The 288266-nt window shown below is 36.5% G+C and overlaps 6 protein-coding genes across 6 annotated transcripts in view; 1 reads left to right on the top strand and 5 right to left on the bottom strand.

Annotated features, from left to right (window-relative positions):
* Nucleotides 1-11366: 11366 nt before the first annotated feature.
* On the bottom strand, nucleotides 11367-36616 carry LOC307152377 (GTPase IMAP family member 8-like). The gene is made up of 3 exons (XM_079860945.1): nucleotides 36549-36616; nucleotides 14529-15482; nucleotides 11367-13419 (listed from the first exon to the last, which is right to left on the bottom strand). The coding sequence occupies exons 1-3, from the start codon at nucleotides 36565-36567 to the stop codon at nucleotides 12527-12529; spliced, it is 1866 nt and encodes a 621-aa protein (XP_079717071.1). The 5' UTR covers nucleotides 36568-36616; the 3' UTR covers nucleotides 11367-12526.
* A 47108-nt stretch (nucleotides 36617-83724) lies between these two features.
* Nucleotides 83725-90777, bottom strand: LOC307149104 (GTPase IMAP family member 9-like; the record flags this gene model as incomplete). The annotated part of the gene is made up of 4 exons (XM_079855180.1): nucleotides 83725-84419; nucleotides 84966-84996; nucleotides 85157-85261; nucleotides 90685-90777. 4 exons carry the CDS (start codon nucleotides 90775-90777, stop codon nucleotides 83725-83727), a joined length of 924 nt encoding a protein of 307 aa, XP_079711306.1.
* Nucleotides 90778-97950: 7173 nt separating this feature from the next.
* LOC307152402 (adhesion G protein-coupled receptor E3-like) lies at nucleotides 97951-186046 on the bottom strand. Its single transcript, XM_079860998.1, has 14 exons — nucleotides 185885-186046; nucleotides 185744-185800; nucleotides 143735-143770; nucleotides 142315-142377; nucleotides 141955-142171; nucleotides 141167-141286; nucleotides 120931-121112; nucleotides 120658-120819; nucleotides 120380-120586; nucleotides 120070-120302; nucleotides 119790-119856; nucleotides 119613-119704; nucleotides 119374-119536; nucleotides 97951-99759 (listed from the first exon to the last, which is right to left on the bottom strand). The coding sequence occupies exons 5-14, from the start codon at nucleotides 142148-142150 to the stop codon at nucleotides 99703-99705; spliced, it is 1479 nt and encodes a 492-aa protein (XP_079717124.1). The 5' UTR covers nucleotides 142151-142171; nucleotides 142315-142377; nucleotides 143735-143770; nucleotides 185744-185800; nucleotides 185885-186046; the 3' UTR covers nucleotides 97951-99702.
* Nucleotides 176740-236279, bottom strand: LOC307149098 (uncharacterized protein; the record flags this gene model as incomplete). Its single annotated transcript, XM_079855166.1, has 16 exons — nucleotides 236217-236279; nucleotides 234916-234983; nucleotides 234722-234760; nucleotides 233630-233686; nucleotides 214958-215329; nucleotides 214817-214873; nucleotides 201588-201644; nucleotides 196422-196793; nucleotides 196281-196337; nucleotides 185885-186253; nucleotides 185744-185800; nucleotides 177406-177456; nucleotides 177269-177319; nucleotides 177084-177134; nucleotides 176896-176965; nucleotides 176740-176794 (listed from the first exon to the last, which is right to left on the bottom strand). The coding sequence occupies exons 2-16, from the start codon at nucleotides 234932-234934 to the stop codon at nucleotides 176740-176742; spliced, it is 1734 nt and encodes a 577-aa protein (XP_079711292.1). The 5' UTR covers nucleotides 234935-234983; nucleotides 236217-236279.
* A 21733-nt stretch (nucleotides 236280-258012) lies between these two features.
* On the bottom strand, nucleotides 258013-261216 carry LOC307152624 (PWWP domain-containing DNA repair factor 4-like). Its single transcript, XM_079861427.1, has 12 exons — nucleotides 261178-261216; nucleotides 260682-260759; nucleotides 260514-260591; nucleotides 259823-259883; nucleotides 259679-259729; nucleotides 259561-259605; nucleotides 259397-259461; nucleotides 258972-259176; nucleotides 258594-258776; nucleotides 258405-258493; nucleotides 258252-258321; nucleotides 258013-258072 (listed from the first exon to the last, which is right to left on the bottom strand). The coding sequence occupies exons 3-12, from the start codon at nucleotides 260537-260539 to the stop codon at nucleotides 258043-258045; spliced, it is 825 nt and encodes a 274-aa protein (XP_079717553.1). The 5' UTR covers nucleotides 260540-260591; nucleotides 260682-260759; nucleotides 261178-261216; the 3' UTR covers nucleotides 258013-258042.
* Nucleotides 261217-286729: 25513 nt separating this feature from the next.
* The window catches only part of LOC307152299 (GTPase IMAP family member 8-like), a 15061-nt gene continuing 13524 nt past the window's right edge, over nucleotides 286730-288266 (top strand). The window contains exon 1 of the mRNA XM_079860822.1: nucleotides 286730-286801. The gene's annotated coding sequence lies outside the window, so the exon portion shown is untranslated. The remainder of the gene's footprint in view (nucleotides 286802-288266) is intronic.

Here is a 288266-nt window from a genome sequence, read left to right as displayed (position 1 = left end):
TTATATTCCCGCAAGCGGTAAGTAGTGATTTTATTAACGATAATATACACTGTGTTATCTAGATCCAGCGCGATATTGTTTTTTCCTCGAGAGACATCGTGGCTTGCAAACGAGCGAACGAAGCATGGCAGTTGCTCAGTGTTTTGATGTACAAATGAACACAAAAGTATTTTTTTAGTTCCTTCATCCGAGCCTCTGGAGAACCAGTGGGTTATGTGAATTTCTGATGTGTAATTGTTCAAGTTCAGACAGATAATCTTTCTCTCAAAGTCGTTCAACACTGTTTATGCATCAGTAGATCGCGTTGCAGTGATAAGATATTCATTCACGCGATCAACAGGCTGTCATCTGCTCAATGCTGGAATAGATCTAAATACTTAAAAAACTTCTCATGATTCGTTAATCCCGATAGCTGTAATAGTAAAAACGTATAAAAGCTGTAATAGTAAAAGTTTTCCAGATAGCTCTACATGTAATGCCAGATATTTCATATGCAAGCATGTCAGCCAATCACAGCAGTGGGCAACAACACTGAAGTCTCACAGCAGACACGCCCCTTCAAACAGAGTGTTCAATCCAGGGAATGAAATCAGGCTAGGAAATATGCCTTTTATTTCTAAATTATAACAAATTTTGATCTAAAAAACATACTAACATTATAAGGGCATCCCAGGAAACATTATAAAATAATAAAATAATCCATTCTACGGCACCTTTAAATCACCTTTCTTTCCCATTCTGACATTCAGTTTGGAGTTCAGGAGATTGTCTTGACCAGGACCACACCCCTAAATGCATTGAAGCAACTGCCATGTGATTGGTTGATTAGATAATTGCATTAATGAGAAATTGAACAGGTGTTCCTAATAATCCTTTAGGTGAGTGTACACACATGAACACATAAATAAACAAATAATTCTGTGAAGTATTTATGCTCAGTGTTGTTTCATAATGTTTCATAATTTTGTAACTGGGTGCATTTGTTGAACATACATAAATGGAGTTCTTTTGACTGGATAAAAGAAGTTGAAAGTGATTAAGGTGGACTGGACAGAGAGAAGAGAACGTGCTTGTGTAACATGAGAGCGGGAAAAAAACTAATTTTTTCGCCAAAAGTGAATCTTCTCGAAGCACTGCAGTCAAATGAGGCTTTGAACGTCACGGGTGATGTCATTTCACTAAAACAATACAGGCGTAACAACACTACTGGTCTGATTAACTGATCTCACTTGGAATCTATAATCAAATTATAAATCAGTATAATCTATGCGTAATCACTTAATTATCTTATTAACTTTAAAAAAGCTTCATTGTTTCTTTGTTGATTGGACTCATAGTTACAGATGCATGCAAAAAGAAACCTGATTGCAGTTTGCAACTAAATCTAAACCCAGTTAATATATCCACAGCCCTTGTGATGGAGCTCCAAACATATCATGAGAATTACATATTTATTATTTTATTGTTTATGTTACTTAAATGGGCATTGATGTCATATTGCACCTTTGATCCAGTTGTCAAGTAAGTTAAGTTTTAATGTATGTAACATTTTTCGAAACATCATAAACAAATCAAGATAAACAGGAAAACTCTTTTGCTCTTTGCTCTTGCACGTATATCAGTGAAGAAGCGCCAGTTCATCTGAGTTCACGAGATCCTTTGAGACTCGGGTCACTTTCATTTGGAAAAACTCTTTGAACTGCATCTTATGCAAAGTCGTCATGTGACTTTAGATCATGCTGTTGCTTTTAACCAGTTTTCAGGTACCTGTCACTCTCTCACATCCCACTCCCACTGTAAAACATTGTCCCACAAATTAATAGTAAAATACTGGCAACACTGTTGCTAGTAATTTACTATAATCTACAGTATGTTGTAAAAAATGCACTAAATTAAGACTCAAGTTAACTAATCTCACATAAACCAACTTCCATAACCTTGAGTTCATAAAGCACATTTGTTATGGCAAGAAAAAGCCAAGAGAAAGTTGATCAGGTGTGTATGGCTTTTGTGATGATGCTATAATCATCATAGACTTGTCTAATTTGTCATCCTGTGTCTAATATTTAATTTTATTGGCATTTAATATTTATAGACCATAGTGTCTCTGTGATTATACTACATGACCTAGACGCACACAGACATCAACAATCAGCATATTAATCTCAACAATGGTGACAATCAAAAGTTTCATGTCGCAATGTATGCTGGGTTCCAGGATAGTATAAAACTCCCAGCATGCACCGCAGCATGGATAAATTATGCAGCTGAATGTTTTTTTTGTTTGTTTTTTTATGTCAGCATTGTTGAGATTCATGTGCTGATTTTTTTATATCTGTGTGTGTCGTGTAAATTACATTATATGATTGCTGTTGGAGCTCTTGCTGCAATTTCACAGTGGTAGTAGGCTACAACACAACTCAGAATGTGTTCATTTAAACACTTCAAAGATGGTTTATATGATAATCATTGGCATTGTTAATTTAACTAATGGTGTAAGTTACCAGATTTCAGTTTTGCTGTGTGCCACAACCCCAGCCAGCACAGCCATGTGGGGCCCAAATGGGTTTGACCTGGGCTATCTAACTGGGACCCAGACAGTTTTGTCCTCGGTTTCCATGTAGGCCCCACATGGGTTTGCCCAGATGAAATGAACACTGCTTAGTGTGCACAGTACAGGCTGTTAAATGTAACACTTAATCAGTGTTGGAGGTAATGAGATAATTAAGTGATTGAATAATGATTGTGCATTAATGATGAACACCTGCTGTTAACAAGCATAATCACTGAAGGAAAGAGAAACACAAGAACTACTTCCAGCCACAACCTTGGATGAAATCAACTGAAGATAAAATACATTACATCTCTCAAGATATGATTAAACAACTCCACAAACAGCATTACCAGCTTCACTTATTGTTAACCAGACTGACTTTATTTCTGTCAGACATCTACAGAAAAGAATTAACAGAGGTTTAGATGTTGATTACTTATTTGAAAGTAATAGTTTGATTTGATGTTACCACTGTGGCGATCAGTGTGTGCTTTAGTCAGGCTCTTGACTTTTTAACATTAGTTTTTCTCAGGCAGCTGTATCTGTTTGTTATGGTGAGAACAGCAAGAGAAAATGATGCTGTAAGCTGATTGATGATAAGAGTATAATCATCATATAGTGGCTTAGCTCATTGATTATGTGTGAGGTTTATACGGGTAGTATGTTATTCATTTTGTTTTATTGTTGTGATTCTACAGCAAAAAAAAAAAAAAAATAGAATTTAATCAGAACATCAAACGATTTTTAACACGCCATTTACATATTTTGGGCTCCTGTGAGATTTACTCGCACACAGACATCAAGAATCAGCATATGAATCTCAACAATGGTGACATGCTTCATGGTGCAATGCATTCTGGGAGCCATGGATAAGTTTTGTATGATGCACTCAGAATGCATTGCAGCATGAAGCATGTCACCATTGTTGAGATTCATATGCTGATTCTTGATGTCTGTGTGCAAGTAGAACTTTCAGTAGTCCAACACGTGTAAATGGGGTTTTAAAAATCATTTGATGTTCTGACTAAACTCTGCTGGATCTCTTGCTGTAGAATCTCAACAATAAAACAAAATGAATGACATACTACCCGTACAAATCTTACACATAATTTCAGTGAGTTAAGCCACTACATGATGATTATATTTTTATCATCAATCAGCTTACAGCATCTGATTATCTTTTCTCTTGCTGTTCTCACCATAACAAACAGACACAGCTGCCAGAGAAAAACTAATGTTAAAAAGTCAAGAGCCCGACTAAAGCACACACTGATCGCCACAATGGTAACATCAAATCAAACTACTTACTTTCAAATAAATAATCAACATCTAAACCTCTGTTAATTCTCAATAAGAACTTCTCTAGATGTCTGACAGAAATAAAGTCAGTCTGGTTACTAATAAGTGAAGCTGGTAATGCTGTTTGTGGAGTTGTTTAATCAGATCTTGAGAGATGTAATGTATTTTATCTTCAGTTGATTTCATCCAAGGTTGTGGCTGGAAGTAGTTCTTGTGTTTCTCTTTCCTTCAGTGATTCTGCTTGTTAACAGCAGGTGTTCATCATTAATGCACAATCATTATTCAATCACTTAATTATCTCATTACCTCCAACACTGATTCAGTGTTACATTTAACAGCCTGTACTGTGCACACTAAGCAGTGTTCATTTCATCTGGGCAAACCCATGTGGGGCCTACATGGAAACCGAGGACAAAACTGGCTGTGCCCCAGTTAGATAGCCCAGGTCAAACCCATTTGGGCCCCACATGGCTGTGCTGGCTGGGTAATCAGTTTCAGAGAGCAGTTTGTTATCGGGCCATGGTTGCATGGAATGGATTACCAGGATTTTTGTTGTTGGAAAATAACAGAAATTGTTTTCAAAAGAAATTAAAATTGTTTCTGTTCACACAAGAGTCATGATGCTGGAAGAGTATGGTAATATGGAAAGATGTTTTATAGTTTGTATTGGAGAGCTATTTATGGATTATATTTAAATGTATAGCATTTTTTGTTTGTTTGTTTATTTATTTAATTGCATTGGGCTATTGTAGATGATGTCCAGTTTGTGGATGGGTGTGAGTGGGTGTGTGTGTGTGTGTGTGTGTGTGTGTGTGTGTGTGTGTGTGTGTGTGAATAATGTACAAAATGATGAACTATGTAAATTTGTGATGTAATGAAGAGGAGACCCCAGGAAGAATAGCAACTGAGATTTCAGGCGCTAATGGGGATCTTAATAAATGAAATGAAATGAAATGAAAGCTTGAGCAGTTTTTGGAAGTTGAGCACAAAGCGATAACTAAGGTCAAAATGTAACATGACCATGTTAAGCACAACACACAACTTGAACTCGAACCTTTTGGAACTGCTGAACTCGGAACTCTGACACAAATTACAAGTGCAGCCCTACATTTACACAATGAGGTTTTTCGTGCTTCTTCATGGATCTGAAGCAGAAGCAGAAAGCCTTTACAGCGACTTCACTTGTGGCCCTGTCTTTGTTTGACACTAATGCCAATCACATATTAACACAATAAGAAGTTAGGAACATGCATGAAGGCGTACAGACACAACGTAGACATTTTACGCCTAATACTAGAAAACAGTACAACATTATAACACGCATATTCTGTCAGACTGGGATTGTTTATTAGCCTAGCCTAATGTAAACTAGCAAGCTAACGTAAGCCATAAAGTTTGAGATATATAGACTTACCTTCATATCCGTGGATATATGAAGAGGCATACATTTTAAAGCCCTTCTCTAATTTGCTGGTAGGTGATTTGGAGGAGGACTTACAAAGGCGATGTACGTCCGTTATTGTAAGTTTCGGCAACTCTTGTAAACATCTAGTGTAGAATAGCGCCATGTTTAAACCGGAAAAGACGAGGCCGCATTTCCGGTAAGGAAGTAGTTACGTGCAAGGAGCCTATTAGCTCCTCCGTGAGACAGAACAGTTATAGGGGGAGGGGCGCAGGGGTGCTACTGCCTAACAGCATGATGATAGTTGTACATGCATGGACTGTATGTAGACATTTCCATTTTATTTATTCTAATTTTATCTACAGTATATATTTAAAACTTTAAATATTTTTTGTTTTCTATCAAAATGTTCTTGTGTGATAACAATGTTCTTGTGTGATAACAATGTTCTTGTGTGGAAGTGTTTGTAGTAAAAGCTGTTTTGCACAGAAATTCATTGCAGCCGCTTTGTTTTTGATGTTTATTTGTGAGTAGGTATTGTATGAATAACATAAGTCAACGTAGCTTTACACATACACACACTTTGTACTAAAGGTAAATCCAAAATAGTGATGTCACTGTCTAAGCAGAGGGATGTTGTGCAACCCTATGGAATATAGTCCACACATGACAAATGAGGTAATAATCAATATTTCAGAATAATTCAAACTCAGATATTGGTGTGTGATATCTGAGTTTTAATTATTTGACTACAAATCTCACCTCATCATTCCTCCCAGTGATTATTTCCAGGATAAACTGAGATGCCCCCAAGCTGGCTTCTTAAAACTGACTAAATATTTAAAAAGAGCCAAAAGAGCCGTTCTTTTGAACGGCTCTTTGAAAGGAACGGATCGCCAAGATCCGGATCCCCCCAAAGAGCCATAAATCCCATCACTAGAAACCATAAACTGAGATATGATATATTTTTCATCATCATCATAAAAGAGAATGTTTGACAAATGTCATAACTGACCAAAAGATGTAACTTGTTATTAACAGATTTTTACCATCAATATAATTTTTTACAAAGATCAAACATTCTGAATTTTAACTTCTAAATACATTGGGAGAAAATTATCTACACACACACACACACACACACACACACACACACACACACACACACACACACACACTCACACACACACACACACACACACACACACACACACACACACACACACGCACGCTGGGAGCCATTAGTTGTATAATATGGTGGCTCCCAGCATGCATTGCTGCAGGAAGCATGTCACCATTGTTGAGATTCATATGCTATTTATTGATGTCTGTGTGTGTCTTAAATAATTTGCTCCACAATGTTCACAAAAATAAATCATAATTCAGAATGTCTGTTCTGTGGCAAGAAATTATCATTGGTGAAAACAATTTTTTTTAATAACAAATAACCATTTTTGGTAATTTATGAGAGTAGTGAATCATTCTAATCCATGATGGTTAAAACTACATCACTTGATCATCTTTGTTTCTGGCATACTTTGTAACAAATTATGTGTTATGGTAAACACTGTTACAAAGACCACAAACTAGCATAGCAAAGCCAAGAGTCAAACTGCCCAACTAAAGCAAACACTGATCACCATAATGGTGAATTTACTAAAACATATTATTTCCAATAAAACATCAACATCTACACCTCTATTAATTCTCAATAACTAGTTGGTAATAAGTGAAGCTGGTAATGCTGTTTGTGGAGTTGTTTAATCCTCCTCTGCTGAGATCTTCACAGATTGAATGTCTTCTTTTCTCTTCAGTTGATTTCATCTAAGGCTGTGGCTGAAGTCAGTTGTAGTTCTTGTGTTTCTGCTCGTCTCTTTTTCTGTTCTCTTCTTTCCTTCAGTGATTCTGCTTGTTAACAGGCTTATTAAGGCTGAGATGACTCCATATTTAATATACACAGATTTTGTGGCTCAGATAAGGTCCAGTTGTGGTTTATTTCTTTGCTCTTGGCTGACATGTGGCATTTATATGGCCTGCTTGTGGCCCAGATCTGGCAAACAGGAGCGGCCGACCCAAGTGCCATTATTCCACGCTGCATGTGGGCCAGATCATCTTTCCACGTGTGCCAGATGTGGGCCGGATCTGGGCCGACACAATGTTGCTATGTGGGTTTTAGCTCATCAAATCACAAGATTTTTTCACAAGTTAGCGTGACCATTTTCTTATTTCCAGTGTTGCAATGTTGTTGCAGCAAAGCAAATAATTAAATGTAACGACATTATTTACTTCAGAATTTAAGCTTTTAGTTTTCAACCCTCTGTTGAGTACCAGAATAAAATTTGGATGATATTATTCCAATTTAGGTTTCATCACTTATTTATTTAGTTAAAATAAGGGATGTCATTTCTCAATTACGCTGCTGCTATCATGTCCCTGGCATGTGGTTTTATCTAATTCCCAAGCCCCACCGGATTTTGGTGTTTCATTCTCAGCGAAGTGATTTTGATGTTTGTTTACTTATTATTATTATTTTACAAGAACGACGTGAAGAGAGCATGCAGAGATGTTGTTTAACCGTTATATTGCTGTGTGTAGGCTGTAGAAGTAACCTTAGCTTGCTGTTTGAGGAAGAAAGGTTTCATGGGCGTTGAGGGGTCTGGTCTTTTTGTTATTTGACTTAAAACTATTATTTATACTTTAAACTATTATTATTATTACAGTATTTATTTAAAAAACGTAGAGTGCCTTAAAAATTATTATCACAACACTGGTAAGGCTTACCAGTATCTTATGTTTTGTGTGCAGCAGCCTCTGTGAACATCCCCCCTAGCAACCTGGGCAGAAGCTGCAGCTTTACAGCAGGTCAGTGAGCTAGTGAGCCAGTTCCAAACACTGTCAGCAATCTTTACATCTTGTCATGGTCACATAAAAATTGTTTAATCAGCTAATATATCTCCTATATGTTTGTTTTAATGTCTACAGTCTCAGATCAGCTCCAGCAGTATCATCATTAGCAGCAGCAGTAACAACAACAACAGCAAAGGCAGCAAACTCACTTAAGGACTTTAGTAAGAATTTACCAGAACAGGTACTGTTTCACATTAATGTTAAAAATCTTGTAAAGTATTAATTTCTGTATTTTTTTTCTGTTTGCTTTGTTTTTATTTTCATTGTATAAATGTAACTCTTGTATTTTTGTAAATCAGTTTTTGCCATGAAAATAGCCACAGATGCTGACATGGCATTAAATAAAACTATACTGTACGAAACATCCCACATAGCAACATTGTGTCGGCCCAGATCCGGCCCACATCTGGCACACATGGAAAGATGATCTGGCCCACATGCAGCGTGGAATTACGGCACTTGGGTGGGCCTCTCCTGTTTGCCAGATCTGGGCCACAAGCAGGCCATAGCAATGCCACATCTCAGCCAAGAGCAAAGAAATAAACCAGAACTGGAGGATTAAACAACTCCACAAACAGCATTACCAGCTTCACTTATTACCAACCAGACTGACTTTATTTCTGTCAGACGTCTACAAAAGTTTTTATTGAGAATTAACAGAGGTTTAACTATAATGTGTTTCATTTAAAGTCACCATAACAGTGATTAGTGTTTCCATTAGTTGGGCTCTTAACTCTTATTATATCTTTTGTCTTCTTTGGCCGCTGTGACAGTGTGTTTGTCAAACACATTTGCAGCAGCAAAGAAAGCTAAAGTGAAGTGAGATCAGGTGATGATGGTTACCTGTTGATGGTTTTATAATCATCATGAAATTACCTGTTTCACTGAGATAATTTGAATCTAAAAATTGTGTTGTACCATTAATATATTCTCATCACAAACCCTGTGTTACTGCAGCATGAGGTCCAGCAATATTATAACAATCAGTTAGAAGACTTTAACAAACATGAGCATGAATCATTACTGTTCGATGACACACACAGACATCAATAATCAACGTATGAATCTCAACAATGGTGACAATCAAAAGTACCTTGCTGCAATGCATGCTGGGTACCATCATTGTACAAAACTCCCAGCATGCATTGCAACATGAATAAATTATGCAGCTAAATTGTCCTATTAATTTGTTTAATTCTAAATATGTGCTTTTATTTTTTGCTGTTGTTTTTGTTTTGGCATTTAGTAGCTTTTCAGTGATGTTCTGAATTAATCTAAAAAAAAAAAAATATTGTCACCCTTGTTGAGATTCATGTGCTGATTTTTGATATCTAAGTGTGTCACCATGGATTTTTTTTCGTGCTCATGTTTGTTAAAGTCTTCTAACTGATTGTTATAATATTGCTGGATCTCATGCCACAGTAACACAGGGTTTGTGATGAGAATATATTAATGGTACAACACAATTGTGAGATTCAAATTATCTCAGTGAAACAGGTTATTTCATGATGATTATAAAACCATCAACAGGTAACCATCATCACCTGATCTCATTTCACTTTAGCTTTCTTTGCTGCTGCAAATGTGTTTGACAAACACACTGTCCCAGCGGCCAAAGAAGACAAAAGATATAATAAGAGTTAAGAGCCCAACTAATGGAAACACTATTCACTGTAATGGTGACTTTAAATGAAACACATTATAGTTAAACCTTTGTTAATTCTCAATAAAAACTTTTGTAGACGTCTGACAGAAATAAAGTCAGTCTGGTTGGTAATAAGTGAAGCTGGTAATGCTATTTGTGGAGTTGTTTAATCCTCCAGTTCTGGTTTATTTCTTTGCTCTTGGCTGAGATGTGGCATTGCTATGGCCTGCTTGTGGCCCAGATCTGGCAAACAGGAGTGGCCCACCCAAGTGCCGTAATTCCATGCTGCATGTGGGCCAGATCATCTTTTCACGTGTGCCAGATGTGGGCCGGATCTGGGCCGAAACAATGTTGCTATGTGGGATGGGCCACGTTGATTTTGTCCTACACAGTTTACTATTACAGCTGTTCTTTATTATTCTGTATAACAGAGAAGAAAAAGCCATCAGGTTGGGACAATTTAAGATACTTCAGTTTCTAATCCCAGAGTTATTAATAGGTGCACATAAATTAATTTTTTAACTTTTAAACTTAAAATTTGTCTTTTCTGTTCTGTTTCTTTTTTTCAAAACTGCATCAATGCATTTGCTGCCGTATCGATACAGAATCATCCGTATTGATATATTACTGTATTGATATTTTGAGCACAGCCCTTTTTAAAGCCTTGTTCCATGTGCCCCCTTTTATACTTTGAGCACCTGCCCCTCCAGAGGTCTCTGCACGGCCCTGGGTCTAACTGGGTATGCCGACCCATTTCTACAAATGTGTCTATATGAGGTGCGTCTGAATTTTCCCTCAACACTTCTAAAAAGCAAATAAGAATTGACTTACCACAATGGCTGAAGAAAGAGAAGGACATCTTACATCTCTTACTTGTTGCAAGTCCCAATATTTCGCTGAAAAGACACTCGCAATCTGGAGAATCACGGAGGGACTGTCACCACTTTGTAAAGACCACGCATTGGCCCAACGACGGAATCCAATGGTTGGCGAAGGAATAATGCGTGTATGTCTTTTCAGCGCTCCAGTGAAGTTCACTTAATTTATTGGAATTTAGTTTCAATATTACTTTATAGCTCTGCGCTTAATCTGACTCCAATTTCAAATGATAATCAAATTTAGATTGTGTTTCTGATTAGAAAATAGTCATAAATATTGATTATGTATTAATTTCGATCTTTGATTATTCTGAGTATCCCATACTTTCAATTATTCATTCATTAAGGGACCTGATGCCGCACAGAGTCACACGCCCCGGGTTTACGTGGATTTCACAGACACAGTCTCGCCAGTCTGATCTAGGTCAGAGGGTGCAGGGTTTGCTAATACCTCTTAAGTCGGTTGCCTACTGCTCACTCATACAAAAAAGTGTAGTTTATTTAGCCACTTCCGTACAACTTGCCAAGTCAGTGATAGACAGAAATCAAAAGGTCTTCAGATGACGTGCCTACTGCTCCGTTCATATGCGCCTTTAGTTTGACCTATCCTGGACACAGAGCTGCGGTAGCACCAGCCTCCTCATAATCTACTAAAATAATGATTTCAGAATACTCCAGAATAAATCAAGATGTAACATTTAATTGTCAGGTAAAAATGTATCATGCCAATTACACAAGTAAATGATTAAAAGCCAATTCAGAAAAAAATACATGACATCAATTACTCAAAGATGACTCTAAAAGTAAGCAATGCATTCCTGACAGAGACACGCAGTGGTGTGTCAGGGCTCTCCAACAGGAAAACACTGAAACAGCACTGTATGGGGGATGATCCTGGTAAAGGGTCCCAAAGACTGCTCTGTCACCAAGCCTTAAATACCCAGAGGAGAACAAAAGGGGATTATACAAATGTTTAGAGTTGTTTGGGCCAATCCATTTACCCCAGGGGGAAACACCTGGTTTCGGGAGATATCTTAAAGAGACATCACCCAGAGAGGAGAACAGGATTCTCCTAAGTTCTCAATCTTTCTCATTAAACCAATGACTGCAATGAAATTAAAACCATTTTACCCATTGCACTGAGACATTTAAAATGATACCAAACATGAAAAGGAAAAACAATAGATTCACAAGATACACCATATGCGATATATAGACATTCTTAATGAACTTTCAGTGACTTGAGGAGGGAGAGGGGGAAGAGAGAGGGGGATGCAGAGATAAGGTAGGAGAAAAGTTTGGACAGACAAACTTGTGTGCTCTGTCTTTGCTATCTGCTGTCCAGGGTGCATTTTATGGCTTTATTGCAGGGTGAGCTTTATTTTAAAAAAGTTGGATGACCCTCCCCTCAACAAAGAGTAAAAATATATGACCCTCCCCTATTTTCCTCCAGTGGTCCATTCCATAAATACCGAATGGTCCCTAATTTGTTGCAAAGGAAGCCAAAAAAAAAAAAAAAAAAACAACAACAACAACAACAACAACAAAAAAGTTAATGAGGTGATTTTGTTTTCAGCATCATACCATAGTTATGTATTAATGATTATATAATCATATTCCAGACCAAAGGTGATTGTTTGTTATTGATAGGTTATCTTCACCAACAATACTTTCTTGCCACAAATCAGACATTCTGAATATACATTTTAAAAATACATTACGGGAAAGAAATGCCACATGATAGGGGAGGCTTGGTGGGGTTTTAGTTCCAAAAGGTTGAGAACCTCTCTTTTAAGGCAATCAGTTGTCATGCTTTTGTTTTTAAGTATACTAATTAGACTTTACAGTGAGGTCAGTACTGCATTTACGACACCTGCCATTAAAGCTTCAGATAGTGTGGCTCCTTCAGCAGCAGAGGCCAGTCCTCCAGCTACTCCAGCTACTGCTGCTCCTGAGATTAAAGCTGGACTCAGTGCTCCTCCAGCAACTGCTGCTCCTGCACACACTGCCACTCCTGTTCCCACTAATGCCACTCCTTTAACCATCTTCATTCTTTCATCCTCCCTTATCTTTTCTTCTTCTTCTAACTTCTTTCTCTCCTCTTCCTCTCTCTGCTTCTTCTCTTCTTCCTCTATTTTCCTCTGAGCTTCCTTGTACATCTCATTTGAGTAATGCTCTCCTCCGTTCTCCATCACCATTCTCTCTATCTTCTCCAGCAGTTCAGTGACCTGTGATCGATTATCTTTATCTGTGTTATTGAACACATGACAACCTCCTTTACACTTTCTAACTAGCTCATTAATCTGTTTGTCATCAGTCAGAAACCCCTCTATAGCTGTATCTAACTGTTCTCCTCTTGTGAACAGAATGATGGTGTAACAAGCAGCTTCTTCTCCAAAAATCTTCTGAATCCATTCCACTGTGTTTTTCTCCTCATCTGTAAGTCTCACATCCAGTCTGATGACCAGCAGAAACGCATGAGGACCAGGAGCAGACATGTAGACACACTTCACTATTTCCTCCTTCAGTTGATCTTCACTGATTGATGTGTCACAAAGTCCTGGAGTGTCGATCACTGAGATGTTTCGACCATACATTATTTTTTGATGTTTTTGGCATTCCTTAGTCACAGATTTAAAAGACATTTTTTCATTGAACAGCTTTTCTCCTAGGATAGTGTTTCCTGTTGCACTCTTTCCAGCTCCAGTTTTACCAACCATCACGATCCTGAGATCTGACAAGATGAAAAAAATATAAAAGGATAGGTGTAAACATGTACTAAATAAAGATTTACTAATACACAGCAAAATTCCCAGTCTAAAAAATTATATGTTGGCTTTAATTAACTTTTTTATGTCAACAGGTTCCCCGTAACTAGGTTACGTTGGATTTATGTAACATTATTTATTTCAATTAACTAAACTTAATTACATAAGGTTATTCCAATTGTTACAAACCGCTCCGAGACACAAAGGTTGAGATCCAATTGCAGCTTTATTTGAAGCGTAATCCAGAATCGTAATCAGCACAAGCAGGGGTCAAACACAGGAAGGCAGTCCAAACAAACAAATAAACAAACAATCAAAACATGCAGGGGTCAGAGGCAAAAGAGTAATTCAGGGAACAGGCAAGAAATCCAAAAACCAAGAGACATGAAACCAGGGAAAACGCTCGGAAATGGAGTGCAACAACATACAAAACTTTGCAGTGAGTGATGGGGTGAACCAGGCTTATATGGGGTGAACTAAACAAGAAGATGAGATACAGGTGAATGTGATAATGAGTGCTGATGAGTCCAGGCAGAGAATGATGGGAGATGTAGTCTGTGAGTGAACATGAAAGTCTGGTGTGGAGTGCCCTCTGGTGGCTCTCAAGGGCACTCCAGCTGGTGACCGTTACACCAATGCTGTTTAGTTGAATAAGGTTAACAGTCTTAATTTTGTTAATTAAGTTAATTAAGTTCAATTATCCTAAAATTAATGTTTTTACATTCAGGTTGAACAGTCTTAATTTTGTCCAAAACAATTAAGTTAATTAAGTTCAATTATCCTAAAATTAATATTTTTTACTTTCAGGTTGAATGAAAAAAATAATAAAAAAAAATAGGATAATTGAACTTAATTAACTTTAATTAATTAATTGTTTTGGACAAAATTAAGACTGTTAACCTTATTCAACTAAACGGCATTGGATTAACATTATGTAATTAATTTAAGTTAATTGAAATAAATAATGTTGCATAAACCCAATGTAACCTAGTTACGGGGAACCTGTTGACATAAAAAAGTTCATTAAAGTCAACATAGCATTTGTTAGAGTGTGTAATCAAATAGTATTTCTTACCTGTAGGCTTTGATTGTTGTTCTGTCACTTCTTTCTTCTGGTCCCATTTTCCTGTTCCACTCGTTTTCCAGCCTTTTTCTGGATTCTGGACTGTTTTCTCTTTTCCTGTTTTTTCAAAAGCTTTTCTCAGTGATTTTACTGATAGACTGACCTCCTCCTCTTCATCATTCATGTTTTCTTGTGGAACTGTGGATCTGTCTTCATCTACTTGAGTTCTCTCAACTTTTGTCTCATGAGAAATAAAAACTTTCTTTTCAGACACAACATTTGTTGTGATATTTTCCTTTAATATTTGCATTTTATTTATTTGCTTAACCAATTTTGCTTGCTGTATTTTTCTGTAATTTTCTTCCTCTGTTTTTTTCTTTTCTTTTCCGCTCTTTATTTTGTAATTAAAGTAAATCTCGTTAACATTCTGTTTGATTTGATCAATCTTCGCTAGAAGCTTTGTGATGTTAGTTGGATCAATCACAGTTTTACTATTGATCTCATGAAAATTATTCATGCAGTGGTTGACTAGATCCTGAAATTTAAGACTAAACCGAAAGTCCAACCATTCTCTCTTTGACATTTTTTCTCTTCCAGTAAACAGCACCATTGTGAACCTCAAAGCTTGAGCTCCAAAGTTCTCCTGAATTTGCTCCACAATGTTCCTCTTGTCCTCTTTAAAGTTCTCCAGGTTGATGACGAGCAGGAAGACGTGAGGACCAGGATCAGAGAGATCCAGACTCTTCATCATCTGCTTCTTCATCTCTTCATCAGTCAGTTGAGTGTTGAAGAATCCTGGAGTGTCGATGATGGAGATGTTTCTGTCTTCTACTCTTCCTTTCTGTCTCTCACTCTCTCTGGTTCTGCTCTCTTTAAATGCCTCTCGGCCCAGTATTGCATTTCCTATTGAACTCTTTCCAGCTCCACAGACTCCCAGTAACACAATCCTCAGATCACGTGAATCACCTGTCAAACAGTTCATGTTATTAGCTGGAGCTCTTGATGATTTATAAATGCTTCTGTGATTCTAAACACGGATGCTTTGTATTCCCAGATATATTTTGGAATTTCACCAGACCCCTTTATTCACTCATGTGCTGAGAGGTGCTACTTTTGTGATTGTACAAAATGCATTTTGTTGTTGTGCTCAGTATCTCAGTACAACTTGAGCACCAATTGAATTCTTCGTCTGTCCAGTGCTTTATAACATTAACCTGCACAGTGTTCACTGAATGGATGGTTAAACTAAAACCAACTAACATCCAACTAACTAAAAACTAACCTGCAAACTATAGCTAAAATGATCTAACTAGCCAGTTAGAGGCACAATATGTAATTTTGCCCCTAGAGGTTGTAGGATTGAAAATAATCCAAGATATTTTAAATGAACAAAGATATTTGCTTGACTGTTTTTCTACCCCCTCTTTCAGAGACAATGACCATTTGGAGTTCCTAAAGGCACAGAGGTTTCTGATAGTGATCTAGGCATGCAGGCCAAATGTTTGTACTTTGGGGGGTCGATGAATTGTCACACCTTTAGTACAGTGGTGGAAGTGTAATTATCTGATTGGTCAGTTTGAATGTCTCACAGTTGGGTTTTAGTCACATGGTCAAGGAAAGGATAAAAGAAGATTGTAACTGTTGCTCTGTCTCTTTGATGCTCTGGCTATCTTCTTCTCTGGGTCCCTTTCTTGGGGGCTCTTCTTTTCTTTGTCTCTCTCTATCTCTATCTCTCTCTCTATCTCTCTCTCTCTCTCTCTCTCTCAGGTAACATTTTTCATATATGCTGGGTACAATTAATTAAAAAGTTATCATCATCTCATACATATATTTTGTAACTATTTTAAGTGTAACCATAACCATATTTTGTCATTAAACCTTTTCAATTGCAACTAACTAGATTTGATTTGGTATTGACTTTGAAGTGCTACATATTGCAATACAATATCGTCACTATCTATAGCAACGCTCTCCCACAAATATTAAGCTATTGTAACTGCACTTATTTCCGTCGTTGGTATAAGTGGCAGTGGGTGGTTAAAGACAAGAAATGTGCAGTTTTCTACCATCTTGCCAATAACGTTTCTTTAGTCATTCGGCAGTTCTTGCAGCTTGAACCACTGCAGGAATTCCACCCTTACAGATGGTGCCGAAACCCGGGATCCCTTGCAGTGTGTTTTCTGAAATTCACTTTGATCAGAATGAGGACATTTTTCACAGTTGATTTTGTGAATGGATTAAAGCTGACCTTCTGACCATGGGATGGGTAAGTCTGTTTTCATTGTTTAATGGTATGATAGGAAATGTCTCCATTTGCATGAATTGAATGAAACAGAATTTAGAAGGTTTTGAATAGCTTTAATAGTCCCATTACTGTATAATTTGTAAATATTGTGAATATTCAGATCTCCTCGGGGATGGAAGGGAAAAAATCTGATAATAGTGATGTATTGTTTGCTTTATGGAGCAAAAAAGTTGAGCCTACCTTGTGTAAACTCAAAAAAGAGTACATTGGAATTAAATGTCCAGATGAGGAAATGCTCCAATGGTGGGACACAATTGGCAAACATCAAAAGAAATCAAAACATGCTGAAATAATTGAGGCTTTAAACTTCATAAGTTTTACACGGCTACGTGAGTTAACAACATGTCTATCTTCAAGTATAGATGCTAAATGCAAAGAAGTGCAATCTAAAAATGCAGAGGCACAAAAGTCTGAGGCAAAGATTCAAGATCTTCAAACACAGCTAGATAATTTACTAGCTGAGCAGTTTGCCCTGACTGAAAAGTGTAAAAATCACAAAGAGACCATTGCAGAACTCAAGGCTAAGCTAAATGCTAAATTGTCTCCCAAAATGCTTAACAGCGATGGGACTAAAAAGCATGTTCACTTCTTAGAGGAGGTGACTTGCTCTAATGAATCTGAAATGTTTAGTTCAGAAAATGCATGTGCAACTGACCAAGAAAGTGTGCCTATTTCAGTTCTTAAGGTGATGCAACACCGTAATAGCGCAGAGTCATGTACCAGAACGCATGGTGTACAAGCATTAGAGAGTCGTAAAAATCCTCAAACTCCAGGAGAACGTAGCAAACATCCCTATGGTAAAGAAAGCAGGTTTTGCAGTTCCTGTCATAAAATAGGCCATAAAGAGGGAAAATGCTGGTCACTGGGAAGGGGCAGACCTCCTCCTTATTTTCAGAAAAATAGTAAACCACTTTCTAAGAGCAAAAATCAGCGATCTGCACGTACAGGTAAAACTCTTAGTGAGTTAACTGCTTTGTTCATGCAAGGCCTTCGGCTATTAACTTCACTTGCTAGTGGGTTAGCTGCCCAATAGCAACAAGTTTAATAGTTAAACATCCAAATTGCAATGATCCTGTTTGTATTTTCAAATTTGTAATTGTGTGTAACACATTGTGCTCATAGAACACACGTTATTAGTTGTTTGTGCTACGACATGTGCACATAGGCTAATTAAGTTTATTCTTTAAGACACATGAGTGCTTTACTGTAAGTGTTATGTGAAACACTTAGGTTAAAAGGTTGTAGATGCTAAGAATTCTAGACCATGTATCTTGTGTAAACTGGAATAATTGTTGCACTGAATTGCATAGCAATTTCAAGTTGCATGTGTGACTATGTTGAATTTGTTTGTCTCCTTAGTGGAAAACTCTGCTATTTTCCATATAGCTGCAGTAAAACCACGTAAAGGAGCATAGAATTGCCATGTGGCCACAATGTTAATCACAATTTGCATTAACCATGAAAATGCTTCCCTCACAACAGGATTCAGTAACTCTGTACTTTGCACTTTTCTCATGCTCCTTTAACTGAAACATTGGTGTTTAAAGATTTTGAGCCAAATCACACCTCATACCCACATTCTCAGACTGGCTCCCTGTTACAACAACAGGACCAAATTTGCATCACAATTGTAAAACCTCTTCACCTTTGTTTTGGGGCATGATGAATTTACACATAGCCACAGCTAAATGCAGCCATCATTTGATCTCCACACAAAGTCAAATCTGCATCTATCTGATTCTGCCTCACAAAATTAATGCATGCAATGTTATTTAAGTCTTTACATCTAGACTGAATTATAACTGTGAATTGCATCCAGTAATTGTTTGTTTGTTTTTCTTTGGATTTACTTAAGTAATCATTTGTCTCACCAAGTTAAATTTTAAAATGTATGTCAGTATTTCTCATTTTTACCCAAGTACAAATATTTGTATTCTCATTAATGCATTTGAAACATTTCTGAAACTTATTTAGTTTCTGCTTATTTGTATTGCGTCCATTTTACTTGAAACAATGTTTTTGGACATTAATTCAATCTCTGTGTTTGGTTACACTGAATATTTTGCTGATACTCTTCATGAAATGGGGTTTTAAACCAGCTTTTGTTGTTTTGTTGAAATGCAATTTATTTAAATGTTTCCAGAAACAGTGTAACCCAGCGGGCATCTTGATGTCAAAATTACGTCAAGAAATAGGTCAAAAATGAAAGTCAAATTGACGTCAAAGTGTTGATGTCAATTTGATGTCAAGATTTTGACCTCTGCTGATGTCATTTTGCCAAACAAAAAGGTGAAATGCATGGCCGTACACTTATTACCAGCTTCACTTAAAACTAACCAGATTTACTTTATTTAATTTCCGGTTTAAATAAATATAATATTTAAATAGTTTAAAATATATTAAACATATTTTGATGACACCATGATGGTGGTTAGCGATTGCTTTAGTTGTGCTCTTGACCCTTGACTCTTTAATATAAAATTTCTCTGGCTGCTGTAATTGTGTGTTTATAAAGCACATGTGTTGTAGCTAAAAAAGCCATGAAAAAATGAGATCAGGAGATGTTGGTGGTTTATTGAAAATGATGATATTGTCATCATGTAATTGCCTGAATCTCTGATCTTATTCAGTGTCTAATGTTTGATTATATAGGACTTGTGATTTTAATATTGTATTATAATAGAAGCCATTTAATTTTACAGCATGAGAATATTTTTTTTTTAATTAATAAAGGATTTTAAAAACATTTAATGCATTAAACTCAACATTATTACTTAGCTATCAAGAATCAGTGTATGACTCTCAACAATGGTGACAATCAGTGAAATGCTTCATGCTGCAGTGCATGCAGGGAACCACCAATCAAAACTCACCCATATCTCCCAGCATGCATTGCGGCATTAATACATTATGCAGCTGGAGTTGATCTGATTATCTGGATATTTTGTTTGATTGTCACCATTGTTGAGATTCATATGCTGTTTCTTGATGTCTGTGTGCGTCTAAGTACTGCCATAGATGAAAGGTTTTTGTGCACTAAATAGTTATTAAACACCAAGTATATTATTTGATAACATTGCTAGACATGTTGTAGAATCAAATTACTTTTATCATGAATAAAATCACTTTTATACCACAAGTCCTATATAATCAAAGCATTAGACACTGAACATAATCAGGGATTCAGGCAGTTACATGATGATATCATCAATAAACAGCCAACATCTCCTGATCTCAGTTTCTGATGGCTTTTTTAGCTACAACAATTGTGCTTTATAAACACACAGTTAAAGCAGCCAGAGAAATTTTTATGTTAAAGAGTAAAGGGTCAAGAGCACAACTAAAGCAAACGCTAACCACCATCATGGTGACTTTAAAATACAAAATATGATTTCATTAAACTGGAAATTAAAGAAAGTAAATCTGGTTAGTTTAAGTGAAGCTGGTAATAAGTGTACGGCCATGCATTTCACCTTTTTGTTTGGCAAAATGACATCAGCAGAGGTCAAAATCTTGACATCAAATTGACATCAACACTTTGACGTCAATTTGACTTTCATTTTTGACCTATTTCTTGACGTAATTTTGACATCAATTTGATGTCATATTGATGTTAAATTGACATCAAATGCCCACTGGGAAGAGCGTGTAAGATCTTCTTTTATTCTCCCTTGACCATATTTTTAAGTACATCAATTTAAGGGCTTTTTGCCAGAGACTAATTTTAATCTGACCATATCAATCCTCTGACCAATGACAAATGCCATGTGTCTGCTTTTGCTGTTTGTTGTGCTATATGCTCTTTTTAGACCACAGGATCCCTGCAACCAAAGTTCACATTCTGTGTCCTGCCTCAGAGAAAGAGGAACCAGCGTTTGCTCACAGATTCAGTGCCTGTTCTTGTGGAGGTGTGAAGTGTTCGATGGATGATTTGCATTTCTATGAACGGTGCAACACCATTTGATGGAGCCTCCTCATGCAGAGCTGAAGGAGAACAAAGACTGAACACTGACCAACTGAAATTGCAACAAGCTTGGACGAAAAGTCTGAAGATACAACTACACGCAACAGAAAGCATGTCTTTATGGATTGTGTCACCTTTGGACTCCATGTGTGTGGCCAACGGTGCCAAGGGGGGAAATTGTAGGATTGAAAATAATCCAAGATATTTTAAATGAACAAAGATATTTGCTTGACTGTTTTTCTACCCCCTCTTTCAGAGACAATGACCATTTGGAGTTCCTAAAGGCACAGAGGTTTCTGATAGTGATCTAGGCATGCAGGCCAAATGTTTGTACTTTGGGGGGTCGATGAATTGTCACACCTTTAGTACAGTGGTGGAAGTGTAATTATCTGATTGGTCAGTTTGAATGTCTCACAGTTGGGTTTTAGTCACATGGTCAAGGAAAGGATAAAAGAAGATTGTAACTGTTGCTCTGTCTCTTTGATGCTCTGGCTATCTTCTTCTCTGGGTCCCTTTCTTGGGGGCTCTTCTTTTCTTTGTCTCTCTCTATCTCTATCTCTCTCTCTATCTCTCTCTCTCTCTCTCTCTCTCAGGTAACATTTTTCATATATGCTGGGTACAATTAATTAAAAAGTTATCATCATCTCATACATATATTTTGTAACTATTTTAAGTGTAACCATAACCATATTTTGTCATTAAACCTTTTCAATTGCAACTAACTAGATTTGATTTGGTATTGACTTTGAAGTGCTACATATTGCAATACAATATCGTCACTATCTATAGCAACGCTCTCCCACAAATATTAAGCTATTGTAACTGCACTTATTTCCGTCGTTGGTATAAGTGGCAGTGGGTGGTTAAAGACAAGAAATGTGCAGTTTTCTACCATCTTGCCAATAACGTTTCTTTAGTCATTCGGCAGTTCTTGCAGCTTGAACCACTGCAGGAATTCCACCCTTACAAGGTCACTAATTCAAAACAAAGGTGTAGATTGTTAATCCTGTGAATGAGCGTGGAATCATGGGAGATGTATTCTTCACCTCCACATCCAATGGAAAGCATTCCGAAGGGACTCGGACAGAAATCATGTTCATGGATGAGCTAATGTATTAAAGTTTAATAATGTTACTGTGGTATGAAATCGGTTGGGGCTGAGAACCTGGGACATTTTACATTGCTGTTTGTATTGTGCTTATATGCCGAAGTCGGCCACTGTTTCGCTTCTTCAGGCCTTTATTAACCCCCTGGAGCCGTATGGATTACTTTCATGATGGATGTATACACTTTTTATGGGCTTCAAAATCTAGGGTCCATTCCCTCACATTATAAAGCTCGGAAGAGCCAGGATATTTTTTTTAATATATATCTCAGATTGTGTTTGGCTGAAAGAAGAAAGTCATATACCTAGGATGGATTTAAAAGTGTCACATCATTACTCAAACCATTTCAACACAGCATATGTTGTGACCATCTGGATGAACAGCACCTACTACTATGTTCTGTTACACTTGTTACGTCCTGTGACGTAGTCTTGTGTTTATATTGTGCTGGTGATTGTTTTCTAATTTTTTTTCTATCTCTCTCTCTCTCTCTTTCTCTCATGCAGCACTCCAAATCGTCCCCAGCTGATGCTGATGCTAATTAGCAGGAGCATGGCTTTTCTGTTGGCAGCCTGTATAAAGCAGCAAAGAGACTGTAGCCGCGTTTCCATTACCCTTCAAATTGCGCAAATTGAAATTGCGAATTGAAAATACGCTTAATGGAAACACGTCAATTTCGCAAAAACTCCCATTTATCGCAAAAAAGTTTTTACGCTCTCATGAGGTGGTTTTTCAGGCAATTCGAAAAAGGAATATTTCGCAAAACTGCAATGGAAACAGTTTTTGCGCATTTACAGTCACCTGACTTAGAAGACGCAGTGTGTTTGAAGTCCATGTATAGCTACGCAAATAATAATAATTTTATATTATTTTATTATAACATTTAATAGGCTATATTTAGAAGACGCTTTTATGCAAAAAAGGAACAAAGCTGAGCGTGGAGCGCGCACTGCATGGCACGGAGGCGCAGCCGCGAACACTTGCATTTTCCTATCAACAGTGTAAACAACTTAAAATACTCTATCATTTCTGGTCAGACAGAAAATAATAATACATTATTCTCAACCACTTTTATTTGTGTAAACTCACAATAACAAGAAAACGCTGTGCTTTTGTAAAATAAAAGAAACAATCAGACGCACTTTCATCTCCGTAAACTGGAGCGCGAGAACTGAAACAAAATATAGCCTATGTAGGCTAAAGCTTGAAATGTCCACTTTAAAACGAACAAATTCGAATCGAAAGCTAATACCTTCTGATTATGTAGGCTAATCCGTATGAAAGTTGCATTTCTCTCTAAAAGCGCATCTGCTTAACTGCGGAGATGGAGATGTGATTTTAGCCGACACTTAGAAAACAATAGTTTATTAATTATATTAATGGCTCTTCTCATTCAGCACTGCGGGAAAGACATCAATTCCAGTAAAATCGACATGTTTTCCATATTAATTTGTGAATATTTTAAATGTTTAATAAAGGGGCAAAAAGTCATAAACAAAGCACAGCAATTGTGTGTAGCCAGTTCAAATTAAAATGTTGGTGTTCAACTTTGCGTTTTAAAAAGACAACAACCGTTCATTTTTCGTTTTTCAATTAGGGGTTAAAAAAGGAAAAACAAATAGATACAAAAGTAGCCTACATGGATCGTTTGGACAGAATACGAGACAGAATTCTTTATTAAATTCATAAAAGAAACAATAATTAGCCTATAGGAATACTGGATTCTAAATCTCAAAGAAATGCCACAATCGGAGCACAAATGAGGGCGAAACACCCAGAAACTCCTTATATGTGTCGTTCGGGGGTCTTTCCCTGCCATTAATGCTTGGATAACACGCCACGTCTCCTTCCATTAATAATAATAATAATAATGTCTAATGTGGTGGCTGTGATATTATAACCAACGTCCCGTTGCCGTGATTTTTGGAATGACTTATCGCGAGAGAAAAAAAGACGTTTTAGTCGCATAACATCGGTTAATGGAAACGCCGTCATTTCGCAATAGTTTTTTATCGATATTTAGATAATAGCGCAAAACATTTGCGCAAATCTGTAATGGAAACGCGGCTACAGATTGAGGCCCCGTTTACACGTATATGGTTATTTTGAAAAACTGAGACATTTCCCTTCGTTTGCGCCCTTCGTTTACACGCAAACGGAGGATTCGCCAATGAAACCGATTCTTTCTAAAAACTCCGGCCAGAATGGAGATTTTGAAAATCTTTGTTTGCACGTTTGCATGTAAACTGAGAAAAACTGAGTTTTAGGCAGCGACATCACAGAATGTGACTATTTTCGGGATTCTGATTGGCTAAGGTGGGCTTGAGCTTCTCGTTACACTGCCACCTACAGGTTTGGCATGCTCTTGACAGCATATACACAGGTTCGTGTGCACGATGTTATTTTTGAACACGAAGAGGGGTGAAATGTCCGTTTATGAAAATAGCCATCCACGTGTAAACGTAGCCTGAGAGAGATCCCTCTCCAGCTATCCCAGACGGTGTTGTGTGAACTGCTGTTGAAAAGAGAACTTATGTTCTGTTGTGAAACCTGTTGTCTGAGAACAAGCACTATTTAGACTGTGTGAGTTTAAATTATTAAACCGTGTAGGGAGATGGGCGCCAATTTATTTGAATTATCCATCCCTAAATTTTTCTCCTGTTTATTTCTCTTTAGTCAGGGAGAGAGGTAAGATAATTGTCTTTAATTTTTTATTTCTTTTGTTAGGCAATTTATCTGGGTTTAAACTTTAGGAAGCCCTTGTTTTGTTTGTTATTTTGGTCTGGCCCTCTCCTGACGATCTGGTTATTTAAATTTGTTTGCCTGTTTGTTGATCTTTGTTTGCTTTATAAATACTTTGGTTAAACCTTTAATAAAAAAAACTCATTAAGCATACTCTTTCAGTTTCCTTTTTTTGCAAGGGGTAAATCAATTGGTGTTGTGTAGCCTTTTGGATATAAAGGTGAAAAGGAATTAGAGCTGGGATAGACGGAAAGGAGACTTCTCACGTTTATTTATTTATTTTTGTTACATCATTTGTTACTCCCTCTTTAAACCCCCTAGACTAAATTGGGAACGTAACACACTTTCTGATTGACGTGCATCACATTGCCTTCATTGATCATCAGGTGTTTCACTATTAGGAGCACCACATCTATCAGATCATGATTACACCTTGGAAAGTTAAGTAGTATTTTTTTATTCTCCAAGCTGCTGAAAATAGATGAGCAGCCAACTATTGTTGCTTTCGTCAACAAAAATAATGACTAAATATCGTCGTCAATGAACCTTTATCACGTGACAAAAACGAGACAAGACGCAACTTAAATGCTGGTCATGTGACGATAACTATAATTAAATGTATAATGCAATATTGTTGATGAATAACTAGACTAAATAGACTAAATTAGGCTACTGTCTACCTGCTGCTGCTACCCTGCCTGCTGCTGCTGTGTTGCATTAGTTTGCATCTGTAAGCTTCATATCTTTCTGTTTTAACCCTCTGGGGTCTGATGGGTTTTTGGGGTCCTTGAGATGTTCTGACATGCCCTGACATTTGTGCTTTTTTCAGTTGCTTATAAACATATTAATGGCAAAGGTGTAAATTCACTCTATTTAGCACAAACAGGGCTACCATAATATGTGAACAACTTGCATGTACATGTTTGTATTTTTGATAGAATAATGTTTATGCATGTTTTTTTTCAAAAACAAAAAACTAAAGTTTCTGAAATAAGGCCATAAAACATATTCTAAATATATGTAAATAAGACTTCTGACTAATGGATGACGTTGCCTAGATTTTTTTCTTCAAAATTATGTGAAAATCATCCTGCCTAATCATTCACATAACACAATACATTGATTTAAATCTTGTAAAACACTTTTTGTTTGGAAAGGCCATATGCGGGTGGGCGTGATTCACACCTGCGGAGACAATGGGGCCCGCATAATGAGGCTGCATACGTAATGAGCCTTTCATTCAGGTGTGTGACTCAGCCACAAGAATGCAAGGACAATATATAACTGGTTTGTTGTTTTTTTTCCACAAATTTTGCTTGCAAATTGTACAATATCCAAGGTAAACATTTCTAGTAATTGTGCAGTTAATTGTTCTCATACTGTATTTTCAGATTTGGAATATATTCTCTTCCCAAATGTGTCACTAATAAAGCATAATACAATTATTTAAAGAGAAGGCTTATAATGACCTTTTAAGATTTTGTTTACATCTATCCTTATATAAATAAATAAATAAATAAATATATATATATATATATATATATATATATATATATATATATATATATATTTTTTTTTTTTTTTTTTTTTTTTTTTTTTTTTTTTTTTTTAAGGTTATACAATTACAACAACATTTAAAATTGTAACAATATTTCCAGTGTAATCTTTCTTTGTATTCGCGATTCATATTAAAACAGTATTTTTGCCAGCTGTAGTAGCTCCACAACAGCGCGCATCTGTGCGCTGTTTCATTCATTCATAGAAACGCGATTCATATTTAAACAGTATTTTTGCCAGCTGTAGTAGCTCCACAACAGCGCGCATCTGTACGTTCGTTCGTTCATTCATTCATACATACACAGAAACGCGATCAATATTTAAACAGTATTTTTGCCAGCTGTAGTAGCTCCACAACAGCAGGCATCTGTGCGTTCATTCATTCCGATTAGAACAAAGCAAACAGAACTGACCTAATTCCTCAGCGGGATCCGTTTGCTCCTCGAAATGATACTTCCAGAACTTCTGAGGTAAATTTTTGCAGGATTATTATCAAGATAGTATTATTCCTCACAGCATCGTAAGTACATAAGTCTGAAAGTGAACTCGCGGTGTGTTATCCAGCTGATGTGGGCGTTTCACAGGTTTGTTTGGATCGCCTCACATTTGCGTTTGAATAGCGCGCGCTCTCCGTGGGCGGAGCACATTAAAACTTAATGAGCTGAGATGAGAACGACTGACATCTCTCTCTTTGCATGCATATTACATAAACTGTGAATATTTGTTTTTTATAAAAATTACTTCATTTTAAAGAAGAGAATTCAAGCTTCATGCCTGTGTGACTGCATGCCTGTTTGACTGAGTATTCGCTGAGTTACAGTTCATTTTCGGACGCGTTTCAGAATTGACTTCACTGACGGAGAGTAGGCAGAACTCGCATCATGTTTATTTTTCTTTATTTGGCGAAAAGCACAACACTTTGTTTTTATTATGAGCATACACAAAAAAAAATACACACTAAACAGGATCGATTGATGTATAGCACAAGCATATAAGATAAAAATTAATTTTTTTTTTTTTTTTTTTTTTTGCACTCATACGGAAAAAAACGAGCCTATCGCGCCGGCGCGACAGCCGACCTCAGGGGGTTAATCATTATTTACTATCATTCCTTGTTATTTATACTGCTAAATATAACTTAATCAACATCACACATTAACTGGACATCGCTAGCTTCAATCTAAATCGTTATTGCTAGCACAACACGCTAGTAATTCGCTAGCTTGTTAATGTGCCATCTGTGCGCTCTTATTTATTTATTCTCTTGCGCGCTCGCGCCTTCTGAGCGCTCTTTATTTATTTAGTTTTCCTCACGCCTTTTACGAGTTCATCAAGAAACTGTGGTGAGTATCAGTCAACAAACACGGTCATGTCATCTTCTCCTCTTATAGTCACCTGCACCTCATGCAACATGTATAGCATAGCCTTCTCTGCCAGCACAGGTTTTACATGTGATAAATGCAGGGAGATAGTCAGGCTGGCGGAGAAGATTTCAGAACTAGAGACACGCATCCAAACTTTAATCGAGGTTAATTGTAAGAGTGTAAGGGCTTTAGATACTGCTTTGGATGCGGCTAGCTTAGTGAACTCTGTACATGATTCGGTTCCGGCCGCAGAGCCCGTGTAGCAGGGCAATTGGGTGACGGCGAGACGCTATACTCGCGGGACAAAACACCGCTCTACCGTTCCGATTACAACATCAAACAGATTCTCCCCACTCAGTGAAACACCCACTGTGAATCCTGTTTGACTGTGCCCTAGTTATTGGCGATTCTATTGGCGTGTGTGAATGAATGATGATGTTTTAGCAAACTGTATTGCTATACTGAGATGAGTAAAAATCGACTGAAATATGTTGAAATAAAATGTAGGCTATTTGTATAAGCAACGTATTAAACTGCAAATTAACATTTATATGCCCTAATATTTCATAAAAACAACGTTACAGTCAGGTGAAATATGAAAGACAACATTTTGTTGACTAGATTTGAGTACAGTTTTTACTGTAGAATATACTGCCACATCAAATAAGCTTTTGTTTAGCAATTTCTATATATATATAATACTAGTTTTGTCAAAAATAAAGTCATCAACTAAGATGTTAGCTGTTCCAATGTTGGCTATATTCAAACTAATGAATACATAGATAAAATGTAGGCCTATAATCATTTTTTTTTTTTACAAAGAAAGAGTACCCTTGAAATATTGTTGAAATTGTAATTATTGTTGTAATTGTAACCTTTTTAATAAAATAGCAAAACATATTTACAAGATAGATGTAAGCGAAATCTTAAATGGTCAATATAAGTCTTCTTCTAAATATATCTTTTGTCCTTGCATTGTGGCTCAGTCAGTGTCACACCTGAATGAATGGCTAATTATGCAGAGTGGGTGGGACATTGTATTCTCAGGTGTAAACCACTCCTCATTCACGCCCCCTCGCATATTGGCTTTCCAAGCAAAACCTGTTTTACATCAATTTAAATCAATGTATTGTTTTATGTGAACGATAAAGCAAGACTATTTTCACATAATTTTGAAGCCAGAACTCGAAGTAACAACATTCATTAGTCAAAAGTCTTATTGACCCATATTTATTATGAGTTTTGTGGTCTTATTTCAGTAACTTTCATTTTTATTTTTTTCAATAACCACGCATAAACATTATTCTCTTAAAAATTAAAAAATATACATGCATGGTGATCACATATTTTGGTAGCCCTGTTTGTGCTATATAGAGTGAATTTACACCTTTGCCATTAACATGTTTATAAATAACTGAAAAAAGCACAAATGTCAGAGCATGTCAGAACATCTCAAGGGCCCAGAAAACCGCTCAGACTCCAGAGGGTTAAAGAGGTGTGTGAACTTGCAAGTACGATGTCAGGCACTGTAATTTTCTCTATCCCCCTTCCTGTTTGCAGGAGAGATGATATAGTTAGTAGATTGTCCTCACTCAATTGCTGGCTGTTGCGGTTTTGTCCCCAAAATAATATAGAATTCATAGACAATTGGAAAAGTTTTTGGGGCAGACCTGACCTGTTGAAAAGAGATGGTATTCATCCCTCCTGGGATGGTGCTGCTCTTCTCTCTAGTAATATGGCTCATAGTCTTAGAGCTCAAACATGACAATCTGGGCCTCAGGTCAGGAAGCAGACAGACTGGCTTAACCGACCGTCTGCTAGCTGTCTCACGTCGCCAAGGTCAGATAAATCCCATCACATAGAGCCTCTTTCACCTAGATATCATCTTATAGAGACTGTGTCTGTTCCCCGAATTAGGACATACAAAAAACTCCTAAACCCATTCAAGGGTAAAAATTTAATTGATGTTCAACAAATAAAAAACAGATATAATACGGATGAACAAATTATAAAGCTCGGGTTGCTGAATATTTGATCCCTTACTTCAAAAGCACTCATTGTTAATGATATGATTACAGACTATAACCTAGATGTGCTGTGTTTGACAGAAACCTGGCTAAAACCAGACAATTATATTACTTTAAATGAGTCAACCCCACAAGGTTACTGTTATAAACATGAACCTCGTCTGAAAGGCAAAGGGGGTGGTGTTGCTGTAATTTATAGTAATATCTTCAGAATTACTGAGAAGTCTTGTTTTAAATATAATTCTTTTGAAGTGTTGTTGCTAAATGTAACACTATCTAGTGTAAATGATAAATCATGTTTAACATTTGTGCTGGCTACTGTATACAGGCCAACAGGGCACCATACAGACTTTATTAAAGAATTTGCTGATTTTCTATCAGAGTTAGTATTGGCTGCAGATAAATTCCTAATTGTTGGTGATTTTAATATACATGTGGATAACGAAAAAGATGCATTGGGATTGGCATTTAAAGAAATTCTGAACTCAATTGGAGTTAGACAACACGTTTCAGGACCTACTCATTGTCGTAATCATACTGTAGATCTAATATTATCACATGGAATAGATGTTGATGCCGTTGAAATTCTGCAGCAGAGCGATGACATCTCAGATCATTATCTAGTCTCGTGTAAACTTCATTTAGCCAAGGCTGCAAAGTCGTCGTGTTACAAATATGTTAGATCTATCACTTCTGCCACTAAAGATTGCTTTATCAATAATCTTCCTGATCAGTTTAATCATCTCAGCATCCCGAATAGCTTAGAAGAACTAGATATTGCGACAGAAACTTTTAACTCTCTCTTTTCCAACACTTTAGACACAGTTGCTCCGTTGCGCTTAAAGAAAATTAAAGAAAATAGTCCAACGCCATGGTACAACGAGCACACTCAGGCCCTTAAGAGAGCAGCCAGAAAAATGGAGTGCAACTGGAAGAAAACAAAACTAGAGGTATTTTGGATTTCATGGAAAGAGAGTTCGATTGCATACAGAAAGGCCTTAAAAGCTGCTCGATCTGCTTAGTTTTCAAACCTATTAGAAGAAAATAAACATAATCCTAGGTATTTATTTGAAATTGTGGTTAAACTAACGAAAAATAAATCGTCAACACCAGATGTTTCCGAGCAGCACAGCAGTAATGACTTTATGAACTTCTTTACTAACAAGATTGATAATATCAGGGAGAAAATTATAACTATGCAACCGTCTACTACAGTATCGCATCAGGCAGTGCATTGTCCTTGAAGAAAAATTTGATTAATTTGTTGCTATAGGAGAGGAATAATTTACTAAACTCTTAAATCATCTAAATCAACAACATGTATGATGTTAGACGCTATACCGACTAAGCTACTGAAAGAGATGCTTCCAGAGGTCATAGATCCTCTTCTTAATATCATTAACTCATCTTTGTCTCTAGGATGTGTACCGAAAACTTTTAAACTGGGATTAAACCGCTTGTTAAAAAAACGCAACTTGATCCTACAGAATTAGTCAATTACAGGCTGATCTCGAATCTACCTTTTCTGTCAAAGATACTAGAAACAGTGGTATCCTCACAACTATGTTCCTTTTTAGAAAGAAATGATATCTGTGAGGATTTCCAGTAAGGATTTAAACCGTACCATAGTACTGAGACTGCTCTCGTTAGAGTCACAAATGATTTACTCTTATCATCCGATCGTGGTTGTATCTCACTATTAGTGTTACTCGATCTAAGTACTGCATTTGACAACATTGACCACAACATTCTTTTAAATAGACTCGAAAATTATGTTGGCATTAGTGGAATTGCACTAGCATGGTTTAAATCATACTTATCTGACCGTTATCAGTTTGTAGCACTACATGAAGAGATGTCTTATCGATCACAAGTTCAGTATGGCGTACCACAAGGCTCAGTACTAGGACCGCTGCTGTTCACTCTGTACATGCTACCCTTAGGAGATATCATTAGGAAGCATGGTATTAGTTTTCACTGTTATGCTGATGATACTCAGCTCTATATTTCTTCACGCCCAGACGAAACTTACCAATTCACAAAATTAATGGAATGCATAGCTGATATAAAAAATTGGATGACTAGTAATTTCCTACTACTAAATTCTGAAAAAACAGAGATTCTAATTATTGGACAAAAAACGTCCTCACGTAATAATCTAGAATATTGTCTAACACTTGATGGCTGCTCTGTTAAGTCTTCGTCGTCGGCTAGGAACCTGGGTGTGCTCTTTGATACCAATCTTTCATTTGAAAGTCACGTGTCTATTATCTGTAAAACCGCATTTTTCCATCTTAAAAATATATCTAAATTACGCCATATGCTCTCATTGAAAAATGCGGAACAATTAGTTCATGCGTTCATGACCTCAAGGCTAGACTATTGTAATGCTCTACTGGGTGGTTGCCCTGCATGCTTAATCAACAAATTACAGCTGGTTCAAAACGCAGCAGCTCGAGTTCTTTCCAGAACCAGGAAGTATGACCATATTAGCCCAGTTCTGTCAACACTGCACTGGCTGCCTATTAAACATTGCATAAATTTTAAAATATTGCTTATTACCTACAAAGCACTAAATGGTTTAGCTCCACAGTACTTGAGCGAGCTCTTAACGCATTATAGTCCTTCACGTCTATTGCGATCTCAAAATTCCGGCCAGTTAATAATACCTAGAATATCAAAATCGACTGCTGGCGGTAGATCCTTTTCCTATTTAGCACCAAAACTTTGGAACAGTCTTCCTACCATTGTCCGGGAAGCAGACACACTCTGTCAGTTCAGCTAGATTAAGCTAGATTAAAGACACATCTCTTTGACATAGCATTCACATAATACATTATAGACTTCTATAATTCAATGTTAGGCTGCATAGATTAGGTCAGATGGAACCGGGAACACTTCCCATAAATCCTGATGTACTCGTTACATCATGAGAAGAATGGCATCTACGCTAATTTTATGTCTGTTTATCTCGAGATTTTTCCGCAGCCTGCCGGATCCAGGCCGTATCCAGATCTGATGAAGGACCTTCGCCTGGACCCGATGTCAACGCAGTGCTGAAGTGCCAACTAGTCTCTTCCTATGGAGGATCCCTTTACCACTCTACAGATAAAGCGTTGTCGGGACAATTCGTTTCGCGAATTTACAAATTTACCAATACCAAATTTTATTTTACAAAATAAAATAAAATTCTGTATCAAATTTTATAAGGAAAGACCAGTACTTTAGGCTTGGTTTTTAGGGAATTACAAACCTGTGCACAGATTTTCAAACGCACATAACTATAGAACCAATTCTTAATGCGCATGTGAACGCCATCAGCATTTCTCACAGGTTTGCGTTTAAAGTCTGTGTAGAGAGAATGTTGTCGTCTTAGTGGCCCCTAATTTAATAACAAATGATTGTTGCGACGGAAGCGAATCAATCAAAACTTTAGCTGGAAAATAACTTTATTAAAGAACCGCTATAAAGCCAAAACAATCTCTATTACCTTAAATTAAATTAAACTTAAATTATACGTTTATCGCTGTAAAGCTGCTTTGAAACAATCTACATTGTTAAAAGCACTATATAAATGAGGGTGACTTGACTAAATGTGGTTTACAAAATAAAAACTATTGTAAAATGTCTCTTCATTTTCGTTGACCAAAACGAGACGAGACAAAATGTTATTACGTTATTTCGTCTCTTTTAGTCGCGTTATTATTATTATTTTGCAGTATTTCTGTTTCCAGTGGCTCACTTCAGGGGCTGCATGAGTTCGCACTGCGCAGACACAGGCGACACCACTTCCTCAAGCCCTACTCGCGGCATTATTTAGAGCAGCGGTCCCCAACCTTTTTTGCGCCACGGACTGGTTTAATATCAGACAATATTTTCACGGACCGGCCTTTAAGGTGTGGCGGATAAATACAACAAAATAAAATGATACGACCGGCATAAAAACTGGGGTATTTTTTTAATATAATAATAAATGTGAATCCAATGTGTGACCTACTCGCAACTTTATTAGCAGCGTCCTCGTAACATCGCGCCTAAAGACAACTGAGAAATCCTGAACACAAACAAAATGCCCCCCAAAAGAAAAAAATCTCCATGTTTTCGGTGCTGATGCGATGTATGGGTGGCGCTGCCAATAAAGCGCCTAAAAGCTGTCACAACGAACCAGAAAAATCAATGATTATGAATATGTAAAATATAGCAGGACACATTTCAATTGTTTACTAATAAACCAGTTTTTTTATGTCAGTGTCGGCTGGAAAGATGAAGTTGACGATGCTGACTCGTGATCTTCACTCAAATGCCTCTGGGCGCAATTGGATAGACCTAAAACCAATCAGAGCGATCGTGATCGTGTAAAGCCCGCCTCAGCGTTTCTTATTGGTGCAGCGATTTCGAAGGCTTAGAAATGGGCTTGAATGAGCTCTTTGCCAGACTACTTGCAAAGCAAATCTAAAATTGCCTGGAAGTTATCTGGGTTTTCCCAGGCTACATTTTCATGTCAATCTGTGTTCATTTTGACCACGGACCATGCGTTGTCACTTTAATTCACCGCGTGCAGTACAGCAACAATAGACTCGGTGGGGAAACAAACAGTAGCACCTAACAAATCGCTGCACTGTGGTATAGGCGCACCTGGCTGGAACGTATTGCCGGACCGCATCCGCGTGCAGTGTACATACTCCGTTTGCAGTGCGTATGCGGTGCGTATTTGTTTTTCCGTACCCATGTTAACAGGTCAGAGCTTCACACTGCACGCGGTTGCAGTCCGTCGATCCGTTCCAGGTGCGGTGCGTATAAAGCAGTGCCGCGATCGTTTCCACATCAAGTCTATTTTTGCTGTGCTGCATATGCTGAATTAAAGTGACAGCGTATATTTCGTGGTCAAAGTGAACACAGATTGACATGAAAATGTAGTAATTTCACCATAAATGCGTTTAATTCAATACAATGTAATCTCACCATAAATGTATTTAATTAAATACTTTTTTTTCACAGTCATCTTTTTACTTTAAGACCGGGGTAAAGCAAGGAAAACTACAATTTACCTCAACAAGGCGACATGATGAACAACAACATTTGTCTCATTCGTGGAGGTGGAAAAACAAGTTATTTGTGACATGCAAGATTTATTGTATTCAAATTTAAATACAAAAGAAAATGCATGAGAGTCGGCTGTTTTTGTCAATTTTAAGTTTTAATTTAAAATGTTTGTGATTTTAATATAAGTACATGGTTAAATATTTTACCACTTGCTTGAGCAACTTAATATATAAATCTATAAGTAATGCACTGAATAATACGTTGTTTAAATTGTGTTTAAACGTGAATACATCTATTAAAGAGTGTATGTGTACAAAGAGAATCGCAATGCTGACAAAACTTTTTTTTTAAATAAAAGTTGCTGATAACTTCTGGATTTGAAATACAATAGTGAGTATGTTTTTGTGGTACAGCCGCGGATCAGTTATGCACTGCAAACTCAGCATATGTGAAAGCACTATAGCGTGCTGCTCCTCCACCGCAACACGCACCACAACACGGAGTGGGCCTATGTGTGAAACGGGCGTGACCGGGACCGATACATGTATGTGTGTGTACTTCTAACATGTTTGGTTGGTAAAATAAATATGTTGTAAATTCAAATCAGAGTGTCTTCCGTGTCTGGAATGGATGTATTCTTGAGTCTATAAGGTAACAATAAGATAATTGGATAACCTTGTTTGAAATGGGTTTGGCTAAAATAAAATGTTGGTTTCATCTAGGTACTTATACTATGTTGACTGGGTTAAATAGAATTGCATTTCTAAAAAGAGACTAAAATACAATTTTCATTGACTAAAACTAGACTAAATGTCATAAGTTTTCGACGACTAAAACTAGACGAAAATAGTCATGGATAATTCTGACTAAAATAAGACTAAAGTGCTCAGACTTTTAGTCGAATGAAACTTGACTAGACTAAAAAGAGTATGAACGTGACTAAAACTAATAAAAACTAAAATGACAGCTTGACACAAAAACTAGACTAAAATTTAAATTAAAACAGGCCAGCAAAAACAACACCACAGTCAACACCTACATTCCTGTAAACACAAGAAACATCTGTAGTGCCAGTTCTGAATTAATGTAATAATGGATGATACATTTTAGCTATTCGGGTTCGTTAAGTTAGTGAGAACTGACATGTGAATTAGTGAGAATACAAACATTGTGAATGATGCCAACTTTTTTAGCCACTAACAAGCTGTGTCACATTCCTTTAGTTTAAGGATGGTGATTCAAACTTGAAAACAGATGACAATCCCTCGTCATTAATTTGGCAACATCATACAGTATTTTAAACATGATACTTGCACAGATACATTTTCTAAAATTAATTAAAACCCCAGATAGCAAGCAAACATTAACAATAATGTTAAATTAATATTAATGTGTCATTGTTAACCGCATTGATTCAACATCACTTTTGAAACAAATCATGCTTGCACTCTCAGAAAATTAAACACATTTCTGTGTGGCTTTAAGTCAGTTATAGTTGTTGTGTTTCATTTTCTGAGAGTGCAAGCATGATATTGAACCAGCATTACATTATAAGATTAATTTAATGCCATTAACATAGTTTTTGATAACATTTCAACTTTTTTTTTCAACATTAATTGTGGGTGCAAAAGTGATGTTGCTTCAATGTGGTTAACATTGACATAATAATATTGATTTAACATTATTTCAATGGTTGCTTGCTATCTGGGAAACATTCACATTCTGAATATAGTTAGAACCTTAAGGTTGTATATTGGCCACAAAATAGTAGCTATAATGAAGATTATCTTAACTATTTACTTTCGGATTTACTGTTTAATGCAGTCAACTACCAGCAACAGAAAGCACAGTATTTAGTATGATTAATTTCTCAGTATGGTCTTAAACTAGCAGTTTCACATTAGGTTATTTAACTTAGACTGACCTTTATCTGGTGATGCCATTATGCCTTTCACAGTTAGAGCTTGTCGTTCAGAGTCCCTCTGTGTTTGTGTGTGTGAGCCGGACCCAGGAAGCGTCTCTACAATGCCTCATACTGTAAAAAAAAAAAAAAAAAAAATCTGTCAGCATCACACATTGGCTGCATTTTGACACCTGAAAGCAGAAAAACTTGCAGAACTACTGTTTTTGTTTATGTTTTTTTGGCCGTGACCTACCATTGCTTACACAGTAAATTCCCCAGTGTTAAATTAACACCACTGTTTATATGGGAACAACCAGCAGGGTGTTAAAAGTGACGCCCATTTCACACCAACTCCGTTTGCAGTGCGCATGCGGTGCGTATTTTTTTTCTGTACCCATGTTAACAGGGTAGTACGGAGCTTTCACACAGCACGCGGTTGCAGTCCGTTGATCCGTTCCACGATCGTTTCTACATCGAGTCTATTTTTGCTGTGTTGCACGCGCTGAATTAAAGTTCAGTGGTTAAATGTTTCGTGGTAAAAATGAACACAGATTGACCTGAAAATGTAGTAATTCACCATAAATGTATTTAATTTAATACTATTTTTTCACAGTCATCTTTTTACTTTAAGACCGGGGTAAAGCAAGGAAAACTACAATTTACCTCAACAAGGCGACATGATGAACAACAACATTTGTCTCATTCGTGGAGGTGGAAAAACAAGTTCTTTGTGAGATCCAATAATTATTGTATTAAAGTTTAAATGCAAAAGAAAAGGCATGAGAGTCGGCTGTTTTTGTCAATTTTATGTTTTAATTTAAAATGTTTGCGATTTTATTATAAGTACATGGTTAAATATTTTACCACTTGCTTGATCTACTTAATATAAGTAGAAGTAATGCATGGAAATAGGCCTACGTTGTTTAAATTGTTTAAACGTGCATACGTCCATTAAAGAGTGTATACATGTGTACAAAGAGAATCGCAATGCTGACAAAACCTTTTTTAATAAAAGTTGCTGCATAACTTATGGATTTGAAATAAAAAATAGTGAGTATGTTTGGTACAGCTGCGGATCAGTTACGCACTGCAAATGCAGCATATGTGAAAGCACTATAGAGCGTGCTGCTCCTGTGCCGCATACGCACTGCAACACGCAACGCATATGCACTGCAAACGGAGTATGTGTGAAACTATGGTAAGCCAAAGTATTCATAAATGCCTGGTCAGGCGTATGGCAAGCCAAAGTATTCATAAACCCCTGGTCAGGCGTCTGATTGCACACTAGCCGTGTTTCCATTACCCTTCAAATTGCGCAAACTGAAATTGCGAATTGAAAATACGCACAATGGAAACACGTCAATTTCACAAAAACTCCCGTTTATCGCAAAAAAGTTTTAACGCTCGCATGATGTGGTTTTTCAGGCAATTCGAAAAAGGAATATTTCGCAAAACTGCAATGGAAACAGTTTTTGCGCATTTACGGTCACCTGACTTTGAAGACGCGGCGTGTTTGAGGTCCATGTAGCCTATAGCTAAGCAAATAATAATTTTATATTATTTCATTATAACATTTAATAGGCTATATTTAGAAGACGCTTTTATGCAAAAAAGGAACATAGCTGAGTGTGGAGCGCGCACTGCATGACACGGAGGCGCGAGCGCGAACACTTGCATTTTCCTATCAACAGTGTGTTGTATTACATTTTTATTAAATGTTTAATTTAGTTTTTCCACTGCAATAGTATATAAACTGATAAAGTTTATAGACTGATTTATTGAGTCTCCACACTGTAAACCCAGATTTTGTTTCTAATTAAACTTACGAGTAATCATTACTTATTCTTTTATGTTTAGTAAAAACCTGCTATCATTACTAAACAACATTAGTTGTTTGCACTATTTAGCTGAAAGATTCATTGCACTAATCATGTTAAGCTGAGATAACTCGCTATGTTAAGCTTCTGTAAGGGAGGGGCGTGGTCTATTTAAACAGGTGACAGTGCGCAGAGTGCGCCATTTAAAGTTTGAACCGAAGAGTCGAACATTACCAGCTTAACTTATTACTAAACAGACTGACTTTATTTCTGTCAGACGTCTACAAAAGATCTTGTTGAGAATCAACAGAGGTTTAGATGTTGATTATTTATTGTTTCATTTGTAGTCACCATGATGGTGAAAGGTGTTGGCTTTAGTTGGGCTCTTGCCTTTGATATTTAAACATTATATTTTTTCTGGCTGCTTTAACTGTGAGTTTAAAAGGCGCAATAGTTATAGCAAAAAAGCCAAAAGTAAAGTGATCAATTGACTATAACTGCCTAATGATGTTGTTATCATTGAAATATTATAAGTCACTAAAGTCAGTAGCACTTGACTACTTCTGTGATTTTACAGTAGGAAATCCAACAAAATTGTATATGAATCTCATCAATGGTGACACTTGCAATGCATGCTGGGTACCCAATAGTAAACCTAGTATCCTAAACCATGTAAATACAACATAACATGTTTAGTTTCAGCTTGTGTAAAAGGTTAGGGTTATATGTTAATTCAACATAACATGTTTAGTTTCAGCTTGTGTAAAAGGTTAGGGTTCCATGTTAATACAACTCAACAAGTTTAGTTTCAGCTTGTGTAAAAGGTTAGGGTTATATGTTAATACAACTCAACATGTTTAGTTTCTGCTTGTGTAAAAACTAAAGTGGTATAAGGCAACAGGTTTCCTCGCGATTTGCGAGTAAAGTCAACTAATTCGGGTTAAGAGTGGCAAGAGTCTCCTTTTCTGCCAGACCTGTTTTCTCTATTGTGTTTTAAATGAGTCAGATCACTTGATTCTCACCTCTCACCAAAGATTGCCAGACTGAATCTTTCCAGCTTCCTCCAGATTGAAAACTTCAAGCACCAAAAATATCTCAATGCCTGACTGAGTTCCAGACTGAATCTTGAAACTTCAAGCTCAAAGATCTCAACAAAGCTGACTGAGTTCCAGACGAAATTTTTCTGTACAACCAACGATTCGGTGAGTTTCACTCCATTCAAAGAACCAATGCAGACCAGTACAAATGTGTTTTTTTTCCTCTGCGCCGTTCAGAGAAGAAGTTAACAAACAGCTGTAGAGTTTGGTTAAGATAAGCCTCTAAAAAAGTTGTTCTTTTAGAGATGAAATTTATCCTCTGTTGTTGGCAGGGAAGATTAACAGTTACATGTTAATATTGTGTGTATGCTCTTGATCTGCAAGCTAGATAAAGTTAGCATCAAGTGCTAATAGTTGGTATCCTTTGGCAGAGAAGAATTAGCTTTACATGCTAGTTATTTCTGTTGATCCTCTGTTCTTGTCAGCAGGGAAGTTAAGTGTGGTAATTTGGAAAGTTAACAATAGTTAAGCTTAACAAGTGTACCCTCTATTGTAGACAGTAGAGAGAAGTTTTAATGTTTTTTTGTGGTAACAGAAATTCACAAAATTTTTAGGAAAAGTACTAGACTAATTACACCTTTTTGGACAGATAGGGAATTCAATTCTTTGTTATCAGAGCACATGGACTCCATTGTGACTGAGAAAGTCAGATTGAATTTAACAAAGAAATTTGACATTGATGCAGACAAAGTGTGGTCAATTGAAGATTGTAAGAAGGTACTAGGAGAAAGTATTCGCAAGAACAATGTGAAAGCCATTATCTGTTGTCACAGAGAATTTGGTTTAACCCTAGCTACAGAACAGTCTAAGCGCAACTCAGAGCTAGAGAAACAGATCAAAGAGCTCCGTGCTAGATTATCTTCTGTGACTAAGAAAGTAAACCGCAACAAATGCAGAAAAAACTGATGTGGTAGAAGTTAGTCAGCCTGATAACAATTATCCTGACTTAAAAGCTTTCTTTGAAACAGATGTAGCCATCCAATCAGTAACTGATGAGCCTGTAGATTCAGTGCAGGTTTGTGGGGCTAGGAGAAGATCTCAGGGAACTGAAAGTGTTACTTACAACTCTTCTGTTGTCCAAATACAAACTGTTGTCAAAACATCTTTAGGTCCTAAAGATATTGAGAGAATTTCTGAAAGTTTGCCATCAGTGCAAAGAAATTTTTCTGAATTTAGAAGAGCATTGTTCAGTAAAATGCATCTTCACGACATGTCATTGCCGGAAGTCACACTGCTGATGTCACAAATTCTAACTGAATCTGAATTTAACAATTTTGAGTCTGCTGTTACTTCCGAACTGCAACATGTCAGTAAAGGCGATTTGAGAGAAGGTGTTTTGAAAATCCTAAAGAATATCTTAGGACCCAAAATCGATTGGTCGAGAGTTACTAGCTGTGTACAAGAGAAAGATGAAACTGTTTGTGAGTACACAGAACGATTCTGTCAGACCGCTGCCATTTACAGCGGAATTGCCGACACTCCAGAGAAGGTGTTAGGTCATAATGGTCCTCTAGTTCGTGCATGGTCCGATGGTCTTTTGTCAGAACATAGAAATGCATTGCCTTTCTTAGATCTTACATGGTCAAATAGACAATAGACCTGTAAGCTGTAAGTTTTCTTGTGAATTTTTTGTTGCACATTATTTGTTTATTAGTAGCCATAGCTTACTTCACGATAGTCAATACGGTTTTAGAAAAAATAGGTCAACTGCTCATGCATTAATTGATCTAATAGAATATGTAAGTGGCAAAATTGACAGCAAAGTGTACTCGGTGGGTATATTCATTGATCTCCAAAAAGCGTTCGATACTATAGACCATGAAATACTTTTACAGAAACTACAACAAAATGGGATAAGGGGTCTTGCATATAACTGGGTGAAGTCTTACTTAACTGATAGACAGCAATTTGTACAGGTAGGTGAGCAAAGGTCAAGATGGAGGAGCATTACTTGTGGAGTCCCCCAGGGTTCGGTATTGGGACCAATATTGTTCCTGTTGTACATTAATGATCTGTGCTATGTATCGCCTAAACTTAAATTTATATTATTTGCCGACGACACCACAATCTTATACTCAGGCAAAAATCTTCAGCTAATTGTGAATGAGATCACAGTGGAGTTAGAAAAACTTAAAAAATGGTTCAATCAAAACAAATTATCATTAAATATAATGAAAACAAAAGTGATGTTATTTGGTAAACGTAAGGAGGATGTACAGTTTCAAATCAAAATTAACAAAGTTGAAATAGAAAGAGTAAAAGAGTATAAATTCTTAGGAGTGATTTTTAGACACAATATTAGCTGGAGACCACAAATAAACAGCATACGTACTAAATTAGCAAAAAATATTGCTATTATGGGCAAGTGTAGATATCTATTGGACCAACAAGCTCTCCTTATCTTGTACTATTCGCTTATACTACCTTACCTCAGTTACTGCACGGAGATTTGGGGAAATACCTACAGTAGCCATCTAGAGACTGTATTTAAACTACAAAAAAAAGCTATTAGGATAGTGCACAACGCTGATTTCAGGGACCATACTAACACACTGTTTATAAAATCTAACCTTCTAAAACTTGAAGATTTAATAAAACTAAAAGTGCTTTTAATTGTATTTAAAGCTAGAGCTAACCAACTTCCTAGCAACATCCAACAATTATTCACCAACAGAGAAGGCGGATATAATTTGCGGGGAACGCTTAATTTTAAGGTGCAGTGTGTTCGTACTACCCTCAGGAGCCAATGTGTCACTCGAAGAGGTGTGAACTTATGGAATGACTTAAAGGATGAATTAAAAAGTGCTGTAAATTTTCATCAATTCAAAAAACAATTTAAGATAAGTATCTGTAAGAACACCAGCTCAAATATGAGGGGAATGTACAGTTATTGATTTATTAATTTTCATTTATGACATTAATAAATCAATAACTAATCATACTGGCTATCACTTACACAATTTAAAATTACCCAAAAGGTAATACACAGCCCACACTGTTAACCCTTGCTGTAAAAAAAGGCCAAATTCTGACAATATCATACCATTTTCCATTAAAACAGTAATATACCGTAGATAACAAAACTAGCCTACAGGAATATACTGTGAATTAACAGCGCTCAAAGTCGACACTCAGAGGCTGTTTTCCCAGTCACACCCTATACCCTCATTCACTATTCCCTACAGTAGTTCACTAATATAGTCCCCTTGACAGAGTGAATGAAAAGAAGTGAGTGAATTGAGACACTGATGAACACCTGATAAGCAGAATCACTGAAGGACAGAAAAAAGAGAAACACAAAAACTGCAATTGACTTCCAGCAACACTGAGTGTGAAACCAGTTTACGTTTATTTCTTTTATACATGTACAAAAGTTCTTGTTGAGAATTAACAGAGATTTAGTTAATAATGAAGTTTGTTGTCACCATGATGGAGATCAGTATTTGCTTTAGTTGGTCTCTTGTCCCTTGACTACTTACCATTCATCTCTCTCTGACTGCTGTAACAGTGAGTTTATAAAACACATTTGTTATGGCAAGAAAAAGCCAGATGAAGATGATCAGGTGTTTTTGGCTTTTGTGATGATATCACAATCATCCTGGACATGTCTGATTCTCTGATCTTTTCTGTATTTATTCTTTGAATTTATGGATATTTCATATTTAGCATATATCTGTAAATCTACAACTTAAAATCAATACTATAATAATGTCTTATGAAGACTATCATAATCATATTAAACATTAAAACATTTTAAACTCCTGCTTATTCTGCACACACACAGACATCAACAATCAGCACATGAATCTCAACAATGGTGACAATCAAAAGTTTCATGTCGCAATGCATGCTGGGTTCCAGGATAATATATAAAACTCCCAGCATGCACTGCTGCATGAATAAAAAAATATATATTGCCACCATTGTTGAGATTCATGTGCTAAATTGTGATATCTCTGTGTTTCTAAAAGACAGTGTAGCTCTGTTTCTCTGGTTATGCATGATGTGTTAAAAAAAATTAATCATTGTAATTTATTGCTGTGGTTTCACAGTGGTGGTAATGTAACACTTTTGATTGAGGATTAAACTCCGAACGAGTGAGAATGAATATCTTAGTGAATGAACAGGCAATATGATGATTTTGTCATCATAATCATTATAACTACAATCATTCATAAACTGTGTGTGTGTGCACAAGTGTGACTTGCAAAAACACAGCTCAAGCAGCAAAAGAAACACTATTGTTTTAGCATCAGCATCCCAACTAAAGCAAACACTGATCTCTATAACGGTAACTTCAAACCAAACATTTTCAATTAAACATCTTAATAACAACTTCTGTAGATGTATAAAATAAAGTCATACTGGTTAATAATAAGTGTAATAATGTGTAATGGCTGGAAGTCAGTTGTAGGTCTTGTGTTTCTCTATTTTCTGTTCTAACACCAGGTGTTCATCACTAATGCTCAACAATCACTTACATATTCCCTTAATTATCTCCCTGCAACACTGTCTCAATGTTACTTTTTACTCTTTGTAGTGTGGATTTCCCTGTGGGGTTGAATGGGTTAACAGTGTAAGATAAAAAGTCACACCCACAAAATGTATTTTAACAGTAATAAACTGTAAGTTATAAAACAGGTATATACTGGCAACACTGTTGCCAGTAGTTTACTGTAAAATTTATTTTGTGGGTCACCATTGTGCAGAAGAGTAGAGCCTGTGCTTCAGTCCAGGAGAAGATCTACACACATTGCTGATATGCTGCATGTTGCTTTATTTAACAGGCGGTGACTGTGTAGTTGCTGGTCCAGTGGAAATCTCTTTATTTACAAAAGTTTTGTTGTGATTTCAAATGAAAATAAGTTCACAGTGATACTTTGCTCACGTTATTAATGCATTATAAATTTTAGTTAATACATTTAAATGAAAGTTGGTCAATTTAAGGCAGTGGGTTTCTGCAAGTGAAATTAGTTAACTCGAGTTTTAGTGCATTTTTACAGTAAAGAACTGCACAATTAACAGTAAATTACTGGCAACAGTGTTGCCAGTATTTTACTGTAAAAAAACCCGTTAAGGTCTAACAGTGCATATAGTTAGATCTCTGTATATAGACAATCAATTCCAACGAATTCAAATTAATTATGAACACACAGAAGGGCTATAATTTGAATTTGTGAATGCCTACTAAAAGCAAATCAAATCATCAGATAATCCGTTTGTCCGCCAAACGAATTATGCGATGTTCTTATCAACTATCAAGGAGATATATCCTTATGAATTCTCAAGAAAAACTATTCTCTTGGCCACAGAGAATAATTGTCTTGTTCACAAGATTATTAACTTGTAGGTCAATCACAAAATTTATCGAGCTTATAGCTATAAGATCGAACACATTTAAGAGGCTTTGTTCCGTGGGCAGCAGACAGAGACGATCAAGAGTATAATCAGTTTTAATAAAATGCGATTATAAAGGTAACGTTACAACTACATCTAACAAAGAATATATGTGACAGTAAAATGAAAGTAAAATAAACAGAAAGGAAAAACAGCAGATTGCAGAGTGGTAAACAAATCACAATGTATACCTCTGCACTGTAAACCCGGATAAGTTCTACTAACTCAAAAAAATTGAGGCAACTGATTGCCGCTATTTTTGTAAGTTTGCAAACTTAAATATCACCAGTAAGCATATAGCTACTTACTTTGAGTACCTGTAAATTATAAATAAACATTAATTTAAATCAAAATATATATTTAGTGTATTGCTCATCTTTACTTTAATGCAACTCAAAGTTTTGAGTACTGACAACTTTAATTATTTCACACTGTAAACCCAAATAAGTTACCAAAACTCAAAAAAATTGAGACAATCGATTGTCTTAAATGTTTTGAGTTCTGCCAACTTATTCGGGTTTACAGTGTACTTCATAGATTTGAGTTATATTAATTGAATGGACTTAGTACTATTAACTTTATTTACCAAGTTATCTTAACAATAAGTTATTGAGTTACTTGGACACAAATCAAATATTTTTTTTTATGCTTAAATTGTTTGAGTTAATAAACTTAAATGATTTAAGGCAATCGGTTTCCTCAAATGGTTTGAGTTGAGCTAAATGAGTCACCACGTAGGCTCACTATTGGTCGACGCTTGTCATGTGTGTGATGCGTGATGACGTGCAACACAGACGCGCTACACAAAAACACTACGAGGCCCAGAGAGAAGGAAATGAATAGTAGAATAAAGTCGTTATTTTTGTTTGTTTTTGCGCACAAAAAGTATTCTCGTCGCTTGATAAACTTAAGATTGAGCCACTGGAGTCACTTGGACTATATTAACAATCTCTTTAATAACTTTTCTGGGCCAGCAAGTTTCAATCACTTAGAAGCCTATGGAGGAGTGATCAGCTCTCAGATTTAATAAAAAATATCTTCATTTGTGTTCCGAAGATGAACGAAGGTCTTACGGGGTTGGAACAATATGAGGGTGAGTAATTACTGAAAGAATTTTCATTTTTGGGTGAACTAACCCTTTAAATCAATACACCAGTTCAGCTTAAGAGTCTGGAGGCTACTTGCGTTTCCTGGGTTCTTTGGCTGGTGTCCTCGTGCTTGGATAGATGTCTGGGGCGGCCAATCACGTGGTGTGCTGGCGGATGGATGGAATGTCTTTGTTTGAAGCTGGCTTTGCAGTGTTGAATCGTGGACCGAAACTTTCCATGTGTGTGCGGTGTTTCTATGTAATCAGTGGTCATTACTGCTTGTTAAGGAAGAAAAGACACGACAATCTTTGGTGCCGAAACCCGGGATAACTTGCAAGCAACATCCGAAATGGTGGAGCAACTTGAAAGACTACACAGAAAATGGAGAGCTGTACGCGGTTCCACAACAAGACTTTTGCAAGACATAGAAACAGAGGTTGGCAAAGATGATCCGATTGCTGACAGTAGGGCTGGGCGATTTAAATCGCGATATTGTTATGCGCATCTCGTCAGTAAAGCCGGTTCCTTGATTAGTAGTAAATCGCCATCACCTGCTTTCAGATGGAGCGGCATTTACTACAAAGAACCGTAGTTAACTGACAAGCTGAGCCATATCGCATTAATATCGCGGACGTATCGCCAGCGATAATTAATGCGATATGGCTCAGCTTGTCAGTTAACTACGGCTCTTTGTACACAGCAAAAACTCCAGTGTTAAATTAACACTCCTGGGAGTGTATGAGTCCACACTCAAGAGTGTTTAAGTTAATGAGATAATTAAGTGATTAATTTAGTGATTATTGAACATTATTGAAGACACCTGATGATAACAAGCAGAATCACTGAAGGAGAAAATCACAAATTGTAAGTTACCGTTATGACGATCAATGGTCATTAGTTGGACTCTTGACCCATATATTATTAACTTTAGATTTTGTTTGTCTGTTGTTTCTGAATTATAATCACCAGTTGAACAAAGAAAAAAGTGATCTGATGGTGTTGGTTATGTTATGACAATCATCATTTGAACTTGATCACTGAACTCATTAAAATCCTTCTTTCTGACTTCGATTTATGTTGTTGGTTAGTGAATCTGCATAAATGCACAGAATTTTTTATATAATATAAAGGATTTCTTAAAAGTTGTTTAAAAAAAAAAAAATCATTCTTTTAGGCACACACAGATGTCAAGATTCAGTCTATGCATCTCAACAATGGTGAGGAGCAGAATATTCAATTAGGAAAAGTAAATTACATAGACAATTCAGATCATAATTTATTCATACCGCAATGCATGATGGGAGCCATTAATGAGTTGTGATTGGTGGCAGCCACTGCAACATGCTTTATTATTGTCACCATTGTTGAGATTCACAGGCTGATTATTGATGTCTGTGTTTTAAATGAATTTATCTGAATGTCTTTTGATCAGAACAATGTTTATTAAATATTTTGAATTATAAGTAAAGTACTGATAATCATAGGCTGAAGAATCACTAAACTGCAGCTAACAAGTTAAATCAAACTATCTCAATAAGTTTCCTTTTTCAGACCACAGCATGATTATGTGAAAACACAACCAACACTATAAGTTAACATTTTACTTTGTTCATTTAACTGTTATAAATCAATAACAGCAGACAAACAACAGTAAATATTAAAGTAAACATATAATGGTCTAGAGCCCAACTAAAGCAAACACCCATCACCTTAATGGTAACTTACAATTTGTGATTTTCTTCTTCAGTGATTCTGCTTGTTAACATCAGGTGTCTTCAATAATGCTCAATCATCACTAAATGAATCACTTAATTATCTCCTCAGCCCTAAATGCCGCTTCATCTGAAAGCAGGTGACGGCGATTTACTACTAATCAAGGAACCAGCTTTACTGACGAGATGCGCATAACAATATCGCGATTTAAATCGCCCAGCCCTAGCTGACAGATTATGTGAACTGTTAGCCCTGTTATCTGCAAAAGAGGAAACGCTGCTGGAGTTAGATCGCAAAATAGAGGAGTGTACAGAAATTGATGATTTGGAAAATTAAGTTGTTGATGCGGAGGAGTATGGAGAGCGAGTCATCAGCGCGAAGGCTCGCATGCAGCGCGGGATGCAGAGAATCCAGGAAATCATCAACAGCAGGCCGTGTGACACAGTGCCATTGCAGCGCGGACAAACAGTTAAGTTACCCAAGTTAATTATCAGCAAGTTCAGCGGTGAAATAAGCTTGTGGCAAGACTTTTGGAATCAGTTTGAAACCACTATTCACAGAAACGACGCGCTGAGCAAAACAGAGAAGTTTAATTATTTAAAGACTTATGTAACCGGCGCTGCTTCAAAGGCAATAGCGGGACTGATGTTGACAGGTGGCAATTACGATCACGCGATCGATCTGCTTCAGAACCGGTTCGGAAGAAAAGATCTGCTCATTAATGCGCATATGACCAAGTTGTTGAATCTCTGCCCAGTAAAGAAATCACATGATGTCAGTTCTCTGAGACAACTTTATGATGAATGTGAAGTACAGATCCGTAGCTTAGACTCGCTGGGTGTTGCATCAGAGGCATACGGCAGCCTGCTATGCCCTGTTCTGCTACAGATGATTCCAGACAACATTGCTCTTCAGTACAGTCGCCAAAGAGGATCCAGTGATGAATGGAAGGTCTCAGAAGTTATGGAATTTCTACAGAAAGAAATTCTGAGCAGAGAAAGAGCCATGCAACTGATTAAGCCAGGTAATTCCAAAGACAGCCAGAGCTATCATAAACCATTTAAAAGACCAGACACATCAATTGAAATGAAGCAGAAAAAGCATCACATGCCGTCAGCTGCAGTACTGCAAACCACTAGTCAAAGAATACAGAACTGTCTTTTATGTGACAGTGCAGCACACAAAACAGAACTGTGTCCAGGAACTGATATTGCTGCACGGAAAGTAAAATTGATGAAACTGGGACGATGCTTTGTTTGTCTTGGGCCAAAGCACATTGCAAGATTCTGTAAAGCCAAGGTGTGCTGTAATGTGTGTGGAGGCAGACATCATAGTGCTGTGTGTGAGAAAGGAGGAACAAACACTTCAGACACTGACTACAAAGATGATGTAGTTTATTCATTTGCTTTACATTCTGTTAAGATCCAGCCCAATAAACAGAACGCTGTGCTTCTTCAGACTGTAAGAGCATGGGCAGAAGGACCTGGTGGACGTAAAAGCATTCGCTGCTTACTGGATGGGGGCAGTCAGAGGAGCTTCATCAGTGAGAACACAGTAAGAGCTTTAAAATTGCCTGTGACAAAGCAAGAAACGTTCACTCTTCATACTTTTGGCTCTGCAGCACCAGTAACACCAAAGCGCAACACAGTTAAAGTCATTCTGCAAAGCATCTGGAACAAAGAGTACCCACATAGCAACATTGTGTCGGCCCAGATCCGGCCCACATCTGGCACACATGGAAAGATGATCTGGCCCACATGCAGCGTGGAATTACGGCACTTGGGTGGGCCGCTCCTGTTTGCCAAATCTGGGCCACAAGCAGGCCATAGCAATGCCACATGTCAGCCAAGAGCAAAGAAATAAACCAGAACTGGAGGATTAAACAACTCCACAAACAGCATTACCAGCTTCACTTATTACTAACCAGACTGAATTTATTTCTGTCAGACGTCTACAAAAGTTTTTATTGAGAATTAACAGAGGTTTAACTATAATGTGTTTCATTTAAAGTCACCATTACAGTGAATAGTGTTTCCATTAGTTGGGCTCTTAACTCTTATTATATCTATTGTTTTCTTTGGCTGCTGTGACAGTGTGTTTGTCAAACACATTTGCAGCAGCAAAGAAAGCTAAAATGAAATGAGATCAGGTGATGATGGTTACCTGTTGATGGTTTTATAATCATCATGAAATAACCTGTTTCACTGAGATAATTTGAATCTAACAATTGTGTTGTACCATTAATATATTCTCATCACAAACCCTGTGTTACTGCGGCATGAGGTCCAGCAATATTATAATAATCAGTTTGAAGACTTTAACAAACATGAGCATGAAAAATACTGTTCGATGACACACACAGACATCAATAATCAACGTATGAATCTCAACAATGGTGAGAATCAAAAGTACCTTGCTGCAATGCATGCTGGGTACCATCATTGTACAAAACTCCCAGCATGCATTGCAACATGAATAAATTATGCAGCTAAATTGTCCTATTAATTTGTTTAATTCTAAATATGTGCTTTTATTTTTTTGCTGTTGTTTTTGTTGTGGCATTTAGTAGCTTTTCAGTGATGTTCTGAATTAATCTAAAAAAAATAAAATAATGTCACCCTTGTTGAGATTCATGTGCTGATTTTTGATATCTCTGTGTGTCACCATGGATTTTTTTTTGTGCTCATGTTTGTTAAAGTCTTCTAACTGATTGTTATAATATTGCTGGATCTCACGCTGCAGTAACACAGGGTTTGTGATGAGAATATATTAATGGTACAACACAATTGTTAGATTCAAATTATCTCAGTGAAACAGGTTATTTCGTGATGATTATAAAACCATCAACAGGTAACCATCATCACCTGATCTCATTTCACTTTAGCTTTCTTTGCTGCTGCAAATGTGTTAGACAAACACTCTGTCACAGCAGCCAAAGAAGACAATATATATAATAAGAGTTAAGAGCCCAACTAATGGAAACACTAATCACTGTTATGGTGACTTTAAATGAAACACATTAGAGTTAAACCTCTGTTAATTCTCAATAAAAACTTTTGTAGACGTCTGACAGAAATAAATTCAGTCTGGTTAGTAATAAGTGAAGCTGGTAATGCTGTTTGTGGAGTTGTTTAATCCTCCAGTTCTGGTTTATTTCTTTGCTCTTGGCTGACATGTGGCATTGCTATGGCCTGCTTGTGGCCCAGATCTGGCAAACAGGAGCGGCCCACCCAAGTGCCGTAATTCCACGCTGCATGTGGGCCAGATCATCTTTCCATGTGTGCCAGATGTGGGCCCGATCTGGGCCGACACAATGTTGCTATGTGGGTAGAAGGTGGATGTAGAAGCACTCGAGACCCCCCAAGTGTGCAGTGCTGTGATGAAGATTCCAGGTGAGCACATCCAAGCAGAGTTGAAACGAAAAGGCTTGCAGTTGGCAGACTATACAGACCCCAGCACTTGTGATACAGAGTTGTCTATGCTGATTGGTGCAGACTATTATTGGCATATAGTGTCAGGCCAAGTGGAAAGAATCACAGATGCTCTTGTGACAATTGAGAGCATTTTTGGATGGTCCAGTGTCCAGTGTTTCTGACACAGGATGCATGCACATACAAATTAATGAAGACACGCTGGTCTCAGAACATCTGAAAGCCTTCTGGGAAATAGAGTCACTTGGCATTACCATGCAGCAGACAGACCACCCTGAAGAAGAGGAGGCTCTTCACATGTTTGAAAAAACAACTTAGTACAAAAACGGGCGATATGAAGTAGAGCTGCCATGGCGACCTGACAAACCAGAACTCCCAGATAACTACAGAATCGCAAGGAAAAGATTTGGAAGGGCTTAAAAGAAAGTTGCAGTCAGATGTAATGCTGTATCACAGATATAATGAAGTTGTGAATGATTACCTTGAGGAAGGCATCGTCGAAGACGTGATGGAGGATGGATCATCTCCAAACGCTGTAAAGTATTACATGCCTCATCATGCTGTTCTTCGTGAAGACAAGGTAACAACAGAGCTCAGAATAGTGTTTGATGCTTCATCACATGACATTGGCTTTCCATCACTAAATGCCTGTCTACTTACTGGTCCTAACCTGAATCCAGATCTGCTCAGCATACTAATAAAATTCAGACTGAATAAGATTGCATTTACCACAGACATCAAGAAGGCTTTCTTGCAGATTTCTCTTGCTGAGAAGAACAGAGATGCAGTGCGGTTCCTCTGGCTCACTGCACCACCCCATGAAGACGCAGGTGAGAAGCTGCGTGTGCTACGGATGACGAGAGTGGTGTTTGGAGTGTCCCCCAGCCCATTCCTCCTGGCAGCTACAGTGAGAAAGCATCTGGAGGAATACAAAGACCAACTTCCTGAGGTAGTAAAGATAATAAAAGAATCACTTTATGTTGATGACTTAATCTCAAGTGCAAGTGATGTCGAAAATGCCTTTTCCATAACTACTAGTGCAAGGGAGATTGTGTATGCAGCTGGCATGGACCTTTGCAAGTGGACAACCAACTGTGCTGCATTGAAGGAGAAATGGAAGACAACAATGAGTGAACCTGCAGAGGAGACAGAAACGCATGGATCAGTGCAGAAGGTACTAGGCTTGGTATGGAGAACTAAAACAGATGAATTTGTCTTTGACCTGACTGCATTGCTGGATGCTGTAGATGAAAAGAGAATGGAACCTGTGCTGGATTTACTGAAGTACAGTAAGCTGAAGCGAGTTCTGCGAGTCACCGCTTGGATCAAGTGGTTTGTGCACAATGCAAGTTCAAGCTCCAAAATGCGAGGCGAGTTGACTGCTGAAATGTTTGAGGCCGAGAAGTACTGGATAAAGGAGACACAACACTGCAAAAAGAGATGTGTTAAAAATGACACACATCATGTGTAGAATTTTAACACATGTGGTGAGTGTGTTCAGGGACTACACATGTTGTGTCAAATTTAACACAATAAATGTGTAAGTCATTTTAACACACAAATTGTGTCATTTTAAAAAATAAAGCGAAAGGGCCAGATGCAAAACGATTAACCGTTTAATCAATAGTCGAGTACAGAATGCATGTGAACACAAAGTACAACACAATGTTTCAAGCTCAATGACTGGACAGACTCACTGTACTGGACATTATTCAGTTATTCACGCTTCAACCCCTAATTGATAATGCTGCTTTTGACAAAAGTTCATGAAGAGATAACAGTTCACCGAGTTTGCACTTTGAATTTAATTACAATGGAGCAACTTACAAAATATTGTATATAAATAACTTGTGTTTACACTGGCCTGTTTGTTTGAGAACATAGCAAACACTGCATACCATTCACAGTGATGGTGAGTGTCGGCACGCTCTTATAAAATGATGAGTTGAAAACAACACAACCTGTAGAAAGATATGTTAAAAATGACACATGTTGTGTAGATTTTAACACATGTAGTGTGTGTGCTCAAGGACAACACATGTTGTGTAGATTTTAACACATGTAGTGTGTGTGCTCAGGGACAACACATGTTGTGTAGATTTTTACACATGTTGTGTAGATTTTAACACATGTAGTGTGTGTGCTCAGGGACAACACATGTTGTGTAGATTTTAACACATGTTGTGTAGATTTTAACACATGTAGTGTGTGTGCTCAGGGACAACACATGTTGTGTCAAATTTAACACACAACCTGTGTCGATTCTTAACACATCTCTGTGTTTATAAGGACTACACATTTTGTATTACCTTTAACACAACTAATGTGTTATTCCTCTTACACAGAAGTGTGTTGAAACCTTTTACACACTAATGTGTTATAGTTACACAACTTGTGTCAGATATGTGTCACATGTGACTGTAGTCGGTGTGTATTTGCCAGAGTTACTTCCTGTGTTTTTACAACTGAGTGTTTGGATGAACACTGAAACGTATTGTTAACTTGTGTTTATGGAGTCCAGTGACGTTTAATAAAGAGTTTGTTTGAACATTTGGATGTTTTAGACATCATGAATCTACATAGACAAGCTCTTATTGAGAATTAACTGAGGTTTAGATGTTGATGTTTCACTGAATGTTTTATTTGAAGTCACCAGAATCGTGATTAATGGCTCCTTTATTTGAGCTCTTGACCCTTTACTCTTCTTTTAGCTTTTCTCTGGCTGCTTTAACTGTATTTTAATAAAATACTTTTGTTATGGTGAGAGAAAATATGATCAGATGTTTCTTGATGATGTCATAATCAGCAAGTGCTGATCTGGTCAAGTTTATGAGTATATGGGTGGTGTGCATTTAATTTATTAATGTGCTGTTAGTTATAACAATCTTATGACACTACATCACTCTGTCTTAGCAGTGCAGAATAATAAAAAAATGTTTTCTGAACATTTTAATCTGCGGCAGAAACTAGTCAAACACAGACATCAAGAATCAGCGTATGAATCTCAACAATGGTGACAAACGAAAAGCTTCATGCCGCAATGCATGCTGGGAGTCATGGATGAGATTTGTACTATGGTGGCACCCAGCATGCATTGTGGCTTTTTGTTTGTCACCATTGTTGAGATTCATGTGCTGATTCTTGATGTCTGTTTGATACCATAGACTGTAAGATTCTGTACAAACTGTAAACCGCAAATTTTGGGACACTAACTCCTCCTAGACCGTTCAAGCTACATACTCAAAACTCGGGTCAGACCTTCATACTGTTCTGACTTGGTGTGCTATATCTTTTCAGACTGGTTTGAGTTATGGTTTTCTTAAAAATTAATATTAAAAATCATAAAAATCCCATAGACTTTCATTGCAGACTGCTCAAATTGAGCCAAGACTACGGTGGCCCATTAGTGCACAAACCAAAAACTCAAATCTAAATTCTCTGAAGCCCTAGACTCAATTAAACTACCATTCTAAATCTATCTATCTATCTATCTATCTATCTATCTATCTATCTTCAAACCTTATCTATCTATCTATCTATCTATCTATCTATCTATCTATCTATCTATATATCTATCTATCTATCTTCAAACGTTTTCTACGTTTTCTATCTATCTATCTATCTATCTATCTATCTAACTTATCTATCTTTCTTTCTTTCTAACTAATTTATCTTACTAATTACCTTTAACACAACTAATGTGTTATTCCTCTTACACAGAAGTGTGTTGAAACCTTTTACACACTAATGTGTTATAGTTACACAACTTGTGTCAGATATGTGTCACATGTGACTGTTGTCGGTGTGTATTTGCCAGAGTTACTTCCTGTGTTTTTACAACTGAGTGTTTGGATGAAAACTGAAACGTATTGTTAAAGGGGGGGTGAAATGCTATTTCATGAATACTGAGTTTTTTACACTGTTAAAGAGTTGGATTCCCATGCTAAACATGGACAAAATTTCAAAAATTAAATTGTACGTTTGAAGGAGTATTTCTGTGCCAAAAATTGTCCTTCCGGTTTGTCACAAGTTTCGGAAAGTTTTTTTCGAGTATGGGCATGTGTGACGTCAGCTGGGGCGGAATTTCCTTATATGGGTCCTAAGGGCACTTCTCCATGAATAGCGTGGGCGCGCGCGCACTCGTAGACCAGAGCGAGAGAGCGAAGGCAGTACCTCATCAAAGCGCTGTGCTCGGCTTTAGGAAAGTCAATGTCACCAAAGAAGTGGGTTTTTGGTTGCCAGGGCAAGACAACCCTGCACAGATTCCCAAACATTCCCAGCGTTAAGGGACCAGTGGATGGAGTTTGTTTTTTCAGAGCATCAAGGGAGTTGTGTAAGACTGTTTGTTCCCTGCATTTCGACGATGATTGTTTTATAAACAAAGCCCAGATCGACGGATTTGCAGATCGTCTAATGCTTAGCTGCTAAGGATCGAGCAGTCACAATGATAAAGGTTCGCGGCCGTGCGTTGGAACCGGGCGGTGAGTAAAACTGCTTCAAATGTCTCTGTGTGTTGTTAGCTCGGCGGGTAAGCACAGCTTTAGCTCCGCCCACACGGCCCGCCCCCAGCTGCTCGTTTTTTTCCGGAAAGACTCGGTACAGCCTATCTTTCTTTTATAAATATAATAAAACTAAAGACTTTTTGGAGATATGAAGGATGCAATACTACTCTATACACTGTCAGAAAAAAGGGTACGGTTGGGGTACATTTGTGAACACTTAGGGTACAAATGGTGAAGTTGTACCCTCAATGGGTCATAGTTATACCTTAGGGTACTAATGTGTATCATTTAGTTGTAAAAAAGGTACAAATATGTTTCCAACTGTCATAGGGTCCATGTTTGGACCATTTATTCCCCAAACAAAGGTACAATCTTTGACAAAAGGAGGAAACCAAAGTGTATGAAATGGTAAAAGCTTATTAGGCTCTGCATCCACAGTGATCTCAACAATTCAGTGAACACATAATTGGCAATCACCCAACCTAGATTAAACATAGAGCAAGATATTCATGTTCATGAGTTGTTGGCTATTTAGAAGAGATGCACACAATAACCAAATATATTTAATAGCCCATTTCTTTACTGACTGTCACAGGTTCCCCACATAGCAACATTGTTTCGGCCCAGATCCGGCCCACATCTGGCACACGTGAAAAGATGATCTGGCCCACATGCAGCATGGAATTACGGCACTTGGGTGGGCCACTCCTGTTTGCCAGATCTGGGCCACAAGCAGGCCATAGCAATGCCACATCTCAGCCAAGAGCAAAGAAATAAACCAGAACTGGAGGATTAAACAACTCCACAAATAGCATTACCAGCTTCACTTATTACCAACCAGACTGACTTTATTTCTGTCAGACGTCTACAAAAGTTTTTATTGAGAATTAACAGAGGTTTAACTATAATGTGTTTCATTTAAAGTCACCATTACAGTGAATAGTGTTTCCATTAGTTGGGCTCTTAACTCTTATTATATCTTTTGTCTTCTTTGGCCGCTGGGACAGTGTGTTTGTCAAACACATTTGCAGCAGCAAAGAAAGCTAAAGTGAAATGAGATCAGGTGATGATGGTTACCTGTTGATGGTTTTATAATCATCATGAAATAACCTGTTTCACTGAGATAATTTGAATCTCACAATTGTGTTGTACCATTAATATATTCTCATCACAAACCCTGTGTTACTGTGGCATGAGATCCAGCAATATTATAACAATCAGTTAGAAGACTTTAACAAACATGAGCACGAAAAAAAATCCATGGTGACACACTTAGATATCAAAAATCAGCACATGAATCTCAACAAGGGTGACAATATTTTTTTTTTTTTAGATTAATTCAGAACATCACTGAAAAGCTACTAAATGCCAAAACAAAAACAACAGCAAAAAATAAAAGCACATATTTAGAATTAAACAAATTAATAGGACAATTTAGCTGCATAATTTATTCATGTTGCAATGCATGCTGGGAGTTTTGTACAATGATGGTACCCAGCATGCATTGCAGCAAGGTACTTTTGATTGTCACCATTGTTGAGATTCATACGTTGATTATTGATGTCTGTGTGTGTCATCGAACAGTAATGATTCATGCTCATGTTTGTTAAAGTCTTCTAACTGATTGTTATAATATTGCTGGACCTCATGCTGCAGTAACACAGGGTTTGTGATGAGAATATATTAATGGTACAACACAATTTTTAGATTCAAATTATCTCAGTGAAACAGGTAATTTCATGATGATTATAAAACCATCAACAGGTAACCATCATCACCTGATCTCACTTCACTTTAGCTTTCTTTGCTGCTGCAAATGTGTTTGACAAACACACTGTCACAGCGGCCAAAGAAGACAAAAGATATAATAAGAGTTAAGAGCCCAACTAATGGAAACACTAATCACTGTTATGGTGACTTTAAATGAAACACATTATAGTTAAACCTCTGTTAATTCTCAATAAAAACTTTTGTAGACGTCTGACAGAAATAAAGTCAGTCTGGTTGGTAATAAGTGAAGCTGGTAATGCTGTTTGTGGAGTTGTTTAATCCTCCAGTTCTGGTTTATTTCTTTGCTCTTGGCTGAGATGTGGCATTGCTATGGCCTGCTTGTGGCCCAGATCTGGCAAACAGGAGTGGCCCACCCAAGTGCCGTAATTCCACGCTGCATGTGGGCCAGATCATCTTTCCATGTGTGCCAGATGTGGGCCGGATCTGGGCCGACACAATGTTGCTATGTGGGTCTGAACAGTACACAAGTCCATGACCTTTTATTGATTATGCAGAGCATCAAGATGATACGTTTTAAACATAAAGCAAATGTAATAAAGTAGGCCTGTATTTTTAATATAATAGCTGTTTTAACTTCTAAAATAAGTTTGAAGTTTCAATTTAGAGTTAAAATAATTACATGTACTAATCTTTTTTTTAGCAAAAGCCATTTTTAAAAGCATTGTAGACGAAAACTATTCAATGTTTATTTAAAATTATATGGGGTACTTTTACTTTGCCTCAAAGTTAAAGTACACGCATTTGACCAGCCAATGGGATTGTAGCCCGCGCAGTGCACTTTATGAGCGAGAAGAAGTGAGGGACTGTGCACAAGAAATGACGGCGGTTATTCCATGATGTCTGTCTCACTTTTGACGCTGTCGACGGAGGATCTTCTTCAGAAATTGAAAGAAGCCGGAATAAATATCACCGAAGACGAAGCACAGAAATTCAGTGGTATGTTTAGTTTGAAGTATTGTGAAAATCCGTTTGTTCCCTTTCGAGTTATGTGCACTTGTCTGTAACAGGCCTACTGACGCGTGAGGGAAAACCTTTCTTCGAAAATACTGACCTGACAAAACCAACGTACTGGTATTACGTTTTAAACGTATTGTTATTACAATTATTTGAAATTTTTAGCCATAAATTAAGATATATCATTTAGCATAACTCATATGGTTAACTTAACGTTACTCTACCGCGAGACCGCGGCCATAGAAACAGTTCAAGCCCCTCGCGTTTTGTGTAAAAAAAAAAAAAAACTCAATATAAGCCGACAGATTTTTAAATTAAGTTTCCCACAATTTTCTTACAACTCCTTAACCATACCGGACGCGAGCGAACGCTTGGCCTGTTTCTATTTTAACGCTTCTACACAGCAAAAAGTCCAGTGTTAAATTAACTCTCCTGGGAGTTTATATGGCTCCAGAGTCAGTGTTAAAATATGAGTGTTAAATTAACACTCAAGAGTGTTAAAGGTAATGAGATAATTAAGTGATTAATTGAGTGATAATTGACCAATATTGAAGACACCTGATGTTAGCAAGCAGAATCACCAAAGGAGAAAATCTAATTTTTAAGACACCGTTATGGAGATCAGTGTTTGCTTTAGTTGGGCTCTTGACCCATAAAGCGTTAACTTTAAATTTTGTTTGGCTGTTGTATCTGAGTTACAACTGCCAGATGAACAAAGAAAAAAGGTGATCAGGTGGTGTTGGTTATGATTTGATAATCATAATTTGACCTGAATATCAACTCTCATTTAGAGAGTCAGATTTACCTTGTTGATTATAGCAGCCTGTGATTGTACAGCAAATGATTTTTATCATTATCAATATAATCCAAAATATTTCATAAAAAATGTTCTGATAAAAATACTTAGAAAGTTACTTTATTTAGACACACTGACATCAATAATCAGCCTGTGAATCTCAACAATGGTGACAATAATAAAGCATGTTGCAGTGCATTCTGGGTGCCACCAATCAAAACTCATTCATAGCTCCCATCATGCATTGCGGTATGAATAAATTATGATCTGAATTGTCTTACTAATTTCCTTTTCCTAATTGAATATTCTGTTTGTCACCATAGTTGAGATTCATACACTGATTCTTGATGTCTGTATGTGCCTAAAAGAAAGATTTGTTTTATCAGAACAACTTTTAAGAAATCCTTTAGACTAGTCAGAAAAAAAAAGATATTATGCTGTAGAATCACAGTGATGCTGTAATCAACACTACACAGTCAGAGATTAGACTCTAAATGAGATCAGTGTTTCAGGTGAAATTATGATTATGTCAAAACATAACCAACAAAACACATTAATGAGTGTTTATCTTTGTTCATCTGGCAGTTATAACTCAGATACAACAGCCAAAGTTAATCTAATGTTTACAGTTTATGGGTCAAGAGCCCAACTAAAGCAAACACTGATCGCCATAACGGTGTCTTAAAAAAATCAATTTTCTCCTTCCGTGATTCTGCTTGTTAACATCAGGTGTCTTCAATAATGCTCAATCATCACTCAATTAATCACTTAATGAGCTTATTAACTTTAACACTCTTGAGTGTTAATTTAACACTCATATTTTAACACTGACTCTGGAGCCATATAAACTCCCAGGAGAGTTAATTTAACACTGGACTTTTTGCTGTGTAACGTTAGTCAGTTTGGAATTAGCCTAATTTACGAATATCATCCGTTTGAGTTGATTTTATATCAGTTTTATTTGGTAACGTTAAATATTTAAATAACGTTAACGTTGTAAACGTTAGTCCATGACTTCTAATCATTTAGTCCTGTCAGCCATCACGAGCGAACTAAGCAGCAATCAACTGAGGCGAGGGCTCGCACTCGGAGATCGAGGCGTCCGTCAGCATCGAGCCCCTCTTAAAAAAAGAAAGTGAAGTTTGTTCACCATTTATCAAAACTGGTAAACTCGTAAAATACGTTTCTAATCTTTGAGCTGCTAATTTAAATAAGTTTGCTTCTAATCATATGCTCAGAAAAAAGGTAACCGTCACTCTCTGTACATATTAGGCCTAGCACTTAAAGTGTACATATTGGTACCTTTTAGCTTTTGTACCTTAAGGTACTGCCCCAGTGACAGCTTTGTACCTTTTTTTCTGAGAGTGTATATGTACAGTTATTATAGTGTATTTTTCTAAATTAAAGTAATATTTTATACTGATGAATTTCCATTGAAAATGTACAAATTATTTTAAAAAAGACATTGATTTTATTGTTGCTGTTAAAACCTCAAGCTCACATTTGATCATTCTTTCTTTTCTTTTTTTCCGAAAATTAGGTGGACGGGGAAACAATACACTAAAAAAAAAATTGTGTCTAAACATAAGATTTATGTATTTGAATTGCATGTAAAATTCCCATGCATTTGGATTACAGTTGTAACATAAACCAATCAATAATCTGAATGTGATTCATATTTTTAAGTCATATATAAATGAAACAGATAAGATTTATGTAATTGTATTAATAAACTGAATGTGATTTATATTTGTCAGTCATATGTAAATGAAACAGGTAAGATTTATGTAATAGTACACAGAAAAACGCCCATGTTAAATTAACACTGATCAGTGTTCATATGTGTGCACACTACAGAGTTAAAGCGGTGTTGAAGTTAATGAGATAATTAAGTGATGATTGAGCATTAATTATGAACACCTGCTGTTAACAAGCAGAATCACTGAAGAACAGAGAAACACAAGAACTACAACTGACTTCAGACACAGTCTTAGATGAAATCAACTGAAGAGAAAAGAAGACATTAAATCTGTGAAGATCTCAGCAGAGGAGGATTAAACAACTCCACAAACAGCATTACCAGCTTCACTTATTACTAACCAGACTGACTTTATTTCATTTCCGTTTGAATGAAATCAATAGTTGTATTTTAAAGTCACCATGATGGTGGTTAGCGTTTGCTTTAGTTGGGCTCTTGACCATTGACTCTTTAATATAAAATTTTCTCTGGCTGCTATAATTATGTGTTTATAAAACACGTTTGTTGCAGCAAAAAAGCCAAGAGAAAATGAGATCAGGTGATGTTGATGTTTAAACAATGAGTAAAGGAAATTATGTATGGAGGATATAAATGAATATGAAAGCAGGCAATTTATAATATTAAAATGAAGAGTCATTTATTTATTTATTCATTTTTTACAATAGATTCTGACTTTCGTGCAGCACTGATTCTGCTGCCCCACATCTTTAAAGAGAAAGTTGAGAGCTTCATCACATTGGGAGAGGTATGGAACTATTTGTTAAACTGTCATTTTGTAATACTCTGACACAGGTCCGGTTATTCAGTTCTGATAGATGTTGCATTATTTTACTGATAGATGTTTAACATTTTATTTTCTTCTCACAATTTGATGCTGATACTCCATACCCAACTATACAATTGGTAGAAACTGACTGGAAAATGGCTTTCTCCAAGAGGCTTCAAGTCCTCGTCAGTGTGGATGGTGTGGAGGTGTGCAGTGGAATAGGAGTTGAAGAAGAGTCTGATAATTGCAGCCTTCAGTGCTTACTATGTTTTCAACTTGGCTTATCCACCTGTAAGATATTTGTATTTGTAGTGATTCGTCAATTTAGCTCAAAGGAATTATGAATTAATTTATAGGGAATTCGAAAGAGTCACTTATTACAACCGAGCAAATGACTCGTTCGCGGTTCATTTGAACTGGCTGTAACAATCAACTCTGCAACGGATATAAATATCCGAACTATAGTGAAACACTATAGTTAGCAAGGTAACTTAGATCGAAGTTCAAGACAATAAATTCGTAAGCACAAACACAAGTAATACTTCTCAAATACAAACAATACTTTATTGATTATATACTAACACATGAAACTAATATCTAACACAAACACACGCACACACACATTCATACGAGTTGCAGAAAGGAAGAGAGTGAGAAAAGAGTGAGATGATGATGAGATGATGAAATCTCAAGATTCTATATGCACTTAAGACATGACCTGGAACGAACCATCAATCATTAATTTAACCCTTCTATCGTTTCTTAGACAGGTTATTAAATTTATATCAATACACCAGTGCAGCTTTTAGTCTGGAAGCTGCTTGTCTTGCTGCTACTTGCTTGTCTTTGTTCCTTTTTGGGAATTCCCTTCGTTGCGTAAAAGGGGGTTTCCCCGGGTTTGTTCGTTGGCTGTGGTCTCCTTGTGCCTGGGTCTGCGGCGTTCCCGTCACGTGGTGTGCTGGAGCTGCTAGAGGATGGATGAAAGTCTTTGAAGTTGAAAGCGTGCGATTCCGCCGTGAATCGTGGACCGAAACTTTGCAGCAAAACTTAACTTAAAACCGAGGCTTTCAACGGAAAAGAAATGATGACTCAGAAAAGAAAAGAAATTGAGAAGAGAGTAGGCTAGTAAGATGGCTTGAATAAGGCTGTTGAACCCGTTCTTCTGATCTTAATTTGGGTTCCTTCTCTTCGCGTCTACATTGTTATTAGTCTGGTTTAGGTCTTCATCTCCCGCTGCATTTTTGGTTCTGCACCACACTTCTTGAGAGTGATAGCAGAGCGTTTCTTGAGGGTGAACCCAGAGAGCGAGAGCACAGAGAGAGAGAGCTTTGTTTTTGGGTCTAAGGTTTTTAAACTAAAAGTTTGTCCCCCCTCCTGAAGAGATCGGACCAATTAGACACTGGCTTTGTTTGTCTCATCGTAAATCATGCATTATCTGGGATCTCCTTACTAGCAGAGAGAACAGAGGCTACAGTTTAGCCATCATTAGTATTATAAGAATACGAAACATTTTACACAGATTTAATTCCAGCCATCTTGCTAGTTGTGTTCGTAAGATAGCATTGATATGAAACAGTACACACTTTCATTCACACATCTAATAATTATAATAATTACATTAATTATATGGGATTAAAGCATATTAGACACACACACACATATTGCAGATGCAAAATAGACTCATGTAGTTGTATGATGTTGGATTATAAGTCAGTCAAGAATTGTTCTGGGATGAGTTTTATGGATTTTGATGTGTAAAGTCTTTTTGGTGTGTAATGTTTAGACAAACACGTTCCTTTAACATCAAGAAAACCGGATATGTTTCATGTTCCCAGAACCAACACTGAATATTTGGAGAACATTCTTATAACAAAAGTCTGTTAGCTGGGTAACTGCAACAAAAAAAGGCTGATCACAAAATAGACATGGTTGCAAAATCAAATGAAACATCCAGACAAAGTCGAAGACATATGTTGAAACCCTCAAAGCTCAAGAATGTTGCAAGACTTCATTTCCAACAACCTACATAAATTAACCTCGAGGCAATTTTAGTTCACCTATCTCCTTCACACACCCTCGATCTAGGTTTATAATCTAAAGAAATGAATGAATGTGATCTTTTATTTGATTTGTTTTTTCTGTCTTTTTGGCTTTATGACAATAAACAATCATTTCATATTGAGAACAAAGACGCATTGATGTTTGTTGAATTTCATTTGTTATTTAGTTATTTTTGTGTAATTGGCTGCAACTTTATTTGCATAATGTACATAAAACAATCAACAAGAGATAAGTGTTAAGAGGTAACAGAGAGTACAGAACATGTAATCAAAAACAAACAGTTGGTCTGTATCAGTGCTGGTTGGGAGCCACCATAGTATAAAACCAGCATGCATTGGCATGAAGCATGTCACCATTGTTGAGATTTGTATGCTGATTCTTGATGTCTGTGTGTCTAAAAAAAAAATCTAAATTCTGAACATTTGATCTGTTGCAAGAAAGCAATAACCACTTTTCTTGAGGCAGAAAATAAGTAACCTATTCTACTTCTAATTATGCTAAAAAAATGTTTCACCTGATTATCTTTGTTTCTGGCTTTCTTTGCAACAAATTATGTTTTGGTAAACACTTTTACAAAGACCAGAAACACACATAAAAGCCAAGAGTCAAGCTATCCAACTAAAGCAAACACTGATCATAACAATGGTGACCAACCATTTTAAAACATCAACTACTAAACCTGTTAATTCTCAAAAAAAAAAAAAAAAAAAAAAAAACTACTAAGATCTTGAGAGATTTATTGTCTTCTTTTATTTGCAGTTGATTTCAGGCTGTGTGGCTTTAAGTCAGTTGTAATAGTTGTGTTTCATTTTCTGAGAGTGCAAACATGATATTGAACCAACAACATTTTGTAACAATGATTCAATACCATTACCATTGATTTTTTGATGAAATATTAAATTGTGAGAGCAAAAGTGATGAGTCAAAAATTTATACATTAACATTGATCTTACATTGTATTGATGGTTGTTATCTATCTGGGACCCTAATCAAACACACCTGAACCAGCTAATCAATGTCTTCAGGATTACTAGAAAGCTACAGACAGGAGAGTTTATCAGGGTTGGAGCTAAACTCTGCAGGACAGTGGCCCTCCAGGACCGCAGTTGCCCATCCCTGATCTAGTTAATACTGAATACTGCAGCTAGACTATATATATTTTTTGTATTAGTCATGTTCTCTGTGGCAAGTTTTATTTAAAAAAAAATTCACAGTACGTTTTCCTAAATGGTACACAGCAAAATCCCCAGTGATACAGTGCAACTCTGTGAATTCCCTTAACCCATTTGATAATTATAAAAAGGCATATATAAGGTTGGTCAGACACACACATGCTTATTGTCCTCCTTAAGGACCTTTTTCTTCAATGACATTCTGATCACTCATATATTGAGAATATTTTCCATATCTGCTCACTGCTTCCAATTGTGAAGTTAAACTTGCGAATCATGGGTTGTGGGAAAAGCAGAGAAGGATGTGATAACTGCCAGGACAACTGCGCTAACGGATGCAGCTGCAGATGTCTGTTATTAAAATATACATGTTAATCTGCTTTATCAATGCAGAAATGTTCTCCATAAATGCCTGCAATAATGTGAGTGTATAAATGATACAAAAAAATGTTTAAACTGAAAGTTAACAATTACAGTGTTATAGATATATACACTCACAGAAATCAGCATTCAGCATCTGAAACAATGTTGAAACAAATTATCTTTTACACATTTGTTGAGTTTTATAGTTATCAATAATGGCAATTATGTCATCAATTACATAAAAAAAAAACAATCGTTTGTCTGATATTTAAACAGACATGTTGTTCTCCACAAACACCTGCAATTGCTGATAAAACACAAACTCAATGAAAGTCAAGAGTCAAGAGCCCAACTAAAGCAAACACTGATCTCCATAATGGTGACCTCAAACCAAACATTTTCAATAAGACATCAACATCTAAACCTCTGTTAATTCTCAATAAGATCTTCTGTAGACGTCTGACAGAAATAAAGTCAGTCTGGTTAGTAATAAGTGAAGCTGGTAATGCTGTTTGTGGAGTTGTTTAATCAGATCTTCAGAGAGTTAATGTCTTTTATCTTCAGTTCATCTAAGGCTGTGTATGAAGAGTTGTAGTTTGTGTTCTTATTACTCTTTCTTTCAGTGCTTGCTCACAGCAGGAATGACAGAAAGAATGTTTCAGGAACATCACACTAAACTTTTAATAACATTCTATTAACATTTCAGGAAACATTTTTATGCTCTTGGAAAGTTAGAAAGCAACGTTCCTATAATGTTGAATTTTAAATCAAAATGAAGTTGAAAGAACGTTTAAGGAACATTATACCTTTTAAAAATGTTCCTCTAACGTCAAGAAAACTGGGCATTTTTATGTTCCCAGAACCAACACTGAATATTTGAGAACGTTCTTATAACAAAATTATGTTAGCTGGGGTCCTTTGTCATACAATGAGAGAGGTTCAAAGACGGACGTTGTCACGATCTTGCGACCAAAGAAAGCCTACGATAATTTTCGGACAGGGTCAGATATTCAGCATGATCATCTCACAGTGTGTTTGCTGCTACGACCTACATCTACTGACCAGCCAATAAAAATACAACATAAAATCAATGCGACAAATCTAAAACTTAAAACTGCTAACCTCAAGCTCTTTTCCCTTCTTCTTTCGCCGCTTCCCCTTTTCTTTTTTTTCTTTTTTTTTGCGCACATTAAAACTACAACTGCCAAAGTGTGATTCATCTTGCTCTATTTGTTTACCATTAGCGCATACTGATGACGTTTATTCTTCTGTAGAAACTTGTATCCAGAGGTGGAAAGTCCAGTGGTCAGAAAGTAAAAGTCCTGCCATATGTTTATTCCACCCAAAAACTCCAGTGTTAAATGAACTCTCCTGGGAGTTTATTTGGTTCCAGACTCAAGAGTGTTAAAGTTAATGAGATAATTTAGTGATTGTTTGAGTGATGATTGAGCATTATTGAAGACACCTGATGTTAACAAGCAGAATCACCAAAGGAGAAAATAAAAAAATTCAAGTTGCCATTATGGTGATCAGTGTTTGCTTTAGTTGGGCTCTCGACCCTTAAACTAATAAAGTTAGATTTAGTTTGGTTGTTGTATCTAAGTTATAACTCTCAGATGAACAAAAAGAAAAGTTGATCAGGTGGTGGTTATGTTTTGACATAATCATAATTTGACCTGAATCACAAAACTCATTTAAAGAGTTAGGATTACCTTGTTGATTTCAGCAGCCTGTGATTCTACAATATACTATTTTCAGCATTTTATATAGTCAAAAAGATTTCTTAAAAGTTGTTCTGATCAAAAGACTATTATTTGGACACAGACATCAAGAATCAGCCTGTGATTCTCAACAATGGTGACAATAATAAAGCATGTTGCAGTGCATTCTGGGTGCCACCAATCAAAACTCATTCATGGCTCCCATCATGCATTGCGGTATGAATAAATTATGATCTGAATTGGTTTAGTAATTTCCTTTTCCTAATTGAATATTCTTTTTTTCACCATTGTTGAGATTCATACACTGAATCTTGATGTCTGTGTGTGCCTTAACCCTCTGGAGTCTGAGCGGTTTTCTGGGCCCTTGAGATGTTCTGACATGCCCTGACATTTGTGCTTTTTTCAGTTGCTTATAAACATATTAATGTCAAAGGTGTAAATTCACTCTATAAAGCACAAACAGGGCTACCATAATATGTGAGCCACGTGTATGTACATGTTTTAATTTTTGAGAGAATAATGTTTATGCGTGGATATTGAAAAAACTAAAAACTAAAATTTCTGAAATAAGGCCACAAAACACATAGTAAATATGTGTCAATAAGACTTTTGACCAATGGATGTCGTCGCCTATAGTTTTTTCTTCAAAATTATGTGAAAATAGTCTTGCATTATCGTTCAAATAAAACCATACATTGATTTAAATTGATGTAAAACAGGTTTTGCTTGGAAAGCCAATATGCAAGGGGGCGTGAACGAGGAGTGGTTTTCACCTGAATTACCACCCACTCTGCATAATGATGAGCCATTAACACAGGTGTGAAACTGGCTGAGCCACAATACAAGGACAAAAGATATTTAGAAGAAGACTTATATTGACCATTTAAGATTTTGCTTACATCTATCTTGTACATATGTTGTGCTATTTTATTAAAAAGGTTACAATTACAACAATAATTACAATTTCAACAATATTTCAAGTGTACTCTTTCTTTGTAAAAAAAAGAAAGATTATAGGCCTACATTTTATCTATGTATTCATTACTTTGAATATAGCCAACATTGGAACAGCTAACATCTTAGTTGATGACTTTATTTTTGACAAAAATATTAGGCTATTTTATATATAGAAATTGCTAAACAAAAGCTTATTTGATGAGGCAGTATATTCTACAGTAAAAACTGTACCCAAATCTACTAAACAAAATGTTGTCTTTCATATTTCGCCTGACTGTAAAGTTGTTTTCATGAAATATTAGGGCATATAAATGTTAATTTGCAGTTTACGTTGCTTATACAAATAGCCAACATTTTATTTCAACATATTTCAGTCGATTTTTACTCATCTCAGTATAGCAATACAGTTTGCTAAAACATCATCATTCGTTGACGATAGGCTTATTTAGGCTACTTTAAATCCAGGAAAGTTGTTAATGAAAAAATTATTAAAATTAAGATACAATTGATACAAAACGAAATTCGTTTTAAAGAAAGGATTTGTATTTTCTGTTTTGAGGTCTCTGTGAAAGTTTGAAAGTCTTTTAGTGTTTTTTTTTTAGAGCTCGCGTCCATAATGGAGAAAAAACAGAGCGCATGCCGTTCATTCGTCAATAAACAGAAACCCGAGAAGGAAAAACTTACTAGTATTCCTCAGCTCATATTCCTCATTATTCCTCACAGCGCTGCAAGACGGTGTAAGCAAGTAATGTTCTGAATAAACTTGTGTTTTGGTTTTCTCGAGCTGATGGGGGCGTTCACAGGATTGCGCGGATTACCTCAGCCATTTGCGTTTGAATAGCGTGCGCTCTCCGTGGGCGGAGTCACATTACATTTGAATTAGCTCTAATTAGGTCGACTGGAATCGCTCTCTTTTAATACAGATTTCACAAGATGAGAATATTTGTTTTTTATATAAATAACTTCATTTAAAAGAAGAGATTTTAAGCTTCATAAAGACATATATCACATGTATGTGTGAGAAGTATTCACTGAGTTATGGTTCATTTTCGGACGTGTTTCAGAATGGACTACACGGACGGAGAGAAGGCAGAACTCGCTTCGTGTTTATTTTTCTTTATTTGTCGAAAAGCACAACACTATGTTTTTATTGTGAGTATACACAAAAATAATACACATTTAACAGAATCGATTGATGTATGGAACTCCTATGGAAAATCAAAGTCAACAGAGTATTCATGAGTTTCTTTTACACTGATAAAAAAAAAGCGAGCTGGTATCGCTGGCGATACCGTCGACCTCAGGGGGTTAAAGGGGTCATATAATGCCATTTTTGTACAAGCTAATATGATTCTTTAGGGTCTAAATTAAAAGTTTGTAATATACTTTAATTAAATATTCTCATTAGTATTGTAAGAAAACACTAATTTTACCTGGTCAAAAACAGCTCTGTTTTCAGCATGCCGTTTAACCTGTTAACCGTTGCCAGTGCGCGGGCGCACTGAAGCGTTTTTTTTTATATATATAGTTTAAAGTTACTATCAGATTTAATGTTATACCTTGACAAACTATACATCATTAAAAAGATATAAGACTCAAGTTTCAGTATTTGACCACTATTGATACTTTGCACGTGACGTCAGTTGTACTGGCTGGCGGGCAAGAACGTCATTCTCTAGCAACGAAAACCAGTAAACTAATCAAGGATCTTGCCAGGACGTTGCCAGTTTTAATATACAAAAGTTGGTGTTTTGAGGTGTACACGACATGCCAGACAGTTGTTGTGCGATTGGATGCACTAACTGCGTTTGTTGCCCGCCAGATATCACGTGACTGCAAAGTATCAATTGTATTCTGAGAAACTCATAGTGACAGTTATGTCTTAATTTGTGTCAGGAGTTATGAAATGAAAAAATGAGTCGATACCTTTAATATGAATTATGCGCGTCAGCCGCTTTCATTCATAAAAAACTCCCGTGCTGTCATCATGACAGCGATACACAAAACAACGTCCCTCAGGGCTTTAGCTCAAAAATGTGCAGATTTGGAGAGATATTGATAGATTCTCATAGATTTACATAAGATTTCTATAGACAGGAATAATATTTATTGAATTTATACCCAAATGCGTCGATGTAATCATTATGAGCGCTTCTTACTGAGATGTGCTGGGTTTTCAATCCATACCAACAGCCTGAGGGCGCTATTATGCACAATAATAGTCCATATATGGAACATGAAGAAGAGCCATGATCATGTGACATTCCAGGACGTCACTGATACACACAAAGCTAACAAGAGATCGCTGTAACATGCAGATACAGACATTTTGAAGACAATAAACATGATTGCAATGATATTTGAGTTACCTGTGTTTTTCAAGCCATGCCAGGTATTTCCATAATAATAGATTATATTTATTATGTAATGCTAATCTATATAGACTGTCATTGTGCAGAATACCATACAATAGTATATTTTCTTTCTGATTTTTTTATCTGAAGCGAAATTAGATCACAGAAGATTATTTAAAATACTCACTTGCGTTTTATAAAGTAAGTTTGGAGCACAAACATGGTTTTAATCTCATAAACTGTCGTGTATTGATGGTGTGCTAAGCTAACATGCTAGCTAGCCCTATGTGCACCTGCCATCTTGAAGTTATACTTTTATTATTTTTCGAATGCTTACTGAAAGTTTCTTTATTCAAGAAATGCATTTGATACAGTTTAAAATGTGTGGTGAACTTTGAGAAAAGAAATTAGGGACTGAAACCCTATGGATAGCCTGTGAATAGCCAGTCGTTAGTAGCTATAATGCAGACAAAAGAAATGCATATTTAGAGCCATAACCAGGCTGGAGAGGTGTGAATGTGTGTAGGGGGAGACTGAGACTGAATGGGGCTTGTCTGCACCACAAAACAATAGAGACAATATACTGGATAGATGCTTAGAAGATGGCAATAAACATCAGAAGCATCTTAGCGTCAAATCAAAATAAAGTCATTGACATGGTCTTGAAAAACATTTAACTAAATACAGAGTTTTGGACTTATTATCTTCAGATTTTAAACATAAAATGTTTAGACATGTGGCTTTAGCTATAGTGCATTTCTAGATTGCTACAGTGCCAACTTCAATTTTATTTTCATGAGGATGTTTCATAAAAAATAATTTCTAATAACTTTACAAAACTTTGAAGCTATTTATACCAATTTTTTTCATTATGACAATAATTAATTATACATTTACAATAAACTGCCAGGTGTCAGCTTTCAAATGAGATCATACTTGTGCTTTTAGTACAAAGGGTTCATGAACTGTATCTGTTTCAGTTTGGGTATGTCATTTCTGGGGATTTTTCAAAAGTGGGGTTGCAGCTTAACAGGTTAAGTGCATGTGTCTTTAAATGATAATGAGCTTTGCTCACCCCACCCCTCTGTTCTGTGCGTACACCGTTTGAAATAATAACACAATAACCATAACGCGTTGTTCATTATAAACGTGGGATTATGAATTATATTGAGAACGTCATACATAGAAAACATGCTGTTATGTACCCTGAGTGTAAACCTTAGATGCATTCATCGTGAAGCGTGCAGCAAGGTTTGCAAATTTGCAAAGATTAATATAAATATTAATATAAAGGTTAATAAAACATTACACTCACTTCTGGAGGTTCAGCAGGAACACGTTGGTACCGATCCGTTTTTTCTCGTTTGTAAAGCTGTCTGGTGTGAAATGATTCCATGAAAGCATGGAAGATCGTGGGGAATCCCCGTGAGGGAATCCCCGCGTCAATCCTTTGGGCATATCCCTTCAAAAACAAAACTCAGCCACTGCAAAATGACTGCTGTGTTCCTTATTACACCGAAGAACACAATCACAGATGCCATTCTGCTCATAGACAGTGCTCCAGTGAGGGTATCAACAATGACCTGCGGACTATGATGACAGACAGCTCGCTCACGAGCGAGGGCGGGTCTGTGTTGAAACGCTGCTGTCAATCACCAATCGTGGGAGGGGCGTCGATTTTGTGACGTCACAAAATCGAAAGGCTTGATTTCAGAGAGGGTCAAACATATAAGGAGATTTAAAAAAAAAACACTGGATGGATTTTTATCATTTTATGATGGTTGTGTACAGGCACTGCCAACACACATTTCAGTACAATCAACTTGTAAAAGTGGATGTACCATTATATGACCCCTTTAAAGAATTTTTTTTTTTTCTTTATTTTTAATATCAGAACAACGTTTAAGAAATCATTTGGATTATATTGAAAAATCTGGATCTTATTCTGTAGAATCACTGTGATGCTGTAATGACCAATATACATTTAAGTCAGAGATTAGGCTCTAAATGAGTTCAGTGATTCAAGTAAAATGATGATTATGTTAAAATATAACCAACACCTGTTCATCTTTTCTCTTTGTTCATCTGGCAGTTATAACTCAGATACAGCAGCCAAACAAAATCTAAAGTTATACATTGAAAGGTCAACTGCCCAACTAAATCAAACACTGATCACCATAATGGTGACTAAAATTGTGATGTTCTCCTTCAGTGATTCTACTTGTTATCATCAGGTGTCTTCAATAATGGTCAATCATCACTAAATGAATCACTTAATTAGCTCATTAACTTTAACACTCTTGAGTGTTAATTTAACACTCATATTTTAACATTAACACTCTTGAGTCTGGAGCCAAATAAACTCCCAGTTCATGTAACACTGGAGTTTTTGCTGCAGCTGATTTCACTAATTAGTTCTCTCTCCTGCTGAATTAGCAAATCCAGATGATTGGAACAAAATACTGAGGAGGAATTTTACTTTCTGAACCTGGACTTTCCATCTCTGCATATGGGGAAGCTTGAGCTAGGAAGAACAGGTCCACCATATGCAGAAGTTTTTTTTTTTTTTTTTTGTCAAAACACCTGACACAATAGGTTTCATTCACATTTCACATTTTCTGTTTAAATCAGGCCTGCAAACACTCTTAATTAATCATCACGTTTGGCATCTCTTTGGTGAGATGGCAGTTTGGGAGGAGCAGAAAGTGTCATGATGAGTAATGAGTCAAGAATGATTGCACAAACACAAATAGGCCTACATTCCAGCTTGAAATTTGAGTAGGCCTAAATTCAAGTCATAACTGTTTCCATGAGACTTTTTTAAGAATGTGTGAGGTAAAATAAAAAGGTGTCATGAGAACCGGATCTGTTAGAGACCAACAAAACACTCTGTTTTGGGTGGAGTCACTCCACCCAAAACACATTCATTCAAGGTAAAGATTCAATGGACTCAAACAAGACCATGACGAAGCACCACGTTTCACCAGTAACAGACAATATTACCACTCCCAGACCTTGATACTAAAAATAGATATAGGGGAGCGCGGGGCACAACCTAACGCGGGGTTAGTTGTAACACGCTTGTTTTAAATACTTCCGCACATGCTTGGATGACGAGACTTTGTTTATTTACTAGTTGCCATATCTACACTATATAGAAAAAAAAATTCAGCCAAAATTATTATTTTTTTGGAAGATATCCATAGACATTTATTAAACCATAGCAAAAGTAAATTTCTTACTTAAAGGAGAAGTTCACTTTTAAAATGAAAATTCTGTCATCATATACTCACCCCCATGTTGTTTCAAAGCTGTATGAATTTCTTTCTTATGCTGAACAGAAAGGAAGATATTTAGAAGAATATCAGTAACCAGACAGTTTTTGGGTCCCAATGACTTCCATAGTAGGAAAAAAATATACTATGGAAGTGTAAGGGTGGAATTCCTGCAGTGGTTCAGGCTGCAAGAACTGCCGAACGACTAAAGAAACGTTATTGGCAAGATGGTAGAAAACTGCACATTTCTTGTCCATTACCACCCACTGCCACTTATACCAACGACGGAAATAAGTGCAGTTACAATAGCTTAATATTTGTGGGAGAGCATTGCTATAGATAGTGACGATATTGTATTGCAATATGTAGCACTTTAAAGTCAATATCAAATCAAAACTAGTTAGTACATTAGTTGCAATTGAAAAGGTTTAATGACAAATTATGGTTATGGTTACACTTAAAATAGTTACAAAATATATGTATGAGATGATGATAACTTATATTATTAATTGTACCCAGCATATATGAAAAATGTTACCTGAGAGAGAGATAGAGAGAGAGAGAGAGAGATAGAGATAGAAAGGGGAGCCCCCAAGAAAGGGACCCAGAGAAGAAGAGAGCCAGAGCATCAAAGAGACAGAGCAACAGTTACAATCATATTTTATCCTTTCCTTGACCATGTGACTAAAAGCCAACTGTGAGACATTCAAACTGACCAATCAGATAATTACACTTCCACCACTGTACTAAAGGTGTGACAATTCATCAACCCCCAAAGTACAAACATTTGGCCTGCGGGCCTTGATCACTATCAGCCCCTCTGTGCCTTAGGAACTCCAAATGGTCATTGTCTCTGAAAGAGGGGGTAGAAAAACAGTCAAGCAAATGTCTTTGTTCATTTAAAATATCTTGGATTATTTTCAATTCTACAATTCCCCCCTTGGCACCGTTGGCCACACACATGGAGTCCAAAGGTGACACAATCCATAAAGACATGCTTTCTGTTGTGTGTAGTTGTATCTTCAGACTTTTCGTCCAAACTTGTTGCAATCTCAGTTGGTCAGTGTTCAGTCTTTGTTCTCCTTCAGCCCTGCATGAGGAGGCTCCATCAAATGGTGTTGCACCGTTCATAGAAATGCAAATCATCCATCGAACACTTCACACCTCCACAAGAACAAGCACTGAATCTGTGAGCAAATGCTGGTTCCTCTTTCTGAGGCAGGACACAGAATGTGAACTTTGGTTGCAGGGATCCTGTGGTCTTAAAAGAGCATAACAACAAACAGCAAAAGCAGACACATGGCATTTGTCATTGGTCAGAGGTTTGATATGGTCAGATTAAAATTAGTCTCAGGCAAAAAGCCCTTAAATTGATGTACTTAAAAAGATGGTCAAGGGAGAATAAAAGAAGATCTCACAAGCTCTTACACTCATTCTGGAAACATTTAAATAAATTGCATTATAACAAAACAACAAATGCTGGTTTAAAACCCCATTCCATGAAGAGTATCAGCAAAATATTCAGTGTAACCAAACACAGAGATTCAATTGAATTAATGTCCAAAAACATTGTTGCAAGTAAAATGGACAAAATACAAATAAGCAGAAATGGTTTCAAATGCATTAATGAGAATACAAATATTTGTACTTGGGTAAAAATTAGAAATACTGACATACAATTTAAAATTTAACTTGGTGAGACTAATGATTACTTAAGTGATAAAGTAAATCCAAAGAAAAACAAAACAAACAATTACTGGATGCAATTCACAATTATAATTCAGTCTAGATGTAAAGACTTAAATAACATTGTATGCATTAATTTTGTGAGGCAGAATCAGATAGATGCAGATTTGACTTTGTGTGGAGATCAGATGGTGGCTGCATTTAGCTGTGGCTATGTGTGAATTCATCATGCCCCAAAACAAAGGTGAGGAGGTTTTACAATTGTGATGCAAATTTGGTCCTGTTGTAACAGGGAGCCAGCATGAGAATGTGGGTATGAGGTGTGATTTGGCTCAAAATCTTCCCACACCAATGTTTCAGTTAAATGAGCATGATAAAAGTGCAAAATTCAGAGTTACTGAATCCTGTTGTGAGGAAAGCATTTTCATGGTTAATGCAAATTGTGATTACCATTGTGGCCACATGGCAATTCTTTGCTCCTTTACGTGGTTTACTACAGCTATATGGAAAAATAGCAGAGTTTTCCACTAAGGAGACAAACAAATTCAACATAGTCACACGTGCAACTTAAAATTGCTATGCAATTCCAGTAAAACAGTTATTCCAGTTTACACAAGATACATGGCCTAGATTCTTAGCATCTACAACCTTTTAACCTAAGTGTTTCGTACAACACTTACAGTAAAGCTACCATGTGTTTTAAAGAATAAACTTAATTAGCCTATGTGCACATTGTAGCACAAACAACTATAACGTGTGTTCTATGAGCACAATGTGTTACACACAATTACAAATTTGAAAATACAAACAGGATCATTGCAATTTGGATATTAAACTTCTTGCTATTGGGCTACTAACCCACTAGCAAGTGAAGTTAATAGCTGAAGGCCTTGCATGAACAAAGCAGTTAACTCACTAAGAGTTTTACCTGTACGTGCAGATCGCAGATTTTTGCCCTTAGAAAGTGGTTTTGTATTTTTCTGAAAATAAGGTGGAGGTCTGCCCCTTCCCAGAGACCAGCATTTTCCCTCTTTATGGCCTATTTTCTGACAGGAACTGCAAAACCTGCTTTCTTTACCATAGGGATGTTTGCTATGATCTCCTGGAGTTTGAGGATTTTCACGCCTCTCTAATGCTTGTACACCATGCGTTCTGGTACATGACTCTGCGCTATTACGGTGTTGCATCACCTTAAGAACTGAAATAGGCACACTTTCTTGGTCAGTTGCACATGCATTTTCTGAACTAAATGTTTCAGATTCATTAGAGCAAGTCACCTCCTCTAAGAAGTCAACATGCTTTTTAGTCCCATCGCTGTTAAGCATTTTGGGAGACAATTTAGCATTTAGCTTAGCCTTGAGTTCTGCAATGGTCTCTTTGTGATTTTTACACTTTTCAGTCAGGGCAAACTGCTCAGCTAGTAAATTATCTAGCTGTGTTTGAAGATCTTGAATCTTTGCCTCAGACTTTTGTGCCTCTGCATTCTTAGATTGCACTTCTTTACATTTAGCATCTATACTTGAAGATAGATATGTTGTTAACTCACATAGCCGTTTAAAGCGCATGTAGTTTAAAGCTTCAATTATTTCACCATGTTTTGATTTCTTATCATGTCTACCAAGTATTTGCCAATATGTGAGAATTTCATCATCTGAATTGAAATTTTTTGGTACATATTTGCTGTTCAAGATAGGCTCAACTTTTTTGCTCCATAAAGCAAACAATACATCACTATTATCAGATTTGTTCCCTTCCATCCCCGAGGAGATCTGAATATTCACAATATTTACAAATTATACAGTAATGGGACTATTAAAGCTATTCAAAACCTTCTAAATTCTGTTTCATTCAATTCATGCAAATGGAGACTTTTCCTATCATACCATTAAACAATGAAAACAGACTTACCCATTCCATGGTCAGAAGGTCAGCTTTAATCCATTCACAAAATCAACTATGAAAAAATGTCCTCATTCTGATCAAAGTGAATTTCAGAAAACACACTGCAAGGGATCCCGGGTTTCGGCACCATCTGTAAGGGTGGAATTCCTGCAGTGGTTCAGGCTGCAAGAACTGCCGAACGACTAAAGAAACGTTATTGGCAAGATGGTAGAAAACTGCACATTTCTTGTCCATTACCACCCACTGCCACTTATACCAACGACGGAAATAAGTGCAGTTACAATAGCTTAATATTTGTGGGAGAGCATTGCTATAGATAGTGACGATATTGTATTGCAATATGTAGCACTTTAAAGTCAATATCAAATCAAAACTAGTTAGTACATTAGTTGCAATTGAAAAGGTTTAATGACAAATTATGGTTATGGTTACACTTAAAATAGTTACAAAATATATGTATGAGATGATGATAACTTATATTATTAATTGTACCCAGCATATATGAAAAATGTTACCTGAGAGAGAGATAGAGAGAGAGAGAGAGAGAGATAGAGATAGAAAGGGGAGCCCCCAAGAAAGGGACCCAGAGAAGAAGAGAGCCAGAGCATCAAAGAGACAGAGCAACAGTTACAATCATCTTTTATCCTTTCCTTGACCATGTGACTAAAAGCCAACTGTGAGACATTCAAACTGACCAATCAGATAATTACACTTCCACCACTGTACTAAAGGTGTGACAATTCATCAACCCCCAAAGTACAAACATTTGGCCTGCGGGCCTTGATCACTATCAGCCCCTCTGTGCCTTAGGAACTCCAAATGGTCATTGTCTCTGAAAGAGGGGGTAGAAAATCAGTCAAGCAAATGTCTTTGTTCATTTAAAATATCTTGGATTATTTTCAATTCTACAGAAGTCATTGGGACCCAAAAACTGTCTGGTTACTGATATTCTTCTAAATATCTTCCTTTCTGTTCAGCATAAGAAAGAAATTCATACAGCTTTGAAACAACATGAGGGTGAGTATATGATGACAGAATTTTCATTTTAAAAGTGAACTTCTCCTTTAAGTTAATTTTTCATCTCTATTTTTTGTGTTTATTTAAAATAAGACAAATCTGATATTATTTTAATCTCCAAGATGTTATTTAACAGTTGAGATAGTTCTTTAATGCTTTGCTAACTAGCAGAAGACACTAGCCTGGATGCCAGCCAAACTTAGCCCCGCCCACAAAATGTTTAGGTCGGGAAGTTCGGTCTGGACTCGATCCGTTGAGGAGCTATTATGCCCGAACAAAAATTGTTCTGACCAATCAAATTGTCAGGGGCGGGCTTTATACGATGATGGACAGATGAGCAATGGTAACGTAATCATCGACGTCATCAACGAGCGCTTGGGTTGAATTCAAATGACTGCCGCTGGAGAATTGAGATTTCACGAGTTCACGCTTACAAATAAGTCAGATAGAATAAATGCATATTTGGCGTGCTGTCTGAGGAGAGGGCTCGGGCTCGGTATTCGGCCCGAACCCAAAGTATCCCCCCCCCCCCTTGTGGAAGGACAAGCCGAGAGTGATTGGAGGGATGCTGAAAACTGTCAAGGAATGTCAGGTGAGTTGACAGAGTGAATAATGTGCTTCCTCTCATGCTGATAGGGTAGACATTGTGTTTGATGACAAGTTGATTGGATTGATTATGTGAACGTGCTCCTGCCGAACTTTGTTTATAAAACATCATGTGTAGATTCCGCCATCGCGTCTGTTATAGAAGATATCGACAGCGCATTCATTTTAAAAGAGGAACAGAGAACCGCGATCAAGGCGTTTGTCGATCGGAAAAATGAATGAAAACTTACTCCGTTGCTCTGATTGGTTGTAGGTCTATCCAATTGAGTGCAGAGGCATTTTCTTTCCTGGTTCGGTTGAAACACGCCCCATAATCACAGCCCAGTGGAGCAGTATCAGACTCATATTCTGACTAGAATCTGAGTATGACGACGTCAGGCTAAGAAGACACTATAGCAGGGTTTAAATCCCAGTTGTGCAGGCGGGGGCATGTTGTAACCAAGCGGCAACCTCCTCGTCTCTCTCTTGAAACCAACACGGAAGTGAGTTAAACTGCAATTCGTTGACTGGCCGCTTGAGGCTGGCTGCAGAAGTGAGTCAAATCTGTATCTCCCCCATGTTAAAATACCAAATTTTACAGCAGAAAAAAAACGTGTTTACAGCCTGGTGTCTGTATGTGGCTTTGGTCTATACAGCTAATTTTGCCCTTCATGACAACTGTGAGGGGGGTGAATTTTTTTATAACTCATCCGTTTAGTTGATTAATATTTAAAGTTCTGCATAATTAAGGGCGTGGCCACTTGAGTGACAGTGCCGGGTTGTGCTGATGTCAATGCTAGCCGTTTCGTCTGTTTTTACTAGCCGTCTCTTCACCTCAGCAAGTGTTGCTGCTGAACTTGCCATCTCTGCAGTGTTTTGTGCTTTTTTTCGGGATTATTTCATACAATTTAATACACCCATTAAGTTACTTCGCCCACGGCTTTGGATTCCGTCGTTGTCGTCGAGTATCGTTCGAGAGAATAACAGCGCTGTATTCAGTTGTTTTCCTCTGTGAACATGCACTAATGGATGTCTGACAATTTTGTTGCTTTTTGGAGTTTTCAGATTTAAAAACGTCAATAAAGGCTCGTTCGTTCTGCTCTCCCGGAACAGACTGATTATAATATGCTTATGTACCGTCAGATGAAATCCTGCAGGCGTCGGCGCTTTCTCCGTCCATGCAATAAATGCACATTCATGAATGAGCACGGATTTCTAGCGCATTTACTTAAACTTCATAGGCAATAACGTTATATCTATGGTTTAACCCATTTGAGAGGTGGCCAAAATCAGAATTTAAAATGGACTGAATAAGCTCTCTACGAACTTGACGAGCGATGCCGCGCTGACGGACCAAAGACTATAAAAAAGGAGTGACTGACATGTATGCACATAAATCACTGTCACACACTCTCTCTCAGAGTAATATTAAGAGTTCCTGCATTATACATTTTCAACTAGCAGAATAGTACAGAATCACGATACACAGTCTCATTTGTAGCCGTGTATTTTAACTATTATAATATTTTGTAGGGCAAAAATAGGAACTTTTAATTGGCTTTACTGTCATCAACTGTCACTTTAGCGCGAGGCCCTGTGCAGTCGCAGACTTGGTACTGTCAGTTGCATATAACGTTATAGAATTACTTCCCCAGCCTGCATAGAAATAAACATATATCTATGCCCAACCTGAACTAAAAACTCGATCACGTCGAGCTAGGTGATTTCAGATACAGCCAGTAGACGGGCTCTGATACAGCCAGGCTCCAGCTCACGCCCCACCTCTGCCCATCCGAGTGACGCAAGGCCAAGATGGCGACGGACGGCTCCGCCCACTTTAGGCTTCAAAAATGCTCTTCAGAAACCTACGGGTGACGTCACGGACACTACGTTAGGGCTGGGCGATTTAAATCGCGATATTGTTATGCGCATCTCGTCAGTAAAGCCGGTTCCTTGATTAGTAGTAAATCGCCTTCACCTGCTTTCAGATGGAGCGGCATTTACTACAAAGAACCGTAGTTAACTGACAAGCTGAGCCATATCGCATTAATATCGTGGACGTATCGCCAGCGATAATTAATGCGATATGGCTCAGCTTGTCAGTTAACTACGGCTCTTTGTACACAGCAAAAACTCCAGTGTTAAATTAACACTCCTGGGAGTGTATGAGTCCACACTCAAGAGTGTTGAAGTTAATGAGATAATTAAGTGATTAATTTAGTGATGATTGAACATTATTGAAGACACCTGATGTTAAAGAGCAACTTGCAGGTTAGAAGACCCAACAAGTCAATGTATAGAAAAATAATGTAGGAACTAGATTTTCTTAAAAAATATATATATAAATACGCTACAGTGGCTTCTGGAGTCGTTTTTGTGAGAAAATTTTACTTCCGCATCTGAAAATGGGCGTGACGGGCGAGAGTCGTGACGTAGCACGAGGGAGAGCGGTCGATTCAAACAACAGGGAAAAATGGATCGCAATGACATTTCGGACGCTGAGGAAATTGTTGACGGACCACAGCCATACAATTATGAGCCTGCTAGGCTGCCAAGAGAGCAGGGACAGGCCAGGATCAATGTTAGACAGAACATATTGGAACTTACAATAACAGAAACTAAGCTTTGATCAGGCGTTTGTCATGCTCATTAATATCCGCCCAGACTAACGTTACGTGATATAACTTAGCGGTTTCTCATCGAGAGACAGAGAGATATTTATTCCTGCTAACATTTTTTGTTCCATAGGTGCTTGTGTGGGAAATGCGAGGCAATGTTTACAGCTGAAGAAAGTCAGTGTTGCAGGGAGGTGGATGCATACTGGGCCTTAGTGGAAAATGCCAAACTTCCATGGTTGCAGTTAGTGTTACTACAGTAAATCCATGGTGAATGTTGCTGATCTGTGGACACTGGATAGTTCGTTCATTCATTGCACAATGTTTATTCCTGGGTTCCACGTCAGCGCTGTTTGATCCGTTAATAACGGAGAAATGTGAATATTTCTCACTAGATCTCGCAGCGATGTTATTACTTCAGTGGCTTTATGCTTTATTTACTGGATCTCGTAGTTACAGTGTTGCTTGATCAGGCTCGCGCTGCACTGGTCCAAACTGATAAACGGTCCACACAAACACAATAACGAGTAGCTCAGTTTCGTTCCGCTTACATTGCGTTTGCCAGTTGATGTTGTGCTCGCGCCTACATCCGGCGGGAGAACCCGAAGATGCGTGCAAATCTCCAGGTCGATAATTCTCCGGAGTGAAATGTGCGCCACAAACGACCGAGTGTGCGGTGACAGACGCGGCAGTGAAGTCTGCTCTCTTCACCTGAACAAAACGCACCCAAGAACGAAAAGCCTTGTTTTTCCTAGAAGGAAAATGATGGACACGATGTCCTGACAGGCTGGATTTTGTGCAACCAGCACAAACACAATAATTTACCATTATGGCTTCTCTAAAACTCGATCTAAAACTTTCTCTGTCGCTCACTACTGCTCTAACTACTACACCCACAATGAGAGCGCTGGCTGAACGCGAGCTCATATTTACCTCGGCATACGTCATATGACGCGTTGCTATAGGGGGAAAGGCGTATTCCAGAGCCTAGCACATTTTCATCAAAATCTCTACAACCAATTAGATTTCATTAGTAATTTCTACATATGTGTTTTTAAAAAACCTCTTCAGACAATATCAAGTATTAATTCAGTTATAAATTTAACCTGCAAGTTGCTCTTTAACAAACAGAATCACTGAAGGAGAAAATCTCAAATTGTAAGTTACCGTTATGACGATCAATGGTTGCTTTAGTTGGACTCTTGACCCATATATTATTAACTTTAGATTTTGTTTGTCTGTTGTTTCTGAATTATAATCACCAGTTGAACAAAAAAGTGACTGATGGTGCTGGTTATGTTATGACAATCATCATTTGAACTTGATCACTGAACTCATTAAAATCCTTCTTTCTGACTTTGATTTATGTTGTTGGTTAGTGAATCTGCATAAATGCCCAGAATTTTTGATATAATATAAAGGATTTCTTAAAAGTTGTTTAAAAAAAAAAAAAAATCATTCTTTTAGGCACACACAGATGTCAAGATTCAGTCTATGCATCGGTGACGAGCAGAATATTCAATTAGAAAAAGTAAATTACATAGACAATTCAGATCATAATTTATTCATACCGCAATGCATGATGGGAGCCATTAATGAGTTGTGATTGGTGGCAGCCACTGCAACATGCTTTATTATTGTCACCATTGTTGAGATTCACAGGCTGATTATTGATGTCTGTGTTTTAAACGAAAGTATCTGAATGTCTTTTGATCAGAACAATGTTTATTAAATATTTTGAATTATAAGTAAAGTACTGATAATCATAGGTTGAAGAATCACTAAACTGCTGCTAACAAATTAAACCAAACTATCTCAATAAGTTTCCTTTTTCAGATCACAGCATGATTATGTCAAAACATAACCAACACTATAAGATAACATTTTACTTTGTTCATTTAACTGTTATAAATCAATAACAGCAGACAAACAACAGTAAATATTAAAGTAAACATATAATGGTCTAGAGCCCAACTAAAGCAAACACCCATCACCTTAATGGTAACTTACAATTTGTGATTTTCTTCTTCAGTGATTCTGCTTGTTAACATCAGGTGTCTTCAATAATGCTCAATCATCACTAAATTAATCACTTAATTATCTCATCAGCCCTAAATGCCGCTTCATCTGAAAGCAGGTGATGGAGATTTACTACTAATCAAGGAACCGGCTTTACTGACGAGATGCGCATAACAATCTCACGATATATATCGCACAGCCCTACTTTAGGTCCAGCCTAATTAAATATTATGAACAGTACAATTTATATAGTCTCTCACTGTTTTTATTTTTAATTTTTTTAGAATCTGTAATATTGAAGACAATCAAAATGGGATTTTCCAGTTTTGTTCATATTGCTGTGCTGTTGTTCCAGATGTTCATCTTCCCTCAAAGCCAGTCTGAGCGACCGCCGCAGCCGCGAGTGCTATGACGAAAATAAACACTCCTTTCAACCAACTGGATGGGTTTTCTTTGAGTTTCTCCTCTTTCTCTGTGATGTAGTGCTCTCCTCCATTTCTCTCCACCATCCTCTCAATCTTCTCCAGCAGTTCAGTGACCTGAGAGCAGTTCTTCATGTCTTCATTGTTAAATGAGTGAAATCTGCCACCAAAACTCTCAGTAAATGCCTGTAGACCTGGAGTGTCTCTGATATACTCATCTAATGATCGACCCTTCAGATGATCAGCGTGAGTGAACAGAACGATGGTGTGACGAACAGCTTCTTCTCCAATATTTTCCTGAATCCATTTGACTGTGTTTTTCTCTTCATCTGTGAATCTGTCATCCAGTCTGATGACCAGCAGAAACACATGAGGACCAGGAGAAGACATCTCCACACACGTCTCAATCTCAGCCTTCAGCTGGTCCCTCGTCATCGACGGATCCAACAGTCCTGAGGTGTCGATCACTGAGATGTTTCTTCCGCACACGCCGGCTTCTTGTTTCACACAGGTTTGAGGGCTTGATGGGAAACTCTTATTGGTTTTGAAGGCATCTCTGCCCAGGATGGTGTTTGCTGTCGAGCTCTTTCCTGATCCACTTTTACCCAGAAGAACAATCCTCAGATCGGACGCTGTGAAGAAAAACAATATGCATATTAGTTCAGATAACTGTCTATGATAGTTTTGAGGCTCAAAACAATGTGAAAAATGTCTTAAAATATTGAAAACACTGAATAAATGCAAATGTTCTGTCAATGTTTCGGTAATATCAAATTTATGAATTCATCTGTAAATGTATATCCAATACAACGTCATATAATCATCAGTGAATATTAAATAAATAATTTTATGATGCATAGAATAATATGCATATTTTTACTAACTTTAAACATATCTTAATAAAAAGAGGTGTACATTTTCATATTACAACTTTTTTTGTGTTGCAATTGTATTTAAATAAAAGTTTCAGTCTTCTGAAAAAAAAAAAAAAAATGCAAAATGTTGTTAGTGTTTCTTATCTGCAAGTTTACTTCCAAGGAAATGTCAATAAATATTGTTAAATATTAAATAACTTAATTATTTAAAATAAAACAATAATTTAAATCTAATACAATCATATTTTCACATCAGAATATACAATTGAAACATATACAATTTATAAACAGCTAAATATTTACCGATTGAATGATTTTCTGGTGTTTCTTTCTTCTCCTCACCGATCGAACATGTTTCATGTTTTCTGTCGCTTTGATTTCTATCCAAACATCCTTTTTCTCTCTCATTTGTTGCTCTTTGTTCTTTCTGAACACTGTTTTCTATCTCTTCTTCTCTGATCTTCTTTTCCGAAGTGCTCGTAAATCTTTCTCACGATCTTGTCCACATTTTCTGTGAATCTGTCGATTCTGATGACGAGCAGGAAGACGTGAGGACCGGGATCAGAGAGATCCAGACTCTTCATCATCTGCTTCTTCTTCTAAAAGACAAAAAGTATAATAAGAGTTAAGAGCCCAACTAATGGAAACACTAATCACTATTATGGTGACTTCAAATGAAACACATTAGAGTTAAACCTCTGTTAATTCTCAATAAGAACTTCTGTAGATGTCTGCCAGAAATAAAGTCAGTCTGGGGTGGGTTTCCCGAAAGCATCGTTGGCCAACTATGGTCGCAAGTTCCGTCGTTACCAATAGAGTTCAATGGACATTGCGATGAACTTGCGACCATAGTTGGCCAACGATGCTTTCGGGAAACGCACCCCTGGTTAGTAATAAGTGAAGCTGGTAATGCTGTTTGTGGAGTTGTTTAATCCTCCTCTGCTGAGATCTTCACAGATTTAATGTCTTCTTTTCTCTTCAGTTGATTTCATCTGAGGCTGTGGCTGAAATAACGCCAAATTTAATATACACAGATTTTTTGGCTACGATAAGGTCCAGTTCTGGTCAGAGGTGGAGAGTCCAGGGGTCAGAAAGTAAAAGTCCTGCCATATATTTATTCCACCCATGAACTCATACAGCAAAAACTCCAGTGTTAAATGAACTCTCCTGTGAGTTTATTTGGCTCCAGACTCAAGAGTGTTAAAGTTAATGAGATAATTTAGTGATTGATTGAGTGATGATTGAGCATTATTGAAGACACCTGATGTTAACAAGCAGAATCACCAAAGGAGAAGATCTCTTTTTTAAAAGTTAGCATTATTGTGATCAGTGTTTGCTTTAGTTGGGCTTTTGACCCTTAAACTAATAATGTTAGACTTTGTTTGGCTGTTTTATCTGAGTTATAACTCTCTGATGAACAAAGAGAAAAGCTGATCAGGTGGTGTTGGTTGTGTTTTGAAATAATCATCTTTTGACCTGCATTTTCTATACAATCAATAAGATTTCTTAAAAGTTAATCTGATCAAAATATTTTGAGAAGTATTTTATTTGGACACACAGACATCAAGAATTAGCCTGTGATTCTCAACAATGGTGACAATAATAAAGCATGTTGCAGTGGCTGCCACCAATCAAAACTCATCAATGACTCTCGTCATGCATTGCGGTATGAATAAATTATTATCTAAATTGTCTTAGTAATTTCCTTTTCCTAATTGAATATTCTTTTTGTCACCATTGTTGAGAATCATACACTGAATCTTGATGTCTGTGTGTGCCTTAAAGAAAGATTTTTGTTATTTTTTTTTAAATATCAGAACAACTTTTAAGAAATCATTTGGATTATAATGACGAATCTGGATATTATTCTGTAGAATCACTGTGATGCTGTAATGACCAATTAGTGATGTTACGTTCGTGAACGAATCGTTCTTTTTGAACGAATCTTTTAGGTGAACGAATCGTTCTCGTTCACGTAATGCAGGGTTCACCAATCTCGGTCCTGGAGGGCCGCTGTCCTGCAGAGTTTAGCTCCAACCAGCTCCAACACACCTGTTTGAAAGTTTCTAGTATGCCTAGTGATACCTTGATTAGCTGGTTCAGGTGTGTTTAATTGCGGCTGGAGCTAAACTCTGCAGGACAGTGGCCCTCCAGGACCGAGATTGGTGAACCCTGACGTAATCCATTGACTTATATTTCTTGTTTACTGAAATCCCTCCCTCCACAGCCGCGCGGCGCTATTAGCAGCGCATGCGCAGCTCAGTGAACCGGCTCTGTGTTTTCAACCTGTCAAGAATGACTAAACCTCAAGCCAATAGCGTTCGAGTATGAGATGTGACGGAGCATGTGATTTGTTGGATGTAGTGAACGAATATGCCCTTCACTGACTGTGACCGAGTTGCTTTTGAGTCTGAACGAGAGAGAGAGAGAGATCTTCTCGTGAACGAACTGGTACATGTCGTTCGTGAACGAAAAGAACCAGTTGTTTGAACGAACAGATAGAGCTGGGTTTGTGTAGTCAGCATATTTGCATCAAAGAAGGAAATTTACACTTTACCATTGTAATGAAAACAGTTTAATAACACAAGCATGGTTAAATATAGGCTAACAAAGATAAATTAACATTGTCATTTTGTACTTGACTGTTTACTTGATTTAAAGGGGGGGTACAATGGTGTTTCATGTATTCAGAGTTGTTTACAGTGTTAAAGAGATGGATTCTCATGCTAAACATGGGCAAAGTTAAAAAAAAAAAATTTGGACGAATAACAGAGAATTTCTGTGCCGAAAATCTTACTTCCGGGTTGGTACAAGTTTCGGCTGTTTTTTTTTCGACCGTGGATCTAATGACGTAGACCAGAGTGGAACTCCTTATATGAGCATTTCTCTCGGAAAAGCTCGCCCGCGCACACGTCGACTAGAGGAGAGCGAGACCGCGCACATCAACGCGCTTCAACAGGAAATCATCGGCGCCAGCGCTGCATAGGATTTGTTCAAGAATGTCTCCAAAAAAGTGTGTATTTGGATGTGAGGGAAAGCTTACCGTGTCCAGCTTTCCAAAGAACCCAGTGTTACAGGAACAGTGGATGCAGTTTGTTTTTCCGGGGCAGCAACGGAGTGTAGGAAGTGCGGTTATGTGTTCTTTTCATTTCAGTGACGAATGTTTTATTACCAAGGCCCAGGTCGACGCTGGATTTGCAAATCGTTTGCTATTAAAACGTGGAGCGGTCCCAGTGATATAAGACCCCATTCATGTAAGTACAACTGGATCAGATTTCTGTCTTTTGCTGGAAATCAAGCACTACCGCTTGACTCTATAGCTCCGCCTCCAGGACCTTGGCTTTTTCCGGAGAGAATCGGAAAGCTGTATTTTTCTATTATAAATATAATAAAACTAAACACTTTTTGGATATATTAAGGATGCACTACTACTCTATAGGTACTCAAGATTAACATGAGATTAGGTGAAACTGTGCATGTTATGTACCCTTTAAAGGTCCCGTTCTTCGTGATCCCATGTTTCAAACTTTAGTTAGTGTGTAATGTTGTTGTTAGAGTATAAATAATATCTGTAAAATTATAAATCTCAAAGTTCAATGCCAAGCGAGATATTTTATTTAACAGAAGTTGACTACATCGAACGGCCCGTTTGGACTACATCCCTCTACTTCCTTCTTTAGTGACGTCACTAGAACCGTTTTTTGACTAACCTCCGCCCACAGGAATGCTCCCTCAACTCTACCGAAATTCGTTTATGTACTTGCGCACTTCTTATAACTTACTGTGTTTACTCAGCTCTTACAGTGATTTTCTGAAGTAAAACTGACGCTTCATCTTTTGTGTGATGTACAATAAACTTTATTAAACTCATCAGTATATGTTTGATCATCATTCAGACAGCAGACTTGTAGGCTATTAATAAATAATGGATACATATAAGCAGATGACAAATACGTTATAATAACCGTAATTAAACTACTAAACTATACCTGTTTCATCTCTATACAGCACTCTGACTCTGTAGGCATTATTGTCCGACTCGAACTGAACACCGTTACTAAGAGTTTCTGATATTATCATCATTCCGTGAGATGAAATTGTCCTGAGAGACTGAGCGCGAGCTCACGAAGCTCAGCCCCCTGTGCCGTCCAGCAGCAGCTCATTTGCATTTAAAGGGCACACACTAAAACAGAGCGTTTTTCTGTGACCCCAAAAATGACAATTTAAACATGCTGTAAAAAATGATCTGTTGGGTATTTTGAGCTGAAACTTCACATACACACTCTGGGGACATCAGAGACTTCTTTTACATCTTGTGAAAAGGGGCATAATACGGGACCTTTAAATTTACACTTCTCTTTACCTGCTTTTCTTTTCTTTTGTTTGTGTTTTAGACTTAGTTTTGTGGTATTTTGCACTTTGAAAAATTTACTTTACTATTTGTGTTCATTTTGTATTATCAAAAATGAATTAATTACGTTTTATTCATGTCATATGCACTTCTCTAAAAACTAAAACAAACCAAAAAATATGACAGTATTGGTTAGGTCTCATTTGCGTAACGTTAGCAAATAACATTTCAGTTCGGGCTGTGAAGGGGCATGTAATTGGTTGGATCTACTGAACGACTACGCCCATCACTGACCGAGATCGCTCTGTTTCGAGTCTGAACGAGAGAGAGATCTTGTTCGTGAACGAAATGATCAAACTGGTACTTTTCATTTGTGAATGAGAGTACTGGGTAGATCGGTCATTTAGCATGTGATTCAATCTCATTCAAAGCGCAGTTAAAGGTGTGCGTATAATTGTTTATCGTATTTAACATACATAACATAACTCAACGTTTAATATAATCCCAGATTTATGAATGTGTATGTCTGACCAAACAATTAAAATGTTAATTATGCAAGAAAACCTTGGTTTGGTAATCTGAACCTTAGACTTATTTTATTAATTTAGTAAATAAGGCACAAATTTTAACAAAGCCAAATCAGTTTTTTTGTAACAAGTAATTACGTTTGTTAAAACTTATCATAAAATACACTCTTTTTCACCACCTGCTGCAGTATTTATGTAACAGGAAGAAATTGTCACTGAACGAATTAGTGAACAAATCTGAACGAATCATTTTGGTGAACGAACTGAAAATAAACGAGTCTCTGGAAAAAATTTAAATTTCCACCACTTACTCAGACACACACAGACATCAACAATCAGCACATGAATCTCAACAATGGTGACAATCAAAAGTATATGTAGATGTGTCAAACAGTGTTGCCAACATTGTTGCCAGTATTTTACTGTATAAAAACCCTGCTAAGGTCTAACAGTGTAGTCAGGCATAACTAGCATGCTGCCGCAGCTGTTACAGTGGCACTGTAGGATAAATGTAAATTTTCTGTTTGCCTAACATTACCCGTTGCTCGTGCAGTATGAAGACTCGCTGCCAACTGCTGGGCACGCAGTGCTGAAATGGAAACTCTGCCCACTTCTGCACCTGCTTCTGCCAATAAAAAATATTTATTTAAATCTTATTTTGTGTTTTTGTTAGTGGCAATGGTGTACTGTAAAACTATATTGTTAATTATAAAAATATTTACAATAGTAATTGTTATGATTTATCAGAGAGGAGCACAGTATATTTTAAGAAATAAAGGAGCAGGAGCTTGAAGGGTAAGCCACTACATGATAACAAACATCCCTAAAAAATGACCATCATCTGATCTGATGGTAATGAATAATGTTACAATACAGATCTCTATTTCAGATAAATGCTGTTCTTTTGAACTTTCTACTCCTCAAAGAATCCTGAAAAAAATTTACACATCTGTTTTCAACATTCATAATAATCAGAAATATTTCTTAATCATCAAATCATCATATTAGAATGATTTCTGAAGGATCGTGTGGAACTAAAAACTGGAGTAATTATTTATTTCACAGGAATAAATGGCTAGCAAGTCTGGAAATAGTACAACGAATATAAATAAAAAACTTACTAATCCGAAAGTGTATCCATGACTGGATCAAGTCGCTCTTTTTCTGAGGGAATTGGGATCTCTTCGGTACTACACAGGTTGAATTGAATAGCTTCCTCACCTGTGTAGCGTGCCATCTTTCAAACGCGCAGGAAAGTGAATGAATCTGTTGATAAAACGCTATGAAATAATAGGTTGATAACAATGAAATGCAAGCCCATTAACTAAATCTGATTAACCTACATGGAGGTTGGCCCAGGAACGTGGCCAAAAGTGTGCTTTTCTGATGAAAAAGCAGCATTTAGTCCCAATTAAGTGTGTCACCAGAACTGGGGTCAATATGGCCCCTTTCTCATGGAAACTGTTTCTTTGATTAGTGCACAAAATTTCAAGCTTTGTTTGAAAAATATCTGCTGGACATTCAAAAACATTTGCATCCTCTTAAGTTCCTGTAACTATTTAAGTCTTAAGCCCACATACCTGTTGATGCACTGTATATGGTGAAAACGTACTCGGTTACTAACGTAACCTCGGTTCTCTCTAGTAGAGGGAACGAGTACTGCGTAAGATATCTTACGCTAGGGGAAAATCCTTTTTCCGCGAGATATTGAAGCCAAAAATTATCCTTAATTTTTTAATAATGCAAAACGCGTTGCGGCAGCATACAGACATAGGCAAGACAGCTCGCGCGCCTATTGGCTGCTCTGGGGCAACTGCAGGAAGCCTATCGAGCGAGGCCTGGGGTGACGTCAGACCCAATGAGGGCGCTTTGCGCCCGCTGCGTCACATCCCGCCGAAACGGCATTCTGAGCTGATAGCATCAGGGCAGACAATACTGGTTATCTAGACCAGTGGTTCCCAAACCTGTCCTGCCGGCACCCCAACACTGCACGTTTTCTTTGTCTCCCTAATCAAACACACCTGATTCAACTCATCAGCTCATTATCACATGGGTTAATGAGCTGATGAGTTGAATCAGGTGTGTTTGATTAGGGAGACAAAGAAAATGTGCAGTGTTGGGGTGCCGGCAGGACAGGTTTGGGAACCACTGATCTAGACCGACAGCAGCCTGGCCTGCAGGGCGGGAACCTCTAGGTTGTAAAACCTTATAAATGTAGACGGGAGGCCCAGCCTGCCGCCATACATATATCTTGCAAGGCAATCCCACTTGAAGTCATGAAGCCATGCTTCTCGTGGAGTGCGCTCTGACACCCAACGGGCATTGCATGCCCTTGGAAGCGTACGGTTTCGTTTTTACAGAAACCTTGAGACATGCAGAACGTAGTGTTTGTGGGCACTGGGTAGTGGGCACATTTACCACGTTTAATGCGCAATCGATCTGAGTCGATTTTATGTGCGCGAGCCCATGTGTGATGGGCTGTGCTTGTGTGTAGGAATGGGCACTGGGCAGTGGGCATTTTTCTACACATAAAACACCATCAGCCGTGGCCGGGACACCAGAAAAATCACTCTTATGGGATTTATCTTGGTAGCTGTAAAAGCGGCGTTTGTGTGCAGGCAAGCGGGCTGCGTCGCTGACTTGTTTACTGCAGAATACACTGGAACAGTCACATTTACTGGAACTGAACGGGCGAGAAGTTGCCATAGAAACAGAGAGCGTCAACATGCTGGCGTTTATTTGCAGGCCTGCGTGTATTACAACAGGCTCGTTCACTGCAATATTGACATTTCCAGTCGCCTGAACTTCAGAGGGGAATGAGAAATGTGTGAGAAATGGAGGTCGGTCCATCCACAGCGGGACAAGAAACACTCTCTCCTTACGCCAGTGATGCACGGAAACCATAGAAACGGTGTTTGGGTGCAGGCGAGCGGGTTGTATAACGCGCTCGTTGGCTGCAAAATATCTGCAGTCGCCTTTCATGGAACTGACAGCAAACTCCCCAGTGTTAAATTAACACTCCTCGGTGTACATATAGGTCCATCTACAGAGTGTTAAAAATTAACACTGAAGCAGTGTTGAAATTAATGAGCAAATTAAGTGATTAATTACATTGGTTACACCTAATGTTAATAAGAATCATTGAAGGAAAGAGAAACAACAAGAACAGAAAAAAGAGAAACACAATAACTACTGACTTCGAGACATCATTGCAGAGGTGGGAGTAAGTCACTAAATTCAAGTCTCAAGTCAAGTCCAAGTCTTAACATTGCAAGTCAAAGTCAAGCCAAGTCATTCTGTTGTAAGGGTCAAGTCAAATCAAATCAAGTCAAGTCAAGTCAAGTCATACTCTTTGTCAAGTCAAGTCAAGTCGCAACTTAGTCATCAAGTCATACCAAGTCACACACAGGCTTGTTTTACACATTTTTTAACTCTGGGACTTTTATTTCTTATTTAGACACAGAGGGCTGATGGGTAAAAAAAAAATAAAAAATTAACTTGTGTGTAATAAATAAAATATTGTTAAGAAGCACATTAAATGCTCTAAAATAAAAATAAATTAAATGAACACAAGTAAACAAGAATTAATAAAACTTTTCCCATCTTGTGCTAGCCCTATAGTTATTTTGCTGTGATGTCCTCTATGAAAGTGTAAACGAAACAAAAACATTAAAAATGTCAATTTAATCCAATTAGGCCAACGTGAACACACGCAAAAAAAAAAAAAAAAAAAAAAAAAAAAAATTGTCTTATTATCATAATATTGGTGACTTCAAATAAAACATTCAGTGAAACATCAACATCTAAACCTCAGTTAATTCTCAATAAGAGCTTGTCTATGTAGATTCATGATGTCTAAACCATCCAAATGTTCAAACAAACTCTTTATTAAACGTCACTGGACTCCATAAACACAAGTTAACAATACGTTTCAGTGTTCATCTAAACACTCAGTTGTAAAAACACAGGAAGTAACTCTGGCAAATACACATCGACTACAGTCACATGTGACACATATCTGACAAAAGTTGTGAAACGATAACACATTAGTGTGTAAAAGGTTTCAACACACTTCTGTGTAAGAGGAATAACACATTAGTTGTGTTAAAGGTAATACAAAATGTGTAGTCCTTATAAACACAGAGATGTGTTAAGAATCGACACAGGTTGTGTGTTAAATTTAACACAACATGTGTTGTCCCTGAGCACACACACTGCATGTGTTAAAATCTACACAACATGTCTTAAAATCTACACAACATGTGTTGTCCCTGAGCACACACACTACGTGTTAAAATCTACACAACATGTGTCATTTTTAACATCTCTTTTTACAGGTTGTGTTGTTTTCAACTCATCATTTTATAAGAGCGTGCCGACACTCACCATCACTGTGAATGGTATGCAGTGTTTGCTATGTTCTCAAACAAACAGGCCAGTGTAAACACAAGTTATTTATATTCAATATTTTGTCAGTTGTTTCATTTTAATTAAATTCAAAATGAAAACTCAGTTAACTGTAATCTCTTCATGAACTTTTGTCAAAAGCAGCATTATCAATTAGGGGTTGAAGCGTGAATAACTGAATAATCCCAGTCAACACTATGATCTCACAGTGATGTCACCATGTGGTCACACCGTCAGCAATCTGAGTTCACAGTGATCTAAAAGTGTAACCTCACAGCGCCCTCACTGTGTGCTCAAACTATGACCACAATATGAGCTCATCCCAGATAGAAATGTTATTGTTCTATGAATGTTTTGAGAGCATTATGTTATGTTCTTGTAATATTTTCTGTAGCTAATTTTATTTTTGTAACCAGAATGTTCTCCTAAAAGGTCGGATAACACTCTCTATAAACATTTCAAACATGTTTAGTGATGACATTGATAGAACATTATCCCCCTAACATTCTTAGACAGTTATAGCGGGAAGTTTCGATGTTTAGAAATTATGTTTAAGAGGTTTACATGTTGAATTTAGTGATGATTGAACATTATTGAAGACACCTGATGTTAACAAGCAGAATCACTGAAGGAGAAAATCACAAATTGTAAGTTACCGTTATGACGATCAATGGTTGCTTTAGTTGGACTCTTGACCCATATATTATTAACTTTAGATTTTGTTTGTCTGTTGTTTCTGAATTATAATCACCAGTTGAACAAAGACAAAAAGTGATCTGATGGTGTTGGTTATGTTATGACAATCATCATTTGAACTTGATCACTGAACTCATTCAAATCCTTCTTTCTGACTTCGATTTATATTGTTGGTTAGTGAATCTGCATAAATGCCCAGAATTTTAGATATAATATAAAGGATTTCTTAAAAGTTGTAAAAAAAAAAAAAAAAAAAAAAGATCATTCTTTTAGGCACACACAGATGTCAAGATTCAGTCTATGCATCTCAACAATGGTGAGGAGCAGAATATTCAATTAGGAAAAGTAAATTACATAGACAATTCAGATCATAATTTATTCATACCGCAATGCATGATGGGAGCCATTAATGAGTTGTGATTGGTGGCAGCCACTGCAACATGCTTTATTATTGTCACCATTGTTGAGATTCACAGGTTGATTATTGATGTCTGTGTTTTAAATTAATTTATCTGAATGTCTTTTGATCAGAACAATGTGTATTAAATATTTTGAATTATAAGTAAAGTACTGATAATCATAGGCTGAAGAATCACTAAACTGCTGCTAACAAGTTAAACCAAACTATCTCAATAAGTTTCCTTTTTCAGATCACAGCATGATTATGTCAAAACATAACCAACACTATAAGATAACATTTTACTTTGTTCATTTAACTGTTATAAATCAATAACAGCAGACAAACAACAGTAAATATTAAAGTAAACATATAATGGTCTAGAGCCCAACTAAAGCAAACACCCATCACCTTAATGGTAACTTACAATTTGTGTCCATCCATGTCCAATTACATTTCTAGCTGGGGTGACTCACATCGTGTCCATAATATGAGCACACAGTGAGTGCACAGTGCGGTTACACTTTTAGCTCACTGTGAACTCACATTGTGGTCATATGGAGAGATCACTGTGAGATCAACGTGTTGACTGGGATGTCCAGTACAGTGAGTCTGTCCAGTCATTGAGCTTGAAACATTGTGTTGTACTTTGTGTTCACATGCATTCTGTACTCGACTATTGATTAAACGGTTAATCGTTTTACATCTGGCCCTTTCGCTTTATTTTTTAAAATGACACAATTTTTGTGTTAAAATTACTTACAGTTATTGTGTTAAATTTGACACAACATGTGTTGTCCCTGAGCACACTCACTACATGTGTTAAAACTGACACAACATGTGTCATTTTTAACACATCTCTTTTTAGAGTGTAGAAGGTGAGGATTCTCAAACGTGAGATGATCAGGTAAGGAGCCGGTGAAGTTAAGACGTAGTGATCAACAAGACCAGACGATTGTGAAGTGAGGGGTGACTGCTGATATACAGTGCTGAAGAGTGATGACGAGGTGCTGCTGATGTGGTGGCTGTAAATCCACTTGTTGATAAGAAAGGAGGAAAGAGACACATATGGAAATATTTTGGATTAGGCTAATGTCATAATTACTCTCCGCACCGCTTCGCTAAATATAGGCGCCTAGTCTATTTTTGACGGACGCGCTTCCAAGTTGCACCAGAAATACAAAATAAAAGTAAAAGAAATCCTGTCAATTTCAAAATAAACACCCTGTTCAGACTCCCAAACGTATTGCACATATATTGGCCAACTTACCCATGGTACTAGAAACCCCAAAATCAGAAAAACACGTCGGACAGGCAAATCACGTGGTCTCACGCATCCAGTCGCTCCGCTTCTGATATGCTCCCGGTGTGAGTTGGCACCGCGTGGAGGACGGAATAAAACCTTGTCGCAGCCGTAATGCACCGCAGGCGTGTGTAGTGTAAATGAGGGGTTAGAAGCGACGCGGCGCGCTCGTTTTTCCAGGCGCGCCTATGTTCATGGTTGCATAGCAACAACAGACGCCACGGGAGAGCAAGCGCTTGTGGAAAGGAGAAACTTGTCGATCTCCGAATGCAACGTTACATGAGGAGAGTAAAGATTGAAAGCTTTTAAAGCTTAGTTCCATATAAATTCACGGATAATTTGTTGTTTTGTCGTTAGTGAAAATCAATATTGACCTTGTATTTGAAAAAGGATCCTCATATAAAAACAATACTAAAATTCAGAGTAAGTTCATTCGCATTCGGAGATTGACTATTTTTGAAGCGGTGTGAACTGCGCTCTCCATGAGGACGAGGAAGTATCAGCAAAGAATTTATTGATTTCTAGCCCTTTGGTACCGAAATTGGTACAGAGAACCGTGGATTTTCACTGGTATTGGTACCAAATACTGAAATTTTGGTACCATGACAACACTAATGTGTTCATGTTTCGCGTGTAAAAAAACACAGTATTTTTCACACAATTTACTTATCTGTATACCACTGTTTTCACTGTTCAAAAACGGGCTGATGACTTCCTTGTTCTATGAAGTCCCTCCTTCAGAAAAACGTAACGAGTTCTGATTGTGCCAGAGCCATAGAGAGAGACATTATATGGCTCTGGATTGTGCCAGCGGTTCCTGTGTTGTGATTGGACAGCAGCTTAGCGCACATTGCCCGGAAAGGTCACGCCTCTTACCATAACGTGGAGATGCATGCGCTCAGTGATATTGTAAACATGTCTTTAATATTACCTTATCAATTTGAGCCGGAATCAGACCCGGAGAACATAGATGAAGAGGATCGATTAGAACCTGTTCAAGCACGACTATTGCAGGATGTTTCACAATGGTAAGCTGTTTTAGTAGTTGTCATACTTTTATGTTTGGCTGTTACCTTGAATTGGTTAAATTGTAGTTAAATGTTACAAACTGTTATAAAAGCTTGTGGTATATGGTTTTGTCCGTCTGTCGAATTAACGATGGTGTTGTTGAATTTTTAAAATAAGTGCATTGTTTATTCCTACCTTAGTTACACATGAGCACGAGTTTTGATTAGTAATATATGTTTTATCGGTGTACATGTGGTAACTGTGACAAAATGCGAACGGAGGTTGAAAACATCTGCTGCAAAGTAATACAAAAAGTACTGTAACACCTCCTAATTAAATCATTTTTTGCTGTGTATAGTTCTTTTGAAATTGTTTTCATCCAAACAATTGTATATAAATACACTTTATTTTCACCATGAATATAGCCTTAAAAGCTGACATGTTGTGTAAAAGAAATCGTTGCCATTGTTACGTCTTCCCCTTAATCTAGGGGTAAATAGGGAACGACGAACAAAGAAAAAGTGGAGAGACTTTGAGAATCTCCAGCTCTCCAGTCCCAGAGTCACAGAAGAAGGAATGAATGAACCAACAAGTTTATTCTCTCATGGCGTGTCTGCCTTTTATTTAACGTCAGCAGGCGTTATAAAAAGAAAGATATAAAGTAGAGAAACATATTACAAAATAAATTCAAACAAAAGTATTACCTCGGGAGGAGGGCCCAAGTCAAAAGAAAACAAAACAATACCTCTAACTACAAAGGGGATAACATTAACTTACCTATACAAAACAAAAAAGCAAAACAAAACATATAACTTCCCTCACTCCCTAACTAATCCATAAACAGGAGAAAAGTAATGGGTATCCTCTCCCCCCTACGTTACCCATAAAAACTTGTCTAATCATAAATAACAAAAGCTACAAAGGCACATTCTCACACACATTGTGAACATACACCACAGAGCGCAACTCGCTCGTCTGGACTTGGAGAGCGGAACAATCTCAAACGCCGCGCTGTCTCTCTCCTTCCTCAGCGCTCTCTCTGCGGTTTTATATTAGACTCCTCAGGACACGCACCAATCAGTGCGCGGGCAGCGCTCACAGGTAACGAGCACAGGTGGTAGCCATCAATCCTACTAATCAGACACACAATTAGAGAGAGAGAGAGAGAGAGAGAGAGAGAGAGAGAGAGAGAGAGAGAGAGAAACACATATGCACTGGCAAATAACACTCTTGATATACAATACACAAATGAATACGTCCTTGGACGTAACACCATGCATTACAATAATTTATTTATTAAAAGTTGAATGTTACGTGACTGCACATTAATTTTTTACACTCTACAAACGCAACTCTTCCTCTTCTCCGTGGGTGCACCACAAGACCACGCCCCCTTTTTTTTTGTTTATTCCTGTGGGCGGAGGTTAGTCAAAAAACTGTTCTAGTGACGTCATTAAAGCAGGAAGTAGAGGGATGTAGTCCAAACCGGCCGTTCGCTGTAAGCTTTGAAAGGGGACTTCTGTTAAATAAAATATCTCGCTTGGCATTGAACTTTGAGCTTTATAATTTTACAGGAATTGTTTATGCTCTAACAGCAACATTACTAACTAAAGTTTGAAAAATGGGATCACGAAGAACAGGACCTTTAAGATATTTTGTAACAAAAATGCATTTGAATAAAACAGGAAAGTGTGAATGTGACCTGAACAAAAGCAAAAATCTTTCACGTGTTTTAATACAAAAACTCAAGCCACAGATTTACTTTGAATGAGACATTAGTTGCACATTTAATATTTTTTTTATAGCTTAGTTTTTACATTTATATCACTATACCGATAAATCCTCTGGCCCTCCCTCTTGAAAATACATTTATGACATATTTTGTACGAGACAATTAAAGTTGTGTACTGTAAAATGGGTCATTACAAAAAGAAACAGCTTTCTGACCTTAACAAACAAAAATATATTTTTGCAAGATTGACAAATGTATAACTTTACAACTCTGAATGTAAATTCATTTATTTCCCTTCACCATGTACACATGAAACAGTTTTTGGTTGTTGTTGTTTTTTGCCAACATTTACTTGAAAATATTTCAGTTTAATTATTCTGAAGAATCTGTAAAAATATGCTTTTCACCCTCCACCAAAAAATCCTGTTTACAAAAGACTAAATAAAATGTAACAGCTTTACATCAATAACATTAACAGCTATAAAATAAGACACTCGTATAACATGTTTTCCTGTCATTCAAGCTGAATTATGAATTTAAAATTCCCACAACATTCACTATATAAAATACACGTATAATAATGGCACTTTTTATTTCCTGATCATGATTGCTGTAGTCCTCAGTGTTGTTTGACACAGCAAAGACATCTGAAGAACTTCCTGAACTGCTGTCTGACCTGGACAAGAATGAGACGAGAGGAGCTGAGTGACTTCATGACATCATTTAACCTCTGAAACTCATCAACCACAGTGGAATTTCCGGTAACACTTTAACGTTCAGTTGTAAGTCATTTTTAAGTGGTTAGTTAATGATGAACTAATCATTTACAAAACATTCATAAATATGCTGATATAGGCCTACACAGCAAAAAGTCCAGTGTTAAATTAACTCTCCTGGTAGTTTATATGGCTCCAGAGTCAGTGTTAAAATATGAGTGTTAAATTAACACTCAAGAGTGTTAAAGTTAATGAGCTCATTAAGTGATTAATTGAGTGATGATTGAGCATTATTGAAGACACCTGATGTTAACAAGCAGAATCACCAAAGGAGAAAATCTAATTTTTTAAGACACCATTATGGTGATCAGTGTTTGCTTTAGTTGTGCTCTTGACCCATAAACTGTAAACATTAGATTATTCTTTGGCAGTTGTATCTGAGTTATAACGGCCAGATGAACAAAGAGAAAAGTTGATCAGGTTTTGTTGGTTATGTTTTGACATAATCATAATTTGACCTGAATCACTGATCTCATTTAGAGTCTAATCTCTGACTTAAATGTATATTGTTGATTACAGCATCACAGTGATTCAACAGCATAATATCTTTTTTTCTAACTAAGGATTTCTTAAAAGTAAAACAAAATCTTTCTTTTAGGCACACACAGATGTCAAGAATCAGTGTATGAATCTCAACTATGGTGACAAACAGAATATTCAATTAGGAAAAGGAAATTAGTAAGACAATTCAGATCATAATTTATTCATACCGCAATGCATGATGGGAGCCATGAATGAGTTTTGATTGGTGGCACCCAGAATGCACTGCAACAAGCTTTATTATTGTCACCATTGTTGAGAATCACAAGCTGATTCTTGATGTCTGTGTGTCTAAATAAAGTAATTTTCTAAGTCTTTTTATCAGAACAATTATTTAGGATTACATTGATAATGATAAAAATCATTTGCTGTAGAATCACAGGCTGTTGTATATCAACAAGGTAAATCTGACTCTCTAAATGAGAGTTGATATTCAGGGCAAATTATGATTATCAAATCATAACCAACACCACCTGATCACCTTTTCTCTTTGTTTATCTGAGAGTTATAACTCAAATTCAACAGCCAAACAAAATTTAAAGTTAAAGCTTTATGGGTCAAGTGCCCAACTAAAACAAACACTCATCACCATAACGGTGTCTTAAAAAATTAGATTTTCTCCTTCAGTGATTCTGCTTGTTAACATCAGGTGTCTTCAATAATGGTCAATTATCACTCAACGAATCACTTAATTATCTCATTACCTTTAACACTCTTGAGTGTTAATTTAACACTCATATTTTAACACTGACTCCGGAGCCATATAAACTCCCAGGAGAGTTAATTTAACACTGGACTTTTTGCTGTGTACTAAGATTTTATGTTTTGTAAATTTGTGTTTTGTAAATTCTGTTACAAGTCATCTACAAGTGCTTAGTAAATGATTAACTAATCATTTATGAAACATGACTATGCGTTCATAAATGATTAATAAGTGATATGTTAATTAGTTCATGTATGTTTTGTAGATTCAGTTATAAGTGCATTTACAATTGATTAGTTAATGATTAACACTACACTACAGAAGACAGCCGTCTATACCCTCACCAGTCAGCACTTACACTGCAGTACACACTCTCAGAAATAGGGGTAGAGCAGGAGTCCATTTCTGTCCCCCAAGGTACATATATGTACCTTTTTGAGGGTACATATATGTCCCCAAGCATTAAAAGGTACAAATATATACCGTTTCTTTTAAAGGTTAAGGTACAATATCAAAAGACAGCCTCTGCTAAGTAATTTTATTTATTTTTTTGTAAAAAAAAAGGGTTTTTTTTAAAGGTTTTAATGATACACAGTAAATTCCGCAGTGTTAAATTAACACTGCTCAGAGCACATATGGTCCCACTCTACATGGTGTTAAAGTAACACTGAAGCAGTGTTAAAGTTAATGAGACAATTAAGTGATTAATTGAGTGATGATTGAGCATTACTGAAGACACCTGTTGATAACAAGCAGAATCACTGAAGGAGAAAATCTCAAACTGTAAGCCACCGTTATGGTGATGGGTGTTTGCTTTAGTTGGGCTATTGACCCTTACATTATTAACTTTAATTTTTGTTTGTCTGCTGTATCTGACTTACAACTGCCAGATGAACAAAGAAAAAAAAAAGATCTGATGGTGTTGGTTATGTTATGACAATCATCATTTGAACTTTGTTTTTGATTTATGTTGTTGTTTACAGCATAACTGTGAATCTGCATAAATATCCAGAATTTTAGATATAATATAAAGGATTTCTTAAAAGTTTTTTAAAAAAAATAAAATCTTTCTTTTAGGCACACACAGATGTCAAGATTTAGTCAATGCATCTCAATAATGGTGACAATTCAGATCATAATTTATTCATACCGCAATGCATGATGGGAGCCATTAATGAGTTGTGATTGGTGGCAGCCACTGCAACATGCTTTATTATTGTCACCATTGTTGAGATTCACAGGCTGATTATTGATGTCTGTGTTTCTAAATTAATACATTTGAAAGTGTTGTGATTAGAACGATGTTTATTAAATATATTGGATTATAAGAAAAATGCTGATAATCATATACTGAAGAATCACAGAGCTGCTGCTAACAAGATACACCAAACTATCACAATAAATTTCATTTTTCAGATCACAGCATGATTATGTCAAAACATAACCAACACTATCAGATAACACTTTTTCTTTGTTCATTTGACTGTTATAAATCAATAACAGCAGACAAACAAAGTCTAAAGTTAATAATATACAGTAAGGGTCAAGAGCCCAACTAAAGCAAACACCCATCACCATAACGGTGGCTTACAATTTGTGATTTTCTTCTTCAGTGATTCTGCTTGTTAACATCAGGTGTCTTCAGTAATGCTCAATCATCACTCAATTGATCACTTAATTGTCTCATTAACTTTAACACTGCTTCAGTGTTACTTTAACACTCTGTAGAGTGGGACCATATGTGCTCTGAGCAGTGTTAATTTATAACACTGGGGAATTTACTGTGTACCTTAATCATTTAAGGTAGATTTTAACTTATCACTATATTTGAGTAGCCTTGAAATAAAGGAAATAAAAGTTTTGTAAGTCAATTTACTGATATTAAATCATTATATCACAGCAAAAACTCCAGTGTTAAATGAACTTTCCTGGGAGTTTATTTGGCTCCAGACTCAAGAGTGTTAAAGTGTTAAAATATGAGTGTTAAATTAACAATCAAGAGTGCTAAAGTTAATGAGCTAATTAAGTAATTCATTGAGTGATGATTGAGCATTATTGAAGACACCTGATGTTAACAAGCAGAATCACTGAAGGAGAAAATCTATTTTTTAAGACACCGTTGTGGTAATCAGTGTTGGCTTTAGTTGGGTCTTTTGACCCTTAAACTGTTAACATTAGGTTTTGTTTGGCTGTTGTATCTGAGTTATAATGGCTAGATGAACAAAGAGATAAGTTGATCAGGTGGTGTTGGTTATGTTTTGACTTAATCATAATTTGATCTGAATCACTGAACTCATTTAAAGTCTAATCTCTGACTTAAATGTATATTGTTGATTACAGCATCACTGTGATTCCACAGCATAAAATCCAGATTTTTTAAAATAATCTAAAGGATTTCTTAAAAGTTGATCTGATAAAACAAATATTTATTTTAGGCACACACAGACATCAAGAATCAGTGTATGAATCTCAACAATGGTGACAAACAGAATATTCAATTAGGGAAAGGAAATTAGTAAGACAATTCAGATCATAATTTATTCATACCGCAATGCATGATGGGAGCCATGAATGAGTTTTGATTGATGGCACCCAGAATGCACTGCAACATGCTTTATTATTGTCACCATTGCTGAGATTCACAGGCTGATTATTGATGTCAGTGTTTCTTCATAATGTAATTTTCAATGTCTTTTGATCAGAACAACTTTTAAGAATTTTTGGAGTATATTTAAAATGCTGAAAATCTTTTGCTGTAGAATCACAGTGATGCTGTAATCAACAATATACTTTTAAGCCTGAGATTAGATTCTAAATGAGGTCAGTGATTCAGGTTAAATTATGATTATGTCAAAACATAATCAACACCACCTGATCAACTTTTCTCTTTGTTCATCTGGCAGTTATAACTCAGATACAACAGCCAAACAAATTCTAAAGTTAACGATTTAAGGGTCAAGAGCCCAACTAAAGCAAACACTGATCTCCATAACGGTGTCTTAAAAATTTCAATTTTCTCCTTCCGTGATTCTGCTTGTTAACATCAGGTGTCTTCAATAATATCATTAACTTCAACACTCTTGAGTCTGGAGTCATATAAACTCCCAGGAGAGTTCAATTAACACGGGAGTTTTTGCTGTTGGACCTCAAGGTACATGTATGTAACTTTTTGAGGATCAAAAAGCATTAAAAGTTACATATATGTACCGTTTCTTTTAAAGGTTAAGGTACAATATTGTACCCTTGAGGGTACAGCCCCAGTGACAAGCCATTGTACCCCTAAAGGTACAATTATGTACTTTATTTTCTGAGAGTGTATGTAGAGCCAGCCCTGATTGGCTGCTTGAATCTCAATTTAAAAGAACGTCCAGTTCGCGGTCTTTCTGGCCATCGGTGGAGAAGAAGTCATAGCACGGTTACTCATGGTTCAACCGAGGAGGTCCTTCAGAAAATATCAGAAGCAGGCATAGAAGTAACCGACGTCGAGATGAAAGGAGATAAAATGGACTTTCAGGCAAATGACACTTACTCAGATGATAATAATTTGTATGTCACAGTTAGACATTGAGTTTAAAATGAAATGTTGGAAAATGTGAAAATGAAAAGGATTTAACAAACTCTGATTTTAATTCAGCGTGTGTGTAATATATACATATCATTATAGTCAACGATTGTACCCTGTCAAAGCCAATTTGGTACCATTTTTGAAGGGTCCATTTTTGTACTGTTAAATAAAGGTACAACATTGTCACCACAGGTACAAGACTGGTCTCTTAAGGTACAAATCACAAGGGTACACATATGTACCCTATGCCAAGGGTACAATATTGTACCCTTGAGGGTACAGCCCCAGTGACAAGCCATTGTACCCCTAAAGGTACAATTATGTACTTTATTTTCTGAGAGTGCACACTACACACTACACTACAGAAGACAGCTCTCTATACCCTCACTAGTCAGCACTTACACTGCAGTACACATTACACACTACACTACACTACACTACACTACACACTACACTACAGAAGACAGCCGTCTCTACCCTCACCAGTCAGCACTTACACTGCAGTACACACTACACACTACACTACACACTACACTACAGAAGACAGCTGTCTATACCCTCACCAGTCAGCACTTACACTGCAGTACACACTACACACTACACTACACTACACTACACACTACAGAAGACAACTGTCTATACCCTCACCAGTCAGCACTTACACTGCAGTACACACTACACAGCAAAATCCCCAGTGTTAAATGAACATAGGGCTGTGCGATATATATCGTGAGATTGTTATGCGCATCTCGTCAGTAAAGCCGGTTCCTTGATTAGTAGTAAATCGCCATCACCTGCTTTCAGATGAAGCGGCATTTAGGGCTGAGGAGATAATTAAGTGATTAATTTAGTGATGATTGAGCATTATTGAAGACACCTGATGTTAACAAGCAGACTCACTGAAGAAGAAAATCACAAATTGTAAGTTACCATTAAGGTGATGGGTGTTTGCTTTAGTTGGGCTCTAAACCATTATATGTTTACTTTAATATTTACTGTTGTTTGTCTGCTGTTATTGATTTATAACAGTTAAATGAACAAAGTAAAATGTTATCTATCTTATAGTGTTGGTTATGTTTTGACATAATCATGCTGTGATCTGAAAAAGGAAACTTATTGAGATAGTTTGGTTTAACTTGTTAGCTGCAGTTTAGTGATTCTTCAGCCTATGATTATCAGTACTTTACTTATAATTCTAAATATTTAATAAACATTGTTCTGATCAAAAGACATTCAGATGAATTCATTTAAAACACAGACATCAATAATCACCCTGTGAATCTCAACAATGGTGACAATAATAAAGCATGTTGCAGTGGCTGCCACCAATCACAACTCATTAATGGCTCCCATCATGCATTGCGGTATGAATAAATTATGATCTGAATTGTCTATGTAATTTACTTTTCCTAATTGAATATTCTGCTCCTCACCATTGTTGAGATGCATAGACTGAATCTTGACATCTGTGTGTGCCTAAAAGAATGATTTTTTTTTTAAGCAACTTTTAAGAAATCCTTTATATTATATCAAAAATGCTGGGCATTTATGCAGATTCACTAACCAACAACATAAATCGAAGTCAGAAAGAAGGATTTTAATGAGTTCAGTGATCAAGTTCAAATGATGATTGTCATAATATAACCTACACCATTAGATCACTTTTTTTTCTTTGTTTATCTGTCAGTTATAACTCAGATACAGCAGCCAAATAAAATCTAAAGTACACATATAATGGTCTAGAGCCCAACTAAAGCAAACACCCATCACCTTAATGGTAACTTACAATTTGTGATTTTCTCCTTCAGTGATTCTGCTTGTTAACATCAGGTGTCTTCAATAATGTTCAATCATCACTAAATTATTCACTTAATTATCTCATTAACTTAAACACTCTTGAGTGTGGACTCATACACTCCCAGGAGTGTTAATTTAACACTGGAGTTTTTGCTGTGAAAGAGCCGTAGTTAACTGACAAGCTGAGCCATATCGCATTAAGTATCGCTGGCGATACGTCCGCGATATTAATGCGATATGGCTCAGCTTGTCAGTTAATTACGGCTCTTTGTAGTAAATGCCGCTCCATCTGAAAGCAGGTGATGGTGATTTACTACTAATCAAGGAACCGGCTTTACTGATGAGATGCGCATAACAATCTCACGATATATATCGCACAGCCCTAAATGAACACTCTCAGTGTTTATATGAGTCCACTCAGAGTGTTATAAGTAACACTGAAGCAGTGTTAAAGTTAATGAGATAATTAAGTGATTAATTTAGTGATGATTGAGCATTATTGAAGACACCTGGTGTTAACAAGCAGAATCACTGAAAGAGAAAAAAATTAATTGGTATGTTACCATTATGGTGAGCAGTGTTTGCTTTAGTTGGACTGTTGACCCTTAAATCATTAACTTTAGATTTTGTTTGGCTGCTGTACATGAGTTATAACAGCCAGATGAACAAAGAGAAAAGGTGATATGATGGTGTTGGTTGTGATTTAATATAATAATTATTTCACAATCATTTAACCTCAATCACTGAACTCATATAGAGCCTAATTTCTGAATTAGATATACTTTATTCATTATAGCAGCACTGTCCTTGATAAGCATAATATTTTTAACTTTACCAATGTAAGCCAAATAATTTCCTAAAAGTTGTTCACATACATTTTATTTATTTATTTTTATTTATTTATTTTTTAGACACAGACATCAAGAATCAGCCAGTGAATCTCAACAATGGTGACAATAATAAAGCATGTTGCAGTGCATTCTGGGTACCACCAATCAAAACTCATTCATGGCTCCCATCATGCATTGCTGCATGAATAAATAATTAGCTTATGTTGCAGTGCATTCTGGGCACCACCAATCAAAACTCATTCATGGCTCCCATCATGCATTGCTGCATGAATAAATAATTAGCTTATGTTGCAGTGCATTCTGGGTACCACCAATCAAAACTCATTCATGGCTCCCATCATGCATTGCTGCATGAATAAATAATTAGCTTATGTTGCAGTGCATTCTGGGTACCACCAATCAAAACTCATTCATGGCTCCCATCATGCATTGCTGCATGAATAAATAATTAGCTTATGTTCAGAGTTGATCTGTTTGTCACCATTGTTGAGATTCATACGCTAATTCTTGATGTCTCTGTGTGCCTGAAAAGAACACTTTTTAAGATTTTTTTTTTTTTTTTTTTGTAATTGATTTGATCATTTGGTTTTCATTGAAAAGGCTAAAAATGGCATGCTCGACAAGGACAGTGCTGCTATAATCCATAAGGTAAACTTAACTCAGAAATTATACTCTCAATGAGTTCAGTGATTCAGGCCAACTAATGATTATGTTAAAACACAACCAACACCATCAGATCACATTTGCTCTTTGTTCATCTGGATGTTATAACTGAATTACAGCAACCAAACAAAATCTAAAGTTAAAAAAGTAAGGGTCAAGAGTCCAACTAAACTAAACACCAATCACCATAATGGTGACAATTTCAAAAATTAATTTTCTCCTTCAGTGATTCTGCTTTTTAACATCAGATGTCTTCAATAATGCTCAATCATCACTAAATTAATCACTTAATCACTTAATTATCTCATTAACTTTAACACTGCTTCAGTGTTACTTATAACACTCTGAGTGTGGACTCATATAAACACTGAGAGTGTTAATTTAACACTGGGGATTTTGCTGTGTACAGTGTTCAACACCTGTTATAAATTATGTGTAAACGCATAAATAAATCATTTACAACACTTTCTGCATCCCCTAATCTAAAGTGTAAACTATTCGTCACTTGTAAATGTGTTACACATCATTCGTAGATTACCACTTCAAGAATCAATAAGGCATAAGATCTACGAATGTTATCTTCGAATGATGTGTAACACATTTACATGTGATGCATAGTTTACACTTTAGATTAGGGGATGCAGAAAGTGTTGTAAATGATTTATTCATGCGTTTACACATCATTGTGTTGAACACTGTTACTTACCTGTTACAAATGATCTGTACATGTATGCAAGGTATTTACAACACTTTCTGCACCCTCTAATTGCTACATACATACAAAAAAATAACATAATTTATTAAACATTTATGAAACGCATATTCATGTTTTGTAAATTATTAGTTAATCATTAACTAATCAATTGTAAATGACTTATAACTGAATCTACAAAACATATATACCCTAAAAGGTAACACTTTATAATAACTGCATGCTATTAATCATTAGTTAAGCATTACTAAACAGTTAATTTACAATTTATAAAGCATTAATAGACATTAATAAGCAGTTTATAAATACAGCTATAAATGCTCTATTCTTGACTTTAAAGCATATCTATAATCTGTTTAGTAATTGAATTTTCATAATTTATTAAATGAAGTATAGCATTATTTACAAACCAGTTGCATAATTTACCATTATTTACAAACTAGGTGTTGTCATTGATTAATAAGATCACTTAAGTAAATTACAAATGTAATGTAAGTAAATGTACAGTAGATGCAGTTAGTTATAAAGCATTTAGTAGTGGTCAGTTCACTATTTTTGTGAGTTCATCTAAAGTGAGGACTAGTTATGCCTTGTAAAGCATTTATAAAGGAGATTTAAAGGCTCACTGATATTCTAAACAGAAAAAGGAAACAAACACAACACTGTGATACAGAACATATAAATATTTAACAGCCTTTAAATCTCTTTTATAAATGCTTTACAAGGCATAACTAGTCCTCACTTTAGATGAGCTCACAAAAATAGTTAACTGACCACTACTAAATGCTTTATAACTACCTGAATTAACCCTGAATTACAGCATTACAGCAAGCACACAGTAAAATCCCCGGTGTTAAATTAACACCGCTCTGTGTTCATATGGGAACCACCAGCAGGGTGTTAAAAGTAACACTGATGCAGTGTTAGAGTTAATTAGATAATTAAGTGATTAATTGACTGATGATGGTTGGATTATTGAAGACACCTGATGATAACAAGCAGAATCGTTGAAGAAAAGAGAAACAAAAGAACTACAACTGACTTCTGGACACAGCTTTAGATGAAATCCACTGAAAAGACATGAATCATGAAATCGCTCTTATTACAAACCAGTTTGACCTTATTTCTGTCATTCCTCTACAGAAGATCTTTTTGAGAATGAACACAGTTTTAGATGAAAAAGTTTGGTCATCATTATGGTGATCAGTGTTCCTCTAGTTGGGTGGTTTGACAATTTAGTTAGTTGTTGTCTTTGTAACAGTGTTCACTGAAACATAATTTGTTGCAAAGGAAACCATAAACTAAGATATGATATATATTTCATCATCATCATAAAAAAGAATGTTTGACAAAATGTCATAACTGATCAAAAGAGGTAACAGATTTTTACCATCAATATTTTTTTTTTCCCTAAGATCAAACATTCTGAATTTTAACTTCTAAATACATTGCGAGAAAATAAACTGTAGACACACTCACACACACACACACACACACTAACATCAAGAATCAGCTTATGAATCACAACAATGGTGACATGCTTCATGCTGCAATGCATGCTGGGAGCCATTAGTTTTATAATATGGTGGCTCCCAGCATGCATTGCTGCAGGAAGCATGTCACCATTATTGAGATTCATATGCTAATTATTGATGACTGTGTGTGTATTAAATAATTTGCTCCACAATGTTCACAAAAATAAATCATAATTCAGAATGTCTGTTCAGTGACAAGAAATTTCCATTGGTGAAAAAATAATCTTTTAATAACAAATAACCATTTTTGGTAATTTATGAGATTAGTGAATCATTCTACTTCATGATGGTTAAAACTACATCACTTGATCATCTTTGTTTCTGGCATATTTTGTAACAAATTATGTGTTTTGGTAAACACTGTTACAAAGACCACAAACTTGCATAGCAAAGCCAAGAGTCAAACTGCCCAACTAAAGCAAACACTGATCACCATAATGGTGAATTTACTAAAACATTATTTCCAATAAAACATCAACATCTACACCTCTACTGATTCTCAATAACTAGTTGGTAATAAGTGAAGCTGGCAATGCTGTTTGTGGAGATGTTTAATCCTCCTCTGCTGAGATCTTCACAGATTTAATGTCATCTTTTATCTTCAGTTGATTTCATCTCCGGAAGTCAGTTGTAGTTCTTGTGTTTCTCTTTTCTTCAGTGATTCTGCTTGTTATCATCAGGTGTCTTCAATGTTCAGTCATCGCTCAATTAATCACTTGATTATCTAATTAACTCTAACACTGCTTCAGTGTTACTTTTAACACCCTGCCGGTGGTTCCCATATAAACACCGAGCGGTGTTAAATTTAACACCGGGGAATTTACTGTGCAAGCAAGCAACTGAATAATAATAATATGTATTTAAACAGTTTATTAATCATTTACTTACACTTTCTAAGTGATCTTATGAACCACTGACAACTCCTAAATAACCGGTTTGTAAATAATGCTATACTTCATTTACACAGCAAAAACTCCAGTGTTAAATTAACACTCCTGGGAGTGCATATGAGTCCACACTCAAGAGTGTAAAGTGTTAAAATATGAGTGTTAAATTAACACTCAAGAGTGTTAAAGTTAATGAGATAATTCAGTGATTAATTGAGTGATGATTGATCATTATTGAAGACACCTGATGTTAACAAGCAGAATCACTGAAGGAGAAAATCACAAATTGTAAGCCACCGTTATGGTGATGGGTGTTTGCTTTAGTTGGGCTCTTGACCCGTATATGTTTACTTTAAATTTTGTTTGGCTGCTGTATCTGAGTTATAACTGACAGATGAATGAAGAAAAAAAGTGATCTGATGGTGTTGGTTATATTATGATAATCATCATTTGAACTTGATCACTGAACTCATTAAGATCCTTATTTCTGACTTAGATTTATGTTGTTGATCACAGAATAACTGTGATTCTGCATAAATATCCAGGATTTTAGAATATTTTATAATACAAAGGATTTCTTAAAAGTTTCTTAAAAAATCTTTCTTTTAGGCACACACAGACGTCAAGATTCAGTCTATGCATCTCAACAATGGTGACGAGCAGAATATTCAATTAGGAAAAGTAAATTACATAGACAATTCAGATCATAATTTATTCATACACTGTAAAAAAGAATACATTGATTTTATTAATATCTAATTAATAAAAATGAGGCAACAGATTACAAGCAATATTATTAATTAAATTTAACAAATTAGAATTGAGTAATAATTAATCAAATGAATTCCTTAAAAGTTAACCATTTAAAATGAGTAAAATTTACAAAATATCTTTTATTGCCAACATTGAAGACACCTGGTGTTAACAAGCAGAATCACTGAAGGAGAAAACCATAATTAAAGTCACCATTGTGGAGATCAGTGTGTGTTTTAGTTGGGCTCTTGACCTTAAATTATTAACTTTAAGTTTTGTTCGGCTGCTGTACATGAGTTATAACAGCCAGATGAACAAAGAGAAAAGGTGATTTGATGGTGTTGGTTGTGTTTTAACATAATCATTATTTCACAATCATTTAACCTGAATCACTGAACTCATATAGAGTCCAATTTATGAGTTAAGCTAACTTTATTAATTACAGCTGTATAATATTTTTTAGCCTTTTCAATGAGATACAAATTATCAAATCGATAATAAAAAATAAATAAATATGTATTTTTTTATTTTATTTTTTTTTTAGGCACAAACACACATCAAGATTTTGCGTATGAATCTCAGCAATGGTGACGAACAGATCACCTCTGAACATAAGCTCATTATTTATTCATGCAGCAATGCATGATGGGAGCCATGAATGAGTTTTGATTGGTGGAACCCAGAATGCACTGCAACATGCTTTATAAATGTCACCATTGTTGAGATTCACAGGCTGATTATTGATGTCTGTGTGTCTCCTTTTTAGGTAAGAGAAACTTTTGAGAAATTATTTGCCTTACATTGTAAAAGTTAAAAATATTATGCTGTACAAGGCCAGTGCTGCTATAATTAATAAAGTAATTAATAAAGTAAACCTAACTCATAAATTGGACTCTATATGAGTTCAGTGATTCAGGTCAAATGATTGTGAAATAATGATTATGTTAAATCACAACTAACACCATCAGATCACCTTTTCTCTTTGTTCATCTGGCTGTTATAACTCATGTACAGCAGCCAAACAAAACTTAAAGTTAATAACTTAAGGTCAAGAGCCCAACTAAAACACACACTGATCTCCACAATGGTGACTTTAATTATGGTTTTCTCCTTCAGTGATTCTGCTTGTTAACACCAGGTGTCTTCAATGTTGGCAATAAAAGATATTTAGTAAATTTTACTCATTTTAAATGGTTAAATTTTAAGGAATTCATTTGATTAATTATTACTCAATTCTAATTTGTTAAATTTAATTAATAATATTGCTTGTAATCTGTTGCCTCATTTGTATTAATTAGATATCAATAAAATCAATGTATTCTTTTTTACAGTGTACCGCAATGCATGATGGGAGCCATTAATGAGTTGTGATTGGTGGCAGCCACTGCAACATGCTTTATTATTGTCACCATTGTTGAGATTCACAGGCTGATTATTGATGTCTGTGTTCCTAAATGAATTTATTCGAAATTCTTTTGATCAGATCAATGTTTATTAAATATTTTTGGATTATATGAAAAATACTGAAAATCATATGCTGTAGAATCACAGAGGAACTATCTCAATAAGTTTTGTTTTTCGGATCACAACATGATTATGTCAAACCATAACCAACACTATCAGATCACATTTTACTTTGTTCATTAAACTGTTATAAATCAATAACAGCAGACAAACAACAGTAAATATTAAAGTAAACATAATGGTCTAGAGCCCAACTAAAGCAAACACCCATCACCTTAATGGTAACTTACAATTTGTGATTTTCTTCTTCAGTGATTCTGCTTGTTAACATCAGGTGTCTTCAATAATGCTCAATCATCACTAAATTAATCACTTAATTATCTCATTAACTTTAACACTCTTGAGTGTTAATTTAACACTCATATTTTAACACTTTACACTCTTGAGTGTGGACTCATATACACTCCGAGGAGTGTTAATTTAACACTGGAGTTTTTGCTGTGTAGAAATGATAAATTGATCATTAATAAAGTATGAAAGTACAATTATTAAACACATTATAGATATGCTTTAAAATCAAGAACAAAGCATTTATAACTATTTAAAAACTGCTTATTAATGTCTATTAATGCTTTAGAAATGACAAATTAACTGTTTACTAATGCTTAACTAATGATTAATAGCGTGCAGTTATTATAAAGTGTTACCTGATGTTTCATATTAGTTAATCATTAATCATTTATAATCACTTGTAAATGACTTGTAACGGAATTTACAAAACATACATAAAATGTTAGTATATTACTCGCTAATCATTTATGAATGTTTTGTAAATGATTAGTTCATCATTAAAGGTGGGGTATGTAATCTGCAAAACGGCCGGCAGATTTTGAAAATACACAACTCAAATGGTCCTAACTTCTTTCCTCCGACGCTGGCCCTGATTCGCGCGAGGGGGGTGGGGGGTATGGTACGACCGTTTGATTGACGCACTTACTGTCCAATGATTCCAGGTGGTCTTGGAAATGATTGGCTGGAGTTTTTCGAGTCCTGCTTGTTCCACAGATGATTAAATTACTTGATTCTCATTTCAGTGCTTCTAATTCAGTGGCTGTAAGTGGGTTAGGAATAGAATTTCAAGTGATTTTGAAAAAATGGTCAAAAAAGAAAATTACATACCCCACCTTTAACTAACCACTTATAAATGGCTTTCAACTGAACGTTATTATAAAGTGTTACTGATACTTTACTTTTATAGACTGTCTCTGAAGAGAGTGAAACGGTTTTCCTATGGAGTGTGACGATAAAATGGCTGAACTAATTACGGAGGACAAAAATGTTTTAATCACTGAAGTTTGAAGTAGTTTAAAAACTTGGAGTTTAAAAAATTATTAATGCTATGCATGAGGACAGACAGACATATCAAAGACATTCTGTATTTATATTCTGACAGTTGGAGTTTGAATAATCTTCACTCATTTGAACATTCCATCACAAAATCTGGGCCTGGGTCACAATGTTGCTATTTAAATGTCTGGCACTTGCTCATTTTAACATTGCATCACAGGAAGGAAATGGAAGAATAGTAACAGATTAAACAACTGCCTCTGACATTTCTTTATAAAAGTCATGGATTGCCTACACTGTTAGACCTTACCGGGTTTTTTTTTACAGTAAAATACTGGCAACACTGTTGCCAGTAAAATACTGTTAATTGTACAGTTCTTTACTGTAATCTAGTTTGTTTCTGTAAAAATGCACCAAATTCTAATTCAAGTTAACTAATTACACTTGCAGAAACCGACTGCCTTAAATTGACCAACTGTCATTTAAATGTATTAACTAAACTGTATAATGCATTAATAATGTGAGCAAAGTATTACTGTGAACTTCTTTCATTTGAGACCACTAAAAAACTATTGAACATAATGAGATTTCCACTGGACCAGCAACTACACAGTCACTGTCTGTTAAATAAAGCAACATGCAGCAAATCATCAATGTTTGTAGATCTTCTCCTGGACTGAAGCACAGGCTCTACTCTTCTGCACAATGGTGACCCAAAAAAAATATTTTACAGTAAACTACTGGCAACAGTGTTGCCAGTATATACCTGTTTTATAACTTACAGTTTATTACTGTTAAAATACATTTTGTGGGTGTGACTTTTTATCTTACACTGTTAACCCTTTCAACTCCACAGGGAAATCCACACTACAAAGAGTAAAAGTAACATTGAGACAGTGTTGCAGTGAGATAATTAAGAGAATATGTTAATGATTGTTGAGCATTAGTGATGAACACCTGCTGTTAACAAGCAGAATCACTGAAGAAAAGAGAAACACAAGAACAGAAAATAGAGAAACACAATAACTACGACTGACTTCCAGCCATTACACATTATTACACTTATTATTACCAGTATGACTTTATTTCTGTCATACATCTACAGAAGTTGTTATTAAGATGTTTAATTGAAAATGTTTGTTTGAAGTTACCATTATAGAGATCAGTGCTTGCTATAGTTGGGATGCTGATGCTAAAACATTCATTTTTCTTTTGCTACTGTGCTACTGTGTTTTTGCAAGTCACACTTGTGCACACACAGTTTATGAATGATTGCGGTTGTAATGCTTATGGTGACAAATTCATCATATTGCAGGTTCATTCACTAAGGAATTAATTCTTGTTCATTCAGAGTTTTATCCTCGATCAAAAGTGTTACATAACCACCACTGTGAAACTACAGCAATAAATTGCTATGACTCATTTTTTTTTAACACATCATGCATAAACCAAAAAAAAAGCTACACTATATATCAGAAACACAGAGATATCACAATTTAGCACATTAATCTCAACACTGGTGGCAATTTTTTTTTTTATTCATGCAGCAGTGCATGCTGGGAGTTTTATATTATCCTGGAACCCAGCATGCATTGCGACATGAAACTTTTCACCATTGTTGAGATTCATGTGCTGATTGTTGATATCTGTGTGTGTCTGAGTCAAGCAGGAGTAAAATAAAATTGAATGCACTATATGATTGTTATTTTTCAGAAGACATGATTACAGAAATTTTGATTTCATTTTGTAGACACACAGATTTATGCTAAATATGAAATACCCATTATTTCAATGAATATATACAGGAAAAATCTGAAAATCAGATAATCCAAGATGACTGGGACATCATCACAAAAGAATAAAAACACCTGATCATCTTCCTCTTGGCTTTTTCCTGCCATAACAAATGTGTATTATAATCTCACTGTTACAGCAGCCAGAGAGAGATGAATGGTAAGTAGTCAAGGTACAAGAGACCAACTAAAGCAAATACTGATCTCCATCATGGTGACAACAAACTTTATCATTAACTATATCTCTGTTAATTCTCAACAAGAACTTTTGTACATGTATAAAATAAATAATCGTAAACTGGTTTGTAAACTGGTTTCACACTCAGTGTTGCTGGAAGTCAGTTGTAGTTTTTGTGTTTCTCTTTTTTCTGTTCTTGTTTCTCTGTCCTTCAGTGATTCTGCTTATCAGGTGTTCATCAGTGTCTCAATTCACTCACTTCTTTTCATTCACTTTGTCAAGGGGACTATATTAGTGAACTAATGTAGGGAATAGTGAATGAGGGTATAGGGTGTGATTGGGAAAACAGCCTCTGAGTGTCGATTTTGAGCACTGTTCATTTGCAGTATATTCCTGTAGGCTAGTTTTGTTTTCTACGGTATATTACTGTTTTAATGGAAAATGGTATGATATTGTCAGAATTACGCCTTTTTTTACAGCAAGGGCTAACAGTGTATAATAAGAAAACAACTGTAATAAATAACTGCACTGTTAGACCTTACCGGGTTTTTTTACAGTAAAATACTGGCAACACTGTTGCCAGCAAAATACTGTTAATTGTACAGTTCTTTACTGTAATCTAGTTTGTTTCTGTAAAAATGCACTAAATTCTAATTCAAGTTAACTAATTACACTTGCAGAAACCGACTTCCTTAAATTGACCAACTGTCATTTAAATGTATTAACTAAAATGTATAATGCATTAATAATGTGAGCAAAGTATAACTGTGAACTTCTTTCATTTGGGACCACTAAAAAACTTTTGAACATAAAGATATTTCCACTGGATCAGCAACTACACAGTCACCGCCTGTTAAATAAAGCAACACGCAGCAAATCATCAATGTTTATAGATCTTCTCCTGGACTGAAGCACAGGCTCTACTCTTCTGCACAATGGTGACCCAAAAAACAAGATTTTACAGTAAACTACTGGCAACAGTGTTGCCAGTATAAAACAGTTTTATAACTTACAGTTTATTACTGTTAAAATACATTTTGTGGGTGTGACTTTTTATCTTACACTGTTAACCCTTTCAACCCCACAGGAAAATCCACACTACAAAGAGTAAAAGTAACATTGACAGTGTTGCAGTGAGATAATTAAGAGAATATGTAAGTGATTGTTGAGCATTAGTGATGAACACCTGCTGTTAGAACAGAAAATAGAGAAACACAAGACCTACAACTGACTTCCAGCCATTACACATTATTACACTTATTATTAACCTGTATGACTTTATTTCTGTCATACATCTACAGAAGTTGTTATTGAGATGTTTAATTGAAAATGTTTGTTTGAAGTTACCATTATAGAGATCAGTGCTTGCTTTAGTTGGGATGCTGATGCTAAAACATTAGTTTTTCTTTTGCTACTGTGTTTTTGCAAGTCACACTTGTGCGCACACAGTTTATGAATGATTGCGGTTGTAATGCTTATGGTGACAAATTCATCATATTGCCGGTTCATTCACTAAGGAATTAATTCTTATTCATTCATAGTTTTGTCCTCGATCAAAAATGTTACATTAGCACTACTGTGAAACTACAGCAATAAATTGCTATGACTAATTTTTTTAACACATCATGCATGAACCAAAAAAAAAAAGGCTACGATATATTTTAGAAACACAGAGATATCACAATTTAGCACATTAATCTCAACAATGGTGGCAATATTTTTTCTTTTTTCTTTTATTCATGCAGCAGTGCATGCTGGGAGTTTTATATTATCCTGGAACCCAGCATGCATTGCGACATGAAACTTTTCACCATTGTTGAGATTCATGTGCTGATTGTTGATATCTGTGTGTGTCTGAGTCAAGCAGGAGTAAAATAAAATTGAATGCACTATATGATTGTTATTTTTCAGAAGACGTGATTACAGACATTTTGATTTCATTTTGTAGATACACAGATTTATGCTAAATATGACATACCCATAATTTCAATGAATATATACAGGAAAAATCTAAAAATCAGATAATCCAAGATGACTGTGACATCATCACAAAAGAATAAAAACACCTGATCATCTTCTTCCTCTTGACTCTTTCTTGCCATAACAAATGTGTTTTATAAACTCACTGTTACAGCAGCCAGAGAGAGATGAATGGTAAGAGGTCAAGAGACAAGACCAACTAAAGCAAATACTGATCTCCATCATGGTGACAACAAACTTTATTATTAACTAAATCTCTGTTAATTCTCAACAAGAACTTTTGTACATGTATGAAAGAAATAATCGTAAACTGGTTTGTAAACTGGTTTCACACTCAGTGTTGCTGGAAGTCAATTGTAGTTTTTGTGTTTCTCTTTTTTCTGTTCTTGTTTCTCTGTCCTTCAGTGATTCTGCTTATCAGGTGTTCATCACTGTCTCAATTCACTCACTTCTTTTCATTCACTCTGTCAAGGGGACTATATTAGTGAACTAATGTAGGGAATAGTGAATGAGGGTATAGGGTGTGATTGGGAAAACAGCCTCTGAGTGTCGATTTTGAGCACTGTTAATTCACAGTATATTCCTGTAGGCTAGTTTTGTTTTCTACGGTATATTACTGTTTTAATGGAAAATGGTATGATACTGTCTGAATTACGCCTTTTTTTACAGCAAGGGCTAACAGTGTGTAATATTCTTTCATGTTCAGTTTTGAATGGAATATGGTGGTAAATTGAGTGATGTCTGACCTCATCATTGAGTACACAATAGACCAGGAAGATGAAGGTTCCCTGCTGGGAGTTCAAGATCAGGAAGAGGATCTCCAGCACCTTACTGCCATTAATGAAGAAACCCAGAATCCAGGAGCATCCAAGAATCACAAACTGAGCCAGTGTTTTAAATACCATAATCCTGCAGAGAAAGAGTTAAAGTGTCTTTATTGACTACTTTTTTTTCTATGGAGTGTTTGAATCTGAATGTTTGTTACTTAGTTTGTTTCATCTGTGAAACTTCAGCATTGAGATTTTGGAGAGTTGAGTTCAGACTGATGATGATGTTGATGAAGAGAATCATGTTTAACTGAAAAGCAGAACAATAGTAAATAATCACCTTGTTTTCCCTTTAATATAAATTAAAATCATGAGGAAATAAGAAGTGTGCTTACTGCTAGTATGACACAAACAGGACCCAGAAAACTCCAGATAAAATCTTTATCAGTTTTAATCCAGCACCTGTGTAGAGGAAACATAATATAAGAACTGCATGAAGGTGTCAAAAATACTATGTCTGGTGTTGACTTTTTAAGTCTTTTTAAACTTGTGCTTTTACAATGTGTAAAAAAATATTTTTTATCAGATAAGAAATGTCACAAAAGCCCAGAGCTGCTTTAATTCCCTTTAATTCCAAAAGCAAATGAACGTAAAAACACAACAACAATAACTCACTGTTCGCTGCCGTATCCTTCAGGAAACAGCCCGATAGACACGGCCACCACAACCAGAGCAACCGTATATCCAATCACACACATGAATCCACTGCTAAGCACCTCCCTCTTTTTGGAGCTGATCTGTGATAGGTTCTTCACACAGATGAAGAGCAGCACAGCTTCAATGAACATCCAAACAAAGCCGGAGAGAAAGAGGAAGTGCAGCACACCTGATATCACGGCACACAACACCTGGAGATCATGAGAGACGGTTATGATGATTCTCAGTGAGACTGTGCTGAGCTGTAGGGCTCCTTCATCATTCTCACCTGATGAGGGCGTATGAGGCTCAGGTACTGTTGTGTGAGCAGGAACAGAAGGTGAGCCAACAGCAGACTCAGGCAGAGATTGATTCGAGCCACATTATTCACTCTAGGACTCCACTGACAAAGGGCAAAGGTCAACAGGGCCAAACTGAAGAACACCAGCCCCACGATCACACACACCAAATTCAACAGGTCCAGCGGTGGGTCGCTCTGAGAAAACATGGTCAGAGTACATGAGTGCCAAATCTGTGCTTCAATGCTCACTATAAATGTTCTCGTACCTCTGATGGGCGGCTGGTTTGCATGATGAGAGCGAATGTGGACAGATGAACACAGGAACACACAGTGTAGCTGCTGTTGGTCTCTAAAACAGAACAACCATCTACAATCCACTCGCTGATATTCCAGTACACACAGGACAGAGAACCGTTGGGGTCAAACTCCTGCAGAAAGAAGAAATAACATGAAAAAAAAACAATACAAAACTGACAATTAGATGTTTTCAGATGTTCATCAGTTCTCAGGTTGGACAAAAACACATTTCAGTCTCTCACTCTGATGTGTTTGAGGGTGAAGTTGACTGGTTTGGTGAGTTTAGTGTTGGTGGTTTTGGGAAGAGTAGCTGAGATCACAGTGGACATCATGGTTTTAATCATGTCAGTTGATGTGTTGAAGAAGTCGGGCTTCAGTAGATTCTCCATTGTGTTATAACTCATGAAAGCCACAGCAGCTGATCCTGCATGACAGAAACAGAAGCTTACATGCAATACTACAACAATAACAACAACAATAAAAAAAATAAAAATAATGATAATAATAATAATAATAATAATAAGCAAATGTGGCTTAGTGGTAAGCAACATTTTGACATCCCAGATCCAGCCCACATCTGGCACACACATGGAAAGATGATCTGGCCCACATGCAGCGTGGAATGATGGCCCTTGGGCGGACCGCTCCTGTTTGCTAGATCTGGGCCACAAGCAGGTGTGATGAACCCACATTTACATTTTATTTCCCTATTGTTTTGTTTTATTTTGATATGATTCTGTATTTTATTTTGTCATACACTCTCAGAAATAGGGGTACAGAGGGTCAAAAAGGTACATATATGTCCCCAAGCATTAAAAGGTACAAATATATACCGTTTCTTTTAAAGGTTAAGGTACAATATCAAAAGACAGCCTCTGCTAAGTAATTTTTTTTTTCTTTTGTAAAAAAAAATATATATATATTTTTTTAAAGGTTTTAATGATACCTTAATCATTTAAGGTAGATTTGAACTTATCACTATATTTGAGTAGCCTTGAAATAAAGGAAATAAAAGTTTTGTAAGTCAATTTACTGATATTAAATCACTATAACACAGCAAAAACTCCAGTGTTAAATTAACTTTCCTGGGAGTTTATTTGGCTCCAGACACAAGAGTGTTAAAGTGTTAAAATATGAGTGTTAAATTAACAATCAAGAGTTCTAAAGTTAATGAGCTAATTAAGTGATTCATTGAGTGATGATTGAGCAATATTGAAGACACCTGATGTTAACAAGCAGAATCACTGAAGGAGAAAAAATATATTTTTTAAGACACCGTTGTGGTGATGAGTGTTTGCTTTAGTTGGGTCTTTTGACCCTTAAACTGTTAACATAAGGTTTTGTTTGGCTGTTGTATCTGAGTTATAATGGCTAGATGAACAAAGAGAAAAGTTGATCAGGTGGTGTTGGTTATGTTTTGACTTAATCATAATTTGACCTGAATCACTGAACTCATTTAGAGTCTAATCTCTGACTTAAATGTATATTGTTGATTACAGCATCACTGTGATTCCACAGCATAAGATCCAGAATTTTTGAAATAATCAAAAGGATTTCTTAAAAGTTGATCTGATAAAACAAATCTTTCTTTTAGGCACACACAGACATCAAGAATCAGTGTATGAATCTCAACAATTGTGACAAACAGAATATTCAATTAGGGAAAGGAAATTAGTAAGACAATTCAGATCATAATTTATTCATACCGCAATGCATGATGGGAGCCATGAATGAGTTTTGATTGGTGGCACCCAGAATGCACTGCAACATGCTTTATTATTGTCACCATTGCTGAGATTCACAGGCTGATTATTGATGTCAGTGTTTCTTCATAAAGTAATTTTCAATGTCTTTTGATCAGAACAACTTTTAATAATTTTTGGATTATATTTAAAATGCTGAAAATCTTTTGCTGTAGAATCACAGTGATGCTGTAATCAACAATATACATTTAAGTCTGAGATTAGACTTTAAATGAGTTCAGTGATTCAGATCAAATTATGATTATGTCAAAACATAACCAACACCACTTGACAAACTTTTCTCTTTGTTCATCTGGCATTTATAACTCAGATACAACAGCCAAACAAATTCTAAAGTTAATGATTTAAGGGTCAAGAGCCTAACTAAATCAAACACTGATCTCCATAACGGTGTCTTAAAAAAATCTATTTTCTCCTTCCATGATTCTGCTTGTTAACATCAGGTGTCTTCAATAATGGTCAATCATCACTCAATGAATCACTTAATTAGATCATTGACTTCAACACTCTTGAGTCTGGAGTCACAAAAACTCCCAGGAGAGTTCAATTAACACTGGAGTTTATGCTGTTGGACCTCAAGGTACATATATGTAACTTTTTGAGGATCAAAAAGCATTAAAAGTTACATATATGTACCGTTTCTTTTAAAGGTTAAGGTACAATATTGTACCCTTGACGGTACAGCCCCAGTGACAAGCCATTGTACCCCTAAAGGTACAACTTTATTTTCTGAGAGTGTATGTAGAGCCAGCCCTGATTGGCTGCTTGAATCAATTTAAAAGAACGTCCAGTTTGCGGTCTTTCTGGCCATCGGTGGAGAAGAAGTCATAGCACGGTTACTCATGGTTCTTACAGGGCTTTCAACCGAGGAGGTCCTTCAGAAAATATCAGAAGCAGGCATAGAAGTAACCGACGTCGAGATGAAAGGAGATTAAATGGACTTTCAGGCAAATGACACTTACTCAGATGATAATAATTTATATGTCACAGTTAGACATTGAGTTTAAAATAAAATGTTGGAAAATGTGAAAATGAAAAGGATTTAATAAATTCTGATTTTAATTCAGCGTGTGTGTAATATATACATATCATTATAGTCAACGATTGTACCCTGTCAAAGCCAATTTGGTATCATTTTTGAAGGGTCCATTTTTGTACTGTTAAATAAAGGTACAAAATTGTCACCACAGGTACAAGACTGGTCTCTTAAGGTACAAATCACAAGGGTACAAATATGTACCCTATGCCAAGGGTACAGCCCCAGTGACAAGCCATTGTACCCCTAAAGGTCATCTATTTGTCTGATTAAGTACATTGCAATAACATAAGACAAGTTTTGGATGCACTCCGTTATCGCGAGGGACATGGTTGGACCATATGTCTTCTCACTTTTTTGATCCCTTTCTTTGTACAGATCTCGTGGACTTTCTCGGGAGTGGATGCCATATCTTTTGGATGTTTTCCAGGATTTTCGCGCCGTCGAACTTTGGGGACAGTGACAGAGACACTACGTGTGTGCGTGTGTGGTAGGCCAGTCGAGATGGCCATGCCCAAAGGACAGTGAGATGTATCATCAGGCTACTGTGGTAATGTTAACATGTTTTGGGGTGATTTGAATTTGGGTGAACCTTTTTGTTTAAGACCTACACTGTAAAAAATGTTCGTAATTTGAATGGTAAAATACTGTAAAAAAGCAACAGAAAAGATATGCTAAATCCTTAACGGTATGTACCCTTATTATATACAGTGAAAAACTGTAATAGCTCTCACGGGACATTTCATGTAGTTTTACAGTAAAATACTGTTAAATGTACGGATTTTGGAAGTATACTGTAAAAAAAACCTTACCGTTGCATTTACCATTACCGTAAAAAATACGGTAGCAATTTTTATGTTTTACATCAATGAACTAAAATTTACGGTAAAAAACTGCTAGCTGTGGTTGACAGTAGTTTACCGTAAAAAAATACGGTAGAAATATGTATGTTTTACGGCACTGAACTAAAGTTTACGGTAAAAAACTGCCAGCTGTTTGAAAGCGATTTACCGTAAAAAATATGGTAGTAATATTTTAGGTTTTACGGCAGTGATCTAAATATTACGGAAAAAAACTGGCAGCTGTGGTTGCCAGTACTTTACCGTAAAAAATACAGTAGAATTTGTTTTGCTTTTACGGCACTGAACTAAAGTTTACGGTAAAAAACAAGCAGTTTGCAAGTGCTTTACCGTAAAAAATACGGTAGTAATATTTTAGGTTTTATGGCATTGAACATTGAACTGAACTTTTATATATATAAAAAAAAAAAAAAAAAAAAAAACTGCCAGCTGTGGTTTTCTGTAATCTAATTATTGAGAATTACCAGAGGTTTAGACGTTGATGTTTTATTGAAAATAATAAAGTTTGAAGTTACTATTATGGAGATGAGTATTTGCTTTAGTTGGGCTCTTGACCCTTGACTTTTTAACTTTAGATTTACTCTGACTGCCTTAACTGTGTGGTTATATAACACAAATGTTATGGCATGAAAATCAGAGAGAAAATTGTGATCAGGTAATGATGACATAATCGTCATATTGTGGCCTGATTCACTGATCTCATAAAGAGTCTTATCTCTCACTTTATAAGCAAAGTGATAATATTAATTATAATATTAAAAATAAATATTTCATATTATTGAGTATATTATCTCTGTAAGTAGCAGTGAGCAACAGATAATCTGAAGAACTTTAAAAATGCATGGTGTAGTAAAAAGGTTTTAAACTACTGCTCAATTTAAACCAACACAGACATCAAGAATCAGCGTATGAATCTCAACAACGGTGACAATCAACACAATAATCAGATAAAACTCTGAACATCACAAAACAAGCTACAAAAAGCTGCAACAAAAACAACAGCTAAAATAAAAGCAGATATAATAATAAAAGAAAATACTAAGGCAATTCAGCATAATGTATTAATGCTGCAATGCATGCTGGGAGATACTGATGAGTTTTGATTGGAGGCTCCATCAAGTGCACTGATCTTCATCATGGTGACTTCAAATGAAACAATAAATCATCAACATCTAAACCTCTGTTAATTCTCAAACAGGCCTGTAGACGTCTGACAGAAATAAAGTCAGTCTGGTTAGTAATAAGTGAAGCTGGTAATGCTGTTTGTGGAGTTGTTTAATCCTCCTCTGCTGAGATCTTCACAGATTTAATGTCATCTTTTCTCTTCAGTTGATTTCATCTGAGGCTGTGTCTGAAGTCAGTTGTACTTCTTGTGTTTCTGCTCGTCTCTTTTTTCTGTTCCTGTTGTTTCTCTAAATGGACATTCCCAGAATTCCCTGTGTGACACTTCACATTTGATGCTACACAGCAAAAAGTCCAGTGTTAAATGAACTCTCCTGGGCGTAGGGCTGTGCGATATATATCGTGCGATTGTTATGTGCATCTCGTCAGTAAAGCCGGTTCCTTGATTAGTAGTAAATCACCATCACCTGCTTTCAGATGGAGCGGCATTTACTACAAAGAGCCGTAGTTAACTGACAAGCTGAGCCATATCGCATTAATATCGCGGACGTATCGCCAGCGATAATTAATGTGATATGGCTCAGCTTGTCAGTTAACTACGGCTCTTTGTACACAGCAAAAACTCCAGTTTTAAATTAACACTCCTGGGAGTGTATGAGTCCACACTCTAGAGTGTTTAAGTTAATGAGATAATTAAGTGATTAATTTAGTGATGATTGAACATTATTGAAGACTCCTGATGTTAACAAGCAGAATCACTGAAGGAAAAAATCACAAATTGTAAGTTACCATTAAGGTGATGGGTGTTTGCTTTAGTTGGGCTCTAGACCATTATATGTGTACTTTAGATTTTATTTGGCTGCTGTATCTGAGTTATAACTGACAGATAAACAAAGAAAAAAAAGTGATCTAATGGTGTAGGTTATATTATGACAATCATCATTTGAACTTGATCACTGAACTCATTAAAATCCTTCTTTCTGACTTCGATTTATGTTGTTGGTTAGTGAATCTGCATAAATGCCCAGCATTTTTGATATAATATAAAGGATTTCTTAAAAGTTGCTTAAAAAAAAAATCGTTCTTTTAGGCACACACAGATCTCAAGATTCAGTCTATGCATCTCAACAATGGTGAGGAGCAGAATATTCAATTAGGAAAAGTAAATTACATAGACAATTCAGATCATAATTTATTCATACCGCAATGCATGATGGGAGCCATTAATGAGTTGTGATTGGTGGCAGCCACTGCAACATGCTTTATTATTGTCACCATTGTTGAGATTCACAGGCTGATTATTGATGTCTGTGTTTTAAATGAATTTATCTAAATGTCTCTTGATCAGAACAATGTTTATTAAATATTTAGAATTATAAGTAAAGTACTGATAATCATAGGTTGAAGAATCACTAAACTGCTGCTAACAAGTTAAACCAAACTATCTCAATAAGTTTCCTTTTTCAGATCACAGCATGATTATGTCAAAACATAACCAACACTATAAGATAACATTTTACTTTGTTCAGTTAACTGTTATAAATCAATAACAGCATACAAACAACAGTAGGGGAAAGCGGGGCACAACCTAACGCATTTTGGTTTTGGCTCAATTATTTAAAAAATAATTAGGTTAGATTAATCTTTTTTTTTACACAAGCAACATATACATCTCTGCTACAAATGAACACTTAAAGTTTTTTTCTAGGACCTTCCATTTTCGTACAGTTGCACTGAAAGTGACAGAAGTGCAAATGTTACAACTTACCCCATATGCGGGGTAAGTTGTAACAGACAGAGGGGTTAGTTGTAACACTTGTGTGTAACACACATAATTCAGTACTATTTTATCTGTATAGTTTGATATTGTTTGTACATCTGTATAGATAGATATCCATACATCCATCCCTCATCCAATCATCCTTCTATTATGGATCAATATCATGGATAGAGATATAGGAAAGGGCTGCACAGTTTTGCAATAAATAAATAAAATCATCAAATATTGTAATTGCATTGAATTATATTTTTGTGTGGCAGCTGCATGCAAAATTATTATTATTATTAATAGTAACAGTAATAATAATAAAAACAAGCTTAAACTCACATTTTAAAGTGTTTATTACATGAAAACAGGCAATATTTTTAATAAATAAACAAGTGATCAATATAGTAAACAAATCCCATAGCCTACAAAGTGAAAAAAAATAAAATAAATCATACTATGACTTTGATTCAAATTCCAAAATTGTTTGTGAAAGTCCAACAAAGTTAAATGTGTCAAAATAAATATATAAATAAATAGGCTATCTGAAAATTTATGTGTGTCCTTGTTTTATCAAGACAGGTTTACTGTTTGTCACAGTCATGACAAATATAACGTTCATATCCCTCAGTACACAATTCATGTGCCCATCCCTCACAGAAGACACACTTCACCCATTTCTCCCCAGGGACAGAGGACGCAAACTCTTCACCGCACACAATGCAATCATCACAGGACTGATTTGTTTCATTTTTCTTTTCTTTCGAACTGAAGAGCTTTCTCTTGGACTCTTTTACTGTTTTTCTACATTTTCTTTTCTTTTCCTCTTCTTCTATTGCTTGTTTGACCGGAGTGTCTGTGAGGATGGTGCTGATCTTCCTCTTCCTTCCCTTGGCAACACTCTTCCTTTGTCCTGCCTTTGGGAAGGGCCTGACATCAACAGGGCTGAATACAGGAATGGGCACTGAGGGGCCAGGAGAAAGCACAGTAGCAGTGGCGGGCACTGAGGGGCCAGGAGAAAGCACAGGAGCAGTGGCGGGCACTGAGGGGCCAGGAGAAAGCACAGTAGCAGTGGTGGGCACTGAGGGGCCAGGAGAAAGCACAGGAGCAGTGGCGGGCACTGAGGGGCCAGGAGAAAGCACAGTAGCAGTGGCGGGCACTGAGGGGCCAGGAGAAAGCACAGGAGCAGTGGCGGGCACTGAGGGGCCATGAGAAAGCACAGTAGCAGTGGTGGGCACTGAGGGGCCAGGAGAAAGCACAGTAGCAGTGGCGGGCACTGAGGGGCCAGGAGAAAGCACAGGAGCAGTGGCGGGCACTGAGGGGCCAGGAGAAAGCACAGGAGCAGTGGCGGGCACTGAGGGGCCAGGAGAAAGCACAGGAGCAGTGGCGGGCACTGAGGGGCCAGGAGAAAGCACAGTAGTGGTGGCGGGCACTAAGGCAGTGGCTGGTTCTGGCCTGTCGGTTACAAAGGATGGAGCAAAGTCATTTTCACTAAAAATGTCACAATTGTAGGGCCAAATGCCTGTGCATCTAAACCCTGACATGATATTTTCAGGGGTTACCGCCTGTGGCAAGGCTTTGCCAACAATGCCAGGTAGGTCATAGATAGTAGCATTGATACCTGGGTGAGTCTTCAACCAGTGGTCAAAATGCATGTTAAATTTACTCTTAAAAGAGCGGAACACACTTCTGTCCAGGGGCTGGAGCTTGTGGGTGCAGTGAGGAGGGAACGTCAAAAGTACAATCCCATGCTCCTTGCAAAAATTCAGTGCAGACACTGACACATGGGAAGCATGGTTATCTAACAAAAGGAGGACCTTTGACTCCTGCGATGGCTTTGTGTGGTTGGCAAAATGGCGTAGGAAAACTAAAAACTCCTCCTCCTGCATCCATCCTGAACCATTTGCTGCACCAACACATCCAGTGGGTCCGTCACGGATAAAGTGTGCATGAAATTTCTTCCGAGGGAAGATAAAGAAAGGGGGAATATAATTCCCCTGTGCATTGACCACAACAGCAACAGTAACTAGTTTACCTCTCTCACCAGATGTCATGGCCCCAATCTGCCGCAACCCTTTGGACGCAATGATTTTTTCTGGTACTTGCACGGTGGAAACTCCGGTTTCATCCATATTCCAGATATTTTGTGGCTGCAAACCATGCTTGTCATACACGCTTTTCAGGTTCTTAAAAAAAGTGCCCACATTGTGTTTGTTGAAGCTTGAGGCCCTTGCCAGACTGGTTGCTTGTGGCTTCCTGATGGACAGTGTGGGGTTACGCTTAAGGAAAGATGTCATCCAGTCCTTTCCTGCCATCTCATTTGTCTTCCAGGACTCTGGATATGTGCAGTTAAATTGCACTGCACACTGGAAGGCAAGTTTTCGTACCTGAAAAACAACAACATGCAAATTGTATGAATTGTTTATATTATTTATATGTAATGTTTATTTCCAACTGACCTTGTTTAAAATGAATACTAGTACTATTTTTATTAAACATAAACTCATTTGTGAACTTCAATGAAATGTAAGGTTAGCCAACTAAATAAATTGTATAGATTTTTTTTAGTAACAATTTACAATTAGGTTCTATATTATAAATTAACCAACATGGCCTAACAATTCCAATGTCTAAGCAATCTATAGGCCTATTACTTTCTGTTTTTAGTAAAAAATAAAAAAATAAAAATTATTTATTATGCTGGAAACTAATACAACCACTGAATTTTTAAATGTTTTGGTTTTTAACAAGTTAATAAGCTTTTACCAAACAACCTTATTGTGAAGTGTTAGGCTATTATGTTTAGTTTTTTTACTTCTTAACCACCCTACCTCTTTAGGGCTTAGCCCATAGTACATGGCAGATGCTATTCTTAAATAGTCCCTGAGCTTCTTTTCCTGCTCTGCGCTAAAGACCTGCTTGTGGCGAGAATAACCGACAGTGGGTAGCTTGCTGCTACCAGCCTCCTGAAGCTTTCTCTTCTGCATGACAAAACGATGGAGAGTCACATGGCAAATACCATACAACTTTGCCACTCCTCTGATAGACCTGCGTATCTGATAGACCTGCGACTATCCACATGCCTGGCAGCAATACACAGAAGGTCCCTACTCACTCCTCTATCTGTTTTCCGCTTTGGATGTCTCATTCTGTAAAAAAAAACCTGAAAGAATTAGGCTCCCTGTTTTTATTTCAATATCGTGAACACTTGGCGGCTTAGTTGTAACACTGTGCTACAACTAACCCCGCTGTGTAAAAAATATTTTAAGCCTAGCTAACAGTTGCTAGGAGTTGCTGACATGTTTCAAAATGGTGCCATGTTTTAGCCAACAAGACAGTGATTAAGGCAATATAAAGTTAGATTTGGTGACGTACACACACAACTCAGAAACAGAAAAATACGTATGATGAAAAAAAATACTTACATGGTGTCAAAACACTCTTTGTCCAGTATCTTCGCAAAATATTACCCAAACTTTTCACAAATCCACGGGAGACCGTCTTCTGGCAGCGAGAGAAAAAGAGCGTAAACACAACCCGCGTGACCCTGAGTAACTACGTAAAAGGTCCGTGTTACATTTAGCCCCGCGTTAGGTTGTGCCCCGCGCTCCCCTAAATATTAAAGTAAACATATAATGGTCTAGAGCCCAACTAAAGCAAACACCCATCACCTTAATGGTAACTTACAATTTGTGATTTTGTCCTTCAGTGATTCTGCTTGTTAACATCAGGTGTCTTCAATAATGCTCAATCATCACTAAATTAATCACTTAATTATCTCCTCAGCCCTAAATGCCGCTCCATCTGAAAGCAGGTGATGGCGATTTACTACTAATCAAGGAACTGGCTTTACTGACGAGATGCGCATAACAATCTCACGATATATATCGCACAGCCCTACCTGGGAGTTTATATGGCTCCAGAGTCAGTGTTAAAATATGAGTGTTAAATTAACACTCAAGAGTGTTAAAGTTAATGAGCTAATTAAGTGATTCGTTGAGTGATAATTGACCATTATTGAAGACACCTGATGTTAACAAGCAGAATCACTGAAGGAGAAAATCTAATTTTTTAAGACACCGTTATGGTGATGAGTGTTTGTTTTAGTTGGGCTCTTGACCCATAAAGCTTTAACTTTAAATTTTGTTTGGCTGTTGTATTTGAGTTATAATTCTCAGATAAACAAAGAGAAAAGGTGATCAGGTGGTGTTGGTTATGATTTGATAATCATAATTTGCCCTGAATATCAACTCTCATTTAGAGAGTCAGATTTACCTTGTTGATATACAACAGCCTGTGATTCTACAGCAAATGATTTTTATCATTATCAATATAATCCAAAATAATTGTTCTGATAAAAAGACTTAGAAAATTATTTTATTTAGACACACAGACATCAAGATTCAGCCCGTGAATCTCAACAATGGTGACAATAATAAAGCATGTTGCATTCTGGGTGCCACCAATCAAAACTCATTCATGGCTCCCATCATGCATTGCGGTATGAATAAATTATGATCTGAATTGTCTTACTAATTTCCTTTTCCTAATTGAATATTCTGTTTGTCACCATAGTTGAGATTCATACACTGATTCTTGACATCTGTGTGTGCCTAAAAGAAAGATTTTGTTTTACTTTTAAGAAATCCTTAGTTAGAAAAAAAAAATTATGCTGTTGAATCACTGTGATGCTGTAATCAACTATATACATTTAAGTCAGAGATTAGACTCTAAATGAGATCAGTGATTCAGGTCAAATTATGTTTATGTCAAAACATAACCAACAAAACCTGATCAACTTTTCTCTTTGTTCATCTGGCAGTTATAACTCAGATACAACTGCCAAAGAATAATCTAATGTTTACAGTTTATGGGTCTAGAGTCCAACTAAAGCAAACACTGATCACCATAATGGTGTCTTAAAAAATTAGATTTTCTCCTTCAGTGATTCTGCTTGTTTACATCAGGTGTCTTCAATAATGGTCAATCATCACTCAATTAATCACTTAATGAGCTCATTAACTTTAACACTCTTGAGTGTTAATTTAACACTCATATTTTAACACTGACTCTGGAGTAGGGCTGGGCGATTTAAATCGCGATATTGTTATGCGCATCTCATCAGTAAAGCCGGTTCCTTGATTAGTAGTAAATCACCATCACCTGCTTTCAGATGAAGCGGCATTTACTACAAAGAGCCGTAGTTAACTGACAAGCTGAGCCAAATCACATCAATATCGCGGACGTATCGCCAGCAATAATTAATGCGATATGGCTCAGCTTGTCAGTTAACTACGGCTCTTTGTACACAGCGAAACATCCAGTGTTAAATTAACACTCCTGGGAGTGTATGAGTCCACACTCAAGAGTGTTGAAGTTAATGAGATAACTAAGTGATTAATTTAGTCATGATTGAGCATTATTGAAGACACCTGATGTTAACAAGTAGAATCGCTGAAGGAGAAAATCGCAAATTGTAAGTTACCATTATTGTGATGGGTAGTTGCTTTAGTTGGGCTCTGACCCTTTTATGTGTACCTTAGATTTTGTTTGGCTGTTGTAACTGAGTTAAAACTGCCAGTTGAACAATGAATAAAAAGTGATCTGATGGTGTTGGTTATATAATGATAATCATCATTTGAACTTGATCACTGAACTCTTTAAAATCCTTCTTTCTGCCTTCGATTTATGTTGTTGGTTACAGCATAACTGTGAATCTGAATAAATGGCCAGAATTTTTTATGTAATTTAAAGGATTTCTTAAAAGATGTTTAAAAAAAGAAATCATTCTTTTAGGCACACACAGATGTCAAGATTTAGTCTATGCATCTCAACAATGGGGACGAGCAGAATATTCAATGAGGAAAAGTAAATTACATAGACAATTCAGATCATAATTTATTCATACCGCAATGCATGATAGGAGCCATTAATGAGTTGTGATTGGTGGCAGCCACTGCAACATGCTTTATTATTGTCACCATTGTTGAGATTCACAGGCTGATTATTGATGTCTGTGTTTTAAATAAATATGTCTGAAAGTCTTTTTGATCAGAACAATGGTTATTAAATTTTAATTATAAGTAAAGTACTGATAATCATAGGCTGAAGAATCACAAAACTGCTGCTAACAAGTTAAGCCAAACTATCTCAATATGTTTCCTTTTTCAGATCACAGCATGATTATGTCAAAACTTAGCCAACAATATAAGATAACATTTTACTTTGTTCAGTTAACTGTTATAAATCAATAACAGCAGACGAACAACAGTAAATATTAAAGTAAACATATAATGGTCTAGAGCCCCACTAAAGCAAACACCCATCACCTTAATGGTAACTTACAATTTGTGATTTTCTTCTTCAGTGATTCTGCTTGATATCATCAGGTGTCTTCAATAATGCTCAATCATCACTAAATTAATCACTTAATTATCTCCTCAGCCCTAAATGCCGCTCCATCTGAAAGCAGGTGATGGCGATTTACTACTAATCAAGGAACCGGCTTTACTGACGAGATGCGCATAACAATATCGCGATTTAAATCGCCCAGCCCTACTCTGGAGCCATATAAACTCCCAGGAGAGTTAATTTAACACTGGACTTTTTGCTGTGTATTTACCAGATGCCAGTGGCCCGCCGCCCCAAAGTTGCAAGTGCGGATTTTCCGCTCACGGGCACCAGGGGGGTGCGAAACGACCACCATTCAACCCGAAATAAGTAATATAACCATTCCAATGACTCCGAAGCTGTTCAGTTAAGGTAAAAAAGTTACTTAGTTCACCTTTAACAAGCAGAATCACAGAAGAAAAGAAGAGAACAGAAAAAGAGACGAGCAGAAACACAAGAACTACAACTGACTTCAGCCATAGTCTTAGATGAAATCAACTGAAGAGAAAAGAAGACATTAAATCTGTGAAGATCTCAGCAGAGGAGGATTAAACAACTCCACAAACAGCATTACCAGCTCCACTTATTACTAACCAGACTGACTTTATTTCGGTCAGATGTATACATAAGTTTTTATTGAGAATTAACAGAGGTTTAACTCTAATGTGTTTCATTTGAAGTCACCATTACAGTGATTAGTGTTTCCGTTTGTGGGTCTCTTAACTCTTAGTATAACTTTTGTCTTTTTTGGCTGTTCTGACAGTGTGTTAGTCAAACACATTTGCAGCAGCAAAGAAAGCTGAAGTGAAATGAGATCAGGTGTAGTGATGGGAAGTCCGGTTCTTTTCCGCGAACCGGTTCTTTCGGACAGTTCGTTTCAATGAACCGGTTCAAAAAACCGGTTCACCAGTTCTTTTACGTCATCACGTAATGACGTCAATTCTATCATCCCGGCGTATAAATATACATTCAAATAAAGGCATCTGTAATCATAACTTAATAGTACTCATCGTCATAATCATCTTGGATAGGTTTCTTACATTTACGTTTTGAAAATTAACCCGGTAGTAGGCCTAAGGCGATGCGCAAACGCGGATGTTTTACATGTCTTAAAGTGAATAAACTGGTCTTCATCATTTTTATTTTATTTGTAATTAAATAAACTTACATTTCGCCGAATTCGGCCCCTCATTCAAGTCCTTGGTTCACCCGTGCTCATGTATCAGCACAGCACATAGACAGTATAAACACAGCATCAGTTGAACTTGGCCAAAAGAAAGTTCGGTTCAGAGACGGTGCGATCACGCATGCGCAGTCTCTCCAGCTCATCGGTTCTCCGTATCGAACGTGTCCGAAAGATCAGAGGCGGACAGAGTACACAGCTTCATTACTTGAGTAAAAGTACAGATACCCCTTGCTAAATTTTACTCAAGTACAAGTAAAAGTACTACAGTCAGATGTCTACTTAAGTAAAAGTACTGAAGTACTTGTTTTTAAAAGTACTTGAGTACCAAGAGTACAAGAGTACATTTTCTAAATATTGCATTACTACTGCCATAGTGCTTACATTTATGTACAGAAACGTCCTACATGGAGTTATGAAAAATGTTAATGTTAATACTAGGGGTGGAACGGTACACAGAAGTCACGGTTCGGTTCATACCTCAGTTCAGACATCACGGTTCGGTACAATGGAGGGAAAAGCAAAACAAAAATGCAGAGGGCAATTTTTTTTTATTGTGCATGTCTCAGGCTGTACCACCTAGTGTCATACAGTCTCTCCCCTGAGCTAGCTGCAACAGCCTGCCCTGTAGTGTGTAAAGTAAGATGTAAACAAAATAAGACAATCAGCTATAAAACTGAAAATAAAGCATCTCTTATTTATGTGTGGACGCACGAGCGCGAGGGTGCGCGCGGCAAAAATGTCGTCATTGTGGTGTGGCCGGTCATGCGCGTTGGGTGTGCAAGGCCACATTTCGCTTGGCGGTGTGCAGTGCACGGCTTTTAGCGCACGGCTCCGCATCCGAAGACGCACGACTTCGAGCCGAATCTGGCCGAGCATGTACATCTCACAGCACGGCACCCAGTTCTTGCGTCTAAATTAGTTGCTTACATTAACAAAATGAGCCTACAATAGCAGACATCAGCCCTTTAAATAAAAATAAATGGCCATGTTTTATAAAAAGGTTCACAAAACTAAATAAAAATGTTTAGAAATGATGTAAGATAACGTTAATTTAGTTGTAGGTTACGTTCTCATATACATTTTTTTTTCTAATGTCACAAGGAATAATCTGGTTTACTGCTTTACACGATTATTTTGCTGTGTGGTTTTGGTGTACAAAAGTGTTGTTTTACTAAAATAAACATTCACGAGTGTAGCCTACCTTACTTCTCACCGCTGATTCCTGATGGTTTAGAGGACAATTACACCGAGTCGCACCCTGTCGTTTCAAAGAATATACACCGGCGAGCGCGAAGTATAAATGCCTCGTCCATTTGGGGAGGCGCGCGCTGCGGAGGCAGGCGAAAGTATAAACCATAGACAGTATAAGAAGGTATAAACAAACCTAGCTTAAGGCGGGGCTACAGATTAGGTGTCCCTAAAGAACCCGCGTATCTAACAGTAGTTCCGCATTACATTAATTAATTTGAACGCGAGTTTTATTTATTTTTATACCGTATTCTCCGTGTAAATTCATGTACCGAACCGTGACGCCCGTACCGATTCGGTTCAATACGAATACATGTACCGTTCCACCCCTAGTTAATACCTTGGAGAATGTAAAGAAATTGAAAGTAAAGTCAAGTCATTTTCATCTTTTTACCATGCTGCTTTATTTAACATTTCTCACTTGCCCACAAGGCAATAACACAATGGCAACACTCTGACAAACCTCTGCTAGAGTTTTAATGGATTTTTTGCACCCACATTTGAACCCGACTGTGTTAAACACACCGCAATACTCAAGAACATCAACGCAAATGCTCAGCTTACATTAATGTGTAATATCAGAAAAGAAAATTCAGCTAACAATTGTGTGTACATGTGAGTTTCTCTTTTTTTCATCAATCAAATCACAGGGTTCCAGACTGCGACCAAATATGCGACCATTTTATTGAGAATGTGCGAGTTCAAATTGTATGTGGACGCATTTGTGCGAGTGCATGGTCATGTACTACTCAGTTAAATTCACGCATGAATTTTCCTGCATTTAACTTGTTTTAGCGCCCGCCAAAGTGAATTTTTGTCCCGCCAAAGTCTTATTTGATCGGTGAGTAAAGTAGATGAACTGCCGCTTGTGACAGGGCGCATGTTTAACTGCAAGAACGAGCAGAGAGAGAGAGAGCCGGTCGCGCGCGCAGACACACTCGGTCTCTCTCGCGCACTGTCGCTCGCTTTGTTCTTTTTTCCTTTTTTTTTTATTTATTATTTTTTTATAAGAAGTAACGGGTACTCACGGTTATGGATAGAAATGTAGCGGAGTAAAGAGTACAATATTTGCCTCTCAAATGTACTTGAGTAAAGTCATGAGTACTCCCCAAAAATGATACTCGAGTAAAGTACAGATCCCTCAAAATTGTACTTAAGTACTGTACTCAAGTAAATGTACTCCGTTACTGTCCGGCTCTGCGAAAGATACAGTTCTCGGTTCTGTACTGGTGATCCGAGAACTGCTGCAACAACCAGTTCTTGACTCGAGAACCGTATGCCTGTGTGTGAGCTGAGAACTACTGAAACCTTACTAGGCTAATTCAGTCACAAAACTAAAAACTTGATGCATGTCTCCAGTATGTTTAATACGTTATGTTTTGATTAACACATTATAAACATTTAATTTGCACCCTTTAAAACCTTGGCAAGAGTTTACATCAAAAATGTATATCACCTTACTTAGAAATTAAATTATCTGTTCCTGAAAATAATGTTTTAGTATAATAATAAATGTTTCGTTTTATTTTAGTTTCATTCATTGTTTCCAATCTTTAAAATAATACAGTGAAAAGGCAGTAGATGTCATAAACATGTTTCTAACATGTTTTATTTTGTTACACTTATTGATGTTCAATAAAATACTTAAGAAACATGCATTTCGTCCCTCTGAAAAAATCGCACGCATGCTCAGCTCATCAGCTCATCGGTTCTCTGTATCGAACGCGTCCGAAAGAAACAGTTCTCGGTTCTGTACTGGTGATCCGAGAACCGCTGTACCTGTACGTTCGGTAGTGCGCGCATGCTCAGTATCAACTGCTCGTGCTCATCACTTCTCTCAGCACAACATGTCTAAGTTCAGTGAACTGTTGGATTTACTGGAGTAATATGCCTACTCCGGGATTTTGGTTTATTTTGAGTCGAAGGGACTGTCAGGACTCAGGCATGTCCGAAAGTGAGTAATTTAACTTGTGGATCAGCGCTGACGCAAGACGCGAACTGTTTCGAACGATTCAGTCCGATTTAGTGTACTGGTTCGACCAGTTCACTAAAAAGAACCGGTTCAAAAGAACGATTCGTTCACGAACCGGCCATCACTAATCAGGTGATGATGGTTACCTGTTGATGGTTTTATAAGCATCATGAAATAGACTGATTCACTGATGTCTTTTGAATCTAACAATTGTGTTGTACCCTTAATATATTCACATGACAAACCCTGTGTTACTGAGATCCAGCAACATTATAACAGTCAGTTAGAAGACTTTAACAGACATGAGTATGAAATCTTAATCTTAAGTGACACACACATATCAACAGTCAGCACAATAATCTCAAAAATGGTGATAATCCATTTTTTTTAGATAAACAGATAAGTTCAGAACATCACTGAAAAGCTACAAAATGTCACAACAAAACAACAGCAAAAAATAAAAGCAAATATTTAGAATTAAACAAAATAATTACCAATCCAGCTGCATAATTTATCCAGTGTTGGGAAAGTTCACTTTCTACATGAACTAGTTCAAAGTTCAGTTCACAAATTTTAAAATGAGTTAGTTCAGTTCATAGTTCATATACTCAAAATTTTGAACTAAGTTCACAGTTCCAAAAATGAACTAGTTCATAGTTCTTTTTTTCCATGTTGCTGCGAGATAGTATTTTTCAAAATGATTACTAGCACATATAGAACCACAGTCCACAGAAAATTATTTTATCAGTTTTAACACTGAAGCTATGCGTCAGATTTTTCCCATCCTCACCGACCTTGTCATATGGGGGGTATGTAAAAACAAATATTGCATCACAATAAGTGTAATTGTGATTGTCATAACATTTGGTAACTAAATAGAATTTTAACATTTTTACAGTTTTTATTATTGCTTGACAAAAATTTCAAGATTTCAATTCCATTCTTGTGATTTGATTCCGATTTTGATTCAATATTGTGAATATCGCATTCTGTGGAAATCCGCAGAAGGGGGGCTGGGGGGCTGGGCAGAAGTTTAGGGGGGCTGAAGCCCCCCTAAAAAGGGCCTAGTGACGCCCCTGGTTATGACCATGTCATATTGGGGTGTCTACGATTTTGTCATGTGGTAATCAAAACTTTAAATGTGTGTAATTCTGCATATCTCCTTTAACTTCGCATTTTTACAACCTTCATGTGATGCGTTTGATATCTCTGTAATTCTCTCAATCTAACAGAGTCGAATTCCAATAGCAGAATGCAATAATATACATTGTTTACACAATTCATATTTCTGGAACTGAAAGGCTTAAGTCAATCGTCACTGTAACTCGAGCCAGGAGACCGTTCCAGACGAACAAAGGGCTCTTCCCGCTAGAAAAATCTCGACAGATGATTGGTCCTCCACGAAGAAGGTGACGGCACATGGGACACTGTTAAAGTCCAAACCTTCAGTTTCCTCTCTCTCTGCTCTCCTCCTCTCGCTCTGACCTTCCTCTTCTCCCTGGCGCAGCGCTTCTCCAAGGAACATCTGAAGGAGGCCCTGGCCTTCTCTATCGAACGAACACATGTTCGAGTCGTAGCTGCGTCCTTTGCAACCAAGATTTGCAACCTCTCCCTGCCCGGGAGATGAATCTGAACTTTCTCGGTAACGTTACATTCAGTGAGCCTTTTTAAACTTCCCGCGACACCGGAAGACGCAGCAGAAACAGGACACCGTCCGCGCTTTCCTGCCTCTCAGCATCACCCGAACAGAAGACAAACTCGCAAGTATATTTATCTGATAAAAGCTGTTCCAGGTGTCTCGTGAACTTAGGTTTCTGTATGTAATAATTACTAGCTTTTCCCTTCTCTCTATTTCTTTCTTTCTTTCTTTCATTTCATTTTATTCTGATCACGTATGTTATTGTTTGGTTAAATGTTTGTTTGTGTTTATTGTTTGCATTTTTACGTACGTTTATATTCGTAGCCCATATAATCTCTAGTCTTACATTTATTAAAATTCATTAATACTTTTCACTGTCTCTGTGTTTGAAAACCCACCTTATAAGTCAATGAAACTAAAAGATCTAAGCTACAAAGCTCGATATTGTAGACTACATTGAGTAGTTCTTAATTCATAAACTCAGAAAGTTTGATGTTCGTGGCCAGAAGATAAAACTTTCTTGGAGTTTGTAAAGGGATAACCCTTCTTAACTGTGATAATCTCACATTTATTCGCTGGACGAATGACTGATGACCAAACCAGTTACAGAACAAGGTAATCTCGACACAATTGATAAAATAAATGTACATGCGATTTCTGAATTATTATGACCATGAGTTATAATTATTAATATTTCCAAAATTCCCTATATCCTTGAGCTAATTCACATTTACCCAGAGTCGTATTTGTTACACCATCATCACCTGATCTCATTTCACTTTAGCTTTCATTGCTGCTGTAAATGTGTTTGACAAACACACTGTCACAGCAGCCAAAAAAGACAAAAGATATATTAAGAGTTAAGAGCCCAACTAATGGAAACACTAATCATTTTTATGGTGATTTCAAATTAAACACATTAGAGTTAAACCTCTGGTAATTCTCAATAAAAACTTCTGTAGACGTCTGACAGAAATAAAGTCAGTCTGGTTAGTAATAAGTGAAGCTGGTAATGCTGTTTGTGGAGTTGTTTAATCCTCCTCTGCTGAGATCTTCACAGATTTAATGTCTTCTTTTCTCTTCAGTTGATTTCATCTGAGGCTGTGGCTGAAGTCAGTTGTAGTTTTTGTGTTTCTGCTCGTCTCTTTTTCTGTTCTCTTCTTTCCTTCAGTGATTCTGCTTGTTAACAGACTTATTAAGGCTGAGATGACTCCATATTTAATACACACAGATGTTGTGGCTCAGATAAGGTCCAGTTCTGGTTTATTTCTTTGCTCTTGGCTGACATGTGGCATTGCTATGGCCTGCTTGTGGCCCAGATCTGGCAAATAGGAGTGAGTTGCCCAAGGGCCGTCATTCCATGCTGCATGTGGGCCAGATCATCTTTCCATGTGTGCCAGATGTGGGCCGGATTTGGGCCGACACAATGTTGCTATGTGGGAATGGTATAATAACTCTTTCTAATATGTTTCAAACCTACAGAAAGATCTCACATACTTGTTTCATTGTTGTTCTTGGCGATCCCAATGAGATCAATGTCCACAGAAGAATGTGCTGTGTCAAGTCGAGGGATTTTATCTAAGGTGACACTGGGTCCAACCATGAAGACTTCAACCTCTGATTAAAAACAAACAAGCTGTTATGTGATATATTCATTTATTTACAATTATTATTATTTTTATGAAAGTCCAATTCCATTGAATTTGCACAAAAGGTAAACAAATAAAATGAATATTCACTATTGTTGGGTTTTCATTTCTGATGAACCCTTCAGGTTTACTTATATTTACATTTATTCAGTTAACAGATTAAATTAATCACTATTAACTGTAAGGTCATCTTGAGGTCAAATGTTAGATCTTACAGTACACTGTATAGTCAAGTACTGTACAAGTGCTTCAGTTCCCAACTGGTTTAGCTTCCAAATCCAAATGTCCGAAATGTCCTTAAAATCAAACATTTTTCATGTTTTTTCAGGATGAGTGTTTATCAGGACACGACCTGTCCATCTGGAATCTGTCTGCTGTGATGAGCTTCTACCAAATGATGAATGACTTTGAACCAAAATACTGACCTTTGACATCAACAACAAAAGACACAAAAAGAGCAGAAAACACTGTCTAAAAGATTTGTAATTCTTCACAATTATATAGTTACTGTAGCTGCATTTATCATCCTCACCGTCTGACACCCGTGATCCACCGCTGCTCTCTAGACTATATAAACTCCCTGATATCATATTTAATCTCAGTTTCATCATCAATAATAACATTTTCTCCACTCACCTACAACAGCAAGAGCAAAACTGACACTGTCACTCGTGTCCGTCGGCTTCACCAATGTAGAGATGAGTTTCTCACTGGTTTTTAAGATACGGTTTCCAAAGGAGGCTAGTTCAGCTGGGCTGACTGATGATGATGATGATGATGATGATGATGATGAAGATGACTCTAAAATCTTCCCTGAAGCGTTGAAGGCCATAGTCAAAATGTTGGTCACAGTCTAATTTATTGATCAGACAAACAGTGTCACAGTAAATGTCAACAGAGCAAATAAGACAGCACTGTTTTGTCAATCATATATTATCTACAGTATATAACTGACAAATGTTTGATTATTTGATTATTTTTCTCTTGAAGACTTACAGTCTTAGAGAGCACTTGAGATGTGATGTTCTCGATCTTCTCAAGAAGATTTTGGAAACAGTCCTGAAATCACAATTGTGAAAGCGGTAGGCTGTTAATTTTGATCATGTTTTTCAATATTAACAGAGAGCCAAACATGTATTGTTACTGCACTGAAGTGTCACTGTGAAGGTTCAGTGATGTTAGTACAGACACACAACACAAATCTAGCAACAATAAGTAGAACAGCACATTCATATTTTACATAACAGATATCTACAATTCACATTTTATTGCACTACACTTTGAACTAATTAACCATTTCCAGTTACGAATTGAGCAAGAAAAATTAATATTGCATAAAATATCACCATTTCCATTCCATGTGTTCAAGAGAACAAAATCGCCACTTCCTGAAAAACTGGCTCAAAACATCAGTAATAAAAATGGAAGCCCGTGGCTCTTTTTTGTGCATAAAAATACTTGCTCCTCAAAGCTCAGATGAAACCCAATAATAACCCAGTCAACGCATGATCACAGTGACATCACACCATTCTCATACGGTGATGCTCACAGTGTCAGTAATATATGAGCTCATTGTGAATTCAAAATGTTGAGGCGGTTCATATATCGGTCACTGGGGGGAGATTCTACTTCCTGTTTCTCTACACTATCACAGTGACATCACAGTGGTGTCACATGGTGATCAGTGTTTGCTTTTTTTTGGCTTGTGACTTTTAAAAATTACATTTTGTCTGGCTGCTGTAACGCAGTTTTCATTTTCACGTCCTGCGCCACGTTGTTTAGATAGCAAATGCATTTGTGCCCATTTGTGCGGCCATGGGCTTCTGGTCTGAAAACGAGGTGTGTTCTGGCGCATTGATGATGCGTTTCTATTTCGAGGAACTGAAATAGACGCGACCAACTGAAACCTGGCCTAAAGTCAATAGCACAGTATTTATTTATTTTTTGTTATTTAAAGAGCACGTTACTAATATGAGCCTATAGGCACGTCCACAACACACGTACACTCTGCTTATTACACACACAGGGATGCGCAGCATTCAACAAACTAGCCAAATATTAAAAAACAAAAGAATGACAATGTAAAAGGATTAATATTGTGTACGTAAAGATAACGTGGAATCCGGCTTGTCCCGTAGATGGTGTTCTTGCGATTTAACCTCGCACATGAGCAGATCCGTTTCCTCTCTGGAGAAGCATTCGGTCTTTACGCCTCCAAATTGCGTCATGTAAATAGCGAATCCGCCATGACGCGAGCGCAACTGACTTTAAAAGGAAATGGTAGATGAGACTCTGATTGGGTTGTTGCACGTTACGCCCAAAACACACCCATTACTCATTAAGAGAATAGAGACGACCCTTTTAGACCATGCACTTATATTGTTAAAATATAACACTTCAATTTCAGAAACTCAACTTACGGTGCATCCTTCCTCCAGCGTTATATTTATATCTGCAATGACAGAAATCAGCATGAAGACAATAATAAAATACATCTGAGTCAGACAGAACTTTAGAAAAGTCCTATCCATTTATGTTGTATTTTATTCATTTTGATCTTAGTCCAGATCGAGTGAAAGTCAGTGTCTCACTTTAAACTGTTAAGTTGTTTCTCCATTAGGAGCAGAACTCATGCTATAAAACTATCAGTAATAAATCACTGTGCTAAACAAGATTAATAGATTAGCAGCAGTCAGAATAAAATAAAATAAAATAAAATAAAAAATCAAATGATGGATGCGACCAAAAATGTGGGAATGAAGAAACGTTGCCTGTGGAATAATTATTATTATTTTTATATATGGACATACAATCTAAATATATCTCCATTTTACTTAATACAGTAGCTTGTGTGCAGACATTAATTTAATGTTCTGCAATGATCTGCAAATTCACATTTCACACACTCTTTTACACACACACACACACACACACACACACACACACACACACACATTACCAGCTGAGGTCGTCTGTGGTGTGGCTGTTGTATCGGTGCTGATGATGTCAGTAACAGCTGGAAAAAAAAAAGTAGAATGTTAATAAATTTAAAAATGCAAATAAATAAAATGTAAATATATTTACTAGCACAGTATGAAGAATTTTGGCCAAATTGCGTGATTTGCGTGTTTTTTAGCCTTATCACCATAATGGTAACTTACAATTTGTGATTTTCTCCTTCAGTGATTCTGCTTGTTAACATCAGGTGTCTTCAATAATGCTCAATCATCACTAAATTAATCACTTAATTATCTCATTAACTTTAACAATCTTGAGTAAAAAAAATAAATTTTGGTTTGACATTAAATCAAAATTTATGGTTTTAACTAAATCATAAATACAATTGGAGAAAATCTAAGAAAAATAGCTGTAACAAATTACATTTTTTTTTTTAAGTTAATCCAAAGTATAATTTTTTTCAGTGATAGAGGGCGTAACACTTACTTTGAGGCAAAGTGAAAACAAGGTATAAACTGAAAAACACAATTTTACATTGGACCAATGTAAATATATATTTTGAATGAATTACACTGATGTTTCACTTTTTTCAGTGTTTTCATCATATATATATATATATATATATATATATATATATATATATATATATATATATATATACATATATATATATATATATATATATATATATACAAACATATATCTTTAATCTGTTAGACTGGAGTAATGGATAACTTCTAATAAAGAACAAAAATGACATAACATTGAATCTCATAAAATTTCTCCATACTTTTAAAAAGACATTTAAGAAATGGAACTTAAATACAAAATAAGTTCTCCGGTTGAATTTACCACGTAGCTTACACCATTTATAGAAGCAGACAAGATGATTTTTACAGGAGTATTTTGTATTTTTATTTAATTAGAAAACAGCTAGTGTGTGATTTATTTTTATATTTCAGAGGAAAAAAATTGTTTGTGTGTTTTCAGTCCATCATATTATTGTGTATGGTCTATGTTGGTTGACTATTTAAAATTATTTTCAATTAAATAAAAATTTCAAACTCTCAAGCTTTGTTTTCATTTTATTATTTATTTTTTTGTTTTAAGCTTTGTTCAATTTATAATATTGTTAATCAATTTTAATTAAATCTTTTCAATTAAATCGTTTAAAACAAAGTCTTTATAATAACGTTGTTTTAAACTTTAAAATGTTCCAAAAAACTGAAGTAGCGCAATGCCTTGCCGCACCCACTTCCGGCACCAGACTGTTAGGCTGGCGCTGTCGTCCGTCCTCACACTGCTATGACCATAGTATGAAGGTATTTTTGGTGTAAATCAACTGAGCGCCTGTGACAGTGAAATCTGTAGTTGTAGAGAATAGTCACACATGTGTATCAGTGAAGTTGAAGTCACAGAGAGAAATGTTTTAAGAGTTGCAAACTTGTAGACTTTTTTTTCCTCTTCCACAAACACAACACAACAGTTACACCTTCTCAAATTCTTCACTGCAGGCGGACCAATCTTATTCTACAAATCACTAAATAAGAAACTTGTACGCTCACATTTTTGCTACAGTTGCTGCAGTGAATATGGTGCAAAACGCATTTACACACCCGCATCAAAAAATGTAAAGGCAAGGCAAGGCAAATTTATATAGCGCATTTCATACACAGCAGCAATGCAATGCGCTTCACACAAAAATGTAAAAATTTAAATAACAATATAAAACTACATACAATTTTACAATATATAAGACACCAACAGATAAATACATTTATTTATTTATTCACACATTAACTGTAAAAAGCATCTGAAAAAAGCTTGGTCTTTAATCTAGTTTTAAAAATTGTGATAGTTGGAGCGTTTTTAATGTTTTCTGGAAGCTGGTTCCAGAGATGAACGCCAAAATAGTTAAAAGCAGATTCCCCTTTTGACAATAGGTTTTAGTAGAAGCTGTTTATGTTGTGATCTAAGGGGTCTTAGTTGAGTATACTGTTGAAACATATCACAAAGATATTTAGGTCCCATCCCCTTTATTGACTTAAAAACTAATAAGAGTGCCTTAAAATTAATCCTATATCTAATTGGTAGCCAGTGTAAGGACTTTAAGATTGGAGTAATTCTTTTTAGGCAGTCCTGTTAAAAGCACTTTACAATAATCAATCCTACTAGAAATAAAAGCATGTATGATCTTTTCAAGATCCTCCTTAGACATGAATCTTTTAATGAAAATATGCTGATTTTGTGATTGTTTTTATGTGATTATTAAAATTTAGATTATTATCTATTAGGACACCAAGGCTTCTTACCACTTCCTTTGCTACTAAACCCTTTGTTTCTAGCAGGGTAGAGATTTTACATCTTTCCTCATTTCTTCCAAAAACGATAACCTTATTTTTATTTTTATTAAGCTGGAGAAAGTTCTGTGACATCCAAATGTCTATTTATTCAATGCACTGACAGAGAGTTTCAATGGGGGTATAGTCATTAGGCATTGGAGGTAAATACATTTGTGTATCATCAGCATAACTATGGTAAGAAATTGAATTTTTGAGTTAGGTTAAATGTGTTAAGCAGTGGAAGTAGTTCACTGACATAGTTGCTATCTGGATTGTCAACGTGCAAATTGAAATCCCCAGATATCAAAACACAGTCAAACTCTAAACAAATAAAAGAAAACAGTTCACCTAGTTCATCAAGAAAAACTCTAGGGGAATGCTTTGGTGGTCTGTAGATGATCAGTAACAGAATTTGAGGAGAACCCTTAATAATTCTACTTAAATACTCAAAAGAGACAAACTCGCAAAAAGATAAATGTTTGCATTCAAAAGATGAATTAAAAATTGTGGCTATTCCACCTCCTTTTTTGTTAGAACGAATGGCACTTAGAAAATTATAATTAGGGGGGGGGGGCTGATTCAATAAGGGTAGACACATTATTCGCTAAGTCTAACCCCCAATTTCCACCGGCTGCGTTACGGCTCCGGCACGGCGGCGGAGTCAATAGGTTTCCATTAAAGTCAATGAGTGTATTTCCACTGAATGCGGTACAGCTGCGTTCCGACTCCGGCGATCCGCAGCCCTCCGGAGCAGATACGCAGAGCTTCTATTTTTGCCGGATGCCGGAGAGCTACGCAGCACTACAGGGCAGAATGCGCAGGACAGGAAGTCGAGCAAAAAAACAGAACAAAACAAAACAAAATAAAAGATCCGGTTAATTTTCTAAATAAAATACACCGTGATCATGGCGGATCATATTTCCCCACACTACACCTTGAAAACGTCATAATATGCCATTCCTCATAACGTTCTGTTTATAGAAACTATATATCGCGCGATCATACGTGAATTAGCGAGATCTCGTGGGTCCTCGTGACTTCAGCTGTCAGTCATGGACGCAGCCGTTCCGCCACAAATCTGGACCTGGTGGGTATTGACGGACGACGGAACACGGAGCTGTCACGCAGCGGAGCCGTTACGCAGCCGTTACGCATCTGGTGGAAATTGGGGGTAACCAAGTTTCGGTTAGAAATAAGAAATCAAGGTTATATGCACAAATGAGATCATTAATTAAAAAGGACTTATTAAGTAAAGATCTGATATGTAAAAGAGCAAATTTCACTATGGTGATATGATTTGCTTTAGAAACCTGAGTTTGTTTAGTTACTCTGTGAAGATTTGCCAGATTTACCCCATAGGCTGGATATAATCGATTTCTCCTATCACTTATTATTACTGGGATAGGCCAATTTGGGACACTAGCATTAGATGGCACAAACTGAGTGGATGGACAGAGACAGAAAAGATTTTCATTTTTGTTTTCGTTTCCAGCAGGACATTCATAACTTATAGATTGCAAAGTATCTGAGAGCACAGGGAGAGTGTCTAGCTGGAAAGACTGTCAATGTATACCAAAGGCCATGTAATTTAAAAGGATAAAAGTCAATTGTTTGACTCCTTCTCTATTTGGATGAAGGCCATTTCTTACAAACAGATCATGTCTAGTCCAAAAATAATCAAAATTTCCAATGAAATTAAAACCAGCAGCAATACAATTTTTTTTTAACCATATGTGCAATCCAAAAAGACGGCTAAAAAACTCACATCCCCTAGAGGGCAATGGAATGGGACCTGATATCATGAGTTGTTTACCTAGGGAGTCAGCTTTAAAACAGAGGTTCTCAAAATCTTGGTACAGTTTTGCTGACTGCCTATCCATTACATCATTTGCCCCAGCATGTACAATGACTGATTTTACAGAAGGATGAAGATATCAGCTCGAGAAAACACATCAGATCATTGTACTTGTTTACACAGTCTCGCAGCGCTGTGAGGAATAATACTATAATGGAAAATTTATCTCAGCAGTACGAGGAGCAACAGATCCGAGGCTATGGAATAATGTAGTACGTTTTTTTTTCATTCTCAAGTGCGGCGCATATCTGTGCATGAATGAATGAATGAATGAACGGCAGAGATGCGCGCTGTTTACCACAACTGGCAAAAGACGGTTTAAATTTGAATCGTTTCTGTCTGTGAATGTTTCGCTTTTAGCAAACTGTATTGCTATAGGTTACTGAGTAAAAATCGAGTGAAATATGTTGAAATAAAATGTATTTGTATAAGCAACGTATTAAACTGCAAATTAACATTTATATTTCTTATAATAAAAACGAAAGTTACTATGTTACAGACATATGAAAGACAACATTTCATTGATTAGTTTTGGATAGATTATACATTTTTACTGTAAAATATCTGCCACCTCAAATAAGCTTTTGTTTGCCAATTTTTGCTCATATGTTAAATATAGTATGTTTTGTCAAAAATAATTAAATAATTAAAGCTGCAAGCAGCGATGAAAGGGCCCTCGCACCCGTGCCATCAACACTCGGTGGCTTTAGGAAGACAGAGCATGGTTGGGAAATGTACATTTAAGGAGGTATATATAGTAAGAGTATGTCAAAGTCAGTTACAAAATGTTTTGTATAATGGTGATAATAGCATGCTTCATGACTCAGCTAAGTGTTGCTATCATGTTTAGTCTGTTTCTAGCATGCTTAGTACACAATAATTATGTGGTTAGTACTGCATTACGGTGTTAACCATGTCAGTTTCTGTTGCCAGTAGGTGGCGTTATGGCTATAACTGAATATGAGCATGGATGTGTGTTCAGGACAGAACTCTTATCAAACGTGTGAAGTTTGGTGCAAATTGGACATTGCCTTCTTGAGTAACAACAAAGTCATGTTTCATTGAATTAACATTCTTTAGCACTTAGCTAAGCATTGTTACCATGTTTTAACATGTTTCTAGCATGTTTAGAACTCAATGGCATTTTTAACATGTTGCTAGAACGGCATAAAAGTGTTAAACATGTCACTTCCTGTTGCCAGTAGGTGGCGCTATTACTATAACTGAATTTGAGCATAGACATGTGTTCAGGCCATGATTCTTATCAAATGTGTGAAGTTTGGGGCAGATTGGACATTCCATGCCTGAATTACAGCAAATTCCTATTTAATTGCAATAATAGCATGCTTTAGCACTTAGCTAAGAGTTTGCTAGCATGTTTTAGCATGTTTCTAGTATGTTGTTAGCATGTTTAGCACTTGCTGGCACTTTTTTATATGTTATTAGGAGTCCATAACAGTGTTAAACATGTCACTTCCTGCTGCCAGCAGGTGGCGCTATGACTGTAAGCATGATCATGTGTTCAGGACAGAACGCTTATCAAAAGTGTGAAGTTTGGGGCAGATTGGACATTCCTTGCCTGAGTTACAGCAAATTCATATTTAATTGCAGTAATATCATTCTTTAGCACTTAGCTAAGTGTTTGCTAGTATGTTTTAGCAAGTCTCTAGTATGTTGGTAGGATGTTTAGCACCTACTTGCATTTTTTTATATGTTATTAGGAGTCAAGAACAGTGTTAAACGTCACTTCCTGTTGCCAGCAGGTGGCGCTATGACTATAACTAAATATGAGCATGGACATGTGTTCAAGAGATAACTCTTATCAAACGTGTGAAGTTTGGGGTAGATTGTACATTGCCTTCTTGAGTAACAACAAAGTCCTGTTTCATTGAATTAGCATGGTTTAGCACTTAGCTAAGTACTGCTAGCATGTTTTAACATGTTTCTAGCATGTATAGAACTCAATGGCATTTTTAACATGTTGCTAGAACGGCATCAAAGTGTTAAACATGTCACTTCCTGTTGCCAGTAGGTGGTGCTATTACTATAACTGAATTTGAGCATAGACATGTGTTCAGGCCATGATTCTTATCAAATGTGTGAAGTTTGGGGCAGATTGGACATTACATGCCTGAGTTACAGCAAATTCCTATTTAATTGCAGTAATAGCATGCTTTAGCACTTAGCTAAGTGTTTGCTAGCATGTTTCTAGTATGTTGCTAACCTGTTTAGCACTTGTTGGCTCTTTTTTATATGTTATTAGGAGACCACAAGAGTGTTAAACATGTCACTTCCTGTTACCAGTAGGTGGCGCTATTACTATAACTGAATTTTCTCATGTAGATGTGTTCAGGACAGAACGCTTATCAAAAGTGTGAAGTTTGGGGCAGATTGGACATTCCATGCCTGAGTTACAGCAAATTCCTATTTAATTGCAATAATAGCATGCTTTAGCACTTAGCTAAGAGTTTGCTAGCATGTTTTAGCATGCTTCTATTATGTTGTTAGCATGTTTAGCACTTGCTGGCACTTTTTTATATGTTATTAGGAGTCCATATCAGTGTTAAACATGTCACTTCCTGTTGCCAGCAGGTGGCGCTATGACTGTAACTGAATATGAGCATGGTCATGTGTTCAGGACAGAACGCTTATCAAAAGTGTGAAGTTTGGGGCAGATTGGACATTCCATGCCTGAGTTACAGCAACTTCCTGTTTCATGGCGAAACATCGAAATTTGTCAGGCCGCCGAGGACCCGCCCTTTGACGAAAACTCAAGATCTTCGCAATTTAACGTCGCAAAGGCCTTAAGATTACACTCACCAAATTTGAAGATGATCAGATTAAAACTGTAGGAGGAGTTCGTTAAAGTACGAGGCCTGAAAATGGCAAAAACTGCACAAAAATCTGAGAGGAAGTCCAAAATGGCTGACTTCCTGTTGTGTTTAGGGCTATGCTCCAAGAGACTTTTTTGTAGGTATTAGGTCATTACATGTATGTACCGAATTTCGTGCACGTACGTGGAACGTTGCGGGAGGCGCACTCCGTTGAACTTTTATAGGTGGCGCTATCGAGCCATTTTGCCCCGTCCAATTCTGAAACCTATATCAGATGTAAATTTTCGCCAGTTCTGACGCGTGTGCAAAGTTTCGTGAGTTTTCGAGCATGTTTAGGCCCTCAAAAATGCAATTAAATGCGGAGAAGAAGAAGAAGAATAATAATAATTAAAGCTGCAAGCAGCGATGAAAGGGCCCTCGCACCCGTGCCATCAACACTCGGTGGCTTTAGGAAGGCAGAGCATGGTTGGGAAATGTACATTTAAGGAGGTATATATAGTAAGAGTATGTCAAAGTCAGTTACAAAATGTTTTGTATAATGGTGATAATAGCATGCTTCATGACTCAGCTAAGTGTTGCTAGCATGTTCAGTCTGTTTCTAGCATGCTTAGTACACAATAATTATGTGGTTAGTACTGCATTACTGTGTTAACCATGTCAGTTTCTGTTGCCAGTAGGTGGCGTTATGACTATAACTGAATATGAGCATGGATGTGTGTTCAGGACAGAACTCTTATCAAACATGTGAAGTTTGGTGCAAATTGGACATTGCCTTCTTGAGTAACAACAAAGTCATGTTTCATTGAATTAGCATTCTTTAGAACTTAGCTAAGCATTGTTAGCATGTTTTAACATGTTGCTAGAACGGCATCAACGTGTTAAACATGTCACTTCCTGTTGCCAGTTGGTGGCGCTATTACTATAACTGAACATTCTCATGTAGATGTGTTCAGGCCATGACTCTTATCAAAAGTGTGAAGTTTGGGGCAGATTGGACATTCCATGCCTGAGTTACAGCAAATTCCTATTTAATTGCAATAATAGCATGCTTTAGCACTTGGCTAAGAGTTTGCTAGCATGTTTTAGCATGTTTCTAGTATGTTGTTAGCATGTTTAACACTTGCTGGCACTTTTTTATATGTTATTAGGAGTCCACAACAGTGTTAAACATGTCACTTCCTGTTGCCAGCAGGTGGCGCTATGACTGTAACTGAATATAAGCATGGTCATGTGTTCAGGACAGAACGCTTATCAAAAGTGTGAAGTTTGGGGCAGATTGGACATTCCATGCCTGAGTTACAGCAAATTCATATTTAATTGCAGTAATATCATTCTTTAGCACTTAGCTAAGTGTTTGCTATTATGTTTTAGCATGTCTCTAGTATGTTGGTAGGATGTTTAGCACCTACTGGCATTTTTTTATATGTTATTAGGAGTCAAGAACAGTGTTAAACGTCACTTCCTGTTGCCAGCAGGTGGCGCTATGACTATAACTAAATATGAGCATGGACATGTGTTCAAGAGATAACTCTTATCAAACGTGTGACGTTTGGGGTAGATTGTACATTGCCTTCTTGAGTAACAACAAAGTCCTGTTTCATTGAATTAGCATGCTTTAGCACTTAGCTAAGTATTGCTAGCATGTTTTAATATGTTTCTAGCATGTTTAGAACTCAATGGCATTTTTAACATGTTGCTAGAACGGCATCAACGTGTTAAACATGTCACTTCCTGTTGCCAGTAGGTGGCGCTATTACTATAACTGAATTTGAGCATAGGCATGCGTTCAGGCCATGATTCTTATCAAACATGTGAAGTTTGGGGCAGATTGGACGTTCCATGCCTGAGTTACAGCAAATTCCTATTTAATTGCAGTAATAGCATGCTTTATCACTTAGCTAAGTGTTTGCTAGCATGTTTCTAGTATGTTGCTAACCTGTTTAGCACTTGCTGGCTCTTTTATATATGTTATTAGGAGACCACAACAGTGTTAAACATGTCACTTCCTGTTGACAGCAGGTGGCGCTATTACTATAACTGAATATTCTCATGTAGATGTGTTCAGGCCATGACTCTTATCAAACGTGTGAAGTTTGGGGCAGATTGGACATTCCATGCCTGTGTTACAGCAAATTCCTATTTAATTGCAGCAATAGCATGCTTTAGCACTTAGCTAAGTGTTTGCTAGCATGTTTTAGCATGTTTCTAGTATGTTGTTAGCATGTTTAGCACTTGCTGGCACTTTTTTTATATGTTTTTATATGTCCACAACAGTGTTTAACATGTCACTTCCTGTTGCCAGCAGGTGGCACTATGACTGTAACTGAATATGAGCATGGTCATGTGTTCAGGACAGAACGTTTATTAAAAGTGTGAAGTTTGGCGCATATTGGACATTGCCTTCTTGAGTAACAACAACATCCTGTTTCATTGAATTAGCATGCTTTAGCACTTAGCTAAGTATTGCTAGCATGTTTTAACATGTTTCTAGCATGTTTAGACCTCAATGGCATTTTTAACATGTTGCTAGAATGGCATCAACGTGTTAAACATGACACTTCCTGTTGCCAGTAGGTGGCGCTATTACTATAACTGAATATTATCATGTAGATGTGTTCAGGACAGAACGCTTATCAAAAGTGTGAAGTTTGGGGCAGATTGGACATTCCATGCCTGAGTTACAGCAAATTCCTATTTAATTGCAATAATAGCATGCTTTAGCACTTAGCTAAGAGTTTGCTAGCATGTTTTAGCATGCTTCTAGTATGTTGTTAGCATGTTTCGCACTTGCTGGCACTTTTTTATATGTTATTAGGAGTCCATAACAGTGTTAAACATGTCACTTCCTGTTGCCAGCAGGTGGCGCTATGACTATAACTGAATATGAGCATGGCCATGTGTTCAGGACAGAACTCTTATCAAACGTGTGAAGTTTGGGGGAGATTGGACATTCCATGCCTGAGTTACAGCAACTTCCTGTTTCATGGCGAAACATCGAAATTTGTAAGGCCGCCGAGGACCCGCCCTTCGACGAAAACTCAAGATCTTCGCAATTTAACGTCGCAAAGGCCTTAAGATTACACTCACCAAATTTGAAGATGATCAGATTAAAACTGTAGGAGGAGTTCGTTAAAGTACGAGGCCTGAAAATGGCAAAAACTGCACAAAAATCTGAGAGGAAGTTCAAAATGGCTGACTTCCTGTTGTGTTTAGGGCTATGCTCCAAGAGACTTTTTTGTAGGTATTAGGTCATTACACGTATGTACCGAATTTCGTGCACGTACGTGGAACGTTGCAGGAGGCGCACTCCGTTGAACTTTTATAGGTGGCGCTATCGAGCCATTTTGCCCCGTCCAATTCTGAAACCTATATCAGATGTAAATTTTCGCCAGTTCTGACGCGTGTGCAAAGTTTCGTGAGTTTTCGCGCATGTTTAGGCCCTCAAAAATGCAATTCAATGCGGAGAAGAATAATAATAATTAAAGCTGCAAGCAGCGATGAAAGGGCCCTCGCACCCGTGCCATCAACACTCGGTGGCTTTAGGAAGGCAGAGCATGGTTGGGAAATGTACATTTAAGGAGGTATATATAGTAAGAGTATGTCAAAGTCAGTTACAAAATGTTTTGTATAATGGTGATAATAGCATGCTTCATGACTCAGCTAAGTGTTGCTAGCATGTTCAGTCTGTTTCTAGCATGCTTAGTACACAATAATTATGTGGTTAGTACTGCATTACGGTGTTAACCATGTCAGTTTCTGTTGCCAGTAGGTGGCGTTATGACTATAACTGAATATGAGCATGGATGTGTGTTCAGGACAGAACTCTTATCAAACATGTGAAGTTTGGTGCAAATTGGACATTGCCTTCTTGAGTAACAACAAAGTCATGTTTCATTGAATTAGCATTCTTTAGAACTTAGCTAAGCATTGTTAGCATGTTTTAACATGTTGCTAGAACGGCATCAACGTGTTAAACATGTCACTTCCTGTTGCCAGTTGGTGGCGCTATTACTATAACTGAACATTCTCATGTAGATGTGTTCAGGCCATGACTCTTATCAAAAGTGTGAAGTTTGGGGCAGATTGGACATTCCATGCCTGAGTTACAGCAAATTCCTATTTAATTGCAATAATAGCATGCTTTAGCACTTGGCTAAGAGTTTGCTAGCATGTTTTAGCATGTTTCTAGTATGTTGTTAGCATGTTTAACACTTGCTGGCACTTTTTTATATGTTATTAGGAGTCCACAACAGTGTTAAACATGTCACTTCCTGTTGCCAGCAGGTGGCGCTATGACTGTAACTGAATATAAGCATGGTCATGTGTTCAGGACAGAACGCTTATCAAAAGTGTGAAGTTTGGGGCAGATTGGACATTCCATGCCTGAGTTACAGCAAATTCATATTTAATTGCAGTAATATCATTCTTTAGCACTTAGCTAAGTGTTTGCTATTATGTTTTAGCATGTCTCTAGTATGTTGGTAGGATGTTTAGCACCTACTGGCATTTTTTTATATGTTATTAGGAGTCAAGAACAGTGTTAAACGTCACTTCCTGTTGCCAGCAGGTGGCGCTATGACTATAACTAAATATGAGCATGGACATGTGTTCAAGAGATAACTCTTATCAAACGTGTGACGTTTGGGGTAGATTGTACATTGCCTTCTTGAGTAACAACAAAGTCCTGTTTCATTGAATTAGCATGCTTTAGCACTTAGCTAAGTATTGCTAGCATGTTTTAATATGTTTCTAGCATGTTTAGAACTCAATGGCATTTTTAACATGTTGCTAGAACGGCATCAACGTGTTAAACATGTCACTTCCTGTTGCCAGTAGGTGGCGCTATTACTATAACTGAATTTGAGCATAGGCATGCGTTCAGGCCATGATTCTTATCAAACATGTGAAGTTTGGGGCAGATTGGACGTTCCATGCCTGAGTTACAGCAAATTCCTATTTAATTGCAGTAATAGCATGCTTTATCACTTAGCTAAGTGTTTGCTAGCATGTTTCTAGTATGTTGCTAACCTGTTTAGCACTTGCTGGCTCTTTTATATATGTTATTAGGAGACCACAACAGTGTTAAACATGTCACTTCCTGTTGACAGCAGGTGGCGCTATTACTATAACTGAATATTCTCATGTAGATGTGTTCAGGCCATGACTCTTATCAAACGTGTGAAGTTTGGGGCAGATTGGACATTCCATGCCTGTGTTACAGCAAATTCCTATTTAATTGCAGCAATAGCATGCTTTAGCACTTAGCTAAGTGTTTGCTAGCATGTTTTAGCATGTTTCTAGTATGTTGTTAGCATGTTTAGCACTTGCTGGCACTTTTTTTATATGTTTTTATATGTCCACAACAGTGTTTAACATGTCACTTCCTGTTGCCAGCAGGTGGCACTATGACTGTAACTGAATATGAGCATGGTCATGTGTTCAGGACAGAACGTTTATTAAAAGTGTGAAGTTTGGCGCATATTGGACATTGCCTTCTTGAGTAACAACAACATCCTGTTTCATTGAATTAGCATGCTTTAGCACTTAGCTAAGTATTGCTAGCATGTTTTAACATGTTTCTAGCATGTTTAGACCTCAATGGCATTTTTAACATGTTGCTAGAATGGCATCAACGTGTTAAACATGACACTTCCTGTTGCCAGTAGGTGGCGCTATTACTATAACTGAATATTATCATGTAGATGTGTTCAGGACAGAACGCTTATCAAAAGTGTGAAGTTTGGGGCAGATTGGACATTCCATGCCTGAGTTACAGCAAATTCCTATTTAATTGCAATAATAGCATGCTTTAGCACTTAGCTAAGAGTTTGCTAGCATGTTTTAGCATGCTTCTAGTATGTTGTTAGCATGTTTCGCACTTGCTGGCACTTTTTTATATGTTATTAGGAGTCCATAACAGTGTTAAACATGTCACTTCCTGTTGCCAGCAGGTGGCGCTATGACTATAACTGAATATGAGCATGGCCATGTGTTCAGGACAGAACTCTTATCAAACGTGTGAAGTTTGGGGGAGATTGGACATTCCATGCCTGAGTTACAGCAACTTCCTGTTTCATGGCGAAACATCGAAATTTGTAAGGCCGCCGAGGACCCGCCCTTCGACGAAAACTCAAGATCTTCGCAATTTAACGTCGCAAAGGCCTTAAGATTACACTCACCAAATTTGAAGATGATCAGATTAAAACTGTAGGAGGAGTTCGTTAAAGTACGAGGCCTGAAAATGGCAAAAACTGCACAAAAATCTGAGAGGAAGTTCAAAATGGCTGACTTCCTGTTGTGTTTAGGGCTATGCTCCAAGAGACTTTTTTGTAGGTATTAGGTCATTACACGTATGTACCGAATTTCGTGCACGTACGTGGAACGTTGCAGGAGGCGCACTCCGTTGAACTTTTATAGGTGGCGCTATCGAGCCATTTTGCCCCGTCCAATTCTGAAACCTATATCAGATGTAAATTTTCGCCAGTTCTGACGCGTGTGCAAAGTTTCGTGAGTTTTCGCGCATGTTTAGGCCCTCAAAAATGCAATTCAATGCGGAGAAGAATAATAATAATAATAATAAACAGAGCAATTCCAAGAGGGTCCTCACACCATCGGTGCTCGGGCCCTAATAAACAGAGCAATTCCAAGAGGGTCCTCACACCATCGGTGCTCGGGCCCTAAATATAGCTGCGAGCAGCGATTACGGGCCCAAGCCGGTGGCACCGCAACCCCGGTGCCTTTAGTTACCTAAAGGCACCGGGGTGGCGGTACCGCCGGCTTGGGCCCTCCATCGCTGCTCGCAGCTATATTTATATATATATATATATATATATATATATATATATACACATACATACACACACACACATACATATATATGTATATATATATATATATATATATAAATTATTGTTCAAAAGTTTGGGGTCAGTAAGATTTTTAATGTTTTTAGGAGAAGTCTCTTCTGCTCACCAAGGCTGCATTTATTGATTAAAAATACAAACAAAAACAGTAATATTGTGAAATATTATTCCAATTTAAAACAGCTGTTTTCAATTTTTAAATATTTTACATAGTAATTCATTTCTGTGATCAAAGTTGAGTTTTCAGCATCATTACTCCAGTCTTCAGTGTCACATGATCCTTCAGAAATCATACTAATATGATGATTGATGCTCAATAAATATTCATTATTATTTTCAATGTTGAAAACAGTTGTGTACAGATTTTTTTTTTCAAAATGCTTTGATGAATGTTAGTTCAAAAGAACAGCATATATTTCAAATATATATATTTTTAACATTATAAATGTCTTTACTGTAACTGTTGATCAGTTTAACTCATCCTTCATAAATAAAAGTACTGATTTATTTTATTTATTTACCCCAAAAATAAAATTTTAATTATTACTAACCCAAAACTTTTGAGCGGTAGTGTTTAACGTTACAAAAGCTTTAGATTTCAGATAAATGCTGTTCTTTTGAACTTTCTATTCATCAAAGACTGTACACAACTGTTTTCGACATTTAAAATAATAATGAATGTTTCTTGAGTATCAATCATCATATTAGAATAATTTCTGAAGGATCATGTGACAGTGACGACTGGAGTAATGATGCTGAAAACTCAGCTTTGATCACAGGAATAAATAAAAGTTTAAAATATATTAAAATAGAAAGCAGCTGTTTTAAATTGGAATAATATTTTACAATATTACTGTTTTTGTTTGTATTTTTAATCAAATATATGCAGCCTTGGTGAGCAGAAGAAACTTCTCTGTTATGTGCGCGCCACAGACTGCACGCACGTCCGCTTAGAGTTCCGCCTTTTGCCTTCCGTCAATATTACGTTATTAGAAAAATATTTTTTTAGAGAATCGATTTTTTGACATTTGTGAATCGATTCAGAATCGTCCACGTCCGCATCGCGATGCATCTAAGAATAATTTTTTTCTCCCACCCCTAGATTTCATACAAATAAACAGTTACAATTAAGTCACTTACATTTTAGATGCAATGTTGACTGTTTTTGTTCTGTTTCAGCAGCGAAAATAGTTAAACAAAGATCACGGCAGAACCATCACTTATCACGTGTTTTCTCATAACTGAACGATTCAGCATTTTTAACGAATCGGTTGACTCAAAGATTGAATGATCAATCCATAAACATCTGTCTTAATCATGATCGACTCATTCGAACGAATCGTTTGAACGAATGAATCAATGACTCGCTTATTAAGATGGATGCCTGGCGACACCTAATGGCGGTTTAGTGTTGTTCATTCTTTCCCACATGTGTGTGATTTGTGTGTGCAACATTATCATTATTTTTCTTTCACTATTATATTAGCGATTTAAAAGCACCCACTCGTGTCACACGTCGATTAACCGGTGGGAAAATATCCTCAGACACATAGGCTACCTAATAAATGTATATTTAAATACAATATTGGCCTACCTGGTTAAAAGTTTTATATACTATTTTGATGTCCTTTTGGACACAAGAGGGCAGTATAGCCCTATATGTTTGCTTTTTTGTTGAACCAAATAGCACTAAATAGCCTGTTTTAACTTTTTCATTCTTCTTGAATTGCAAAAACAGAATAAAATGGGTTTAGTTGTGATATTTGTATTCTTTTATATAGAAATAAATGGTATATAATTACATTTTTAGAAGATTTTTAGTGTTTCCTTTTTGGACATTATTTAATCCCTCGCCATAGCAAAACCGTTTAAGATATTTATTATCCATTCACAATTTAGCATATTTAATGTAGTTTCATCATGTTGAAAAAGTTTGGTACGAATAAAATAAATAGTTTAAGAGGAGTGGCTAAAAATTCAGAGGCTGATTTAGCAAAAAAAAATCACATTCAGACCAAAATATCTGACTTCCTGATGGCCAGAGCTATTGAATGTAAATTAGAAAGTTGTCCAGCTTGATGAGAACAATATACAAACTATTTTTTCTTTACTGTAGTTAAAACTAACCCCCCCACTTTTGTCAAAAGCATGTTGAAAGTGACACACTTCCTGCTGCCAGTTGGTGGCGCTATAACTTTGACTCACAATAGCTACATCCATCTGATCGGCCTCTTACCACGAACACACTGCTGAAGTTTCATCAAGATCAGTTAATGTATGCAGAAGTTATTCCACTTCCGTGTTTCTCTTTTCTCGCCATAAATTCGATTCCTCGCCACAGCCAAACCGTTCGAGATATCAAAAATCCGTCCGCAATTTAGCATCCTCAATGCCTTGACTACATGCACACCGAGTTTGAAGGGGACACGGTGAATTTTCTAGGAGGAGTATTTCACATTCCACAGCAAGCGTTTTCCAAACAACCCATAATAGCCGACTTCCTGTTGGGCTGGCGTAAAACTTAGAGCACGAAAGTTGTTCGGCCCGATGAGATCTATATGTGTACCGAGTTTCAAATTAATTCATGCAAGTTTGTTTGATATATGGACCAAGTTTTAGAACCCCGTTCAAGGGGGCGCTGTCGAGCCCCCCTGCCACGCCCGGCTACCAGATTCAGCCCCGCCCTGATGGCCGCGGGTTCTGACCTGTGTGCAAAGTTTCAAGAGTTTTCGAGCACGTTTAGGGACCCAAAAGCCCCAGAAACCTTGAAAAACAAATGAAAAAGTAAATCTCACTCAACTGACAAATCACCCCCACCCCTCACACACTCAGAGACAGAGAGAGAGAGAGAAAATTCTCCAAAAAATCACATTCAAACCAAAATATCTGACTTTCTGTTGCTTTGAGCTATTAAGTGTAAATTAGAAAGTTGTCCGGCTCGATGAGAACAATATACATACCGATTTTTGTGATTCTAGGAAAAACTAAGGCCCCATTTTTGACTAAAGGTGGCGCTACTGAGCCATTCCACCACGCCCGTTTTTGAAACTTTGCACATGTCTACTGGCTAATAAGTGTGATGTGTCTGTTGAGTTTCATGCAATTTCAAGTATGTTAAGAGTCTCAAAAGCATCAAAAAAGAATAATAAAGTTTGATCCGTTGCCATGGCAACAGTATCTAAGATATCAATAATCCTTTCACAGGTCTTTATCTGCCGTGTGTCTACATTATACACATAAAGTTTGAAGCAAATCGGGTAAAAATAAGAGAGTGATTTCAAAGCATTTTGAAAGTGACACACTTCCTGCTGCCAGTTGGTGGCGCTATAACTTTGACTCACAATAGTCACATCCTTGTGTTCGGCCTCTTACAACGAACACACTGCTGAAGTTTCATCAAGATCAGTTAATGTATGCAGAAGTTATAACACACTTCCTGTGTCCCATTATTCGCCATAAATTCGTTTCCTCGCCACGGCCAAACCGTTCGAGATATCAAAAATCCGTTCGCAATTTAGCATCCTCAATGTCTTGACTTCATTCACACCTAGTTTGGTGGCGATCGGATGAATTCCCTAGGAGGAGTATTTCACATTCCATTGTATGCATTTTCCAAACAACGTATAATAACCGACTTCCTGTTGGGCTGGTGTAAAACTTAGAGCACGAAAGTTGTTCGGCCCGATGAGATCTATATGTGTACTGAGTTTCATATTATTACATGCAAGCGTGTTTGATTTATGGACCAATTTTTCCGACATAATTCCAGGGGGCGCTGTCGAGCCCCCGTGCCACGCCCGGGTACCAGCTTCAGTCCGGCCCTGATGGCCGCAGGTTCTGACGTGTGTGCAAAATTTCAAGAGTTTTTGAGCATGTTAAGGGCCCCAAAAGTGCCCGAGAAGTAGAAAAAAAAAATAATAATAATAATAATAAACAATAATCCTACCGAAAACAATAGGGCCTTCGCCCTTTCAGGGCTTGGGCCCTAATAATAATAAACAGAGCAATTCCAAGAGGGTCCTCACACCATCGGTGCTCGGGCCCTAATTAAAGCTGCAAGCAGCGATGAAAGGGCCCTCGCACCCGTGCCATCAACACTCGGTGGCTTTAGGAAGGCAGAGCATGGTTGGGAAATGTACATTTAAGGAGGTATATATAGTAAGAGTATGTCAAAGTCAGTTACAAAATGTTTTGTATAATGGTGATAATAGCATGCTTCATGACTCAGCTAAGTGTTGCTAGCATGTTCAGTCTGTTTCTAGCATGCTTAGTACACAATAATTATGTGGTTAGTACTGCATTACTGTGTTAACCATGTCAGTTTCTGTTGCCAGTAGGTGGCGTTATGACTATAACTGAATATGAGCATGGATGTGTGTTCAGGACAGAACTCTTATCAAACATGTGAAGTTTGGTGCAAATTGGACATTGCCTTCTTGAGTAACAACAAAGTCATGTTTCATTGAATTAGCATTCTTTAGAACTTAGCTAAGCATTGTTAGCATGTTTTAACATGTTGCTAGAACGGCATCAACGTGTTAAACATGTCACTTCCTGTTGCCAGTTGGTGGCGCTATTACTATAACTGAACATTCTCATGTAGATGTGTTCAGGCCATGACTCTTATCAAAAGTGTGAAGTTTGGGGCAGATTGGACATTCCATGCCTGAGTTACAGCAAATTCCTATTTAATTGCAATAATAGCATGCTTTAGCACTTGGCTAAGAGTTTGCTAGCATGTTTTAGCATGTTTCTAGTATGTTGTTAGCATGTTTAACACTTGCTGGCACTTTTTTATATGTTATTAGGAGTCCACAACAGTGTTAAACATGTCACTTCCTGTTGCCAGCAGGTGGCGCTATGACTGTAACTGAATATAAGCATGGTCATGTGTTCAGGACAGAACGCTTATCAAAAGTGTGAAGTTTGGGGCAGATTGGACATTCCATGCCTGAGTTACAGCAAATTCATATTTAATTGCAGTAATATCATTCTTTAGCACTTAGCTAAGTGTTTGCTATTATGTTTTAGCATGTCTCTAGTATGTTGGTAGGATGTTTAGCACCTACTGGCATTTTTTTATATGTTATTAGGAGTCAAGAACAGTGTTAAACGTCACTTCCTGTTGCCAGCAGGTGGCGCTATGACTATAACTAAATATGAGCATGGACATGTGTTCAAGAGATAACTCTTATCAAACGTGTGACGTTTGGGGTAGATTGTACATTGCCTTCTTGAGTAACAACAAAGTCCTGTTTCATTGAATTAGCATGCTTTAGCACTTAGCTAAGTATTGCTAGCATGTTTTAATATGTTTCTAGCATGTTTAGAACTCAATGGCATTTTTAACATGTTGCTAGAACGGCATCAACGTGTTAAACATGTCACTTCCTGTTGCCAGTAGGTGGCGCTATTACTATAACTGAATTTGAGCATAGGCATGCGTTCAGGCCATGATTCTTATCAAACATGTGAAGTTTGGGGCAGATTGGACGTTCCATGCCTGAGTTACAGCAAATTCCTATTTAATTGCAGTAATAGCATGCTTTATCACTTAGCTAAGTGTTTGCTAGCATGTTTCTAGTATGTTGCTAACCTGTTTAGCACTTGCTGGCTCTTTTATATATGTTATTAGGAGACCACAACAGTGTTAAACATGTCACTTCCTGTTGACAGCAGGTGGCGCTATTACTATAACTGAATATTCTCATGTAGATGTGTTCAGGCCATGACTCTTATCAAACGTGTGAAGTTTGGGGCAGATTGGACATTCCATGCCTGTGTTACAGCAAATTCCTATTTAATTGCAGCAATAGCATGCTTTAGCACTTAGCTAAGTGTTTGCTAGCATGTTTTAGCATGTTTCTAGTATGTTGTTAGCATGTTTAGCACTTGCTGGCACTTTTTTTATATGTTTTTATATGTCCACAACAGTGTTTAACATGTCACTTCCTGTTGCCAGCAGGTGGCACTATGACTGTAACTGAATATGAGCATGGTCATGTGTTCAGGACAGAACGTTTATTAAAAGTGTGAAGTTTGGCGCATATTGGACATTGCCTTCTTGAGTAACAACAACATCCTGTTTCATTGAATTAGCATGCTTTAGCACTTAGCTAAGTATTGCTAGCATGTTTTAACATGTTTCTAGCATGTTTAGACCTCAATGGCATTTTTAACATGTTGCTAGAATGGCATCAACGTGTTAAACATGACACTTCCTGTTGCCAGTAGGTGGCGCTATTACTATAACTGAATATTATCATGTAGATGTGTTCAGGACAGAACGCTTATCAAAAGTGTGAAGTTTGGGGCAGATTGGACATTCCATGCCTGAGTTACAGCAAATTCCTATTTAATTGCAATAATAGCATGCTTTAGCACTTAGCTAAGAGTTTGCTAGCATGTTTTAGCATGCTTCTAGTATGTTGTTAGCATGTTTCGCACTTGCTGGCACTTTTTTATATGTTATTAGGAGTCCATAACAGTGTTAAACATGTCACTTCCTGTTGCCAGCAGGTGGCGCTATGACTATAACTGAATATGAGCATGGCCATGTGTTCAGGACAGAACTCTTATCAAACGTGTGAAGTTTGGGGGAGATTGGACATTCCATGCCTGAGTTACAGCAACTTCCTGTTTCATGGCGAAACATCGAAATTTGTAAGGCCGCCGAGGACCCGCCCTTCGACGAAAACTCAAGATCTTCGCAATTTAACGTCGCAAAGGCCTTAAGATTACACTCACCAAATTTGAAGATGATCAGATTAAAACTGTAGGAGGAGTTCGTTAAAGTACGAGGCCTGAAAATGGCAAAAACTGCACAAAAATCTGAGAGGAAGTTCAAAATGGCTGACTTCCTGTTGTGTTTAGGGCTATGCTCCAAGAGACTTTTTTGTAGGTATTAGGTCATTACACGTATGTACCGAATTTCGTGCACGTACGTGGAACGTTGCAGGAGGCGCACTCCGTTGAACTTTTATAGGTGGCGCTATCGAGCCATTTTGCCCCGTCCAATTCTGAAACCTATATCAGATGTAAATTTTCGCCAGTTCTGACGCGTGTGCAAAGTTTCGTGAGTTTTCGCGCATGTTTAGGCCCTCAAAAATGCAATTCAATGCGGAGAAGAATAATAATAATAATAATAAACAGAGCAATTCCAAGAGGGTCCTCACACCATCGGTGCTCGGGCCCTAATAAATATAGCTGCGAGCAGCGATTACGGGCCCAAGCCGGTGGCACCGCAACCCCGGTGCCTTTAGTTACCTAAAGGCACCGGGTGGCGGTACCGCCGGCTTTGGCCCTCCATCGCTGCTCGCAGCTATATTTATATATATATATATATATATATATATATATATATATATATATATATATATATATACATACATACATACATACATACATACGTACACACAAATTCATATATATGTATATATATATATATGTATATATATATATATATATATATATATATATATATATATATATATATATATATATATATATATATATATATTATTGTTCAAAAGTTTGGGGTCAGTAAGATTTTTAATGTTTTTAGGAGAAGTCTCTTCTGCTCACCAAGGCTGCATTTATTGATTAAAAATACAAACAAAAACAGTAATATTGTGAAATATTATTCCAATTTAAAACAGCTGTTTTCAATTTTTAAATATTTTACATAGTAATTCATTTCTGTGATCAAAGTTGAGTTTTCAGCATCATTACTCCAGTCTTCAGTGTCACATGATCCTTCAGAAATCATACTAATATGATGATTGATGCTCAATAAATATTCATTATTATTTTCAATGTTGAAAACAGTTGTGTACAGATTTTTTTTTTTTTTCAAAATGCTTTGATGAATGTAAAGTTCAAAAGAACAGCATATATTTCAAATATATATATTTTTAACATTATAAATGTCTTTACTGTAACTGTTGATCAGTTTAACTCATCCTTCATAAATAAAAGTACTGATTTATTTTATTTATTTCCCCAAAAAATTAAATTTTAATTATTACTAACCCAAAACTTTTGAGCGGTAGTGTTTAACGTTACAAAAGCTTTAGATTTCAGATAAATGCTGTTCTTTTGAACTTTCTATTCATCAAAGACTGTACACAACTGTTTTCGACATTTAAAATAATAATGAATGTTTCTTGAGTATCAATCATCATATTAGAATTATTTCTGAAGGATCTTGTGACAGTGACGACTGGAGTAATGATGCTGAAAACTCAGCTTTAAAATATATTAAAATAGAAAGCAGCTGTTTTAAATTGGAATAATATTTTACAATATTACTGTTTTTGTTTGTATTTTTAATCAAATAAATGCAGCCTTGGTGAGCAGAAGAAACTTCTCTGTTATGTGCGCACCACAGACTGCACGCACGTCCGCTTAGAGTTCCGCCTTTTGCCTTCCGTCAATATTACGTTATTAGAAAATATTTTTTTTAGAGAATCGATTTTTTGACATTTGTAAATCGATTCAGAATCGTCCACGTCCGCATCGCGATGCATCTAAGAATAAATTTTTTCTCCCACCCCTAGATTTCATACAACAGGTTAATAAACAGTTACAATTAAGTCACTTACATTTTAGATGCAATGTTGACTGTTTTTGTTCTGTTTCAGCAGCGAAAATAGTTAAACAAAGATCACGGCAGAACCATCACGCATCACGTGTTTTCTCATAACTGAACGATTCAGCATTTTTAACGAATCGGTTGACTCAAAGATTGAATGATCAATCCATAAACATCTGTCTTAATCATGATCGACTCATTCGAACGAATCGTTTGAACGAATGAATCAATGACTCGCTTATTAAGATGGATGCCTGGCGACACCTAATGGCGGTTTAGTGTTGTTTAAAAGCATCATTCTTTCCCACATGTGTGTGATTTGTGTGTGCAACATTATCATTATTTTTCTTACACTATTATATTAGCGATTTAAAAGCACCCACTCGTGTCACACGTCGATTAACCGGTGGGAAAATATCCTCAGACACATACCTAATACATGTATATTTAAATACAATATTGGCCTACCTGGTAAAAAGTTTTATATACTATTTTGATGTCCTTTTGGACACAAGAGGGCAGTATAGCCCTATGTTTGCTTTTTTGTTGAACCAAATAGCACTAAATAGCCTGTTTTAACTTTTTCATTCTTCTTGAATTGCAAAAACAGAATAAAATGGGTTTAGTTGTGATATTTGTATTCTTTTATATAGAAATAAATGGTATATAATTACATTTTTAGAAGATTTTTAGTGTTTCCTTTTTGGACATTATTTAATCCCTCGCCATAGCAAAACCGTTTGAGATATTTATTATCCATTCACAATTTAGCATATTTAATGTAGTTTCATCATGTTGAAAAAGTTTGGTACGAATAAAATAAATAGTTTAAGAGGAGTGGCTAAAAATTCAGAGGCTGATTTTGCAAAAAAATCCACATTCAGACCAAAATATCTGACTTCCTGATGGCCAGAGCTATTGAATGTAAATTAGAAAGTTGTCCGGCTTGATGAGAACAATATACAAACTATTTTTTCTTTACTGTAGTTAAAACTAACCCCCCCACTTTTGTCAAAAGCATGTTGAAAGTGACACACTTCCTGCTGCCAGTTGGTGGCGCTATAACTTTGACTCACAATAGCTACATCCATCTGATCGGCCTCTTACCACGAACACACTGCTGAAGTTTCATCAAGATCAGTTAATGTATGCAGAAGTTATTCCACTTCCGTGTTTCTCTTTTCTCGCCATAAATTCGATTCCTCGCCACAGCCAAACCGTTCGAGATATCAAAAATCCGTCCGCAATTTAGCATCCTCAATGTCTTGACTACATCCACACCGAGTTTGAAGGGGGCACGGTGAATTTTCTAGGAGGAGTATTTCACATTCCACAGCAAGCGTTTTCCAAACAACCCATAATAGCCGACTTCCTGTTGGGCTGGCGTAAAACTTGACCGGGGTAAAGTTGTTCGGCCCGATGAGATCTATATGTGTACCGAGTTTCATATTAATTCATGCGAGCGTGTTTGATATATGGATCAAGTTTTAGAACCCCGTTCAAGGGGGCGCTGTTGAGCCCCCCTGCCACGCCCGGGTCCCAGCTTCAGCCCGGCCCTGATGGCCGTGGGTTCTGACCTGTGTGCAAAGTTTCAAGAGTTTTTGAGCACGTTAAGGACCCCAAAAGCCCCTGAAACCTTGATTAACAATATAAAAGCAATAGTCAAATCCCCCCCTCCCCTCACACACACACAGACACAGAGAGGGAGAGAAAATTCTTCAGAAAATCCACATTCAAACCAAAATATCTCTCTTCCTGTTGGTCAGAGATGGTTCATGTAAATTAGAAAGTTGTCCGTCTTGATGAGAACAATACACATACCAAGTTTTGTTGCTGTTGATAAAACTAACACCCCCACTTATGACTAAAGGTGGCGCTACTGAGCCCCTCACCACGCCCGTTTCTGAAACTTTGCACATGTCTACTGGATAATAAATGTGATGTGTCTGTCGAGTTTCATGCAATTTCAAGTATGTTAAGAGTCTCAAAAGCATAAAAAAAGAATATTAAAGTTTGATGCGTTGCCACGGCAACAGTATCTAAGATATCAATAATCCTTTCACAGGTTTACATCTGCCGTGTGTCTACATTGTACACATAAAGTTTGAAGCAAATCTGGTAAAAATAAGACAGTGATTTCAAAGCATTTTAATAGTGATGTACTTCCTGCTGCCTGTTGGTGGCGCTATAACTTTGACTCACAATAGTCACATCTGTGCGATCGGCCTCTTACAACGAACACACTGCTGAAGTTTCATCAAGATCAGTTAATGTATGCAGAAGTTATAACACACTTCCTGTTTCATTTTTTCGCCATAAATTCGTTTCCTCGCCACGGCCAAACCGTTCGAGATATCAAAAATCCGTCCGCAATTTAGCATCCTCAATGTCTTGACTTCATGCACACCGAGTTTGGAGGCGAATCGATGAATTCCCTAGGAGGAGTACTTTAAATTCCACAGCATGCGTTTCCAAACAACCCTAAATAGCCGACTTCCTGTTGGGCTGGCGTAAAACTTAGAGCACGAAAGTTGTTCGGCCCGATGAGTTCTATATGTGTACCGAGTTTCATATTATTACATGCAAGCGTGTCTGATTTATGGACAAGTGTTCGGATCCCGTTCCAGGGGGCGCTGTCGAGCCCCCCTGCCACGCCCGGGTACCAGCTTCAGTCCGGCCCTGATGGCCGCGGGTTCTGACGTGTGTGCAAAATTTCAAGAGTTTTTGAGCATGTTAAGGACCCCAAAAGTGCCCGAAAGGTTGACAAAATAATAATAATAATAATAATAAATAATCCTACCGGAAACAATAGGGCCTTCGCCCTTTCAGGGCTTGGGCCCTAATAATAAACAGAGCAATTCCAAGAGGGTCCTCACACCATCGGTGCTCGGGCCCTAATAAGTTATAGTGTTTATTCCAATGTAGCCTAGGCTATATTCAAGTAATGAATCCTTAACTTTGAAATATGTATGATAAAATTTATACTTTAGTTTTTACAAAGAAAGATTACACTTGAATTGTTGTTGTAATTGTAACCTTTTTAATAAAAAAAAAAAGATGTAAACAAACTAATAAAAGGCAAATATAAGCCTTTTCTTTAAAATACTTTTTTATTGTGTTTTATTAGTGACAAATTTGGGGAGAGGATAAATATTCCAAAACTGAAAATACAGTATGAGAATTAACTGCACATGTTTTCCTTTTGATATTATAGGCCAATTTGCAAGCACAATTTGTGGAAAAAAAAAAAAAAAATTGAGATGCTTCCAACTGTTGCTCTTGCATTCTTTCTTGTGACACACCTGAATGAATGGCTCATTAAGTATGCTGCCCCATTGTCTCCAGGTGCGAACCACTAAATATGCATGATCATTGACGCCCACTCCGCATATTGCCTTTCCAGACAGAAAGTGTTTTGCAAAATTTAAATCAATGCATTGTGTTATGTGAATGATTAGGCAGGATAATTTTCACAACATTTTGAAGAAAAAACTCTAGGCGACGACATCCATTAGTCACAAGTCTTATTGACACATATTTAGAATGTGTTTTATGGCCTTATTTCAGAAACTTTAGTTTTTAGTTTTTTTTCAATAACCATGCATAAACATTATTCTCTCAAAAATGAAAACATGTACATGCATGGTGCTCACATATGATGTAGCCCTGTTTGTGCTATATAGAGTGAATTTACACCTTTGCCATTAATATGTTTATAAGCAACTGAAAAAAGCAAAAATGTCAGGGCATGTCAGAACATCTCAAGGACCCCAAAAACACCTTAGACCCCAGAGGGTTAACTGTTCAAGACATCCTTTTATTTACTTATTTTTTAAATACTGTTTTGAAAAAAATGTATACATACATGCATTTACTGGATGGCAATTTAATTTGGTTTTATTTCCAGTGTGTTGCTGATGTCATTTTGAGGCACATTCCCTGATGCACTTTAGTCCCATACATGTCCTTATTTTTAGATCTCAGTTGTTGAGCCTTTTTACCATTTGCAAAAAAAAAAAAAAAAAAAAAAAAAAAAAATATATATATATATATATATATATATATATATATATATATATATATATATGTAACGGTCACCAGCTGGAGTGCCCTTGAAAGCCACCAGAGGGCACTCCACACCAGACTATCATGTTTCACTCACTAACTACATTTCCCATAACTCACTGCCCGGACTCATCATCTCTGATTGCATTCACCTTTGTCTCATCACCCTGTTAGTCTCAGCCTATTTATATCATGTTCACTCATTCACTCACCGCGAAGTTTCGTATGTTGTTGCAATGCACTTCTGAGCGTTTTCCTGGTTTTCTTGTCTCTTGGTTTTTTGGATTTCTTGCCTGTCCCGTGGATTACTCTTGTGCCTCTGACCCCTGCCTGTTTTGTTTTGTTTGTTTGTTTGTTTGTTTGTTTGTTTGGACTGTCTTCCTGTGCTTGACCCTCTGCTTGTTGGATTACGATTCTGCTTAACCCCTTTAATAAAGCTGCATTTGTATCCTCGTCTCAGAGCGGTTCGTCACAATATTGCCCTTTCAGTTTAATTCTGGGTTTTATTGGTTGTCTAGTTGCATTTCTTCATCTAACTGCCTTGTCTTGAATGAACTGTACAACTTGCTGATCTTTGATCACTGAATTTTCTCCAACCAGGTTCATTTTGCATCAAATGTGTGCATATTGGCTGACATAGCAACAGCACATTGTAGGTGTGCATATTACTTTTACAGGTTTAGTGGCAGCAAAAAGATGCACAATCATTTGTGAATTTACTCTTAATGTAGAAGAGTTGGTTTGGTTTAGTATGGTTAACTCAAATACAGGTACTCCTGCTATGTGTGGAGTTAATAGTGATGTCCAGATAAGGCCAGTTTGTCCTCATAATCAAGGGTTTAGTTGGGTGTTTGAGAGTGTGTGTGAGTGAGGTCCAGTTAAACCCAGAATGTCCTCGTAATCAAGGGTTAGTTAGGTGTTTGTGTGTGTTTGAGAGTGTGTGTGTGTGAGTGAGGTCCAGTTAAACCAAAAATGTCCTCATAATCAAGGGTTAGTTAGGTGTTTGTGTGTGTTTGAGAGTGTGTGTGAGTGAGGTCCAGTTAAACCCAGAATGTCAAGTCAAGTATATTTGTATAGCGCTTTTCACAATACAAATTGTATCAAAGCAGCTTCACAGTATTAAATTAAAATAATACAACAAGGTTTGTTTCTAGTGGAATTTATTGATTGATAAAAATAAATTAATATTCCCAAAATATCCCCAACTGGGCAAGCCAAAGGCAACAGTGGCAAGGAACCGAAAAACTCCATCAAGTGACCTGACGGTGACCTAAAACTCCATCAAGTGACCTAATGGAGAAAAAAAAACCTTGGGAGAACCCAGGCTCAGTCGGGGGCAACAATCGGGGAGCAACAAACAGTATCAGGAAGGCTATTCCAGAGTTTTGGAGCTAAATATGAAAACGCCCTCCCTCCTTTGGTGGATCTGGATATCCTAGGTATGACCAGAAGCCTCGAATTTAGTGATCTTAAAGAGCACGATGGATTGTAGGGCGATAGAAGATCCGATAAATAGACTGGAGCTAAGCCGTTTAGGGCTTTATAAGTCAGTAGCAATACCTTGTAATTAGGGCTGGGCGATTTAAATCGCAATATTGTTATGCGCATCTCGTCAGTAAAGCCGGTTCCTTGATTAGTAGTAAATCGCCATCACCTGCTTTCAGATGGAGCGGCATTTACTGCACAGAACCGTAGTTAACTGACAAGCTGAGCCAAATCGCATTAAAATCGTGGACATATTGCCAGCGATAATTAATGCGATATGGCTCAGCTTGTCAGTTAACTACGGCTCTTTGTACACAGCAAAAACTCCAGTGTTAAATTAACACTCCTGGGAGTGTATGAGTCCACACTCAAAAGTGTTTAAGTTAATGAGATAATTAAGTGATTAATTTAGTGATGATTGAGCATTATTGAAGACACCTGATGTTAACAAGCAGAATCACTGAAGGAGAAAATCTCAAATTGTAAGTTACCGTTATGACGATCAATGGTTGCTTTAGTTGGACTCTTGACCCATATATTATTAACTTTAGATTTTGTTTGTCTGTTGTTTCTGAATTATAATCACCAGTTGAACAAAGAAAAAAGTGATCTGATGGTGTTGGTTATGTTATGACAATCATCATTTGAACTTGATCACTGAATTCATTAAAATCCTTCTTTCTGACTTCGATTTAAATGTTGTTGGTTAGTGAATCTGCATAAATGCCCAGAATTTTTGATATAATATAAAAGATTTCTTAAAAGTTGTTTTAAAAAAAAAACACAATCGTTCTTTTAGGCACACACAGATGTCAAGATTCAGTCTATGCATCTCAACAATGGTGAGGAGCAGAATATTCAATTAGGAAAAGTAAATTACATAGACAATTCAGATCATAATTTATTCATACCGCAATGCATGATGGGAGCCATTAATGAGTTGTGATTGGTGGCAGCCACTGCAACATGCTTTATTATTGTCACCATTGTTGAGATTCACAGGCTGATTATTGATGTCTGTGTTTTAAATGAATTTATCTGAATGTCTTTTGATCAGAATAATGTTTATTAAATAGTTTGAATTAAAGTACTGATAATCATAGGCTGAAGAATCACTAAACTGCAGCTAACAAATTAAACCAAACTATCTCAATAAGTTTCCTTTTTCAGATCACAGCATGATTATGTCAAAACATAACCAACACTATAAGATAACATTTTACTTTGTTCATTTAACTGTTATAAATCATTATTACATGGCTTGGTTGAATTCTAATGTAGAATGTGGTCAGTTATTTCTTGATAACAGACCGCTGCGAAGTATAACAGACCGTTGCCATGAAAAACAGCGCGTTGCTATGGACGCGGAACGGACTATTTTCTTTGGCGGAAGCAATACATTCGTTTTTAAATCAATAAACTCCTTTTTAAATCAATAATTCATGTCAAATTATTTATTTATTTTGTAGGTAGCCATGTAATAAGCGGGATAATGTATAGAGAGGCGGTCGTTATAGCGAATAACAACCCCTTCAGGCTGATTCAAGACCCCTCCGCTTCGCGTCGGGGTCCTGTTCAGCCTGTCGGGGCTGTTATTCGCTATAACAACCGCCTCTCTATATATTATCCCTTACATAACAGCAGACAAGCAACAGTAAATATTAATGTAAACATATAATGGTCTAGAGCCCAACTAAAGCAAACACCCATCACCTTAATGGTAACTTGGGTGAGCAGGTGATGGCGATTTACTACTAATCAAGGAACAGGCTTTACTGACGAGATGCGCATAACAATATCGCGATTTAAATCGCCCAGCCCTACTTGTAATTAATACGGGACTTTATAGGTAACAATGTAGTGATGTTAAAATCGGTGTTATATGATCATATTTTCTTGATCTAGTAAGAAATCTAGTGGCAGCATTCTGGACTAACTGTAGCTTGTTTATTAAGGATGCAGGACAACCAGCTAATAAAGCATTACAGTAATCTAGTCTCGAGGTCATGAACGCATGAACTAACTTTTCTGCATCAGAAACTGATAGCATATTACGTAGCTTAGCAATGTTTCTAAGGTGAAAAAAGGCTGTTCTTGTAAGATATGAAATATGATTTTCAAAAGACAGGTTACAGTCTAGTATAACACCCAGGTCTTTTACTGTAGAGCAGTGGTAGGGAACCTATGGCTCGCGAGCCACATCTGGCTCTTTGGCAAAAATCATGTGGCTCGCGAGGTCTCTCACCCTTTACCAAAAAACCATCTATAAAGCAATTAAGACACATCAACGGCTCTCTGCAGAAAAAGCAGCCAATTACAATTCCCTTGTTGTAGTACACCCTACTGAAGTTAATGAAAAGTTTATGATAATAATAATATTAAAGTTGTACCGGCAAAAGTGCGTGTTCAGTGCTGTTCGCGAGTGTCACGAGTCACCACAGCAATCAACTAACAACCGCTTACGTTTCTGTGGTAAGTTATAACCTTCAGCCACTGGGATTCAAGCTGGCGAAAACAATTTTAGAACAGCAGCGGAAATGTAAAAGTAGGCCTTATAAACTTTAATATATAATTTTATTTAAACGAGTGCTTTGCTGCGCAAAGATATATTTCACCCGCTGGTACTTTCACTTTTGCCTCAGACTCAGAGACCCTTTATGTCCTATAAATGTGTCGTATTTTTGATAATCCGCGCAGATTTCAGTTGACGATTCTGTTTAAAGTTATTAATAACAAAACATGAATGAATGAGAAAGAAAATAACAGGATGTGCTTTATATTGAAAATAAATATTAAAAGCGTGATAAGTCGTGAAAGAGAACTGAATTCTACTGACAAGATGCTGTGCGCTCGCTTCGAGCGCAACACGGACAAGCAAAGTAGCCTTTGTCTTCGGTTGCGCGCCTAAACGGTCAAATAAACAGAAATATATCAAAATGCCAAGTCGAGTATTCACGTAAATACAGCAGATGTAAGTAGGCTACTGTGTGCATTCTCTCTCTCTCTCTCTCTCTCTCTCTCTCTCTCTCACACACACACACACACACACACAAGAGGATTTATGCTCATCACTTGGTAACTCAACCTCATTGTGAAAGCCCTGCACAATTAATTGCATATTGCAACTTATTTATTGATTGCTGGATATTTGTTGGTTTTTAGTTTGTCTATGGACCTAATAATTACTACTGTTGAATTTTTTATTGAAAAAAAGGACATCTTTAATAATATATAAGCCTATATTTATTTATTTATTTATTTACTGTGGCTCTTTTGGAAAAATGCATTATCCAAAAATGAAAAAATTTGGCTCTTTGGTCAAAAAAGGTTCCCGACCCCTGCTGTAGAGGATAAAGTAACAGGTCATCCTACTATATTAAAGTTGTAGTGAGCGAGGTTTTGTAGGTGTTTTTTTGGACCAATAAGTATTACCTCTGTCTTGTCTGGATTTAATAAAAGAAAATTGCGCGTCATCCAATCTTTTATATCTTTAACTCACTCTGTCAATTTGGATAATTTAGCGTTTTCATCCGGCCGTGATGAAATATATATTTGAGTGTCATCAGCATAACAATGGAAACTAATTCCATGTTTCCTTATAATATTTCCAAGCGGCAGCATATATATTGAGAATAACAGAGGGCCTAACACAGATCCCTGCGGCACTCCATAGTTTACTGGAGTTATGATCGATTTTTCTCCATTTAAATAGACAAAATGGTAGCGGTCAGATAGGTATGATCTGAACCACACTGTTAGACCTTACCGGGTTTTTTTACAGTAAAATACTGGCAACACTAAATTAAAATTCAAGTTAACTAATTACACTTGCAGAAACCGACTGCCTTAAATTGACCAACTGTCATTTAAATGTATTAACTAAAATTTATAATGCATAAATAACGTGAGCAAAGTATTACTGTGAACTTCTTTCATTTGAGACCACTAAAAAACAATTGCACATAAAGAGATTTCCACTGGACCAACAACTACACAGTCACCGCCTGTTAAATAAAGCAACATGCAGCAAATCATCAATGTCTCTAGATCTTCTCCTGGACTGAAGCACAGGCTCTACTCTTCTGCACAATGGTGACCCAAACAATTAATTTTACAGTAAACTACTGGCAACAGTGTTGCCAGTATATACCTGTTTTATAACTTACAGTTTATTACTGTTAAAATACATTTCGTGGGTGTGACTTTTTATCTTACACTGTTAAACCTTTCAGCCCCACAGGAAAACCCACAATACAAAGAGTAAAAAGTAACATTGATGCAGTGTTGCAGTGAGATAATTAAGTGAATATGTAAGTGATTGTTGAGCATTAGTGATGAACACCTGCTGTTAACAAGCAGAATCACTGAAGAAAAGAGGAACACAAGAACAGAAAATAGAGAAACATATTTCAGTCCGGCAACATGCTCACCTGCAGTAGAGGGACTGATAGATGTTGTGGAAGACATTGTCAGCAAATGACCTGTCAAATTTACGAGATGGAAGAGATGCCAAGTGAGAAATTAAATTCTGTGTTCTTCATGAAGACACTAATTATGTAGGGTTGCATTTCAATATCAGTACAGTAAAACATCATCCTCACCTGTAGAAGTAGAACTAGTAGATGTTGTGGAAGTGACGGGCTGTAAAGCAACTAAAACAATAACAGATGGAAACCGATGTTAGATCAGATTCAGATGATGTTCTTCATCAAGACAATTATTAAGAGAATCTTTTTTGAAAGCCACATCTTAGTCCAGCAACACATTAACCTGAAGTAGTGGAACTGGTCGATCCTGTGGAAGTGACAGGCAGTAAAGAAACTGAAAACATAACAGATGGAAACATGTTCAATTGTACTCAGATGATGAAATACTTGTTCTTCATGACAAAAATAATTTCTTTCTTTTTTCTTTTTTTTTAAAGGTTTACACATTTAATCTAGAATCATCCTCACCTGTAGATGTAGAACTAGTAGATGTTGTGGAAGTGACAGGCTGTAAAGCAACTGAAACAACAGATGTTAAATCAGACTCAGATGTTGAATTTCTGTGTTCTTTGTGAAGCCACATATTAGTCCAGCAACACATTCACCTGAAGTAGTGGGACTTGTAGATGTTGTGGAAGTGACAGGCAGTAAAGAAACTGAAAACATAACAGATGAAAACAGATGTTAAATCAAACTCAGATGATAAACTACACAGCAAAATCCCCAGTGTTAAATTAACACTCCTCAGTGTACATGTGTCCAACTACAAAGTGTTAAAATTAACACTGAAGCTGTGTTGAAGTTAATGAGATAATTAAGTGATTAATTAAGTGATGATTGAGCATTACTGATACCTGATGTTAATCAGCAGAATCATTGAAGGAAAGAGAAACAAGAAGAACAGAAAAAAAGAGAAACACAAGAAGTACTGTTTTCGAGCCATAACACATTATTGCACTTATTATTACCAGTTTGACTTTATTTCTGTCATACATCGACAAAAGTTCTTATTTAGATTTAACAGAAGTTTAGATTGTAATGTTTTATGTAATGTTTTGTTTCATGTCACCATTATAGTGATCTGTGTTTTTTTTTTTGGGGGGGGGGGGGGGGGCTATTGACCCTTTACTATTTAACATTAGTATTTCTCTGGCTGCTCCAACTCTGTGTTTATAAAGCATATGTGTTGTGGCAAGAGAAACTATGACATGGGCTGTGTTTTCCGAAAGTATCGTAAGCCTAATTTGTTGCAGTTGATCTACGATCATGTTAGGTTTAAGATGCTTTTGGGAAATGCAGCCCTGGTTATGTTTCGATGATCAAATTACTAGTGATCTGATTCACTGATGTCACCCATTTTTATAAACTGATTATACAAATGCTTTATTAATTTATCACTACAGCAATTAATTTCAACAATACTTTAATAATCTGAAGGTTTTAAAATCACACACAGACATCAAGAATCTACATATGAATCTCAACAATGGTGACAATCACACAAATGCTTAATGTTGCAGTGCATGATGGGAGTCACCAATCAGAACGCATCAATGGCTGACATCATGCATTGCAGCATGAATAAATTATGCAGCTAAATTGTCCTGTATTTTTCATTGTTTTTTCCTGTTTGCTTTTATTTTGCTATTGTTTTATTATGACTTTAGTTTTGTAATATTCAGAGTTTATCAGTTTGTCACTAGTTTGTTTATTGTCACAATTGTTGAGATTCATATGCTGATTATTTATTTCTGTGTGTTTAAAAACGATAACATATGTCCACAACAGTGGTGGCTGCTGGTCTTTCAAAGAGGGGAAGCTTATTTTCGGCCTACATCATAAAAATTGTCCATTTATTTATACGTAAATTCTGCCCAACGTTCCTTTTCAAGAAAATGCTCTGTGACCCTGTCGTACAACTAGGCGTCTTTTCCAGTGACTTGACCAGTGTCATCTCAATGGCCAGCAGAGTTAGGCATAAATGTAATAATATAATAAAGGTATAAATAATAATATAATAAAGTATAATAATAATACTAATAATAATATATATATTTAATTATTTTAATATTTTTTTTAATTATTTCTAATAATATTATAAAAAATATTATAAGTAGTAATATAATAAAGGTATAAATGTATAATTGTGTGAAATGTATTATGAAAATTGGCTAGCAATTTCGACAAGCAAATACCAAGAAATAGGTAGCAGCAGTTTGTCTTCGACTATCACTTGAAAAATCCGCGATGGGACTGAGCTCGAGTAGTTTCAGCGGCAGCGACTTTTTATTGTATGAAATCGCTGTCAATCAAAAGGAGATGCAGCCTTTGAACAGACCCTCCAATCATCACGCAGAAGCCCGGAGTCCAGGCCAGCCCACTCCCCATTCACCCCCAGAGACGCTGAGCGTCCGTAGGCGGCACATAATCGCAGCATTTATCCAATGACCGTCTAGTTTCGAAGCGCTGAAAAAAACTCTTCAAAGCAGCTCCATTGAAGTCAATGGACGCTGGGCTTCAACAGGGAAATGCACTGTGACGCTACGGTAATGCATGACAAGGAAATCGAGTCAGCCGACCTGCTATATGTAACTGATTCTGAACGAACTCGTCTTTGAGTTGAACGTTTTCTAACGCATTTTTAGTCAATAAAATGTTAACACAGTACATATTTGACCATTCATTTTTTTGACATTATAGGGGAAGCCGAGCTTCCCTTGCAGTCTTAAAGAAATCCCCACTGGTCCACAAAGTATTTTCAAAATTATTCATAATGCTGTTGGATCTCAAACTGTAGAATCGCAAAGCTACAAAATGAGACATCAAGCATACAGTAAATGATTTAGACTCTGATTGACATCAGTGAATCAGGTCACTACATGCTGATAATGTCATCATCTGAAATTATCAGTAATATCAGCATATTACTAATGTTTGATATTGTGAGCAGGTCATGTTTTCTAAGTTTTCTGCAACAACACATGTGCTTTATAAACACAACATTGGAACAGTCAAAGAAAAACTATCATCAGAAAATGAAAAGAGTCAAGAGCCCAACTAAAGCAAACACTGACCACCATAATGGTAACTTGAAAAGAAAAATTCCATAAAACATTACCGTCTAAACTTCTGTTGAATCTCAAGAACTTTTGTCGATGTATGACAGAAATAAAGTCAAACTGGTAATAATAAGCGCAATAATGTGTAATGACTTGAAGTCAGTTGTAGTTCTTGTGTTTCTCTTTTTTCTGTTGTTGTTTTTACTCTTTCCTTCAATGATTCTGATGATTAACATCAGATGTCACCACTAATGGCCAATCATCACTTAACCCTTAATCAGTGTTTGGGCTCAAAATGACCCCAATGGACTTTTCCTTCATTTTTTAAAAGTGTTACCTTCATCGCAGGGGCATGAAACTCTGTGACTTTTCCTAAATAATCTATCTAAACATGCACAAAAAAACTGGGCTTGATTTGGTTGTTCTAAAGGTGTGTAAAAAAAAAATTACCATTTAAGGTGTTTGGGGTCAAAATGACCCCACATTGAAAATGAATGGGAAAATGAAAAAAATGACTTTTTTTAATTTTGTTTGTCAAAAAAATAAAAGTAAATCCATTATAAATCTGAAATTTTTTACAAATAAACCAAGGTCTGGTCCTAGAGCATAAATAAAAAGTAGAACGAACTTTCTATCTCATACACACACACACACACACACGCACACAAACACACACATCTACGTGACTGCAACAGAGAGCATTTTTACAGAAATTGGCAAATAAAATAAACAAAACTGGCATAAATCTAAAAAAAATTACATTTAAAGGTTGTCTAAGCGATGTCAGGCCAAAACATTTTTTGTCACATACAGCAAACATCTCCTCACTATCCGCTAGCTGCCTGTCCCCTGAACACACTGTAAAAAAACGCGGTCTCTGTAGACACCACAGGCTCCACAAACGGCAACAAAAACAAACTGTGCTCACCCGCACCACGAAACATAACAAACAGAGCTCCAGCCAATAACCGACAAGAAGTGTTGGAGGGTGGGGTTTGCGCGTTTGCGGGGTTAGTGCGCGTGCACATGAGGTGGGTGTGTGGAGGAGAGAGATGAAGAGGGAAGTTTGAATTATGGCCGACACACGACCAAAGAGACGACGTTCCGATGAACAGAACAACTTGCAAGAGGGACAAGGATAAGGAACGTGCGAAGTCCCGAATTTACATCGGAAAAACCTTTGAAATGTGGCGAGACCTCCGCCGGCAGAAGGGATTAGCTACTATCCGACATTCAGTTGCTCTGTTTTTGCAGAACAGGTAACGTTAAATCCACTTTTCTTTCTAAACTGACGTTCATGTTCGCCAAACCAACACAAGGATGTAATTAGCTAGATTTATGCAGTCAGCGTTAACTTTGGTGAATACAACATGTAGCCTACGTTATGTTTCTAGCAGCGATCAAGCAAATTCACAGTAACGTTAGGGCGACAATTTGTGTAAGTTAAGGGTTGTTTTCATCCACGGTTTGTCGTGAATTTGAATGTTCATTTATAGGCTATTGACAACTTTGACTAAATTGGTTTACAACGCCGCCATTGTTTATGCTCACTGGGAAACGCGAAGCTAACGTTATCTTGCTATCATTGCGTCCTTGTATGGGAGCTATTTATAACCTCAGGTGGCAAAACGATTTTAAGATAATTTTTCTCTTTTTCTGCATTCTGTTCTGCAATAAATAAAAGCATTTATCTAACTTGGCGACATTACACATTGAATGAAGTATCAGTAAAACTTAACTTTGTAGTGACTATTTTGACTTTCCTTTATGCCGGAAGGGAGGGGAGGAGGGAGGAGACGGGATGAGGAGGAGGGAGGGTCTAGCCAGCCTCCGTTTTGTTTGACAATAATTCGAATGTCAACAAGAAGAAACGTCTCCCGGGATCGCTTAGACAACCTTTAAATCAAGCTCTGGTCCTAGAGCATAAACCCAAAGTGGAATGAACTTTCTATCTCATACACACACACACAAACACACACGTATGTCACTGCAACAGAGAGCATTTTTATAGAAATTGGCAAATAAAATCAACTAAACTGGCATAAATCTAAAAATTGTCACATATGCAACATGAAACAAGCTTGCCCATCACCTTAATGGTAACTTACAATTTGTGATTTTCTCCTTCAGTGATTCTGCTTGTTAACATCAGGTGTCTTCAATAATGCTCAATCATCACTAAATAAATCACTTAATTATCTCCTCAGCCCTAAATGCCGCTCCATCTGAAAGCAGGTGATGGCGATTTACTACTAATCAAGGAACCGGCTTTACTGACGAGATGCGCATAACAATATCGCGATTTAAATCGCCCAGCCCTAATCTCGAGTGACGACTCCATTTGTTACTGCACTGTAAAAATGAATATACGCTATATTTACTCAATAAAATTGTGGCAACAGATTACAAGCAATATTAATAATTAAATTGAACAAATTAGAATTGAGTAATAATTAATCAAATTAAATCCTTAAAAGTTGACCATTTAAAATGAGTAAAATTTACAAAAAAAAAAAAAAATTAAACAAAAATATCTAAATAACAGACAGACGTCAAAGATGAATTAAGAACTCTTTATTTGTTATTGCCAACATTGAAGACACCTGATGTTAACAAGCAGAATCACTGAAGGAGAAAACCGTAAATTTAAGTCACCATTATGGAGATCGGTGTTTGCTTTAGTTGGACTCTTGACCCTTAAGTCATTAACTTTAGTTTTTGTTTGGCTGCTGTGCCTGAGTTGTAACAGCCAGATGAACAAAGAGAAAAGGTGATCTAATGGTGTTGGTTATGTCTTAAAATAATCATTATTTCATAATCATTTGACCTGAATCTCTGAACTCATTTAGAACCCAATTTCTGAGTTAGGTTTACTTTATTAATTATAGCAGCACTCTCCTTGTACAGCATCATATTTGTAGCCATTTCAATGAAATCCAAATGATCAAATCAATAAGAAATAAAAAAACTCAACACTGTTTTTAAGTAGGTACACAAAGACATCAATAATTAATGTATGAATCTCGGCAATGGTGACAAACAGATCACCTCTGATTATAAGATCATTATTTATTCATGCAGCAATGAATGAGTGAATGAGTTTTGATTGGTGGCACCCAGAATGCACTGCAACATGCTTTATTATTGTTACCATTGTTGAGATTCACAGGCTGATTATTGATGTCTGTGTGTCTAAAAACAAAATCAGAGCATTATTATAATTTTTTTTTTTTTTTTTTTTTTTTTTTGTATATGAAACATTTCCCACTTAGCAACATTGTTTCGGTCCACATCTGGCACACGTGGAAAATGATCTGGCCCACATGCAGCGTGGAATTACGCCACTTGAGTGGGCCGCTCCTGTTTGCCAGATCTGGGCCACAAGCAGGCCATAGCAATGCCACATGTCAGCCAAGAGCAAAGAAATAAACCAGAACTGGACCTTTTCTGAGCCACAAAATCTGTGTATATTAAATATGGAGTCATCCCAGCCTTAATAAGCCTGTTAACAAGCAGAATCACTGAAAGAAAGAAGAGAACAGAAAAAGAGATGAGCAGAAACACAAGAACTACAACTGACTTCAGACACAGCCTTAGATGAAATCAACTGAAGAGAAAAGAAGACATTAAATCTGTGAAGATCTCAGCAGAGGAGGATTAAACAACTCCACAAACAGCATTACCAGCTTCACTTATTACTAACCAGACTGACTTTATTTCTGTCAGAAGTCTACAAAAGTTTGTATTGAGAATTAACAGAGGTTTAACTCTAATGGGTTTCATTTGAAGTCACCATAATAGTGAATAGTGTTTCCATTAGTTGGGCTCTTAACTCTTATTATATATTTTTGTTTTCTTTGGCTGCTCTGACAGTGTTTGTTAAACACATTTGCAGCAGCAAAGAAAGCTAAAATGAACTGAAATCAGGTGATGATGGTTACCTGTAGATGGATTTATAAACATCATAAAAAAAAAACTGTTTCACTGATGTCTTTGGAGTCTAACAATTGTGTTATTCCATTAATATGTTCACACCACAAACCCTGTGTTACTGCAGCGTGAGATCCATCAATATTATAACAATCAGTTAGAAGACTTTAACAAACATGAGCACGAAACATGACTGTCTGATGACAAACACAGACATCAATAATCAACGTATGAATCTCAACAATGGTGACAATCAAAAGTACCTTGCTGCAATGCATGATGGGTACCATCATTGTACAAAACTCCCAGCATGCATTGCAACGTGAATCAATTATGCAGCTGAATTGTCCTATTATCTTGGTGACTAGATTTGAAAGATCTCAAGCTCTTTAAAACTGAAACTGAATCTGTACAAATTAAAACATTGTCAGGTTTTATTTCCTCTACCCACTGTAACGCCAAAAGGATTCCTATCAATTCAACAGTATAAACTGCCAAATGATTTGATGTTCGCTTTACTCCACTAATCCACTAGTAACTTTGACTAAAAAAGCAGCCCCAGTTGTTTGATGTTCTGGCTCTTTTGATCCATCTGTATATACTTGTATATGTCGAGGATATTGGGCTCTGATATATTCCGAGAAAGCATATCTAAAGTCAACTTCTCTTTCTGTTTTTTTAACCTCCAACAAATGCAGATCTATATGAGGTCTTATATAAACCCATGGTTCATAATCCTGGATTTCAACTGTTGGACTCATCTTGATATTATTTACCTGTAATCCTTCTGCATAAATTTTACTACACCACCCAAAGCTTGTTCCACATCTTACATTTTGTTCCCAACAATTCTTTAAAACCACTTTTGTAGGGTGTTCATCTTTATGCCCCTGGAGGTTAGCCCAGTAATTAATGCTAATTAATTACTCATGCTGCAGTAACACAGGGTTTGTGTTGTGAAAAAATATTAATGTGATAACATAATTGTTAGATTCAAAAGACATCAGTGAATCAGTTTATTTCATGATGATTATAAATCCATCAACAGGTAACCATCATCAGCTGATCTCATTTCACTTTAGCTTTCTTTGCTGCTGCAAATGTGTTTGACAAACACACTGTCACAGTGGCCAAAAAAGACAAAAGGTATAATAAGAGTTAAGAGCCCAACTAATGGAAACACTAATCACTCTTATGGTGACTTCAAATGAAACACATTAGAGTTAAACCTCTGTTAATTCTCAATAAAACTTCTGTAGACGTCTGACAGAAATAAAGTCAGTCTGGTTAGTAATAAGTGAAGCTGGTAATGCTGTTTGTGGAGTTGTTTAATCCTCCTCTGCTGAGATCTTCACAGATTTAATGTCTTCTTTTCTCTTCAGTTGATTTCATCTGAGACTGTGGCTGAAATTACTCCATATTTAATATACACAGATTATTTTGGCTACGATAAGGTCCAGTTCTGGTTTATTTCTTTACTCTTGGCTGACATGTGGCATTGCTATGCAGAGGTGTAAAGTCCAGGTTCAGAAAGTAAAAGTCCTCCTCAGTATTTTGTTCCAATCACCTGGATTTGCTAATTCAGCAGGAGAAAGAACTAATTAGTGAAATCAGATGACTGAGTTTATGGGTGGAATAAACATATGGCAAGGACTTTTACTCTTTGGCCCTGGATTACCCACCTCTGGTGGGAAAAGACCATTACAAGCAGCAGTAACTGTTACCGCAGACATCTCGAGCGTTACCGCAGACATCTCGAGTGACGACTCCATCTGTTACTGTTGGGTGTTACTGTTTTTTTTACAATGTATTTTACTGGTAGATTAAGTATTTTATTCTTCTGACACACGCACTTATCCAATGATACAGAGTGGCGTTTCCTAAAAGCATCGTAAGCCTAAGTTGATCAGTATTGTGTCAGTTGTTCTACGATCAACTCAGTGTGTAACATTACCAGGTGAGATGGTCACTGGTGTGACAGTTGTAGGGCTGGTGTTAATGCTGCCAGTGTCTGAAAGTTTGGATGAATAGTGATTAATGAACAGAGACACAAATATCATGAGTGTGTAGAAAGAGCTCATGTGAATATAATTACCTGCACAGTACGCTGAATGGACAGTTGGTCTAACCAGCTCATAGACATAATAATCGTCTGGACAGGCTTTGACTTTAATGGGAAAAGACCCGTGATAGCAGCAGTAACTCCCAGCGTACCCGCAGACATCTCGAGTGACGACTCCATCTGTTACTGTTGGGTGTCCACCACGTATCCACAGTGAGATAAAATTATTGCCACAGCGCAACGGAGCAACACACGTGTCTGGGATATGAGCGCTAGTGTTGTTAATGAAGAGACGATACCAGCCGCTCCAGGAGCCATAGTAGTCACAGTTTATGACTGAAGCATCTGTATTATTGATGGATCTCCATGTATTGTTCAGCACAGTGTAGTTGTAGCAGGGGTCTGCAGAGAGATTAACTTATGAAAACACCAGTATGCAGTCATAGTCTAAATATAAATATGTTCATGAAAACACATTATATATACTGTATTATGCATATATTATATTATAAATTAAATATATAAAAACATTATGAAAACACCAGGGGCCTGTACCATGAAGGTAGCTGAACAAACTCGGGGTTACAGGATTAGTTTTGAGTAGGGCTGGGCGATTTAAATCGCGATATTGTTATGCGCATCTCATCAGTAAAGCCGGTTCCTTGATTAGTAGTAAATCGCCATCACCTGCTTTCAGATGGAGCGGCATTTACTACAAAGAGCCGTAGTTAACTGACAAGCTGAGCCAAATCACATCAATATCGCGGACGTATCGTCAGCGATATTTAATGCGATATGGCTCAGCTTGTCAGTTAACTACGGCTCTTTGTACACAGCGAAACATCCAGTGTTAAATTAACACTCCTGGGAGTGTATGAGTCCACACTCAAGAGTGTTTAAGTTAATGAGATAACTAAGTGATTAATTTAGTGATGATTGAGCATTATTGAAGACACCTGATGTTAACAAGTAGAATCGCTGAAGGAGAAAATCGCAAATTGTAAGTTACCATTTTTGTGATGGGTAGTTGCTTTAGTTGGGCTTTTAGTTTACCCTTTTATGTGTACTTTAGATTTTGTTTGGCTGTTGTATCTGAGTTAAAACTGCCAGTTAAACAAAGAATAAAAAGTGATCTGATGGTGTTGGTTATATTATGACAATCATCATTTGATCTTGATCACTGAACTCATTCAAATCCTTCTTTCTGACTTCGATTTATGTTGTTGGTTACAGCATAACTGTGAATCTGAATAAATAGCCAGAATTTTTATTGTAATTTAAAGGATTTCTTAAAAGATGTTTTTAAAAAAAACATTCTTTTAGGCACACACAGATGTCAAGATTCAGTCTATGCATCTCAATAATGGTGAGGAGCAGAATATTCAATGAGGAAAAGTAAATTACATAGACAATTCAGATCATAATTTATTCATACCGCAATGCATGATGGGAGCCATTAATGAGTTGTGATTGGTGGCAGCCACTGCAACATGCTTTATTATTGTCACCATTGTTGAGATTCACAGGGTGATTATTGATGTCTGTGTTTTAAATGAATATGTCTGAAAGTATTTTTGATCAGAACAATGTTTATTAAATTTGAATTATAAGTAAAGTACTGATAATCATAGGCTGAAGAATCACTAAACTGCTGCTAACAAGTTAAGCCAAACTATCTCAATATGTTTCCTTTTTCAGATCACAGCATGATTATGTTAAAACGTAGCCAACACTATAAGATAACATTTTACTTTGTTCAGTTAACTGTTATAAAGCAATAACAGCAGACGAACAACAGTAAATATTAAAGTAAACATATAATGGTCTAGAGCCCAACTAAAGCAAACACCCATCACCTTAATGGTAACTTACAATTTGTGATTTTCTTCTTCAGTGATTCTGCTTGTTATCATCAGGTGTCTTCAATAATGCTCAATCATCACTAAATTAATCACTTAATTATTTCCTCAGCCCTAAATGCCGCGTCATCTGAAAGCAGGTGATGGCGATTTACTACTAATCAAGGAACCGGCTTTACTGACGAGATGCGCATAACAATATCGCGATTTAAATCGCCCAGCCCTAGTTTTGAGTTGACAAAACCAAACCGATGCAATCAGGCTTTATTGGTACCATGATGCAGCTTAGGGCTGGGCGATTTAAATCGCGATATTGTTATGCGCATCTCATCAGTAAAGCCGGTTCCTTGATTAGTAGTAAATCACCATCACCTGCTTTCAGATGGAGCGGCATTTACTACAAAGAGCCGTAGTTAACTGACAAGCTGAGCAAAATCACATCAATATCGCGGACGTATCGCCAGCGATATTTAATGCGATATGGCTCAGCTTGTCAGTTAACTACGGCTCTTTGTACACAGCGAAACATCCAGTGTTAAATTAACACTCCTGGGAGTGTATGAGTCCACACTCAAGAGTGTTTAAGTTAATGAGATAACTAAGTGATTAATTGAGTGATGATTGAGCATTATTGAAGACACCTGATGTTAACAAGTAGAATCGCTGAAGGAGAAAATCGCAAATTGTAAGTTACCATTATTGTGATGGGTAGTTGCTTTAGTTGGGCTCTGACCCTTTTATGTGTACCTTAGATTTTGTTTGGCTGTTGTAACTGAGTTAAAACTGCCAGTTGAACAATGAATAAAAAGTGATCTAATGGTGTTGGTTATATTATGACAAACATCATTTGAACTTGATCACTGAACTCTTTAAAATCCTTCTTTCTGACTTCGATTTATGTTGTTGGTTACAGCATAACTGTGAATATGAATAAATGGCCAGAATTTTTTGATGTAATTTAAAGGATTTCTTAAAAGATGTTTTAAAAAAAAAAAACATTCTTTTAGGCACACACAGATGTCAAGATTCTGTCTATGCATCTCAACAATGGTGAGGAGCAGAATATTCAATGAGGAAAAGTAAATTACATAGACAATTCAGATCATAATTTATTCATACCGCAATGCATGATGGGAGCCATTAATGAGTTGTGATTGGTGGCAGCCACTGCAACATGCTTTATTATTGTCACCATTGTTGAGATTCACAGGCTGATTATTGATATCTGTGTTTCTAAATTAATACATTTGAAAGTCTTTTGATCTAGTGGTGGAAATTTTGATTCTTTCCAGAGACTCATTCATTTTCAGTTCGGTCACCAAAATGATTTGTTCAGTGATAATTTCTTCATATTACATAAATACTGCAGCAGGTGGTGAAAAAGAGTGTATTTTATGCTATGTTTTAACAAACGTATTTACTTCTTACAAAGAAAATGATTTGGGTTTGTTAAAATGTGTGCCTTATTTACTAAATTAATAACATAAGTCTAAATAAGTGGTTCAGATGACCAAACCAAGGTTTTCTTGCATAATTAACATTTTAATTGTTTAGTCAGACATACACATTCATAAATCTGGGATTATATTAAACGTTGATGTTCTGTATGTTGAATATGAATATAAACAATTATATGTGCACACCTATAACTGCGCTTTGAATGAGATTGAATCACATGCTAAATGACCAATCTACCCAGTACTCTCATTCACGAACGAAAGTACCAGTTAGTTCAATTCGTTCACGAACGAGATCTCTCTCTCGTTCAGACTAAAAACAGAGCGATCTCAGTCAGTGATGTTCATTCAGTAGATCCAACCAAGCATGCCCCTTCTCAGCCCGAACTGAAATGCTATTTGCTGATGTTACGCAAATGAGACCTAACCAATACTGTCATATTTTTTTGGTTTGTTTTAGTTTTTAGAGAAGTGCATATGACAACGTAATGAATTCATTTTTGATAATACAAAATGAATACAAGTAGTCAAGTAAATTGTTCAAAGTGCAAAATACCACAAAACTAAGACTAAAACACACAAACAAAATATAAGAAAAGCAGGTAACGAAGTGTAAATTAAAAAAAAGTAAACAGTCAAGTGCACCCCCCTTAGCTCAAACTAGGGCTGGGCGATTTAAATCGCGATATTGTTATGCGCATCTCGTCAGTAAAGCCGGTTCCTTGATTAGTAGTAAATCACCATCACCTGCTTTCAGATGAAGAGGCATTTAGGGCTGAGGAGATAATTAAGTGATTAATTTAGTGATGATTGAGCATTATTGAAGACACCTGATGTTAACAAGCAGAATCACTGAAGAAGAAAATCACAAATTGTAAGTTACCATTAAGGTGATGGGTGTTTGCTTTAGTTGGGCTCTAGACCATTATATGTTTACTTTAATATTTACTGTTGTTTGTCTGCTGTTATTGATTTATAACAGTTAAATGAACAAAGTAAAATGTTATCTTATAGTGTTGGTTATGTTTTTACAATCATGCTGTGATCTGAAAAAGGAAACTTATTGAGATAGTTTGGTTTTACTTGTTAGCAGCAGTTTAGTGATTTTTCAGCCTATGATTATCAGTACTTATAATTCAACATATTTAATAAACATTGTTCTGATCAAAAGAAATTCAGATAAATTAATTTAAAACACAGACATCAATAATCAGCCTGTGAATCTCAACAATGGTGACAATAATAAAGCATGTTGCAGTGGCTGTCACCAATCACAACTCATTAATGGCTCCCATCATGCATTGCGGTATGAATAAATTATGATCTGAATTGTCTATGTAATTTACTTTTCCTAATTGAATATTCTGCTCCTCACCATTGTTGAGATGCATAGACTGAATCTTGACATCTGTGTGTGCCTAAAATAATTTTATTTTTTATTTTTAAGAAATCCTTTATATTATATCAAAAATTCTGGGCATTAATGCAGATTCACTAACCAACAACATAAATCAAAGTCAGAAAGAAGGATTTTAATGAGTTCAGTGATCAAGTTCAAATGATGATTGTCATAACATAACCAACACCATCAGATCACTTTTTTCTTTGTTCAATGGTGATTATAAATCAGAAACAACAGACAAACAAAATCTAAAGTTAATAATATATGGGTCAAGAGTCCAACTAAAGCAACCATTGATCGTCATAACGGTAACTTACAATTTGTGATTTTCTCCTTCAGTGATTCTGCTTGTTAACATCAGGTGTCTTCAATAATGTTCAATCATCACTAAATTAATCACTTGATTATCTCATTAACTTAAACACTCTTGAGTGTGGACTCATACACTCCCAGGAGTGTTAATTTAACACTGGAGTTTTTGCTGTGTACAAAGAGCCGTAGTTAACTGACAAGCTGAGCCATATCGCATTAATTATCGCTGGCGATACCTCCGAGATATTAATGCGATATGGCTCAGCTTGTCAGTTAACTACGGTTCTTTGTAGTAAATGCCGCTCCATCTGAAAGCAGGTGAAGGCGATTTACTACTAATCAAGGAACCGGCTTTACTGACGAGATGCGCATGACAATATAGCGATTTAAATCGCCCAGCCCTAGCTCAAACCAAGTAAAAAATTACGATGTTAATTTGTCTTTGTTATATTTAACCATTAGCTTATTAACCTGTTTTCATTACAATGGTAAAGTGTACATTTCTTTCTTTGATGCAAACATGCTAACTACACAAACCTAGCTCTATCGGTTCGCCACATAGACTGTGGGTTTGCCATCATTATCGTTCAAACAACTGGATATTTTCGTTCATGAACGACATGTAGGCCTACCAGTTCGTTCAACTCGTTCACAAACGATAAGATCTCTCTCTCGTTAGACCTATGGTTCAGACTCAAAAGCAACTCGGTCACAGTCAGTGAAGGGCGTATTCGTTCACTACATCCAACAAATCACATGCTCCGTCACATCTCATACTCGAACGCTATCGGCTCGAGGTTCATTCTTTGACAGGTTGAAAACACCGGTTCACTGAGCTGCGCATGCGCTGCTAATAGCGCCGCGCTGCTGTGGAGGGAGGGATTCCACATTTCAGTGAACGAGTAATATGAGTCAATGGATTCCGTGAACGAGAACGATTCGGTCACCTAAAGGATTCGTTCAAAAAGAACGATTCGTTCACGAACGTAACATCACTATTTTGATCAGAACAATGCTTATTAAATATATTGGATTATAAGAAAAATGCTGATAATCATATGCTATAGAATCACAAAGCTCCTGCTAACAAGTTACACCAAACTATCTCAATAAGTTTCATTTATCAGATCACGGCATGATTATATCAAAACATAACCAACACTATCAGATCACGCTTTTTCTTTGTTTATTTGACTGATATAAATCAATAACAGCAGACAAACAAAGTCTAAAGTTAATAATATACAGTAAGGGTCAAGAGCCCAACTAATGCAAACACCCATCACCTTAATGGTAACTTACAAATTGTGATTTTCTCCTTCAGTGATTCTGCTTGTTAACATCAGGTGTCTTCAATAATGCTCAATCATCAGTAAATTAATCACTTAATTGTCTCATTAACTTTAACACTGCTTCAGTGTTACTTTAACACCATGTAGAGTGGGACCATATGTGCTCTGAGCAGTGTTGATTTAACACTGGGGAATTTACTGTGTATAAGGTAAAATGTAAACTAAGATATAACGTTTTAACTGTAACATTTTGAGGATGTTTTAAGAGAATGTTTTCCTACACAGCAAAAACTCCAGTGTTAAATGAACTCTCCTGGGAGTTTATCTGATCCACACTCAAAGGGTTAAAGTGTTAAAATTTGAGTGTTAAATGAACACTGAAGAGTGTTAAAATTAATGAGATAATTAAGTTATTAATTGTGTGATGATTAAGTATTATTGAAGACACCTGATGTTAACAAGCAGAATCACCAAAGGAGAAAATCTAATTTTAAGTTACCATTATGGTGATGGGTGTTGGCTTTAGTTGGGCTCTTGACCCTTAAACTATTGACTTTAAATTTTGTCTTGCTGTTGTAACCAAGTTATTATCAGTCAGATGAACAAAGAGAAAAAGTGATCAGGTGGTGTTGGTTATGTTTTGACATAATCATCAATTGACCTGAATCACAAAACTCATTTACATTTAATCTTTAAGCAGACACTTTTATTCAAAGTGACTTACAGAGAACTAAAATTTAGAGAGTTAGGTTTGCCTTGTTGATTACAGCAGCCCACTGATTTTATAGCATATGATTTGTAGCATCTTTTATAGAATTAAAATATTTCTTAAACGTTCTGTTCAAAAGTTGTTTATTTGGACACACAGACATCAAGATTCAGCCTGTGAATCTCAACAATGGTGACAAAAATAAAGCATGCTGCAGTGCATTCTGGGTGCCACCAATCAAAACCCATTCATGGCTCCCATCATGCATTGCAGTATGAATAAATTATGATCTGGATTGTCTTATTTATTTTGTTTGCCACCATTGTTGAGATTCATACACTCAATCTTGATGTCTGTTTGTGCCTAAAAAATTTTTTTTCTTTTTTTTTTTCGATATGGCTCAGCTTGTCAGTTAACTACGGTTCTTTGTAGTAAATGCCGCTCCATCTGAAAGCAGGTGATGGCGATTTACTACTAATCAAGGAACCGGCTTTACTGACGAGATGCGCATAACAATATCGCGATTTAAATCGCCCAGCCCTAATTTTAATGTTTTAATATAATTAAAATGTAATTTATTCCTGTAATGTCAAAGCTGAATTTTCTGTATTACTCCAGTTTTCAATGTCACATTATTCTTTAGAAATCGTAAGATATTGATTTTGTGCTCACTGCTCAGTTAAGAAAGGCTCTTATTTTGTATAATGTTTAATACATATTGCGTGGGATTTTTTTTTATGTTTAATATTTTTTGTGAAAACCGTGATCATTTTTTCACTTTTGATTAATTTAATCCGTCCTCGCTAAATAAAATTATTATTTTTTTATATACTACTTGATCAAAACCTTTGAATGGTTGTATATCTTGGTTTCCAGAAAAAAAAGAACAATATTAAGCAGCACATTAGAGCTGTTAGAGCATCAAATTCATAACACTGAAGACTGGAGTAATGATGCTAAAAATTCAGATTATGGTGCGTGTATTTATGTCAATGTTCATATGTTATTAACAAAACAATATAGGCCTAAGTAAAACACTTAGCCTATCTTGGAGTTTGTGTTATTGCACACATGATCCACAGTGTCCGTTAAAAGTTGAAAATGCACAAGATAAATAACAGCTAAGTGAATACTGTGATTTGGTTTGCCGTTTCGACCTTGTTACTTCAACTAGCTACTGTAAAAAAAAAAAAAATATATATATATATAGCCTATATATATGTGCAGGCTGGTGGTGCAGGCTGGTGGTGGTGGTGTAATGGTGTGGGGGATGTTTTCTTGGCACACTTTAGGCCCCTTTAAATGCCACGGCCTACCTGAGCATTGTTTCTGACCAGAGGTGGAGAGTCCAGGGGTCAGAAAGTAAAAGTCCTGCCATATGTTTATTCCACCCATGAACTCACACAGCAAAAACTCCAGTGTTAAATGAACTCTCCTGGGAGTTTATTTGGCTCCAGACTCAAGAGTGTTAAAGTTAATGAGCTAATTAAGTGATTGATTGAGTGATGATTGACCATTATTGAAGACACCTGATGTTAACAAGCAGAATCACTGAAGGAGAAAAATCACAATTTTAGTCACCATTATGGAGATCAGTGTTGGCTTTAGTTGGGCAGTTGACCTTCAAATGATTATCTTTAGATTTTGTTTGGCTGTTGATCTGAGTTATTACAGCCAGATGAACAAAAAGAAAAGTTGATTAGGTGGTGTTGGTTATATTTGAACATAATCATAATTTGATCTGAATCACTGAACTCATTTAGAGCCTAATCTCTGACTTAAATGTATATTGGTCATTACAAAATCACAGTAATTCTACAGATTAAGATCCAGATTTTTCAATATAATTCAAATTATTTCTTAAAAGTTGTTCTGATAAAGAAAAAGAAAATCTTTCTTTAAGGCACACACAGACATCAAGAGTTAGTGTTTGAATCTCAACAATGGTGACAAAAAGAATATTCAATTAGGAAAACAAGACAATTCAGATCATAATTTATTCATACCGCAATGCATGATGGGAGCCATGGATGAGTTTTGATTGGTGGCACCCAGAATGCACTGCAACATGCTTTATTATTGTCACCATTGTTGAGAATCACTGGCTGATTCTTGGTGTCTGTGTGTCCAAAAAATATATTTTTTCAAAGTCTTTTGATCAGAACAACTTTCAAGAAATCTTTCTGATTACATTGAAAATGATTAACATGGCATAATATTAGAATCACAGGCTGCTGTAATCAACAAGGTAAACTTAACTCTCTAAATGAGTTTTGTGATTCAGGTCAAATTATGATTATGTCAAAACATAACCAACACCACCTGATCAACGTTTCTCTTTGTTCATCTGAGAGTTGTAACTCAGATACAACAGCTAAAACAAAATCTAAAGTTATTAGTTTAAGGGTCAAGAGCCCAACTAAAGCCAACACTGATCACCATAATGGTAACTTAAAAAGGGGATTTTCTCCTTCAGTAATTCTGCTTGTTAACATCAGGTGTCTTCAATAATCATCACTCAATCAATCACTAAATTATCTCATTAACTTTAACACTCTTGAGTCTGGAGCCAAATAAACTCCCAGAAGAGTTCATTTAACACTGGAGTTTTTGCTGTGTGAGTTCATGGGTGAAATAAATATATGGCAGGACTTTTACTTTCTGACCCCTGGACTCTCCACCTCTGTTTCTGACCATGTCCATCCCTTTATGACCACCATGTACCCATCCTCTGATGGCTACTTCCAGCAGGATAATGCACCATGTCACAAAGCTCGAATAATTTCAAATTGGTTTCTTGAACATGACAATGAGTTCACTGTACTAAAATGGCCCCCACAGTCACCAGATCTCAACCCAATAGAGCATCTTTGGGATGTGGTGGAACGGGAGCTTCGTGCCCTGGATGTGCATCCCACAAATCTCCATCAACTGCAAGATGCTATCCTATCAATATGGGCCAACATTTCTAAAGAATGCTTTCAGCACCTTGTTGAATCAATGCCACGTAGAATTAAGGCAGTTCTGAAGGCGAAAGGGGGTCACACACAGTATTAGTATGGTGTTCCTAATAATCCTCTAGGTGAGTGTATATATATATATATATATATATATATATATATATATATATATACTTTTTGCAGCACACACAAAGACAAATGATTGAGCATGTTTGAGGTGAATTTGGAGCAGGTGGGGGGCTGGTGAAGTCACCGTCTATAATTCGCTTTCATTCAGTGTCTAATATTATATATAAATTGTACCGGCACAAAACAGCACAAACGATTGAGCATATTTTGGGCAAATTTGGAGCATGTGAGGGGGCTGGTGACGTCATCGTCTATAATTCAATTTCTGATATTTTAAAACCCAACGCAGCACTCAGTGTGTAACATTACCAGGTGAGATGGTCACTGGTGTGACAGTTGTAGGGCTGGTGTTAATGCTGCCAGTGTCTGAAAGTTTGGATGAATAGTGATTAATGAACAGAGACACAAATATCATGAGTGTGTAGAAAGAGCTCATGTGAATATAATTACCTGCACAGTACGCTGAATTGCAGGTAGTTGGTCTAACCAGCTCATAGACATAATAATCATCTGGACAGGCTTTGACTTTAATGGGAAAAGACCCATACAAGCAGCAGTAACTCGTGTGACCGACCCCGTAACCGCAGACATCTCGAGTGACGACTCCATCTGTTACTGTTGGGTGTCCACCACGAATCCACAGTGGGATAGCAGTGCCACAGCTGGACTGAGCAACACACGTGTCTGGGATATGAGCGCTAGTGTTGTTAATGAAGAGACGATACCAGCCGCACCAGGAGACAGACGTGTCACAGTTGGAGTTAGCTGTATTATTGATGGATCTCCATGTATCGTTCAGCACAGTGTAGTTGTAGCAGGGGTCTGTGGAGAGATTAACTTATGAAAATATATTAAGAAATTAACAAGTTTCTGAAAAATATGTTATTTTTAAAATTTAACCAGAAGTGCAGCTTTAGACATTTATTTTTTCTTCTTCTTCTTCTTTTGCTAATTCAGAGCGATTCATTTCGATCCACAATATTTTTTCAAATGCATTTATAGGATTATTTAAACATCAATGCGTCTTAAATAAAAAAAAATAAAAAAAATCTTTTAAATTGGAATTAAATACGTTACATTCCAGTATAATCATGTACAAATTATTATTATTACTATTTTTTAAGAATTTATTTCCATTTTCTTGATCTAAAAATTACCATTTCAAAACTACCATTGCCGGGTTTTCAATCCATAAACTAATATTAAAGTAACAATCTGACATTCAGTTTCCTCAATATTTTATATGTAAATAATAATAATAATAACAATAAAAATAAACTAAATGATTTGACTAAAACAGCAGTATTTTATTTTACAGTAAATAAGTGAGTTTCTCCGCAGCGTGTGAAGTTTTTATTCCAGTAGTGTCCTCAGCAACACTGTATCAGTGGTTTGATCGGGTCTGACTCTAAACTAGCACTATTGAGAGAGAGACAGAGATCTGTCGTTCACTCAGTGACAGTCAGTGTTTGAGCTGAGAAGAGATCAGACACGAGGCGCTCAGAAAAGTGTCCACTAAAGCTCAGGATGGACAGATTCGACACATGCGCACTCCGACTGCACCAGTCCTATAGAGGGCAGTGTAGTCGTGACTCGTGTCAGCTACAGGACCTCTGCTCTGAAGGACAAAGAAGAAGGAAAGGTGTGTGTTCCACTTCCGAAGATACACAACCTCAGAGTGACTGCTCATGTTCCACTGTGTGTGTGTGTATTCTCCGCGGTGTGTGTAAAAGCAAAGTCTGCTTAAAAATGTGCTCTGGAAAGTTTCTCTGCTTGTTTCTGTTTGCAAATCTTCTGTGCTTTAAAGGAGACATATCATGCTTTTAAATATTTCCTTTTTACATATAAATCATACATTTGTAGTCTATATAAAGCGGAACTGCAATGCTTGGGTCTGAATGCTTGGCGTATTGCTGCTATAACAACTAACTGAGTCTTTTGTGTTTTTGATTCAATCCCAGCTGTACTATTTATAACTCCTGCAATAAATGCCACAATTTTTTTCTTTTCTATCATCATATGTTCTTTTGGAGCTTCATTGCTTTCTTCAACTGAAATCCTTGACTGATCTCTTTGATCTTTAGTTTGTCCTTTAACCTGTTTTGCTGCCTCTGCATATGTTATCTTCTTCTCCACCCTCCTTTTCTGAATCTCCATTTCCATTTTCTGTACTTCACACCCTCTGAACGCTGCACTATGTGCCCCTCCACAATTGCAACACTTTGGTTGTACTCCATCCTTTTCCACTTTCCATATTCATGATTTCCTCCACAACGAGCACATCTACATTGCTCCCTACATCTTGTAGCAACGTGCCCAAATCTTTGACATTTAAAACATCTCACTGGTCCTGGTATATATTCTCTTACAATGTAGCTCATCACACCCAACATTACTCTTTTTGGAATTTCATCCCCTTGAAATTCTATTACTACTGTTTCAGTGTCTTTTCTGGTTCTATCTGCAACTGCTTTTAGCCTTTGTGCATTTACTATCTTCCCTCCCTTTAAGTTACCTTTGAACTCTTCCATACCTATATTAAGAGGCACACCAAAAATGATCCCTTTACCACTTTGACTTTTTTCTCCAACTCTATTTGTGCTGACAACTTTAATTCCTCCAATTTCCTTCAGTTTGAGAGCTTTATTTGCTTGATCTTCTTTATTACATCCAATAAGCAAATTTCCATCAGAGAGAACTTTAGCAAAATCAATATTTCCAATATCTCTATTTATGATCTTTGTCAGTTTAATTGGATTAATTTTGCTTACCCCAAACTGATCTCCAAACCTTACAATGCATTTTATACTATCTCTACTCTTATCATCAGACTCTTCTACATCGCTCCTTTTCTTCCATTTTTCTCCCCGATTTTTCCGACCTCTTGCTTCATTCCAGCAATTTTCTGACGATCTTTCACTTTCCTCTTCACTTACTACATCCATACTCCCTTCACTATCTCCCCACTCACGCCTCTCTGATCCATTCACAGAGCAGATGTGCTAAATGATTGATCTAAAGTCAATGATTTAAGGTCAAGAGCCCAACTAAAGCAAACACCAATCACCATAATGGCGACTTAAAAATATGGTTTTCTCCTTCAGTGATTCTGCTTGTTAACATCAGGTGTCTTCAATGTTGGGAATAAAAAATAATGTTATTTAGATATTTTTGTACAAAAAAAAATGGTTGTAAATTTTACTCATTTTAAATGGTTAACTTTTAAGGAATTAATTTGATTAATTATTACTCAATTCTAATGTTTTCAATTTAATTAATAATATTGTTTGTAATCTGTTGCCACATTTTTATTGTGTAAATATAGCATTTTTCATCATCAGTCATTGAGCTTGAAACATTGTGTTGTACTTGGTGTGCACATGCATTCTGTACTCGATTATTGATTAACAGAGGTGGGTAATCCAGGGGCCAAAGAGTAAAAGTCCTGCCATATGTTTATTCCACCCATAAACTCAGTCAGCTGATTTCACTAATTAGTTCTCTCTCCTGTCTAAATGAGCAAATCCAGGTGATTGGAACAAAATACTAAGGAGGACTTTTACTTTCTGAACCTGGACTTTACACCTCTGCATAGCAATTCCACATGTCAACCAAGAGTAAAGAAATAAACCAGAACTGGACCTTATCGTAGCCAAAATAATCTGTGTATATTAAATATGGAGTACTTTCAGCCACAGCCACAGATGAAATCAACTGAAGAGAAAAGAAGACATTAAATCTGTGAAGATCTCAGCAGAGGAGGATTAAACAACTCCACAAACAGCATTACCAGCTTCACTTATTACTGACCAGACTGACTTTATTTCTGTCAGACGTCTACAGAAATTTTATTGAGAATTAACAGAGGTTTACCTCTAATGTGTTTCATTTGAAGTCACCATAACAGTGATTAGTGTTTCCATTAGTTGGGCTATTAACTCTTTTTATACCGTTTGCCTTTTTTGGCCGCTGTGACAGTGTGTTTGTCAAACACATTTGCAGCTGCAAAGAAAGCTAAAGTGAAATGAGATCAGCTGATGATGGTTACCTGTTGATGGTTTTAGAATCATCATGAAATAGACTGATTCATTGAGGTGTTTTATAATCTAGCAATTATGTTGTTCCATTAATATTTTCACGTCACAAACCCTGTGTTACTGCAGCATGAGATCCAGAAATATAACAATCGGTTTAAATCTTTTAACAAACATGAAATTTAAAAATGATCTTTTGCTGACACACACAGATGTCAACAATCAGCGTATGAATCTCAACAATGGTGACAATCACAAATATTTAGATAAACAGATAAATTCAGAACATCACTGAAAAGCTACTAATTCACAACAAAACCAACAGCAAAAAATAAAAGCAAATATTTAGAATAAAACAAAATTATAGGTCAATTCAGCTGCATAATTTATTCATGTTGCAATGCATGCTGGGAGTTTTGTACTATGCTGGTACCCAGCATGCATTGCAGTAAAGTACTTTTGATTGTCACCATTGTTGAGATTCATACGCTGATTGTTGATGTCTGTGTGTGTCGTATTAAACTGACTTTTTTTGTGCTTACTATTGCTGGATCTAATGCTGCAGTAACACAGGGTTTGTGTTGCAAAAAAATATTAATGTGATAACATAATTGTTAGATTCAAAAGACATCAGTGAATCAGTCTATTTCATGATGATTATAAAACCATCAACAGGTAACCATCATCAGCTAATCTCATTTCACTTTAGCTTTCTTTGCTGCTGCAAATGTGTTTAACTAACACACTGTCACATCGGCCAAAAGAGACAAAAGGTATAATAAGAGTTAAGAGCCCAACTAATGGAAACACTAATCACTCTTATGGTGATTTCAAATGAAACACATTAGAGTTAAACCTCTGTTAATTCTCAATAAAAACTTCTGTAGACGTCTGCCAGAAATAAAGTCAGTCAGGTTAGTAATAGTGAAGCTGGTAATGCTGTTTGTGGAGTTGTTTAATCCTCCTCTGCTGAGATCTTCACAGATTTAATGTCTTCTTTTCTCTTCAGTTGATTTCATCTGAGGCTGTGGCTGAAATTACTCCATATTTAATATACACAGATTATTTTGGCTACGATAAGGTCCAGTTCTGGTTTATTTCTTTACTCTTGGCTGACATGTGGCATTGCTATGCAGAGGTGTAAAGTCCAGGTTCAGAAAGTAAAAGTCCTCCTCAGTATTTTGTTCCAATCACCTGGATTTGCTAATTCAGCAGGAGAGAGAACTAATTAGTGAAATCAGATGACTGAGTTTATGGGTGGAATAAACATATGGAAAAGACTTTTACTCTTTGGCCCCTGGATTACCCACCTCTGGTGGGAAAAGACCCGTACAAGCAGCAGTAACTGTTACCGCAGACATCTCGAGCGTTACCGCAGACATCTCGAGTGACGACTCCATCTGTTACTGTTGGGTGTTACTGTTTTTTTTACAATGTATTTTACTGGTAGATTAAGTATTTTATTCTTCTGACACACGCACTTATCCAATGATACAGAGTGGCGTTTCCTAAAAGCATCGTAAGCCTAAGTTGATCAGTATTGTGTCAGTTGTTCTACGATCAACTCAGTGTGTAACATTACCAGGTGAGATGGTCACTGGTGTGACAGTTGTAGGGCTGGTGTTAATGCTGCCAGTGTCTGAAAGTTTGGATGAATAGTGATTAATGAACAGAGACACAAATATCATGAGTGTGTAGAAAGAGCTCATGTGAATATAATTACCTGCACAGTACGCTGAATGGACAGTTGGTCTAACCAGCTCATAGACATAATAATCGTCTGGACAGGCTTTGACTTTAATGGGAAAAGACCCGTGATAGCAGCAGTAACTCCCAGCGTACCCGCAGACATCTCGAGTGACGACTCCATCTGTTACTGTTGGGTGTCCACCACGTATCCACAGTGAGATAAAATTATTGCCACAGCGCAACGGAGCAACACACGTGTTTGGGATATGAGCGCTAGTGTTGTTAATGAAGAGACGATACCAGCCGCTCCAGGAGCCATAGTAGTCACAGTTTATGACTGAAGTATCTGTATTATTGATGGATCTCCATGTATTGTTCAGCACAGTGTAGTTGTAGCAGGGGTCTGCAGAGAGATAAACTTATGAAAACACCAGTATGCAGTCATAGTCTAAATATAAATATGTTCATGAAAACACATTATATATACTGTATTATGCATATATTATATTATAAATTAAATATATAAAAACATTATGAAAACACCAGGGGCCTGTACCATGAAGGTAGCTGAACAAACTCGGGGTTACAGGATTAGTTTTGAGTTGACAAAACCAAACCGATGCAATCAGGCTTTATTGGTACCATGATGCAGCTCATCAACTTTCTCTGTCAACTCAGGCTTTGATCTTAAGCTATGATTACTCCACGCGCGCGTGCACATAAAAGAGTGACGTCGACACTGAACAACCAATCGCGGGTAGAGCGAGAGCGATATATTTTTCCGCGGAGGAGCAAGAGATAATCATTCATAATTACGATGAATTTAAATATGTATTTCAAGCTTGAAACAATACGGTCTCTGCTGCCAAAGCAAGAGAAGACTGTTGGAGAAAGATTGCTGATTGTTAATGCGTAAGTTAAACAAATACGTTCTATATTTATGTAAAATTTTGTATGTATATATGTATGTGTCTATATGTGTTATATAGCCAATAGCCTATTTTTATAATACATAAAAAATGTGCATGTATGTACTAAGAAAGATTAATATTCATTGATTTTTAGATGCAACCCCAACTCCAAATGTTCTTGGCAGCAGATAAAGACAAAATATAAAAATATATTTCAAAGTGGTGAGTATTTACCACAACCTTTTATTACTTTTGTGAACATTTTATCACAAACACTTGTTTGCAGCAAACAGAAATAGAGTTAAATTCAGAAAACCAGAATACACTGGCGGAGGAGTTGGCTCTGAGTAGGCAATAAGGGACGGCCGATTATGGATGGGATTACAGGTGCTTTACAATCTGACCCTGGTGCTGGCTCCTCTAAGCAAGTAACACTGGGTACGTGTGCAATACATTACTACTTTTTAGTTTTAAATATGGCTGACTGTATGTTCTGCAGTAGAGGGAAATACAGTGTCCCTGTTGAAGCCAGCACACATATACACAGTCTCCCACACAGAGGTCAGTATGCAGCAGACAGAACACCAAACATAACCTGCTTTATAATAGTTATGCTTTGCATTACCTGCGTGAAGTTGGCCCCCCACACAACGCAAAACGTTGTTAAACTATGCTCAATCGTTTGTGCTCCGTTTAGTTCATTCTGAGGTCACTCAGCCCCCCCACATGCTCCAAATTCACCCAAAATAGTCTTGTTCGTTTGTGCTTCGTTTGTGCTGGCTTGTGCCGGTAAAATTTTCATTTGTGCTGCGTTGGGTTTTAAAATATCAGAAATTGAATTATAATGTTAACTTCAAATAATAGTGATTTGAAGATGTCCCAGCTAGCAGGGAACGTTCTCAGAACATTGGCTAACATTCCCTACAAGTTTTGTTAATGTTTTAAAAAAAACATTTGAATGTAATGTTCAAAGAATGTTTTAAGGATGTTTTCTCATTTCAAATAATGTTTCTACACAGTAAATTCCCCAGTGTTAAATTAACACTGCTCAGAGCACATATGGTCCCACTCTACATGGTGTTAAAGTAACACTGAAGCAGTGTTAAAGTTAATGAGACAATTAAGTGATGATTGATCATTATTGAAGACACCTGATGATAACAAGCAGAATCACTGAAGGAGAAAATCTCAAATTGTAAGCAACGTTATGGTGATGGGTGTTTGCATTAGTTGGGCTATTGACCCTTATATTATTAACTTTAGATTTTGTTTGATTGTTGTAGGTTTGATTGTGCCAGATGAACAAAGAAAAAAAGTGATCTGATGGTGTTTTTGATTTATGTTGTTGATCACAGCATAACTATGTTTCTGCATAAATATCCAGAATTTTAGATATAATATTAAGGATTTCTTAAAAAACTTTTTTTTTTTTTATGTTTCTTTTAGGCACACACAGACATAAAGATTCAGTCTATGCATCTCAACAATGGTGACGAGCAGAATATTCAATTAGGAAAAGTAAATTACATAGACAATTCAGATCATAATTTATTCATACCGCAATGCATGATGGGAGCCATTAATGGGTTGTGATTGGTGGCAGCCACTGCAACATGCTTTATTATTGTCACCATTGTTGAGATTCACAGGCTGATTATTGATGTCTGTGTTTCTAAATTAATACATTTGAAAGTCTTTTGATCTAGTGGTGGAAATTTTGATTCTTTCCAGAGACTCATTCATTTTCAGTTCGGTCACCAAAATTATTTGTTCAGTGATAATTTCTTCATATTACATAAATACTGCAGCAGGTGGTGAAAAAGAGTGTATTTTATGCTATGTTTTAACAAACGTATTTACTTCTTACAAAGAAAATGATTTGGGTTTGTTAAAATGTGTGCCTTATTTACTAAATTAATAACATAAGTCTAAATAAGTGGTTCAGATGACCAAACCAAGGTTTTCTTGCATAATTAACATTTTAATTGTTTAGTCAGACATACACATTCATAAATCTGGGATTATATTAAACGTTGATGTTCTGTATGTTGAATATGAATATAAGCAATTATATGTGCACACCTATAACTGCGCTTTGAATGAGATTGAATCACATGCTAAATAACCGATCTACCCAGTACTCTCATTCACGAACGAAAGTACCAGTTAGTTCAATTCGTTCACGAACGAGATCTCTCTCTCGTTCAGACTAAAAACAGAGCGATCTCAGTCAGTGATGTTCATTCAGTAGATCCAACCAAGCATGCCCCTTCTCAGCCCGAACTGAAATGCTATTTGCTGACGTTACGCAAATGAGACCTAACCAATACTGTCATATTTTTTTGGTTTGTTTTAGTTTTTAGAGAAGTGCATATGACAACGTAATGAATTCATTTTTGATAATACAAAATGAATACAAGTAGTCAAGTAAATTGTTCAAAGTGCAAAATACCACAAAACTAAGACTAAAACACACAAACAAAATATAAGAAAAGCAGGTAACGAAGTGTAAATTAAAAAAAAGTAAACAGTCAAGTGCACCCCCCTTAGCTCAAACAAGGGCTGGGCGATTTAAATTGCGATATTGTTATGCGCATCTCATCAGTAAAGCCGGTTCCTTGATTAGTAGTAAATCACCATCACCTGCTTTCAGATGAAGAGGCATTTAGGGCTGAGGAGATAATTAAGTGATTAATTTAGTGATGATTGAGCATTATTGAAGACACCTGATGTTAACAAGCAGAATCACTGAAGAAGAAAATCACAAATTGTAAGTTACCATTAAGGTGATGGGTGTTTGCTTTAGTTGGGCTCTAGACCATTATATGTTTACTTTAATATTTACTGTTGTTTGTCTGCTGTTATTGATTTATAACAGTTAAATGAACAAAGTAAAATGATATCTTATAGTGTTGGTTATGTTTTGACAATAATGCTGTGATCTGAAAAAGGAAACTTATTGAGATAGTTTGGTTTTACTTGTTAGCAGCAGTTTAGTGATTTTTCAGCCTATGATTATCAGTACTTATAAATCAACATATTTAATAAACATTGTTCTGATCAAAAGAAATTCAGATAAATTCATTTAAAACACAGACATCAATAATCAGCCTGTGAATCTCAACAATGGTGACAATAATAAAGCATGTTGCAGTGGCTGTCACCAATCACAACTCATTAATGGCTCCCATCATGCATTGCGGTATGAATAAATTATGATCTGAATTGTCTATGTAATTTACTTTTCCTAATTGAATATTCTGCTCCTCACCATTGTTGAGATGCATAGACTGAATCTTGACATCTGTGTGTGCCTAAAATATTATTATTATTTTTTTTTTTTTTTAAGAAATCCTTTATATTATATCAAAAATTCTGGGCATTTATGCAGATTCACTAACCAACAACATAAATCAAAGTCAGAAAGAAGGATTTTAATGAGTTCAGTGATCAAGTTCAAATGATGATTGTCATAACATAACCAACACCATCAGATCACTTTTTTCTTTGTTCAATGGTGATTATAAATCAGAAACAACAGACAAACAAAATCTAAAGTTAATAATATATGGGTCAAGAGTCCAACTAAAGCAACCATTGATCGTCATAACGGTAACTTACAATTTGTGATTTTCTCCATCAGTGATTCTGCTTGTTAACATCAGGTGTCTTCAATAATGTTCATTCATCACTAAATTAATCACTTGATTATCTCATTAACTTAAACACTCTTGAGTGTGGACTCATACACTCCCAGGAGTGTTAATTTAACACTGGAGTTTTTGCTGTGTACAAAGAGCAATACGATACGTCCGCGATATTAATGCGATATGGCTCAGCTTGTCAGTTAACTACGGTTCTTTGTAGTAAATGCCGCTCCATCTGAAAGCAGGTGAAGGCGATTTACTACTAATCAAGGAACCGGCTTTACTGACGAGATGCGCATGACAATATAGCGATTTAAATCGCCCAGCCCTAGCTCAAACCAAGTAAAAAATGACGATGTTAATTTGTCTTTGTTATATTTAACCATTAGCTTATTAACCTGTTTTCATTACAATGGTAAAGTGTACATTTCTTTCTTTGATGCAAACATGCTAACTACACAAACCTAGCTCTATCGGTTCGCCACATAGACTGTGGGTTCGCCATCATTATCGTTCAAACAACTGGATATTTTCGTTCATGAACGACATGTAGGCCTACCAGTTCGTTCAACTCGTTCACAAACGATAAGATCTCTCTCTCGTTAGACCTATGGTTCAGACTCAAAAGCAACTCGGTCACAGTCAGTGAAGGGCGTATTCGTTCACTACATCCAACAAATCACATGCTCCGTCACATCTCATACTCGAACGCTATCGGCTCGAGGTTCATTCTTTGACAGGTTGAAAACACCGGTTCACTGAGCTGCACATGCGCTGCTAATAGCGCCGCGTTGCTGTGGAGGGAGGGATTTCACATTTCAGTGAACGAGTAATATGAGTCAATGGATTCCGTGAACGAGAACGATTCGGTCACCTAAAGGATTCGTTCAAAAAGAACGATTCGTTCACGAACGTAACATCACTATTTTGATCAGAACAATGCTTATTAAATATATTGGATTATAAGAAAAATGCTGATAATCATATGCTATAGAATCACAAAGCTCATGCTAACAAGTTACACCAAACTATCTCAATAAGTTTCATTTATCAGATCACGGCATGATTATGTCAAAACAAAACCAACACTATCAGATCACACTTTTTCTTTGTTTATTTGACTGATATAAATCAATAACAGCAGACAAACAAAGTCTAAAGTTAATAATATACAGTAAGGGTCAAGAGCCCAACTAATGCAAACACCCATCACCTTAATGGTAACTTACAAATTGTGATTTTCAGGCCATCCTTAAAAATATCTTGGTTTGCCGTAACAGCAAAAAAAAAAAAAAAAAAGGTTGGTTGGTCGGTCTATATTTTTTTTTTTCGAGATTCGATGTAAAAAAAAAATGTACAATTTTGGTCAAATTTGCATATCGGGACTTCACTGACAGTTTTCCAGAACTTCGTGCCAAGTATATATATATATATTAAATAACAATTAGAAAACCTGTATAAACTGAACACCAAAGAATAATATTATAGCGGTAATATTATAGGCCTATTCATGTAACGGGAGCGCTGCCAATAACGCGCCTAAGCTGTCAGAATTGGGAAAAGTGATGATTATTAGTATGTCAAATATATCAAGGAGACATTTCAATTGTTTATTAATAAACAAGTGTTTTCTGTGTCAAAGATGAAGTTGACGATGCTGACGCGATCTTCGCAGTAGCCTAGTGAACGCGCCAGAGAGAAATGCACATTTCATTACATAAGCAGAGAGCAGTCTGTTTTCTTTCGTTTTGAACTGTTTTGTTTAAAAGTGTACATTTCATGCTTTTTTATATAAAGGCCTATATATATGTCTCAGGTCTGTGAGGCAAGTAGCTTATACGCTGAGTTTCGGTTCATTTAAGAGACCAGCTCCAGTTCACGCGCCGGCGACTCCGTGTCCTGAATTTATATTGCCTTATTTAGCCTACCTCTTATTAAATACAGGAAATTGGTTGATGAAACATTGATCAAAATTAAGATACAATTAATACAAAACGAAATTCACTTTAAAGACAGACTTTCTACAAAAACAAACTTAATGAAGTGGTTAAAATCATGTCTGCCCACTCCATTTGTCTTCCGATATTTTCGGGATCATCTTATCTTATTCATGCTATTCACTTTTCATATAATCAACATGAAATTTAAAAAATAAATATTATTTTATTTAAACATGAATATGAAACTAAATCGTTTTTTAATGACAACACAGGCCTAGACAGTAGCCTACAGAGAAATTTACTGTCGGAGCGTTGCCGGTGAGCATGTGGGGGGAGAGATACAATTTTCGATCAATCATCGAATTTTATTTTGCTTAATATGCCCATTCTTAATATTTGGTGTTTTAAATGCCTGTTTGAGATCTCTGTGAAGTTTTAATTGCCGCTTTCAGAGCGGTCACGTCCGTAACATTGTTTCTTCCTCATAAATGCGAACACTAAAAATAAAATAAAATGAATAGGCTATAAATTATGTTCTGTGGAGAGCCGATCCCTCTTCATCCGGTGGGTATAATAGCCTACTTTTGGTTTGCGCAGTGTAATTCATAGAATTAGCCTACTAAAACATATTTTTCGTTGATCTGAGTGTCGCGATTTCGCTTTCATTTCGCATAGGCCTACAGCCTACACAGCCCTTATAATCATAGATGACACCACGGGTTTTTATTTAAAAGAAAGAGCGTAGCCTACGTTTGTAGCCTATGTAGGCCTATTTATTCACAATAAAATACAATTAATATCATTTTATTGCATTTGTATTAGTTGTTTGAAGAGTAAAAAAAAAAATCGGTCGGTCTTAACGCAAGTTTACAATCGGCAAGTCGGTCGGACTAAAAGGGAAAAAAAAAAAATTATTGGGTCGGACCTAAATTGACTGGGTCGGTCGGGTTACGGCAAACAAGAATATTTTTAAGGATGGCCTCAGTGATTCTGCTTGTTAACATCAGGTGTCTTCAATAATGCTCAATCATCAGTAAATTAATCACTTAATTGTCTCATTAACTTTAACACTGCTTCAGTGTTACTTTAACACCATGTAGAGTGGGACCATATGTGCTCTGAGCAGTGTTGATTTAACACTAGGGAATTTACTGTGTATAAGGTAAAATGTAAACTAAGATATAACGTTTTAACTGTAACATTTTGAGGATGTTTTAAGAGAATGTTTTCCTACACAGCAAAAACTCCAGTGTTAAATGAACTCTCCTGGGAGTTTATCTGATCCACACTCAAAGGGTTAAAGTGTTAAAATTTGAGTGTTAAATGAACACTGAAGAGTGTTAAAATTAATGAGATAATTAAGTTATTAATTGTGTGATGATTAAGTATTATTGAAGACACCTGATGTTAACAAGCAGAATCACCAAAGGAGAAAATCTAATTTTAAGTTACCATTATGGTGATGGGTGTTGGCTTTAGTTGGGCTATTGACCCTTAAACTATTGACTTTAAATTTTGTCTTGCTGTTGTAACCAAGTTATTATCAGTCAGATGAACAAAGAGAAAAGGTGATCAGGTGGTGTTGGTTATGTTTTGACATAATCATCAATTGACCTGAATCACAAAACTCATTTACATTTAATCTTTAAGCAGACACTTTTATTCAAAGTGACTTACAGAGAACTAAAATTTAGAGAGTTAGGTTTGCCTTGTTGATTACAGCAGCCCACTGATTTTATAGCATACGATTTGTAGCATCTTTTATAGAATTAAAAATATTTCTTAAACGTTCTGTTCAAAAGTTGTTTATTTGGACACACAGACATCAAGATTCAGCCTGTGAATCTCAACAATGGTGACAAAAATAAAGCATGCTGCAGTGCATTCTGGGTGCCACCAATCAAAACCCATTCATGGCTCCCATCATGCATTGCAGTATGAATAAATTATGATCTGGATTGTCTTATTTATTTTGTTTGCCACCATTGTTGAGATTCATACACTCAATCTTGATGTCTGGTTGTGCCTAAAAAATTTTTTTTTCTTTTTTTTTTTTCGATATGGCTCAGCTTGTCAGTTAACTACGGTTCTTTGTAGTAAATGCCGCTCCATCTGAAAGCAGGTGATGGCGATTTACTACTAATCAAGGAACCGGCTTTACTGACGAGATGCGCATAACAATATCGCGATTTAAATCGCCCAGCCCTAATTTGAATGTTTTAATATAATTAAAATGTAATTTATTCCTGTAATGTCAAAGCTGAATTTTCTGTATTACTCCAGTTTTCACACAGTTGTCACATTATTCTTTAGAAATCATAAGATATTGATTTTGTGCTCAATTATTATTGGTGCTCACTGCTCAGTTAAGAAAGGCTCTTATTTTGTATAATGTTTAATACATATTGCGTGGGGTTTTTTTTTATGTTTAATATTTTTTGTGAAAACCGTGATCATTTTTTCACTTTTGATTAATTTAATCCGTCCTCGCTAAATAAAATTATTATTTTTTTATATACTACTTGATCAAAACCTTTGAATGGTTGTATATCTTGGTTTCCAGAAAAAAAAGAACAATATTAAGCAGAACATTAGAGCTGTTAGAGCATCAAATTCATAACACTGAAGACTGGAGTAATGATGCTAAAAATTCAGATTATGGTGCGTGTATTTATGACAATGTTCATATGTTATTAACAAAACAATATAGGCCTAAGTAAAACACTTAGCCTATCTTGGAGTTTGTGTTATTGCACACATGATCCACAGTGTCCGTTAAAAGTTGAAAATGCACAAGATAAATAACAGCTAAGTGAATACTGTGATTTGGTTTGCCGTTTCGATCTTACCTTGTTACTTCAACTAGCTACTGTAAAAAAAAAAAAAAAAATATATATATATATATATAGCCTATATATATGTGCAGGCTGGTGGTGCAGGCTGGTGGTGCAGGCTGGTGGTGGTGGTGTAATGGTGTGGGGGATGTTTTCTTGGCACACTTTAGGCCCCTTAGTGCCAGTTGGGCATCGTTTAAATGCCACGGCCTACCTGAGCATTGTTTCTGACCAGAGGTGGAGAGTCCAGGGGTCAGAAAGTAAAAGTCCTGCCATATGTTTATTCCACCCATGAACTCACACAGCAAAAACTCCAGTGTTAAATGAACTCTCCTGGGAGTTTATTTGGCTCCAGACTCAAGAGTGTTAAAGTTAATGAGCTAATTAAGTGATTGATTGAGTGATGATTGACCATTATTGAAGACACCTGATGTTAACAAGCAGAATCACTGAAGGAGAAAAATCACAATTTTAGTCACCATTATGGAGATCAGTGTTGGCTTTAGTTGGGCAGTTGACCTTCAAATGATTATCTTTAGATTTTGTTTGGCTGTTGATCTGAGTTATTACAGCCAGATGAACAAAAAGAAAAGTTGATTAGGTGGTGTTGGTTATATTTGAACATAATCATAATTTGATCTGAATCACTGAACTCATTTAGAGCCTAATCTCTAACTTAAATGTAAATTGGTCATTACAAAATCACAGTAATTCTACAGATTAAGATCCAGATTTTTCAATATAATTCAAATTATTTCTTAAAAGTTGTTCTGATAAAGAAAAAGAAAATCTTTCTTTAAGGCACACACAGACATCAAGATTTAGTGTTTGAATCTCAACAATGGTGACAAAAAGAATATTCAATTAGGAAAACAAGACAATTCAGATCATAATTTATTCATACCGCAATGCATGATGGGAGCCATGGATGAGTTTTGATTGGTGGCACCCAGAATGCACTGCAACATGCTTTATTATTGTCACCATTGTTGAGAATCACAGGCTGATTCTTGGTGTCTGTGTGTCCAAAAAATATATTTTTTCAAAGTCTTTTGATCAGAACAACTTTCAAGAAATCTTTCTGATTACATTGAAAATGATTAACATGGCATAATATTAGAATCACAGGCTGCTGTAATCAACAAGGTAAACTTAACTCTCTAAATGAGTTTTGTGATTCAGGTCAAATTATGATTATGACAAAACATAACAAACACCACCTGATCAACGTTTCTCTTTGTTCATCTGAGAGTTGTAACTCAGATACAACAGCTAAAACAAAATCTAAAGTTATTAGTTTAAGGGTCAAGAGCCCAACTAAAGCCAACACTGATCACCATAATGGTAACTTAAAAAGGGGATTTTCTCCTTCAGTAATTCTGCTTGTTAACATCAGGTGTCTTCAATAATCATCACTCAATCAATCACTAAATTATCTCATTAACTTTAACACTCTTGAGTCTGGAGCCAAATAAACTCCCAGAAGAGTTAATTTAACACTGGAGTTTTTGCTGTGTGAGTTCATGGGTGGAATAAATATATGGCAGGACTTTTACTTTCTGACCCCTGGGCTCTCCACCTCTGTTTCTGACCATGTCCATCCCTTTATGACCACCATGTACCCATCCTCTGATGGCTACTTCCAGCAGGATAATGCACCATGTCACAAAGCTCGAATAATTTCAAATTGGTTTCTTGAACATGACAATGAGTTCACTGTACTAAAATGGCCCCCACAGTCACCAGATCTCAACCCAATAGAGCATCTTTGGGATGTGGTGGAACGGGAGCTTCGTGCCCTGGATGTGCATCCCACAAATCTCCATCAACTGCAAGATGCTATCAATATGGGCCAACATTTCTAAAGAATGCTTTCAGCACCTTGTTGAATCAATGCCACGTAGAATTAAGGCAGTTCTGAAGGCGAAAGGGGGTCAAACACAGTATTAGTATGGTGTTCCTAATAATCCTCTAGGTGAGTGTATATATATATATATATATATATATATATATATATATATATATATTAGGGCTGTGCGATATATATCGTGAGATTGTTATGCGCATCTCGTCAGTAAAGCCGGTTCCTTGATTAGTAGTAAATCGCCTTCACCTGCTTTCAGATGAAGCAGCATTTAGGGCTGAGGAGATAATTAAGTGATTAATTTAGTGATGATTGAGCATTATTGAAGACACCTGATGTTAACAAGCAGAATCACTGAAGGAGAAAATCACAAATTGTAAGTTACCATTAAGGTGATGGGTGTTTGCTTTAGTTGGGCTCTTGACCATTATATGTTTACTTTAATATTTACTGTTGTTTGTCTGCTGTTATTGATTTATAACAGTTAAATGAACAAAGTAAAATGTTATCTTATAGTGTTGGGTATGTTTTGACATAATCATGCTGTGATCTGAAAAATGAAACTTGAAATAGTTTGGTTTAACTTGTTAGCAGCAGTTTAGTGATTCTTCAGCCTATGAGTATCAGTACTTTACTTATAATTCAAAATATTTAATAAACATTGTTCTGATCAAAAGACATTCAGATAAATTCATTTAAAACACAGACATCAATAATCAGCCTGTGAATCTCAACAATGGTGACAATAATAAAGCATGTTGCAGTGGCTGCCACCAATCACAACTCATTAATGGCTCCCATCATGCATTGCGGTATGAATAAATTATGATCTGAATTGTCTATGTAATTTACTTTTCCTAATTGAATATTCTGCTCCTCACCATTGTTGAGATGCATAGACTGAATCTTGACATCTGTGTGTGCCTAAAAGAATGATTTTTTTTTTTTAAGCAACTTTTAAGAAATCCTTTATATTATATAAAAAATGCTGGGCATTTATGCAGATTCACTAACCAACAACATAAATCGAAGTCAGAAAGAAGGATTTTAATGAGTTCAGAGATCAAGATCAAATGATGATTGTCATAATATAACCAACACCATCAGATCAGTTTTTTTTTCTTTGTTTATCTGTCAGTTATAACTCAGATACAGCAGCCAAAGAAAATCTAAAGTAAACATATAATGGTCTAGAGCCCAACTAAAGCAAACACCCATCACCTTAATGGTAACTTACAATTTGTGATTTTCTCCTTCAGTCAGTGATTCTGCTTGTTAACATCAGGAGTCTTCAATAATGTTCAATCATCACTAAATTAATCACTTAATTATCTCATTAACTTAAACACTCTTGAGTGTGGACTCATACACTCCCAGGAGTGTTAATTTAACACTGGAGTTTTTGCTGTGTACAACGAGCCGTAGTTAACTGACAAGCTGAGCCATATCGCATTAAGTATCGCTGGCGATACGTCCGCGATATTAATGCGATATGGCTCAGCTTGTCAGTTAACTACGGCTCTTTGTAGTAAATGCCGCTCCATCTGAAAGCAGGTGATGGCGATTTACTACTAATCAAGGAACCGGCTTTACTGACGAGATGCGCATAACAATCTCACGATATATATCGCACAGCCCTAATATATATATATATATATATACTTTTTGCAGCACACACAAAGACAAATGATTGAGCATGTTTGAGGTGAATTTGGAGCAGGTGGGGGGCTGGTGAAGTCACCGTCTATAATTCGCTTTCATTCAGTGTCTAATATTATATATAAATTGTACCGGCACAAAACAGCACAAACGGTTGAGCATATTTTGGGCAAATTTGGAGCATGTGAGGGGGCTGGTGACGTCATCGTCTATAATTCAATTTCTGATATTTTAAAACCCAACGCAGCACTCAGTGTGTAACATTACCAGGTGAGATGGTCACTGGTGTGACAGTTGTAGGGCTGGTGTTAATGCTGCCAGTGTCTGAAAGTTTGGATGAATAGTGATTAATGAACAGAGACACAAATATCATGAGTGTGTAGAAAGAGCTCATGTGAATATAATTACCTGCACAGTACGCTGAATTGCAGGTAGTTGGTCTAACCAGCTCATAGACATAATAATCGTCTGGACAGGCTTTGACTTTAATGGGAAAAGACCCGTACAAGCAGCAGTAACTCGTGTGACCGACCCCGTAACCGCAGACATCTCGAGTGACGACTCCATCTGTTACTGTTGGGTGTCCACCACGAATCCACAGTGGGATAGCAGTGCCACAGCTGGACTGAGCAACACACGTGTCTGGGATATGAGCGCTAGTGTTGTTAATGAAGAGACGATACCAGCCGCTCCAGGAGACAGACGTGTCACAGTTGGAGTTAGCTGTATTATTGATGGATCTCCATGTATCGTTCAGCACAGTGTAGTTGTAGCAGGGGTCTGTGGAGAGATTAACTTATGAAAATATATTAAGAAATTAACAAGTTTCTGAAAAATATGTTATTTTTAAAATTTAACCAGAAGTGCAGCTTTAGACATTTATTTTTTTTCTTCTTCTTCTTTTGCTAATTCAGAGCGATTCATTTCGATCCACAATATTTTTTCAAATGCATTTATAGGATTATTTAAACATCAATGCGTCTTAAATAAAAAAAAATAAAAAAAATCTTTTAAATTGGAATTAAATACGTTAAATTCCAGTATAATCATGTACAAATTATTATTATTACTATTTTTTAAGAATTTATTTCCATTTTCTTGATCTAAAAATTACCATTTCAAAACTACCATTGCCGGGTTTTCAATCCATAAACTAATATTAAAGTAACAATCTGACATTCAGTTTCCTCAATATTTTATATGTAAATAATAATAATAATAATAAAAATAAACTAAATGATTTGACTAAAACAGCAGTATTTTATTTTACAGAAAATAAGTGAGTTTCTCCACCGCGTGTGAAGTGTTTTATTCAAGTCGTGTCCTCAGCAACACTGTATCAGTGGTTTGATCGGGTCTGACTCTAAACTAGCACTATTGAGAGAGAGACAGAGATCTGTCGTTCACTCAGTGACAGTCAGTGTTTGAGCTGAGAGGAGATCAGACACGAGGTGCTCAGAAAAGTGTCCACTAAAGCTCAGGATGGACAGATTCGACACATGCGCACTCCGACTGCACCAGTCCTATAGAGGGCAGTGTAGTCGTGACTCGTGTCAGCTACAGGACCTCTGCTCTGAAGGACAAAGAAGAAGAAAAGGTGTGTGTTCCACTTCCGAAGATACACAACCTCAGAGTGACTGCTCATGTTCCACTGTGTGTGTGTGTGTGTGTGTGTGTGTGTGTGTGTGTGTGTGTGTGTGTGTGTGTGTGTGTGTATTCTCCGCGGTGTGTGTAAAAGCAAAGTCTGCTTAAAAATGTGCTCTGGAAAGTTTCTCTGCTTGTTTCTGTTTGCAAATCTTCTGTGCTTTAAAGGAGACATATCATGCTTTTAAATCTTTCCTTTTTACATATAAATCATACATTTGTAGTCTACACTGTTAGCAATTGATGTAATTTTTACAATAAATTTTACAACAACATATTGTATTCATGTTTTTATTGTAAATGCAAATGCATGATGGGAAATTTATGGACAGTCCTGTAATTTTATTGTAACTACACTGTTAGATCTTACCGGTTTTTTTTACAGTAAAATACTGGCAACACTGTTGCCAGTAATTTACTGTTAATTGTGCAGTTCTTTACTGTAAAAATGCACTAAAACTCGAGTTAACTAATTTCACTTGCAGACACCGACTGCCTTAAATTGACCAACTGTCATTTAAATGTATTAACTAAAAATGATAATACATTAATAACGTGAGCAAAGTATTACTGTGAACTTATTTCATTTGAAACCACAACAAAACTTTTGTAAATAAAGGGATTTCCACTGGACCAGCAACTACACAGTCACCGCCTGTTAAATAAAGCAACATACAGCATATCATCAATGTTAGTAGATCTTCTGCTGGACTGAAGCACAGGCTGTACTCTTCTGCACAATGGTGACCCAAAAAATACATTTTACAGTAAACTACTGGCAACAGTGTTGCCAGTATAAACCTGTTTTATAACTTACAGTTTATTACTGTTAAAATACATTTTGTGGGTGTGTCTTTTTATCTTACACTGTTAACCCTTTCAACCCCACAGGGAAATCCACACTACAAAGAGTAAAAGTAACATTGAGACAGTGTTGCAGTGAGATAATTAAGAGAATATGTAAGTGATTGTTGAGCATTAGTGATGAACACCTGCTGTTAGAACAGAAAATAGAGAAACACAAGACCTACAACTGACTTCCAGCCATTACACATTATTACACTTATTATTAACCAGTATGACTTTATTTCATACATCTACAGAAGTTGTTATTAAGATGTTTAATTGAAAATGTTTGGTTTGAAGTTACCATGATAGAGATCAGTGCTTGCTTTAGTTGGGATGCTGATGCTAAAACATTAGTTTTTCTTTTGCTGCTTGAGCTGTGTTGTTGCAAGTCACACTTGTGCACAGCCACAGTTTATGAATGATTGCGGTTATAATGATTATGATGACAAAATCATCATATCGCCTGTTCATTTACTAAGGAATTCATCCTCAATTAAAAGTGTTACATTGCCACCACTGTGAAACCACAACAATAAATTACAATGATTATTTTTTTTAACACATCATGCATAACCAGAGAAACAGAGCTACACTGTCTTTTAGAAACACAGAGATATCACAATTTAGCACATGAATCTCAACAACGGTGGCAATATATATTTTTTTATTCATGCAGCAGTGCATGCTGGGAGTTTTATATTATCCTGGAACCCAGCATGCATTGCGACATGAAACTTTTGATTGTCACCATTGTTGAGATTCATGTGCTGATTGTTGATGTCTGTGTGTGTCTGAGTCAAGCAGGAGTTTTTTAATGCACTATATGATTACAATATTCTTCAGAAGGCCTTATTACAGAAGTATTGATTTTATGTTGTAGATTTACAGATATATGCTAAATATGAAATACCCATAAATTCAATGAATAAATACAGAAAAGATCAGAGAATCAGACATGTCCAGGATGAGTGTGACATTATCACAAAAGCCAAAAACACCTGATAATTTTCTTCTTGGCTCTTTCTTGCCATAACAAATGTGTTTTATAAACTCACTGTTATAGCAGCCAGAGAGAGATGAATGGTAAGTAGTCAAGGGACAAGTGACCAACTAAAGCAAATACTGATCTCCATCATGGTGACAACAAACATTATTATTAACTATATCTCTGTTAATTCTCAACAAGAACTTTTGTACATGTATGAAATAAATAATCGTAAACTGGTTTCACACTCAGTGTTCCTGGAAGTCAATTGTAGCTTTTGTGTTTCTCTTTTTTCTGTTCTTGTTTCTCTGTCCTTCAGTGATTCTGCTTATCAGGAGTTCATCAGTTTCTCAATTCACTCACTTCTTTTCATTCACTTTGTCAAGGGGACTATATAAGTGAACTAATGTAGGGAATAGTGAATGAGGGTATAGGGTGTGACTGGGAAAACAGCCTCTGAGTGTCGATTTTGAGCAATGTTAATTCACAGTATATTCCTGTAGGCTATTTTTGTTTTCTACGGTATATTACTGTTTTAATGGAAAATGGTATGATATTGTCAGAATTTGGCCTTTTTTTACAGCAAGGGTTAACAGTGTACACTGTAGAAGCATTATTTTACAGCCACCGCATAGCATTGTGGGATCGTTGCTGTTTGAATTTTGAAATTGCGCGGCCAACGGCACCAGAGAATCAAACATTTTTGGAAGAAGAACACATCTCAGGTATGAAACGTTAACACGAAATCTATTTTATAAGTATATGGATATATTAATACCGTTGATATGAGTGAGTGCTGCTGATTGTTTCGTTTGGTATATTTCAGTGACATTCGCCCCGAGTCGACTAAAAACAACGTGAACTGACCGCGGTGAAGTGGTGTCTTCTTACTCAATCCATACGGAAAAGGAACCACATGCAGGTGTAAGGTACGAGATATTCACAATTTTTTGTTTGGTATATTTCTCAGTGACATTGGCTAGAGTAAAGTTAGATCCCTATAACGTTAGCTCAACTCGCCCCGACTCGACTCGCTCACTCCCGGTATAAATTGAACTGACCCCGCTGAAGTGGCGGCGTCTTCAATCCATAAGGGAAAAGGTAGGCTAACCCAGTCAACACTATGATCTCACAGTGATGTCACCATGTGGTCACAACGTCAGCAATCTGAGTTCACAGTGATCTAAAAGTGTAACCTCACAGCGCTCTCACTGTGTGCTCAAACTATGACCACAATATGAGCTTATCCCAGCTAGAAATGTTATTGTTCTATGAATGTTTTGAGAGCATTATGTTATGTTCTTGTAATATTTTCTGTAGCTAATTTTATTTTTGTAACCAGAATGTTCTCCTAAAAGGTAGGATAACACTCTCTATAAACATTTCAAACATGTTTAGTGATGACATTGATAGAACATTATCCCCCCTAACATTCTTAGACAGTTATAGCGGGAAGTTTCGATGTTTAGAAATTATGTTTAAGAGGTTTACATGTTGAATTTAGTGATGATTGAACATTATTGAAGACACCTGATGTTAACAAGCAGAATCACTGAAGGAGAAAATCACAAATTGTAAGTTACCGTTATGACGATCAATGGTTGCTTTAGTTGGACTCTAGACCCATATAATTATTAACTTTAGATTTTGTTTGTCTGTTGTTTCTGAATTATAATCACCAGTTGAACAAAGAAACAAGTGATCTGATGGTGTTGGTTATGTTATGACAATCATCATTTGAACTTGATCACTGAACTCATTCAAATCCTTCTTTCTGACTTCGATTTATATTGTTGGTTAGTGAATCTGCATAAATGCCCAGAATTTTAGATATAATATAAAGGATTTCTTAAAAGTTGTAAAAAAAAAATTCTTTTAGGCAGACACAGATGTCAAGATTCAGTCTATGCATCTCAACAATGGTGAGGAGCAGAATATTCAATTAGGAAAAGTAAATTACATAGACAATTCAGATCATAATTTATTCATACCGCAATGCATGATGGGAGCCATTAATGAGTTGTGATTGGTGGCAGCCACTGCAACATGCTTTATTATTGTCACCATTGTTGAGATTCACAGGCTGATTATTGATGTCTGTGTTTTAAATGAATTTATGATCAGATCTGATCTTTTGATCAGAACAATGTGTATTAAATATTTTGAATTAAAAATAAAGTACTGATAATCATAGGCTGAAGAATCACTAAACTGCAGCTAACAAATTAAACCAAACTATCTCAATAAGTTTCCTTTTTCAGATCACAGCATGATTATGTCAAAACATAACCAGCACTATAAGATAACATTTTACTTTGTTCATTTAACTGTTATAAATCAATAACAGCAGACAAACAACATTAAATATTAAAGTAAACATATAATGGTCTAGAGCCCAACTAAAGCAAACACCCATCACCTTAATGGTAACTTACAATTTGTGTCCATCCATGTCCAATTACATTTCTAGCTGGGGTGACTCACATCATGTCCATAATATGAGCACACAGTGAGTGCACAGTGCGGTTACACTTTTAGCTCACTGTGAACTCACATTGTGGTCATATGGAGAGATCACTGTGAGATCAACGTGTTGACTGGGAAGTTACCACATCACATCAGGTACAAGACACTAGATATTCACAATGGAAAAACAAACATGGTGAGTAGAATCGAGTCGAGCTGAGCTTGTAAATTAACGTAACTGTTAACGTGAATGGAAAACCACCACAATGACGATAGCTCAAATAATGTTAGCACAGACTGTAAAAATAAGCATTAACGTTAGCCCCGTGAGCTTCCTTAGCTTAGATTATTATTGCATTGATTACACGTGCTACCGGGCAGGCTGTTATAACGTTAGCTAAGTATTAGGACTTCTGTTTTGCTGTTTTGTAATCGGGGGTCTTGAAGTCGTGGTGGTTTACACACTTAGCATAAACGTAACGTTAGCTTGTAGATTTTACGGTCGCTGAATACTTACAGAATTAAATGAAGATACCAGCATTGTCATTTAATTAAAGCCCATATTTCAAATAACGTTTGCTTGTGTTTACAAACGTTAAATTGTTATTTGAAATATGGGCTTCAATTAAATGACTGCTGGTATCTTAATTTAATTCTGTAAGTTAGCTATAGCTGTGATAAAAGCTGAATATAGCATCTGTTCAGATGTTAATACTTTACTTTGTGCTTGGCCAACCAGGGTGAAAGAGCAGTCATGTAATCTGTCTTTATATAAAACAAACTGCGCGTGCGCAACTTAAACCTCCAACCAGCATCGTCATTAAATATTTTTTCGGAGCCTGGGTTCTGTTGAAAGGCTTTCACTGCTCTCTTTGTCTTCAGAGAAGGCAGCAAATTATCAGGAGTATTAAAATCAAGTTAACCATTTTGTTTTTCTCAAATTATATGTGGCTGCCTGGCAGAGTGTATGGAATATTAAAATAATAATAGATTTGTAATTGGTATTTGTTGTGTAATTGGTAATACATTTGGTAATGTTTACATTTTGTATTCCCTAGCCCTCTGCCACAGCTGCTGATATCCAGAGAGAGACCCTACCCAGCACACCTTGCTTAATTGTACAAGGTATATTCTTCCCTTATTTTGTTAAAAGGGTAGTTCACTTTTAAATGAAAATTACCCCATGATTTACTTGCCTTCAAACCATTCTTTCTGACAAATACAATCTGAGTTATCAGGGGCGGACTGGCCATCTGGAGCACCGGGACTTTTCCCGGTGGGCCGTTGGCCAAAGTGGGCCGGCCCACCCGGTACACAAATATATATATAGGCAGCCTATATTTATATATATATAATTTCTTTTTTTTAAATGACGGAAAACATTACATTTATTTTCTACGCAAATGGATGAGTGAGTTGATCGCGCGGGCGCGGCCGACAAGTGTTTTGTGAGTGGATTGCACTCCCTCCCTGTTTATTAGTTTGGTCTAATCCATTGCGTATCTTGAAACACGCCCCCTTTCACGTCCTGGAACACACCAAGCCGACGCCGATGAACTAGCGCTGATGAAAGCCAACTGTGTTCTCGCGTCCCGGGAAAAAAAGCTTGAACACACCGAGAAAACTACAGCAGGCTGTCAGCTAGAATGCGCGTTCTGCGTCTACGTGTAAATGAGACAACGGTCTATTTCTGCAGATATATTCATATTCATCATTCAGAAAGAGAAATCGACGCTGCAGATAAGTTACACAAACTGTAAACAAAGCAGTGCGTGCTTACCGTTTTGAATATCAATCCTGCTAAACACTTTCTTTATTCCACTCCGCTCAGTTAACTTAATATTGAAATATTCGCCAAGGAACACTCAGGTAACATGACGTGACAGAACAGCCTTCTATCTGTGTCGTTTTGACTTCTTTGCTCGCTGTTTTGCTATTATTATCGTGCACTGACTTGTTCACTAAACCTGATAATTATTTTATAATAATTTATATAATAATTATAATTGTCCATGTATGACAAGAGGAAGTAAAGAAAAGGTGGAGCTGAAAGGTTACGTGTTAAAAAAGCATTAGAGGTAGATGCTGTGAAATGCTTCAAATGAACATATTATAGGCCTACATTTGGCGTGAAGAGTAGCAGTTCAGCAGGCTCTGACAGCTCTAGCTCCCCCTGACTAGCTGATATTCTGTCTAGGTAGATTTATATTAATAATGTTGTGTGTCTTAATGTTCTTCTGTTTGTTTCCCTTTGTTTTACAAATATGACCTAATATATGTTGTTACTTAAAATTAATGTTTAAATAGCATTTATTTTTGTATTGTGTTATATTTTTATTAGGGCTGGGAAAAGATTAATCGCGATTAATCTCATCCAAAATAAAAGTTTGTGTCTACGTGATATATGTGTGTGTTATGTGTGTGTACTGTCATGTGTAAAATTATTTTGTATATATAAATACACACTTGCATGTATATATTTAAGAAATATTTGTTATTTATATATAAAATATTAAAATTTATATATAATATAAATAATAAATAATATGTATTATATATAAATATATACAGGATATACATGCAAATATTCATTAAATATATACATGCAAGTGTGTGTGTATTTTTATATACAAAATAATTATACACAGTAAGTACACACGCATATAATCACGTAGACACAAACTTTTATTTTGGATGCGATTAATTGCGATTAATCTTTTCCCAGCCATAATTTTTATGCTATAAGTGGTGTTAAAAATTATTCTGCACATTATTGTGCCAATGTGTTATGATGTGGGATGTGGTGGGCTGCTCTGGGCCAGAAAGTCCAGGGCCATTTTTTGGTCCCAGTCCGCCCCTGTGAGTTATACAAAAACAAAACCTGATTTTTACTTTACATTGGCAGCTTTACATTGGCAGTGGATCAGTTTGAAGCTCAAAAAAGTGCATCTATCCATCATAAAAGTGCTCCACACGGCTCTGAGGGGTTAAAATAGGCCTCCTGAAGCGAAGAGTTTGTGTAAGAAAAATATCCATATTTAACACGTTACAAAGTAAAATTCTAGCTTACGGCCAAACAGCCATACGCAGTCTACTTGCATTCAAAGTGCAACTTGCGCAACTCATGACGTCAGAAGTAGCGCAGTGTGTCATGGCGTAGTGTAAATATCAGCAGTACGTTGTATTACTCGCATAAGTTGCGCTTTAGAGTAAAATCTGTATGTTATTGTTCTTTTGGCCGGAAGCTAGTTATTTTACTTCATGTACGAAAAATATTAATATTTAAAACTTTACAAACTCATTGCTTTGCTTCAGAAGGCCTTTATTATTAACCCCTCAGAACTGTGTGAATCACTTTTATGAGGGATAGATGCACTTTTCTGAGCTTCAAACTGATGTTGCAATCCACTGCCATTATAAAGCTCGGAAGCATCAGGGTGTTTATTAATATAACTCCGATTGTAAATATATTGTGAATTTTAACCGTTTCAGCCAGGTCAGGATTTCTTTTTCAAATGGTTAAAATGTGCATTAAAAAGTTGGATGGAGACCCAGCTATTACTGTTAAGTGTCTGTTCTACCTAGAGTTGGTATTCCCATACAGGACATTTATGTGTAAACAGAAGAGTCTGACGGACAGCAGTTTAACATTACGACTTTCATTAATTAATTAAATATAACACTTTGAAGTGTGGTTAAGGTATTTAGCAGATGCTTTTGTCCAAAGCGTCATTCGATATACAGTGCATACATGCATGCAATGACGTTATATATTTACAAAAAAAACAATGTAAAAGCCAATGTAATTCTAAATTTTAAAGGGTTAGTTCACCCAAAAATGAAAATGATGTCATTAATGACTCACCCTCATGTCGTTCCAACCCCGTAAGACCTCCGTTCATCTTCAGAACACAGTTTAAGATATTTTAGATTTAGTCCAAGGTAGGGCTGTGCGATATATATCGTGAGATTGTTATGCGCATCTCGTCAGTAAAGCCGGTTCCTTGATTAGTAGTAAATTGCCATCACCTGCTTTCAGATGAAGCGGCATTTAGGGCTGAGGAGATAATTAAGTGATTCATTTAGTGATGATTGAGCATTATTGAAGACACCTGATGTTAACAAGCATACTCACTGAAGAAGAAAATCACAAATTGTAAGTTACCATTAAGGTGATGGGTGTTTGCTTTAGTTGGGCTCTAGACCATTATATGTTTACATTAATATTTACTGTTGTTTGTCTGCTGTTATTGATTTATAACAGTTAAATGAACAAAGTAAAATGTTATCTTATCGTGTTGGTTATGTTTTGACATAATCATGCTGTGATCTGAAAAAGGAAACTTATTGAGATAGTTTGGTTTAACTTGTTAGCAGCAGTTTAGTGATTCTTCAGCCTATGATTATCAGTACTTTACTTATAATTCAAAATATTTAATAAACATTGTTCTGATCAAAAGACATTCAGATAAAATCATTTAAAACACAGACATCAATAATCAGCCTGTGAATCTCAACAATGGTGACAATAATAAAGCATGTTGCAGTGGCTGCCACCAATCACAACTCATTAATGGCTCCCATCATGCATTGCGGTATGAATAAATTATGATCTGAATTGTCTATGTAATTTACTTTTCCTATTCTGCTCCTCACCATTGTTGAGATGCATAGACTGAATCTTGAAATCTGTGTGTGCCTAATAGAATGATATATTTTTTTTAAGCAACTTTTAAGAAATCCTTTATATTATACACTGTAAAAAATTTCTAACCCTCCCAAATCAAAAATTTCAAGTGACCGATAACATCTAAATTTTTCAATTAGCCCAAGTGAAATTCTGTAAATTTCAATTGGCCCAAGTGAAAATCTGTGAATTTAATTTTATAATTTACAGAATTTCACTTGGGCCAAGTGAAAAAATTAGATGTTATCGGTCACTTGAAAATTTTGATTTGGGAGGGTTAGAAATTTTTTACAGTGTATCAAAAATGCTGGGCATTTATGCAGATTCACTAACCAACAACATAAATCGAAGTCAGAAAGAAGGATTTTAGTTCAGTGATCAAGTTCAAATGATGATTGTCATAATATAACCTACACCATCAGATCACTTTTTTTTTCTTTGTTTATCTGTCAGTTATAACTCAGATACAGCAGCCAAATAAAATCTAAAGTAAACATATAATGGTCTAGAGCCCAACTAAAGCAAACAGCCATCACCTTAATGGTAACTTACAATTTGTGATTTTCTCCTTCAGTGATTCTGCTTGTTAACTTCAGGAGTCTTCAATAATGTTCAATCATCACTAAATTAATCACTTAATTATCTCATTAACTTAAACACTCTTGAGTGTGGACTCATACACTCCCAGGAGTGTTAATTTAACACTGGAGTTGTTGCTGTGTACAAAGAGCCGTAGTTAACTGACAAGCTGAGCCATATCGCATTAAGTATCGCTGGCGATACGTCAGCGATATTAATGCGATATGGCTCAGCTTGTCAGTTAATTACGGCTCTTTGTAGTAAATGCCGCTTCATCTGAAAGCAGGTGATGGCGATTTACTACTAATCAAGGAACCGGCTTTACTGACGAGATGCGCATAACAATCTCACGATATATATCGCACAGCCCTAGTCAAAGGGCTTTCTGTCCCTCCATTGAAAATGTATGTACGGTATAGGGCTGGGCGATTTAAATCGCGATATTGTTATGCGCATCTCATCAGTAAAGCCGGTTCCTTGATTAGTAGTAAATCACCATCACCTGCTTTCAGATGGAGCGGCATTTACTACAAAGAGCCGTAGTTAACTGACAAGCTGAGCCAAATCACATCAATATCGCGGACGTATCGCCAGCGATATTTAATGCGATATGGCTCAGCTTGTCAGTTAACTACGGCTCTTTGTACACAGCGAAACATCCAGTGTTAAATTAACACTCCTGGGAGTGTATGAGTCCACACTCAAGAGTGTTTAAGTTAATGAGATAACTAAGTGATTAATTTAGTCATGATTGAGCATTATTGAAGACACCTGATGTTAACAAGTAGAATCGCTGAAGGAGAAAATCGCAAATTGTAAGTTACCATTATTGTGATGGGTAGTTGCTTTAGTTGGGCTCTGACCCTTTTATGTGTACTTTAGATTTTGTTTGGCTGTTGTATCTGAGTTAAAATTGCCAGTTAAACAAAGAATAAAACGTGATCTGATGGTGTTGGTTATATTATGACAATCATCATTTGAACTTGATCACTGAACTCATTAAATTCCTTCTTTCTGACTTCGATTTATGTTGTTGGTTACAGCATAACTGTGAATCTGAATAAATAGCCAGAATTTTTGTTGTAATTTAAAGGATTTCTTAAAAGATGTTTAAAAAGAAAACCATTCTTTTAGGCACACACAGATGTCAAGATTCAGTCTATGCATCTCAACAATGGTGAGGAGCAGAATATTCAATGAGGAAAAGTAAATTACATAGACAATTCAGATCATAATTTATTCATACCGCAATGCATGATGGGAGCCATTAATGAGTTGTGATTGGTGGCAGCCACTGCAACATGCTTTATTATTGTCACCATTGTTGAGATTCACAGGGTGATTATTGATGTCTGTGTTTTAAATGAATATGTCTGAATAGGCCGCTGTCAGTAGCCTAAAAGAGGCCTAGAAATAGGGTTTCGTTCCACCAAGTGGGGCACTACTTTTTTTTTTGCTCAATATGTTCAACGTTAATAAAAGGTATCCAAGCAAAAAGTTCTCCACGCATTTTCCTGCAGTTAATGAGAAAAGTGTATTTATCGGCGCACTATATTGATTGCGTATTGAGACGTCTAAAATGGTTGAGCTCGATTTTCAACCAATCAGCATCGAGAATGTAAGTAGGTCACAGCCGAAATCAAGCCAATATCACTACGCACATGTAAACAGAGGAGGACGTAAGCAGCGCATCTTCATCTGATAGCGGCGATCAAGCTCGATTAACACCCGTAAAGTGTATTCTTCATGTCGGAAAAGATGGTGGGAAAGGTCCGCAGCCCTTTACTGAAGTCCGATGGGAAAAAATCAAGCAATGTGCGTAGGAATGGCTCAAAACGTCGGACACTACGGAGCTAACGTTAGCTATTGCTAATAAACATGTTGCCCTCCTGGACAAACTGGTCTCTGATGTCCCAACAACTACGGGTTTCACCCGGCCTGATATCGGCCTTTTATAGACAAAAAAAAAAAACCCGCTTGACTTGTGTGTATGTGCGTGATGGGTAGGTAAAGGGGTCGGGTTAGTGTGTGGGTGGGTGTGTGTGTGTGTGAGAGAGAGAGAGAGAGAGAGATGGGTAGGTTTAGGGGTCAGGTTAGTGTGTGTGTGTGTGTGTGTGTGTGTGTGTGTGTGTGAGAGAGATGGGTAGGTAAATAAATAAATCAAAATTAAATCTTGTTTACAATAATCATTCCTGTGAATATGTACATGTAGTGCAGTTACTGCTCGTGAATGCAAATTAACAATTCACCATTAAATGTGTTATTTTTAAAAGTGTTTTTCTTTGTATACTTTTGAGTTTAACTTGGAGTGAGATTTGGGGGGGGGGGGGGGGGTTTGCAAAAAAAAAACTTACATCACAATAAGTGTATTGTGATTGTCAAAACATTTTAGTAACTAAACTGAATTTTGACAACATGTTACACCCAGTCAACACTATGATCTCACAGTGATGTCACCATGTGGTCACAACGTCAGCAATCTGAGTTCACAGTGATCTAAAAGTGTAACCTCACAGCGCTCTCACTGTGTGCTCAAACTATGACCACAATATGAGCTCATCCCAGCTAGAAATGTTATTGTTCTATGAATGTTTTGAGAGCATTATGTTATGTTCTTGTAATATTTTCTGTAGCTAATTTTATTTTTGTAACCAGAATGTTCTCCTAAAAGGTAGGATAACACTCTCTATAAACATTTCAAACATGTTTAGTGATGACATTGATAGAACATTATCCCCCCTAACATTCTTAGACAGTTATAGCGGGAAGTTTCGATGTTTAGAAATTATGTTTAAGAGGTTTACATGTTGAAGTTTGCTTGAAGAGTTTGGTTTGGTCACCATTGTAGAGGTCAGTGTTTGCTGTAGTTGGGCTCTTTGGTCTTGACTAGGGCTGGGCGATTTAAATCGTGATATTGTTATGCGCATCTCGTCAGTAAAGCCGGTTCCTTGATTAGTAGTAAATCGCCATCACCTGCTTTCAGATGGAGCGGCATTTACTACAAAGAACTGTAGTTAACTGACAAGCTGAGCCAAATCGCATTAATATCGCGGACGTATCGCCAGCGATAATTAATGCGATATGGCTCAGCTTGTCAGTTAACTACGGTTCTTTGAACACAGCAAAAACTCCAGTGTTAAATTAACACTCCTGGGAGTGTATGAGTCCACACTCAAGAGTGTTTAAGTTAATGAGATAATTAAGTGATTAATTTAGTGATGATTGAGCATTATTGAAGACACCTGATGTTAACAAGCAGAATCACTGAAGGAGAAAATCACAAATTGTAAGTTACCGTTATGACGATCAATGGTTGCTTTAGTTGGACTCTTGACCCATTTATTATTAACTTTAGATTTTGTTTGTCTGTTGTTTCTGAATTATAATTACCAGTAGAACAAAGAAAAAAAGTGATCTGATGGTGTTGGTTATGTTATGACAATCATCATTTGAACTTGATCACTGAACTCATTAAAATTCTTCTTTCTGACTTCGATTTATGTTGTTGGTTAGTGAATCTGCATGAATGCCCAGAATTTTTTATATAATATAAAGGATTTCTTAAAAGTTGTTAAAAAAAAAATTCATTCTTTTAGGCTCACACAGATGTCAAGATTCAGTCTATGCATCTCAACAATGGTGAGGAGCAGAATATTCAATTAGGAAAAGTAAATTACATAGACAATTCAGATCATAATTTATTCATACCGCAATGCATGATGGGAACCATTAATGAGTTGTGATTGGTGGCAGCCACTGCAACATGCTTTATTATTGTCACCATTGTTGAGATTCACAGGCTGATTATTGATGTCTGTGTTTTAAATAAATTTATCTGAATGTCTTTTGATCAGAACAATGTTTATTAAATATTTTGAATTATAAGTAAAGTGCTGATAATCATAGGTTGAAGAATCACTAAACTGCTGCTAACAAGTTAAACCAAACTATCTCAATAAGTTTCCTTTTTCAGATCACAGCATGATTATGTCAAAACATAACCAGCACTATAAGATAACATTTTACTTTGTTCATTTAACTGTTATAAATCAATAACAGCAGTCAAACAACAGTAAATATTAAAGTAAACATATAATGGTCTAGAGCCCAACTAAAGCAAACACCCATCACCTTAATGGTAACTTACATTTTGTGTCCATCCATGTCCAATTACATTTCTAGCTGGGGTGACTCACATTGTGTCCATAATATGAGCACACAGTGAGTGCACAGTGCGGTTACACTTTTAGCTCACTGTGAACTCACATTGTGGTCATATGGAGAGATCACTGTGAGATCAACGTGTTGACTGGGCAATGTTTATATGGTACAATTTCTGGTAAGCTAAGTTTTTTTTTTTTTTTTTTTACAAATTTCTTAAAGAAATTTCACGATTTCAATTCAATTCTTGTGATTTGATTTAATGTTGACTCATTTGGATAAATATTAGGTACACAAGATAGGCGTTCATTTTTCTCAAGAAAAATAGGCTACACACAGACAGCCCTATCAGCTGGTAGTATTATTTAAGGTTAAAAATAACTCAAATTAAATATGTGTTTTTTATTATAATAACAACTTTATTTAATGATATAAGTACAAATATAATAAATATGTAATATAGTACACATATTTAGCAAAATACTCTCTATAGCTCTTTTTCTAGCCAACTAATGTGCCTATATTATGGTCAATAAATGGCTTTCCTGAGAATGGATGTGTGGTGTGAGAGCGTGTGAAAAGTGTAAATTGCATGAGTCTCACGGTGAATGCGTGAGAGTTGGGAGTTCTGTTATTATATTTTGGCTTAATTCTATTTGTTATTCAGATTTTACCTCAAATATTACCTTTGAATTGGAACAACATAATGAGAAGTAATTGGGATGTTAATGTTACAGTAGAAGTTTTCTTGATAATCTTATCATGTTTACTGTCCCTAGATAGCAACTTCAGGTATATCACACATTTCAAACTGTTTTAAAATTTCAAAATTTTATTTTGTACTTCAAGTGGTAATTCGGCATTTTTGGGTTTATATGATAACAGGTTTGAAAGTGCAAAATTCCCTATGTTTTCCCTTTTTTTCAAAATGGGCACCTTTAGCATAATTTGTCTCAAAAACTGCAAGATTGTGTGTGGAGAACTTTTTCCTAAGGAATCTCTATATATTTCTGATATTAAATATGTGGAACGAAACCCTATTTCTAGGCCTCTTTTAGGCTACTGACAGCGGCCTATCTCTCTCTCCTCACACATACTCACACACTAACCTGACTCCTAAACCTATCCATCTCTCTCTCTCTCTCTCTTTCACACACACACTAACCTGACCCCTAAACCTACCCATCTCTCTCTCTCCTCACACACACACACACACACACACACACACACACACACACACACACACACACACACACACACACACACACACTAACCTGACTCCTAAACCTATCCATCTCTCTCTCTCTCTCTTTCTCTCTCTCTCTCACACACACACACACTAACCTGACCCCTAAACCTACCCATCTCTCTCTCTCTCTCTCACACACACCCACACACTAACCCGACCCCTTAACCTACCCATCTCTCTCTCTCTCTCTCTCTCTCTCTCTCTCTCTCTCTCTCTCTCTCTCTCTCTCTCTCTCTCTCTCTCTCTCTCTCTCTCTCTCTCTCTCTCTCTCTCTCTCTCTCTCTCTCTCTCTCTCTCTCTCTCTCTCTCTCTCACACACACACACCCACACCCACACACACACTAACCCGACCCCTTAACCTACCCATCACGCACATACACACAAGTCAAGCGTTTTTTTTTTTTTGTCTATAAAACGCCGATATCAGGCCGGGTGAAACCCGTAGTTGTTGGGACATCAGAGACCAGTTTGTCCAGGAGGGCAACATGTTTATTAGCAATAGCTAACGTTAGCTCCGTAGTGTCCGACGTTTTGAGCCATTCCTACGAACATTGCTTGATTTTTTCCCATCGGACTTCAGTAAAGGGCTGCGGACCTTTCCCACCATCTTTTCCGACATGAAGAATACACTTTACGGGTGTTAATCGAGCTTGATCGCCGCTATCAGATGAAGATGCGCTGCTTACGTCCTCCTCTGTTTACATGTGCGTAGTGATATTGGCTTGATTTCGGCTGTGACCTACTTACATTCTCGATGCTGATTGGTTGAAAATCGAGCTCAACCGTTTTAGACGTCTCAATACGCAATCAATATAGTGCGCCAATAAATACACTTTTCTCATTAACTGCAGGAAAATGCGTGGAGAACTTTTTGCTTGGATACCTTTTATTAACGTTGAACATATTGAGCAAAAGAAAAATTAGTGCCCCACTTGGTGGAACGAAACTGAACGATACAGCTCACGTACAGCGGCCTAGAATGTCTTTTTGATCAGAACAATGTTTATTAAATATTTTGAATTATAAGTAAAGTACTGATAATCATCGGCTGAAGAATCACAAAACTGCTGCTAACAAGTTAAGCCAAACTATCTCAATATGTTTCCTTTTTCAGATCACAGCATGATTATGTCAAAACGTAGCCAACAATATAAGATAACATTTTACTTTGTTCAGTTAACTGTTATAAAGCAATAACAGCAGACGAACAACAGTAAATATTAAAGTAAACATATAATGGTCTAGAGCCCAACTAAAGCAAACACCCATCACCTTAATGGTAACTTACAATTTGTGATTTTCTTCTTCAGTGATTCTGCTTGTTATCATCAGGTGTCTTCAATAATGCTCAATCATCACTAAATTAATCACTTAATTATTTCCTCAGCCCTAAATGCCGCTCCATCTGAAAGCAGGTGATGGCGATTTACTACTAATCAAGGAACCGGCTTTACTGACGAGATGCGCATAACAATATCGCGATTTAAATCGCCCAGCCCTAGTACGGTATACTTTCCATGTCCAGAAAGCTAATAAAGACATCATCAAAGTAGTCCATGTGACATCAGTGGGTTAGTTAGAATGTTTTGAAGCATCGAAAATACATTTTGGTCCAAAAATAACAAAAACTACGACTTTATTCAGCATTGTATTCTCTTCTGGGTCTGTTGTCAATCCGGGTTCACGACTCCGCAGCACAGAACATATTGTCACGCAGCGGCACAGAAACTTTTTATTCACACATTATGAACAAAATGTCAACAACGGAAGACTTGTCCAGCCAGCCTTACATGTTCGAGCCAGAGTCGGAGCCGGAGCGAGATGAAAATGAAGACGACGAACCTGCAGAACAACGTCTTCATATGGATGTATCGCAATGGTGTGTTACTGTATTTACACATGAAACTTTGGTCTTCCGACCTTTTACCACCGTGACGATTTATTTTGATTAATATGTGCGAGGGAGAGAGAGCAAGACAGCGTCTAGTTTGGAGACGGTGTCTTGTTTACACTTTCGCCTGGCTCCGAAGAGAGAGAGTGCGCGCGCGGCAGTTCATCTACATTAGACGGTGTAATGAAGCGTGTGGGTTACTTCCAACAACCGAACATTTTAACTTACCCTCTTGTAACTTCTGCATCTTTTAGCTTGGACTACAAAATCATAGCGAGAAAAAAAATGGTGGATTGCTCGAAGTGTTGGGCTGGAAGTCAATGTCCTTATTTGGCAGTTCCGCTGCAAATACTGTGACGTGATAGTTCAAAAAACGTCATAGATAACAGAAAAATTGGAACAGGTTGAAAAATATGACCAAAACAGAATATAAAGATGTCAATGAAGCACCTGAAGAGAATAATTTCAACTTTTCTGTACTTCTAAACACTCCAAATATGTGTGTGTAGCAGTGCTGGGCAACGCTGGTAAAGTTGAAATGACAAAACATTTGTTCAGTGTACATTACCTATTTCAGTCGTCACCGGTGAGACAGATGAAAAGGCCAAGTACAGTCTTAAGACATCTAAAAAATAATTATAAATACAAATTAATCAACATGTTTAGGACACAATAAAATAGTCAAATAAACATATAATATAAGCTTGTACTTAAAATAATAGTTCACCCAAAAATCAAAGTTCTGTCATCATGACTTTTTCTTTCACAGAATATTGTATTGTCTATCCTAGAAATTATTATTATTCTCACACATCTTTTCCACTTAATGAAACTCTCAAGACTTTTCTGTTCAAACTAACAAAAAAGCTCCATCATTTATCAATATAAATTATTGCATGAATGACCAAATGATTCAGGAATTTTAGAGGTTTCAACAGAAAGAAAAGTAATATCTCCCAAACGGATCCTAACATGCAAACAATAATTTGTGATTGAGTGACTTGCAGAGGTGTATAGTCCAGGGGTCAGAAAGTAAAAGTCCTGCCATATGTTTATTCCACACACACAGCAAAATCCCCAGTGTTAAATGAACACTCCTCAGTGTTTTCCTGGGTCATGGGTGGATTAAACATATGGCAGGACTTTTACTTTCTGACCCCTGGACTATACACCTCTGTTAATAACCAATAGTTTGGTCAGTTATAAGTTTAGTCAAACAGATCTTTATAATACAACTATATAACTTGATGATAAACATCTAAATCTCTGCTAATTCTCAAAAAGAGCTTCTGCAGATGAATGACAGAAAAAAATTCAGTCTGGTTTGAAATAAAGATCTCATGTCTTTCCAGTTTATTTCAGCTGTGGTTGAAGTCAGTTGTATTTATTTTGATTCTCTTTCTTCAGTGATTCTGCTAGTTATCATCAGGTTTCTTCAATAATCGAACAATCATCACTCAATTAATCACTTAATTATCTAATTAACTCTAAAACTGCTTCTGTGTTTCTTTGAACACTGCTGGAGTTTCCCTTATGAACACTGAGCGATGGTAATTCAACACTGGGGAATTTACTGTGTGAAGTGACGTGAAGGATAAACCAGATCTGATTCATTACATCAGCATACAGACACAAAGCAAAAAACACTGTTTAGACTTACACAGAATAACAGAGATGAGAGGATGAGGTTTTATAAAACCTGAAATATGAAAAAAAAGTCAATAAAACACTGAAATTCTATTGGATTATTGGAGTCTATTGGAGTCTGAGAAAACTACATTCATCATACATTCACAGTTCATAAGGTTTTTGGGGCGATGAGAGGCAACCTTTAAACACAAGAAGAATACTCACCTTCATGAAAGGAAACCATTGTCAGTTTATTTCTGTTTATCCACAAACCAGTTCAGAGGACGAGTTTCCTTTACAGTTAGAGAATAAACAAATTAGCCATTGCTTTTACGCATGCATAAGCTGTTTTCTCTTGTTTCAAACACACATGTAAAACATTCCCACAGCATTTAATTTTGGATCAGAGTTCAAATTGAGACTTTCAAAACCGTTATTGTCAAGCACAATGCAATAAAGGAAGAAACAACTTGATCAATTTCTCATAGTTTATGAGGTGGCTATTGGCTAATTCATACAAATGACCAACCCCTGACCCCGCCCCTAAACCAACCCCTGACCCCGCCCCTAAACCTACACCTGACCCCGCCCCTAAACCAACCCCTGACCCCGCCCCTAAACCTACCCTTGACCCCGCCCCTAAACCTACACCAGACCCCGCCCCTAAACCAACCCCTGACCCCGCCCCTAAACCTACCCCTCACTGGGGTTTAGACAAATCAGTGGTCCAATTAAATAATGTTCTGTTGTTTTCCTAGAAATTAAGAATCAAAAGTGCTCTGGAGTTATTCATGAAGTTTCATCCTTGAAAATGTTAGTAAGAGTCCTGACCTGGTCAAAGCCCAAATTACTCAGCTATAACTACACATAAATCAATTATAACTACACAACTGTAACACACACACACACACACACACACACACATTAATACATATATCTGACATAAAGAGAGTGATGAGGATCATTATGAGCAGAAAGAAGATCTTACCTGATATAATCTGATATACAGTGATCATCACCCGACATGACTGACTGAAGAAAAAGTTTGTGTGTGTTGAGATGATATAGTGAAGTTATTTGTCAATCATTCTAATGAGGAAATATGAAACCAAGTCCAGTGTTTTCCTTCCTCAAATATAACTTTCCACACAATATGTGTAATTTCCTCAGCTCCCCCTTCTCCCTATTTTTCTCAGATCGATGCGACCCGGCATGGATAATCCCAACATTCCCAACAGTCTCGTCCATCCCTCAAACTCAGATAATTGACTCGCGTCATAAATATATTGTACATAGACGTTGTGATTAGATTCTCTGATTATTTCACAGATATCTACAGTTAAGACTTTCGTATGTTACATTTTAAATAGATATGTTGCAAAAGATGTCTTAATTTCATTTTTCATTTTCATGTATGTTACATTTTAAATATGTTGCAAAAGCTATTAATGACAAAACTGCAAAAACGTGTAGATTGATAGAAACACTAAAGCATTTAATTCTCATTTAAGTAAAGAGAGACTCACCTGATATGAGTTTCTTCACCCAACTAGACTGACTACACAGAAATATGTGTGTCAGAAGATTATATGACCGTTCTCTGTTCATCCAATGAGGAAAAAAACAAAACAGATTTTGTCAACCCTTCCTGATAAAATTCAAATTAATATTCAAATTTAGACGAATTAATGAATTCATGAATACAAAGATCACATTTCTAAAAACATGGTACATTTGCTTTAAAGGAGATTAAAAACTTACTATTTACTATAAAATTACTGTTTTTCTCTCTCTATCCTTAGACCTTTATATCATCTTAGACCTTCATATTTGCCATAATGCATATTTTCGAAGACAACCACAGCTTCACATTCATCTTCAATGTTTAAAGCCCAAGTTTGACCAAAGTGACCAAAATCATCATCAAACTGCTCTTCATTACAAACTTCAGCATGTCTAATATTCATGACCGGTGTGAATAGATGAATCCATTGTTTCTCCATTGTAAAATTCTGTCATAGTTTGAATAAGTCCACAGAGTCTGTTTATGCAAATATGGAAAGCATGAATAGTTCTATAGAAACATACACTCAAAAAAAAAGTATGTCTAAACATAAGATTTATGTATTTGAATTGCATAGAGAATTTCCATCCATTTGGATTACATAGTTTTAACATAAACCAATTAATAATCTGAATGTAATTAATATTTTTAAGTCATATATAAATGAAATATATAAGATTTATGTGTATTAATAAACTGAATGTGACTCCTATATGTCAGTCATATGTAAATGAAACGGGTAAGATTTACATAATAGTACACAGAAAAATGCCCATGTTAAATTAACACAGATCAGTGTTCATATGTGTGCACACTACAGAGTTAAAGTACCACTGAAGCAGTGTTAAAGTTAATGAGATAATTAAGTGGTGATTGAGCATTAATTATGAACACCTGCTGTTAACAAGCAGAATCACTGAAGGAAAGAGAAACACAAGAACTACAGCTGAGTTTAGACACAGCCTCAGATGAAATCAACTGAAGACTAGATGTACCGCATGGCGGTACAAAATATGACCGCCGCTCAGGCCTGCACTGGCTTTCCACAAAAATAAATGACGTGGAGCAATTTGGCTGTATTGCGTGTTTATGTATATACCTAAAAAAAGCGACCAGACGCCAGAGGATGTTCGCAAATCAAACAATGATTTGTCTCAAAACAGTGATTAAAAAAAGCTGTGATTGGATGATGACAGGTGTCGGTGATCATTCTCAAGTGTCGTGGTCAGCACTGCTGCTGTTGCTGTTGTATCAGTCAGTGGTTTATCAGCTTTTCAAAAAACGGGACACGGAGGTCACACACGGGACAAATAAATTAGGCCCAAAACACGGGACGTCCCGCCTAATTCGGGACAGTTGGCAACCTAGTGACAGTATCATCCTAAACCAGCAACCCTTTGCTCAACACCACCATCTACAGGCCGATGAGTGTACAGTCACTAAATGTGCACATAAATGAATTTATTTTATACCCCCCCATGGATGAAATTCTACGAAACTTAGCATACCCCCAGAGGATGTCAAGATAATCATACACATGAAATATGGTGCAGTTCTGAACATCTCAACTGAAGATAGGGGCGATTAAAGCAGAATAATATTGCATTTTCATTTTTTATGGGAGGGGCGCAAATCACAAATGAGTGATTATGGGCTAGGTTGATGTGGGCCCTTAAGAGCAACATACCATAAAAATTTCTTCATCCTCGGTGCCACGGTTCAGGTAGTTATTTAGGAAAAACTGCATTTTTTGGGTTTGGGGGGGCCCAGCGCGGGGGGGGGGGTGGCCCCCGGAGACCAAACGAAATTTTTCCGTAAAAGTCTAGTGGGGCTACATGCCCACCAAATTTCATGTCCCCCGGTGTTTCGGTGTCCCTGGTATCGTTGACGAAAAAATTCAGTAGATGACGAAAAAAAAAAAAAAAAAAACTTTGACAATCGATTATGGGCTAGGTTGAATTTCGTTTGGTCACTTAATTATCTCATAAACTTCAACACTGCTTCAGTGTTAATTTTAACACTCTGTAGTAGGGCTGGGCGATTTAAATCGGGATATTGTTATGCGCATCTCGTCAGTAAAGCCGGTTCCTTGATTAGTAGTAAATCGCCATCACCTGCTTTCAGATGGAGCGGCATTCACAACAAAGAGCCGTAGTTAACTGACAAGCTGAGCCATATCGCATTAATATCGCGGACGTATCGCCAGCGATAATTAATGCGATATGGCTCAGCTTGTCAGTTAACTACGGCTCTTTGTACACAGCAAAAACTCCAGTGTTAAATTAACACTCCTGGGAGTGTTTAAGTTAATGAGATAATTAAGTGATTAATTTAGTGATGATTGAACATTATTGAAGACACCTGATGTTAACAAGCAGAATCACTGAAGGAGAAAATCACAAATTGTAAGTTACCGTTATGACGATCAATGGTTGCTTTAGTTGGACTCTTGACCCATATATTATTTACTTTAGATTTTGTTTGTCTGTTGTTTCTGAATTATAATCACCAGTTGAACAAAGAAAAAAGTGATTTGATGGTGTTGGTTATGTTATGACAATCATCATTTGAACTTGATCACTGAACTCATTAAAATCCTTCTTTCTGACTTCGATTTATGTTGTTGGTTAGTGAATCTGCATAAATGCCCAGAATTTTTGATATAATATAAAGGATTTCTTAAAAGTTGTTTAAAAGAAAAAAATTACTGTTTTAGGCACACACAGATGTCAAGATTCAGTCTATGCATCTCAACAATGGTGAGGGGCAGAATATTCAATTAGGAAAAGCAAATTACATAGACAATTCAGATAATAATTTATTCATACCGCAATGCATGATGGGAGCCATTGTTGAGTTGTGATTGGTGGCAGCCACTGCAACATGCTTTATTATTGTCACCATTGTTGAGATTCACAGGCTGATTATTGATGTCTGTGTTTTAAATGAATTTATCTGAATGTCTTTTGATCAGAACAATGATTATTAAATATTTTGAATTATAAGTAAAGTGCTGATAATCATAGGCTGAAGAATCACTAAACTGCAGCTAACAAGTTAAATCAAACTATCTCAATAAGTTTCCTTTTTCAGATCACAGCATGATTATGTCAAAACATAACCAACACTATAAGATAACATTTTATTTTGTTCATTTAACTGTTATAAATCAATAACAGCAGACAAACAACAGTAAATATTAAAGTAAACATATAATGGTCTAGAGCCCAACTAAAGCAAACACCCATCACCTTAATGGTAACTTACAATTTGTGATTTTCTTCTTCAGTGATTCTGCTTGTTAACATCAGGTGTCTTCAATAATGCTCAATCATCACTAAATTAATCACTTAATTATCTCCTCAGCCCTAAATGCCTCTTCATCTGAAAGCAGGTGAAGGCGATTTACTACTAATCAAGGAACCGGCTTTACTGACAAGATGCGCATAACAATATCGCGATTTAAATCGCCCAGCCCTACTTTGTAACTACACGGCTGGACTACTGTAATTCACTATATGTGGGGGTTAGTGGGTCCTCCATCACCCGTCTCCAGATGATACAAAATGCAGCAGCACGTCTTTTAACGGGCACACGTAAACATGATCACATTTCCCCTATTTTAGCTTCATTACACTGGCTGCCTATTCAATTTAGGATCCATTTTAAAATTATGTTATTTGCTTTTAAATCACTAAATGATCTTGCCCCGCCATACCTCTCTGAGCTTCTACACTCTTATAAACCCGTCCGCGCTCTCAGGTCAGATGATCAGCTGCTCCTGACTGTGCCTAAAACTAAGCGTAAGCTCAGAGGGGACCGTGCCTTTGCTGTGTCTGCACCTAAACTGTGGAATGATCTGCCTTCCCAGTCAACACTATGATCTCACAGTGATGTCACCATGTGGTCACAACGTCAGCAATCTGAGTTCACAGTGATCTAAAAGTGTAACCTCACAGCGCTCTCACTGTGTGCTCAAACTATGACCACAATATGAGCTCATCCCAGCTAGAAATGTTATTGTTCTATGAATGTTTTGAGAGCATTATGTTATGTTCTTGTAATATTTTCTGTAGCTAATTTTATTTTTGTAACCAGAATGTTCTCCTAAAAGGTAGGATAACACTCTCTATAAACATTTCAAACATGTTTAGTGATGACATTGATAGAACATTATCCCCCCTAACATTCTTAGACAGTTATAGCGGGAAGTTTCGATGTTTAGAAATTATGAAAATCACAAATTGTAAGTTACCGTTATGACGATCAATGGTTGCTTTAGTTGGACTCTTGACCCATTTATTATTAACTTTAGATTTTGTTTGTCTGTTGTTTCTGAATTATAATCACCAGTTGAACAAAGAAAAAAAGTGATCTGATGGTGTTGGTTATGTTATGACAATCATCATTTGAACTTGATCACTGAACTCATTAAAATCCTTCTTTCTGACTTCGATTTATACTGTTGGTTAGTGAATCTGCATAAATGCCCAGAATTTTTGATATAATATAAAGGATTTCTTAAAAGTTGTTAAAAAAAAAATCATTCTTTTAGGCACACACAGATGTCAAGATTCAGTCTATGCATCTCAACAATGGTGAGGAGCAGAATATTCAATTAGGAAAAGTAAATTACATAGACAATTCAGATCATAATTTATTCATACCGCAATGCATGATGGGAGCCATTAATGAGTTGTGATTGGTGGCAGCCACTGCAACATGCTTTATTATTGTCACCATTGTTGAGATTCACAGGCATATTATTGATGTCTGTGTTTTAAATGAATTTATCTGAATGTCTTTTGATCAGAACAATGTTTATTAAATATTTTGAATTATAAGTAAAGTACTGATAATCATAGGCTGAAGAATCACTAAACTACTGCTAACAAGTTAAACCAAACTACCTCAATAAGTTTCCTTTTTCAGATCACAGCATGATTATGTCAAAACATAACCAACACCATAAGATAACATTTTACTTTGTTCATTTAACTGTTATAAATCAATAACAGCAGACAAACAACAGTAAATATAAAAGTAAACATATAATGTTCTAGAGCCCAACTAAAGCAAACACCCATCACCTTAATGGTAACTTACAATTTGTGTCCATCCATGTCCAATTACATTTCTAGCTGGGGTGACTCACATCGTGTCCATAATATGAGCACACAGTGAGTGCACTGTGCGGTTACACTTTTAGCTCACTGTGAACTCACATTGTGGTCATATGGAGAGATCACTGTGAGATCAACATGTTGACTGGGTTTGTATGTTAAGCAGGCCTCTTCTTTATCTGTTTTTAAAACCCTTCTTAAAACCCATCTTTTCTCTTTGGCTTTTGACACCTAGTAAGATGTCGACTTCATTTACTTGATTTAATTTGTTACTTTGAATGTTTTTTATTGTGTGGTTATTAATTGTACACATGTTTATGTTTATTTTTCTGTACAGCACTTTGGCCAACTTTGGTTGTTGTAAAGTGCTTAACAAATAAAGTTGGTATGGTATGGTAAAATTACCATGATGGTGGTTAGCGTTTGCTTTAGTTGGACTCTTGACTCAACTTTTTAGTATAAAATTTTCCCTGGCTGCTATAATTGTGTGTATATAAAGCACATTTGTTATGTCAAAAAAGCCATGAAAAGATTAGATCAGGTGAAATTGGATGTATATTGATGATGAAATCATCTTATTCAGAGTATAATGTTTTGATTTTATAGGACTTGTGTTTGTAATGTTGTTTTATAATAGAAGCCGTGTTAATTTACAGCATGAGAGCAATGTTGTAAGTCAAATAACAAAGAATTTTAAAAACATTTAGTGCATTAAAAAAAAAAAATCTCTACATTATTACTTCAAGAATCAGTGTATCAACAAAGACTCTCAACAATGGTGAAAATCAATGAAATGCTTCATGCTGCAGTGCATGCTGGGTACCAATCAAAACTCACCCATATCTCCCAGCATGCATTGCGATATTAATACATTATGCAGCTGGATTTTCTGGATACTTTGTTTGATTGTCACCATTGTTGAGATTCATATGCTGTTTCTTGATGTCTGTGTGTGTCTAAGCAATGCCATAGCTTCAAGTTTTTGTGCACCAAGTATTTTTTTCAAAATCCATTTTAAATAATAGGTATTTGAAAAACAACACTGCTGGTAATACTGTAAAATCAAATGACTCCTATTATGAATAAAACAATATTAAAACCACGAGTCCTATATAATCAATGCATGACATACTGCATAAGATAAAAGATTCAGGCAATTACATAATAATGATGGTTTCAACATCAATAAACAGCCAACATCACCTGGGGCCTGTACCATGAAGGTAGCTGAACAAACTCGGGGTTACATGATTAGTTTTGAGTTGACAAAACCAAACCGATGCAATCAGGCTTTATTGGTACCATGATGCAGCTCATCAACTTTCTCTGTCAACTCAGGCTTTGATCCTCAAGCTATGATTACTCCACGCGCGCGTGCACATAAAAGAGTGACGTCGACACTGAACAACCAATCACGGGTAGAGCGAGAGCGATATATTTTTCCGCGGAGGAGCAAGAGATAATCATTCATAATTACAATGAATTTAAATATGTATTTCAAGCTCGAAACAATACGGTCTCTGCTGCCAAAGCAAGAGAAGACTGTTGGAGAAAGATTGCTGATTGTTAATGCGTAAGTTAAACAAATACGTTCTATATTTATGTAAAATTATGTATATATGTATGTGTAGCCTATGTGTAATATAGCCTATAGCCTATTTTTATAATATATAAAAAATGTGCATGTATAAGAAAGATTAATATTCATTGATTTTTAGATTTTATTTGCAACCCCAACTCCAAATGTTCTTGGCAGCAGATAAAGACAAAATATAAAAATATAATTCAAAGTGGTGAGTATTTACCACAACCTTTTATTACTTTTGTGAAAATTTTATCACAAACACTTGTTTGCAGCAAACAGAAATAAAGAGTTAAATTCAGAAAACCAGAATACACTGGCGGAGGAGTTGGCTCTGAGTACACTGTTAACCCTTGCTGTAAAAAAGGCCAAATTCTGACAATATCATACCATTTTCCATTAAAACAGTAATATACCGTAGAAAACAAAAATAGCCTACAGGAATATACTGTGAATTAACAGTGCTCAAAGTCGACACTCAGAGGCTGTTTTCCCAATCACACCCTATACCCTCATTCACTATTCCCTACATTAGTTCACTAATAAAGTCCCCTTGACAAAGTGAATGAAAAGAAGTGAGTGAATTGAGACACTGATGAACACCTGATAAGCAGAATCACTGAAGGACAGAGAAACAAGAACAGAAAAAAGAGAAACACAAAAACTACAATTGACTTCCAGGAACACTGAGTGTGAAACCAGTTTACGATTATTTCTTTCATACATGTACAAAAGTTCTTGTTGAGAATTAACAGAGATATAGTTAATAATAAAGTTTGTTGTCACCATGATGGAGATCAGTATTTGCTTTAGTTGGTCACTTGTCCCTTGACTACTTACCATTCATCTCTCTCCGACTGCTGTAACAGTGAGATTATAAAACACATTTGTTATGGCAAGAAAGATTCAAGAGAAAGATGATCAGGTGTTTTTGGCTTTTGTGATAATGTCACAATCATCCTGGACATGTTTGATTCTCTGATCTTTTCTGTATTTATTTTTTGAATTTATGGCTATTTCATATTTAGCATATATCTGTAAATCTACAACATAAAATCAAAACTTCTGTAATAAGGTCTTCTGAAGATTATTGTAATCATATAGTGCATTAAAAAACTCCTGCTTGACTCAGACACACACAGACATCAACAATCAGCACATGAATCTCAACAATGGTGACAATCAAAAGTTTCATGTCGCAATGCATGCTGGGTTCCAAGATAATATAAAACTCCCAGCATGCACTGCTGCATGAATAAAAATATATATATTGCCACCGTTGTTGAGATTCATGTGCTAAATTGTGATATCTCTGTGTTTCTAAAAGACAGTGTAGCTCTGTTTCTCTGGTTATGCATGATGTGTTAAAAAAATTAATCATTATAATTTATTGTTGTGGTGTCACAGTGGTGGTAATGTAGCTCTTTTAATTGAGAATGAATTCATTAGTGATTGAACAGGCAATATGATGATTTTGTCATCATAATCATTATAACTACAATCATTTATCAACTGTGGGTGTGCACAAGTGTGACTTGCAACAACACAGCTCAAGCAGCAAAAGATAAACTAATGTTTTAGCATCAGCATCCCAACTAAAGCAAGCACTGATCTCTATAATGGTAACTTCAAACCAAACATTTTCAATTAAACATAACCTCTGTAGATGTATGACAGAAATAAAGTCATACTGTTTAATAATAAGTGTAATAATGTGTAATGGCTGTAAGTCAGTTGTAGGTCTTGTGTTTCTCTATTTTCTGTTCTAACAGCAGGTGTTCATCACTAATGCTCAACAATCACTTACATATTCACTTAATTATCTCACTGCAACACTGTCTCAATGTTACTTTTACTCTTTGTAGTGTGGATTTCCCTGTGGGGTTGAAAGGGTTAACAGTGTAAGATAAAAAGTCACACCCACAAAATGTATTTTAACAGTAATAAACTGTAAGTTATAAAACAGGTTTATACTGGCAACACTGTTGCCAGTAGTTTACTGTAAAATTAATTTTTTGGGTCACCATTGTGCAGAAGAGTAGAGCCTGTGCTTCAGTCCAGGAGAAGATCTACAAACATTGATGATTTGCTGCATGTTGCTTTATTTAACAGGCGGTGACTGTGTAGTTGCTGGTCCAGTGGAAATCTCTTTATGTTCAATAGTTTTTTAGTGGTCTCAAATGAAAGAAGTTCACAGTAATACTTTGCTCACATTATTAATGCATTATAAATTTTAGTTAATACATTTAAATGACAGTTGGTCAATTTAAGGCAGTCGGTTTCTGCAAGTGTAATTAGAATTTAGTGCATTTTTACAGAAACAAACTAGATTAAAGTAAAGAACTGTACAATTAACAGTATTTTACTGGCAACAGTGTTGCCAGTATTTTACTGTAAAAAAACCCGGTAAGGTCTAACAGTGTAGGCAATAAGGGACGGTCGATTATGGATAGGATTACAGGTGCTGTACAATCTGACCCTGGTGCTGGCTCCTCTAAGCAAGTAACACTGGGTACGTGTGCAATACATTACTACTTTTTTAAGTTTTAAAGTAGAGGGAAACACATACACACAGTCTCCCACACAGAGGTCAGTATGCAGCAGACAGAACACCAAACATAACCTGCTTTATAATAGTTATGCTTTACATTGGCCTATTTTTATTTATTACTGTGGAGGAAATGAAGACTGTCTGTGTGTTCTCAGACAGTTGCTGATATGAATGCACTGGGCTTTTTTATTATGGCAAACATTTGAATGTGTGGCATAAAAAAGGGACTGGCCCTTACACATCTCTTTTGTAGGATTTTAGACAACCTGCCCCAGAAACTGAAGCCTCTACCTCAATGGGCTTCAGGAGAAATGTGTAAGGATTTAAAACCCTTGACATAAATTACAGTCAGTCCTGTGTTTGTAGGAAGTCAAGGAACTTTTTGTGATTTTGATGAGCCTCCAGAAAACTTGTAATGATCATGTTTGTGGTGGAATTATGTTTCAGGTGGAAACAGACTCAGTCAGGGCCCTGTACAAAAGGAGTCTTGAACTAGACTGCACACTAAAGGAGACTTGAACTAGACTGTTCACTAAAGGAGACTTGAACTAGACTGCACACTAAAGGAGACTTGAACTAGACTGCACACTAAAGTAGACTTGAACTAGACTGTTCACTAAAGGAGTCTTGAACTAGACTGCACACTAAAGGAGACTTGAACTAGACTGTTCACTAAAGGAGTCTTGAACTAGACTGCACACTAAAGGAGACTTGAACTAGACTGTTCACTAAAGGAGTCTTGAACTAGACTGCACACTAAAGGAGACTTGAACTAGACTGTTCACTAAAGGAGTCTTGAACTAGACTGCACACTAAAGGAGTCTTGAACTAGACTGTTCACTAAAGGAGACTTGAACTAGACTGTTCACTAAAGGAGACTTGAACTAGACTGCACACTAAAGGAGTCTTGAACTAGACTGCACACTAAAGGAGACTTGAACTAGACTGTTCACTAAAGGAGACTTGAACTAGACTGCACACTAAAGGAGACTTGAACTAGACTGTTCACTAAAGGAGTCTTGAACTAGACTGCACACTAAAGGAGACTGTTGAAGATTTTATTATTTAGAAAATAAGTCATTTAACTGTTTTTTGTACACTATTATTTCCTTGTCTGTGGGTGACTTTGGCTGGCTTTGGAACCTGAGAGCACGAGGTGTTGTTACAGCAGAAAATTCTATTTCAGTAATGTCACATGATACAAAACTATTTCTCAAAATACCTATAGAATGTATTACCATGTTTGGGACAAGGAGAGGGTATATACGTTTGCTGGGCAATCTTTCTGGAGGGTCTTTCTGCAGAGGGGCACTCGGCTTTGTTTGTTAATAAAGTCTAATATTTCTGCACTGTAAACCCAGATTTTGTTTCTAATTAAACTTACGAGTAATCATTACTTATTCTTTTATGTTTAGTAAAAACCTGCTATCATTACTAAACAACATTAGCTGTTTGTACTACTTAGCTGAAAGATTCATTGCACTAATTATGTTAAGCTGAGATAACTCGCTATGTTAAGCTTCTGTAAGGGAGGGCGTGGCCTATTTAAACAGGTGACAGTGCGCAGAGTGCGCCATTTATAGTTTGAACCGAAGAGTCGAACATTACCAGCTTAATTTATTACTAAACAGACTGACTTTATTTCTGTCAGACGTCTACAAAAGATCTGGTTGAGAATCAACAGAGGTTTAGATGTTGATTATTTATGGTTTCATTTGTAGTCACCATGATGGTGAAAGATGTTGGCTTTAGTTGGGCTCTTGCCTTTGATATTTAAACATTATATTTTCTCTGGCTGCTTTAACTGTGAGTTTAAAAGGCACAATAGTTAAAGCCAAGAGTAAAATGATTAATTGACTATAACTGCCTATTGATGTTGTTATCAATAGAGATTATAAGTCTCTAAAGTCAGTAGCACTTGACTGTTTCTGTGATTTTAGAGTAAGAAATCCTACAGAATTGTATATGAATCTCAACAATGGTGACACTTGCAACGCATTCTGGGTACCCATTAGTAAACCTATTATCCTAAACCATGTAAATACAACATAACATGTTTAGTTTCAACTTGTGTAAAAGGTTAGGGTTATATGTTAATACAACTCAACATGTTTAGTTTCAGCTTGTGTAAAAGGTTAGGGTTCCATGTTAATACAACTTAACATGTTTGGTTTCTGCTTGTGTAAAAACTAAAGTGGTATAAGGCAACGGGTTTCCTCGCGATTTGCGAGTAAAGTCAACTAATTCGGGTTAAGAGTGTGATATCAAATATCTTTGAAGTCATTTCCCTGAAAATATTTAAACCACAACAAATGGCGCCCGAACAGGGACGTGGCTTAGGAGCTGAAGGAGCCACGAAGGGATCGCTGGTGACTGACACAGACAACAGTGGCCGCTGTACTTTGAGGTGAGCAGTTTTTGCTTTTGAATAAGGTATGTGTTAGTCACCAGTGGCCCGGATGTGGTAAGACAAGCTTCTCCAAATTTAAAGAACTTAAAAAGTTAGATGTTTGATGCCAGACATAATTGCATGCATTGTCTTTGTATGTCAAGTAGTTTGTAAAGGCGCGGGGGAGCTCCCAATAGCGTTTTACCATTATTTATGCAATCCGGTGAGGATTTTATGAATACTGGTACTGCTGGTTTGGCGCAAGGATTTGTATTTACTGATAAAGGATATCAGTGGTTTATCTGTGTTTACTTTGATAAGTATAGCATGTGCACAGATGGTTAGCTCACGGTTACCGCTTTGTTAAACAAAGTTTTAACGAAGGACTGCTCAGGTGAAGCTGGAAAAATAGAGGTTTTAAAAGTCTATAGGTTTAGGTAGCGGTTACCGCCTTGAATGCATGTGCAAGGGTCTGCTCAGGCTATCTAAATCCTAGGAATAGGATAGTTAAAAGTGTCATTGTACTAAGGAGTGAATATTTTAATGTATTGTTCAGATCTGACAGAGAAGGGGGGAAAAAAATGTGTTAGATCATGTTGGTGTGCCTGTAGGATCCTGTGACTGTGCCTGTGGTTGAAAATAAGTGACCTCTGACCCTGGTTGCTTGAAGGGACAGAGAATGTGTGAATGACCTGTGAATGAAGGGACTGAAATGGTGTGTATTAGAAAAAAAGAAAGAAAGAAAAGTAAGGGAAAACAATTGTTTCAAGACATTAACTATAAAGAATATTGTAGTATAAAATAAGTTAAAATAATAAGATATAAATTTAATCAATAAATGTAATGATAAATATTAATAGATGAATACAAATATGATTGCACGTGCTTAATATATTATATATTATATCTGAAGACGTCTAAAATTTGTATCTCATTATCCCTGACGACAGTGTGGAAAAAGTATTCCATTGCAGATTAATAAGTTTGTGTTAAGAGAAAAATAACTGGTGCAGTGTGCTGAAGGTTAGCAAGATTGAGTGACCAAGTTTCAAAAGTCAAAAATACTTTACAGAAGTTGATGAGAGTAAAAAATAAGAGGAATTCCTTGATGTTTGTTGAGAAACATACTAGATTATTGTGAACACAGCATGCAAATATAAAAGAAAGATTGAAGTCTGATTTTATGATAGGGAAAATTATTCAACTGTATTATTCTCAGATAATCAAAGTTAGAATTATTGCTGATATTGCTTTTTCCGGCAATGAAGAACTGCTTACTAATAGAATGAGGGAAATGCTATGGTCAACCAGTGAGACTTTTATATAAAAGAAATAGTGAAAAGATGCAGGTTAAAAAGTGGAATGTAGATAAAGAGCTAATAGCTTATATGTAAAAGTTCAATTTGACTCATGCAGATCTCTGAGTGTTCAAATTGCAGATGGCTTCAGTGTCCTGTGGAAGCAACAAGAGGGCAAAGGGCAAAGACACAAATGCAGAGACACAAATGCAGAGAGAAGAAGAGAGTGGGTGAGGGGTTCTCAGCTCCCTCCTGAAGTTCAAAAAGACTCAGAAAGACTGAATTAAAACTGGAAAAGGTGAATCTTTCACTTGAGACTTTTCCTGAGGACAAAGAGAAATCCTGAGATGTAAAACTGGCAGGATCGATCAAAAGCCCAAACTAAGAAGAGGCAGAGAAACAACAGAGCCTATATTCCACTCTGCAATGGCCTTTGAGTGACAGCAAGGCTGAAAAACGTCAACAGACACTGATCTAAAAACAGAAGAACTGACCCTTACGGCACCACAGGTGTGACAAACCTTATGATCACTCTAGAGACTGCGTCAAATTTGGTTAATTATTATATTAACTTAATTTATTCTGATTATTCACTGGTCTCATGGCAATTCTTTATATTCTCTGCTAAACTAACCCTCTTTGCTTTTTCAATAGGTACAAGTCCAGCTCTATAAGAAAAAGAAAATACAGAGAAGTGGGTGTTCAACTCACCAAATAGTTAAAACTGAGGCTGGATTTGGTATAGTGAGGGCTATTAAATTAGACGACTATAGGGCTAAAAGCATGATAGAATTATTCTCTGGCAAAGGAAAATATAGACAAAAAATGTCAAAGAATTGTTAGTTTTGCTTGCAAAACAAAAACACTGGTCACTCCATCTTGTTTTAATAATTTTCTAGAGAGATTGGAGAAAGAAATAACTCCAAAAGTCCGAAATTATGAAATAAAAAATGCTGTCAAAACTGGGATAATGAGATGGAAATGTTATTGGCCATGGATCCAAGATTAGGTAGAGATCTCCAATGTTCTTCTTAAAGCAGCTCATGAGAAAAAAACAAAAGAATATTAAAAAGTAGACAAAACAAATGACAAAACGCATTTGAGAAATTACAATTGGCTGCCTTACTCTCAACTGCACCATGCTTAGGCCTATTATTCTGAAATATTTAATCTATTAGAGTTTTAAAAAAAAAGAAAAGAAAAAAGGGTTTGTAACAACGGTGGTAAACTAAACCTTAAGATCACTGACACTTCTGAATAGTGTTTGCGTAGCTGTGTTGTGGTGTTGTCCGTCAGACCTTTGGAATTCCACAGCTAAAATTATAAGTTCCGCATTTAGAGCACAACCTGTGGAAGAAGAATGTGTGATGGCCATGAGTGATTGAGTATGAATGAGTGAGAGATGGTGTACACAGAGGCAAATCCATTATTTTGCCTACAGCTGTATCTAAATTTCATATGTGGGCCCACAGGGCATATTCTGCCCAATAATGACCATGGATGGATTTGTTTAAAATCCTGGTCAAAACTGTAGTAATAATAGAAAAAGAAAATGAAAAAAAATTGCAAAAGAAAACAAAACAATACTACATTCTGCGCAGCGCCTAACACATCTGACTTTCCTTTCAGAATATCATGATGGAGCATAACACATCTGATTTTCTTTTCAGCATATCATGAAGGAGCTGACGTTTTGTCAAAAGTATGAAATATTGTCTTGTAACTTCTGTCTTTTAGTAAAGTGGGTTGAGTGTTGTCTAAGATGTCTGATAACTAGTATGCTGATAGTGGGACTCAAAACAATGAGAAAACTGAGCTGAATTGAATAATTGTAAAAAGTAATATAGAGGTAAAGCCCTGCTGCTACAAAGCAGAAAACCCCCAAAAGGGGACAGAACACCACTCAGCCCACATGATCATTTTACAGGTGACACCAAGAAGGACAATGGAGCAGATGAGCAGATGATTTAATATGTTGTTGTCACTAATAGAACTAACAGAAATAATGAAGGTTTCATTCACAGATGAGAACAGTTCAGTTCCAAGAAGGTTTCTGGGACGATTCAAACAAAAAGAACCAGTGACAGTGCTGTCATCTCAGAAGAGGCTTAAACATTGATCAGCAAACTGACATTTGAGTCCATGGCTCTCAACTTAAAATACACCAAACGACTCCAGGAACCCCCCACAACAGGAAGTGAGGGTTCAAGGACATGCTGGCAATGACCTTCCCTTGCCAATGAGAGAAAAGGAAAAAGCCAATTACAACAACTCACAATGACCAACATGAATGGAAAAAGAAGACAAACGACCAGAAACACATGAATGAAAAGTTGCAGAATAAGAAACTCGCAAGGAGTTGTGCAAGGAAGAGAGAATCAACAGAGATGAGTACAAGTGCAAACAATAGTCAACATCAACCAAACTGTCTTTAAATGTAATGTTAAAGCCATTGAATAGCAACTTAATAATAACCCCACAGGAAGGAAAAATTATTGAATTAAAGAATATATAAAAAACAAAGTAGAAACGATAATGAAAAATCAGAAAAAAAAAAATGAAAATAATGATTGATAAGCGACTAATTCAAGTAACTGTCATAGCACAGTGCGAATTAAGACAAGTCATGAAGGAAAATAGAACTAAATGACATTTTAAAACAGATCATAATGGGTACTCGAATGTAATTTGTCAATAAAACGGGTATACATAATTAATTTAAGGCTACAGTTGAAAATTAAAGAACGATTAACACGGGCTATTAACAGATATTTGATTTCATTTATGATTTGAATTATGATTTGATTCAATATGCTATTTGACTAATTAAATGTATTTTAAATGGTGCTAATGGAACGACCACCTCAGACGGAAGTTGTTCGAACTCAATAACAAACAGGCCCTATGAACAATTTATATGGTACCAGAGGGGGGTAAAAATGACAGGTTATTGCACAAAAACATACTTTTTGAATGCGCATGGTATTAACCTGCGCAAGGGGGGAGTAAAGAGAAATTAAGAATTAGTAAATTAATTAAGAGTAAGAAGGGATTAAGAATAAGTTAAAGGAAATTAAAAGGCTAAATTAAGAATAAGGAAAATTAAATAAAAGGCATTTTTTGCAATTTTTGACTGTATACAAGAGAAATTTGCGACAAAAATAAAGGTAGGAAAGGAACAGTGACACAAATAGGCCATATATCAGTACCAGAAGGACTAATAAAACTCTTGGTAATGGATTATATGAACAAGATAGAGATGGGTAAAGGCAATGAAATCAGCAGAGGAGGGTCAGAAGAAGTAATTAAATATTAGAGAAGTATTCCTTAGATTTGAATTTCTATCAGAAATAAGTTTAGATAATGGGTCAGCAGTCATTCCAGAAAAAATTGAAGATTAAAATTAATTGTGTGCAGAAACTTAAATTACAGAAAGGAAGTTTTAACAATAATTAAGTTATAATGCTTTATGTTTGAAATGGTTGAGGAAAAAACTTAGATATACAGAAACATAAATGACCGTACAATGAATATGTAAGACAGTGCAAAAAGTTATTTTCGAGAGTATTTTTTCTAATTGTCTAATGAGGTTATTGAATGACTTTTATGAAGTAAATGTAACATTGCTCTTGAAGCTTTTTTAGTTTGAGTGATTACATGACATAATTAAGTTAATTCATGATAGTTCATTTAGAAATTAGTAGAAAGGAAGAAAAGGTATATTCAGTTAAGGTATGCTTGAACTGAGGAGCTATAATGAGAAGAAGCTGCAACACGTGAGGTATTTATTGTTTAAATTTGGTAATGAAGTAGACAGAATTTGAAATGTAAAACGTTATAACGAAGCATATTGCGATTTAATGGATAGAAGATGCACTACAATGTTATGTTTGTTCATCAACTAAAAATGACTGACTAAAAGATTGATTCTTTAAAAATAAAAATAAGAAGCGAATAAAAAAGAGAGAAAGTTATGTTTACCCACTTCTATATTAAATAAAAATTCATATGGATTATGCGAAATAAACATGCAAACTAAATCAATTATTCTACTATAATTAGCAGAGATTTTTATAATGATTTGCCTTTATTGTAATGAAAACAATTACATGAAAAAGTAGAATGACTTATGTTTGGAGATTAATACGATTGAGTCAAAAAGTTAAGGAAAATTGATTTAAAGAATTAAGGAATGTTTTTTTGGGATGCAAATAAAAGGGGTTATTATTCTGTTGTGTACTTCCCATATTAAAAAGATAATGAAAACCAATTTGAGAGGGCAACTAAATCATATATTATTAAGAAGATTGGGCTTATAACCCAAATTGAGATTTACAATCATTGGACGTTGATTGAAGTACCTCGAATAAGGATGAAGAAGAAAATGAATAAGCCAGATCCAGGGTGTCTGGGTCGAAGAGGATATCTACACCGCAAGATAACTTTTAATTGTATAAGGGATTTTTGTGTTTGACATATTCTACATAACTGTGACAATTAGACAATGCTGAACCAATTTCATCAACACACTTGTAACAATGTTTGATTTTTGATTAGGGAGGATTCGAGTCTTTTACTTTCTCCATTGAAAAAGAAAAAACAACTGAAAGAAAGAAAAATGTATGGAGAAAGATGTTTGGCTTGATTGCTCCACCGGAGTGTGGTGGCATAATTTCAGTCATTGAAAATAAGAATGAGTGACTTAATTTAGTCACTAAGGTAGTATAACGGAGGGGACTGGATTTTGAAACTACACTCTGGAAAAGGATAGCGAATGTGGGGCTTAAATAAGCCCCAGAGGAGGGAATGTTGAAGATTTTATTATTTAGAAAATAAGTCATTTAACTGTTTTTTGTACACTATTATTTCCTTGTCTGTGGGTGACTTTGGCTGGCTTTGGAACCTGAGAGCACGAGGTGTTGTTACAGCAGAAAATTCTATTTCAGTAATGTCACATGATACAAAACTATTTCTCAAAATACCTATAGAATGTATTACCATGTTTGGGACAAGGAGAGGGTATATACGTTTGCTGGGCAATCTTTCTGGAGGGTCTTTCTGCAGAGGGGCACTCGGCTTTGTTTGTTAATAAAGTCTAATATTTCTGATATCAAATATCTTTGAAGTCATTTCCCTGAAAAGATTTAAACCACAACAAGACTTGAACTAGACTGTTCACTAAAGGAGTCTTGAACTAGACTGCACACTAAAGGAGACTTGAACTAGACTGCACACTAAAGGAGACTTGAACTAGACTGCTCACTAAAGGAGTCTTGAACTAGACTGCACACTAAAGGAGTCTTGAACTAGACTGCACACTAAAGGAGTCTTGAACTAGACTGCTCACTAAAGGAGTCTTGAACTAGACTGTTCACTAAAGGAGTCTTGAACTAGACTGCACACTAAAGGAGTCTTGAACTAGACTGCTCACTAAAGGAGTCTTGAACTAGACTGTTCACTAAAGGAGTCTTGAACTAGACTGCACACTAAAGGAGTCTCAAACTAGACTGTACACTAAAGGAGTCTCGAACTAGACTGCACACTAAAGGAGTCTCGAACTAGACTGCTCACTAAAGGAGTCTTGAACTAGACTGTTCACTAAAGGAGTCTTGAACTAGACTGCACACTAAAGGAGTCTTGAACTAGACTGTTCACTAAAGGAGACTTGAACTAGACTGTTCACTAAAGGAGTCTTGAACTAGACTGCACACTAAAGGAGTCTTGAACTAGACTGTTCACTAAAGGAGTCTTGAACTAGACTGCTCACTAAAGGAGTCTTGAACTAGACTGTTCACTAAAGGAGTCTTGAACTAGACTGCACACTAAAGGAGTCTTGAACTAGACTGCACACTAAAGGAGTCTCAAACTAGACTGTACACTAAAGGAGTCTCGAACTAGACTGCACACTAAAGGAGTCTCGAACTAGACTGCTCACTAAAGGAGTCTTGAACTAGACTGTTCACTAAAGGAGTCTTGAACTAGACTGCACACTAAAGGAGTCTCAAACTAGACTGTACACTAAAGGAGTCTCAAACTAGACTGTACACTAAAGGAGTCTCGAACTAGACTGCTCACTAAAGGAGACTTGAACTAGACTGTTCACTAAAGGAGTCTTGAACTAGACTGCACACTAAAGGAGTCTTGAACTAGACTGTTCACTAAAGGAGACTTGAACTAGACTGTACACTAAAGGAGTCTCGAACTAGACTGCACACTAAAGGAGTCTCGAACTAGACTGCACACTAAAGGAGTCTTGAACTAGACTGTTCACTAAAGGAGTCTTGAACTAGACTGCTCACTAAAGGAGTCTTGAACTAGACTGTTCACTAAAGGAGTCTTGAACTAGACTGCACACTAAAGGAGTCTTGAACTAGACTGCACACTAAAGGAGTCTTGAACTAGACTGTTCACTAAAGGAGCTGACTGTGAGCTGAGGCTCCAAACAAAATCAAACAGCTGGATAAAACTGATCTCAGTATGTAGTTATATAGTATATATAGTATAACTTATTTAACCAAGTAACACTTTAGTATGAATATTTAGTAATGCAACTTTCTCTTGCTCTCTTTCTCCCTCCCATCCCACAAAACCAATAAAACAGTTTGAGACCTATCTGCAGTTTCAGTGTGCTTTTATTAAGTGTAATATTGTATGGTGATTGCATCTACATCTGCACCTAATATTATGCCATGTTAATCATTTTCAAGGTAATTAGAAAGATTTCTTGAAAGTTGTTCTGATCAAAAGACTTTGAAAAAATATCTTTTTTGGACACACAGACACCAAGAATCAGCCTGTGATTCTCAACAATGGTGACAATAATAAAGCATGTTGCAGTGCATTCTGGGTGCCACCAATCAAAACTCATCCATGGCTCCCATCATGCATTGCGGTATGAATAAATTATGATCTGAATTGTCTTGTTTTCCTAATTGAATATTCTTTTTGTCACCATTGTTGAGATTCATACACTGAATCTTGATGTCTGTGTGTGCCTTAAAGAAAGATTTTCCTTTTCTTTATCAGAACAACTTTTAAGAAATAATTTGAATTATATTGAAAAATCTGGATCTTAATCTGTAGAATTACTGTGATTTTGTAATGACCAATATACATTTAAGTCAGAGATTAGGCTCTAAATGAGTTCAGCAATTCAGATCAAATTATGATTATGTTAAAATCTAACCAACACCACCTGATCAACTTTTCTTTTTGTTCATCTGGCTGTAATAACTTAGATCAACAGCCAAACAAAATCTAAAGATAATTATTTGAAGGTCAACTGCCCAACTAAAGCCAACACTGATCTCCATAATGGTGACTAAAATTGTGATTTTTCTCCTTCAGTGATTCTGCTTGTTAACATCAGGTGTCTTCAATAATGGTCAATCATCACTCAATCAATCACTTAATTAGCTCATTAACTTTAACACTCTTGAGTCTGGAGCCAAATAAACTCCCAGGAGAGTTCATTTAACACTGGAGTTTTTGCTGTGTGAGTTCATGGGTGGAATAAACATATGGCAGGACTTTTACTTTCTGACCCCTGGACTCTCCACCTCTGACGGAGTGTGGCAGTGAGATAATTAAGAGAATATGTTGAATAATAAGTGAATAAGTGAAATAAGTTATTGTTGAGCATTAGTGATGAACACCTGCTGTTAACAAGCAGAATCATTGAAGGAAAGAGAAACACAAGAACAGAAAATAGAGAAACACAAGAACTACAACTGACTTCCAGCCATTACACATTTTTACACTTATTATTAACAGTATGACTTTATTTCTGTCATACATCTACAGAAGTTGTTATTGAGATGAATAAATGAAAATGTTTGGTTTGAAGTTACCATTATAGAGATCAGTGTTTGCTTTAGTCTGGATGCCGACCCTTGAATTTTTAACTTTAGTTTTTCACTGGCTGAATGACCTGTGTCTTTGCACTTGTGCACACACATGGGTTGTGGATGATTGTGGTTATGTTGTTTATAATAATAATAAAAAAAAATCATTGTATAACCTGTTCATACACTAAATCTCTTTCAGCATTTAATCCTGTATTTAAAGTGTTATATTATCACCACTGTAAAACCATAGTAATAAATTACAATGATAATTTTTTTAACACATAATGCACAGCCTAAAAAGAAATAGAGCTACAATGTCTTGTAGAAACAGAGATATCAAACATCTGCATATGTCTCTCATCAATGGTGGCAATAATTTATTTGTATTTATTTATTCATGCAGTAGTGCATGCTGGGAGTTTTATACAATCCTGGAACTAGCAATATTATCAAGCTGCAGACTCGGAGCCTGCTGCATCTACAGTCCCGCACCCAGAGTCCCGCATTCTCAGACCCCTCGTTTTTCGAGACAGCGCCTCCAGCTGTTCGGAAGATCGTATAACACCCTTATCCAAATGCCATTGAAAACATCAGAATGCAATATTACGGTCTCTTTTTATTTAAAGTTATCCAAATAAATATTTGCGTTTCCTGCTTAATGCATGTGCCAAAAAAAATCATTGTGTTCTCAAACTAACTAATTACCCAGTATTTATTTTTTGAGCGTGGGTGTAATTGAAAGGAAATTACTGATGCAACCGATACAAATACAAATTGAACTATCATCTGAAAAATATTATGTGACATTACATTGCTACAATGTTTTAGTTTGTTTTTGTACAATGTTTCAAATTCCATTTTTTTTCTTTCAGCTCAACATATAATGGTCTAATTAACATTATACCATGCTAACATTACAAAACCTGTTTTTTGATAGTTTGAATGTGAAGCAAAACTCAAATAATAGACAAAACACCAATAATGAACAATTCTGTACTTTATTTAACGATCACCTTAATCACTGTCATCTTGCTGTAAACAGGACAAAGCAAAGAAAAAGGGAAGAAAGAATTGTGTTAGTGACTTTATTTTCTTCTTCAATTGCAATTAAAAAAAAACTCCTCATTTATAAGTTGCTTTGGATAAAAGCGTCTGCTAAATGAATAAATGTAAAATGTAATGTAAATGCATAAGGTAAAATAATTACTTTCTGGGAGGCAAATGTTGCTTCTTTTCTCATTCTTTTTGCAATCACCCGGTCAAATTCCTCAACTTCACTAAAATAAAAGATGAATGCCATTGTCAAAAATATTGTGTAATAATATTTTTTTTTTTTTGCATATGCAAATTACAAGCATACCTAGGGTGATAAGTAGGGCCACGAAGGAACACCTCCTCAGCCTCCTGCCAGGATAATGCCTGCAGCTCACATAGGCCATGAATGATGGCCTGTCCATATAAATAAATACATTAATTAATTAATGTATAAAACATTTCAACTTATGGCAATATTAGAAACAATCCAATTGACAAACATGTGCGGGCCTACCTCAGGAAAAAGAAAACTACAAATGAACTCCACTTCATTTGTGAAGTTCAGTTGAGTTTTACAATTGTGTAGCAGAGCTTTGAGGTGTTCAAAAAGAATGGCACACTGCTGCTCACTGTCCATGAAGATTGGCACACGTGGCTTTAGGGGGAACCACTTTGATGGTTTCCCATTGAGAACATCCTGCGGGGCAAACAAAAAGTGTTGTTTTATATATACACAAGCCATCAATGAATAATTGGCATAACCATTAAAATATAGCTAAAGAGCATATTGGATAATCAATTGACAATGTTGAAGTTGACAATGATCACAGCCCTGGGGTGAGTCATTTAGGAATGCTAATCTTTAAATGGTGAAAAATGAGCATTTCAGTACCACTAAATGCTGCTCTGTTCCCTTTGAAGACACAATGCAGTCCACCAGTGCTTCTTCAGTTCTTGTCCGATCTTGGACTGCTTGGACGTGCTGTGGGACATCTTGTGTGGTGCTTCTGCTTCTTTTTAGCCTATACAGAGGTTGAGTTTTTGCCTCCAATAAGCATTTTGCCTCGTCTGTCCAGAAGGCAAACCTGCGCCCATAGCTTGCAAACAATAATAAATAAAAAATTATAGGAATAATAATAAAAAGAAAAGAAAAGAAATTGTCGCTTAAGAGAGTTATTAAGGGTGTTTAGTTACTCATGCTAAATAAAATGTTGTATTGAAAAAATATTCAAAAGTAAATTAATTTAAATAAATTTAACTCATATATGGGACCTCTGAATAATATTTTACCAAAATGTACAATACTTTTTGACATACCCGTCAATTTGAAATCGTTCCATTAGCATAAGGCACCACCATTTTCTAATCATGGGCATGTCAACCTGAAAGAAATGCCTAGTTAAAGGTCATACTGTTTTCTACTTTTACCAAATAAACTTAAAGTAAATAAAATAAACATAAATTTCCTTTTTTTAACTTACCTCTTGGAAATCGAACTCGATGTCACAGACCATTGAGAGGGTGTACTGAAATACAGGAGACAAGCTGTTGTTAACACTGTTCACTAGACCTTACTTATAAACAAATGAAAGACCCTACCATCAGCACAAAAACACCACAGTCATTCCCTCTTGTCTGACGTGGCAAAGCCTATGATTGAGAAAATGAGAAAGTCAGTTTAGAAATTAATAATAGATAAAAGGTACGGATGCAAAATAATAATTTGTGCAGTAGAATTATCACCGAAAAATCCTTTCCAGTCATTTCTGTCCAGATCCCTGGATCAATTTGGTTGGCAATTTGTCTGTAGAAAAAAAAACATGAATATGACTGATCAAATTTAAATGACAGCTCATCTGTAACCTGAGAACAGTGTCAGACACACCATGCAAAACAGGCTAAATGAACGTAGCCAAAACATGCAAGAAATGGCTAGGAGAACATAGCCAAAAATTAGAGTTAAGGCAATAGAACATGGCCTTTAAACTTTGAACAAAGCTAATTGTATAGTAGAACAAAAGCTAGAAATGGCTAAAGGAACATAGCCAAAAATTAGAGTTAAGGCAATAGAACATGGCCTTTAAACTTTGAACAAAGCTAATTGTATAGTAGAACAAAAGCTAGAAATGGCTAAAGGAAAATAGCCAAAATTAGAGCCTGAAACTACATGTCTAAATTCATAGGTGGACCTAAAAATTGCTCTGTATTCCTCATCTCCAAAGCCGGATTCGTGCTCTGCATACTGAGAGTCTAAAAAGACTATCTCCCTTCGAAGTGGCCTCATAATCTATAATGTGTTAAGGTGTAACAAGATTTATTTCTAAAGTTCTTGGAAGAAGCATTGATGATAAGTTTAGTTTTAGAAACACAACAATTACGCTGTAATCAACATATCTATGAGACACTCAATATCTAGTAAGAAATAATTCCTTACACAGACAATGTAGTGGTCAGGGCCATTAGCTTTTGTCCATGCTGGAAAGACTATCAAGTCTTTCATATCTGCATCCTCCTAAAATTGATTTCAGAAATTATGAAATTTTTTAAATAAGAATTTATGCCTTTTTATAGTTTTTACCTCCCACTCACTATATACACTCACCGGTAATGCTGTAACAATGTTTGGGGTTTCCTTCCAAGTAGGAACAACATAAAAGTTCTCTATGCATATATCTTTGCCCTATGGAAAAAGAAAGCAAGCAAAAATGTAGGTTGATTCAGACACATGTATACTCTTTGACAGTTTACATTGTAATATTTTATATACATACAATATTCCGAGCCATTTCAATAATAAGCTGCATGCAGGCGTTTCCAATCTGCAATAAATAATTAAATTAGTCACTCATTAGTGAATGTTTAAATACAAATATAGCTTTCCAAATGCAGACTGCTTACGTGGGAATCCATATCCCTCAGCAAACCCAAGCTCCAAAACTCCTCTCTAATGAGACACAATTTCCCCTCCTTGACAATAATTTCAGCTCCAGGCCGTTTGACATCCAGCACGTAATCAAGCTATAAAAAAAAATTTAAATAGTCAAACAATAGTGCTTGACTGCAAATGCATGCACATTAAATTTCAACAATAATTTTACCAGTTTTTCTTGCACTGGATGCCAGTCCCTTTCCCATGGCTTTACTGGTGAAAAGTATTCCAACAGGGTTGTTGGTCCCAAAGCAGCGGCTTCTGGTGATGCAGTCTCACTCACTGTAGGGATGGCAATGGTTGCTGTAATGGCTGGTGATGCAGTCTCACTCACTGCAGGGATGGCAATGGTTGCTGTAATGGCTGGTGATGCAGTCTCACTCACTGCAGGGATGGCAATGGTTGCTGGTGTTGCTGAGGGTTTTACAATGGTGTCTGTCACTTCTTCTGAAAGTAAGGTAAAAAACAAACAAGCTTAGAAATCATAAACTTTGTGTCGCTCCACCTGAGGGAGGGGACTGGACACAACAATTTACTTACCTACTGACACATCCATGGATTCATCAGATGTTATATGTTCTACAAAAACATAAATGAACAGATCAGTCCAATGAGTAATAAAGTGTTACATTCATATAAAAAGTTCACAAGTACAGTGAAAAATTACCCAAAACAGCCTGGCTGTGGACATTCATTAGAATGTTTGTCTGAAACTCCTTTTTCATGTGCTTAAGTCGTTCTTCATTTTTGCGAATATTGTAATGGTGAATTATGTTTCGCATGAGAAACACATGAGTCGACGGCAAAGCCATGTTTAGGAAGTAGTTGTTTTTTTTTAGTTTTGCAAATAACTGTTCCACGACTTGGCTGTTAACTTTTCCAGCCAGTTGCGGGACCAGGCGAAGCTTCCGCAGTGAATCTCGAGCGTCCTTTGTGTTGTCCTCATGGAACCGGTCATACAGAACATAATGTTCTGCTGAACCAGTTATAGGGTGGCCATCAGGGTCAGGATTTTCCTTTTTGCATGTCAGCCAGGGTAGTGACACCTTTACGTTTCCAGCTTTGGCTTTCGCAATGTTTTCTGCTGTTGGGTCCATTAACCTCCCTTCAAATGGTGTGAAGGGTATTGTTTGTGGTTGTCTTAGGTTAGTGTGGGTTGACAGTCCACGTGCAAAGTCGTAGATGACAATGTTCGGCATATGCTTCCATGAAAGAAGCATGTCCGCAAAATCACACGGGCTCTCTGCTCGGATGTTGCATTTCAAACTGTAGACAATGCCACACGGACACATAATCACGGCCCAACCACCTAAAACGCAAATACATAAAAGAAAAGCAGATTTTTAGAAACTGTAATCCTTTGTATACTTCATGCAAGACCTAATCATGTTATCAATGACACATTGTATATTTTAGAGTTACTGCTATTACTGTTCTCATTTGCAATATTGAGGGTTACCTGAGGCAGCCCAAATTTTCTCAAAAACTTTGTCATATGCCTCTCGAGATCCAGTGGCATCCAAACCACACTCTCTGCATAAATTTCTAATCACCTGCACCTATTAAAGAAAATGTGTGTCAGTGAATCCCTTAACCCTTAATAGGACAACATAAAATTATGACAACATTGAATAGAGATTTTACCTTCTGTTTGCAGAGCTCATCTCTCAGACGATCCTCTGAGACAGTTATCTCAGAGACCTCTGCTGCTTTTGCTGGACGGATCTTCTCAAATTATGTGTTAAGAACACAGTCTGAGCGGCGTGTATTTCTCCCTATCCAGGGTGCCCAAAAGTGAAAACTTGGAGGAACACTGAATGGATTATTTTTTTGACCTTTGGGAAACAAAACATGTCAGTATATCGTAGAAATCAGCATTTTACCTTTTGTCTTATCTTATTAAATACAAATCTACATAGGTGTAACATTTAATAATTGCTGGTGGATTTGCTTTCTTACTTGAAACAAATCCACGGGCAATTCTTTCCTCTGTCAGTGCCTTCTAAAACTGTTCTGAATCCACATCTCCATTAAAATCTTCTGGAGGTTGTGCAAGGTCACTCACTAAAGGAAATGAAGAAAAATGTTAATAAACCATGGTCTACCTTTGTGCAATCCATAAACTAAAAGGGTTTTTTACCTGACAGATGAAAAGATGCCTTCTTGTGAAGGTCCATTATGACCACAGGCGGATGGTCACCACAGGTCACACAAGAATACTGATATTCATGGTCTGTTAGAGCTTCAAAATGAAGATAACCATGCAAAACTGTATCGGCTGAGGGGAACTGGACACCTGTAGTTAACTCCAAATACTCAACTATTCTGCTGACTGCAGTGTGGACCTATGATATAGAAACGGCACTCTTAATTACTGCTATTCATTAAAATAATAAAAACAACTTTAAAGAATAAAGAAAAAATATACGCATCACCTGCAACAGGTTTCTAATAGTGAGGCAGAGAGGTAGATCAAGAAGGACATGGTCATTGAAATTATGTAGACCTTCACTCCACTCTTGGTACCGGTACAGTGCTCCACACTGAGGACAGTATTTGTAGTATGTAGAAATATCTGCAGACACAAAAGGTGTAAAAAAGGAGTGGCTCAGTTCAAAACACAACATTATCAGAAGTACAAAATCACAACCATAAAAATAAATAATAATCCACCTTGGACAATTCCTGAGGTTGTAAGAATTTTAGCCTTTTGAGTAATACAGATCGGGTCACTGAGGACCATGCGGTTTGGACAGTGGTAGCACAATGTCTCCTCAGGAATTAGGTGTCGTGGAAATTCCTTATCCACTGAAGAAAGTCTCAAATGGTTGGGAATAGTAGAAGGTATCTTTTTGTTCATTAAGATGTATTGTACCATGCCTTGTATTGCTGGAGCATCCTTTGGTGGGTAGGTGTTTTCACCCACATGAGTTCCATCACTTTCCTCCATTGCTGTCACCTGAAACTCCTCACCGCTCCTTTCAGTGCTCCGGACCTTCCGAAAGAGTTCTGCATTGGTTTGGAATAAGTGCCATTTTGCGATGTATTTATGCGTGCATGATCTCTGTGTTTTTGCACAAGGACAGTGCCATGAATTTTTTTTTGTATCATAAGACACCATGACTCTGCCTAGTCTGCTGTAATATGAAATAGTTGGCTCATGAACCGATATAAATTTTTTAGATGGAGGGGCTCCAATCTTTGACAGAACTGAAAGTGGTGCATTATTTTCTTTGGCTAGGGTTTGACGATCAACACACAGTTTAATTTTGTCCTTCCCAAACCATTTGCTTTTCACCATTTCTTTAAGACTATCTTCTCTGAGTGAGGGCGAGGTTAAAAAGGTTTTGCAGTATGAAACTGACCGGAGGTGTACACACTGGTATGACTGCAGTCCACTTCTCCATGCCAACTCCATATTAGCTTGGCACTCACTAAATTCACAAGAAACATGATGTTGTTCCCCCCATATTTTAATTTGAACATGGAGTGGAGTAGAAGCCCCATGAATACTTTTGTGGACTGCATACAGTCCATTCTGGGGATCTATGCATTCACTTTTGAGATGGGATGAGGATGAAATGTCCATCATTTTTGCTGTGTGTCTTCGTTCAATGTGCCTTTTTAATTGTTTTTTTTGTAAAATGTCAAATTACATTTGGGGCATTTCTGCAATACTTTTGGACCCACACGGATGCCAGTTTTTGTGACTGGCCTGACAATGGCAGAGGTGGTTGGCACAGAGGTGGCAGCGATGGCTGTGGTGGATGGCGCAGCAGTGGGAGGCACAGAGATGGGAGCCACAGTGCTGGGCGGCACAGAGATGGCAGCAAAGGGCGGCATAACAGTTGGTGGCACAATGATAGATGGCACAGAGGTGGCAGCAAGGGCTGTGGTGGATGGCGCAGCAGTGGGAGGCACAGAGATGGGAGCCACAGTGCTGGGCGGCACAGAGATGGCAGCAAAGGTCGGCATAACAGTTGGTGGCACAATGATAGATGGCACAGAGGTGGCAGCAATGGCTGTGGTGGATGGCGCAGCAGTGGGAGGCACAGAGATGGGAGCCACAGTGCTGGGCGGAACAGAGATGGCAGCAGAGGGTGGCATAACAGTAGGTGGCACAATGATAGATGGCACAGAGGTGGCAGCAATGGCTGTGGTGGATGGCGCAGCAGTGGGAGGCACAGAGATGGGAGCCACAGTGCTGGGCGGAACAGAGATGGAAGCAGAGGGCGGCATAACAGTAGGTGGCACAATGATAGATGGCACAGAGGTGGCAGTAATGGCTGTGGTGGATGGCGCAGCAGTGGGAGGCACAGAGATGGGAGCCACAGTGCTGGGCGGCACAGAGATGGAAGCAGAGGGCGGCATAACAGTAGGTGGCACAATGATAGATGGCACAGAGGTGGCAGCGATGGCTGTGGTAGCTGGAACAGCAATGGCAGTAGCTTGTGCAACACCAGTTGCCACAGCAGTGGGTGTGCTGTTACAGGCATCAGTGGCACTTGCTCTCTTAACATGCTTGTGTTTGCAGGATCCTAAATGTGTGATAAAATCTGGCTTTCTTAAAATTGTGGACTGACAGTACAAGCAATGGCAATGTTGCTGGGTTCGGCAGGGGCGACCGCATCGATGTATGGTGTACCCTGGAATACAACAGAATGCAATTGCACTGTCACACACAGTCTTATGATCTTTCAAAAAGCAAAAAACAAAACAAAAGATGTTTGCTAATGTTACCTTCATGTTGCACTGCTCTGTTGAAGTGTCCCTTAATATGTTTCTGAACTTTGGACAACTTTGTCGGTTGGAAATATATCGGGGCACAGAATGGGCAGTGAAAATCACTGCAGCATTTATTACATTTCTGTATTTCTGGAAGTGAATTCCCCGTTTGAATTGTTATATCCATCTTCAAAAAAAAAGAGAGAGTCAAACTCAAATTCAAAATTTAAGACCACCCCACAGAGCCCATACAGTCAAATTTCAGTCAAAACAAATTAAAACAAGGAACCCCCAAAAAAGGCCAAATGACACATTCTAACTCACATGTTAATACCATATTAACCTGGTTAATACATAGTGAAGGCATAGCAAATTTGATTATTAGGCAACTGTAGCCTATGAGTTGTAAATGGCTGGTAACAACTTCATATCACAGTAAAATTAATATTGATCCATTTTAATACTTACGTTTAAGAACTAATTTAAGTAGTCTACATTAATTATATAAAGTAAAATAATTACTCTAGCATTAATTAATTCAATTTATAGTTTTAGGAGAAAAGTTCCGATAATTAAAAAAAAGGTAAATCTGATTAAATAATTAATGACGACATTCTTTGATATTAACACACTTAATGTATTTAATTGGTCTACTTTAATGTCAACTAAATTTTTTACAATGACTTGTCTACAAAAAGTCCAAGGTTAAAGGCTAACGTTAGCTATCAAAATATTTTCGGGGAAAAAAGGCGAAAAAACATACATTAACGGCTCAAATTTAGTTACAAACTATCATTACAAAATATAGACTGTTCATATGTTGGTGTATCGATGAGCTATAAAGCAGTTTGATTAAAAAAGAAATCATTGAATAAAATTGACGATACTCACCGTGTTTCGGTTCTTCACGTGTTTATCCATGTGTTTATCCGATCCAATTTGATAGGTGGCGCTGTCTCGAAAAACGAGGGGTCTGAGAATGCGGGACTCTGGGTGCGGGACTGTAGATGCAGCAGGCTCCGAGTCTGCAGCTTCATACTACTCGGAACTAGGGCTGGGCGATATATCGCGCGATATTGTTATGCGTATCTCGTCAGTAAAGCCAGTTCTTTGATTAGTAGTAAATCGCCATCACCTGCTTTCAGATGGAGCGGCATTTAATACAAAGAGCCGTAGTTAACTGACAAGCTGAGCCATATCGCATTAATATCGCGGACGTATCGCCAGCGATATTTAATGCGATATGGATCAGCTTGTCAGTTAACTACGGCTCTTTGTACACGGCAAAAACTCCTGTCAAATTAACACTCCTGGGAGTGTATGAGTCCACACTCAAGAGTGTTTAAGTTAATGAGATAATTAAGTGATTAATTTAGTGATGATTGATCATTATTGAAGACACCTGATGTTAACAAGCAGAATCACAGAAGGAGAAAATCACAAATTGTAAGTTACCATTATTGTGATGGGTATTTGCTTTAGTTGGGCTCTTGACCATTATACGTTTACTTTAGACTTTGTTTGTCTGCTGTATCTTTGTTAAAACTGCCAGATGAGCAAAGAAAAAAAAGTGATCTGATGGTGTTGGTTATATTATGATAATCATCATTTGAACTTGATCACTGAACTCATTAAGATCCTTCTTTCTGACTTCGATGTTTGGTTTTGTTTACAGCATAACTGTGACTGCATAAATGCCCAGAATATTTTTATATAATATAAAGGATTTCTTAACAGTTGTTTAAAAAAATCTTTCTTTTAGGCACACACAGATATCAAGATTCAGTCAATGTATCTCAACAATGGTGACGAGCAGAATATTCAATTAGGAAAAGTAAATTACATAGACAATTCAGATCATAATTTATTCATACCGCAATGCATGATGGGAGACATTAATGAGTTGTGATTGGTGGCAGCCACTGCAACATGCTTTATTATTGTCACCATTGTTGAGATTCACAGGCTGATTATTGATGTCTGTGTTTCTAAATAAATTCATTTGAAAGTCTTTTGATCAGAACAATGTTTATTAAATATTTTGAATTATAAGTAAAGTACTGATAATCATAGGCTGAATAATCACTAAACTGCTGCTAACAAGTTAAACCAAGCAATTTCAATAACTTTCATTTTTCAGATCACAGAATGATTATGTCAAAACATAACCAACACTATCAGATCACACTTTACTTTGTTCATTTAACTGCAGAACACGTCAAAAAAAGACGTCATAAAAACTTTCATTCTGGCCCCCCAGTGGACGTCTATTCAACGTCTGACTTTTTGACAAAGACGCTGAAAAGACGTCTTTCGGACATCATTTTGTTTAGTGGGAAACCACTCTAATGCTATGCCACTGATGCCCACCCACTGCCTTAAATGTGAAATCAATATTTCATGATCCACTGTGTCAAATGCAGCAGTTAGATCTAAAAGCACAAGGACAATATAGTCACCAGAGTCAGTCGCTAAAAAAATATAATTAAAAACCCTTAAAAGAGAGGTTTCGGTGCTGTGCAAGGTTTTAAAGCCGGACTGGAAAACCTCTAGTATATTATGTTCTTCCAAAAAGGCCAATAATTGACTGTGCACAATCTTCTCCAAGATTTTTGAAAGGAAAGGCAATCTGGAAATAGGCCTGAAATTAGCAAGAACTAACGGATCTAGAGCAGGTTTTTTAATCAGTGGTTGAACAATTGCATGTTTTAAAATTTCAGGGACCACACCCGAGGTCAGACTACTATTTATAACTGCAACAACAGATGGTCCTACAGTGGGGAAAACCTCCTTAAATAGTCGAGGGGGGACAGCATCATTTGGAGAACCCGAGTGCTTCAAGTGACCAACAACCTCCTCTAAAAAAGAAAAAGTCACTGGCTCAAAATGATCAAAGACAGCCGAGCAGGGGACAGAGTTTGAAGGGTCTGAAGCTGAAGGTGCAATTTGAGACCTAACAGAAGTGACCTTATCAATAAAAAAGCAAAGGAAATTTTCACACATAGCAGGGGATGCCTCCATACAAGCATTCTGCGGGGCATTTAAAAGTAGGGCTGTGCGATATATATCGTGAGATTGTTATGCGCATCTCGTCAGTAAAGCCGGTTCCTTGATTAGTAGTAAATCACCATCACCTGCTTTCAGATGAAGCGGCATTTAGGGCTGAGGAGATAATTAAGTGATTAATTTAGTGATGATTGAGTATTATTGAAGACACCTGATGTTAACAAGCAGAATCACTGAAGAAGAAAATCACAAATTGTAAGTTACCATTAAGGTGATGGGTGTTTGCTTTAGTTGGGCTCTAGACCATATGTTTACTTTTTATATTTACTGTTGTTTGTCTGCTGTTATTGATTTATAACAGTTAAATGAACAAAGTAAAATGTTATCTTATAGTGTTGGTTATGTTTTGACAATCATGCTGTGATCTGAAAAAGGAAACTTATTGAGATAGTTTGGCTTAACTTGTTAGCAGCAGTTTAGTGATTCTTCAGACTATGATTATAAGTACTTTATTTATAATTCTAAATATTTAATAAACATTGCTCTGATCAAAAGACATTCAGATAAATTCATTTAAAACACAGACATCAATAATCAGCCTGTGAATCTCAACAATGGTGACAATAATAAAGCATGTTGCAGTGGCTACCACCAATCACAACTCATTAATGGCTCCCATCATGCATTGCGGTATGAATAAATTATGATCTGAATTGTCTATGTAATTTACTTTTCCTAATTGAATATTCTGCTCCTCACCATTGTTGAGATGCATAGACTGAATCTTGACATCTGTGTGTGCCTAAAAGAATGATTTTTTTTTTTTAAGCAACTTTTAAGAAATCCTTTATATTATATCAAAAATGCTGGGCATTTATGCAGATTCACTAACCAACAACATAAATCGAAGTCAGAAAGAAGGATTTTAATGAGTTCAGTGATCAAGTTCAAATGATGATTGTCATAATATAACCTACACCATCAGATCATTTTTTTTTTCTTTGTTTATCTGTCAGTTATAACTCAGATACAGCAGCCAAATAAAATCTAAAGTAAACATATAATGGTCTAGAGCCCAACTAAAGCAAACACCCATCACCTTAATGGCAACTTACAATTTGTGATTTTCTCCTTCAGTGATTCTGCTTGTTAACATCAGGAGTCTTCAATAATGTTCAATCATCACTAAATTAATCACTTAATTATCTCATTAACTTAAACACTCTGGAGTGTGGACTCATACACTCCCAGGAGTGTTAATTTAACACTGGAGTTTTTGCTGTTAGTTAACTGACAAGCTGAGCCATATCGCATTAATTATTGCTGGCGATACGTCCGCGATATTAATGCGATATGGCTCAGCTTGTCAGTTTACTACGGCTCTTTGTAGTAAATGCCGCTTAGGGCTGGGCGATATATCGCGCGATATTGTTATGCGCATCTCGGCAGTAAAGCCGGTTCTTTGATTAGTAGTAAATCGCCATCACCTGCTTTCAGATGGAGCGGCATTTACTACAAAGAGCCGTAATTAACTGACAAGCTGAGCCATATCGCATTAATATCGCGGACGTATCGCCAGCGATATTTAATGCGATATGGCTCAGCTTATCAGTTAACTACGGCTCTTTGTACGCGGCAAAAACTCCTGTCAAATTAACACTCCTGGGAGTGTATGAGTCCACACTCAAGAGTGTTTAAGTTAATGAGATAATTAAGTGATTAATTTAGTGATGATTGAGCATTATTGAAGACACCTGATGTTAACAAGCAGAATCACAGAAGGAGAAAATCACAAATTGTAAGTTACCATTATTGTGATGGGTATTTGCTTTAGTTGGGCTCTTGACCATTATACGTTTACTTTAGACTTTGATTGTCTGCTGTATCTGAATTATAACTGCCAGATGAGCAAAGAAAAACAAGTGATCTGATGGTGTTGGTTATATTATGATAATCATCATTTGATCTTGATCACTGAACTCATTAAGATCCTTCTTTCTAACTTCGATGTTTGGTTTTGTTTACAGCATAACTGTGAATCTGCATAAATGCCCAGAATTTTTTTATATAATATAAAGGATTTCTTAACAGTTGTTTAAAAAAATCTTTCTTTTAGGCACACACAGATGTCAAGATTCAGTCAATGTATCTCAACAATGGTGACGAGCAGAATATTCAATTAGGAAAAGTAAATTACATAGACAATTCAGATCATAATTTATTCATACCGCAATGCATGATGGGAGACATTAATGAGTTGTGATTGGTGGCAGCCACTGCAACATGCTTTATTATTGTCACCATTGTTGAGATTCACAGGCTGATTATTGATGTCTGTGTTTTAAATGAATATGTCTGAATGTCTTTTTGATCAGAACAATGTCTATTAAATTTGAATTATAAGTAAAGTACTGATAATCATAAGCTGAAGAATCACAAAACTGCTGCTAACAAGTTAAGCCAAACTATCTCAATATGTTTCCTTTTTCAGATCACAGCATGATTATGTCAAAACGTAGACAACACTATAAGATAACATTTTACTTTGTTCAGTTAACTGTCATAAATCAATAACAGCAGACAAACAACAGTAAATATTAAAGTAAACATATAATGGTCTAGAGCCCAACTAAAGCAAACACCCATCACCTTAATGGTAACTTACAATTTGTGATTTGCTCCTTCAGTGATTCTGCTTGTTAACATCAGGTGTCTTCAATAATGATCAATCATCACTAAATTAATCACTTAATTATTTCCTCAGCCCTAAATGCCGCTCCATCTGAAAGCAGGTGATGGCGATTTACTACTAATCAAGGAACCGGCTTTACTGACGAGATGCGCATAACAATATCGCGATTTAAATCGCCCAGCCCTACATTCTTTACTCTTGGCTGACATGTGGCATTGCTATGCAGAGGTGTAAAGTCCAGGTTCAGAAAGTAAAAGTCCTCCTCAGTATTTTGTTCCAATCACCTGGATTTGCTAATTCAGCAGGAGAGAGAACTAATTAGTGAAATCAGCTGACTGAGTTTATGGGTGGAATAAACATATGGCAAGGACTTTTACTCTTTGGCCCTGGATTACCCACCTCTGGCAATATGTATCATCTGAAAGCAGTGGCGTACCGCACATCTATGAGAAAGAGTAGGCTATGTGCTATTTTATTTTTTATATTTGTTTAAATTCTGCAAGGGGGTCATAAGGAGACAGAGTGGGTGTATGCAAACTTATGCATTCAGCTGTTTGGTTCGAGATGAAACATACAGCAGGTAGAAGTTTGTTTAAAATACATTTACATGTAAACAAAATAATGGACAGGCCCATTGTGTGTTGTGAAGTGCAAATGTCAGTCATGGTATTTATATAACACATCCGATTTATTTAGCACTTTTAAATGACGATTTAACTAAATTAATAATAGGCCTACCTTAATATAAATTGCAGCAGGTTGTTTTATTATACGCGTATTCAATTAAACTATCGTCATTTATATAATTTTTTTCACGGTATAGCCAACATCATTTAATTAGGCCTACAACATTTCATTATTTTAATGTTTAGCATTTATCACAGGCTTATTTAGACAATATGAGCTGGATAAACTAACTAAGATTATATCACTGATATAACATCAAGATAACTTTCAGTTTCTCTTTCCCATTCGAACAATGAGCTCTAACTAACACACACACCTGGTAAGCAAGGGTGGGGCGGGTAGGATATTTGCCTTCCCACTGTTGTGCCAGCTCGCGCTTTGCGACATGCATAATGGCTGGGCATCTTTAATTCTTGAGAAGGAGATTAATCTTTTAAATTGCCGTCCGGTGCTTTAACTAATTGTTTCAATGGTCAATCTGAGCGCTTCGTTGTGGCTGTTATTAGTGGCAGGAGGAAATAGCATAACGTTCTCTTGACGTGCACGCTCTGCGTGCGCTCTGGTCTAGCGCTCGTCCACAGTTGCGGTGGCTCACTGCATATCTAGTGAGTATTGGCTACATAAAGACTCAACATGTTGATTCGATCAAATAAAATGACATTTTTGCCCTTTTTGAAACACCATCGACACTTTAAATTGTTTACATAATTTCGAGACTGAGAGCGGCATGCGTGAAGTTAGTAAATACAACCGTTATCAGTTGGTCATTTGAAAGTGTCAGCAAGAACTGTCGTTTAAATCTTTCTAATCAGTTCTGCTATGATCAGATGCTTTTCTTATGCTTAATTAAAATGCTTGTTGTTTTTTCTATTTTGTTGTGTGTTTATTTTTTAACTAAATATGTGCTGCACACTTTCCTTTCAGTGTTATTCACTGATCTCTTTCAGGATCTAATCTCTGATTTATAGGCAGTGTCTTGTGAATATCACCTTTTTGACGATAGTAGCTCTGTCAGCACATCTTGATATTAAAGTGTTGTGATATTATGAAGAACAGAAAAAGTTCACTTTTTTATTTTTATAAATGGTGCTTCATTTGGATACACACAGACATCAAGAATTAGCATATGAATCTCAACAATGGTGACATGCTTAATGCCGCAATGCATTCTGGGATCCGCCATAGTTTAAAACATTTGCCAGCATGCATTGAACTTTTTAATATTCTTTAGATTATCACACTCTAAAAAATCCTGGGTTGAGTCCTATATTTATCCAGCCCTTGCGTTGTTTTTAACCCAGTGTTTTTCAGTGTCTGTAAGATCACGACTCAGCCGACATGAGACTCTACTTGACATCGGGTCCCTAATAGGGCTGTGCGATATATATCGTGAGATTGTTATGCGCATCTCGTCAGTAAAGCCGGTTCCTTGATTAGTAGTAAATCGCCATCACCTGCTTTCAGATGGAGCGGCATTTACTACAAAGAGCCGTAGTTAACTGACAAGCTGAGCCATATCGCATTAATATCGCGGACGTATCGCCAGCGATACTTAATGCGATATGGCTCAGCTTGTCAGTTAACTACGGCTCTTTGTACACAGCAAAAACTTCAGTGATAATTTAACACTCCTGGGAGTGTATGAGTCCACACTCAAGAGTGTTTAAGTTAATGATATAATTAAGTGATTAATTTAGTGATGATTGAACATTATTGAAGACACCTGATGTTAACAAGCAGAATCACTGAAGGAGAAAATCACAAATTGTAAGTTACCATTAAGGTGATGGGTGTTTGCTTTAGTTGGACTCTAGACAATTATATGTTTACTTTAGATTTTATTTGGCTGCTGTATCTGAGTTATAATTGACAGATAAACAAAGAAAAAAAAAAGTGATCTGATGGTGTAGGTTATATTATGACAATCATCATTTGAACTTGATCACTGAACTCATTAAAATCCTTCTTTCTGACTTCGATTTATGTTGTTGGTTAGTGAATCTGCATAAATGCCCAGAATTTTTGATATAATATAAAGGATTTCTTAAAAGTTGCTTAAAAAAAAAAATCATTATTTTAGGCACACACAGATGTCAAGATTCAGTCTATGCATCTCAACAATGGTGAGGAGCAGAATATTCAATTAGGAAAAGTAAATTACATAGACAATTCAGATCATAATTTATTCATACCGCAATGCATGATGGGAGCCATTAATGAGTTGTGATTGGTGGCAGCCACTGCAACATGCTTTATTATTGTCACCATTGTTGAGATTCACAGGCTGATTATTGATGTCTGTGTTTTAAATGAATTTATCTGAATGTCTTTTGATCAGAACAATGTTTATTAAATATTTTGAATTATAAGTAAAGTACTGATAATCATAGGCTGAAGAATCACTAAACTGCTGCTAACAAGTTAAACCAAACTATCTCAATAAGTTTCCTTTTTCAGATCACAGTATGATTATGTCAAAACATAACCGACACTATAAGATAACATTTTACTTTGTTCATTTAACTGTTATAAATCAATAACAGCAGACAAACAACAGTAAATATTAAAGTAAACATATAATGGTCTAGAGCCCAACTAAAGCAAACACCCATCACCTTAATGGTAACTTACAATTTGTGATTTTCTTCTTCAGTGATTCTGCTTGTTAACATCAGATATCTTCAATAATGCTCAATCATCACTAAATTAATCACTTAATTATCTCCTCAGCCCTAAATGCCGCTTCATCTGAAAGCAGGTGATGGCGATTTACTACTAATCAAGGAACCGGCTTTACTGACGAGATGCGCATAACAATCTCACGATATCGCACAGCCCTAGTCCCTAATGAAAGAATAATTTAAAGAATGGGATATCCAGAATTAAAACACGACTAAGCTTATGATCTGCTGCTAAATTAGAAATTAGAATAATCATTGGAAATTGGAGTTAGCACAGAGCTAAAGTACAATTTAAACCAATTTCTAATAACTTAAGTGAACTCCCCAGAAGAGCAAGTAAAAGACCTTTGCCCACGCTGTTGGAGTGGACCATAAGGAAAATAATAAACTACAAATATAATATACTGTTACTAAATAATTGGTTAACCTTTCATGTTGAACAATGATCTTGTAAACTTTGATTATTAACACTTATGTCTTAAACACCTTATGAAACATTTCAGTGGGTTAATATAATCCCTCTATATTTGTGATAATATCTTGCAGGTGATCATGCTTACATCACACACAGACTTCAACATTCAGCATGCAAAACACAACAATGGTAACAATACTAAGTCACAAGTAAATCTAATGTAAATTATCAAGTATTTTTTTTAGTTACTAGAACTCTTGTGTAAGTGAACTATACTAACAAAGCATTTCAGTACAACATATCATTACTATTTCACAAGTAATTCGGTTCTTGCATGCTTTTTTTTAAAGTATAACTAATTAGATTTTACAGTTACAGTAAATTAATGCAATTAGTTTAGGTCAGTCCATGACTAAAACAATTAATGTAAATAAAGAATGGTTTGTTGAACTAATTAACAACTAACATGCAAATCTAATTGGAACAGACTAAAATCTAACTTCTTACAAACTGTAAGAAACAACAATTTGCAAAGTTTGAATGGATTTTAATTAATTAATTTCAACAAGAGATACACATCTACATCTATATATATATATGAAGAGTTCAGATGCAAAAGCCTCTAAGTGCCATCTGAAATTTTCTTCTAGAATGATCATTTTTATAAAGCTTGTATATTTAAGTTACGTAATTTCACTTAAATGACAATTAATAGGTAATTTGCATTGCCATTTAAGTGAAATTATTGAACTTAAATGTACAAGCTTGATACAAATTATCATTCTAGAAGAAAATTTCAGATGACACTTAGAGGTTTCTTCATATATATATATATATATATATATATATATATATATATATATATATATATATATATATATAGGCTAGTAGTCGCTGTCCTGTGCGCGTATAAACCTCACTCCCCTGATCTCAAGAGGCGCTGTAGCGAATGACGCGAGAGACTGCGGTCTTTATCCTCCTTGTTAGAGCGCCTGCATCCCATGTGAACGGCCTGGGTTTTTGAGTCCTGTTAAGAGCGGACGGTTCTAACTGGAGGAGCTACATGAACAAAAAACCAAACAGATTTACTTCTTACAACAAAAATCACTCATACTAATAGGTCAGTTATCTTTTTCAACAAATTGTGTGTCTATTTGTTGATCTGATACTGTTGATCTTTACAGAAATTGAAGAGTCTAAAAAAAAATTAAGTCGGAGAACAGCCTAATCCCACATAGCAACATTGTGTCGGCCCAGATCCGGCCCACATCTGGCACACATGGAAAGATGATCTGGCCCACATGCAGCGTGGAATTACGGCACTTGGGTGGGCCTCTCCTGTTTGCCAGATCTGGGCCACAAGCAGGCCATAGCAATGCCACATCTCAGCCAAGAGCAAAGAAATAAACCAGAACTGGAGGATTAAACAACTCCACAAACAGCATTACCAGCTTCACTTATTACCAACCAGACTGACTTTATTTCTGTCAGACGTCTACAAAAGTTTTTATTGAGAATTAACAGAGGTTTAACTATAATGTGTTTCATTTAAAGTCACCATAACAGTGAATAGTGTTTCCATTAGTTGGGCTCTTAACTCTTATTATATCTTTTGTCTTCTTTGGCCGCTGTGACAGTGTGTTTGTCAAACACATTTGCAGCAGCAAAGAAAGCTAAAGTGAAGTGAGATCAGGTGATGATGGTTACCTGTTGATGGTTTTATAATCATCATGAAATTACCTGTTTCACTGAGATAATTTGAATCTAAAAATTGTGTTGTACCATTAATATATTCTCATCACAATCCCTGTGTTACTGCAGCGTGAGGTCCAACAATATTATAACAATCAATTAGAAGATTTTAACAAACATGAGCATGAATCATTACTGTTCGATGACACACACAGACATCAATAATCAACGTATGAATCTCAACAATGGTGACAATCAAAAGTACCTTGCTGCAATGCATGCTGGGTACCATCATTGTACAAAACTCCCAGCATGCATTGCAACATGAATAAATTATGCAGCTAAATTGTCCTATTAATTTGTTTAATTCTAAATATGTGCTTTTATTTTTTGCTGTTGTTTTTGTTTTGGCATTTAGTAGCTTTTCAGTGATGTTCTGAATTAATCTAAAAAAAAAAAAATATTGTCACCCTTGTTGAGATTCATGTGCTGATTTTTGATATCTAAGTGTGTCACCATGGATTTTTTTTCGTGCTCATGTTTGTTAAAGTCTTCTAACTGATTGTTATAATATTGCTGGACCTCGTGCTGCAGTAACACAGGGTTTGTGATGAGAATATATTAATGGTACAACACAATTGTGAGATTCAAATTATCTCAGTGAAACAGGTTATTTCATGATGATTATAAAACCATCAACAGGTAACCATCATCACCTGATCTCATTTCACTTTACCTTTCTTTGCTGCTGCAAATGTGTTTGACAAACACACTGTCCCAGCGGCCAAAGAAGACAAAAGATATAATAAGAGTTAAGAGCCCAACTAATGGAAACACTATTCACTGTAATGGTGACTTTAAATGAAACACATTATAGTTAAACCTCTGTTAATTCTCAATAAAAACTTTTGTAGACGTCTGACAGAAATAAAGTCAGTCTGGTTGGTAATAAGTGAAGCTGGTAATGCTATTTGTGGAGTTGTTTAATCCTCCAGTTCTGGTTTATTTCTTTGCTCTTGGCTGAGATGTGGCATTGCTATGGCCTGCTTGTGGCCCAGATCTGGCAAACAGGAGTGGCCCACCCAAGTGCCGTAATTCCACGCTGCATGTGGGCCAGATCATCTTTTCACGTGTGCCAGATGTGGGCCGGATCTGGGCCGAAACAATGTTGCTATGTGGGATATTTACAACAGTGTATGTGACATTTCCTAAATACATTACAATTTTAAGTTGTACTTTCAATCTCCAATATACTAGCATCATAATCCATAAACAATCCATAAATATATAAACAAGTTATTTTGTTAAATTAAAAAAATGAACTGTTTGTATAGTGCATACAATTTTTTTTCTCCATTTGACATTTCTCACCACAGCATAGCACAATGACGATGTAGCTGCAGTGTATATATTTTTGCTGTCTATAGTAATTTTATTACAGAATAACTTAATAAAAGCAAAAAGTGAAGTATATGATGTACATATGTATAGTGATGTAGATAGTGATGAAAAGTTAAATGCATAGTTTTAAAAGTTTCCCCCTTGACAGTGTGATAAAGTACATTAACAGCGCCACCTACAGGTCACACTCTTACAACAGCATAATTCACTTGATACATACTGATATGACTTTTTTTATTTACAAATTTCATTATTCAATTATTAATTACTTTATTTTCAAATAATTCAGTTTGATTTTGATTTTATTTTTTACATGAGACGAGTAGGGTACAATAATTGACTTTTTGCATTTACATTATTTTATTGGTTCACTCAGATATCTCTCTATTGTCTCATGTAACAGATCTCTGTGAGTAAAGAGCACAATTGTGTGATTTAAGAGCACCAACATTATTCTGGATTTGTTTCTCAACATTCCTGCTCTCCTGTGTGAATGTCTCACCCAGTTTGATCACCAGTATCAGGGAGTCCTACAGTGTCAATGACAGTGACTGTTTGCCTGTCTAGCTCTGTGTGTGCTGCTGTACAGACCTCGGTCACAGATGAAGCAGGAAAGCCTTCTTTAAATGGTCTTCTATCTCCAGCTCTGTGTGTGCTGCTGTACAGACCCTGGTCACAAATGAAGCATGAAAACTTTCTTCTCCACCTCTGATGCTGTTTCCAGACGCACTCTTTCCTGATCCAGTCTTACCCAACAGAACAATATTCACACCTGACAATGCAAATATGATTGACAGAAGGTATGTGGATTGATTGAAAGAGCACACAGATAGAAGAATGGACACATTGATGTTGGCATGGTTTTAATACTCACTTGAAGAGGTTTGTTAATGTTTCTTCTTCTTTGCATGTTGCTCATGAGTTTGATTTGATCTATTGATTTTTTTCCCTCTGTCATAAAGAAACATACTTCATTAATTTCAGTGTTGGTATAGCAAAAAAAAAAAAAAAAAAGAAAAGAAAGGTTCTCCCACATTCAACTGCTTTATTTCCCCCAGCAAATTTTGTATTTTGTGTAAATATTTATCTGAACATAAAGATTCATTCACGTCTGGGGGTCCATATGGTCACATGTGGTTTGCACTATTGAGTTGTTGATCTTCTCCAGTAGTTCAGAGACTTGATTTCAATCCTCACTCTTCTCATTATTGAAGGCATGATCTCTTCCCTCACATTCATCCACTGCCTTCATCAGCTCTTGGTTCTCCTGTAGGAATTCTTCTATTGGTGTGTCTAACTGATCAGCTCCAGTGAACAGAAGCATAGTGAATCTCAGCTTCTTCTCCAAAGTTCTTTATGAATCCATTTGACTGTGTTTTGCTCCTCATCTGTGAATCTCCCGAGTCTGATGACCAGCAGAAACACATGAGGACCAGGATCAGACAAACTCAAACTCTTCCCAATCTCAGCCTTCAGATCTTCATCACATGTGATGGACGTGTGAAACAGTCCTGGTGTGTCCATCACTGAGATGTTTCTGTTGTCCACATTTCCCTTATGTTTCTCACAGTGTTTACTTGTAGAAACAGGGCAGGACCCAGTCAACACTATGATCTCACAGTGATGTCACCATGTGGTCACAACGTCAGCAATCTGAGTTCACAGTGATCTAAAAGTGTAACCTCACAGCGCTCTCACTGTGTGCTCAAACTATGACCACAATATGAGCTCATCCCAGCTAGAAATGTTATTGTTCTATGAATGTTTTGAGAGCATTATGTTATGTTCTTGTAATATTTTCTGTAGTTAATTTTATTTTTGTAACCAGAATGTTCTCCTAAAAGGTAGGATAACACTCTCTATAAACATTTCAAACATGTTTAGTGATGACATTGATAGAACATTATCCCCCCTAACATTCTTAGACAGTTATAGCGGGAAGTTTCGATGTTTAGAAATTATGAAAATCACAAATTGTAAGTTACCGTTATGACGATCAATGGTTGCTTTAGTTGGACTCTTGACCCATTTATTATTAACTTTAGATTTTGTTTGTCTGTTGTTTCTGAATTATAATCACCAGTTGAACAAGAAACAAGTGATCTGATGGTGTTGGTTATGTTATGACAATCATCATTTGAACTTGATCACTGAACTCATTAAAATCCTTCTTTCTGACTTCGATTTATATTGTTGGTTAGTGAATCTGCATAAACGCCCAGAATTTTTTATATAATATAAAGGATTTCTTAAAAGTTGTTTAAAAAAAAAAACATTCTTTTAGGCACACACAGATGTCAAGATTCAGTCTATGCATCTCAACAATGGTGAGGAGCAGAATATTCAATTAGGAAAAGTAAATTACATAGACAATTCAGATAATAATTTATTCATACCGCAATGCATGATGGGAGCCATTAATGAGTTGTGATTGGTGGCAGCCACTGCAACATGCTTTATTATTGTCACCATTGTTGAGATTCACAGGCTGATTATTGATGTCTGTGTTTTAAATGAATTTATCTAAATGTCTTTTGATCAGAACAATGTTTATTAAATATTTTTAATTATAAGTAAAGTGCTGATAATCATAGGCTGGAGAATCACTAAACTGCTGCTAACAAGTTAAACCAAACTATCTCACACTGTAAAAAAGAATACATTGATTTTATTAATATCTAATTAATAAAAATGAGGCAACAGATTACAAGCAATATTATTAATTAAATTTAACAAATTAGAATTGAGTAATAATTAATCAAATGAATTCCTTAAAAGTTAACCATTTAAAATGAGTAAAATTTACAAAATATCTTTTATTGCCAACATTGAAGACACCTGGTGTTAACAAGCAGAATCACTGAAGGAGAAAACCATAATTAAAGTCACCATTGTGGAGATCAGTGTGTGTTTTAGTTGGGCTCTTGACTCTTAAATTATTAACTTTGAAGTTTTGTTTGGCTGCTGTACATGAGTTATAACAGCCAGATGAACAATGAGAAAAAGTGATTTGATGGTGTTGGTTGAGTTTTAACATAATCATTAATTCACAATCATTTGACCTGAATCACTGAACCTCATATAGGGCCCTATTTTAACGATCTGAAACGCAAGTGTCAAAGCGCAAGTAACTTTGTGGGCGGGTCTTGGCGCTGTTGCTATTTTCCCGGCGGGATAAATGACTCTTCCGCCAGGCGCAAATCTAAAATGGGTTGGTCTGAAGTAGCTTCATTATTCATAGGTGTGGTTTGGGCGTAACGTGAAATAAACCAATCAGAGCGTCATCTCACATTCCCTTTAAGAGCAGGCACGCTTGTTCTAAAGCGGATTCCTATTATAACGGCGGATTTGCCAGGCGCGCGCGAGGAGCGGTTCACAGCCGAGGAGAGCAACGCTCTCGTCAGGGACGTTGGGGATGGAGAAACACACCCAAATTAACTTCGGTTAAAAAGGCGTATGATAATTTGGGTAAATGTGTAAGCTAGATGTATGCTTTTATAATAAATTGTCTGTCTATCTATCTATCTATCTATCTATCTATCTATCTATCGTAATAATGCATGATTTGCAAAAATGAAAACTGCTGCTTCTGTGTAGATGAGAGAATCAAAGTGAATGCGCGTTGTGCACACGCTACATTGATTATGGCCAAGCATGCGCCCTTAAAATAGCATATTAATAACATGCGCAACGCGCCACTGACTTTAAACCATTTTTTCCTGGTTAGTGGCGCAACTGTTTTCTAAACCTGCAAAATAGCATGAAGGAACGTTTGCGCTGGAACACGCCTCCTTTTTTGCGCTGAACCGCCCAGGGAGCGCAAGTTCATTCCCTAGTTTAGCGACGTGCTTCTGTGGAGGAAAAAACGCGCTTTGCGCGGGTGCAAAATAGGAATGATACATGCGTCGGTGTACAAAGTCAATTGCGCTGGGTGCAAGATAGGGCCCATAGAGTCCAATTTATGAGTTAGGTTTACTTTATTAATTATAGCAGCACTGGCCTTGTACGGCATAATATTTTTTAACTTTTACAAAGGCAAATAATTTCTAAAAAGTTTCTCTGACATAAAAAGGAGACACACAGACATCAATAATCAGCCTGTGATTCTCAACAATGGTGACAATAATAAAGCATGTTGCAGTGCATTCTGGGTTCCACCAATCAAAACTCATTCATGGCTCCCATCATGCATTGCTGCATGAATAAATAATGAGCTTATGTTCAGAGGTGATCTGTTTGTCACCATTGCTGAGATTCATACGCAAAATCTTGATGTGTGTTTGTGCCAAAAAACAAACAAAAAAAACATATTTATTTTTTATTATTGATTTGATCATTTGGATTTCATTGAAAAGGCTAAAAATATTATACTGCTGTAGTTAATAAAGTTAACTTAACTCATAAATTGCACTCTATATGAGGTTCAGTGATTCAGGTCTAATGATTGTGAAGTAATGATTATGTTAAATTACAACCAACACCATCAGATTACCTTTTCTCATTGTTCATCTGGCTGTTATAACTCATGTACAGCAGCCAAACAAAACTTATAGTTAATAATTTAAGGTCAAGAGCCCAACTAAAACACACACTGATCTCCACAATGGTGACTTTAATTATGGTTTTCTCCTTCAGTGATTCTGCTTGTTAACACCAGGTGTCTTCAATGTTGGCAATAAAAGATATTTTGTAAATTTTACTCATTTTAAATGGTTAACTTTTAAGGAATTCATTTGATTAATTATTACTCAATTCTAATTTGTTAAATTTAATTAATAATATTGCTTGTAATCTGTTGCCTCATTTTTATTAATTAGATATTAATAAAATCAATGTATTCTTTTTTACAGTGCAATAAGTTTCCTTTTTCAGATCACAGAATGATTATGTCAAAACATAACCAACACCAACATTTTACTTTGTTCATTTAACTGTTATAAATCAATAACAGCAGTCAAACAACAGTAAATATTAAAGAAAACATATAATGGTCTAGAGCCCAACTAAAGCAAACACCCATCACCTTAATGGTAACTTACAATTTGTGTCCATCCATGTCCAATTACATTTCTAGCTGGGGTGACTCACATCGTGTCCATAATATGAGCACACAGTGAGTGCACAGTGCGGTTACACTTTTAGCTCACTGTGAACTCACATTGTGGTCATATGGAGAGATCACTGTGAGATCAACATGTTGACTGGGGAACCAACTCTAAACGCATCTCTCCACAATACAGTGTTTCCTGTTGCACTCTTTCCTGATCCAGTTTTATCCACCAAAATATTCCTCAGATCTTCCACTGTGAATTAAAATCAAAACTCACCCTTTTCAGTGCATATTTGAATTCATGATTTACTTTATTTAAATGACTGCACTATTAAAAAAAGGCCAGAGCTGACCCCTTTGTAGGGCTGTGCGATATATATCGTGAGATTGTTATGCGCATCTCGTTAGTAAAGCCGGTTCCTTGATTAGTAGTAAATCACCATCACCTGCTTTCAGATGAAGCTGCATTTACTACAAAGAGCCGTAGTTAACTGACAAGCTGAGCCATATCGCATTAATATCGCGGACGTATCGCCAGCGATACTTAATGCGATATGGCTCAGCTTGTCAGTTAACTACGGCTCTTTCACAGCAAAAACTCCAGTGTTAAATTAACACTCCTGGGAGTGTATGAGTCCACACTCAAGAGTGTTTAAGTTAATGAGATAATTAAGTGATTAATTTAGTGATGATTGAACATTATTGAAGACACCTGATGTTAACAAGCAGAATCACTGAAGGAGAAAATCACAAATTGTAAGTTACCATTAAGGTGATGGGTGTTTGCTTTAGTTGGGCTCTAGACCATTATATGTGTACTTTAGATTTTATTTGGCTGCTGTATCTGAGTTATAACTGACAGATAAACAAAGAAAAAAAAAGTGATCTGATGGTGTAGGTTATATTATGACAATCATCATTTGAACTTGATCACTGAACTCATTAAAATCCTTCTTTCTGACTTCGATTTATGTTGTTGGTTAGTGAATCTGCATAAATGCCCAGCATTTTTTATATAATATAAAGGATTTCTTAAAAGTTGCTTAAAAAAAAAATCATTCTTTTAGGCACACACAGATGTCAAGATTCAGTCTATGCATCTCAACAATGGTGAGGAGCAGAATATTCAATTAGGAAAAGTAAATTACATAGACAATTCAGATCATAATTTATTCATACCGCAATGCATGATGGGAGCCATTAATGAGTTGTGATTGGTGGCAGCCACTGCAACATGCTTTATTATTGTCACCATTGTTGAGATTCACAGGCTGATTATTGATGTCTGTGTTTTAAATTAATTTATCTGAATGTCTTTTGATCAGAACAATGTTTATTAAATATTTAGAATTATAAGTAAAATACTGATAATCATAGGCTGAAGAATCACTAAACTGCTGCTAACAAGTTAAACCAAACTATCTCAATAAGTTTCCTTTTTCAGATCACAGCATGATTATGTCAAAACATAACCAACACTATAAGATAGATAACATTTTACTTTGTTCATTTAACTGTTATAAAGCAATAACAGCAGACGAACAACAGTAAATATTAAAGTAAACATAATGGTCTAGAGCCCAACTAAAGCAAACACCCATCACCTTAATGGTAACTTACAATTTGTGATTTGCTCCTTCAGTGATTCTGCTTGTTAACATCAGGTGTCTTCAATAATGATCAATCATCACTAAATTAATCACTTAATTATCTCCTCAGCCCTAAATGCCGCTTCATCTGAAAGCAGGTGATGGTGATTTACTACTAATCAAGGAACCGGCTTTACTGACGAGATGCGCATAACAATCTCACGATATATATCGCACAGCCCTACTTAGTATCACATAATTTTATGATTTAATGCATTTTTAAACAAAACTAATTAATAATTACATCATCAACAAACTTCCAACAAACTTTTTTGATGTTTATTTTATTTATTCAGTTAAGTTTCAGTTGAATAAATATATATAAAAATATATGCTTCTATTACATAAGTCAGCTAAACAGAAAGAGCAGTTGTTTAAACCACTTTAATGTAGTCACTTGACTGTCATCAATGCAGAATTGTTGCAAAAAATTGAAAATTCCTGAAGAATAAAATTTCAATAAAACATCAACATCTAAACCTCTGTTAATTCTCAACAACTTCTGTAGACGTCTAACAGAAATAAAGTTTTTTTTTATTTTGTTTACTGAGTTCTCTTTTGTCATTTTATTAGGTCATTAATTGTTGTAGAGAACACTTAACTACAACCTATCTAAATGTTTACCTACAAGTTCAGTTTTTGTGTTATTTTTATCTATACAGAAATACTGTGATCACTGGCACTGAGATAAGAAGAGGAGTGATTAAGTGACAAAAAAAATCAAATAAAAAGCTTCAGAACAACACGGACAGCAAATGTGTAAAATAGAAGATGTAGATTCCCAACCAGGCTCCTTTTTTCTAAATTTGACATATTTTACATGATATATTGTATTCGTATGAATTCCTACGAATGACCTACTCCCCATCACTGGGAGTCAGACAAATCGCACAAATTTGTACGAGGTCATACGAATTTGTATGAATTAGCCACCTCGTAAAATACGTAGGAATAGGTCATGAGATAGCGTTGTCTTCACCTGTGTTTTGATCTGTTTTGATCAGGAGATTCTCTACTCTTTCAGAAGATGAGTAATAGCGCCCCCTACCGTATAAAAGTGAAAATACGGAAAGACGGAAATTTCCATCAATGGCGGGGAAAGAGTTAACTTGTATTGAACCCAGAATATTCCTTAATGACATTTAAAGCTGTATATTTGTGTATTTGCATAGATTAGCATTGTCCCTCCCAACACTCTTTTGTATGTTTTTATAATAAAAACTAACTTTGAGTAAGCATCCTTGAGAAATGTAAGGCAGTCTTTTTCCACATGTTTTCTAAGTACACTCAACTAATGACATTTTACAGTGTAAATATATTGTAAATATATTTTCCAATATATGATATATGAAAAGCAGCAATTACTTATGTATTATTCAATATATTGTAATAAATAATGCAATATTGGTCTTCATATATTTTTCAGTATATTTATATTAATCATAAATACATGGAAATATATTTTGGTTCGGTAAGGGAAGATCCATGTCTACATCAGGGAAATCACGTGATCATATTTACAGTAATCTCTCATTGCCTTGTAGATAGAAAAGCAGAGACAAACGCCACCCAGTGGACAGACTAGAACAAACCACAGACAATATCTGGACTGGGATTATGCAATATTTATCATCTGAAATCAGTGGCGCACTGCACATCAATGAGAAAGAGCAAGCTATGTGCTATTTTATTTTTTATATTTGTTTAAATTCTGCAAGGAGGTCATAAGGAGACAGAGTGGTTGAATGCAAACTTATGCATTCAGCTGTTTGGTTCGAGATGAAACATACAGCAGGTAAAAGTTTGTTTAAAAGACATTTACATGTAAACAAAACAATGGACAGGCCCATTGTGTGTTGTGAAGTGCAAATGTCAGTCATGGTATTTATCTAACACATCCGATTTACTTAGCACTTTTAAATGACTATTTAACTAAATTGATAATACCTTAATATTTATAATACATAGTGTTGGGTCCGAGTCCACCATTGTCGAGTCCGAGTCGAGTCCAAGTCCTTAACAATCGAGTCCGAGTCCGAGTCCAAAGAATGCCGAGTCGCACTTGAGTCCGAGTCCTTAACATCCGAGTCCGAGTCGAGTCCGGCCGAGTCCACAAAGATTTTAATAGTTTTAAATTGACCTTTCACAAAGACCCGCCCCTCTTACTGTCGCTACGTCCGACAAGCCATTCCGCTCTCACTCCACATGTTCTCACACAGTAAAATATATATAGCGGAGCAAAGAGGACACTGACAATGCGCCAACAGACAAGACAAGGCTACTTCTGGTATGAAATAAAGTCTCAGCTTTCAAATTTTGTAATTTTTATGAAATTAAAACAATACACACCGTTTTGTGGTGCTTTAATATAGGCCTCAACTCAAGCAACAGATGAACTGATAATATCTTCTAGTTATAGCACGAATTAAACATGAATGAACATCAGAACTGCAAAAAGAATTCAATACACAGCATTTTTCAAGTTCAAGTCCAATGACTTTAATCTACTATCTGGTTTGGTTTGTTTGTCGGACAAAAATGGCAGGTATCTGCATTATGATTGGTCAGATCGCATGTCAATCAAATTCCAGTGAAAGGTCTCAACACTGAGCTCTTAAATTAATATGTTAAACCTTACAAAATGATTCCAATGTATAGTTACAGTCATACGTTTACCTATCGTACATCTTTCAGATTCTGCAATGTAATGCTCAAGAATATAACACGATGCATTAAGAGCCAGGAGTAAACTTTTGAGCAAGATGACGTTGATTTTTTAATTTTGATTTATTTTGATTATCTTGTTTTGTTTTACATGCCAATATCTTATCTAGCCTCTAAATGGCAGGACTAAATTAATTAATGAATTTTTAAATAAAATAAGAGCAATTTACACCAATGATCCAGTTCAAAAATGTACACCCCCTGGCTCCTAATGGTTGCTTCCTTCTTGAGCATCACTAAATGTTTGCAGGGTTTGTAATAGTTGTGTATGAGTCCATCAGTTGTCTTCAGTGTGACAAGATGGATCTCACAATCATAGTCTCTGCTAGTAAGGAGTCAAATATGCAGAAGATGCTGGAAAAGCAAAGAATATGCAGGAGCTGGAGGATTTTTCCTCATGAACAACCATTAAAAAAATAATAATAATAAAAAAAAAACTTCATTTTTTGGATCATTCAGGTAATGAAACACAATATTAAAATCAAGCCTATGTAATTTGTCTTGTATTTTGTGTTTGTATTTTTTCTTGTGGACTA

This window comes from Squalius cephalus, assembly GCF_949319135.1.
Source record: "Squalius cephalus genome assembly, chromosome: 2".
NCBI classification, from domain to species: Eukaryota; Metazoa; Chordata; class Actinopteri; order Cypriniformes; family Leuciscidae; genus Squalius; species Squalius cephalus.
Note: the sequence above shows the minus strand (reverse complement) of the source record. Positions and strands in the feature narration are given on the sequence as shown.

Coding starts and splice junctions, on each gene's coding strand:
- LOC307152377 (XM_079860945.1), bottom strand. Junction 13,420..14,528: donor ACAACAATCAAAGCCTACAG/GTAAGAAATACT, acceptor TCATCTTGTCAG/ATCTCAGGATCGTGATGGTT.
- LOC307152402 (XM_079860998.1), bottom strand. CDS start 142,150: ATGGCCTTCAACGCTTCAGGGAAGATTTTAGAGTCATCTTCATCATCA. Junction 119,857..120,069: donor GAAGGATACGGCAGCGAACA/GTGAGTTATTGT, acceptor TCCTCTACACAG/GTGCTGGATTAAAACTGATA. Junction 119,705..119,789: donor CTGTTTGTGTCATACTAGCA/GTAAGCACACTT, acceptor TCTGCTTTTCAG/TTAAACATGATTCTCTTCAT.
- LOC307152624 (XM_079861427.1), bottom strand. CDS start 260,539: ATGGCCCTGACCACTACATTGTCTGT. Junction 259,884..260,513: donor CTGACCACTACATTGTCTGT/GTAAGGAATTAT, acceptor TTTTTTCTACAG/ACAAATTGCCAACCAAATTG. Junction 259,177..259,396: donor GAACGATTTCAAATTGACGG/GTATGTCAAAAA, acceptor ATTGTTTGCAAG/CTATGGGCGCAGGTTTGCCT.